General features: G+C 36.7%; 4 protein-coding genes and 1 non-coding gene across 13 annotated transcripts; 2 read left to right on the top strand and 3 right to left on the bottom strand.

Moving 5' to 3' along the window:
* Positions 1-67,275: 67,275 nt before the first annotated feature.
* Positions 67,276-101,784, top strand: LOC139696714 (salivary peroxidase/catechol oxidase-like). Its single transcript, XM_071595550.1, has 18 exons — positions 67,276-67,576; positions 79,680-80,051; positions 83,355-83,547; positions 84,045-84,205; positions 84,841-84,989; positions 85,830-85,964; positions 89,152-89,246; positions 89,369-89,581; positions 91,073-91,269; positions 93,472-93,691; positions 93,955-94,152; positions 94,234-94,390; positions 94,668-94,824; positions 96,284-96,454; positions 96,890-97,097; positions 99,421-99,526; positions 99,663-100,088; positions 101,248-101,784. Exons 1-17 carry the CDS (start codon positions 67,475-67,477, stop codon positions 99,745-99,747), a joined length of 2,919 nt encoding a protein of 972 aa, XP_071451651.1. The 5' UTR covers positions 67,276-67,474; the 3' UTR covers positions 99,748-100,088; positions 101,248-101,784.
* A 6,114-nt stretch (positions 101,785-107,898) lies between these two features.
* Positions 107,899-152,817, bottom strand: Saf-B (Scaffold attachment factor B). 9 transcript variants are annotated; one of them, XM_071595697.1, is made up of 19 exons: positions 152,667-152,817; positions 152,492-152,573; positions 147,602-147,876; positions 147,237-147,380; positions 146,929-146,962; positions 143,017-143,443; positions 141,929-141,975; positions 141,521-141,651; positions 140,821-140,970; positions 140,369-140,513; positions 138,972-139,339; positions 137,812-137,945; positions 135,207-135,347; positions 134,660-134,806; positions 133,184-133,453; positions 125,746-125,966; positions 118,205-118,439; positions 111,430-111,624; positions 107,899-109,152 (listed from the first exon to the last, which is right to left on the bottom strand). In XM_071595697.1, the coding sequence occupies exons 1-19, from the start codon at positions 152,790-152,792 to the stop codon at positions 108,933-108,935; spliced, it is 3,492 nt and encodes a 1,163-aa protein (XP_071451798.1). In that variant the 5' UTR covers positions 152,793-152,817; the 3' UTR covers positions 107,899-108,932. The 9 variants fall into 9 exon arrangements, 5 of the variants coding, with proteins under 5 accessions (XP_071451798.1, XP_071451797.1, XP_071451799.1 ...); XM_071595696.1 differs by having other exon boundaries at positions 107,900-109,152; positions 134,660-134,854; XR_011702666.1 differs by lacking the exon at positions 111,430-111,624 and adding an exon at positions 112,959-113,295 and having other exon boundaries at positions 109,084-109,152; positions 134,660-134,854.
* On the bottom strand, positions 121,507-121,638 carry LOC139696974 (small nucleolar RNA psi18S-841/snoR66). Its single transcript, XR_011702680.1, has one exon. It is a non-coding gene; the product is annotated as a small nucleolar RNA psi18S-841/snoR66 (small nucleolar RNA).
* Positions 152,818-156,658: 3,841 nt separating the features above from the next.
* On the bottom strand, positions 156,659-215,602 carry LOC139696200 (uncharacterized). The gene is made up of 17 exons (XM_071594846.1): positions 215,349-215,602; positions 215,054-215,217; positions 203,298-203,396; positions 198,602-198,942; positions 193,853-194,820; positions 191,549-191,906; positions 191,035-191,384; positions 189,592-189,807; positions 187,819-188,006; positions 186,235-186,547; positions 185,182-185,407; positions 183,535-183,690; positions 179,229-179,651; positions 177,640-177,927; positions 175,913-176,268; positions 165,585-166,046; positions 156,659-162,734 (listed from the first exon to the last, which is right to left on the bottom strand). Exons 2-17 carry the CDS (start codon positions 215,164-215,166, stop codon positions 162,501-162,503), a joined length of 5,091 nt encoding a protein of 1,696 aa, XP_071450947.1. The 5' UTR covers positions 215,167-215,217; positions 215,349-215,602; the 3' UTR covers positions 156,659-162,500.
* Positions 215,603-216,713: 1,111 nt separating this feature from the next.
* Wdr37 (WD repeat domain 37) lies at positions 216,714-250,437 on the top strand. Its single transcript, XM_071595846.1, has 12 exons — positions 216,714-216,906; positions 217,066-217,270; positions 217,355-217,425; positions 217,524-217,646; positions 222,030-222,230; positions 225,530-225,705; positions 230,491-230,584; positions 232,932-233,168; positions 234,973-235,111; positions 237,791-237,980; positions 239,319-239,378; positions 242,775-250,437. Exons 2-12 carry the CDS (start codon positions 217,107-217,109, stop codon positions 242,913-242,915), a joined length of 1,596 nt encoding a protein of 531 aa, XP_071451947.1. The 5' UTR covers positions 216,714-216,906; positions 217,066-217,106; the 3' UTR covers positions 242,916-250,437.
* The last annotated feature ends 3,087 nt before the right edge of the window (positions 250,438-253,524 follow it).

Raw genomic sequence — 253,524 nt, 5'->3', positions numbered from 1 at the left:
TAAAATATTTATCTTTTTGATATTTTTACACGGATTAAAGTGCATTAAATTGCAAATGTTACCTAGAGAGCAGCATATAATTTTTTTTCCTGATAGCATGTCTCTAAGCCTCTGTGATTGAGTGATGGTGAGAAAATACGTGGCCATGTCATGAATGATAGGAATCTGTTATTACAAAATGGATTCAAATGACAAGTGATGAGTTGACAGTATGCATTTCATAACTAAGAAGTGAAAATGAATGTAGTGAATATATTTTATTATGATTGTAATTATGTGTAAATAATTTATAAATATATTTTAATATTTGAATTTATTCACTCAATCTTTCATTTCGAAAGTGAAATCTACAGCTCGGATCGCAAGATATGTGTCGCGGTACTCCAGGGGTAGAGCGTTGGGACTACTGACCGGAGGGCCCGGGCTCGATTCCCAGGCCTGCTTCTCTGAGCACCCTCAGCTTCACCCAAGCTGTGTGATTTTTCGGGTACCAGGTCTTCCTCGGAAACCATAACCGGCACAGGGAAAGGAACTGGCCCCCCTACCCTGATGTGTGAATTTCAAATGCCTTCGGGCCTATAAATGAGCGAACTCTACCATCATCTAATGAACTGACCTTCCGGCTGATTACCGTGTTAATCACAAGATAAAACACTGCTGTGGAAATGCAAATTGAACACATCTAGGAAGTCTTCTTACCTTTCACATTTAAAGTAATTTAAAATTAATATGATGAACTTTGGAAAAAATAAAAATGTAGAAAATCATAGTAGTTTCAAAACAGCTGAACATAAAAAAAATTCTCTCGATAAAATGTCATTAACGTTATTGTATGTCGTGAACTGGAAAACCCTCTAGGAGAAGCAAATTTCAAGCTAGCAGCAGAAAATATGTAACTTCATACTAAGAAAATGATTTGCAGCTGGAGGAGAGACGACTCTTCCTATATGTTGGAACAACATTGATGATAAAAACTCTTCTTTACATCACCCGGGTTTTAACTTTATAATTCGTCTTCAAATAATCCAAGCTGGAATAAGTGGAAGAATTTTGCTGTTTATGCACTATAATCAGTAGTAGTAAGAAACGCAAGAGGGATATAGCAGCAGGATAGGAATGGCGATGGAGAATTTCTATCACAATAAAAAACTATTAACGGCAAACATTAGAATAAAAACAATTTTCATAATTTATAGGTAATCTACCGTTAAAATAGATTTGGTATGAGAACAGACTGCACAATCCCTTTACTTGTTCCTACGAAACACAACCTGACACCCGGCACTACCATAGACTTCAGCAGAGAAAAATATATTGAATACCATGGAAATGTGATGCTGCAGAAGAAAGCTGAAAATAAAATCGATATAGTAACAAATGAAGAAGTTCCTCTATGGGAGTAGATCACAGAGCAGCCTATGGAGGGCACTTATAAGAAGAAGAGGGAAACTTATTGAAAAAATCAACCGATAGCTTACTGAAGGAAACATAAAGGGAAAGAAGAATTAGAGGAAGGTAATCAATGACATAAGTAATATCATCGGCAATAGAAATTATCAACATAAGGCGCTACGGTCAAATTAAGAGATTAGCAGGGAACAGGATATTTTGGTCGCTATAAAACAATCCTTGGATTGGTAACCACAAAAATCATAACCAGGATAACCTTAATCCCTAGGTCGATGTCACTTCACCCTATTCGCCTCTTCAGAGGGAATTGCACCATCTTGCCAACGTTGCAGAACAATGGTGAATGTCTTTTGAAAATATAAATTCTAATTACTGTAAAAACCGTCTGTAAGACGTACTACAAACTCGTTCTTTCATACTAATGCGATTTAGGATGGAGCTGATCAATTCCGTTGGTCGCGAATTGTATGGTGTGGCAGAAATATTTCAGTCTGTCCAAATATACGCGTGCTGCAAATACATTCATGTCGCACCCGCACATTTCCCTTCCTCATATATTTACATGTATTTTACTTTAACATAGCCTGGTACACTTTTTAAGACCCCTTACCGCCCTTAAAAATTTCATGAGAGACCTTGTCAATCAGGGGAAGATAATTCAAGTTAAAAAAAGTGCTGTTGGTTTTTATGCGCTACTTATGGTTGCAAAAGTCGAAACCTATCGGTTCAATGAAGATGAATCTATATATGGACAGATAAGTTTCCATAAGTTGGTCTTCATTAGTGTTGTCGATGCTCATTACTGTGGATAATTTGCTCAATTACATACTGTTTTTGAGAAAGTTTTTCGCCAGTTGAACAAAAAAGTCGTTTTGTAATAGATTTCCCAATGCAACATTCATAACGATGCGATGCAAGTGCTGAAATGACTAAAGTAAAAATCTGGCCATCGTTGAAAAATCTCGGGTGCATATTTTTGCAAACGAGTTAGTGACAGACGGGAAGCGAGTATCTTAGTATCTTAATCGTTGTGCAAACCTTCTCATTATACACGTAATAAATAAAAGCTCTTAATTTCACTTATCTCAACGAAATGGATGTCCCAAGTAATGCAAAAACAGTTTTAATTACGTTTTTCAAAGTTAGCTTGTATAGCTCAATAACATCCTAAATTAATGTGCAAAGTAATTTACGTCAAATAAATCCGGAATTCTCACATCTTGGGGATAAGATTTTTCAGATATACTCGAATATTCTCAGCGATATGCTACTCTAAATGTACTTATTGGCAACAAATTATAAAGGCATGCTGGATATTAATGAACAGAGTTTGTTTGCCACAGGATGTATTAATGCGCCCTTACTAAACTGGAAATAACTATTTCAAGCAATTTTCCTTTTAGAAATATTGATGCAAGTGAACGGTTTTCAGTGAGCAAGGTTAAATTTAAAATGAACCCAAAGGTCATATCTCCTAAACTATTCCTCATTTGGTATCACAATGTTTAGTAATTACGGAAAGATTTGCATTTTTTAAGAAGTAATGCATAAATTTAAACTTTCATGTTAATCAAATACCAGATCTTTCAATTTTTCATGAGAAAATTTCAAAAAACATATCAAATAATCGATAGTAAATACTCTTTTACTGATTTTATTATCAGGAATCTTATTCTATTCTACACTGGTTTCTTTAAACTATGCCAATGTATTACCTTCCATTAGTGATGATCCTATTGCCCCTTGTCATCGAGTATTTGAAATATATCCACCTTTTCTACCATCCCGCTTTCCACTTGTTTTGCGCCACTGGCATTAGCGCCACCAAACAATTGGCTGTTGAACTCGCTGAAGTTTTGTCGCGCGAAGCATGAACGAGTGTGCAATCAAAACATTATTAGCGCCATCGCTAGCACGTCTTTGTCCCTGTTTTACGATTATCAGTTGTTTGAGAGTGATGTTGATTCACGAATTTTGCTGATATTTCAATTTTTTTTAATCCATAAGGTAGGAATGTTTCGTTTCATTTTACGCCGCTGACACACGCAAATCAGCACTTAGCCCAGCCCTGACAGACAAGGAGTGCCAAAGACCTTTGAGATCTCCCGGGAAACGGGTGCGTTTGCATTGGAGTTGGATCGTTAGTTTTATAATATCATATACTTTTCACTCACAGGCTCTCAAAACATAAGACGCTTCAGCTTGCTGCTAAATACAAATCTTAGATTGAGTGAATCGAGGGGAAATAGTTTGATTTATCGCTCATTGTGTATCGCCTTCAAACAATCGTCCTAGAAAAATGAAAATAATTTTCGACAAGAGGAATAAAATGTGGATCAGAAATATCTTAGCTATACTATATCACAACAGCATCCTTTCAATGAATGGATATCTTGTGCACATGACTGCATTCATTGTTTTCGCACAATTCGCAAATCCTGACCGCTCAGCGAACCAACTGGCATTAGGCACCAATTTGGACAATAATTGACATCATTTCTCTCTTTAATACTTCTTTAAAAGAAACCTGGGTAGTAAACTGCATGGTCTATAATGTGCGATCTGACATAAAACCTCTAGTCAAACTTTTCCAAAACATTCGTAAATAAGGGGTCTAGTGAAAAAAATCCACTTAATCTTCGACAGTATGCTATTATCCATTCATTGCGACATAATCAGCAATCATAAGTACCTAAGGATTGCGAAACATCGACGCATCCTGATAGACAAGGAATGACGGAAGAGATGGAGGGCTTTGGTGCGTGACCTGCGGAATAATAGACTATTGTAAATTCCATTGTGTGGGTAGGTAGAAGTCGCATCGGTCGCTAGGATTTATGGCCCAGGTAGTTGAATCAGACTGCGGTATTTTCTGATTGAGGTCATACTGTCCGATGCCATTTCCGATTAATGGCAGTCTACTCAGAAGAAGAGCCATGATGCGCTGAATTTTATTGTGGCTCGTTCATACGGGTACGCTACATCGTTTTGGGACTTTATTACAGGAATTAAATAGACATGCCAGTCACGAATGGAAAATATACCCCAAATCACCAATTATTTATTTGAAAATTATTAGAACGAATTTCACGAACTGGATTACTTTCAGAAACTTAATTACTGGAGGACTTTTATTGTACAATACGCGTCCTTATCGATAAAATATCACCATGAATGGCAGGATTAAATATTGCAATGCATATCGAATATTTAAAATTTTTAATGACTATCGTTCACAAAACATTGTTTTTATTCATTCAGGACAAACAAAACTCCATGATAGAAGTTCATAAAATGATTGTACTCCATATTTTTTATTTTTCGCGATTCCAGTATAGCAACTTGCTTGACTTAGATTAATATTATGCTTCTGCTTTACTTTTGACATTGAGCTTGCTGGTTGACAAATTACAAGGATCTCTTAGTAGTAATTCCATCGTCACGAGTATAATTCAATCTCACAAAACTTATCATGGTGGTAATTGGAACTCTTATCTGTGGAGTCTATAGTGCGGAATTTTGAAAAACCTACCTTCAAATTCCTTATCTTTAAATATTTCAATTTAAAATTATCAATTTTGTATGGGCTACTATGAAGGAATTACGAGGGTGGTCCCATAAGTATCCGGCCTGACCCAGAGATGGCGGTAGTTGTTTGCAAAATATCACTATATTAGAGCATATGCAATCTGTAAAGAATATGTTTCAATTTTGAAGGCGCCACGTTGTTTATTATTTGTTTGGCAGCCATCAATATTGAACGCGTTCACCAAATTTGTGAAAATGGAGAAAATTGGTCATCGTTATGTGATGCAATACTTTTATTTGAAAGCCCTCAACCCAACCAATAGAAAAGCTGAACTGGATTCTACTCTCGGTGAGTCTGCCCCTTCGTTCACAATGGTAAAATACTGGGTAGCAGGGTTTACACGAGGCCGTACGAGCTGCCAAGACGAGCATCCCATTGGTCGACCATATGAGGTGACGACTCCAGAAAGGGTGAAGAAAATCCACAAAGTGATATTGGATGATTGCCGACTGAAAGTGAGATAGCCATCCATCCATAACAGACAAAGTAGGCATTTCAAAAAGTGCGGTATATCGCATTTTACACTGAATATTTGGACATGAGAAAGCTGTGTGCAAGATGGGTGCCGCGTTTGCTTACACTCGAGCAAAACCAGTGTCGTGAACATTATTCAATTGAGTGTTTAGCTAAGTTTCACAGCAACAAAGCGGAATTTTTTAGCTGTTTCATAACCACGGATGAAAAATGGGACCATTGCTTCACACCCGAGACAAAAGAGCAATCAGTACAATGACTTCAAAAGGGAGAACCGTCTCCAAAGAAGGCGAAGATCGTTTCATCTGAAGGCAAGGTCATGGCGTCGGGTTTTTGGAATGCGCGTGGGATAATTTTCATTCACTATCTTGAAAAAGGAAAAAATATCAACGGCGAGTTTTATGTGAACTTATTGCAACGTTTGAGTGAATAAATCAGGCAAAAGCGGCCGCATTTGACCAAGAAGAGTGTTATTTCGTCAATAAAATGCGCCAGCTCACAAATCCTTTATTGCAATGGCCAAAACTCATGAATTAAAGTTTTAATTGCTACCTCATACACACTATTCACCAGATTTAGCCCCCTCGGATTATAAACTGTTCGCAAACTTGAAAAAATGGCTCGGTGGTCAAAGATTTTCCAACCGTGAAGAAGTTATGTCGTCAGTTAATGGCTATTTTGAGGAGCAAGACGGTTCTTATTATAAAAAGGGTATCTAACTCATTGAACATTGCTGGGAAAAGTGCATAGAGCTGAAATGAGATTACATTGAAAATTAAATACATTCTTTTCCAAAATTTTTGTTTTCTTTGCTGGGTCGAGTACTTTTTGGATTACCCTCGTAATTAAAATGTACATGATTCATCCAAATTCACACAAAAAAAGTGTGAATTCACTCATTCATACGGAGAACCTCATGATTTTGATTATGTTTTAAAATATGTAAAATCAAATATTGGTCACCTATGCACCAATTTTTACGGATAATATCGGGAATACGGTCAATTTGTTTTCTTAATGTTAGCTTATTTCAAGTCTGTTGGCTCTCTTATTGCTGTATGAACTGATAACATCGCATTTATGCCGTGTATTAAATATGATAAAGTCGTTCGGCGCAACGTAAATCAATGCTTACTTTACTGGGACCGGCTCTAACATTTATTGGATAAAAAACTTAGACCAGTAGAATATCAGAAAGCAACACTCATCCAGCAACAATTGAACACCATCACCACTTAAGAGTTATTCCATTTACAAACTGCGTCAGCACATTGTACTGGTCGCCGCCCAGCTACGATGACGGGACCCAGAGACATTCAGACAGAGGACAGATGACCAGCGATAAGGTGGGAGAGATGAACCATACTCCCCTATCACCAGACGCGAGGAGGGGTCAGCAGGCCAAAGGCCACCCTGGAGCGAGAGACCTTGCACTCCCCTCCCCTGTTTTCCTTTCACCCCCACCCCATCTCTCCTCACGGTGGATGAATGTATTTAAACGCCCCAAAAAGGGAAAGAAGGGGCATTCTCTGATTATTAGACTTGTAGCTCTTGGACGGGTCACGTCAGACCCAGAGGGCAGCCATTGTACTCTACTGTAACTCTAATAAACTCCTTGTTGATTCTAATTTACTTTGAGTAATAACTCTCAAGTGTCCAAAGACCCTACCGGAGATTCTTCGCAGCCACTCGAGATGAATCTCCTCTTCCATGTCTGATCAAGAGATCACTACATAGGGAAAAATTTGGTGTCAGGTGCGGGGTATTGGCACAGTAAATTAGGATTGAGTACCGGCGGACCGGAGCAAGGAAGAGAGAAAGAGAGAGACAAGGCGGAGTCCCGGAGAGTCGACGGCAGAAAGACGCAGAGCCCCGGAAGGTGACCGCTGCACAGCCGATCGACAGACCGAGAGCAAGTGGAGACCACGAGACGCAGAAGGGAACGGAGGAAGGAGCTTGGGAACGCAGAAGACTGCAAAGATAGAGAGGGTAAGTCACACCCTAACTTTCCTTTCCTTTTGCTCCATCTCAGATTTCATTACTGATAAGTGATGGCTCCTCCGGAAGCCCACGTTAGCGCAAGCCGTGAGTCGTATTGTGGCATAATGGACGCAATAAAACTAATTGCTTCTCCATTTGAGGGAGATAAGAAGAAATTGAAGGAATTTATAGAGAACGCGGACGTTGCCTTTGAATTAGTCAATCCTGAGGAACACGGAAAATTATTGAAGTTTGTTAAAGCTAAAATAACCGGTGAAGCTCGAGCCAAACTTATGGTGAGAGACGAGTCCAATTCTTGGGAGCAAGTTAGGGCCATTTTGGAAGAGAACTATGCGACCAGGCGGACACTTGATTACTATGCATGCACTATGTTCAATTCGCGCCAACATGCAAAGGAGAGCATTGCTAATTGGGCGAGTAGAATGGATACGATGCAAACAGATTTGCGAGATGCTGCGGCAAAAGTAGTCGGGAGTAGAAATGTTGCGGGAGCCATATCCCTTATAAATCATTTAGCTAAAGCATGTTTTGTGCAAGGGCTTGAAAATGAAAGAATTCAGACGATTGTAAGAAGTAGAGGGGATGGAATATTCCTTCCCGAGGCCACTGACGTAGCCTTAGAAGAGGAGAGTGCCATACTCTCAGCAAAAGAGCGGAATAAATTTAATCCGAGAAATAATTCCAAATGTGAGAATTGTGGGAAAATGGGACACGTAGTTTCGGACTGCTACTTTAGGAAGAGCAAGGTTGAAAATAAAGCAGTTAGGGCATTAAGTGGGATTAAATGTTTTAATTGTAATAAAATGGGACACTTAATGAAAGACTGTAGGTCGCCGAGGAAAAATGGCGATAGGAAAAGATGGGAGAATCAGGGTGAAAGAGCGCGCCAATCGTATGGCGAAGTGCGCCAAGTGAGGTCCGTTAATATTGAAAGAGGGTGCACTGTCACTTTCGAAGCTAAGGAAAGTAAAAATGGAAGGCTGAAATTATTAGTTGATACGGGCGCGGAGGTAAGCTTAGTAAAGGAAACCTCATTGAAGAAGGGCACAAATTACCTCTATGGGGGAAGGGTAACCTTAAAGGGGGTTACAGATAAAAAAATTGAGACGCTGGGAATTATTAAATTAGGGCTAATGACCGGAGCAAAAGTAAGAAGCCACAGTTTTCAATTAGTGGATGAACAAGTCGCCCTAGAAAACGATGGAATAATTGGTAGCGATTTCTTTAAGGAGACGAGAGCTCAAATAAACTTTGCGCAAAGAATGATCAAAATGGGGAATGTTGTGATACCGTTTGATACGGAAATAAACAAAGAGATACGGGTAAAAGCGGTCAGACGGTTAAAGCTGCCTGCGCGAAGTGAAGTAATAGTGAAGTGTCCGACTGAGAGTGTTGGGGAAGGACTTATCGAAAAACAATCAGTTGCTCCTGGGATATATTTGGCCGAGTCGCTCACCATAGGCAAGGACGGCGAGTGTCTCACTAGCATGGTCAATATTAACGAGAAAGACGAGGAGATAGTGCTCCCCGAAATAGAGCTGAAAGCGGTAGAAACGGAAAAGGAAATTTTGCGGTTAGAAAAGGGTGACCGAGTGTCTGAGCGGAGGGCTTTAATGATCTCCCTTCTTAGACTGACTCATTTGAACGCGGAAGAAAAGATAGAATTATTGAAAACCTTGGAAGGATTTAGTGATGTATTCCACCTACCGGGAGACACTCTCTCATGCACGAAAGCAGTGGAACATGCAATTCCAACTCCTTCCCTTGCAACTAATCAAGCGATAAAAAGTAAACCTTACCGTCTACCTGAGGCCCATAGAGAGGAGGTGAGCAACCAGATGGAAAAGATGTTGAAGGATGGGATAATTGAGAAGAGCAGTAGCGCCTGGAATTCCCCGATAATAGTGATCCCTAAGAAGATGGACGCCTCCGGAGAGAAGAAATGGAGAATAGTGATAGATTACCGAAGGCTGAATGATGTTACGGTGGGCGATGCTTTCCCCCTCCCTAACATAGCGGAAATATTGGATCAGCTGGGTAAAGCACGCTATTTCTCCACCCTTGATTTAGCGAGCGGGTACCACCAGATACCCCTAAGGCGAGACGACCGGGAAAAGACGGCGTTTAGCACACCCACTGATCACTATCAATTCTTGAGGCTACCATTTGGATTAAAAGGAGCCCCAGCCACATTTCAGAGGCTTATCAATACTGTTTTGAGTGGGCTACAAGGGATCAAATGTCAGGTGTACTTGGATGATATAATTGTCTATGCAGATTCCCTGGTGAATCACAATGAGAGACTGAAGGAGATATTGAAGAGATTACGGCAACATGGCCTAAAACTGCACCCAGACAAGTGCGAATTCCTGAGGAAAGAAGTAAACTATTTAGGTCACGTGATCACGGAGGAAGGTGTTAAACCAGATCCAGACAAGGTGAGAAAAATTCAAGAGTTTCCTGAACCCAAGACCACCAAGCAACTGAAAGGATTTCTTGGATTGGCGGGATACTACCGCAGGTTCATCCCTGAGTTTAGCCAGATCGCCAGGCCATTGCACACCCTGCTAAAGAAGGAAGTAAAGTATGAATGGAGTAAGGAGCAACAGGAGAGTTTTGAGAAATTAAAACATCTCTTGACGAATGAACCTGTTCTCCAATACCCCGATTTTTCACGAGAATTCATACTCTCCACCGATGCCAGCAACGAGGCATTGGGTTGTGTGTTATCGCAAGGAGTCATCGGTAAGGACAGACCGCTGGCTTACGCAAGCAGGACGCTCAACAAGGCCGAGAAGAATTATTCGACCGTGGAAAAGGAACTGCTAGCGATTGTTTGGGGGACAAAATATTTTCGTCCTTATCTATACGGAAGGAAATTCACCATTGTGACCGATCACAAACCCCTAGTGTGGATTTTCAGTGTGAAGGATCCGAGTACGAGACTTATGAGATGGAGATTGAAGTTGGAAGAGTACGATTACCATATAGTATACCGAAAGGGAACTCAAAATGTAATCGCGGACACACTCAGTAGAGTTCATCATGTTTCCACCCCGAATAAGCCTGGAAGAGAAGAGAAGGAAGATGATAAGAATGAAGAAGGAAGAGAAGAGACGAAGATCTCGGAAGAAAGAAGATTCTCCACGAGTTCCATGACTCACCAGTAGGAGGTCATCAAGGCGTAGCGAGAACGTACGAAAGAATAAAAATGTATTACGATTGGCCAGGTATGAAGACAGAGGTAAAGGAATACATTAGAAAATGCGAGAAATGCCAGAAAAACAAAGGTAGCGACAAGAAGACAAGAATGCCTTTAGAAATCACCAGCACGCCGGAGATGGTAATGGAAAAATGTGCAATGGACATATGCGGACCATATCCAGTGACAGAAGGGGGAAATAAGTATTTACTTACTTTTCAAGACGAATTGTCAAAATTCACCCTAGCCATTCCCATCGAGCAGCAAGATGCTCAGACAGTAGCAAAGGTCTTTGTGAAAGAAGTAATTTTGAAGTTTGGCATTCCTCAAGTGTTACTGACGGATCAAGGAACAAACTTTCTAAGTGCAATATTTAAGGAAGTTTGCCGGATGATGAAAATCAAGAAGATTCAGACCACGGCATTTCGACCGCAGAGCAACGGATCTTTGGAGCGCACGCATAAAACCTTGACAGAATACCTAAGACACTTCATAGCAGAAGACCAAAGGAACTGGGACGAATGGATTGCTTATGCAATCTTCGTTTACAACACAACTCCTCATACGGCTACGAGATTCACGCCGCATGAACTAATGTTTGGCAGAGCAGCCAACATACCTGGATATCTTCAAAAGGAGACTCCTGCTACGCAATATTGCCATGATGACTACTTGAAAGAATTGAAGTCCCGATTGCAAACGTGCTATCATAAGGCAAGAGAAAACCTGCTGGAAGCAAAGGAGAAGAATAAGCGATATTACGACAGATCAACGAAGGTTGAAATATTCAAACCCGGTGACAAAGTGTTACTGTTCGATGAGTCGGTCATGAGAGGTAGGTCCAAAAAGTTATCCGCACAATGGATAGGACCGTATCTAGTCACTAAAGTGGAAGGGGTGAATGTAGTAATATCTAGACAGGGCAAATGCGTGAAGGTACACGCGAACAGATTGAAACTGTTTTTCTAATGTTTTGCAGGAACAATGAAAGGGATCGCCGCCGTGCTGATAACGACAACGTGGATCTTTTACCTGGTGGCGGGATTCGATTATACGGTTACTAACATCCGAGTTTCCCCTGGGTTATATTATGAGCACGAGGGAGAAGCTCAGATATATCATTCTGAGTGGAAGTTAGTTTGTTACGTTGATTTAAAAAACCTAAATGAACAGTTTAATCAAGTAAAACAGTATGTCAGCGCGACGGAGGGATTTTGCAATAGATATCAAAATACCTCCTGGGCGAATCTAACAGACTGCGCGACCTTAATACAATATGCTGCGCACAAATTAGAGGAAATCAAACAAATTAAGGGACTAATTGCGCAGATAGCTAAACCGACTGAAGAACCGTTAAGGATCAAAAGGGGAATTCTCAATTTTGTAGGAGAATTGGGAAAGGTATTGTTTGGGACTATGGATGACGAAGACGCTAGCTATTACAGCGAAAAAATAGGGAAATTAGAGGAAGAACAGAAAGACGTATTGCAATTGGCAAAAGAACAAATGACGGTAGTTAAGTCCACCCTGAAAACAGTGAACACGACCATTCGAGGGTTGGAGCGGAATGAGGAATCCCTGATGGAAAATTTAAAATCAGTAGAGAAATTAATATCGGAACAAGAATGGAAACTACACCATTCTGACAGAGTGATGCATCTGTCCTATTTAACAATTTTAGGGTTAGTGGTGATTGGATTGATTATTTTATGTTACTGCTGCAAATGTTGTCACAGATGTTTTCCAAACCATTTCAAATCCTGTAAAGAATGTGAACCTTTTAAGGCCATAGTGTTTAAACCAAAGTTTGTGAATAAGGTTAACCTGTCTGATGAAAGATTGCCTCAAATAGAAGAGGAAATTGAACTAACTTCCAGTGTTGTGCTACCATCCCCTGGGAGAGAGAGACGATCGGTTTCCGAACCTGCCCGAGGGAAACGCTAATGACACAGAGGAAAACACCTGGAAATAGGTGTTTCCTCTTCTCTGAGGAGGGAGGTGTACTGGTCGCCGCCCAGCTACGATGACGGGACCCAGAGACATTCAGACAGAGGACAGATGACCAGCGATAAGGTGGGAGAGATGAACCATACTCCCCTATCACCAGACGCGAGGAGGGGTCAGCAGGCCAAAGGCCACCCTGGAGCGAGAGACCTTGCACTCCCCTCCCCTGTTTTCCTTTCACCCCCACCCCATCTCTCCTCACGGTGGATGAATGTATTTAAACGCCCCAAAAAGGGAAAGAAGGGGCATTCTCTGATTATTAGACTTGTAGCTCTTGGACGGGTCACGTCAGACCCAGAGGGCAGCCATTGTACTCTACTGTAACTCTAATAAACTCCTTGTTGATTCTAATTTACTTTGAGTAATAACTCTCAAGTGTCCAAAGACCCTACCGGAGATTCTTCGCAGCCACTCCAGATGAATCTCCTCTTCCATGTCTGATCAAGAGATCACTACAACATTTTCAAACACTTTGGAGACAATACATTTACAAACTGCTTCGGCAAGTTTATGTTCGCAGCATGTGGTGCCGTACAGGAGATTTTTTCGAAAAAATTATGTATCGCCATTAATCTTAGGCTTTTTTCTACATAGAATAATACAAGATGGAATAAAATATCGCATTTCAACATTTTCATAAAGAATTAATGTTTTTGAGTGAATGCATTGATCAAATATTATTCATTGTGTCAACATTTCTACAATTTGCATCGAATTAACTTACCTTTTTAATTTAATTATTTAATTTAATCAGATATAAAGAACAAAATCGATGAAAAATGTATAGTTACATATCTTTTCCTAGCATTGGAATATTTTCGAACGGCATCTATATTAATCGAATACGGCGAATACGGCAAACCGAATCACGCATTGATCGACGAATTAATTTAATCCAATGAATCTTAAGCCCTGTAACTCATATATTTTAATTGGTTAATTTCTAATTTGGTCATTTTCACGACAACCAAAGGATGACAAATTCTGTAAACAGATTTTTAGGTGTCTATTTAAAGACAAATTTGTTCTTATAATTCACACAGATAACTGGTCCAAAGATGGAAGAAATGCAAGTTGGGAGAAGAAAAAAATCGAGTGGAGGAAACTATTTTGTGCTGGAGAGATATTCGAGCCAAGGTCATCCGATGGAAAGAGTTGCCCCGAACGAACGTGCAGGACGTAAAAATCGACAACGGTCGTACGCTGAGGTAATTCAGTTCCACTGATCATCGTGGAATCCAGTACGAATTGCTCCACTCGAGATGGAGGGGCAGGGTGGTGATTTTATCAGAAAGCCATTCCCAGGGCCACTTTTTATACTTGGGGCACTGATACCACAGCAATCGATGACATACGGCTGACTCATTGGGGTGCTTTTTCGACGGATCCGGCTGCGATTGCACCGCATTCAAAAGTACTATCCAAAAGGCATTTTTCAACAAGGAGCAAAATCGTTGGTCGAACCAATGAACGACAGCAGTCGACAGCTGAAAATCCTATATCCTCATATGCACACGTATCAATGAATACACCAATACAGTATTTAAAGTTTAAGTGAAATCTATTTCAATATTTTAGATATTGACTATTTCATTTGTTTACACATAACTTCTCTGAGGTCCTTTCAGAGCAGCTGACATGCTGAGAATAGAAGGCCGAAAGCTTAAACTTTCTGAAATGTGTCCTTTTACTTGTTATCTTTTCTATTTTCGTGTTATATATATATATATATATATACACACACACATATATATATACATATATTATACACACATATATATATATACATACATATATATATATATATATATATATATATATATATATATATGGATGATTTCGTCGAGGTAACACGGAAGCGTTGAATAACAAGCTTTGATAGCAACAAACAATATAAGAACACATAAGAAGATCACGCGTACGTTATTTTTTGATCATTTCGACAGAATTCAACTCCGTCTTCATCGGAAGAAATAGAAGTAATGCTAGTATATATGAATAGTGTTAACGAAAGTATATATACATGCACACACAATTATATAAATATATATATATATATATATATATATATATATATATATATATATATATATACACCTCAAACACTGTTGAAAGTGAGTTAGTGTATCTTCGACCAAAAAAATTGAGAAACGAGTTGTAATTTTATGAGAATCACTTCAAACTCAGCAAATATTATATTCTTGCTGAATGCGCCTTCGATAAGAAACTAAAGGTGCAGTTTAGACCATTAGGTCTTGGTTCTGATCCAAAGGAAGACGCGATGAAGTGATGCGCACGGGATTCCCGAGCAAACGTTTTTTTGTGGTTGCAATGAAGCTTCCGTCGAGAATGGGTGCCAACAGAAGACCTCAGGGGAAAACCAATGGTATATACCGCATGTTGGCAGCGATTAGCTGATAGCCACGGAAGCTACTTGGAAGGTCATAAGTCGTAACTTCTTGTACAACATCCTTGGCAAAGAAAACATGAAATACAATTTTAAAGAGGGCGCCACACAAGATGAAATGTGTTCATGCAATGTGTGCACGAATATACCCAAGGAGCCTTTTCTGGTAGAGAAATTACTGATATTGATAAAAAAAAACCCCACAGTTATCAATATAAAAGTCGGTTTGGTAGGTGAGAGAAGATTTCACCTGGTACCAATCCCAACGGCGCATGAAATTCACACATTCAGGGTAATAAGGGGGGCCCTTTCCCTATTCCATTTAGTTTCCCAAGAATATCTGGTATCGGAGAAATCACACTGCTTGTGTGAAGCTGAGGTTGCACATGGGCGCTCCCGGGAATTGAACTCGGGCTCTCCGGTCTGATGTCTAAAGCTATGTGCACTGGACTATCACGTAACTGATAACATTAATATCATACCGATTTTAATTTAAAATCCAGGGAAATATCGGTATACTTTCTTTCCGATAACGTCTAGTATGCAGGTATATTTCTAAGGAGTAAAATTGTTGCTATTAATTGCCGGAAATTTCCGTTAAACAATTGATACCTTTAATTTAAATTTGACTTCACTAATTTCACGTTTTGTCCCCGAAAGTTCCTTTCAGTAATAGTTATTAGGTGAGAGGCCACCGACAGCTGAAATCATTCGCTCCATTGAGGATAGGTGGGTAATTTGGTTGGGGTAGGATTTTCAGGTACTCACAGAAGATCTATCGGAGAGAGAAATCTGGTATTAGAACTAGCCTACTCTCAATGAAAGGCGACAAGGGGTCAATGATGTTAAATACCTTTCGACAGACGACGTTCTACACTTGAAGTATCCTCCACATAGTGGTCGTGTAATAGAAAATTAGCTACCTCTGAAACATTCTGCCTGGGCCAGGATTCGAACCTGCGAACCCGAACCTCTTAAAAGTTCTTCGTTTACCTTTTATGTGTGCTCGACTCCGCATTCGTTAAAGAATTCTTAATTAATAAACGCTTTTCCTTGCGCTCGATTTGTCGGATAGGAGACAAAAAGGAAACGAGGAGAGAACTCTTTATCGAATTCTTAACAGCCAGCTTGGTACAGTCAAAGATTTTTGTGGACCTTAAAAATCTCTTGCACTAACGATTACCTGAACCGAACACGTTGCGCACGGTTCTAAGATATCTTACGATAAATTTTATCATATGCACCGATTTTAATATTTTTTCATCCCAGTGTAACAATTATTTCTTGGAATTTTAAAGAAAATCGGACGGTGATTCCAAAATGAGTAAAAGCTTCGTTTTCTCTTGTTCCATTTCATCAAAGTTACGTGGATACGCTAATACGAGGAGGAAATTACGCGCCTCTGGATAATTAATTTTAATACATGTCATAAAAGGCGCTCAAACAAACATAAATAACCACCGCACAGTGGACACCTTTTCACCTTGGCATATTATTAATACCGACTTCAATGCATTATTGTCTATTTACGCATACGGATTTTTCCCCATTCAATGCTTTGCTTCCTCAGAGATATTCCGCGTCCGATTCATTAGGATACATGTGTAAACACATTGAAAGCATAGGCACACTCTTTTGGGCTCGGATCTTACTCACTAAAAAGTGACCCATCCACGTATCGCTTAATTTTGCCTGTTTTTCATGCATTAAAACTAATTTGCGGTATGCTAGAATATTATCTTCACTGTGGCATACATAAAAAACTGGAACGTTCTAAGTTCTTGGAATAATACCCTAATGGCTACGACAACAAGAAAACATTAATCAATACGAACGCAGGTTCTATCGGCTCACCTGAGTTCAACATCGCGTGAAGTTTATAGATCCGGATTGGCGTTTCCAGGTCTTTTCCCAGCTCCGCAAGTAGATATGATGCCAAATAAGCCAAAAGGTAAACAGTTTGATCCGGAGTTGTTCCGAGTCATCACCCGGATTTTAACCCTTGTCACCCTTGGGTCAGTAACCTATAACTCTAACCACCAGGTTACCAAGAGCCTTAGGACTCACGAAGGGATTGTATAGTAATATTAAATCCTCCAAAAGTTAATGACACTATTTTTCTACAATCTGCACAAGAAATAAATTCCGGTCGAGTTGGTAGGGTGGCTACTGGCTTCCACCTCTAGGACCCAGGTTCGACTTCCGGTGGTGACTGACGTATTCAGAGGCACGAGTGTTATTTGCAGTGCGGAGAATATTTCAAATGAGAGTGTGGCTTCCGTCGGATGGGACGTTAAATTGTGCGACTCCTTGGCGCCTATCTTTAATAGTAAGCTAATGCCGACGCCGGGTTACTCTCGACCTCATCTTCTCCCCTTAATATCCTACCTCCGAAAAATGATACCCAATGGCGCCAATGACTTCAGCTGTCGGTCGTCTCCACTGGCATCAACACAAACTAACCTACACCCCGCAAATGACGCCATGGTATTTGAAGCAACCCTCGTAAATTAACCTAAAATCCATCAATTAGTGCAGATACAAAACTACTGAACTTCAAATAGCTTTCGTTTCGACCCGATGAAAGCATTCTAGCCCCCAAGCGTATACGTGTATGTAGGAGCACGTGGTCTGAATCCGCCTTTAGCTTGGGGTTTATGTCCTTACGAAACCAAATGGAAAACTTTGGATTTATGAAGAGGTCTCACTGGACTTTTTAATAGAAGGAAAAGACTATCTACTATACATCCTACAACATCAAGTTAAGCTTAAGGAAACAGCTCTTCGAGACCTTCGTGTAGGGTGCTACTTTACGGAAGTGAGACATGGACTCGGCAGGAAGAAAGAGGATAGAAACCTTCGAGATATTGTGCTACCGGAGAACCTTAAAGATACCGTGTGTACATTGGGTAACTAACGAAGAGGTACTACTGAGAGCTGAAGATAGACGTGTCTGCGGAGCACAATGAGAATAGGGCGAGACTCGTAAACTGATTACATCTTAAGGCACGAAGCACTGTTAAGAACAATGCTGGTGGGTTCAATCAAGGTTACCAACACGAGAGGCACGCAGAAGGTAATGCATCGAAAGGATTGTAGTGGATACGGGGTGCTGTTCCTTCTTGGAGTTAAAGAGATGCGTGAGATCGGAAGGAGAGTAAAGAAAAACAACTTCTGCAGCCCAACCTCTGAATAGTTGATTAAAGAAAATGGACACGGCGCGAGTGTTTGGGTGATGATGATAAAAATATTCTTCCGACAAGGGCTGAATCCTATCTCTCTCGACTCGATCTACGAAATATTTGACCTAACTCTTTTGTCATTGCTCTCCTCACTCATAACTCATCTCGCACTCACATCTGAGAGTATTATTTCCCACGTATCCCATGTAGCTGTTGCGAAAATTATTCTCATTATTTCATTTATTCGACATATTTCTTGATAAATAAATCCAAAGGAGGGAGACAAGAGGCGCCAAGGCGTTCTACCGCGAGGGTCGAGCACCATAGATTCCCCTTATGCACCCCTAATTTTCCCTCTTATCGCACCTTCATCTCTCTTCCATCACGATAGATGACCAGCAGACCCTTATTAAAAATTTCAACTTCCCATTTTAATTAAGGATAATAAAAGTCAAATTTCATGTTTAATCCAATACACTGACTATTGTTTCAACAGGGTATGAGATAATAAATCATGATCCATTTATTTCATAAAATATTATTAAATTTGAACTGTCCGGCTGTATGTTCGCCGAAGATGCCCGCGTGTTCACCCAATACACTCATGCCAAAACCTGAAATGGCTTGCATCATTCGATGAGGAACGGTGTTTATTATTATAATTCGGTGAACTGTTTTCCGCTAACGCTTGATGACAAAGAGTCAGAGCCAAAATACAGTCCTCCAATAGCGTTTTATGAATCATTTGCATAATTGTTACTTTAATGCCCTTAAGATCAACAAAGGAAAATACATAAAAATAGAGCGTCTATAAATTTTATTTGAGAAAAGTTTCCAAAATTAGAGAAGAATTTAAAGGCATACATATTTTTTCCTTATGTAATTGCAGCACATGAAAAAATACGATATTTTTTCAGTGAAACAGTCCTGAAAAGCAACGTGGCTACACCCTTAGGAAGTTGCTGCTGCGAGAAATGTCGTTTAGTGTAAAAATTGACTTGTGCCAGCCCTGTATTATTATAAAAATCAAATATTTGCAAGACTATCCCATATTGAATCCCAATTTTTGGGCTTGGCGTAGGAGTACCAAAGCAGCGGCGGGTTTACACACCCTCCCGCGATAAATCACCCGCGGTCAATCTGGGCACCTCGAGAGCATGGACGTGGGCCGCATTAAAAAGGGCCCGACGGGCGGGAGATACGATTTTCTCTGATCGATTTTCGGGACTCTCCGGGACCACCTGGCGAGGGGTACTTCCCCCAGGGAAGAAGCCGAGGGCAATCTTGGCCCATCCCGGCCCAAGGTCACGTTAATTGATGGAGAGCGGCGAAGAGTTTCGGACCGGAGTCGGTAAAAAAAAATTAGAAATAAGACGGACCTATCTTCTTTCTCGTGCGGAAACGTTCCCCGAATACGATATATCATCCGAGGATCACCACTTACTTAGTCCCTAAAGAATGGATGCGAAATAAAACCGATGCAATAGACCACAACTGAGAATAGCCTCTTCACAAGGACGAGTAGGTAATGGGAGATGCGGTCAGCGTGCCTAGCTCGTTTAAGTCCTGAAATTATGGGAACGTTTATAGTTCCCCAACGAGAGCGTTAACCCCAATTTTTCAATGCTGATTCAACAGAAATCTGATACCAAATTTAGACTCACATGTAGTGGCAGAGCTCATCTCCCAAAGTGCTGTTATAGGACTTGAAGCATGACATGATACATAGCCGTGATAAGTAACAATATAACAAGCGTAACTCGACGGAATTCCTTCATGAATAAAGATTTTCTTTAATAATTTCTCACAGCATCAAAATTCATCAAAATGATTTAGTCGTGGATTAAATTGTTGCGTATCAATGCTTGGGTCTGGATAGATTGAGACTTAACAGCTGGGAGGGGGAAAGAGTATGTTTAGACGTAAAGCATTTATAACTCTCGTAAATGACTGATCAAAGCACAGTGAATAAAAATTGTTCGAACGTCGCTTAGTTTCAAATGCGTATAATTGCATTTTGCAGGCAAAATATACACTACCGCGCATATCTAATTCGATTTTGGTGCTAGCCAACGTGGGACTGGTTGTTTGGCTATGCTCTGGGGACAAAAAAAGTCAAAATAAGAAAAATGGAAGCGGTGTGCAAGGTGTGATCAAAAAAAGACAGGACTGATTTTATAACTTGTTTATTTCGACTAATATAGCTTATTCGAACTTCTCGCCCTCAAATTACATGCCTTGGCTGACGACACATCTTTGCCAACGTTTCTTCCAGCTCTCGAACCCTGCCTGGTAAGCAGCGTTTGGGATCCTCTTCAGGTCCGCCGTAGTTTATTAGTTTTAATGCCCGCAATAGAGTCGAATCCGCGCCCTTTCAAGGTATATTTTTCCTTAAAAAGTCTGATGGAGCCACATCTAGAGAGAAGGGTGGCTGCTGGATCACGGAAGTTCCGGTCACCAATTTTGCATGATTGGGGTCTGTCGAAATGGAAGGCCGCCCCGTTCGCGAATCTTCATCGGTCGAGGTTTGTCCGATTTAAAACGACTTTACCAGTCAAAACACCGGCTTCGACGCATTGCTTCATTAACAAAGGCTTGCTGAATCATTACAAATGTCTCCGTAGCACCTTTTCCAAGTTTGAAACAAAATTTCACGCACACACGCTGTTTCTCTAGCTCCTTCATTGCTGCTGTTGCAGCGGCTACGAACAGGTTAAGACACGTACCGCCGCTGCTACGCACCGACTCGACGTAAACAAACGTAACACCTCTCGTTTTAGTCGTCAGATGAGTCGCCAGATGGCGCACTGTGTTCCGTTTCGATCCGTTGGACGGTTTGCGCAGAATAACATCAGTCTGGTCCTTCTTTGATCACACCTTGTATATCAGGTGTACATATATCAGGATCTCCCTTCGAACTTTGCCCTAAACTCTGGGAACGTATATTGCGGGCATCTTCTCTTGTTTTATTTGATGGCATTGTTCGACAGCAAATCTGTGATCACCGTAATTTTTTACTTCATGATCTGACTGCAATAATTGCTTTAAATATGATGTAAATAACTACATTCCACCAAGAAAAACCGATTTTGAGCAATGATTCAGTTTTGAGTTTGATCACTAATAACGAGTTTAAAAAAAATTAAGAATGGCTATAAGCGGTCGATTATGAAGTAAATAATAATTGCATATTTATTATATCTAATTAAAATCAAGAAATATCATTAGATCAAATAAATGTACACACATTAAGGAAGTTTAATTGAAATTAAATCTCATTGCGAAGGCTCTAATTAATGCATGATCACCTGCCAACTTTTCACAATACACATCTCATTGCGGTCACGATATTTCATCCCGGATAAGACCTGAAGTAGTTAAATTTTAACATTACGCATTTCAATAGAACTTCTTAACAGTTCATAACAGTTCTTAGAGCGTGTTCACATCATATTTCCTTGAAATTACGGGAGAAGAATTTTTTGCCGTTTTGTACTTATAGTATTTTATAAAAATAATAGCGATAAACAAGAAGATCGGTTTGATAGGTGACGATAGAGCTCACCTCATAACTACTAATATGTCTTATACGAAGTGTGCAATTCACACACATCAGGGTAGTTAGGGGACCACTCCCTTTCTCTAAGCCGTCTGAGGTTCTCAGGGAGATCTAGTACCCAAAAAACACAGTTTGGGTAAAGCTGAGGGTGTGCAGCAGAGGCCTGCCCGGGAATCTAACTCGGGCCTTATGGCGATAAGCCCAACGTTCTTCTTACTGGACTACCTCTCCCCATGTATTGTACTGTGGGGAATATCAAAAAATAATTAACTATTCTCATGTTTCGGTAAAAGAGGGGAAGAGAAGGAAGGTATTCAGAGGTGAGAGTTATCAGTCAATATGGTCATCTAAATGGGGGGATATGGAATCCTTACGCTGTTAAATAGAAGTTTATACGAATGACACATCATTTTAAAGTTGTCTTTTCTCATTAGGTCCCCAGTTGTTCAAACACATTCTGCCTGCAGAGAGGAACCATCGGGTGAAGACCTATGAGTTAACACTACGTCTACTGCCTCGACATTAATGATGACGGTTCAATTGTCCCTCACTTCTCTTACACGTCCTTTACCTCTGGTTTAAAGAAAAATAAAAAAAATATCACTCAGACATGAAAAATTCTGCATTTTTCTACTTAATTATGACGTATACCCACATTGGGACGCACGATACGCCCAAAAATAATATGGGAGAATATGAATTATTTTTCTCTGTAGGAGAAATGCGGCGAAACTAAATATAATTATGTCACGCGTCAGAAACTGCGCAATAAAGCTTTATCTCATTTGAACATGCTTTTACTTGATATTATAGCAAGCTCTTCCTTCATTTATATTTAGCTTTATTTGTATTTTTTGCAATATGCCGTTGTAAATGTACGAAAATGAAATGCTTCACAAAATTCCTCTCTGCCACTCGCCTGCCTCCTGTCACTTCACTAATATTTTTTGTGGCATGACTGCAGTGTTCCGAAGCAAAAATTAGAGCCTTTAAGTTTCAGCACATTATTAAATGCAATATTAACACATAAGTATATGTATTTATAGCATTAATTTTGAAAACTATTCATCATAAATATCGAATGACCTATTTTGCACGAATTTAATGATTTCGATAAAGATAACAACTTTAAAAAAATAACTCTATGCCATTAAAATGGTATAACATTTTGTGCAATCCTGCTATACACATTTCTAAACTATACTTCAATAGGAATAATTGTCAAAAGGTTCAACATATTATATACATCAATCCTTATCATATCCTCGTGCACTCATTTAAGCGCCATATATTTTTCAGACGATTAATTTCTCTACGCTTCGCCTGAACATGGATTCGAATCATACTATAAAGATTTATTACCGGGTATTTCCACGGGAAGAGATTGGTATCGCTCCAATCTGGGCCTACGAGCGACCGTTACACAGGCCACGAGGGTTCAGAACCCCATCAAGGTCAGTTGTTTATTCGTCATCCGAATTAACTTGCGTGCTTTATCTATAGTACCTATCTGCGTATATCCCCAAGCAGGTAAAAATCTCTCTGCTCTGCTAGAGCTGCAAAATCGATTAATATAGATGTGACGAGCACTCGTGTTATTAGTATTTTCGAATGCCACTAAGTGTATCGAAATATCCACCATCATCAGTATTTCTATCCTAAGGTTGGTTTACCGCAGTACCCCGATTCTTCTCTGTTCAGTGTTAAATCCCTAATCCCCTGAGAGCTTCTCTGCTGCACTTCCTTCTTAATTTTTCTAATGTACTTGTCTATTGGTCTACCTCGTTGAATCTTACCCTCAATTTAACCTTCTATTAAGTTTCTAACCTATCCATTGTATCTCAAGATGTGTCCAATTCACTTAGTTATTCTTTACCGTAGAACCATCTTCATATGTTCCTTTCCTTTTCTCTTCTTCGATATAGGTAGATCCTCGTTCCTCACTTTGTCTCTCCATTTAATCTTCAGAATTCTCCCCCAGCGCCATGCTTCAAAGACTTCTTTCTATTCTTCATTCGCCCACTTTTCCGATGTTTCACGTATCTGATTTGCCGAAAATTTAATGCTCGTGCCAGAAATAAATTCTCTCTAAGGCTTTCGCTGTACTACGTGAATGAATCCATAGATTTTTCAGATTATAATGACGCCATCCTTCCTCGAGGTTTTGGGGACGTGGAAACTGACATTTTCATTTCACTAGCATGCCACTGACCAAGACGGATTCATAAGAGTGTATTAAGAACACTTCCTTTCTATAGTATTCAATTTTAACATACAACAGCAGACTGTACTGATGGATTTGTCTCAGTTTTTGTCAGCATTCTACTGAATAAGATGGATGCGAGTGCATTAAGAATATTCTCTTTCCATAGAATTCAATTTTTTTAATTAGAAACATACTTCAGTACACTGTAGTGATGGATATGTCTCAGGTTTTGTCTTTTAAGTTTTTTCATATTTTTATGCCCAAAAAAAATCATAGATTTCTCCATACAATTAAAATGCGAATACAAATGTATTGTAGTGGTGGGTTTATAAAGTTGTTACAAACTTAACTGTGGGAGCTTTTATTTTTATGTTCTGTACATGGGGGTGGATATAAATTTTGCTATGGAGACTGTGTATACTGTTGAAGGCAACCCCTAAAATAATCAGGGGGCCTATTGTGTACAAACACAAAGAAAATTGTTTCAAGTTTGGAGGGGGCGTGGCCCCCACATTGCTGGTAAGTTGAAAACCAGATAATAACAAAGGATTCGTTTTTTTTAATTTTTAGTTGTGTTAGTACGTTGATTTGGTTGTTCCCGTTTTTGTAAAGAGACGAAAGGAGATACGGCCAAAGAATAAACGCAAATTATTTCAATGTCAAAATCGGATTTTTTTAAATTAACGCAGTATTCTGTCAATACTCGTACTTGGATACCAAAGTAAAGGAGATGCTAAAAGGTACTTCATGTATTTGTTAGCTTCGGGTCACGACGGTTTTGCTGCCATTAAGCACAGGTAGCGCTAACTAAAACAGAACCAGGTTCTGTTCCAGAAAATATCTACGGGCCAATTTTGTGGAATGTGGGTCTAAATACTTAAGGATTATTTGCTTCACTCACACGTCGGCAAAATTTTCAGCCTGTGAGTGCAGTATTTGTGAACTGATATTTGAATACTAATATTTGAGTTTGTTAATTGATGAAAATTTTAATTCCAATGCTGACTATGTAAATCCAATAATAAACACAAATGCATGACTTGTATTACATCAGGGACATTGTACCAATAGACAAATTGATAATGGCTAATCATGGACCATTAAGTCTTTAGAGATTCAGTCTCTCTGTTTGGGGTTCACGCGAAGCAACAAAACGAAAGAATTAAAGTAATTCAGAGATGTACATTAAAAGTATTAAATCTACGCAACATAATGTCGCTGGAGTGGCTACATATGATTTTTACATCAAAGAGTTAAATTTCCTACCATGGTATAGTTTTTCTAAAATTTTATAATTAATGACATCTATTTCAGCGATAAATGCAAAAATAAAAATTTTTATAACCAAGCTCTTCAACTAAGACACATGAATACGAGGGGATATCGTAAAATGGTCAATATTACTAAGAAATATCCGAGATATCTGCATAAAATTTGTCGGCATATTAATTGATCCTTACGTATATAATGCTGCAAATAAGAGCTATCAATGTTGATTAAATTCGCCTAAGAATCAAGGACCAGCTGATTGATATCGTTGATGAATGCGGCAAGACCTAGGCGGAAAACATCCAAGAAGGATGGGGATAAATAATTTAGTAATATCTGAGGGATAAGTGAAATCAACGGGGTGAAATTTGAATGGCATCACTGAATAGACGCTATCATCATAAGTCATTAATTCTTCTATTTATTTACCACAGATCTCTGCTCATTTCTCCAACTGACTAACCTATTCATACATTTATTTCTTTTAACCTCTGTCATTTGTTTCGTGTATTCTATCCGGGATCTTCTTCTGCAGTTACTCCAGTTTGCTTTACCGTTTACGACTGCATTCATCAGGATTATATCTGATAGTCCACACCTTTCTTTCCAGAGTTTCCATTTGAATATTTCCTTCTCCTCGCCCAAAACCTTTTTTTTTCAATATCTATTTAATTATTAATATTCTCCAGCAGTACTAAATTGTCTATCCTTCCAATTTATATTTTCTCCTGATGCTACTTTCTACCCCCACTGCCATAGAAAAGCAAACTTCAAATGTACATTTTATAATAAAGTAAGTTCTATGTTAGCTTGCATGATATTTTTTCCGTCGACTAGAATCAAATTTTTTTCTGTAAACCGCCTTCTTCGCCGGAATAGCCCAGAACAAAGAAGGCGCTCCAGTAGAAAACTCTAACAGCAGCCATTAATGGAAACCTATAAGTAAGATAATTCAATAAGGTGTTTAGAAAAATGAAGGACTAATTGTATGCATCTACTTTTATAAAGTACTAACCATAATCCACTCAGAGAAATTGCGGTAAGGAGCTGAGTTGAAATTTTAGAGTTTGCGATGCATTTATTCTGGTTTAAAGAACTCTTATAGATGGCATTTCTTCTGGGTTAATTTGAAGTCACTCTCTTAATAAAATAATCGGCCATCATGTTTCATTTTGCGAACGCCAGGAAGCTTATAACTTCCTTACTTGTCTTTTCTCCTCTGGATTATTGCTTGTTGGCTTATAATGGTCTTACAAATGAACAAATTGTTTAAGTCGGACACATTAAACTACTGCATTATAATTTTTTTCGCATAATAAAAGTCGAGCATATTATCGACCCTTCATCCGATTAATCTCGAATGGTTGAAAAGTGCCTCCAAGAGAACGTACCCAGGTACCATCCTTACGTACTTATTCAAAAAGATGTACCTTGTTATTTATTCGACATGTTTCTTTTTCCATTGACCATACCGCCATGTTTGATAGAAAAAAGTCCGATTGAATTTATTATCTTTCTCATAGAATCACCATATTTAGTGCGATAGCTACAGAATTGTGCAATCCTTTCCTTTGCTATAAAATTGAGAGAGAAATGCCTAATTTTCTGTGAGTACTACCATTTGTATTACTATGTACTACAAAGTGATGTACTACCTGATGTGCTACAAAGTTGATGTACTACCATTGGTATTGTTACAATGCATCGGGAAATTGTTATAATGCTGTGCTTATCTAAATCATATTGCAAATTACTCTAATTCTGTAAGACAATATATTAAGTTTCAATCAAATTGCTATCGTGTCCCTTTTGCAATTTATGGCCCTAGATGCCGACTGCATCATTAAATATTTTCAATCTGAGCATGCATAGCGAAAAATACTATTGCATAATGTGCATGTATGTTCTTCGGGACCTTTCATAGGACAATAAAATACGTGCTCTATTTTGAAATGATAAGAACTTCACTTAAAGTCGTGTTCGAAGAACATATGAAGAGAGAGAGAATTACAGGAAAAAACATTTTCAATACTGTCCTTTTGTTGATGAAAAATGAGAGACAGAATTACAGGAAAAAATCATACTGTCACTTCGTTGATGAAAAATGCAAATAGTTGAAATCGGTATTAAATTCATCTCTGGTGTATCTCACTATAGATTTGCTACGTGCAGACCCCCACGAGGAAGATGGTTTACCAACGACAGTTCCTTTTAACGAAGTGAGTCAGAAGGAATCCATCGCCGACGAAGGACAGACCAATCCATTGTCAACGCTTTTTCTTGATCATGATCTTTGAGTATGTCTAGCTGCTTGCATGACACCAGCATAAGGTCACCAATAGTTAAGCTTTATGTGGGATTCACTCAGAAACGCACCCTTAAAATTATAAGAATCTGCCGATACAAGTCATCGCTGAGCCATTAATGCCCTCACGTCGAAAAAATCCGAAAGACAGTGGACACGTGACTTAATAAGATCGCCAACACCCCCAAAAAGCTGCGATTGGAAGCGAACTACCTCGCTCATCACCTCAAAGACAAATTCCCTGAACATGGTGACCTAAGAGTTAATAAATCCGGTGGCAGTGGCTCTACGTGCACGAGTATTGTGAGGAGGCAGTAACCTTTATCGGACGCCAGATACTGGAATCACATTCGGGTGCAAAGTGGCATCATCCCCCTTTCCCAGAACCTCGACGCCTCAATCGCCGACGGGAAACACCGCCGCTCACCACTGAGCGCGAATAAAATAGCTATCCCGATTTCGCCATTACATTCCCGGAAGTTTTCGTTGCGTCATCCCTCTCCCCACGGAAAGGCGACCAACGGGATCGCCATGATCTTACTGCGTTTTATTCATTGATTTTTTTCCAGAGGCCTTTTAAGCAAGGGATGCCATGCGGGGTTTCTCGAAGAAAAGTTTCATTACGTCGCTTAATCGACCGTAAATTCGAATGAATTTTAGAACTTAATCCAGGATCGCAAGATGAGGAATTGCACCTCTTCCACTGCGAGGCTTATCTCTCAGATCAGAAGATCCCGAGCCCTTTTGAGCACAGAAAGCGTAGTAATGGTGCTCATGACTGCTGCAATAAACAACGAACTCAAGCCCCTCTCCTCAACAGCGAAGAATGGAAAGTTGAGTAAAATGGCAAATGGAACAATAAATATAAAGGCACTAAAAAATAGTATTAATTCAAAAACTCCCCTCACAGTAATGAATAAAGAACGGTATGACCTAATTAATATTTATAACCAGTCCACCGCTCAGACATTGAGACACTTTTTCATGCCCAAATGGTAAATATTGAATAATAGCAATTATGCGTTGAAAGAAAATACACCGGCAGTTATAATCTTTCCTTTATTTCACCTTAATTTGAGATTCACCGATTGCCCATATAATGTTAAGATTGCCATAATTTTTAATGCATAATGAGCAGGGATTGAATATTTATTTTGAACTGATCTTTGCAAAAAAGATACATTTTTTAATCATTATTTCGAAATTCATGTTGGGAAACATTTTGCAAGCCCGGTAAAATTTTCCAACGAATACAGACGTACACAATCTGCAAAAAGGACGGGATAAAAATTTCACTCGACAATCAGGTTAGAGTTGCGAGATGCAGCAAGCTGTAATGTTTCCTTCACGATTACAGTACACAAATCATGTAACATACGTGGGAGGCTTCATTACTAGAAACAAGGGAATCTCGACCAGAACGTAAAGAGCTTTGTCTCTTGGGGAAATAGACGAGTTCTCAGCACATAAATCTCAAGAATCCAGGGTCTTTCGGGGGAGTTGACGGAACCAAGTGAGTAACACCACATTCATGCCTCCACGAGATCTCCCTCCCTTCGGCTCGCGTCCCACTCTCTCTCCCCCCGACACACACACACACCTTTCTCATTGAACTCCGACACAATAGCATCGAACCGGAGACGGCTCTGAGGCTCGACCTACATCGTGCGAGCCATAAATTGAACCGAGAACCGTAAATTTTTCAGCGAATCTAAAACCGAACTTTCTTAACGCCTTTTCCGTGTGGCAAAATAGATCGCTCCCGCGAAACTTAGCCAATTTGCAGAACGTGCACTGGCACTTGGTCCGACACTTTTTACTCTCTCACCACGAATCTCCAAGGTTTCATGATTCAAATCAATCCAGGCGAATGACCGGGAACCTCGAATATAAGCGGTCATAAAGGGGCAGAAAAGCGTGAAGTCGGAAAAAAATCATGAACAGATGAACCCAAAAAAACCTTAAGAACAGAGGTGATACAAGATTCTAATTTTATGGGGATAATCTTTTGATAATAACTTGCAAAGAATAAAGGAACCTAGATTGGTAATTACGATTCGGATATTTTTTCAGCTTTATTCATTGTATCTTAAAAAAGCTACATAATTCTAGTACCCATATAAGGACTGTAAGGCAATACTCGTAAAATATTAATAATAATAGAGGCTTCGGCGATTTGAGAGAATTTAGGTACAATCAACTTGGTGCTTTGCCTAATGCTGAATCGCATATGCAATATGAATTTTCTCTAAAACATTATCCTTGAAAAGGGTGCAAACTAATCCCAAGATAATATTATTGTACGTATTCACCAAAAATCTCTTCTTCAATAATATTCGTATATTAGAACAAATGTTGATACTTAAGTGATAAAATAGTATTTTACGTTTACCGCATCTCACTAAGCATATCTAAGACTGAGTTGCGTTGCCAAGAGAACGAGTGTCATTTTAATAGCTAGACAAAACATTTTTAACAATCCGAAGGATAAAATATTTATTTTAATGCCTTCCCCAGGCACTTTATTCCTCTGATGCTCCGTACTTGTGCTTCTTTTACGACATCTGCCGTAAACGTACTGAAAAGAGACAGTGATGGGGTGCATTACTGTGAAACCTCTCTCTATGCGTTAACTTAAGCTTCCCCCCCCTTTCATTCGTGGAGGCTGGTGACATTCCGGCGACTTGGTTCATTTAGAGTTTATCGGCTATTCTTTCATTTTTGCAATCCATTTGAAGGTATATATGCGATTAGAACATCATTTTCCGCTCGATGTTGGCAAAAGGACGTTCTCAAATTCCACAAATGCGATAAACGTTTGCCTATGTGTAACATTTTTTTCCCAACATAGTATCCTCTCCCTTGCTTCTGTGCTCTAGATCATTACATTACAGGTATAATATTTATTATGCATTAAGCATTAATTAATTTAGAGTGGCCGACTTGGTCAGATACGTTAATGATAGTATGCTCGCCTGGTATCTCGTCGGTCTAGGATTCGTATTAGATTTCAGGCAAGTTTATTACTGCCATGCAAATTGTTCCCTTAAATAATTGACCATGTGTTGTTTATCCAGCCGTATGAGAGCCGTAAAAATCCAATTACTACAATTCCTACTGATATTTTAAGGATTTATTACAATACTTTGCCATTCGAAAAAAAGAAATCAGTAATTTTTAAAGAAAAACATCTGAAACTGCTGACGGAGTCAACATTAGCAGTGGACTTATTAATGGCTCTTGAAATAATAAAATAAATAGTTTAAAATATACTAATTTGACGCGAGTATTATCTTAGCGTAATCAGCTATATTACCTAATTAATCCCTGCTATTATCTAATAACGTGCCTGGTAAGCGGGTGGCAATTGAGCAAAGGGAAATTATGAATATAGCGGCGAAAGTAAATGACAAATGTGATAAACTGATTTATTTTCTCAAATAAGGAAATTATTGAAAGTTAGCCAAAATATTTTTTACGTCAATTTGTACTAAAGATTTAAAACAATGCCCTCGGCCTTTTTCTGATTTTTCAGACTGGTGGAAAGACGGGTTCCTTCTGTTCCGTTCCGAAATTTTGCACAAACGAAAAATGCGCAAACAACGGATAATCTACAGGATTTTCAAAATATCATTTGTGAAGAGAAAACCGCGCAGCCACATAATATGAAAACTCCCTACTTCTTATGGAACCTTTAACACCACTTGGTCGAACGTTATCCGGTTGATTGTGCTTTGATCAATGGTCATCTTCGACGTGATTGTAAATCATTACAATAGGATAAATGAAATCATTTTGAACACAAACCTCGTAATAATAGTGCAACATATGTCATAAAGAGAATCACAAGTATCCTATTTCCTTTTTCTAGGAAAACTGAATAATTGTTCATTTCGTAAGATAGGTTTTTCCATCACTTTATCCGTTGCTCGCGGATTTGACGGAATACCCAACAGTTTGATAATGATTATTGCACGTTCAGCGACCGTAGAATTTTCACGAATGCTGTCGTGAATCATCAGGTTATTCTATTGGTTTCACTTTTCAACGATTTTCATTTACTGTCTTGAAATGTTGCGAAATAATTATCACCGCACGTTCTTTCCGCTGCAGAATTATCCGCTTTTCAACCTATCAAATGCAGAGAATTACTTTCGGAGAATTTACCTTCTCCCACATTACCGGAGGCACCTACTCCGGCTTCAACCGGTTATTGAATCGCCACCTAGGAGTTAATGAAAGCACAATAAGGAAAAATAAGATCTCGATTTACGATAAAGCATACCTAATGCTTTAAACCAATGTTGTATTGACTATCTATGAGTCCTACTAAGTGAGAGATAGTAGAGGGGAAAATCTAGGAACAGAAAATATGTACTGCGTAATTTAGGACAGAAATTAATTGAAAGAACATAGAGATGCGACCTATAATCAACAGCCTCAAATTAGGTCAAAAGGTTGGACCACAATCGGCATTATTTAGATGCAATGCCCCCAATACATAATGCGAAGTAGGTCTATCCATTTGACGACACCCATTCTCATAGTTCACCCAAAAGAAAATTGGCTACCACGCCCCTAATGATTCCAACGGACTAACCAGAAAGCCTCAAATGATTTTCAGAAAATGGAAGATAGAAGCCACTCGATGCTATTGACGTCTTCACCTAGTATAAAATTCAAATGGCTTGATTTAAAGGCTGTTACTGAAAGAGTAAGTCTCATGCTTTCTGAATTGATTGGTCCTGCAACACAGTGGGTAAAAATTATTGTAATCAACCTGAAGGTTTTTTAAACGTAGAGTTAGAGCTAAACTCTCACTAATGTAAGTACTGCTGCACGTGGAACCCATACTACAGGGTATAAGGGGGTAGTTCCTATCCATGTGCCTTATGTGGTTCCCCAGAAAGATCTGGAATTCGAAAAATTACACGGCTTGAGTGAAACTGAATCAGAAGTCAGATTTCACAATTCCAGAAGTCATAGGGAATCAAACTCCAAACAGTATGCACAGCAACAGCAACAACTCATCACTGACGTTTGACGTTTAGCACCCGATACTATGCGGGCTTATTGGACAGTGTGCAGATGAGCTACTTATTAAATTTTTATACACCGATATTTTTAAGATTAAATGCATAAATAAAGGAAATATAATCTTTGGAGATACAAATGCTCCCATTCTACCACCCGCCGACGTCACAGTATTCTACATCTTCACCCACACAAATATCCTGCGATCCACCTAAAAGGTGTGTGGCAAGGGGTGTAAGCATCAAGTAGGATGAGTAAGGAATGAGGGAGAGAGAGGATGTTTAAGAGACGAGGAAAAGGGAAAAAATCACTAAAAATCCCTGAAAAGGACATGAATGGTGGTGCACAAAGATGTACATACATGCACGGTGCACAAATATGTATAGTATGTATATTGCCCCCCACCACACACTCTTGCGTTGGCTTGCATTGTGTTATGTAGATGTACATGTTAGTGAAAAATGTGTTCCTAAACAATTTTTAATCTTACCAACTGCAGAAGTTTTCAGTACCAAAAATTTAAACAAGGGTGGATAAAAATGAACATCAACTCTACCAAGATACGAGAGACCACCACCATACTAAGAGGGGTTATTTATTACTGGAAAGCAAGAAGGGGAAAATATTAACTAAGCGAAGAACATGCAACTTGAGGTCCCCCACCATTGACGTCACAGGAGGACAAAGTGTTACCATTCTGATGGCAGCTGACCGCGTAATACATACCTTCTTGGAGAAGGGTGAGGGACGAAAAGGGGTTTGAAAGTACTACGAGAGACGATTAGTGAGTGTTTTAGCATTCACCACGTTAGATGTTATTTCAGTTCTACTTCATCGCGCGGGAAGGGATTTGCCAATAAAACATACGAAATCAGTGTGCAGGTATATTAGTGCATAACCGGCTGCGAGAAAACAATGATTTGATATTGAGTTAAAACTGCGAAATATTTGCACATGAGGGTCATATTGGCAGAATTACATCCTTGGCAGAATGCTCGTGAAAGATCTCAGGACATATGACGAAATTGAAAGGAGTGCGAAAAGAGATTGTTGGTAATTTTTGGAGCATATAAAAAAATTGGTATTTGCCTTAGGCACTAAAAATGCCAGGGTATTAAAAAGTACTCCTCCCTTTATAATACCATGGGATTGGAACTAGTATACCAGGTACAACATCATAAATGTCAACTAAACGCGTTGGGAATGGGGTACTTCTGCTGTCTTTGCCATAAGAATAGGAGAGATAGGGTCTGGAATGAATGGGTAATGAAAAAAAGTGAAATGGGTGTGCCGATAATAGAAAGGTATGAAAGAAATGGGCTACGCTGTTTTGGTCGCGGTCTATATATTGGCGAGGGTTGATCATAAAATAGATATATCATAGAAGAGTGAGTGATAAATGATTGGAGAAGGAGTAGAAAGTGATCTGGTCGGATAGATTCTTATGAAGGTTTCATTTAGATGCAAAATGTATGTAATTTATATTTTTTCTGAATTTTCAGTCTAGCACTATACTGCGCATGCACCGCATAAAATGATTTTGATAAAACCGGATCTTAATCTGTTATTTTAAAACATATTGACATAAAAATCCAACATTTTCTCCTTGATATTATGAAAATGGATGAGATTATCACCACAGGTATTACGGATCAATGGTGTAGAAATACATATATTTCTATGGAAAAACTAATATAACGTGCAAAGTGGCATATGCATTTAATAACTGAACTAAGGTAACACACTGACTCGCCGTCACGAACCAACCTCCATAGGATGAGGCATACTTTACAATTGTAGCCTCAGATACAGGAGACCACGTGTCAAACCATTCATGAGTGTAATAGGGGCGTAATAAAAATAAATAATTGTGTGTAGTTTTACTGAAATAACCTCAAGTTACGCTTGTTTGACTCGACGGGTTTTGAAGAAGGGCTTTTTGAAGAAAAAGAAGGGCTTTTGAAGAAGATTCCTCGGGCCTGAAGGGTATTTTAAAGAACAAAAATAAAAATGGACTCATTATTATTATATTTCTCCGTTTTCTTATTCGTTCAAGTGTCCACAGTGATCTAACTCAGGGACATACTTTAAATCAGAAAGCCTCGAATTAAAGTCGTTTCTACAAGGACGTTATATGCAAGCAGCACCCGACTCCCTTACAAAGAAACAAATTGAAACGAGTCGGAAGATTGAATAAATATTCCTTGATTATAATCGTCCAAGTCCCGTGTCGGCTAAAGACGAGAAGAGGAGATCTTCATCTCGAAGGAACAGACGCACATGTATTTCGGAGGGAGGTATGCGGCATAAGCAGGTATGCGAAGGTGGAGGACTTTTCAAATCCGGGTAGGAGAGGAAGGTTTCGGAAGAAGAATGGGCACCCAGAAGGTCGTGACGGACGTCGCGGCGGACGACTCGGGGAAACACGAACGGCATCGTCTAAAGGTGTCCTCACAGGTAAACCCAGGCGCCATCCCGACCATAAATCAACACCCGCCCCTCCGCAAACACACGGTGGGAAGTCGAGCCGCCTATCCCTCCATTATAGTCGACCCCGCGGATCTGACGGGGTGACGGGACGTCTCACAATTAAGGCCTCTTTATACGCTAGCCATTATATACGTACTAAATCAGAGGTGGGCAACTTATCTTGGGCTGCAATCGACTCTTATACTTTCCTATTCGGCTGCGATCGGCTTGATACTCTGAATAAAATAGCGATATGAGACGAAAAACTTAATGCTCAATTGAAGTTTTCTGCTTTTATTCTGAGTTTAAGATGTAATTGAATTGAAAAATTCCTAGCGTGGATGCGATCAACCAGCATCCCTTCGACAAACAATACACCAGTTGACTGCTCCTGATAAACAAGCATACACCCCCTTCATGTCGTCCTTTGAGGAGAGGGCTGACACAAAAAATAATAATTTAATCGTAATGGTGGTGGGTCTATTTTACTCTCTTCCCACCCCTAGGGCTCAGGTTTAAATCCTAGCGATGACAAAGTTTTTCAGAGTTCTCCCGATTCTTTCAGGGGTATTATGTGGAGAGCACTTCAAGTGGAGTCCACCATCAGTTGGGTGGGACGTAAAATTGTGGACCACTTGTTTCTTTTGGTTAAGAATAGACAAATACCAACACCGGGTTTCTCTCTCCGCTCTTCCTTCACACACTCCGTGAAAACCCTACTACTACCAAACCACCCACTCGTACTTAATGGTGCAAATGATCTCGGCGGTTGGTTTTCTCCCGTAATGAATACACTGTACTTCTACTACAAATTTATTTTTACTAATTTATCCTAATTGGCTCTAACCTTGTACACCTCTATTTCCTCGTTCACATTCATGTCTTGATACGTGCATGTTCATGGACATAATCAGTGATATATGTTTCGAATATGCCCTGCTGCTGAGAATCCTTAATACTTCGCGTGTTGGGAGTCCTTCAACCACGCTTACCCATGACTTCCTCGGTCTATCCCTTCCTATTAAAACATTCACTCTTCTCTCATACTTCTGTTGGGCATTTCAGCTCTCATGCATCCTCCCGGCATGACCAAGGTATCGTAGCAGTGTTCTTTCATATTCATTACTGACGATGTTTTTAATCCATATTCTTTCGTGACCCACTCCATTACTCGCACCATTACTCCTTTTTTAAAGAAAACACTCCTAAAGTACCCATTTCCCCACGTACTTAATCGAAATTTACGTTTATTCTGTCATATTCGACTCTCACTCCTAAGCAATAGTGATGAGAGAAAGCAGATGAGAATAATTATTCTTGGCGTCTTAGAAAAACTTGTGTCCATTCTTTTAATATGTCCTATATGCTACCAACAATCTTCCCACCGGTATCCGCACGCCCCTTCATCTTTCCACCTGTCCTACCAACATGTTTCACTCACGTTCTACCCAAATGTACAAAATTATCCACTTTTGGTCAATTATTTTGTCGATTGCACTCACCGTGCAATCATTCTTCCCTATGACTTTACAAGAAAAATTATTTTTGTCCCAGATACATTTATTCTCTATCTCATTATCTCTGATGCCAAGCTGAGGTTATCCACGGCTCCTAATATATATATATATATATATATATATATATATATATATATATATATATATATATATATATATATATATATATATATATATATATATATATATATATATATTATATATATATATATATATATATATTTATTTATTTATATATAAACCATTTTAAAACCCATATATATATATATATTATATATATATATATTATATATATATATATATAAATTTATATATATTTATTTATTTATATATAAACCATTTTAAAACCCATATATATATATATATATATATATATTTTTTTTACATTATCTTCCTTATAATGTGAAAATAAATGAACACGCGCTTCAAGAAAATTTCTCGCGTTATTCAAAGCTCAGCGATTTAAAATCCACGTGTGTCGTCAAACAATCAAAATTCGATATTGAAAGGAAATGTGATCGAAGTCTATTTTTCACCGCGTGCTCCCGTGAGTGCTTCGCTTCAGAAGTACGCGACATCCATGTTTGAATTTCAAAAATGGAATCCTTTCATTTGGACGTGCAAAGTAGTTTCGATGATATTTGTGATAAAACGAGACTGCTATCGATCATGCATCAGTTTACAGAAGATATTATATTTCACCTCAATTGAGTTGCTTCGAGTGCTTCCTCATTCACAATAACAAAATTGCACCAGACAAATAATTGCTAATGATGATGATCCAGATATTCTAGTCAAGGATAAACTCCGTTTTAGAACTAAAGCATTCCAGTTCTATATTAATATCGTTGTTTAGTCACGCTAATGCCACCGGTATCCTTACATATCAGGTTTTCCAAAAATTAACAAATACTTATCATGTTTCCACATTTTTAATAGCATTAAATAATATTATTTCTTCATTTTAGAAATTTTTCGCAATTGATTATGCTGCACCGGTATCTCGCTTGTTAATAGTTCACTATGGGACCGTTGTCTCTCCTTTTCGTAACGTTGTTTTACATACTCGTATTTTACATGGCGGATTTAATATATGTTAACAAAATTTGTCATCATAGGGATTTCAATGTTTCCTAATTATCAAGTCATTTGCGGTGTACATGTCCGAACGTATTAATCATCGTATACAAATCGTCGGTTAATTCACCTTTTAATGCAGGAATCATTTAGAACCTCACTGGATTTATTACACAAGTTGAATCTTGCATGATCACGACCGGGATAAATGAATAGTTCTCAACTTTCTTCAGACGAGGAGCGGAGGATAATGATCGGGTAAACACCGTTTTAGAGTCATCAGGCAGACAATATGCGCATGTAATAAAAATCAATCTTACCGAAATTATCGTTGCCTGTATTCACCTTAATTTCAAACCAGGCTTAAAAACGAATAATCTGGACAATAAAAAAAATAATAAGTCTGGACAATACGCATTTAAATTCTCGTTAAAAATAGTCGAACATATATGTTTATGATATTGCGTGACCAGTTATCCGAATGGAGTTATAACGTTCTAACCCCTGTGAATTTTCCTGTGATTAATCGCATTTGAGTCCATCTGCCGAGCAAAGAATTAAATAATCCAGCGCATTTTATGCAAAAGATTTATCAGCATGTAAAGAGGTATTTATGCATTAGATACTGGTATGAGATACAGTGAAATGTATTCCATATTTAGGGTTTCATGTAGATCAACATGTAACCCTCACCCACTGGTAGGCTATAAATACGAGGCTCGTGCCTACAACTCAATCAAATTGGTATAAATGACTTACCTGTCAGCATACCTCTCATTACTCTTTCCACATCCTCTATCTTCCTCCTTATTTTCATTTCTTTCAATTTTTGCCGATTCGTTGAATTCATTCAACGAATCAGCAAAAATTCATGATAGCCTTCCAGCAGTTAAAAATGAGAAAAGATAAAATGTGAGTTTTCCTAGAGCTTTTTTTAAGTTATCTCAAATTTTACCTACCAAAGTGAAATAAATATTTTCGGTTCTGCCGTTATTTTACATGATCATGCACTCTTATCCTTTTCTCTTGAATAACAAATACAATGTAAACATTTGTGCTGAAGATATTTGGATAAATTGAAGTGGCTAATGAGTAGATATAAATGAATAGAAATAGAAATATATGAATAGAAATATGTATATATATATACAAATATATGTATATATATTATATATATATATATATTATATATTTATACATATATATATTTATATATTATATATATATTTATATATATATTTATATTTATCTATTTGTAATTGAAACGAAGGAGCGAGATATCGCTAGTCAGCAAAAACACAGAGAAACACATAAATACTGAGAACAGGAAGGACCAGTTCCTTCTTTCCCCAAAGGAAGGTGGTTTGCCCACCAAAAATTTGGAGTACATGTATACTCACACGTACTCCATTTTTATGCGTTTCTACGCGTTTTTGCTGATTGGCGATGCCTCGCTCCTTCCTTTAAATTAATATTCTCATCCGTGAGACTTTCTTACGAAGTACGAACACACACACACACACACACACACATAATTTACACAATACAATTACAATAATTTACCTGTATATATATATATATATATATATATATATATATATATATATATACACACACACACACGTGCGGATCGCGGTAGCCCAAGGGTAGAGCGTTGGACTGGACTTGACCGGAGGGTCCCGGGTTCGATTCCCGGGCAAGTCTCTGGGCACCTGCAGCTCCACCCAAGCTATGTGATTTTTCGGGTACCAGGTCTTCCTGGGAAACCATAACCGGCGCAGGGAAAGGAACTGGCCCCCCTACCCTGATGTATGCATTTCACACGCCGTCGGGCTTAGTACTGGCTGAAGTCTACCATCACCTACCAATCCGACCTTCGGGTTGATTACTTTGTTTATGGTTTAATATATATTTACATATATATATATACATATATATATATGTGCGTGTGTGTATGTATATATATATATATACACACACACACACACAGGCACGTATAATTTACCTATATGTATAAGTTAATATAGTTAATATAAATAGTTTTTAAATATCGCCTCTCAAATTAGTTTCACTTCCTTATAGGACCACAGAAACAAAATTAAGACATTATGTTTTCATAAAAATACAATAATTAAACATGTTGGATGGAACTCTACATATATGATCTGAAACATCTCTAGTTATTAAGTCCTACAGGTACTCAAACTTTTAAATTTTACATTTGCATGTTTGAAATGTAAATTCAAATTGATACATAAGTACATATGCATATGCTTAAATCTCTCTCTACGCGGTGAAAAATTAATAATAATTGAGTCAAGTAAGATGAACTTCTTAAGAGGAAAACAAATATAAGGTGAATATGGTAGACTAGACCTCAACTACCCCAGATGATTTTTATGCGATAAAGAAAATTAAAATCGTCAGCAATCAAATCATTATTTTTATTTTACCTGCCAAATTTCAAGCCATTAAAACCATTTTTTGGGGATTTCCTCGATCATTCCGGAATAAAATGCTTCGAAATACCACCTTTTACCACAATTGACTTCGCTTGCAATTTTTAACTCGCACGAACTCAAAACATACGGAAGGTCTGCAAAAATTCTCCACACTTTCCCTTCGCTTATTCCTCATGATTCACCCAACCGCGCGCATATTTCATTATGTTGCACAACATTACCCAATATGTTACAAGGTTGATTCATCGGCATACAATGGAGTCTCGATTGCCGGGAAACACCCTCACGACTCTTCCGTTAAGTGGGCCGATTCTTCATTTTCCATACTAGCGGGCATTTTCGCTAGCCGTTTGAAAACGGAATCAATTGGAAACCAAACGGAGACCCCGCCCTAGTTTAAAGAAGCGTTCAAATTTTAAGATCTCCTAATTTTTCCTTGATAAATCACTCGCACCAAAATTTTAAAACTTCTCTTTTTTACTTATCAATGCAGATTCTCTGTAGGTAAACATTTTCTACAACGTCGACATTATGGGTGCCGAGAAAGATTCTGGGAATACTTTAGACCACTGGAAAAACCTTCTGGGCTGTGGTCGAGGTTTCTAGGGTTCGTTGGCACAAGACATCCGGCGTTCTTTGAACTGCGGCATCCACGAACGTACATTTCTCAAATCCAAAGCACAATCACCACATTTCTAACCCTATTGATGGCAATGAATTACGATGGGTACTACAACACGCAAGTTGAGGAAAATGGATTTTTACACGCTGTTCCTGAACGCCAAACGACGCCATTTGGAAGCATGAAAAACGATTTCACGCCATTGGCCGTTATGTAGACCCTGTGCATCATACGATGCAGCCATTTATACTTTGTATTTATTTATGGAGCTCGCGTATTTTAAACCTAAATACATCTTTCCATCTGCTCCCAGTTCTAAGAAAAAATTGGGTGATCATAGGACTTTAACTCACCTCGTATTTAGTGAAATACTGGACAGCTTGAGGAATCCTGGGCATTTTATCGTGCTCTCGAGGAATAGAAATTGAAGGCTATGAGAAGACGAATGGGATGCTGTCATCTTTCCAGGGTTATTCCGTACCGGCATAAATCTAATAGGAACAAACTAAATTCGCGTCATTGACCCAAATATTCTAATTTCAAGGGATTAGTGACTCAGGCCCCGGAATGCCTGATGCAATATAAACTGGAGTGGTGATCTTCCCGATGAGGCCGAAAGAGGGGAGCCTCAGCCTTTCAACGCAAGAACTTGAAAATGATGGGAGGTTGGGCTCAAGGGAAGCAAATGAATAATCAAGCGAACGAATCTTGGAGCCCGTGATCACACAAAGGAGGGAATTTCGAAAGAGTACAAACGATCGCCACCGCTGCTCCGTAAATCACTGTATTGATTGGAGATGCACTCGCGCGGGAGAAAGTCATGACCAAGGAATTGAGAGTAGAATTTGTCAATCGCGAAGCTTGAGTGTAGCGCATGTCCGGCATGATTTATTTACCAACTTGTTTGGAGCAGAATATACCACGTGAGCGGGGTCTTCGCGGGTCTTCCAATAGGTCAGATATACTGACTGCTGTCGGCGTTTCGATGGCACAGTGAGCCATCGAAATACTGGTAGCTGATTTATGGGTGGTAAACATGCTGAAGACCTCATTCAGAGCTGGAGAAGCACAAAATCCTTCAGAATGCACACCTTTAGTCAAATCAAATATCTACAACGTTTCGTCGGATATGTAAAATTTTATTGCAAATTCGACTCTTTAAGCAAGATGATGATATAGACAATGCACTTCATCACTTGACTGATTCAAAGGGGAACTAGAGATTAGAAACCTTTCTCCATCGTAGTTTTTTTTACATTCTTAGGATGCTAAAAAGCATTTTTTTAGCATTCTTAGCATTCATAAGAAACTTTATATATTTGTGTTTTCCCTGGAGCTATGATATATAACTCGTTCATAAAAATTTAAATAAATTTGTAATTTTTAAAGTTTTATACAAACCATACAGCGCATTTTAAGATTTGCGTAGGGATCAAGATGGCTAGATGGCTAGGGGTAGTGGCTTCCCACGCAGGGAGTTCGAATGCTGGAGACGGCAATGTCAGTGGTATCCAGGTCCCTATTTTAGAAGTTTGGTGGAGAGCACTTTGAATGTGTCGCCGCTGTCCGTCAGATGGAAGATTAAATTGCGGACCCCTTGGCGCCTTTCGTTTAGAGTAGGTAAATTCCGACGCCGGGCTTCAATCTACTCTTCTTCCTTTCCCATCCATCCCTAATGGCGCAAAAGACTTCAGCTGTCGGTGACCTCTCCTAAATTTACTACTACTACTTCAGCATTTTTGTTGTTTAAACATTAAAGAACGCGTTTAAACGCGCAATGTGGTTAAATATATAAAAAAGTGTAGAGAGTACAACCGTTTCTTCAATTATATTTAATTCCAATTCTCCACGAAATTTAATCAGGATATTGCTGAACCTATATGGTCCTTAACGCCTCACGCTAAGGCTCTTATGATACTGAAAACCGAAAACATTACTCCCAAATAAATACTTATTCATTATGAATATTTCCCGTTAACTAACCCATTGAAGGGTGCAGATATTAATTAATTTGCACCGATATCCTAATGAGTATTTTGGGTGTGGCTGGGAATAGAGTAAGTTGTGACTCATCTGAACCGTTTAAGGGCTCCAGAAGACGGAGGAAGTGGCCTCAACGCGTGATAAACCTTGAGCCTTGATGCAGAGCCAGATTCGAAGCGGCCTTAACCATCAAATTGTTGTGAAAGTCTACAAAGAATATATTCTCACTTTGAGTTAAACGTCTTTCATGAAATTTAAAAAATAATTTATGCCACACTCGTAAAAACCAGAGAATTAACAGATACAAAAATATGAGCGTCGACAATTCAGGAATAGGAAAAAACAAGGAAAGTGATATAAGAATATCGAATATGTAATTGATCAAACAAATTTGGAAAAAACTAATTGTTCACGTTACACTTTATTTGTGCCCAAATTACAAAAAAAGTGCAGCAAAATATTTTAAAAATTACAAAATGTACTCGTAAATCCCAAAATCATTTACTTCTTTCTTATTATCCTTATCAAATCATATATATATTTCTATATATATATATATATATATATATATATATATATATATATATATATATATATATATATATATGTCGCATTCGAACGTTTTAATGCACGTAAGCATCATCATAATTACGAAAATTCTTCGGAAATTTTGCCAAAGACTTTTTCGGGCAATTTGTTTTTTGGAAATCTTAATGTTATGGGAAACATTGCTGTACTGCAAAAGATATCGTTTCGACGAGGGAATCATTTTTCTCGTAAAAAAAATATTAATTTACCTCACAGCATAACAGCAATAATGATGAGTTGGGCTTTGTCAAATTTACACTCTATTCACACTTAGTGCACAAAAATCCACGTACCTTGAAATAAATGAATTTTAACACGACAGCCATCTAATAATGCATCAGGCAAACTTACCGAGGCGGGTGATGTCACTCTCTACCAAGGTGACATACACTGTTCAAGGAGGGATAAACAACGCGACGAAGAAAAGTCTGGGAAGTTACACCGTGAAAGTCAATCGAATCTTTCTAGATTCTTGTCACGACCTCTTGATATAACTTTCTCAACATGGAAAATGAATATACGTGCAAATGCAATGCAATAACATCTAGACAATGTATCGACAAAAAGTAAATTAAATGGCAGACGGATATTTCCTTTCTCGGATGAATGCCTCCTTTCAAGCATATAAAGTTGGCATTGTAGAATATTCGCGAAAGTGCCAGCTCCTTTAGTTGACTCGAGACTTGAGTGAACTAAACACATTAAGTATGTGTTTCTTGGAATGTAATTAGCTCGAAACAGGTCTTTAAGATGGTGTGCAAACATCATACGTATAGGGATAAGCTGAAATTTAAACTGATATTTTCAAGTTCTTCGAGGACCCAGCAATGATTTTCCGTCTGGTTTGTTTAAACTTTCTTTAAAACAGTCATATTCATGGCACGAAATGTTTTGGACGCATAACATTATTTAATATCCATTAAAACTAATCAATTTTAAATTAATACCATTTTTTCACGGCACCTCTCTCGAATGGCCTATAAAAAATTATGAAATGGAAAAATAACATGAATCCGTAGAAGTACATAAAACCATAAATAGTTAAAATATTTTCTCGGTCACCTCTGTCCATCAAAGTTTAGATAATTAATTTTTCAAAGGCTGCTTCTAATTGCATTCTTTTCTTCTGAACAGTACAGCAATTTTAAGAGAAAATGAGATTTTAAACTCTGGTCACCCGCATCTTCCTACTCTAGGAATTCCTAATAAATCATCCACCTATCCCCAGTTTAGCAAATGACCTCAGATATCGGTCGCCTCCCGCCAAATAACTACTACTACAAGGAAATTTTAAGGAATAAACGTGTAATTTGTGAAATCCAATTTTAATTGTTATCCTATCAATTGTTTTATGGTAATTTATGAGAGTTGATAGAAACAATTTCCCTTCCTTATAAGTACAAGTGCGCACCAGACGTGATCGCAAAGATAGTATACTGAAATTGCCGAGGATACTAAAATTTAAATTGGTTTGATATTTAAGTAATTGGTGACTTTATACTCCAGTTCGTGAAGCAGTGTTAGTAGCTGTAGGGAAGGTGACCGACAGCTGAGGTCATCTGCGCCGTTAGGGATGGGTGGAAATGAAGGAAGGGTAAAGACAAACCCGGAGTCGGCGTTAGCCTATAATTAACGAAAGGCGCCAAGGGGTCCGCAGTTTAACGTCCCATCCGACGGACGTTGTACACACTCAGTGTACTTTCCACAAAGCACCTCAAGCAGGGATCGGGATGCCACTGAAAAAAATCCCCAGGATTTGAACCCGGTCCTTCTTGGTTGGAAGCCAGTACGTTAGACACCGCACCATCCCGATACCCTCCAGTGGGTAGAAAGTATTGGTATACTGACCCGAGGGATCAGGTTTAAATCCTGCGTACTTTTCTAGGCACCGTCAGCTTTACCCTAGCTGTGTGATTCCTCGGGCATCAGATCTTCCAGGGAAATTGGATGCTGGATTTTTCAGCGGTATTTTTCGTACTTCATCCGCCGTATAGGAAGTTCAACTGTGTGACCATTTGGCAACCAATTTTTACGACGGGTTCTCACTCCACCCTTCCTTTATTCCCGAACATCCGACTTTCTACATCAACATCGACATGCCCAAGAATCATTATACGCTAATGTGCTTAATTATGAAAATGACTTAGCTGCCTATTGCTTATCATAAATCCACCCACGATCACCACGATGGTCCACGCCGAAACATTATCCAGTTGACGCAATAACGCCGTGGAAACGTAGCCCGAAAATTCATGTTTCTCTCGAGCAGATATGCAAATGCATCGTCGGCTTTGCCACAACACCCCATAAAGAAAGCCGTTCCGTGCGCGAGGTGAGAAATAGCGAATAGTGCGAGAAGAAAACATCACCAGCCATGAATGATACCAAGGGCAATATGTCAAATGAGTAGAATATAAATAAAGTGTGATGACACGGCATTATAAATTTGACCTTTCACACGTAAGTGCAAGCGTACCAAACGTTCCTGAGATTTTTTAATCTACCAAGTCGCACGCAATCAAATAATTCTCAATTTTATCGCTATCATTTTAAAATAGTAAACTATAAAAGATACGAAAATGCCTGAGATAATTTAGGTACCCCGCAAATAAAGACTAATTCCATACGCTAATATTCTCAATTTTAATTATGAAATTTAAAAAATACACTTAATTATCATTTGTGAGGTAATTCATAAAAAAAGATGAAGCTTCGAGTCAAAAATTATTGATTTTTTTTAATGCTCTCTTTTGAATGTTGAACCAATATTTTTGATATGGTTATTCTTGTGTTACAAAAAATGGAAAAACAAAAAATATTTTTCCCGGGACTTTCGAAATGGCATATCCATAAAGTATATTTATCTCTTGCCCCGTGAACTTTTTATGGGAATTTTAGCAAATGATTCTGCAAAATTTACTAGGAAATCTTACGATATCGATATAGGGGAATTGAGTCCAGAAAAATATTCACTCTTGTGTTGAGTACTATTTTCTGTAGTTAAAACAAACAAAACGGACAAAAGTAAAAAAACTAATGGACCAGAAAATATATACGTGTACCCTAGATCAGCGCGTGAAAATGTACGCAGTGTAATTTAGAGTTTAAAAAGTTATATATTATTAATATAATATTAATTAATAAAACATATATGCAACAAAAATACTTGAAATGTAACAGAATATTAAATTTGAATGATTGTTGGAAATATATTGGTCAAATTTCAAATTAGAAAACGGAGAAGAACGGAAAATCAAACATTCGAACCAAGTCCCCGAAGTAAAATATCGGAAAAGTTTGTTCTCGGCCCATACAACGGTTCGAAAATCCAAATTTTGAATCAAATGCAACCAACCATAAATCCCATCGGGACTTTTTTTTACCCTTCAGCGAAAAATCCTGTCAAAGTAAATCCAGTAATATGCGATGTATTTTTCATGCGACTGAATAGGCATTAACGCTCTTCGATCAAGCAGTTGGGGCCAGTGACATTATTTCGCCAAACTGCGAGAGAATGACTTAATGAGATGAGTCATCGCCGCCCACGGCAGTCCTGGGCCATCCACGGTTGGCGCGACAAACGGGGACAATTTTATTCGAGTCGGATTCACTGGAGAAAGCTACCGTAGATTTTGCTACACGAAAGTAAGTTACCTCTCGAGAAAGCGTCACTTGGACGGACACGAATCCTGCACAGAGGACGAGCAACTAAGAGACTGTCCCTATTTCCCAACGCGGAGGTCGCACGAAATTATTGAATATGGTCATATAATACGGTTTTGATAGTTCAGTCGTTATAAAGTTCGATTGCTGACTGAGGGCCTTTGGGGTCCTCTCCCTCCAGATTCAAGAAAACTGTACAATATTTCAGGTAGCAGATCTTGTAGTAGTAGCAATAGTAGCAATTAAAATAAGCGATCAATAGCTGAGGTCATTTGCGACCAGAGGGATAGTTGGGCGATTTGGTATAAGTAGGTTGTTCAGGGAATTGACGAAAGGAAGAGAGAAATCTAGCGTCGGCATTAGCCTGCTCATAACCAAGGACGCCGAGGGGTTTAAAATTTAGCGTCTCATCCGACAAACGGCGTACTCGAAAATTTATCCGCATACTTGTTTAAAGAAAGGGACTACAATGGCCTAAAGTGCGTGCTACAAAATCCATTTGCTAGTAATCACCGAAATACTGAGGATACGTGGAATCACTTCATTGAGATCACGCAATCGGCAGTTTAAAAGTTCATTCCCAGTAAATTTACAAAAGATAGCACGGAACCTAGGTAGTACAACGCATATGTTAGAAAGGCATCACGACGTCAAAGGCTATTTCACGCCAAGATGAAAAATATTAGGGATGATATCTCTAGCGACAAAAAGAATGAGATCACTTATGATTATAAGATTATCTTTAGCAGTAATGTTGAAAAGGTATTATTACCCCCATCGTACTACGGTAGAAGAGGTCATTCAAGTAAAATTAGAGAAATTAAGTATAGAACAGATAGATTTAAGATGTCATTTTTTTCACGAACGATAGGAAATCATAATAGCATTGTTCAACCGCGGTTGGGTGATGTTCGGGTAAAATTAATCTAGTGTGTATTCACCCGCTGCCACACACCCTGGCGGTGGCTTGCAGGGAAAAATAAATAAATAAGTAAGCGGTGAAGTCTACCCTCATCGATCAAATCAATCTTTGGGTCGATTAGTGCGGTCTTCTTGGTGAAATTATTTCTCTCCGTACTCCAATGCACAGACAGAAACAATAATAACTGATCCACTACATGGAGAGTTAGAAAATTACTTAAAATTCAGATTGAAGAAAGAATAATGAATAAATAAGAATATTCCCGCAGAATATTAAAGAAACCCTTATCACAACAAGGGTTTCGACTCACTGAACCACAGTGCAATATCAATGTCAGCACAGTGTCCTTAAAGTGTCCATGCAATTGTACCTTATGACGGTTCAGTGAGTTGAAGCGCGCGTTTTTTTTACATGTAGAGAAAATGATCTAACTTTATTGACTCTCCAGTATGTACTACTGTCTATCAATCAGTGTATATTATTGTAAAACAGATACAAAGCCTAAAACTAAATCTCTACTTACAAAAATATATGTGCTTAACCATCATGCATGGTTAAAACCAACATTTTTGGTATGTACGGCTAAAACAAATCATGGTAAAACATTATTCATTCGGTGTTCGATGGTTTCAATTATTCGGTGTTCAACTTTATGGAATTTTATGTACATTAAATGAATAACATAAAGTATTTTTCCACTGTTATTTATTTTGGTATTACTATTTTCAACGCTTAGGCGTCATCATCAGGTGCATATTACTCATTCCATGTATACTACCTTGATCAAAATGTTCCCGGAATAACCACCGTGTGGCGCTCCCATCGTTCCGATTTGAGTTCTGTTTTTTTTGTTAAATTGGTACATCTGTTGTTGATATTCCCTTTAAATCTTAGTGTCATAACTTGACATTTGCAAAAGTTACGTAGCCAAGAGTACATCTATCTCTGTGTGTGTTGGCGATTTTTTACAATTTCAGAAATGGATTTAAATTTGCAACAACGAACTTGTATTAAATTTTGCGTAAAAAACGGATTTAGTGGCGCACGGACGTTGAAAATGTTGGAAAAGTGTTTCGGCAACGATTCTCTAAAAAAAACGGTCGTTTACCAGTGGCACGAGCGGTTCAGAAGTGGTCGTGAGTCAATCGAAGATGATGAACGCAGTGGCAGACCATCGACATCGAAAGTCGGTGAAAAAATTGATCAAGTAAAAGAAATGTTGGTCAATAACCGCAAATTAACCATCAGAGAAATAGCGGAGGACTTGAACATTGCCTATGGATCCGCCCAAGACATTGTGGTTAATGATTTGGGTTTCCGTCGTGTAGCAGCAAAGTTGGTTCCAAAAGACCTCAATTTCATGCAAAAAAGAGACCGTGTTGACGTCGCAAAAGACATGATTTGCGAGGCTGAATCCGATCCCACATTCATCAAAAGGATCATTACTGGAGACGAGACGTGGGTTTATGAGTACGACACGCAATCCAGACATCAGGCAAGTGAATGGCGTTCACCAAATGAGCCGAGACCAAAAAAACCACGTCGTTTTCAGTCAAAAAAGAAGGCAATGCTGACGGTTTTCATGGATTACAACGGTGTAGTGCATCATGAATTTTTGCCAGAAGGCCAGATAGTAAACAAAGAGTATTATTTGGGCGTTATGAGACGTTTGCGTGAAGCAATTCGCCGAAAGAGACCAGAAATGTGGGCAGAAAACTCGTGGATTTTGCACCATGATAACGCACCGTCGCACAGTGCTATCATTATTCGTAATTTTTTGACGAAAAATGCAACAAATACCATCCAACAGCCACCGAATTCACCTGATTTGGCTCCCTGTGACTTCTTTCTGTTCAATCGAGTTAAAAAACCATTACGGGGAACGCGTTTTAGCAGCCGAGAGGAAGTAATGGAAAAATCGCAGGAAGCACTGATGGACATACCGAAAACCGAATATAAAAAATGTTTCGAGGATTGGATCAAGCGCTGGCATAAGTGTGTTGCAGTCGATGGGGATTACTTTGAAGGGGACAATATAGATTTAGATGAATAAACTTGTATTTTTAATTTTCTGAATAAATTCCGGGAAATTTTTGATCAAGGTAGTATACCATTCTTGTGGAGAAGGGAAAGAGGGGGAAGGCCTTGTTCTCCTCTCTCACCAACCCCTGCCCCCCACAAGAATGGTATATAAATGGACCGCAACTTGAGTAATTTGTACCTGATGATGACGCCTAAGCGCTGAAACTAGTAGTACCAAAATAAAGAACAGTGAAAAAATGCATTGTGTTCCTCATTTAACGATATTCGGTGATATTTCTCAGAATTGGCCACTCAAGAAAGATGTTCACAATCATTGCACTTAACTTTCTCTTAGCACATAATATGCGGATGACATCAGCATTTTTAACGCGACAGAATTCCTCTTTTGTCTGCCTCATTAACTCAAACGACCCTGCGGGCAGTGTGTTTTGCATCCTCCTTTTGCTTCCGCATTAGAACATAGACTAGCCAACTGGCTTGCTTGCCAAGTATGTTGATTAAATGCAGCACAGGTTACGCGTAAAGGTAAAAGACGCCATGGCCAATAGGTGTTCCTCAATACAGACGGCGAACTAATCAGCAGATAGGTTAAGAGCGTTTCTTGGTTCCTAAATTCAAGTTAGCACTTTCACTGACGTGTTCGGATTGAAATAAACAGCGAACTCGATGGCGATTACGTCAAATCGCTCCGTCTTCAACAATGGGATGGCCAATACGTGGAAAGGATGTGTCAGAAAAGAAAACTCGAGCGTCCCCTCGAAATGCCTTCATTACATCAATAACGATGACCTTCAAAGCAACCGTCAATTCTTCGAAGAGTCCCCTCGCACCCGACTGTAAAAATTATAATGGCCGCGCGGCCTTCGCTTGCTTGCCCACTCGCGGCACATGTCTCGCACGCATCCGCCTGGGTGCACGGCTGTTTAAGTGGAACGATGCGCTATCTCTCTTGCCCCGCTCCTCCGGGGAGTTCGCCGTGGCGGAAGAGCATAGAAGGGCCGTGAGTCAGCTCCAGTTTTCCTTTCCATTCACCCGTTCGAATCTCCAACCGCTCGATCAAGATCCATCCACCAACACACATCGATCCTCTGACTTCCTCTCTCGCTCACTCTCTCTCTCGCTCGACTTTTCCTCGACCCTTGGGCGATAATGCCAATCTAGCCGGTGGGGAGGCAAGGAGCGCATGCATATGCCATCGGTCAAGAAGGGAAAAGGTTGAAGTCGAAAGCACCGACGTTCACCCACTTTTTTCACGTTTAACGAAATTATCGCCTTGCAATGAATGAAAAGCAAGCATTTCCGCTGGGCGCTACCAAAAGAACAAAGTAGCAGGATGTAAAAAATGTTTTTATGAACCATCAGTTTCGATTCCCGACTAGGGGGATGTTCCTCCATCCAGGGATTGAGTGTTTGTTCTTGTCCTCGATGTTATTTCTAGATAAAAGTGTACGTGTATTATAACAACCGTTATCAGGGTTTTTACCTGATTGCATTCATTAAAAGTACTATCATTAGCAACAAAACCTGGAGAAGTAACTGCACAATTAACTGATTGACATATGTTGAATTTGTGTTGAATATTTTTCAATGTATACGACAGGGTGATCGTGATGGTGCGTACTTAATTCCCAGGCCCGAATGCGGCAGATATTTTTCGGTGGCATCCCGATCCCTACTTGAAGTGCTTTGAGGAGAGCACTTTTAGTGGGACATTAAACTGTGGACTTTCGTTAAGAGTAGGCTAATGCCGATGCCGGGTTTCTCTCCACCCTACATCCTTTCCTGCCCCTGCCTAAAGGCGCATAAGACCTCAGCACTCGGTCGCCTCCACTAAAACTACTACTATACGAAGATGAGGCATTTTTTTCAATTCAATCGGGAGTTCCTAAGGTTACAGGATTCCACTGAGAAACGCTTGCGCCAAAGTTGTTTTATGCCATGGAAAGTATATTGGTCTCTCGAAGCCATAGAATTAGAGGAGAATATCGTTGATAAAATATCTAGTGCATTAAATGCTCTTGTGTTTTTAATGGCGAATAAAGAAATTCCCTCGAAAGGTTATGCACCTATTAAAGCTTTTGGGAGGCATTCCACAACTTCAAGTTTAAAAAGAAAGGAGCCAAAGAGGCATCTCTCCTAAGATGAAATATGAATCGAAAACAGGATTTAAGTTATGGTTACGTTATCAGCCCTCGCACGGTCAATGAAAGGAACTGTGGAAAATTGGGAAGGCAATGCAGTGAAACCGAGGCTTCCCGAATCCAGAACGTGAATGCAAGCGTGTGTCCTTGTTCGATACGGAGCAATAATCGCCAAGCAAACATATATTAGGACCTATTCAAGGCTGAATTTTCCAGGGCCACTTGAACTTCGGTTCTTACCAAATCACGATATGAATTCCGTCCTTGTATCAAAACAGTACCCCTTCCTGCACGAAGGAAAAGTTTAGCCCTCTCTTTAGCAAAAATGAGGAACGAACTGAACCAATAAAAGTTAATTTCGCCTGCGATATTGATGGGATGGAGTACCAGCATATTTCATTCATTGTGACCTCATTAGATTTAAAATGCACCAAGGCATAGTGAAATTATTGATACCATCTAAGTACAGTAATAAATTCTGTAAAAAAATTTATTAAAAATTCTAAAAAATATTAGCGAGCCATCGAGGTGAATTGTTCCGCTTATTTGCAGCAGATTTAAAAAACAATATTTTAAAAAATAATTGAAATTTAGAGAAAATATTTATTTCCCGAACAAAGATAAGGAAAAGGAGATTTTAAGCCTTTTATATTGGCAAGCTTTGACGACAGTACCCTCTGTACACCATGTGGAAACAATCTAGTAGTAGTCTTAGATATAATAATTTCGAATTATGGAATTTTCAACAACTGATCTGTTTTTCCGTTCTGGTGGAACGTTGTGTTGTGAAGTTAAACAACACTTCACCTTGTTCCCTTACTATTTTACACGAGCAAAAATAACTTTACAAGTCAATGTAGACGTGAGCACAATGGAAGAGAATTCATTGTTGAGATGGGTGGGTCAAAGGCTTTCCTTATTGGGGTTAAGAGCTGTTCATAGCTGAATAGGAATCATATCCCGCTGTTTCTTTCTCATTACGGACCATTGCGGTGTTGAGAAACGAAATATTCTATACTCCGATGATGGTAGCAATGAAGTTTTCACATAATCGGTTCTCATACGAAATTATATTCAGTTTCACGAGTTTCTTAGAAAAATTATTTTTTAACTAATATTTGTGCCAGCAGCCATCCACTGGGAAGTGCCCAGAAAAACGTGTGGCCGATTAGGAATAAAAATTCTTCTAATAACTTTCTCCAATCAAAAACTCCCAAGTGGTCATATTTCTTCAACGAAGGTTTTCTCAGAGCAAAAATAACTGCAAATTATGACGACAAAAAAAGTTGAGAAAAAAGTAGAATTTCGGGAGTCACAGTTCTTCCTCTGCCAACAACAGTATATTATGAGTAAGACTTTTCTTTTTAATCTTAAAAAATCCATATAGGAATTGAAGGAATAACCTTTAACATGATTCACCTTTATTCTGATAAGGTATCTTTAGCACTACACTACGAGAGAGAGCAAGAGACAAACAACCTGTCTTCTTCTCTCTCTGTCTTTGGAGCAAAAGAGAGAAGGAGACAGGTTGGTTAACCTTGACGAAAGAATTTTGGCCCACCCAAAACGTATTTCATTACGTCGAGTGTCTCCAGATCTCTGTGCACTATCGCTAATTGCATTCGTGTATATTATTTTTCTGGGCTAAGGGAATCTGCGATTGGCTTTGCATTTTGTAAAGATACACTCAAATATTACAAAAGCATTAAATTTAGATCTCGAAGATATCTCAATGGCAAAAATAGCTATTTGTACTTGAAAATGAGGGGAAATAGACAAGGTAAAAGCTGATATACTACATTTTTACAATTGCAGAAATGGATTTAAATTTGCAACAACGAACTTGTATTAAATTTTGCGTAAAAAACGGATTTAGTGGCGCACGGACGTTGGAAATGTTGGAAAAGTGTTTCGGCAACGATTCTCTAAAAAAAACGGTCGTTTACCAGTGGCACGAGCGGTTCAGAAGTGGTCGTGAGTCAATCGAAGATGATGAACGCAGTGGCAGACCATCGACATCGAAAGTCGGTGAAAAAATTGATCAAGTAAAAGAAATGTTGGTCAATAACCGCAAATTAACCATCAGAGAAATAGCGGAGGACTTGAACATTGCCTATGGATCCGCCCAAGACATTGTGGTTAATGATTTGGGTTTCCGTCGTGTAGCAGCAAAGTTGGTTCCAAAAGACCTCAATTTCATGCAAAAAAGAGACCGTGTTGACCTCGCAAAAGACATGATTTGCGAGGCTGAATCCGATCCCACATTCATTAAAAGGATCATTACTGGAGACGAGACGTGGGTTTATGAGTACGACACGCAATCCAGACATCAGGCAAGTGAATGGCGTTCACCAAATGAGCCGAGACCAAAAAAACCACGTCGTTTTCAGTCAAAAAAGAAGGCAATGCTGACGGTTTTCATGGATTACAACGGTGTAGTGCATCATGAATTTTTGCCAGAAGGCCAGACAGTAAACAAAGAGTATTATTTGGGCGTTATGAGACGTTTGCGTGAAGCAATTCGCCGAAAGAGACCAGAAATGTGGGCAGAAAACTCGTGGATTTTGCACCATGACAACGCACCGTCGCACAGTGCTATCATTATTCGTAATTTTTTGACGAAAAATGCAACAAATACCATCCAACAGCCACCGAATTCACCTGATTTGGCTCCCTGTGACTTCTTTCTGTTCAATCGAGTTAAAAAACCATTACGGGGAACGCGTTTTAGCAGCCGAGAGGAAGTAATGGAAAAATCGCAGGAAGCACTGATGGACATACCGAAAACCGACCGTAACTTTTGCAAATGTCAAGTTATGACACTAAGATTTAAAGGGAATATCAACAACAGATGTACCAATTTAACAAAAAAAACAGAACTCAAATCGGAACGATGGGAGCGCCACATGGTGGTTATTCCGGGAACTTTTTGATCAATGTAGTATAGCTCCAGCATAAGGGATTTTGTCACAAATTGTTCAATATTTAATCAAAACGGCACGAAAAAATAAAAGTGTCGCTGTGTTGGTGACAAATAGCATGGTGACATGAAGATCAAAAGACTTAACCTCCGGCGAATACCTTAGGGCTTATTACGCATATCCAGAGAGCCATACAGTCATGCTCTTACCCTATTTCTTCCAGTTTGCTCGATCTCTATCACATCTGAAATGGTAAATAGATGAACGGCCTAATGGTCAACTCTCGTAGCGTTGGTAACAATGAAAAATTGTAGTACCTACTTCGAGATCATATTTCATTTCAAATGTCGTAAAGACCATTCCTCATCTAGAATTCGACATATAATCGCAGTCAAAGGGGTCATGCCAATTTCAACACTAGAGTGATTTCCTAGTTTGACTACTTATCCAAATAGTACTAACTCTCAACCTGGATTGTTATGGATACAGCTTTGATTTTATCTTGCTGCACTCCGCACTTTTACCAATTTTTTTTAATTAAAAAAAGGTTGCGAATCAAGTTTTCTCCATTACACTGGGAATTTGAAGTAAATAACGCAGCAATATATTTGCTTTTATCTCAGAAAGCGGATGTAATTACCCATATGTGCACCCTGCAACCATTAAGAGTTGGCCAATGCTTTGTAGGTGTTGGGAGAGGCCAGTTGCGACAGAACGCCTCTAGTATAAATACGACGAATAGGAACTGCTGTTACCAGGAGTCATAAATTATAATATCTTATTAAAGAGAAAAATTGATGTGAATAGAGCAGGACGCCCAGAAAACAGAAAAATGAAAGCAACGTGTGATCTTTTTATTACGACCTCGAAGACATCAGACTGCCTTCTTTTGCTCTCTCCCCTTCTGATTCATGATGGCTTCCTAGAGCACATAAGAAAAGTTCAAGCATTAACCTAGACCTAGTTTCCCGGCACCCCCGCTCCCATTGTATTCGCTCTTTGTCTGCCCTTTCATTTTTATAATATCATTTTCATCTCAATTCATCAGGCAATCATGTTAACCCTAATGATGAAATTAAATATTGCTATTCTCACATAGCCTGAAAACTCAAGCCACAAAAGTATATCGTGTAAAAAAATTGTTTGCCTAAAAAAGTGAAATAAAGTCACAGATCTGGGTCCATTAAATTTCATAGCCGATTCCAAAGAACTGCAGAAGATGCCGCAGCAGTAACTTTTAACGGAGTCATCCGCTAATATGCATTTCAATTCAACAATTTCAGAGTCGAATGATTTTTACTCTCTAAAATTGTTACTTTCATAGCTGACCTTAAATGAACCAGTGGAAAAATTTCCGGGCTCTAAGTAATGAACATGTAACATGATGATAACTAATAATAATCTAGTCAACTTGACTTAATTACTCAGATATTCTGTTAGGTTTACTTTAAATCTCAAATGATTACACTTAAAAATTGAGAATTAATTGTTTTCCCTTGTCGTTCAGAGGGTAAAGGGAGTATATTTGCATTTCCCATGAATGTGTACCATTGTGTATGCAGGTAGCCCAACTGCATATATAGCTAAAACTTGTGCGTATTTGACGTGCCTTCACACCCTGTTCTTGATATTTTTGAACAAATAAATATATTATTATTAGTTTCTTCTTTAAATTAATTAATTTTATCAAATCTACTCAATATAGTTCACGTGGAAAAGCTACAGATGATGATTATTTCAAAGAGGTAAATAAATAGTACACATAGAAGAGATACTCCGGCATATTATAATTAATAACCATTAAGGGCCAATTTCAGTAATTATTTCCAAAAAAGAAAATTGTAAAATCGATATTCCAAAATAATATGTTTTAATGGAAATGAAATAACAACATATCGTACTCAAAAGAGATGTAGGCAATTAAGTTTTCTTGTCATAAAATTATTTAACCATTTGAGAGTGCTTTAAACCACCGGAAATATATGGAGAAGTTAAAAAATAGGAAGAAGGAATGGTTATTATTGTACGTTCTTGGAAACTTCATTATTGTTGAGTTTAAAAGGCGACTGCTGATGAGCCAAGAATGGCATAACAGGGCCTAAAAAACTGCGACATGCAGATACATAATGAAACTCTTTTTTGCGTCTTTTTTACATGATTTTTCATTCATCTATTATATTTAACTAGCAAATTTTTAAGTTTTAAATTGTAACTTTGCAATTTATTAAGATATATTCAACAAAGAAAAAATGACGTCACCACAGTAGGTACGCATTGAATGAAAGAATTTGTAAGGTTATGAATGGGAGAATAAAGAATATGGTGCCAATGATTATTCCATAAATTCTTGCCTTTACTTCAAGGAGCTATAAATTACGTTGTGTTGAATATAACATGAATAACAACTTAATGGTAATTAATTTTGAATTACTATCATTAAAAATATTTTTACAACGGATACAGGGCTTATTTGGCATTTATTTCCAAATGTTTGACATAAGATTAACGAAATGAGACATTTTTTGCTCAGAGTTTGAACATTTAGTTAAGATATGGACCATAACCAAAAACGTTATGTCATATGTTGATTGATTCATAACTCTCTCCAGTTAATGCCAGGGCCGTTTCCGATATTTGCTAAATTACACTCTCGAAGCCAGCAAATTTCTTTCAGAGCAACGGTCTATTTCTCAGCGATACACCAGTGAAATAAAACTGGGAACCGCTAATTATAATGAATGATGAGTCCTCAGCCTTCCACGACTCACAATTTCACCGTAGTTGAGACTTCAAAATGGATAACCATGAAAAAATAAAACGACCCCACATCGCCGGAACGATCATAAAGTCAAATTATAGGAAGAGACTTCATGAAAAATATTACCCGGTGGTTCAGAGGAAGAAACAAAGAGGAAAAAAGATATATTTCAGAATCTTTCAATTCTTTGAACCCCAACTTACTAAATTTTATCAAGATGTCTAACTTCCTACGAGTCAGGGAAATATTCTCATTTAACTATAATTTTGCATAAAGTAGACAAAACTGAATTCGATATTATGTAATTTAAAGGAAAAAATGCCATAGAAAAATCCGCTAAACCGACAGCTTACGATATTCGTGATTTCTCTGAGACTTGTACATACCAAGATTATTGACGACCTCCGTTGAAGTAAGAGAAACTCAACATCGACGCAACAAAGGCTACAAGCTTCACTCCTTCTTGTTATTATTACATAATCAGACTAAAATACAACTGAAATGAATTAATATTGTGTGTTCTGCCGCACTCGACGACGAATTACGAGGGTCATCCGGAAAGTAGTACCCGTTCGTGCCGCATGAAGTGCTGACGACGCGAGTAGCCGCTGGACGAGGTCAGATAGCTTCAGTGGCTTGTCTGCCTTCTCTGAGCCAAGTTGCGTGACGCTAGCATTGCCTGTGTTGTTTCTGTGATTGTTTACAATGTTTAAAAAAATTGAGAACGCCGCCAGTTGTGAAGTGAGGGCAGTGATTAAATTCCTCAATGCAAGAAACGTTCGCCCATGTGATATTCATCGCCAATTAAAGGAGGTGTATGGAGACAATGTAATGGACGAGTCGTCTGTTCGGCGGTGGTGTCGCAACTTCAACATGGGGAGGGGGAACACACACGACGATGAGCGTTCGGGGAGACCGTCTGTCATTACAGACCAACTGGTGAGCTCAGTTGACGAATTCGTGAGGAACGATCGGCGCGTCACAATTGATGACATCTGTGAGCATTTTCCCAATGTTTCTCGAACAATTGTTCATGAAATTGTTAAACACCATCTGCATTATGCAAAAATTTGTGCAAGATGGGTCCCTCGCGTATCTCAATGAGCTGGCGGCGAAGGACTATGCAGCAGGAATACAGAAACTTGTCACACGTTATGACAAATGCCTTAATTTGCTTGGAGATTATGTTGAGAAGTAGTTTAAAGTATCCTCTTTCAAATAAAATTTTTTATGTTTGTTAATATTTACTTTTGTGTCTTTATTTCACGAACGGGTACTACTTTCCGGATGACCCTCGTAGATACAAATGGAAGATTCCAGGGAAGTAGTCTATTCGGATAAAACGACAGAACTAATCACATTCCTCAAACGATCACGAGCGCATTGATTCGATTACCTGCTGGGTTGAAATATAAATGAATCGTATCTCGTTTTCAACCAGACTGGAATTTTTAGCGAAATTCTCCCCCTCAATGTTAAACCCAGAGAATTTTATAATGAAGGGAAATTTCTTGAAATGAATACGACGCAGAATTTGACTTGAATAAGATAATATCGGAATGTTTAAACATCTCCAAAAGAATCGAATCAAAACCAGAAGAAATATATCGATTAGGGATAATCTGAGTTGATCTTATAATACTTGGTTTTGTAAACGCAATTTTCATTATTTTGCCTACATACCGCTGCTTTTTATTCAGCTGTACATGGTAGTATGTATAGATGCATCTTACGCTGTTCCCTTATGGGATGGGTAATGACAAGGAAGCAAAGTATCCACGTTACCTATGGAAGGCAATTTACTCTGCTTTTTACTAATTTATACCATGCTGAACTGTTTTTGTATAGTTAATCTCCTCTGTCATATTGATAGATTGTCTCAAACATGCTTGCCTTTACCGGAGACATCTAATACTCGTCACCTTTAGTGTCACTTCGGTTTTCATCTGCTATGACTTCTATTTGGGCGAATAATAATTAGAAACTATAACACAAATGGCATTTTCATTGGATAATTTTATTCTCTGGCTACATGGATTACAAGTAGAATAAATTTCCCCTGCTACCCACGCTTCCAAATGCTGATGTTTACTTTTCCATTCTACGAATTCCAGGCTTTTATGTCTCCTTTCAGCCCCTTTTCCAGTGATAAGGCATTCAAACCAGCATCGAAACTGGAGTAAAAATTGAAGAGCAAAAAATTGAGAGCCGCATTGTACATCCTAGCAAGGACCACTGGCTGAAGATTTTCAAGGAAGGAAACTGGGGGGACAGAAAATTTCATGGTGCGAGACGCCGTTTATGTTTAGCGAAGGCGCCAGAAGGAGAGTCGAAGAAATCGAATTTTATCGACCAGTTCTTTTACCCATGTTTAAAAACGTCTCGTGGAGGATGTTCCGGCACATTGGAGAGTTAGCCTTGGTGGGCACGAAATTCGCCGAGAGCCATCAGCCATTTCTCAAGGCATGGCCATGGCATCGCCTGCGGGGCCGGATCCGCCCAGCGAACCAGTTTTCACCCGGCCCACCTGATGTGCAGTAATGCAGCGCCCTTGGTCAACAAAGCATTGGAAAAAATGTAATAACTGACTCCCCGCAGGCTTCCGTGGCGTGGCAATTAATGGCGCCCTTTCGGAACTGCTGCCCCGATGGTCCATTTGGCTGTGCAATAAGAACGAAGCAGTCGGAGACCACGGCGTTTTCAAGTCAAGGTATGCTAATTCAGTATGCTCAGTGAAGTCCCCAATGTATATTATCAGAGAAAAGAAATCTGCCTCTGGGACTAAACAGATAGTGGCATCTCCAACCACCGCCAATATTAAGTATGTGATTACATCTTCGAACATGTTACAACAGAATAACGCGGATTAATAGTGTTTTCGTTTGGTGCACAGAAAATCCTTCAACTTACACAATTTTTTACTGGTGCAATGCATCTACGTCTATACGTTTCTCTGCTAGCCTCCGTAAGAGCGTGTGGCAGGGGTTATGGCACCAACCATGAAAATGCCCATATAACAAGAAGTCAGAAAGAAAGGGACAAGACGTAATAATTTGCCCGTGCTCTGACCGCGACTTGAGCGAGAGGAAACCAATCCTTGTAACCACCAATTCAACACTTTATCTCACTTAATTCTATAATATTGTCCGACCTCCTTATGCACAGTAATATTTGGAGTATTTCATCGACATCGCATGTAAAACGCGGTGCTCTATTGGTGCATTTGTAATAATTTCAATCTAGTGTTAAGTCTTCAAGTCACAAAGTGCTCTTATCCCAGGTTATTCTGCATTGGGCGTACTGGCTTCCCACCCAGAGGGCCCAGGTTCGAATCCTAGTGACAACAGATATTTTTCAGTAGTATCCCAATCCCTACTTGAGGTGCTTTATGGAGAGCACTTTGAGTGAGTACGCCGTCCGTGGGATGGAATGTTAAACTGCAGATCCCTTGGCGTCTTTCGATAAAAGTGGGCTAATGCCGACACCGGGTTTCTCTCCACCCTTCCTCACTTTCAATCCATCCCAAAGGACGCAAAAGACGTCAGCTGTCGGTTGCCTGCCTTTAAACTACCACTACTTCAGCATTTGGTCCGGGAAAAGCAAGTCACGAGTGCAATCTTATTTCCACTTCAGTGACCGTTCAGCAGTGACTTGCGCAGGTTAATGACGCGGGAACATAGTTGATAATATAGAACCTAGTCAATAAAATGGGGAAGTATGATCCGAGTTCTCTGGATTTACAAAAGCTTAACGCAAATAGGTACGTGTAATACCTATTAAGGTAAGTAGGTAAGTCTGTATCTGAAACTCTTTAAAGACAATGCGGTAATCCTTTGAATGATGTCACATCTCCATCTCCGCGGATAACCGTTTATTTCAATAGATCCTGCGACAGTTTTTTTCGGATCCCGATGGAGAATCCTGATATTCTTTTGAAGAGGAAAAACTGTTCAAATTTAGCGCCCACGTTGTTTGTAGCGGTGAAATAAAATTAAGTGTGCAATGTAAATTTATGGCGAAAGGACAGGAAACATTCAGAGTTAGTACATTTTTATGCCGTTTCATAATGACACAAAAGCAGATTCGTAAAAATTGTTCCGAAAATCACATGGAATGTAAAATTAAAGCTTTTTAATGCCTCGGTTATAGTTCCAATATTTATTTTTCACTTCTTATGTCTATTGGAAAATTACCATTATAATTTCGCACGGGGCAGATCTCACCTAAGTACACTAATTAAACCACTTCATTAGTGAACTGAAACAGAAATTTTTTTAAGTATTTTCCATTATTTTAATTTTCAATTTATTGTAATTTCTCTTGATTTCATCTGGTTTTCTACACACTTCCGAGAAGGCTTAAATGGTAATATGTATTTGACTACCACTTAGCCAATCAAAAATTCAAATTCGCAATAAAAATCAATGATACATTGAACCTGTCCGCCCAATTATAGGCCCTCCCTACTATGTGTAATAGGAAGTAAAAAGTACGATTTCCAATGAATGCAGATTTAACGAATATAAAAAAATGTTTTTGAGACTTTTTCGACTCATTATGATAGTAAAAAAACAATAATAGTCACCTACTACGGCGAGTTTCACTTTTCCAGTGTCCACACGTTGCACAACCCTTCCTCCTGGAACTCGCCTGTGAGTTTGGATACCAAGACAAAGGTCACCAGGTGGACATCTCTGACGTATGCCACATTTCATGTGCGTTGAGCGCAGCCTGAAAGGTCAAATTCATGGTTATTTGAAACGAATTCGAAGAAATTAATTCAAGTCTCAATGGCATGACTCACGGATAATCCTTTCAAGAGAGTCAACACACACTCATGCTAAGCACTGGAAAAAAATTAGTATTACACGAGAGCCGACAAATATCACGCGCACGCATACGATCTAAGTTATTTTTCCCCGAAAGTTTCATTCAATATATTTTGTCGATTAATACAACATGCTATCTTAATGCTTGACTTAGGTGAATATTAAAACGCGAGGAAATGTAATCTTAATTCAACAAAATACTACTTTTTAAAGTTTCTGGGAGAGATTGAAAGCAAGCTTGCCGACAACAGATACACTCAGTCTAGGATGCTCGATCTTCTATGGTAGAAAGGCACCATTTCCTCCTCGAAGTCCCTGGTTTTTAAACATTTTCAGAGGAGAAAAACGAAATGGGGCGCCATCATTTTATCCCCGGGTGGATCCAAGGGGGGGGGGCTCAGTTCCTATCAGAAGTTACGACATTCTCCATTTTTTGCTAAAGCCTTTTATTTTTTAAGTGTTCGCAAGTGTTCTCCCATACCAAGAATATCAAGAACTACTAATTTTGGATTACCAAAAGAACAACGCTTACAAATCCTTTCATCAGACTTGCACTAAATAAATTATTAATATTATCTCCCAAGGCTACCATCAAAGAGGCAAAACTGTAAGTTAATTGTGCGCTTTAAAAAACATACAACGATAAAAATCTCATAAAAAGCTCATGAAGTGAACGTATCACCCGGTTATTTATCATAAAATTAAAAAATCTAAGCATTCGAACCTTCTGTTTGGAAAAATTTTATAACTAAACGAAAAAAATTACAATTACGCGGCAACATAGGATATGAACTCGGAGGATGTCGACATGACGGCTATTTGTCTTATTAGCTCCCAATTCCTGCAACTGATGCGCGAAGCTAACGCTCATCATCAGAATATTTTAAACGATATGGAAAGCAATATAGTATATACCTATTAGCGGCTACTAAGAGACAATCGTTCGGATCTAATTTTAAAATAGGACGAGAATTTCATCAAAAATCTGGTGATTTATATGTAAACTATTTCTTTTATGGCTAAAAACCATCATCTTAGCACAGAAAAGGGAACAATATGCTTATCTGTAAGCCTCACTGAAGGTATCAGCAAAGGAATCCAATCTAAAGTACATCTTTAGCAGAAGGAAAAAGTAGGAAAATCTATAACTAGAAATGGTCCACAGAGTTCAAATGCCTCGACATCAATGCTCGAATATAAGAACGAAAAGCAGAAGGTGAGTATCAATTTTTAAGCATTAAATATGTTCTGTCGTAAATGGAGGAGTCAGGGCAACATCAATGGATGCGCTGGAAAAGCGTAGATTAGATAAAATATAAACTAGGAAAAATAATTCCTCAACTTTATACGAATATGTGTTGTTCTTACCAAATAACATACCCGATTGAAAGAACGACCCTGGAAATGAATGGTATTTTAATGTTATTAGAACTCTAATTAAGTATTAACCTGCGCACGCAAATAGAAATTTCCCTGATGAGTTTTTATTCGGACATCCGTAGTTACGCGATCATTCTCGAGATAAATGCATGCTTTGTTTTTCTCGGATAATCTGAAAACTTTGCAGCTTTTAGCGAATAAAGCATCATTATTTTGTACATAGTATATTTAAAACTTGATAAACTTCTGAATCGCGCTGAAATATCACTTAGTTTGGCTACCTAATTGGCGCGAATCTAGGGCACTTACCACACGCGTTACAAAAAAAGAAGTAAATAATTGATTTTATAACCCTTAATTTCACTCAGTGAACTAAATCTATCGATTTATAGTAAACTGACTCTGAAAAGGAGGACTTGAGCGTGAAATGCTGCCATAACTAATAACATTATTGGCTCCCTAAAGAGCACGAAGCCTAGTGGTCGTCGTCGTGCTAGACGAATATTGAAATAATTAGTTGTGATGGGGGATCACTAAATTTTGATTTTATCATAGAAGGGAAACTTTAAGTACAAAAAGTATATTTATTTTCTAAGCGTTAGACACCCTTCATCTTAGTGCTATTCTGCCTGATATCGCATCATTTTTTAGCCCTCCAAAAAATGTTTTAACTGTCCATTTTGCATTCCTCTACCATAGGTAGAGGTTTGTCTATGACTCTCGCTAAGTTGTTTCCTCGGTATTGTTCCTATAAACGTCCAAATGGGTAGCGGCAGTCACAGAAGGGCAAAGCCCGGAGATTTCGGGGGTAGCCAGAAAGAGGACGACAGTAATGGGTAGTCAGGCCAATAGAGGCTAGTTAACATCTTTGGAGGAGCAGAACTTTTCAATACAACCTGCCAGGTCTTTTCCCCTTTAATTGCCTAGCGCAAATTACTATTCAAGTTTAGATGGAATGCAATGTTTTTGTTTCTCACGCTGCAGGAAGTCAATCATCAAAATGCCCTCTGCAACCAAAAACACGGATCGCATAACCTTGCACAACACTTGATAGGACGCGAAATTTTCGTGGGAGAGGATTCTCTTGGCGCTTCCAATACTTGGGTTGTGCTTTCGTCTCAGGGTCAAAGTGGTGTATGCATGATTCATCAAAAATGACAAATCGTACCCATAATTCATCGGAATTCTTTTACATTCTAGTTAATGATTCTTGTGTGAACTCCCCGTTCTTTCCCTCCGTTGGTTTTTGGTTAATTTTCGCCAAAACCTATCGCGCTAAAAATTTTCTCTTTTATTAATTATTCAACATAACTGATTGTGTTGCATCGCATGACATCCTTCTGCGCTCGAACCTTACCTCTCATCCATCTTCAGTCACCCATCACCATGCTATGAATTTCTCAAAATAAAGGTTTACTTCGGGGATAGCTTATGTACTCCGTCGAGAGCAAAAGGTATGTTCATAGAATATCTTCACTGTCTAAACTCCCGACGGTAACTTTTAAATTAAGTATTAGAATAAAGTCTCCATTTCTGGTATCGGCCACATCCATAAGGTAATTTCTCAAAGACTTGCAATTTTCTTACACTGGATATTTGATGATGTCGGGTAAGTAAAAGCCACTTTTTTTTTAAGGAATTCAAATTTTACATCCAAACAAAAAAGTAATAGGCAGAGAACTACTTTCACTGAAATAATTTAAATCAAAACCTTTTCTTTTAGGCTAAAAAAATGATCCCATTACCGCAAAAATATTTTTCGTTTTTTTCGCTTATATATTGTTTATGAACTCACTTGAAAAACTGATAATAAACAGTCCCCCATAACTTAAAGTAGAGAATCATAAATAATTTGCAAAGTTGAAAATTTTTCCTTCATTCGATAAAAAATATCCCTAATGGTTTTAAAGACCGTGCGATCATTCATATGCTGATAAATAATAGGAGGATATCCAGCCTCAAACGGGTGTCTTCCAGCCACGAGGTCCTGAGTTTAAGTACTGGAGATATCAAAATATTTCAGAGCTATCCTGATTCCTATTTGGGTACAATGAGGAGAGCACCTCAGGTAAAGTACGTCATCCGTCAGATGCGGCGTTGAAGTGTGGGCCCCTCGGAGTATTTCGCTAAGTGTAGAATGATTCCGTCGCCGAGTTTCTCTCCGCCCTTCCCCCATTCCCTGAAAATCCTACTTGTCAAGATTTATCAACCTTAGGATTGGTTGGCTATAGTTTCCGAGCTGTGCTACTTCCTGCCAATCTCTTCATCCCCTAATCTACTTGCATCAAAATTTTCCATCGCAGGTCATCATCCTTGGTCTTTCTATGTAACTGTTCCATTTGAAGTTTCTTTAAAATAAGGTCTTCAGTGAGACACCGTGTCTCGGGACGTGCTGAAATGATTTCTCTCTTCTTCCTGTAAAAGTATCCTCCATACATTTCTCTCTCCAACCCTTCGAATCACTTAATTTTTTTATTTTGTCCATTCTTTTTATTTTTACCATTATCCCATAGAACCGCATTTCCATTTCCTACAACCAGTTTTGACACTCCTATCGTCCAAGTTTCATATCCATTGAAAAAGAAACTACATATATAAGTTTTCAGGCAAAACCTCTAACAAATGTCCACCTATCCAACATTACGTAAATAACTTCAGCAATCGGCCTTTCCTTGATAACCACAACCACCCGCAAAAACCGACAACATATGTAATAGCATCAGTACCCGAAATGGGATTCAAACGCTCGGCCTTTGGCTCTTGCTGAGAATCCCCAAACCGCAAAGGTAACGCGATTTTTTTTTTAAATCTCCCTTCGGGAATTTACGATTCACCCTTAATCAACCACTCACGAATTTTTATACACACACCGCAAAAAATACAAGACGATCTACCTCGGGGATTTTCACGGGGTGCTTTTCATTTCCACTCCCTAAAGCGCTTTGAAAAAATATAAATATAAAAATACGTAATGGGCGAAGGCATTGAAGTGGAGGGGCAAGTCGGGCGGCGGCGAGAGATGGGAAGCCACCGCCCACCCACCGCTGGCAGAAGAAAGTGAACGCGGAGGCTGAGAACGGGCAAAGAGTGGGAAGGGTGGGGGAGGGGAATGGGGAAGAAGGGAGAGTAGGGAAGGAGGTGGGCACGAAGTCGCATTGTGACGTCACCGCATCTTCTTCCGTCGCCCACGCGACCAGCCCCGTGCTAGACGCAGAGCCGCCGCCTTAGCCCAAACAGTCTCCTCTCGATGTCCGACTGGGAGACATCAACGAAGGAATAGGAAGGAAGGCCGCCGGGGGATCGACGGCGCTCCACGCTCGAACGAACGGATCTCACCGTTCCAGCGCTCTCCCCGCCCAAGTGCGAGGAAGACCCGAAGAATCCCCTCGATCGCTCGTTCGTGGGAAGTGTCTAAACGCGTGCTTCGAATCCCCGGCGCCCGAGAAACCCGCGGAAAATGGCCCGCCGTGCCGCGTCCACGGGAATGATCGCGTCGGTGGTCCTGTGCGTGATGCTGACGGGGGTACTTGCGCAACAGGACGATTCGTTCCTCGCCGAGGTGGGTTGAAATTTCTATCAATTTTCTGCTTGTCAGGATGACGTTTTTATTCGCGCGGTGCTGGTGGCCGAGGTCGTCGAGGAATGCCTCGCGTTCCACCCAACATTGACGAGAAGCTCCGGCTTTGAATTGCGCTAGGGCTGTGTCATATTCATTTTCCACTGCCAACTTTCGATCTAAAATATATATTGAGCAGTCGAAGCAAAATTTCGGGAACTCGATAAGTATCGACAGTGTCGCCTATATTGACTATATCGTCAATCAATATCAATATTTTCATACACCACAAGGATAGAATCTCTAGTTTCGTCCTATAAAATGTTTTAGTACCGCTGTATTTCTTTGTATGCCCGACTCGTACTCGCATGTTCATCCGGTGCATCGACAAATCATCTCCACATTTCACATCTTCAGTATAGTCCATATGGTTTATCGCCTTTATCGTCCATAAAGCTGGAAATATCATCATATTGACAAAATCTTAATATAATTGATAATTACCGTCGCTCGGTACATTGGTAATATAAAATTATCCATATCGACCTGGTGAAATGAAAAAAATGTCAGTCCACTGTTTAAGTACTCTCACATCACACAATTTAAGTGGCGTTTCATGAACCATTCAGAAAACGATTGCGCGCTAGTCCACCCGTGATATTCTTATAACTCTTTCGGCCTTCCGGGTACCAGATCGAGGCCCGTATTAACTGACATTCATCTTCCAGTCATAGAGATTTCTTGGGAAATCCCCTCTCAGCAAAAATACTTGGAAACTTTTGAAATAGCCTGCTAAGATACTCGAAGAGGTGAGAAAAGACTTTTAACACTTATTATTCTGACGTGTTGCTCTTTAATTTTTTTCATGAAAAACTGCTTTCTCGTTAGATGTATTTAGTGAACTGGATTTGAGCATCTATTTGTTAAATATTTTTCTTTCAACTATGGAATATAGTAACGGGATATCCCCGATGGCGGAATGTATATCTTCCGAAATTCATTTCAACTCCATTACTCCACTTGTTGATACCCATCTCTAGCTACGATTAAACGGATACCAGAAAATGTATTATTATAAAGCACTCCGTTCCAATAATCTAAGGTATCGGTCGCCAACCTCTGTTCCGTGGATAAGTCAATAGTTAATGGCGTAACTTTGTGGAATTGTTCCATATTGAACTATGTTAAAAGTTACAAAGTTTTATTTTAACCTTATTCACCGTGGATCATTGGTGATTCGTCGTGAAATTTTGTAACAAATCAATGAATAAATATGTTACCATTTAACAACCTATGATAAAATATTTTAAAACAACTGTGGATTTCATCAAACTTTATTGCAGCTAATATTACGTACCTAAAGATGTTACATATGTGATGAAATCGGTTGCACCACAATTAGAAATGTTGTGAACTCTACTAAGTTTATTTCTAATTCCTCAAGATTCGATTTCACGAGGTTGTATCTGATACCATTGAACAGTTAATAATTTGGTCATAATTCAATAGGTGTGATTACCAATTCACGTCAACAAAATGCCACTTGAATGAAAATTATTTTAATAGAACGTTGTGCCTTTTGAAAAAGAAGTCATGGTCCGCAGTATTCAAAGCAGTGAGTTTAGTAGCCCGAGAGGTCCGAATGTTTTACATCCGATGCCGCAGGGAAATCCGTGAAGAATCTTTTTCGACTATTCATATGAATTTTCTACCATATGCGAGACGTTACTATCTTCCGAACTTAGTGAAGCCTTAGTTGCTTTTTTCTCCAATTTTTTGAGAAAACTAAATTTTTATTTTAATTCAAATATTTCACCAGTCTAAGATTTGTCATTTAGCAAATGTTTGGGGTATTGAATTTAATGATTTTCTTGCGGGGCATTAAATGGTTGGGAATTTCCGTGGATCGCGATCCTCTTCCTTCCCTCTTTGAGTTAATTATCTTAAGATCAATGCTTACAGAATAGTGCAACAGAAAAATCGCTCTACGCATTTTGCCATCGCGTTGTGGAGTTATGCAGTCCTATGGAGTACTTCGTTATTTTTACGCCGGGATGTGTTTCACCGTTAACGATACAATATTTTTTCACAACAAGAGGATTTCGATTCGGCCATGAATCAATGGTTTATCTTCTAAGATAGAATTGAATATTGACGGAAAGAGTTCACAGAAGTTCTTGGGTAGGACATTTAGTGGGGCCTCACTAGGTGACCAAACGATCTTACTAAATTTCATGACGTAAAGTCACGTTTACAGCATGCAAGTATTTACCCATAGATTGATTTCTTTTGCGGCAACGCTTAATAGACTATAAGGAAGTCACCCTCGTAACTTCCTCGCCCTAAATTCTGGTTCCACCAACCTCCAATTGATCGAAAAGCACCTGATATTTGTTCTTATTTTTTTTAAGTTGTTCTCTTGACGACTGTCACACCATGCATTATTTTTACCAGCATTTGGGAGTTTCATTCAGACAGCGCTAGAGATTATTAATCATCGACGGTGAATAAGTTTTGAAGTTACAGCCTCGGAAAGTACCATCAATATTTGCGCACAAAAATCGAGATTTTGGCGTCATAATCCGACGGTTAACGAGGCACCGAACATTATTCAACCGCAACAATGGTGATATATTGACATCTGGAAGTCGAATATTTACGAATTCCGATTTTTTTCATTAAAAATTGTAATATTTTTCCAATTATGAAATTCAAAAGTCAAGATGTGTCGCGGGTCTCTCGTCAAAATCTGGCTACCGTTTGGGGTCGATGGTTTCAAGTCCCTAATGAACCCTTTGATCTCCGACCGTCGCTTCTCTTCCTTGGTCAAAGGAAATCAGATAATTAGCAATCTGATCGATAAACGTGCTTCATACCTGCGGTTCTATGGGGACCCGTGCGGCGAACACGGGGTATTTTTCGTATACGCACATGCACACCAAGAACACCGATTAGGTACGGCACCACCCGCCATCGTAAAAACACAGCCCAAAAGTTTTAAGTGATCGTAATATACAGGTATGTCACACAGTCAATATTATATATAGCACTGCTGATCGGCAGAGGGTTAAGACGACAGTTGGTGAGAGAAAGGAAGGGGAGGAAATCGCAGGATAGCGAATGAACGCAAAGTGCTAAACAATGATTTTCCAAGCAGTCATGTACATAGATATGGATAACATCAAGTAACGACTCGATCGTCGGACCCTAATACCTTGGGTTCCGGGATATTGGCATGGCCGCTTTCGGGCAATGACAAGGACCGCCCCTCTTACTAACTACTCAATGAAAGTAAAATAAAGAAGCATCACTCTTCACCCATTACGAAAGAGGGGCTGAGGTTACTGGCTTCACCTAAAAAAAATCGTTCGCCTATTTAAAAGTAATGACATTGTGATCTCCTCCCTAAAAGCGTCATTATATTTCTTAAAGAAATTAGGTTTCAAATCTCGCCGAATAAATCAGAATTCTCCAACCTTTTGTGCTAATGGGACAAACAGATAACTAAAGGGTTAATTTTTCCACTTATTTTAACAAACAAACTTTTTCGAGAAAAATATTACCAAAAACTCACGACAGTAAAAAAACGAATAGCAACCATGTTGGAGATTGTTTGAGGCTTTAATGAATAAGTGTCATATGGTTCTAGCGCTTGCTCGTATAAGTACCTAAGTTAAAAAGTACAAGTACTTCGTTATTTCGCAAAAATAAAGTTTTGTATCAAATAACCTTGCTTTTTTAGTTTCCCTCGGGATTTAATGTGAATAGTTGGGTTTTAAATATAAGCTATATTTATAAGTGTGATATAGCTTGGAATACTTTATTTCCAGAACTTAAATGAATCTTCCTCAAGCTCAATAATATTATCAATATCTTGCCCCGTAACTAGATGGTGAGCTCATTTTAACATCTACGAATTGGGGTACTACCATTCTTATTGGAGAATACGATTAGTAATTGTGTGAATATGATTGAAAAGTTATAAGAATAAATTAAGAGCTTTACTAAAATGTACTTGAGCATATACGGAGAGTAACTGTACCAGTCGGTAGTCCTGCAGAGACAATAAGGGCTATGAGAACGTGGCCATTTCTATTTTGTTCTATTAGAATTCATTATTCGAAAATAAAATTAAAGGAAGTAAACTATATTCGTTCGTTACAATGAATTGTGCACTGGACCGAAGTTGATTCAACTTTTAGGCCTTCAGAACTCTTGACACTATACAACAAAATCTTAAGGATAATTTTACATATTTAAGTACTTATTATGTGACGCAATATATTATTCATGCACTTGTTATCGTGTGTTATTAATGATAAGTATTCACGTAATTCTGGTAATTATTGACGTGAAATTGGAAATGCCCCATTTCCCGTTCATGAACCAACTTGTAGTCGATTTTATAGTCATCTTCCAACCGCATAGCGCATTTTTATGAATTATTATGCGCATAACTTTGCATGGAATAATGCTCCGTGAAGAGCGGATCCAACAAGGCAGACAGGAACGACAAAGGCAAAGGACATACAGTGAAGTCGAACCGGTTAGTCCAGTGATCCACACAGGTTCGACCACGAAGGTTGTGCCTTCGAACCTCGGGCATGAATTCTGTGATGTCATGAACTTCCGTTGACTTAGTTTACGACGCGACATAACGCCGGTCGACGTAGCGTCATAAAAACCCACGTACTCCTGTGGAGCGCACTTTTGGATGCTTTACATGTTCGCCTATAAATGTACTATAAGTGGTGGTTTGAGCGAATGACGTCATGCCACGACTGGAGAAAATGAAGCGCTTGTACTATTTGCAGGCGTTTCGTTCATACAATACATGTTACAAGGGCTTTTATAAATGTTACAATATTTTTTCCCCTCATGAGATCGCGGAAGCAAGTCAAAGAAGCTCGAGGATTAAACCATGCCAGAATCACGATTCTAACTGTAATCTACATGCTAAATTTAGGTTTTGGACGCCCCGTAACGACGACTGTATACTGCGTATTGCGTGAACTCCGTTTGCCTAATATTACGAGTATTGTTTCCTTCTTCAGTTCTTCATATTTTTTACCAGTCTTCATCCCACCTAAAGAAACCTATTCTTTTCCTCCTGCTTCTCCGCTTATTCTCCCTTCCTTATCGCGGCCTTCTACGAACCACTGGCTCTCAACATCTCCTCCACCCTATTTCTCCGCCTTTTTTGGATTTCCCCCAGGCAAACTCCCTCTCCTCGCCCACCATATCTAAATCTTTGGTGGAAAGACTTAAGAGTTTGTCTTCCTCTCTTCCCAACTTACATCCTTAATTCTTCACTACTCCTACATCTCAAAAGCCTCTAATGTACGCTCATCTAGAATCAAGGAAGCAGGCTCAAAAGTTTATCAAAAAAATAAATGGAGTTATTCTATGATAGTGCAGAAAACAGGCTTTATTTCCACATCCAGTTTCCGGCAAAGTGTACAGTCTCTATTAGGGTGATCAAGGATCTAAAAATAGCAATAGTGGAATCCCAGATCGGAGAATAAAAGTTGCCATGTGGACCATGCACTGAGATATAGGTACCAAGTATCTTTCACTCTGTCCTGAATCAAACTCCTCAAAGTAAAGTTCGATAATACTAAACTGAATGCTAAAATTCTGGTAGGACTGACGTATTTAATTATGATACTTCAATCGCTCCAAACGCCTCATTCTTTGAATGCGAGGCAATCCTTTTACGGTCAGCTTAGCAGCTGCCAAGGTATACAAGAATAAGACCACTTTTGATTATGTTTAGGATTAGATAATCACTATAAAATATTTATATTGATAGAATCATAGTAAAACTCTTTAAACTGACTCACTTTCTTTAGGCGCGATCTCCAAGTTTATTTTTCCACGCTTTCCTCGTGGTTTAAAATTCTTTTTTCTTCCATAATCCGACCGGAGGGTGGTCAGGAGAGGGAGAAGACATCAGGTTCTACAGGTCAACTGGGTAATTGCTTGGGCTATGAAAAACTAAGAAGAAACGCATTTGCTATATTTATATATAAAGTATATTAATTAGTAAAACATCATGCAATGGTATCATTGTAACAGATTTTGAGAGCAAAAAAATAGTTCCTCGGGTTTAAATGATGTTACTCGCCTTAAATCTAATCGTGAACAAATAACTCGTTTGTATGACTTAACTCTTCAATTTTCAGATCTTGTACGTGTGTACTATTTCTTACAACAAATATCAAGAAAATGGGTAAAATGTTATTAAATCACAAATTATGTTTCCACCTTATTTTTTATGCTAAGGGTAACAGGAAAAACTAAATTTTTCAGAACAACCAGGATAACATTTCCATGCTGCTTTTAATGCTGAAAACTAAGGATAATATGCATTTTAATATTTTTTATTCAAACATTTAAATTAGAGCCACACAAATAGATTCTACTCCTCAGTGGCTCCTACCTTCTCTCCGTCCCAATCACACAGCGAGACGTAGCGCAAACAAGAACTTAGGCTTCCCCGAGTTGCGCCCATTATCACCGCCTTTCCAAAATCAAATCTCGCACATGCAGATATTAAATATTCTTACGAACAGACTCCACGGGAAAATTTTTAAATACACTGTACAAACCAAGATGCAACAAACCAAACTATTTTCGTCCGACCTACCAGAAAGTTTAATTTAATTAAAAAAGTTTATTAAACTTTTGGATAAACACTTTTTTACATGGATGATAATGTTTTAAATTCCCTTTTCTTGCACGCCACCATGTTAACTATGTACTTTGTAAATATAGTAGAGGTTGAATGAACGGTTATGAACTTACGGGACCCTAAATTAGCAGGGTCGGCCAGAAGTGAAAAACATGCACTTTTTCTATTCAGACAGCAATCAAGTGGGGGAGGGCTTAGCCCCCCTTCGTCCCATTGGAGAAATGTTTTTGGCTTTAGAAAAATTCAAAATGGATATTATTCTATACCCGGTACTACCTTTGAATACTTAGAAATACTTTTAACACCTGCTGTCCTTCGAGCATATAATTATCTAATTCAGGTTGAAAGTTACTGTCTCCAACGCAATCATTGAACGGTAATGGATAACAACGTAGACGCTTCATTGCTGATGTACATTAAATTAAAATCGGTCCAGGCGTTTTCTTTCTAGGGCAAACTCAGGGGCACATTAATATTAAATAGTATTAGTCGCGTCCCCGCCACACTCAACAGTCGATCGCACTGGTGGCTAAACCAATTTCTTCTAACTAAACCCAATTATCACGGAAATAACCTCGCGACCCCCAAAAATGCGCAACGGCTCGCATTGATTTGCGTCTGCCTTCCCACGGGAAGGCCATGCGAAAGATCCTTGATTTTGGGGAACGTGAAAAACCCACACTCACGAGCTCGCTCGAGTGGTTTTTGAATGGCGGGTGATTTCATTCACACTTCCCAAGAATCCGACGCGAGCCATATTTAGTCCGGGTTGGCCATGAACAGGGGAGGCGGAACTGCGGGAAGAACATAAGGTCATTAAGCGTCACACGACACGCTCGCCTCTAAGGCCTCGAATAATAATAATAGTAACAATAAATTTTATCGTTCAAAAAGAGCCATAAACAGCCATTGACCTCGTCAGTTCATGCATGTATACATGATGGATAAAACATTAATACGTAATGTAAACATAGAAATTATACCTAACATCTTTCTCCTCCAGAGGTTCCTTCACGGAATAGAGTGGGGTTTAAAGCAGCTATAAGTAGAGTGTTGATTTGAATTTTGGCAATTACTTATTGTAAACGTACTAAACTAACATTTTTAAAAAAATCCAATCCCTAAATGCCCAGGTACCCATTTCTTTCTGTAGTTTTTAGGATAGTATAACAACTATAATTTATTGCCAGTCCATTGATCGATTACAATTATGGATTATCGTTAGCAATTATTTTATTCAAAAACATAAAATAAATAATATTTTGTTAATCCACCTGCCATTAAAATCTACCTAGAATATGTGGCGAGGAAAATTACACCTTTGAAAAAGGACTGACAAGAGGATAGGTAATGATAAATGAGATTATTAATTCAAATTTCATCCTTTTCCTATCAGATTTCAACGTCTCGATGCTCATACGTTGATACAATACATGAGGCAGGGTGCTCTAAAACTGTGGTAAAACTAGATGGCCAGTGGGAATATATGCAAAATGAAAAGGGAGGCACTGTCAGGAGAAACCTTACCTGGCTAACCCCTATAAACTACCATAAAGAACTCCACTCACTCCTGAGACACGACTGCCACTAACCATAGAGGTCAAATTTAGGGAATTTGAGACTTTAAAAAATAAGGACCAATTAAGGACAATTTTAACCAAGCTCTAGGCTGACCCAAATTTTCAAACAATTATAACCAAAGAGCAATTCATCCAATAGTTTACCATTAACCCTAAATTTTTACACCATTAACTTAAAATATTTATAATTTCACATTTAAATATTTATTGCACAAACTAGGTCTTGATGTCATGTAATGTCTTCAGATGAGGTTGCAGAAATGACCCAGAGCTAAATATACTCAGTTTTTGTGGGAGAGGGATGAGAATGTAGGAACCACTTCTGCACCAACCAATTACATCACCCTCACCATCAAGCTATCAAATTAATGACCAAAAAAATCACTGTGGATAAATTAACGAGAATGACTATTTATTAGTAAGAACTAATCAAGAATGAGGATGCAACGAGTATTAAAGATTGAATATGAGAGAAGAGAAGGTGAGGATTAAGGTATGATATTAATGATGAACAAATCACCCTATGTGGGGAGAGCACAGAAGGTGGGGGCAGGGCTGCACTTAGTTTCTGAACATCTCTTGGAAAAAAATATTTGCCATGCCTATGCCCTTAATTTCTAGCCATAAGCGCAGACTTAGTAGGTGTACAGTCAACAAATCAGTTCACAAACTATTGCATTACATATAGCAGTAAGAGTAAAATTAATATTTACAATAGAAAGTGACAAAAAATGTATGATCAGCATAAAGGTAAAGCACGCATGTTAGCAAATGGTCCTTCAATAAATAAACCCTACCGGTATATTCCTAGATCAATCCCTGGATCTGAGATAAACTTACAAGCCTATGCCATCAAGTCCTAAGCATTGCATACAAAAATGGATAAATAAAAGCAATTGATTTTTAATAAATTACACTCTCTTAAATTTGGTGATGGGTTTAAGAAGCAAAGAGAATTTTGTGGTATTTATGAGGAAGGAGTTTACTCAAAAGACTTCATTTGATGTGCATATTAATCTCATTTCCCAAATAGGTAGTATTCCTAGGAAACATCAAAAAATTAGAAAAAAGGGCAAAAAACTAACTCCTTCTACATGACTACCATGAAACTCTTTCAGGTAGCAATTTGCATATAGTAAGACTAAAAAAGCCTCAGTCTGCCATACAGAATAAGCAACATGGCCTAATGTCATCTTGAGTTTTTTTGCTCCATGACCATGCACGACCTTAATTTTATACTCAAACTTAAAAGAGTTTATCTGATTTTTTTAATGAGATCAAATAGACCATACACCCTGAACCTTCCACCAAGTGATTACCTCTTGTTCTGCTACTTGAAGAAGTTTCTTAGTGACCAGTGCACAATAATGGCAAGTGAAAACTATGGTTAAAGATTGTTTATCTTTATAGGTGGCTGACTTGTATGAAGTGGCCAGCTAAAAATTATTTCAGCACAATGATTAGTGTTTAAACAAACAAGGAAACTATAGAGCATAAAGTGTGAGGATACTACTAAAACAAAGTTTTTGACAATATATTTTGTGCATGACACTTTTTTAGTCATTATTTGATGGAATATCTCCATTGTATAGATAACAGAAACGTGGCAATTCCACAATTAATATTTATCAACAACCATGTTTAAACCACTGTGTAACATCATCAGGTGACAGCTGATGCCACACACTGGTGAAACCATTAAATATTAATTGTGAAGTTGCTGTTTCTGTTATCTATGCAATATCTTTTGTACTTTGGTTTTCTTTGAAAACCAGACCTAACTGAAAAATTAACTCTCACGATCAACCAGATGAGAGTCCATGCTCTTTTCATAGGCTTAAACAATGACAATGTCACATATCACTACAGTAGTCATTGTTTCATTTTTTTTTTTGAATGAATTGAAACTCTTCTGAATTGAGTTTCATTGAGTAGTAGTGTTATGGATTTATTTTCCATTATTTGTAATATTAGTCAGTTGTGCATAGTCCAGCATATTTTGTAACCAACGGTAGTGTATTGTTGGCTGAATAATGACAAATCTTGCCATGTTTTTACTCTAGAAAATGAATTGTATAGACCATACTTAAATGCACCTGATTCCTTCAAATCCTTGGCCACCAGCTGCCAAAACGTCCCAAGAGTCATTTTCATGTGATATCTGGAGTAAATAAAGGTAAATTTCAGAGTGTAAGAGGACGCCATGGTAGCTTAACTGACTTAAGCACTCGGCTGGACATTGAGGGATCCAGTTTTGAATCCTGGTAAAGGGCAAATGATTTTTACACTGAAAATGTTGCATTGTACTGTGATATCCCTTCAACATCAACTTCAGAAAGGGCTACAAAGCATAAACCAACAAAATTAATCTCTTGCAGTGTATCTTGACATTACACAATTTATTCAAGAAATAAAACATTTCTTCTCTACTTTTTTAATGGTTTCATGTGCATGTCTCCCTGTATGACCAACCCACTGATAATGCATGTGACTGAGCAAATCTCCACAAGAGTTTCACTATGACAAGCATGTGCAACAACATACAACTATTTTTCATGTAACAACACATTCTGCTTCATAATTGCCTAAATTAACTGAGTAATCCCTGAACATCATCAAAAATGGCTTTTTAGTCTAGCCTTAATTTGATGCAGTCTTATCTGAAACTTTACCATCTACTTCCATCTAAATGCCTTCATATTTCTACATTTTCACATCTATTTCATTTGTTTATGCCTTCCATCTGGATTGTTCCTCCAAATTTCTCTTCTCCCAGCTTTCTTTCCATAAATGTTCTTTGTGAAACTAATGTAACGACCTCAAAATATTATCAATGAGTTTGCCCATCTGTCAAATCCAATGTTTTTTCCCAGATTTTGTTCATTTCCAACCATTCACGTATCTCATCATTTTTTGTTTAATCCATTCATTTCATAATTCTCTTGTTTAGCCACATTTCTACAGCATCCAAGCTTCTCTTCATTTGTCTGTTTTTGTCGTCCATATCTCACATTGTACTCACTTGGACTCACTCACATTGGACTCACGTCCATATCACAGAAAAGTGGAATATATGCCCTAAATATACTGAAAATCCAACTGTGATAGAACAACTACCATTTTCAAAGAGATGCTGCATTTTTTCACTCCTGAATACATGGCAAGCATACAACATTATCCATTATGAGGAAGCTAAGGATGTGCCAAAAATTCAAGAGTTTTAAACTGCATGAACCTCAATGTAATTAGTGAAAAAAGGGTGGGGAATACCTCAATACTCAAGAATGAGTACAATCAACTTGAATTGGGAAGGATTGACCAACAAAGTGCCATTCAAACTACAGCCAAAAATCCATAATTACTGTCTTTTAATCTATCAGAATACATGCATGTCAACCTTTCACACATGAAACACAGAATGAAAAATGACAGGAAATAGAAAGCTGCTAATCAAAAATGCTCTGAGATCAAATAGTGTCTTGTTTATATCAGATGAACTGTGCATTTTTAGGAGGTAAATATTTATTCTATAATGATGATTAATTAGGTGTCCATCCCATACGCACTCACACAAGGAATTAAGTAACCACTAGAAATATTTTCCTCTCTGAATAAGGAAGTACCTCTGGACAGTTACCTAGTGTTCCATCACTATCCAGTTTACATTTGCACTAGCAACTGATGAAATATGTTTGTTATAGAAAAAGGAGAGGAAAGATTTGATACAATTTTGAATGTAACAGATGAAATATACAGCTGATTAACTGAACCAACACCATTAAAATTATTATATGATGAGTTAAATAAAATCAATCAATTTAACCCCTGACAGCTTGTACGCCAGCAGAATATTCAGTTGCAACAGCAGGAGATCCAAGGCCAGCTACAAGACCTTGCACTCCGTCATCAGGCTGCCAAAGATTCAAGAAACAATGAAAAAGTGATCCTACTTGAAGGCACGAGGGAAAAGTTATTGGATAAGTTGCAAGAGCTGCAGGAAGAATTGGAGAGGTTGCTCCGTGGCTCGAGGCCACCACCTAGGCCACAAAATGTACAAAGACCACGAACCACAAAGAAACCAATTCAAGAGAGGATCACACCACCACCAACCAGAAAACCAACTCAGCTACCTCAAACTACCCCACAACAAATACCCTTCCAACCCCAAGAAGAAGTTTTCGAGATACCAGAGATCCAGCATCAGGTAAAAGAACCCATTAATTCAGAAAATGTTGAGCAAAAGAAGGAGCCAGTGGGCCAGGTAGAAACAAATGAACCGGAGGTGCCTAACATAAACTCTGAGGTGACCAATTCCACAGCTGACCTATTCCTAGCCAATGTGTCCTCAATTTCAACAACCACTGTATTCCCTACACTAAGAGTCAGGTTACTGAAGGATCGTCTCAGACAACGGCAGAGGAAGCAATTGCAGCAACCAGAGTTTTTTGATCCAGGATCCTTCCTGGGTGTCTCGCCACCACGAAACCAATTTCGCCAGCCACCTCATACATTCAGCTTTGCCCCATTTGATGGTACTTTTTTGCCCTTGGGTCAGACCTTTCAGTCCTTCAGCCCAGGTGAGGTTCCACAGCGATCATTTGAACAAGTAATCCGGACACTGAGCCAACCAGACCGATTCTTGGGACAGGGTCCACAGTCAACTGGTCAAGCATCAGTTACAGTAATAAGGGTGCCACAGACATTCAGTCATGCAACACAGTCCTTTGGTCTGGAACCACAGTCACCAAGCCAAGCGCCAGTGCCAGAAGACCAAGGGCAGCGGTCATTCTCCCAGTCTTCTGGATCTTTTGGTTTAGTTCCCCAGACATTAAATCGGGCAGCCCAGTCATTTGGACAGGGTTTTGGTCCTGCATCACAATCACCCGGCCAAAGGCCACAGTCATTTAGTCAGAGACCACAGACACCAGTGTTCAGTGGCCAGCAATTGTTTTCCCAAGTGTTCAGCTCACCAGGTACAACATTTGGCCAATCACCCCAGTCATTTGGGCAATCATCCCTGTCAATTGGGCAAGGGTCACAGCCATCAAGTCAGGCTCCAGGCCAAGGGGTCCAGGGGCAACAACAATCATTCTCTCAAGCATCTGGGTCATTCAGTCAATCGTTTCAATCATTTGGACAATCATCACAGTCATCCAGTCAACTACCATCATCATTTCTGGAGGAAACAGTTCAATTTTTTGAACCATTTTCATCCATTGAATCATTTGAGGTGGAGCAGCAGCCAGTTGAATTACAGGTGGGGCCTGCACAAGGTTGGTGTCTGTTGTGACTGAGTGCATGAGTTGATTGAATGTGAGAGTGTTTTGTCTGTATTGTGTTGAATCTTTAAACTGCCAAAAAATGTATATTATTAAAAAAGAGAAAAATCTTAATTGAACTAAGCAGATTTATCCCAAATAAGCCTAGAAAAATTTCTTGTATCTTAATATACCTTGCTTATCATAATGAAAAATTAACAGATTTTCTGCATATTTTTAATAGATAGGTATTCATTAAAAAACTTTGGCGCTACCAACTAATATTACAGTAGATAGTACAGATTTATACAAGTTGCAGTAAATCCTCATTAATAAGAATCTCAACATGCCTATAAAGGAGTTTGGGTTAAAAACAAATTTCACAGAAGTTAATAATGTTAATAAAGGAAACACAAAACTATGAGCAATATAAGTTTTAATGTTGGCTCCATGAACGACATAATACAATATGCAGTACTTGGACTGGAGATGAATGCGCCTTTACTTTCTTTTACCCATTCTAACAACTGAAACATACAAACTTCTCAGTGGCTACTCCTTCAAAAGTTTTATATATACCATACAAATGAGCTCAGTTATCAATGCACCTAAAAATTAATACCTAGTAAAATTAGATAAACCTGAATAAACACCTTCTTCATGCATATGTTTTTATCCAATGCAGCAATATGATGTTTGACTGAGGTTATGCATATTTTTATGAAGGTCCACCCAAACTCACTTCTCAGACTCGAATGAACTGTTCTCCCTATGAAAATACTGTTTACTTCCAAGAACAAACAAAGATCAACATGGAAGCAGGTGTGCATTCTTTGCATTAAGTGAGCAAATTAAACCAAGAGGCCACGAAATTTTCATGACTTATACTCAAACCAAAATTTGTACAAAATGAATAAAACTCCACAAGGCAGTTGGTATAGGTTCTTGAAGGGACAGTAACTTGAATAGGTTTATCATAATATTTTGCTTAAGTGAGTTCTAATTAATGAGGATTTACATTTTGATCCCTTGAGAAACTCATAAGTTTTCTGTTTTTGTCTCATGGTTTAAAAATTGTTTTTCTTCTGAAATTTATGTTAAGAAATGTTAAATATAAATGCACCACTCTATAATTTATTAAGTAATTTTTGCATGCTATTTATGATTTAACAACTAATTTTCTCAAATTATTCGCTATAATACATTATTTCTGTAACCAGATGAACTAGACTGCATGCTTCTGAAAGATTTGGCTGAATACGGGGAAATTTTTCCCCGATTATAAGGATGGTAATAAGTGTGTTTACACATAGATCTGGAAAGCTTATCTCTTTTTCTCAGATGATTAAATGGAAATAACGCAGACCCTCATTTTAGCGACCTTATTATGACTTTCTCCCCAATATACTAAAACTGCCCAGCCAACTATATCGGTACAGGTTGAAATATGATATAAAATAAATGCTCTCAGTATTTCAATTCCCCATACATATTCATTGGGAAAACCTTAACCATCTCCTTACACTGCTAAAGTTTCTCATGAGCAAGTTCTTCTAGATTTTTATATGGTTGTCACAAAATTTAAAATTTTCAAATGTCTTTGGCTATTATGCACTTAGGTAGAAGGCACATGTGAGAGTATCCAAAGAGAGACAACATTTTTTAATTGAGCACAACCAACTCATAGAGCATGCTGCAGCTATTGAGCTGACATGCTTGCAGTTTAGACAATGAAGTAACATTTTACCTGTTTCACCATGTATTAATCTACAAGATACATCCTCTGAAGTGAGCATGTACACAAATTGGCCATAAGAATAGTGTCAAAGTGGCAACAAAAGAGCAAAAAGAATGGCATTCCCCAATATTTCTGCAAAGTTGGTGAAAACTACACTGAGGCATTTCAATTTCTTCACCAAGATAATTCTTTCATCCTGAAAATCATGAAAACTCTATCCCAAAGACCAGCCAAGTTTTTCAGAAACCATGATGCATCTTGGTTCATACATGTCTCTACCATGATGAGTCTTGGTTACAGATACCAAATTTTTCACACTTTGATGATGTAAAATATATAATAAGGTGTGTACATGGAAAATAAATCATTGGAATTTTTATTTTGGTGTGAATGAACATATATGCAACTTACCATTGATATTACTTTTTTTAATTATAATGTAATCAATGATCAAACTTGGCTACTCTTGAAACTTTTACCTCAACATTTATTAGATTTACTGTTCCTATAGGTTACTAGAGCACCCCCACCGTGCACCACTGTTGATGGTGCACCTGGAGAGTGCAGACCTCTTGTGCAGTGCCTAACATTTTACCTTGAAATAACTACACTGAGTAGGAGCCGATGTCCCCTGGAGGTTGGCTCCGATGGCTCCCAAAGGTTGGGAGTTTGCTGCCAATTTAAGGGACAGACAGTTCAATTTGGTATGAATGACTTCTCCCAATATTTATAATAGAATGTCTATGACATCAATGTCTCCATAGCACCATTTGAATCTCAACAGTTTTATTTTAGTATAAGAAGCACAGAATATTTGTGACATGATCACACAGCACATCTGATGTTTTTTTTTGTTGTACTTTTAAATTTTTCAAGTAATATGGGTTCCATGAGTCATTTTTTCAACAATTCAATCTTTCTACTTTAAAGAATCATGAACTTATTGATCACAATCTATTAAATGGTGGTGCTATATTATTCCTTTGGTGCTAGAATTAAACTTGGACAGCTTATACTTCAAATTGAGTCATGCTAGCAATTCACTTGTGCAGAGCATTCTAATTTTCTTAAAAGGCACTTTAATGGCTTAAAAAAGCATTTTTAGACGTAATAGGGCTGATTTTTTAGTCGGCTCAGTTTGATTAGGGCAATTTCCACATTTTTCTAATGCCATAAAATATTTTTTTCCGTAAACAAACAGAGCAACCCTTAGACAGACGCAACCAAGGTGTTCTACTACCTCCTCCACCTCCAACTGTGGTAATCCCACAATTCACCCCACAACAACTATCCAGTGCTGCCAATGATGCTTTGAGAAAGCTTCAAGAGAGAGTTCAAGCAACAGCATTCATCTTCTCGCAGGTATGGAAGCACCTTATATAATGACTCCAGGGCTACTGAGAACATTTTCATTTAGGTTTCATGCTAGTAAATAACTTATGATAACAATGACTCCTTATTTATGTTACCAGCATTCCTCCAGTCCTATATATATAATTTATGTGGACCTTTCATTTCTTTCAAGAGCATAATCAATTGGCTGGACATTCCAAAAACTTTTCAGACCAGTAGCAACCATGATTACAACATATTTTCCAATTTAAATTATATTTTTCATGGCCATTAATAATCAAATATGTCACTGCCCACATATAGCAGTGATATTTTTTATTAAAATAATTGCAATTGTCATATTAAATTTTATCTCTCATGTTATTCATTTCCTTAAGAGGTCGCATATCTTATAAAATTAACCTCAGCAAAAGAGTCAATAAAAATATAGCACAGCTTACTTTCACTTACAGAGGAAAAATTAATTAATTAGAGTGACCATTACATTTTTAACTAACCAATGTAAAAAAATCCTTTTTACCTTTGATAGTTTAAGTATTTTTATCAATTTAGAGGCATTCTAAGGAATATTTATAATTATACACCTAGACTGATATCTCATAGATGGTGAAAGCAGAGTATGTTTACCATTGTGTCTTTCACAGGGTGTGTTTGTACCACCCATCCAAACAGCGCCCTCCCCTGTGGGAATACACCAAGAGCGTTTCTTTGCACTTACACCAGGCGGGAATACAGTCCAAAAGGCAGAGGAAGGCCAGAAAAATGTGGAAGCATCAGTAAGCCTAGTAGAAAAGTAAGTACTTACAATAAATTTGGTAGGTTAATGTTGTAACATGTCAGAAAGATGGTATTTTTTAAATCTACAACACCTAGGGGCCAAGCAAAATAAATTATTTCTTGCCCATTGTAATTATTTTCCACTTGTAATCATGAAAGTTTTCAATTGGATTTCGTTGATCCTGAATATCCAAGAACAAAGATAATAGCCTTTACATTAAAACTTTCAATTATTCCAATAGCTAGATCTTCCAAAAATCTGGATCCTGCAGTATTTTACTCAGGCAGGAATCAGATCCTGGTTTCAAGCATTATAAAAGTTTTCTTCCTTAAATAATCAAATCATTCACACATTTATTTTTTCCAAGTTTTCTTGCAGTAATAGTAATAGAGAACAGTAATGTATGCAGAATTTGCTGTTAAAACTATCACATATCCTGCATAAAAATATTAATAATTTAGTTTATAATAAATCACATGTCAGCATATGAAAGGGAAAGTAGAAAATTGGACATTTAACATTCAAATTTAAATTTAAAGCTTAATGAAACTAATTTATGTGTACATATGTTTTCGCGCGTGTGTGTGTGTATGTATATATATATATATATATATATATATATATATATATATATATATATATATATATATATATATATATATATATATATATATATATATATACATACATACACACATATGTGTGTATATATATATATATATATATATATGTATATATTTTTTTATATACACACACATATAATATTCTGGAATAGATTAATGCTGCATCAGGAATTGGCCTCTTTCCAGGGAACATTTACTTTGTCACTTTTTCGTTCTTCTTCGTTTATTCTAGGTTTAACCTGACTCCAGATCAGGGAACATTTGCCCTTCCAACATTCAGCTTATTGAACACCATTATTGGAGACACCTGCCCTAGAAGACCTCAATGTCCCTCTGTAAATTCTGGTCTTCAATTCACAAAATACAGGTTTGTGAAGTACAACTTAGTATGGATCCAAAAAGCGATTTTATGCGAATAAGCAAATTTAGATAGACATATTCTTATCAATTGTAGATATAATTATGAAGCCTATAGGCTTGCATATCTAAATCCCCTTTATGCATTACAAAATGTTTAAAATCATTAATATGAAATATATCTGCCATTTAATTATTCGACCAGAAACTTTAAAGTAATTTATTATTATTTATAAATATTAAAGATGTTCCATTAATCTTTTCATCCTTGTAACGCCATAAGTCTGAGACTATTTTAATCAAATCAATGTTTGGGACATTGCACATGCCATCAAATTAAAACAGCACAGAAATTTGAAATAAATAAGTAAAAATAAATTATCCTGAGGTAGCCAGAATATTTAATATGGAAGAGTAATGAATATTGTTTGAAAATTTATTTATTTAACACTGTGCCCCAAACTTCTGCTATGGAATACCAGCCTTTACCTTAGGGACATAAATGTGGAACTCTATTGAATTGTATGAACCTTGCTTCGTATGGTAGCACTGACCATTTTTATAACTATTCTATATATCCTCTACAATTATTCTTTGAAGTACTCTAAAAATCTTTCCAAAACACAGGCATTTAAATAGATTCATACATATAATAAACGGTTTATTCCTTACATTAAATAATGTAAAATACAGAAAAACTTAAGAATGATACCCACACTGAAATGCTTTCTAAATAAATGTTTCTATTTAGGCCAAATATTACTAGCATAGTGCTGTTTTGGTGAATGAACTGCCTTTGATAACTAATTTCCAAGAACCCTAACTCGCCCTATATATTGCAATCTACAAATTTTCAAAACTATGGTTAGTATGTGCTCAAATATATGTCCCAAAAAATTACATTTTTTTATTTATTGCAAATTGCATTAAGAAGGTTTCTCAGAATGCATGATCAACCTATATTACATTATACAACGCATTTTTACCATGTTTGAATGAGAAATACTAATCATAATATGTTGTAGGAGTACTAAGCACTTTTGAAAAAATTGCTTTAAATTTCCATAAATTTATAGTAATCACCCATACCTGTGAGAAACTGCATATCCGTCATGGTTAATATTACGATGGGCCTACTCGCTTCAGCCGGGGGTTCATTCTTTTTCGAGTGCATGTCAAGGGCGAGAGCGCAGGAAATGGGCCAAGTTCCCCATTATCACCTTGATTTTATTCCAGCAAATTTATTTAGCATACGAAAGCAATTCACATGGCGTTCTTTTTTCGAGCTAATTGGAGAAATGCATGCTTCTCGTTGCCCATTTCTTCCACATCAATGTGATTCCACATTTAAATGCTATACTACACTAGGAATGATTCTCTAAGTCACATGCCGTACAAATAACACATTCGTGAGCGCTCTGCTCTTTCAAAAGCAAGGATATCACCAATAAAACTATAAACATTTCATCTCGCAGTTACTTTTCATTATATTATATAGAGAGAGAAGAGGTAGAGTTCGCGCCTTTACTTATAATCGTTTAAGACGCCTCTCTATCGAATTCGTATTATGTAACAATTGAGCATCGAAATGTTTAATTATTCATAAAACATTTTACTTTAAAAAGTCAATTGTAACGCATTCGGTGGATTTGATTAATTTAAGGAATAGGTATCTAATTAAAAATAACATAATAGGAACTTATTGTGGTTCTTATGAAAAATAAAACCGTAATTCTTCGTAATACTTTGTGTAACCCTCAGGAGCAACGAAAAATTTACTAATGCTCAAATTGAAGTTGATTTATAATTTTTTCATCAAAAGTCATGACATATAACGTCAGTGGTATCCATACGTCGAGATTATTATCATTATACATAGAGCAATTTAAGAAAGGCTAGTTCCTCTCCATTTCCAAGCCTCTTTTCAAACGCATCACTTTTGTATTTAGTAAACGGAGCTTAATATTTCCAGAGTTATGTCCCAAATTAGCTAAAAGCACCATCCATATTTGAACCTAGAACGTGATTTATCAGTATGTTTCATACTGATAAATTTATCAGTATGTTACACTACTAATTTGCTCTCACTCCAATTTTATTCTTTATATTGTTTATCTTTGTTTCCTTTTTCACACATGAAGAGATTCACATTCAATTAAATTTGCAGTTCTCCTCCTAAGAGAAATTTAATTTCAATTCATTTAAACTCTTTTCCCATTTTTCACAAAGTCCACTCGCTGTCAACACCAGCTAAAATGACACCAGTTTCAGCTCATGAAGTTATAGTTGAAATGAGTCACTATCATCAGTTAGGTATGCCAATTAAAGTTGAATAGAGACATAATTGGACTCTATCATTCTCAGCTACCAACTAGGTTCTTGAAATCCTTATGTCGTCATTCTCTTAGGTTTTTTCGTTCATCCGGTAATGCACACTTTCCTGAGTTACTTAACTTTTATTTATTCCTAATTCCTATGTTTTGTTGCCACTTATGCTCATATTTAATGACTGTAAATATTTAGACCAATATGACTTTAGGAAATGTTGATGTCAGGATAGTTAGGTGGACTAGTTCCCGGTTCCCCTTGTGGTTTCCCAAGAAGATCTGGCACCTGAAAAGTCAAGCAGCTTAAGTGAATCTCAGGCTGTTCAGAGGCATCAAACCCATGCCCTGTAGTCAATAGTTCAACACCCTACCCACTGGATTATCACATCCATGAAAACCTAATAAACCACATCAAAATTCATTTTTCCTATGTAGTTAACTTGAGCAATTGTGATCAACACTTACTCTTCAACAATAACCCTAAGTGAATTAAAATATGTAGCTAAATTATATTCATGTCTTTTAAATATTTACCGGTTTTAGCTATGCTTCAATACAACCATAGGTAAGAGAAGCACTCTCATAATGTGCAAGGAATGGCGGCAGGAAGATGACAAATTTGACAGGGGAAACTATGTACATCATAAGAGAAAGAAAGAAGAAGAGAAGCAAAGTTAGGCTCATTGTTATGATAAAATCAGTGTAATACTGCCTGTTGAATTGCTTCCTTTGCCAAAGTAATCTTGCTGTAGGAACAAACACTGCTGATTGCCCCCCACTGCTTTAGTCGAGTCGAATTCCTATCAGGAATGTTATATATAGGGCATACCTAATCAATATTACAAATAAATAGCATGTGCATTTCTACAGGAGTTCAGATGGCAGCTGCAACAACCTCAGAAATGGAGAATGGGGAAGTTCCAATATTGCTTTACAGAGGATCCTTCCTCCTAAATATGGAGATGGTAAGTTCAACCTGAAAAATTCTTTCAAATTTATATTTTAAATAAACAGCTCATTTCACAGCAGAAACCTGATCCTTTGGTGTTACTACCACATGTATTAAAATTTTTGACTGTATCATCAGGTGTGAATTCTCCCAGGGTTGGTGATGGATTCTCATCAGCAGAGGCAAATCGTGATGGTGGATCAGATGGACTTCCTGGGGCACGAGTTGTCAGCTCCCAGTTTGCAGGAGCCTCCTCTCCCAATGCCGATTCTTCCCAAGAGCACACCTTGATCCTCATGCAATGGGGACAGTTCCTCGACCATGACCTCACTCACACACCTATCTCGAGAGGTAATGTACCTTGCTATATTTTATATACTGTAATTGACAGCATAATGTATGCATTGCCATATAGGATGTACCCAACTTCAGGACATATTCAGGAAAAAAATTTTTAGTAGTGAAATACTTACACTCTACCTTGTATATTGACCCAGATACTGGAAATAGATAATAATGTCATTTGCACAACTAATAATATTTTGGAGTGAGGTCAAGTAGTTCCTTCTGGATGTCTGTGATAAAATTAGCCTACATTTGTGATTCTAGAGGGCAAGATTAACCTTTGGAAGGCTTGACCTTCGTATATAATACACTGAGGTTATTTTTTGAGCCATTAATTAAAAAATTATGTCCATAGTATTTACTATCAAACATGCTAATATGTGATACTAGATACTTTTTACCAAGGCTATATCCCAATGAGAAATTTAGTCTTGGGATCAATCATAAACCATGGATTTCAATCCCAGGATTACTATTTCAATCCTGCAATCCAGTAACAAAATCCCAGGATTTGAAGATCAAAAACATTCTTTTTATAAGCATTTAAATTAATATTGAAGCAGGAATGCATTTTGTTAATAATTTTAACTCCTGTAAAATATTGCTAGCTGGACATCTCAGTCAGCTCAGCATCATTCAGCCACTAGTTAAATATTCAATCAGAAAGGCTATCATTATCATAATATTCTGATTTTTTTATTGTCAGATAGTGACTGATTTTTTCTAGTGAAAGAAAAAAGTTTGTTTTAGTTTTCAGTTTGATTGATCATCATCTCTTGAAAAATATACTTTAATACCACACAATGGTCAATCATAAAGTATGGAAATTTGTTACTTCCTCTTTATATTAAATAAAATTTAAGACATCAACCTCTTGCCACTTGAATATTTCATGCTTTGAGGGCATGCTAGAGGTTATATCCTTATAAGAAAAGAGTGTTATTTAAAATCACTCAAAAAAAGAGCAATAGCCAACTCCTTTATCAGTGAAAAGGATTATCTATACTTTAGAAATCCACCCCATTTCACTTTACCTACGGATGTAAAAAGTGTTCATAGAGATTATCAGTAATGTACCTATGTTCCCGGAGGAAAACTTCAGTTGATATGAGATACCTTGGACCAAATGTTTTCAACTCTTATCAGTAGGGAAATGGACAATTCAAAGTGTAACTATCTCGTACAGATTAACTACAGAATAAGTAGGTTGTGAGAGTTGTCTAACCACAAGGGAGGAAACCAGTTTTCACAATCTATTTCCAGATATTCACACATTGATACAAGATGCCTGTATCAGCTCGGAAATGCCCTTGTTCAGAAAAAACTGATTTACATACATACTTTTTTATCTCATTTCACCGTTTTTTCCTCAGGGTCATAAATCCTAACTCCATCTATTTGAAGTTGTGACATCTGCTCTGTTGGGGTTTGATGTATATCAAAGTAAATGATTTATGTTAGCGCACTTAAATTTTTTCCTTGTTGGCACTAAAATAGGTAACAATGGGGGCATTTCATGCTGTCAAAATGGGATGGCTATATCCCACTCATCAAATTTACGGCATCCAGACTGCTATCCAATTGCAATACCGGGAGATGACCTTTTCTTCAAGCAGTTTCGGGAAAAATGCATGGAGTTTGTGCGATCACTTCCAGCTCCTCGACCACAGTGTAACTTTGGTCCAAGAGAGCAGGTAAATTTACAATTACTTTACACTAACAATTGTTCAATAAGCAGAAAGTAGTTTTGCCAAAATCTTAAGGTTTTCAATCTTTCAATACTGCATTGCTATTACAGGCTGTCTATTGTCTCCTATGTAGCTGCATGCATACCAAAGGGGATAAGAACTAATAGGAAAATGGACATGCATTTCATGAAATGTTTTGTGCCTGAAAGGTTTAAATTAATTTTTTTAATTGCTTGTAACTGGTTGAGATATTTCAATAAAAAATAAATCAATAGCAATATGATTAATGATTAATACCACATCTAAACTACATATGCACATTACTCTATTAACTCCAAGCATTCTTGTGTCACCCCACAATGTAAAGTTTGTAAACTATCATGAATGAACTAATATAGCACTAAATAGGGCTTAACTTCCACCATGATGCCTTATGCAACATACATAATCAAAAAAATAGAATTCCATCTTCCAAGCAATTCCTCAAACTTAATCATCAAAGCGATTTCAAACCAAAAGGTATGTATACTTGATTCAAATGCCAGTAATTAGATGTTTTAGTGCCCACCTAATTACTAGACAGCTCCATTCCAGGTAGTAATAAAGAATTGTTTTCTTCCCACTTATCCTTATATCCCAATCTCCTTCGTTGCCCAGCTTTCTTTACACTCCTCTTCCCTTCATGTGACCCAAACAACCCTTCAAAGCCATCTTCCAAAAGATTTTTAATTCCCTTTGCTCATCAATCAAACCAATACCTGGCCTCCTGTTTTCTTATTCATTTCCCTGCAAATTGGAACCTCGCTTAATGAGCCCCTCACATGGCAAGTAATTCGCACATCGAGTACAAATATTGATCAGGAAAATGGCTTGCTTAACAAGTTACTTTTTGTATAACGAGTGACCAGGAGAGGGTAACTCTCACATTTGTTGCGTGCCTGCTACTGCAGTTTATATCTAGCACTCGTTTCCTTCCTTTGCGTTTCTAGTGATCACACATTTAGTCAAACTTGCGTTTTAACATATTAATGGTGCATTGAAATGTAATGAAATAATTGACTTTGTAATTCCACACACTTTATTTAAAAACACGACCCAGGTTTCGACGTTGAACGTCAATGATGACGTTCAACGTCGAAACCTGGGTCGTGTTTTTAAATAAAGTGTGTGAAATTACAAAGTCAATTATTTCATTACATTTCAATATGTTATGCAAATTCCGCAAAGTTACGCCTGAGACAACAAAAAAAAAATTATATTAATGGTGATTTTTTGTGCAAATTTAAATGATATTTTGAGTAGAATTTTAAATTTGACCCCAAAGCAAAATTTTTGAGAAGAAAGCCATTCAAGAATAAAAATAAAACATAGCAGAAGGCATTAAAAATAATATCATTGGAAATCGAAAACAAAGTGTGAGCATGGCTCATCTAGTATGCACATCAACAATTGGTCAATATCAAAGATTGGCCTTTTCTTCAAGAACACGTACAACTAAGGAGATAGATGGGATAGATAGAGAGGAGTGGAACAGATTACGCTCGTATAATGAGATTCCACTGCACCTCTGGGATGATGAACAATCACTGGCACCAGTTGGTAAACAATGAAATATTGCCTAGGTCGAAAGCTTTATTTGTTTTTGTATGAAATCTTAATGAAAGTGGTAACCTTATGTCAAACCTTCATCCATCAAATTCAATTCTTATAACCCTCTCTTCCATGGATGATATGTAGCAATATCTCCACCCCCTTTGTACATAACATGTTTGCAATGCACATTGAGACAGCCCCTTCTCAGTTACCCACAAAAAATGTCCTCATCATTATCAATCAAAGTACACACTTACTTGTTCATTGGTTTGAAAAAGCTATTCACTCAATTTTATCCCCACTACCACTTTATGTCTATTAGTTTCTTTGCTTTCATATCCAGCATTTCATCTTAATACTTCCTTTATATTTTAGGTTCCACAAATTAGCTGTATTTAGAAAAACCATCATGGTTTGAAGCACATATTATCTACTTTCATAACTATTCCTTCTTTTCTTAGTGTTTTCCAACATCAATCATTGCACACTCTTTGCACAACTTTTTTGCTGTTCACTCCATCTATTTGGTTTTGTCATTCCTGTGCATTATAACAAGTATTTCATTCAATATATACTAAATGCCATTAATATGTTTTCTTTTTTATGATGGACCAGATGAACCAAGTGACTGGATATATAGATGCATCCAATGTTTATGGCTCAAGTTTGTCTTCCCAGAGAAAGCTTAGAGAATTGTCAGGGGGACGCTTAAAAGTACAGCCATCAAATCCATCCAAGGAAGTGAAGCAGCAACGTAGGAGAGATAAGGGTCTTTTACCAGGCAATCGTGATTCATGCACCGATGAATTTGATGAAAAGGAATGCTTTGATGCAGGTTAGAAGAATGACTTAATTTACAGCACATCCCACTAAATGGCATACTGAAAATTTCTGAACCTAAGGAAATAATTACTCTGTCTGCAAAATGTAATGATGATATCATCTTTATTCAATGACTGCTACAAGGGTTGGCCTTATCGCAAAATATATTTCTCTCTATTATGCAATGCCTTACTTACTGTGAAGTCTGCATTATTTTTATTCAATTCATGAGTTTGGGTACTATACAACCTCCTCCTTTTGCCTTTCATCAAATAGGAGATGTTCGAGCCAATGAGCAACCTGAGTTGGCACTGATGCACACCTTATGGGTCAGAGAGCACAACAGAGTCGTCGGAATCTTGTCCGAATTACACCGAGGCTGGTCAGACGAACAACTTTTCCAAGAGGCTAGGAGAATAGTAGCAGCAGAAATGCAACATATTACCTATAACGAATTCCTCCCCATTATTTTAGGTATGCAGCGATCAATATTTCAATCAAATCATTGGCACCAGTGATGTGAGATTATTACTCTGTAGTTGATTATCTTTCCAGGGAAAGAATACATGGACAAATTCCAGCTGACTCCATTAGTAACCAGTGGGGGTAACCACACTCGCCTGTATGATGCAGACTTAAATGCTGGAATTACTAATGTATTTGCAACAGCAGCATTCCGTTTTGGTCACTCTTTGATTCAAGGAAATATACAGTATGTTTCGTTGCTAAAATTATTACTATGTTCATAAATGCTCTTGGCTACATACAAATAAAAGACTTCATTCTGTCATAATATAACTATATATATTCATATGTTACATTTTGCTCATACTCTTCAACAAATGCAGGATAAATATGAATGATTTCCATTTAGAGTTAAACTAGGAGGCAGGCATTAAATCTGTCTCTTTTCTCTCATCTGTGTGAATATTCCATATTAAAACCTATCATTCCACCTGTGGATTAATTATTATCTACATCATTTGCAGGAGTTTTACTAAATTTGGTACCGTGAAGCATTCCCTGCAGCTCTCTAAAAATCAGTTCTCACCATTCACCCTTTATGAGGAAGGAGCAGTGGATGACTTTGTGAGAGGACTCTCTACCCAAACCTGTCAACGTTTTGATCGATTCTTCACCACAGAGGTATTCATGTAATGGAAAAGCATTTAGTGTTGCACCCATAATAAGCAGTACTATGCAATCGATAATTAAATAGTATATTTAAGCTAAATAGGAGCTGAAAGAGAAAGAAAACCTGCTCTTACACAGGCCGCAAAATTTTAATCAATTACATGACTGCAAAATGCTTTGATAACTTTCAACAATTTTGAGACTTAGATGACTAGGTATACACTAATCTCAATACCATCATCACAGCATCAAATGGTTCTTTAGTTTTCCTATTATAGATTATCTCAACAGGTTTGAAACATCCACCCTCCCATGTGAAAGCCACAAATGATGTCCAGAATACTTATAGCTCAATAAATGTGGAATGAATGTTAAAAAAAGAGGCTCCACAACAGTGAATTTTCACAAGTTTTTTTATTACATATATGTTCAGATATAATGATGGTAAGATTTACCTAAATATAAGAATATGTAGATGGCTAAGTCAAATCACATTTTTATAAGGGAAATAAATAGGTTTAATTTTTAGAAAACCTATCTGTTTCGAAATTCGTTTTTCAAATCTCAAAAGCCCAACTCACTTTAAAATTCCTGTTAAAACTGTCATCATTATGACATGCTGTAAACCGCATATCCTATTAAAAGCAAGTTTAACATGTGTTAGAATACATTTATAGTACATGTATAACCATTAGAAGTCATGTATCACCTATAGGACTTGTAAATTGATTTGTAGCTGAATGGGTCCCTGATTATACAAAACCACATGTTTTGAAGAACACTTTTACATATCTCAAAACTTAGAAATAGATTTAGAAGTAGCACTTTGCATGATAATCATAGGCAAGTTTCAGGCAAAATCCCAAATCGCACCACAAAATTTTTTCATATGCATTTGTTTCAAATCCAAAACATTTTCATGGTTTTCTCTAGTTGAAACATGTTATGCACCATGGGCAAATTTGATTGATCTTGCATTGCTAAAGAGGGTAAATGTTTATGGAATGCTACAAACAGTGAAGCATAGCACTACAATCCAAAAGTTGCGATTTTAGCGACATACTGTTTAAAATATGTTCACCTCTTTAAGTACCATTTTCAATCACAAGTTCTTATTTTAAAGTTAACACTGAAAACTCAAATAATAATAAATCAGCTTTATTCGGGCAAGATTGAGACTGTGGCAGTCCCTTCTTCCATCTATCCCATAATGAGGGTTTCTAGGAATAAATACATACATGGAAATCGTCAACCTGAAGGTCTTAGAAGCTGTAGTTCACCATTAAACACAAGAATTCCCGATTGATATTATTTTGTTACCTAGTCCCTAGAACAAGTGCCAAGGTTGGCCGTTATTAACATGGCTCAGTATATTACAAAAGCGAAAGATTACACAATTCACATAAAATTACTATCTATTTTATAAGGCTGTCTACACTAAGTTCATTAAAATATTCACCTTTAATTACAGCTTACAAATCATCTGTTCCAAGGAGATCTTCAATTTGGCTTGGATTTGGTTGCCCTTAATGTGCAGAGAGGTAGGGACCATGGCCTAGCTCCTTATGCAGATTGGAGGGAAGTCTGTGGGTTCAAGAAACCAACAAGATGGGAAGATCTTCTTGAAATCATGGAAAGAGAGGTCTGAATTATGAGGATACCTTGCCTTACTGAGTTACCAAAGAAGTAGTTTAAGATATCTGAATTTTAATAAACAAAGATACCACAAGAATTCAAATGCATGGCCAACCCATTAATTCTGCCCAAAAGGAAATTCAAACAAATGTTATCTCATTATTGCTTAAGGATCAAATACAAAGTCGCCCATACGTTCCTGAAAGATGTAAAATAGTAAAATAACATTTCCTTTAATTCAGCCATTATTTTTTCTTATTTATGAATCAAAGTTTATGGTTCAGAAGTAAATTAAAACTTTATCATATCATTCCCAAATGCTTATTCCCATGTCCTTTGCATTTTGAGTACTCCTATATCTTAAGGTGTTGTGAAATAATCACTCCATTACTGAGTAATATATGCCCTATAATATCTTGTTTTTTCTCCAAAACATTTTTAGACTGTAGAAGTTTTAAGAGGGATCTACAATTCAGTGTCAGAGATAGACCTCTTCATAGGAGGGGTAGGAGAGCGTGGAGGTCTAGGTGGTTCATCATCACTCTTAGGACCTACATTTACATGCCTGATAGGTGACCAGTTTGCACGTTTAAGAAGAGGTGATCGATTTTACTATGAGGAGGGAGGCCAGCCATCTTCCTTCAATGAACGTATGTATCCTACCATTTGCCAGAGAAATTTTGCATGTCCATAACAGTCCTGCGAAATGAAACAACATGCAAGAAATATTAACCATTATGATTCATCATAGATTTTCATAACATACGTCAAACTTTGAAAGTAGATGCCTTGAACTTTTATATAGCTTTCTTAATGCAGGAGTTTATATTTATTGAGACATTTTTTCTTCAATTCTCTTCAAGCTTTTCTGGCAATAAAATTGTCTACTTTCTATCATTATAATAATAATATAATAATACATTTATTTGTCCGGAGATTTGTTGCATATTCATACATACACAAATATAGGACACGTCAAATATAATTTTCACAATTTCACAATAGAAGAGATACAATATATAAATATATATATATATACATACCAATACACTAGTATAATTACATATCAATTGTTTAAGCCGGAATTGATGCATTGCGACAATTCAAGGTATTCATTTACAGAATAGAACATATTATTTTTTAAAAGGTTAAACAGCTTTTTCTTGAAAACAGGTACTTTTGTTTCATATTTCATTTCATGGGGAAGTTTATTGAATAACCTTAAGCCCATTGCTTTGGGCCCATGGGCAGTATTGTATGTCCTGACAAATGATTGGTGCAGGTCATTGCAGGTCCTTGTGTAGTGACTATGGTAATTGTGGTTGGACTTGTAATGGGAAATATTACCCTTTGCATGTAAGATGACATTAAATATATATATGCAAGGTACTGGTAATAAACCAAGTCTTTTGAAGAGAGGTTTACATGGTGCATTGCAAGGAGCATTGCTCATAATGCGTATAATCCTCTTTTGGATTTTGAAGATTATGCCCGCATGGGGAGAGGAACCCCAGAAGAGGATACTGAAAGTAACACGAGAATAAAATTCACCATAGTAAATGGATAGAAGGACCTCTAAATTTACAGAATACCTAATATTTCTAATAAGGAAGCATAGGGAGCTTAACTTGCTGCGTAATTTGAAAATATGTTCCTCCCAAGACATGTTTTTCTGCAGGATTACTCCCAGGAATTGGGTACTGGAATTTTGGGGAATGCTCACACCTTCTACATCTACTGAGATTGCAGATGAAACTTTCTTTTTATTAGTAAAATAAATCAGGCTGGACTTATTTAAATGGGGATCGAGATGGTGCGGGGGCTAACGTACTGGCTTCCCACCCTGAGGGCGCGGGTTCAAATCCCGGCGGTGTTGAATATTTTTCAGAGGTATCTCGATCCCTACTTGAGGTGCTTTGTGGAGGGCTCTTTGAGTGAGTACGGCGTCCGTCGGATGGGACGTTAAGCTGCGGACCCCTTGGCGCCTTTCGTAAAGAGTAGGCTAATGCCGACGCCGGGTTTCTCTCCACCCTTCATCCTTTCCTGTCCATCCCCTATGGCGCAAATGACCTTAGCTGTCGGTCGCCTCCCCTAAAAACTACTACTACTTATTTAAATTGGGTTTTAGAAAGTTATGAAGACACCATGCATTGAAAATCTGAGCTACTTCGGCGGCTCTTTCTGTCAAGCTGTCTACTGAGGAGGCTGATACAATGATATTTGTATCATCAGCATACAGTATTGGGTCTATCCCCTTAATGAGCTTAAGATTGTCTGGGAGATCATTGATATAGATTAAAAATAAAATAGGACCAAGTACCGAACCCTGGGGAACACCCAGTGTTACTTCTCTACCAGGGGAAACAAATTTGGAGCCATTTCTTGAGAGATCAACATACTGATGCCGTTCACTTAGATAAGATTCAATCCATTTGTAGGGGGTGCCTCTTATACCATAGCATTTCAGTTTATATAGGAGTAACTGATGATTGACGAAGTCAAAAGCTTTACTGAAATCGAAAAATAATCCTAAAGTTTCAGTTCTATTATCCAATCCTGAAAGTATTTGATTCACCATGTGATATGTGGCTGTTGTAGTGGACCTTGTTTTCCTAAATCCATGTAAAGATGTGGATAATAGCTTATATATCTCAAGATATGATACAAGACGTTGATAAAAAACTATTTCAAATATTTTCCCCAGCTGGTTTAACAGGGATATTGGTCTATAAGAATTCATTGCCATTTTGCAACCTTTCCCTTTGTATATTGGCACAATTTTTGCTGATTTAAGAGGGCTCGGGAAAATTCCAGTTTTTAGGGATTCATTAATTAAGAACAGCAGCTGATCCTTAATAGCATTAAACGACCTTTTTATCTTCCTGAAGAAAAATTTTGGGGCTCCTCTGTTATTATTGATTAAATAAAAAAATGATCACGACATCATCCAGATAATTATTAAATTTTTTTCAGGACAACTGGAACAATTACGGAAAACTAGTTTGGCAAGGATCCTCTGTGATAACTCAGATGATGTAGCAGTCATGCAGCCTTTAGCATTTTACAAAGCCACATTTCTGTAAGTGCATACTTCCATTTCATAATTTTATTTTAATCACAAGTAGGGTACATATAGATTTTGCATTATTGCCTCCAAATATGATAGAAAATGAAAGTCAAGGCAATTACTGACACATTTATTATTTCCATTACAGGAACCAGAGGGTGCCTTGTGATAGCGGTGCCATTCCCAGAGTTGATCTCAGGGCATGGGGGGATGAAAATCCTGCAGTAGCATAGAATATCATCATCCTTTCTTGAATCAGTCACAAATCATCCCTAATGCAGGTTTCAGCAACTTATCCAGCCTGATTAAGATATGAATTTTTATAAATAAAAGCATTACCATTAATCAATTCATTATTTTACCTGTTCTCTTAGGATGTCAAAAATCACTCTTATTACATGATTTCTACTTCAAATTTTCAACCAAGCCAAAATGGGAAAGTTGAAAAGAAAAACTGCGGAAAACAAAGACTGGGCTATTGGGTTGAACTGGACCTATCAAGAAGCAGCCCTGTGCAATCACAATATTTCCTTACACAAAACGACAAAAAGCATTGAAGAATTAAAATCTCTTGGTAATTAAATATATATTGATCATGAATATTAAATTCAACGATATTAAACTTTTTCTTCAATTCCATATACGAGGGTCATCCGGAAAGTAGTACCCGTTCGTGAAATAAAGACACAAAAGTAAATATTAACAAACATAAAAAATTTTATTTGAAAGAGGATACTTTAAACTACTTCTCAACATAATCTCCAAGCAAATTAAGGCATTTGTCATAACGTGTGACAAGTTTCTGTATTCCTGCTGCATAGTCCTTCGCCGCCAGCTCATTGAGATACGCGAGGGACCCATCTTGCACAAATTTTTGCATAATGCAGATGGTGTTTAACAATTTCATGAACAATTGTTCGAGAAACATTGGGAAAATGCTCACAGATGTCATCAATTGTGACGCGCCGATCGTTCCTCACGAATTCGTCAACTGAGCTCACCAGTTGGTCTGTAATGACAGACGGTCTCCCCGAACGCTCATCGTCGTGTGTGTTCCCCCTCCCCATGTTGAAGTTGCGACACCACCGCCGAACAGACGACTCGTCCATTACATTGTCTCCATACACCTCCTTTAATTGGCGATGAATATCACATGGGCGAACGTTTCTTGCATTGAGGAATTTAATCACTGCCCTCACTTCACAACTGGCGGCGTTCTCAATTTTTTTAAACATTGTAAACAATCACAGAAACAACACAGGCAATGCTAGCGTCACGCAACTTGGCTCAGAGAAGGCAGACAAGCCACTGAAGCTATCTGACCTCGTCCAGCGGCTACTCGCGTCGTCAGCACTTCATGCGGCACGAACGGGTACTACTTTCCGGATGACCCTCGTACTTCCTTCCTCCATTCCATCCAATATCCCTATCCTATTCCATCCTCTTCCTCGTTGGACTAACATTCTCCCCTCTATCAAGTCTTCAAAATCCTGTTGCCAATCAAGATGCCTAGCACCTGTTTTTTTCTTTTTCCTTAGAATTTCTCCCAGCAATCTCCTCTCCTCGTCCACCACACTTCATTTGTTCACTTCATCTTCTACACAACCATATTTCACAAGCCAACAATCACCCTGCTTCAATGACCATGTTTTTACAGACTTTTTGTGTATTACAGAGCATTGGTTAAAATACGAAGAACTTAAGGTTATTTCACTTCTCAAATTACTCCCTAGTGTCGTCATTCTGCCGGGCCACGTATAAAAATGGAGGTGTGGCCATTTTCGTGCATAGCAGAATAAAGGGGACTATTAACTCAGTTCACGTGCCTGTGAAGGAAGAAAAAACTTTTGAATGTGCAGTGTGTTTCCATGAAACTCCAGTGGGATTGCTTGTGCTCATCTCCATCTATAGATCACCAACTGGTGATTTTCATTCATTCATTAAAAAACTGGACCAACTCATTTGCTCCTTATATGCAAGCAACAGGATACTCGTGCTGAACGGCGATCTCAACTGTAATCTCTTAGTTGACTCCCCTCACAGGTCAGAATTGTTGAATCTGTTCAAAACTTATGGCATGGAATGTTTTAACAATAATCCTACCAGAGTCACTCCCACATCTGCCACCCTAATTGATTATGCTGTGACCAACTTTAACCATGAAAAAGTAGTCACAACTGTTTGCGACCTAGGTATAACAGACCATTGCATGGTGAAAATAAGTATCGATACTAACCAACCAATGGATAGTCCCAATGATAAAACTTACCCAAGGCGGCCTCTCACTCATGGAAATATGCAGCATTTTCTGCTCCTTCTTCAGTCCCAAAACTGGGACAATGTCTATGACCTTAAGTCAGTAGACGAAGGTTTCAATTACTTTTATTCAATTTTCAAACACAATTTTGAAATGTGTTTCCCAGTAACACATCATAAAATATTTCATAGAACTAAATGTAAGCCATGGCTAACTGATGAGATCCGTTACTACTCAACTATCCTTAAAAAACTTGCTTTCTCCAGTAAAAGTTCAAACAATCATGAACAAAGGTTACTCTATAAGGAATTTCAAAAGTATTACCGTAAACTGATTTCTACCACGAAAAGAACCTATAATGATAATAAGTTACTTAATTCCAATAACAAGTCCAAAACTGCATGGGAAATAATTAATGACTGTAGAGGTAAGAAAAATCCACAACTCACTCTCCCAAAACTTTGTAACCCTGAAAATAACACTGCCATTAGCTATTCATCTCTAGCTAATAAATTTAACAAATACTACGTATCAGCTCCTTGCCTAACTACTTCTCCAGCCAATGTGCTTTTAGCAAATGCACCATCGTCAATGTTTGCCAAGCCCTGTTCTGAAACCAATCTAAAAACTATTGTCTCCTCACTCAGAAACAAATCCAGTACTGGCCCAGATGAAATTCCTGGTAAAATTGTACATCATTGTTTTGAAGCCATAAAAGCACCCCTTTTATTTTTAATTAATGAATCTTTGATACAAGGGATTTTCCCATCCCAATTAAAAGAATCAAAAGTAGTGCCCATTTATAAAAACCATGGCTGTGTAAATGATTTGAATAACTACAGACCAATAGCCATCCAAAATACATTTGCTAAAATATTCGAAAAAGCCATGTATATGCAAATAGCATCTTATCTCGAAAAAAAACTTCCTACTTTCAAATTCTCAGCATGGATTTAGATCGGAAAGGTCTACCACAACTGCCATATGTCAGGCAATCGACAGCATACTTAATTCATTAGATGCTAAACGCAAAACTCTTGGAATGTTTTTTGACTTGTCAAAGGCTTTTGATAATGTAAACCACAATAGACTACTAATTAAACTCAATAGAATAGGAATTAGAGGAAGTCCTTTAAACTGGTTGAAGTCCTTTATTCATAATTGCACTCAAAAAGTAGTGTTATCAGTTGATGGGTCAAAATATTCATCCGAAGCATACCAAGTTAACAAAGGTGTTCCACAAGGCTCAACCCTTGGGCCACTCCTCTTTCTGATTTACATCAATGACCTACCTAACTGCTTACCAAATAATGATGGAATAATACCAGTGTTGTACGCTGACGACACTAATATAATAATATCAACACAAACATATCCCAGCCTTGTGGAAAAAGCTAAGTCTGTCACACTTGCTATAAACAAGTGGTGTACAGACAACCTTCTAGACTTAAATGTAAATAAAAGTAAAATAGTAAACTTTACACACAATAAGAACATATCAGATGATCTGCTGGTAAAAATCAATGACCTATCAATTGAGCGTGTGACAGAATGCAAATTTCTAGGTATTTCTCTATGTGCAAATATTTCTTGGGATACTCATGTAAAAGCCCTCCAACACAAGCTCAGTTCAACTTGCTACTTATTAAGACACCTGTATGAAACTACAAGTAAAACTGTACTACTCAATTTGTACTATGGGGAAATTTACTCAAATATAACCTACAGTATAATATTATGGGGATCAGCTGCTATTTCTCAAACCATCTTTAAAATGCAAAAGAAAGCTATTAGAATCATCGCCAGGAAACCTTACAATGCTCCATCAAGGCCTATTTTCCATGAATTAAATTTGCTACCACTCCCATGCATCTACATTATGTTTTTAATTCTATATATAAAAAATAACATCGGCAACTATTATCTTAACACTGCCTATCATCATCATTACACCAGAGGCAGGAATGACTTCCATTATGGGAATATAAGAACTAAAGCATTGAAATTAGGACCCAATGAAATGGGCATCAGATTATTTAACAAACTACCCAAAAGTATCAAGGATACACAGGGAACTGCCGTATTCAGGCATAAACTAAAAAGATATCTACAACGCAATATGTTTTACTCGGTTGATGAATATCTCAACAATATTCCCGACCAGTAAGTTCATACTTTTAGTTTCTAGCAATGGTAATGGTCTGATTCATGTTTGTGATCAATGATTTTTCTGAATTTGATATTGTATGTGCATGTTACAGCCGATGTTCATGGGTTTGTACCAAACACTTATGTAACTATGAGCATCTATTCTTTTATGTATCTTAACTGAGCCTGTGTCTTTGCTCCTCATTGACGTGCCTTATATCATGTACATACTTCACCCACCTGGTACTTTTGTATTGTGATCTCTGGGCAAATAAAAAGTAATAATAATAATAATAATAATAACATAATTACACTCCATATCTAAGTTTTAACAGGCATTTTCTGAACATCCTTACTCAACCGCCATGTCATAAACCCCCTCCCTCCTCATTGTGAAAGTTCTTTGCCTAATGCAATTAATTCTTCTATTGCACCTCCTACGTTGACCATTATAGCCCTAAACACTTCAAAGTAAACTTCCACCGACTAAGTTTATGAACACCTATTTTAATTTTTAACTTAGCTTTCCTTCTTCTTGAAAACATTATAAGCTTTGTTCAGCTTACATTGATTCTCATTCAATATCTCTTGCAATGACTTCCCAAATGCACTCGGCAATGCTTGCACACCTTGCCTGGCTGAAAAAATAAAGCTTGACCATCAGCAAACCTAACTGATTTTATGAACTCCCTAAGTACTTTCATTCTAATCTCCAGTTCTTTCCATGCCTCTTTTATCATTTCCTCCACATAAATGTAAAAAAGGAATGGTGATAATGGACACTCCTAAGACTGTCCATCTTGACTCTCCATCTGTCACTCACAGCCAAGTAGTGTGAGGGAAGTAAAGGTAATGGATTAGTCTCCTATCCCTCCAATTTATTCCTACTTTCTGCAGTATATTAATTAATTCTACCAAATTTACTCCAAATACCTTTTTGGAATCAACAAATACATCCTGGTTGCATTCTATGTTCCTCTCTATTAGTGACGTCACTACTGCTATGGCATCACGTGTGCCTCTCTCCTTTCTGAACCATAGAACTGATCATCCCCTAAATAATCACTTGCCCTGCCCTCAATCCCCAAGTTAATGACCCTGAGAACCACTTTAGCTGCATAGGAAATCAAACTTATTGTTTGATAGTCATCAAATACTGCTGCCTTTCCCTTTTTTGGGATGGGGACTTACACTTGTTACTAAATCAGTGTTACAGCCAAATTACTCCCTCATAAATGCTATGAATTAGTCAATAGAAAATATTCCTAGTTTTCCTCAAACCTTCTGTAATTCCACGGGAATGTTATCGAACCACACCCCCATAATCAATTTCAAATCTTAAATATATTTTCAATCTCACCATCAAGTATACTTCCAACTATAAACCAAAGCTATTCTCATATAAATCATATTCTTTTTCACTGTCTAAGCTTGCTGGCCTTATGTCTTAACCATATAGTTCCGCTATATACAAGGATTCTCTTGTATTCTTCCCATCACTTAAATCTTTCCGGGTTCAACCAACAATTTTCCTGACTTAATTGATTGACTTTTGATTGCTAGCATGGATTTTCTCTTATTTCCTGAGAGTGCTTTCACTTTCCTGTTTAGTAGATCTATTTCACCCTTAGCAACTTTTCAAATTCTTGCAGTCTTCCATCATATTATTTGACTCTTAATAATACCATACTTGGTTCTATTTGACTCAAGAATTCACATTCTGCCATTATCTTCCCGAACCTTGTCCATAATCCAGGGTTTTTTTTATTTTTCAACCTAACAGGCAAGGGTAAGCCTACCAGGAGCAATTACCATTGCTCCCACCAACACATCATTAGGGTCATCAAAATGCACAAACCCTTCAACATACGGTTGCAGTCAATGGTTAGGGTAGTTCTATCACAGTAACTAGAATTGCATACTTAATTACTTGTGTAGAATTGAGTTGAAATATTTGCTTTTTTCATCCATTTAATGCTCGTAAGACCCATTAATTATGTGCAATGTACAGACTTCAATTTTTCATAGGCATTTAGATTAAGATGAATCTTTGCTTTACTTTTAGTGGAAAAGTCCACAACACGATTATATTTGTATACTTATGTATAGGTGTGTTGGTCAAGCACTTTTCTCCTTCCTGGCAAACAGTGATTTTGCATCCATCATTAATTTAAAAAAGCTTATGTGAGCAGTCCAAAATGTGCACTTACTATGCATAGGTGAAAATTTTATACTTTCCATTATTTTCAGGCCAGCCATCTTTAAATGACAAATTGTAGCAACCACACCTTAAAATAGTTTCTCTGCTGAGATGAAGACTTTCCTGTCAGTCCCTTTGGAATAATGGGAAGGTGATTCCAATTTTGATAACCAGGATTAGACATGCCTCATGAAAAACATAGACACCAAAAGATTTACAAATATATTTAACGGTATATCCAACTACCTGAATTTTATTCTTCAAAGGGAATTTCCAAGTTTACCCAGTGTAAGGCTTAAAAAAATTCAATTTATTTTTGAGTAATACCCATGGAAAAGACAATTTTTTTAAGCAATTGGTAATGGAGATTAGAATGTCAGTTTCCAGATGCTAGTGAGTCAGTTTTTCCTGTTTTCTTGAACAAAAACCTCAATTAAAAGAAATATTTTTATTGCAGTAAGTAGAGGAAAATGTTTTCAATAAGTTTTTTATCTTGGCAATAAAATTAATGAGTAAAAAACAACTAACAAATGTGAGAAAAAAACGTAGCAGACTAGCTCTGGTAAGGAACTGGAAATCAAAGCACAGTAAAGTTAAAGCACAACTTACATGGTGAAATGTCAACACTTGGCCTCAATTAAAAAAATTACTCTCTCCCATCACATAAAAAAGACAAAAAATAACAGCATCACTTTTTCCCTGGCAGGACTTGCTATGACTGAACCAATCCCATAGTTTCCTTGCTGGACCAACATTATCAACCACTTCTGTGCTCCCAAAAAGTTTTAATCTTATCAGCTGACACCTCTTTCAATTTCAAAGCAGTTTGTTATTTTTTCTCCTTTTGAGGCATTCACATCAGTCTTCTTTGCTTAAAGACCATCCCTTTATGTGACATTAACATTCCAGAAGCAATGAATTACTAAAAGAGACAACTCTGCCAGCTGCTATTACATCAGGCATTGTATACATACCAACTAGATTTCAAGCAAGACTTCAGTGACTCCAAACACACTGACCTCAATGTTTGCCCAAGTTGTAACCAAAATATGCTCCAGGTGAAGTCAGCTTTGGTAGTCACTGGAGAGACTGGTTTCACCAGTTTTAATTATCTTACTGGTGTGGTGCATTCATTATCAATTTACCAAAGCAAAACTTTAAAATCCTATCAAAATGACCTCAATACTATTTAAGTGTACCAGAACTTTAAGGGATACCTCAAGGAAAAAATATCTAGGACATTAGCTTTCCGACAATAGGATCTTGAAGCCAACAATTTTGACAAGAGAAAGAGAAAACTACACAAGAGGTGACTTTTAAAGACTTTTAAAAAAGCAGCAAGAAATGCAACTCACTCGGAGTACTGCAGGCATACATACTGATATGGCAAGTTTCAGTTTAGTATCTTTTTCATCACTATTCCAACCACTAGAAATGTGAAATATGCTTTTAAATCAATGAATTTCAGACAACCATAATTTTAAATGGTGCTAACATTCAGCATGCCGAAAGCAATACTGTACTACCCACAGGACACATTGTTTTAGGAATACATTATTTTGCAGGATTCCAATAACTTTTCACATCAATTAGAAATCCTACAAATTTACATTGAAACAATAAAGAAAGATTGGAGCACATCTAATTGGAAATGTTTATCTACCCAGTTTCCTAACTTGAAAATCAAGAACAATCATGAAAAAGAACATTAGAGAGCACAAATGTTAAAACTTTGATTCTTTCCTATATTTTAAGAAAGAAATGAAAATGATGAAGATAGAAGAAAATCAAAAACTCAAACCACATAACGAAGGATTATAGGAACACCTACACAATGAAAGCAGTGAACTTCCACCTCATTTCAACTATACTTAATTTAATCTCTAATTTACAGGGTAACTGCCATTGGTTGCAAAGATTAAGGCAAGATGAATATTTACACTTTTTAATAATCATCTCTTTGTCAAAAAGTAATACACAACAATTCTCATGACAATTAACTTTGGCTACCATAGCAACGTAATGTATGCATGTTAAAATTTCTCTTCACTTCAAATCGGTATACTCCATGTGCACATTAATCAAAATAGTTTGATTTTAATTAAAGCTTGGTGTTTAATGGGCAAGACAAAAAAACTCAAGTTTAAATGCATTACAATCTAGTTGTAAGCATGAGCTCAAAGAAGTACCCCTCTCACACAATAAGGCTCGTGTTGGACTTAAGTCTGGCTTTAAGATATGAAGTATTGTACTGCCAGACAAGGTTGATGTGAAAATATTATACATAATGAGTTACAATGACAATTGAGACATCTGACATGACAGTTTACGTTGAATTTGGGCAAGCATGTCTTGGAATGATCACGAGAAAAAGCCAAGTTGAAAAGCTCGGCTGCCACAGAAGTACACATTAATTACAAGAATTCACTCATATCACTTTGGGATGAATCACACAAAATATAACTAACACATTGCAGCACAATCTTTTAGCGTCATTCACAATGAAAAAAGTCACAAAAACTGCACCCTTCCAAAATATTGCAAACCCTTTCAACTGAATTAGTTTTAATGTTCATTCAAGCATCCTCTTTCTTACATTCCACAATGCTTAACATCCAAATTACTGCCTCCAACAAATTTGTCTTCAAGGAAACCAGTAGACGGAAAAACTCTTGACTACATCTAAGGCCTAATGACACATGGGCACACTGTAGACCAAGAGTTGCAGCTAGCTTTAATGGAAATGATCAGCACACCTCTTGAGGGCCAGATTCAAACCTGGCTAATGGGGACTTTCGCCCACACAATGGTTATCAGTACTTTCGGATCTGTCCCATATTTTTATAAGTTTCAAATCGATCACCTACTCCACTATAACCAGAACCACCACTATAGGAAGATGAGCCTCCCATCACACCCATACCCACAGCAGATGGTGGATACATAATAATGGGTGAAGATGATGAAACTCCGCCCCCACCTGATGACCCATGGCTCACAACACCAATTGGACCACTACTCCCACCTACCCACCTGGAACATGAAAATAAACAGATTGAATAAAGAAAGAGAACAGCATCATGATTGAAATGGGAAGGGCCACCATCTTTCATATAACCTGAATGTCATAACTAGCATTGGAAACCATTTCACAGCAAACAATTTAAATAAATTATAGAGTCCCAAAATAAATAGGAAAATTAAGTATTGCAATGTTTTACACAATGCCAAATGGCCCAGAACTCACCTTCTGTGGGAGTGAACATACAGGGCCCAGAATATATCCACAAAATTAAGTTCAGGCAGTCCTCTAACCAGTGTCAAAGAATTGAAACGATGCAGTTTACAGAGATTCCTTCTTGGGGACCTACAGCATTTCTCAAATGTTGACTTAATTTCCACAAAAATTATTCTTTTTCTAAATGAATTTTGAAAATGAATTGGCCTTGGGCTAGTTATAATTGCATCTGGAAGAGGAATAGTATTCACTTTCTTAGATGTTGTGAAGTTAGTTTACTTTAGTCAGTTACCATATTATATAATTTTTTTAAATAAAATATTCAAAATTTAGCCTACAGTACAACATAAGTGAGGTGAAAAAAAATTTTCCATTGAGGAGCCAGGAAAAAAATGAGTACTAGATAGATCGATCATTTTAGGCTTCCTCTATTTGCTAGGTTATTTATGCTCCACTTGAGTGAATGACTTTCTAAGTGGCATATTTTTCTTATCATACAATTAGTACTTTATTTCAAGAGCCCAATTAAAGTCTAAATGAGACGATACTGCGCACAAAACATAAGAAACTGGTTAAAAACAGAGACAAATTTGCAACTGTGATACATAAATTTTGAGAAAGCAGTTTATAATGCTTACTGAAATGTGAATATAAAAGCTGGACAACCAACCAACCAAAGCTAGAACCAAAATATTTATTACAATTTTTCAAAAATCTTTTAACTGTTATTAACCATCACAATTGTAACCTCTTAAGGTCAATTATAATTATAAGTTACCTTAATTTAGCAACTGTAAGTTATTTAAGTATGATGAAATGATATTAATTTCTTTGGCAAACCACATGAACATGAATATTAATTAGATAAAGATACAATTAATAGTGGCTATAAGTCAGCCTAATATATGTTAGGTATCAATCACCACTTTTCTGATGAAACTGCCACTGAATTTATAGATTTTCATGAAATTTTCAGGAAGGCTATTCAAAATAAATTAATAAACCACACTCTAAGATCTGGGTGACTCATGAGCTTAGCACTACCACAAAAGATGAGGCCAGTTTACACTTCAATTATTAATTTAAGATTAACACTTTTAATGCTGGTTAAAATACAAAATAAGAAAAAAATTGTTAAATGACAGAAATTCACTTAGTTTACTTTCACATAACTACAACCATATTAGTGATAGAAACAAATCAATGACATGCAAATAAAACCAGAAACCACTTCAGCACTCAATAAGGATTTGAAAAAAAAGATGGAAAATATTTAAGAAATATGGTCAGGAAAGCCAAGTTAATTGGGCATCACCGACCCTATGTCAGCTTACATATCATAGTTACAGCCTTCCATTAATGAACTTACAAATCAAGTCCCAATCCCAATTTTTCCAAAACTCCAGAATGAGCAGAAGAACCATTGCCACAAAAATATTTATAATAATTAAGAGAAATTACTAAAATGTCAAAAATGCCAACGTCAAGCCAAAGAAATTACCTGTATTTTAAAAATCAGTAGGTGACACACACAAGCTTCACCCTACCTCTGTGAGGGCCCTTAAAATTGAACCATTAGGCCACAGGACATAAGTAAAACAAACTATTTTTCAGTTTTTTGCCAAATGGAAGGAAATAACATTTTGTTTTACCATTGTTTAGACCCTGTGAAGGTCAATTTGTTTCAACTTAAAAGTGTATAATTATTCAACACATTACAGCTTGCATAGATATCATAGAACAGCATAAAAACTTCAGAATCTCGATTCAATTAATATTTATAGAAGCAAAAATTATATCAAAAAAAGACTGCTTGAGTAATGTGCAATCCATATTGAACTTGTAGTTACATACAAGTATCTATAAAGCTATGAAAAACAATGAGTCTTACACCACAGATAATTTCAGTAAACCAGAGGCATATATTTGTGGACAAAAAATGATTCCATGTTTGCATTCAGATTTTTACTAAGAGCCATGATATAAGCTAAAACCAAACATGGGCTCCCATTTATACAAACTAATGCCATTAAGAGTAAAATTGTGCCGGTACTATTGTAACTGAACCCCACCTGTCCTTCCCTCGGTTGTGTAGGGAAGGAAAGCCACAATTCTTGTCACTTCGCACATCGTGAGAAGAGGTGGAGGAGGAGGGATGAGGTGGTGAGGCAGCGGCTTGAGCCGCAGAGGAGAAGGTCAGGGATGAATTGTAGGAGACATTCACAAGGTGACGCTGTCTGGGCTTGCACTTGGCCCCACTGTCGTCTCTGTGGGGGTGACAAGGCATATAAGGCTCGGAAATTGGCACTGTACACATTCATAGCAGGATAAGAGAGAAAAGTTCTGAAAGCACATCCAATCCCCAAAAATAATACTTTTCTTAAGTTTGGCAATAATAAAAGTTTTTAATTCACCATTTTGGAAACAGTTCTTCAGGTTATATCATATCTCAAATGAGTCAAATTTTATCAAAATATTGAAAATACCAAGAATAGTTCTCCAAGTGGTTAAAGTACTTTGTACGAAAGAATCCATCTCATTTCATGGACTCTTTTGAAAAAAAAAAGAAAATACTGTAGACAGAATCCCAGAGACAATAAGCATTATTTGCAATAATAACTTTGAGTAAGTAATAATGTACTTTTTCATTACTGACTTTTTAATGGAAGTCTGACGATGTCTTACGCTAGAATCATGCTACAAAGACAGTGCAGGCGAGCATACTAAAAGCATCTGGCATAGCTAATTATACAATGCAGCCCCCTTATAACGAATTGATGAGAGAACAACATCCTACATATTATTCCAATACATTGTTTTAAAGGGAGCATTTAATGACAGGAATTTGTGTATGTAACTAAATTAAAAACAAGGTTCTGAAATTATGTAAGGGAATCATTATCAAAAAGTAACATTTTAAGATATTATCAATACGAAACTAAATTTCCCAATGCCAACTGAAGTGCTTTCAGAAAACATGCAATGCTTTTCTCACTGAATGACAGTATTTCCTAGAATTATAAGTAAGTTTGTATGGAATTAGTTTTCGCCCCCAAAGTTTCCTCTCCATTCACAATATTGCACAAATGAACACATTGGTATCCAAATATTTATCACTTATCTTTAATTCACAAGTTCAATTTGTTATGGAATTACTTGACAAGTCTGAGACTTTAAAATCCCACTTTGAAAAACTTCCAGAATACACCAATGGGAGGCAATTCCCTCCTAGACCCATATCTGCAACTATTATTGTGTAACCCAGCTAGTTCAAATCAGGAGAAAACTTAAAATCCTTTCTTCACCACCAATAAAAAATCCTTACATACAACTTCTGGCTACATTTTGGTTGCATAATCCAGCATTCCATCTCTTGATATAACATGGGGAAATCAATGACCAAGTAGAAGACCAGCAATTCTGTCTTGCCTTTCTGGGAGGTCTAATTTCCATGGGAATGTGACATCCCACACCAATCAATTGCGTTATGAGTGAGCTGCAGTGCTTCCTTCGTTCATCATCATTCACTAGCCATTAACTTCCCCCAATGGCCGCAGACACTTCCAAAGAAATGGCGGTGAGTGATACCTGAGGTTCTTACCCTTAGCAGCTCAGGGCGAGCGCTCCTGGGCAACCCATTCCACTGGTTGTTTGAGGGCTAGAGTGAGGTGGCATCTACTTAGTGTGAGGCACAACAGGATAACCGGGTGAAGGAGGTTGGAGGCTGGGGAGCTTGAGATAGGTAGTTCAAGGCAAGGCTTCTGCTGAAAGGTTTAGGGAAGGGCAGCAAGGCACACCTACATCAGGTGGACTTTTTGGTAGAACTATTTAAGGAACCACCATCAACTTCATAATGGCTTTTTGCCTCCTTTTTCTCTCGTTTCACCCTTCCACCACGGCATCCTCTTCGATTTTTTTTCTTCTCGTTAGCAGTCCTGCTTTGAATGGTGAAAGAAACAGGTCAAGGCAAGTTTTCTCATGCCTTTGCATCAGGGGAGAAGCCACTTTAAACAGAGCTTCAGATATACAACAATGCTGTACTTGCACAATCAAAAACATAATAAAAATTCTCCCGGGAACCTACTGAAAAAAAAAATGTTGGCCGAAACAAACATAATTTACTCCGCACAGACCCTGAAAATCAGCCAGCACCAAGAATTAAAGCTTCCTTAAAATCAAAACCATGAGAAAGAGGTGAATCAGTTAACCTTGCGGTAAGGTCTAATATGTTTTCCACCAGATGAGAAGTGGACAGTAAGACATGGCAGGCCAATTTATTATAAACATAAGAACTAGTCAACAGTTAACCAAATACGCAACATAATTGTTTGAAAATGAAACAAATATATAAATGTGCAAATACAGCAGAGTTGAGCTTCAAAAGGCGCTCTTCCTCAGTGCCAATAGGCCACATTGGAGGCAGCCACAAAAAAAACTATAAAATCAAAAACTAAAAACACTTACAAATAGAACTCAGATAACTCTGCAACATGGAGCCAAAACAACCAATTTTATAGATGAATGACACTTTAATGAGTGAACATTTCTCCTATCATGGGAGCCCAGTAGGTGTAATGAAGGGAGTTATCCCAATACACACTTCCTACATGCAAATTTTGAAAGTTTTAAGGTTTATAATCAATGACACCACATGTGCAGGACTAAACTGTCCATTGGCCATCAAGCTGATCCTATCTGCACTATATGTATGTAGTATGGGTAAGGGTGAAATGATAAAATGAATATCACAATATCGTGTGTCATTTGAAGAGCATGAATGAGGTTTGAATTCACACTCAGTCTCAGTATTTCACTTTATAAAGCACTGAGTAGATAAGGTGCAATCATTGCGTAAAATATGTACACACATTAAAGATTTAATAATTGTAGTGTGTAGTGTCAAAGAAAATGCCATAATCATAGAAGTCTCATTTTCTTTCAAAGTGAAATGGAACAAAGGTTGCACTAATGAATTTCTCTGGAACTCGAAGGTCATTGAAGATCAAATTGACCATTAAGAAAGTTTAAGATTTCCCCTCATTTTCCAGCCCTATTGGATTTAAGTACCCTGCAATTGGGAGTACAAAAACTACAGCATAAATAAAATTTATATCAGGAATGTACATGAATATTATCTGGTATAAAGGGCCATTTCTGATAAATCAAAGGAGAATACATTGATTCCTGCCAGCATTAACTTGGTCAAACTTATGTTCCTTTGATTTGGCCATTCAAAAATTAATACATTCCCATTTACCCTGAATACCAGTAGAAGTAAGTTACCCCTTTCCTCATTTTCCAGAATTTGAATACTTCCCGGGTACCAAAATTTTCACTATGTAAGTTTCACCTCCAAACCTATTGATTTATGAATTGAAGAACCAAGATCTTTAGAAACTGGATTAATTTGCGGTATTACAGGGGGAAAACTGGATTTCCAGACCACTCCCAATTGGTGTACCAAATGTCTTCCATTCCTGATATAATATTCAATAAAAGGCACTGGAACATAGTAAATCCCACTGACCCTGTGATGGACATACCACAAGCCTTCTATATAAATATTCAATGTAATCACGACATCAAACCTCCGTCAAAAGTGAAGCAACAACTTCAAACTTTCACAAAATAATACTGGTTCATCCCTAAGACTGTCAATCATTATACATGGCATGGTTGGCTAGGATAAAGACGAAGAATAAGAAACAGTACAACTGGGTCTAAGCCTTGCCTTCACGGTCGGAGAAATTGTTTACTTAAAAAGGTATGTAGTAAATTGCCTGGTTAAAGACATTAAATAAGGCATGGGAGGACCATAAAAATTCATGTTTACACATATGTGAAAAAATGCATAATGAAACCAAATTGGCAGTAGATCCAAAATATTGCATTTCATCTCGATTACAGTATATTACTAGAAAGAATCCAATTCACATAAAGCATAATTTACTGTACATTGAAAGCTTTTCATTAAGGCAAATGTCAAATTTGTAGTAACTAAATTGGTAATCTCAAAGACTTTTAGGAAAAAAGGCAGAGGAATTTGACATGTTAGATATAAAGATATCAACTTAAAAAAATCATGATTTAGCATAATTTTTATGATCATATAATTTTAACATCATAGTTTAATCCTATAAGATATAATCTGTAATCTCAGAAACTGCACCAGTTTGATGACAAAAACACAGTGAATCACTGGCGATAGAATATTCATCATATCTCTGAAAATGGTTTCTTTCAGGCATTTGTGATTCCATCCTCTATGACTGACTGCTTTAGAAGACTAAAAAATACTGCAATTTAAATTTTCAGGGCTGAGAAATTCTATTTATAATTTCAATAAATCATACTAGTCAGCTTTTTCACACAAAAATTCTGTGCTCCACTCTATTATTTTACTACTGGAACAATATCAAGAGCTATTTCTAAAACTTCATTGGTTCTCTAAGGTATTGATAAATAAGAGGTTGAAAATAGAAATTAAATGCCATTAAGGGAATACATCTAGAAAATATTATATAAAATTTTGTAATAGTTTTTCAATTAATTCTACCGAAAAAAAATTTAAATGAGTCAAAATGGGATCCATAAACTTATAAAAATGTTAAACATGTAAACTGTTTAAACTGTATCACAGTTATTTCCTGGAATAGAAATAAGGTATGTACACAACTAATAATATTTGGCCTAGGCGATGTATTAATTTTACATGATTCCTGAATGCTGTTAGTCAATTTCCCTCATAGTTCACCAGTACAAGTGCTGATGAATATAAATTCCATCACTCATTAATCTACTTTTTGAAGTATGTCCGGTTTAGGATTATTTGCATTATGAGCATTCGTAATTGTTCTCTGAGGACTTTTCATGGAGTTACAAGATCAAGAAATGGGACTCTCTTCAATAAATTTCATATTTTATAAAAATGGTCTTTTGATTAGCCAAAAAAATTATTGTGAAACACATCAAACAAAATTGTAATAATTGTTTAACATGTGATATTGCATTATTTTACCATGATTCAACTCACCATTATATCACAATAAGGGATGCCATTAAAGAAGTTCCGAGGATAATTTCGAACAGAATAAATTTCAGGGTGCCCACTACCTAACTATCAAGACAATCAGTGTTTTTCTGAAAATATTTTCTGTTTCCCAGTTTTTCACAACCTCAAACAAATGATAAAATGTGCATAAAAATATCCTGCAGGTTTCTGGAAGTATACACGAGTATGTGAAGAATACTGATGAAGTATGACATCCTTCATAGAAATTTATTGTAAACACAAGCCACCCACAGTAGATCCTTCATTACAGCAACATAGATTCCTACAAAATAAAACCAACATTCAAGAAAGAAAGAATTGCAGTCCATGGTTTGCCCCAAAAGTAAGTAGGATGATTTTTTCGAAGATGCAGATGGATAGAGTGGGGTATTTGTGGCAGAAGAGTTGATGGGAGGTCTTGGGAAAGCAACATGACCATCGGTGGTAACGGTTAAAATCTGCGAATTGCTACCCGATTGGACCCCTAGTGAAGGGTCAAGTCAAATTCAAAATGCAATGTTTCATGGAGCAAAAATATGCAATTAAATTTTGTGTTATGTTCAGAAAATCAGGTCCAGAAACCATAAACAAAGGATGCTTATGGATATGAAGTAACATCCCATGGAATGGTTTTCCACCAGCACATAATGTTCTAGGAGATTAGAGGAGATTAACAAAAAGGAATGCCCAGGACATCCATCAATGATACAGTGCAACAAATCTGTGATAAAAGTGAAAGACAGGCTCTATTCTGTTTGATGCCTCAGCATCAGGATATTAGCATACAAACGCAATATACCAAAAACCACAATGCATAGCATTCTTACAGAAGATTTAGCCATGAGAAAATTGTGTGCTAAGATTCTTTCCAAGGTGCCATCAGAAGAACACAAGGCTGATCGTGTGACAGACTCATGTTATCTCTTGGACCAATGTGAAAGTGACCCACAGCCTCAATGTGGCACCATCAGATTTTATCAGGTCCCAAGAATAAAAAATAGCTTGAAAGGCACCATTCTGAAAAGCTGGAAAACATCAAAGAGGCTGGGAGGAGGTATATGAATGAGATTCCTCTCGGCAAATTTTTTACCCAGATTTATTCTAGTTACTATTGAGACAAACCCTTATTTTATTAACAAAATGGTACACCCCAATAGGAATGTTAAAATTCACAAGGTCCTTACAATATCAGTCACTTTAAGGATGTCTCTCACTGATCAACAGAAAGCCTAAACATTACTCAAAAACACAAGAAAATTGCTTCTTAACACCTGGATGGCCCAAAAGCAACATTCAGAGAACAGTATTTAAGACCTTAATTTCATGTAAATCATGAATTCCTGCTTCCAATTGTGTAATATCAGTGTAGTGTCGCATTCCAATGACGGATTGTGAAGAAAGACATGTCTGGGTGTAAATTACTAGCATCTCTGAAACTGGCAAGAAAATTTGTGAACTGTACACGTGTCAAATGCCTAGTTTTTCAAAACATCCACAAAATCCACACATGTTTACAGAAAAGTGCAACTTCACTGACTCTCAGACAGGTTGGTGGACACCCTGGAGACATTTATAAAGCTAGATGAAAGGACATTCACACAGATTAACAGAAAAACTAGACTTTAAGGGCAGAAAACAATGTCACTTGTCTGTAAAATTTTGTTTGGAAAAGTGGGATTCATCACTTGTTTGCCACATAACAAGACAACAACAAAATTAAAGGACAAAAATCCAATTATGCACTTGTAAGAAAAACAAAAAGTTTCATTCCAAGTGTTATGGGGCAAGAGACATACCTATCTGAGGCCCATGCTCCATCTGATTTCCGATCACCAACAGGAATGCCACTTGAAGCAGGGCCAGTGTCAACATTCCAAGACCCTCCACTGCCAGCTCCACTTCCAACTCCGAGACCACCTGCACCACTTCCCCCAACAACACCACCACCACCAAAAGACTTCCCAGATCCAGACATTCCTCCTCCACCAGACCGCCATGTGTTGCCTGAATGATCGGCGTATCGCCCCTCACCTACAAACAAATGAACATTTAAATAGAAACAAAAATCACCATCAAAAACAACATATCCTGTCCATAATAACACAAATGTCCAAATACTGGGTTTTCTTATGCTCAGATTTCTTCAGCTACTAGTTAGAAAAAATTATAAAAACTTCCATGGTATTCACAAAAATTTAAGCCTCCATTTCTTCCACACTTCGAAATAAAGACACTATAAAAGAAGGCATATTTTGTGCACAGAAAGTATAATAAAAGATTAAAACATCCAAATGACTTGTGTAAGCACCTAACAAATTCATGAAAAAATATGCAAAATTGTTTCCAATGAACAATTTTGATCTCTACATTTATGTTATCATAGGTAGTTTAGCACAAAACAATAAACCAAGCCTTTAAGTGATCTTTTTCATCCATGGCATGATTTGAAACAAATGTCTAATTAAGTGTACGCCCTTAATCTTCACAAGATTGTGAATAGTGTGAGATATGTAGTTGTGTTTACATTTCATTTCAAATATACCATATTAATAACTAAATGAAAATCCACTAGAGAATACAAATGAACCTCTTAAGATTGGCAACAAGATGTAAATATTGCAGTTTCAGTCCTACCTAGACTTAATATTCATTCATTTCAAAATTCTCTTTTTTCTTTCTTAAAGAAAAAGAAATTTTGGAAAAAAATGGATTAACTCAAGGCTTTTAGTTGTGGACGAAACATGATTTTACTCATAATTCACGCAACATCTGTAACAGATGAATCACATGATTAACTCATGTTTTTTACTCGATGTCTTACATGACACCCGCTTTAATACATTACATCTACTCTGTCAATCTAAATGTTTACAATAGTAGTCACTGTATGAAACTCTATTGCCTTCATGTTTTCTTCCAGTTTTGATTACATTTTGGTAACTTTAATAGCTGCTATCTGTGTCTTCAAGTTATTCATATTTTTAGAAATTCCCTCTTTCAGAAAACAGAATGAAATGTACTAAACAAATATTTTCAAAGTTTTTAACAATAATAAAACAGAAGTTCCTGATAAGAATGTATCAGTGGATGACTGTATGAATGATTGTTTTTATGGCTATGAGGTCCATTCTAGAGATGGTGGCCTTAGGCCTGTAAAGAAACATTAGGTGATGGTGTTTCCAAGTGATTCTGAAACTTCCGCAACTAACGATACAGGTATTTCCATTCAAGGGGTTATTATGGGTTTGGCAGATATTCTCAATGAACTTAAAGGGTTACTTCCATCCAGATAAAGGTAAAGCAATTTCATGTGACACTATTCATGGAAATATCATTAGTAAAAAGGGTAAAGTGATTTTTGCGAACCTCGCTTGAAGTGGTCAGGATCATCAACAGCTAAATAAGTACTTAAGGGGAGCGTGGGTGGTTTGAGAAGTTTACTAAAACCAGCATCCACGTCGTTTTGATACATGGTGAAGCAGCAAGCTCCGAGTTTAAGGCAGCAGAGGACTTCATCCATGACTTCAAGAAAGTACTATAGTCTGAATGTTACACTCCCAGGTTTTTAATTGTGATAAGACATGTCTCTGCCAAATGAACTTGAAGATGCCGAAACAAACTTATACTTATTTCCATAGGTAACAGTAGAAGAGAATGAATAGTCTGGCCACAAGCCCATTAAAGGTCATCTTACACTGTGCAAATGAAAGTTGGAAATTGGAAATTAAAACCCTACTTGTTTACCATTCAGAAAGTCCATGTGCCTTCATGAAGTGTCAAGTTCAAAACAGCAGCAGACTTAAATGTGAAGTGGAGATCACAAAATACTATTGCATCTTACCATGCATATGACGTATCGCCCTAATAAGAAAGTGGCGATAATTAACAGAAATTTATTTAATAATAATTATGAGTTGAATTTTAACAAAATATTGTAGTGTGTACAAAAACACACATACCTAGAAAGCTTTCTAGTAAAAAGAAATGAGGTACCTTACATAAATAATGAACCATTTATTTTGATTCTTTTTCCTTTTACAAATTGAGTTTGTATGCCTGATGCTTCATTCTGTGATCAAAGAAGAAGTGGACATGATCCACAATCCTGAACAATGAATACATAGTGTTTTTAAATAAATCTTGTGGATAATTTTTTCCGGCAAGGAATGCACTATCGTATTAATTTATAAGCGAAAGGCTGTTTCACTAAACAAGTATATCATTTTAAGAGGAAGATCATGAAACAAATTATATGCTCGTATTACAAGTTTCCACAGTATATATGTAAATTTTGTCTGGCTCCTCTTCATCGAGGAAAATATTTTATGCAGTTACATGCTTCAAAGACATACTAGGAACTTTTATACACAGATTCTACGACAAATACAATATATGAGATAACTGGAATAATTAAAGATGAAGTCTCCTCAATCAAACCAAAAAGCTCAGAAATAATTTCTGTGCACTGTCTGTGTGTCTCAATTTAATTCTTAATGCATACAAACAATGGTAAAATGTAACAAAAGAATAGATTAAACAACTGGACTAAAGGATGAGTATTTTTGCTAGTGTTGTTTTAGCACTAAGCTACTTATTTGGCACATTATTATGAACTATTTGAATATTTTCGTAGATAGTTTATAATTTCATAAAAATTATAAAAATTCAAAGAACTGTGGGCAAAGTTGTGACAGTAACATGAACAGAGTCTTCCACTATGATCATTAAATGTAACAATTTCCAAGAGTAAAAATCATTCTCATTGACCTGGATCCCAGTCAAGGTGAATGTTTTATACCTTGAAATAGTGGTATATTAAGATAATAGTTAAGCAGTAATTTTAGGCATGCATTCCTTGTAATAATTCTTATTGTGCAACTATGTTTTATTGAGTTTAAAATCATTCTTATAAAAAGTTGATGACATGTTGACTAATTTACAATTAGTCGACTGTAAAAATACAGCCAGCTGGGAAAATGAGGCCAAGCAGGGAAGTCAGAAAAAAATTTCAATCTCCAATGCATTAAAACCCTTCCCTCCAGTGTGGCATGTGATTGTAAAACAATTCAATAGTTTCTGCGAAGTGTTATATTTTCAGTGAATGTAGCAGCTGTAATAATCCACTTCCTAATTTGCAAGGATATGGGAATAGGCAACTGCAAGTTTAATTTTGCAAGCTTTCAAATTGAACCTCAATATTTAATAAATTGAGGCACAGAGTGCACTTGCGACAACAATTTGTCTTCATTCACAATATTGTTGCTTATCTCTTTAGTTTTAGGTTTTCATATATTTTTTGTAATTTTATCTTATGTAAAATAATTTGAAATTATATGATAATGGCCATTTAATGGCCTGACGTAGATTAATTTTAAGCCAATGTTGTGAATGGATTGACTTCCTTATGGAACGAATTGGCAAAGTCAACCTGATGATTGGACAACAGTGAAACCTTAAAATTTCAGAATTCAAGATGTCAAAAGAAATTGACTTTGAAATACAATTTCAAATAGTAAGGAGTATTTGAATGGTAAGATCCATATTACATTGTAGAAACAACACATGACCCAAATAACCCAAATGAGTCTCTTTGTTAATACAATTATTCCTTTTACGTGTAATGGCGCTAACTTGAAACAGCATATTTCAAGACCAAAATCAAAAAGAAGGGAGAAAAACAAAAGTCTCTTTAAACCATTGGATACAACGAAGCAGGGACCGGAAGTGGAGAGCGAAGGTCACTCAATGAGCAGAAAGACAGGGAATGGCGAGGAACGGTGGGACGTGTAGCAAACAGAGTGTTGACCAGTGGCTCTACAAGCAGACCAGAGGTTGTGCACGGTATAGACAGTAAAATTGAAGCTAAGGGCTTAAATATCCTACAGGTGAACTGTACAAGTATCCTCAACAAATCTAGGGAATTTGAGAATGTAATAGATGCGTGTAATCCCAACAACATAGCTGGCACGGAATCTTGGCTTAATGATAGCGTTACATCAGCCGAAATTTTTCCGCCAAATTACAATGTCTATCAAAGGGATTAAAGTGGGAGGGGTGGAGGAGTATTCATTTGTGTTTGTAGCAACATAATAAGCTGTTTAGATTGGCAACAAAGTAACTATGAGATAGTGCGTGTAAGGATATGCAAAGCAGAAAATAGCAAATGGTTAAAAATAATTGCTTTGCATAGAAGTCCAAGCAAAGGTATGTATGCACTCATTGGAGATCCTTGCTGACTATTGTTCCAAAAACCCCCCAAGACAATATCATCATAGCCGGGGATTTTAACCTTCCAGAAATAGGGTGGGGGGGGGGAAACCAGCAGGGGGCGGGCAGGCACAAGACCTTGTAAATCACCTCCTTAACGAAGAAGGGTTTACCCAAGTAGTAAATAAGCCCACTATTGGAGAAAACACCCTCGATGTTTTTCTAGTTAGACCTCCAAACCCTATCATTAGTATAGATGTCTTTCCGGGAATAAGTGATCACTAAGCAGTGTTTGTTCAAATGGACTGGTATAGACCAACAGAAGGAGGTATGGGGAATGAAAAGAAAATTTGGCAATATACCCAGGCAGATAGGGAAGGGTTTCAGGAATTTTTAAGGGGCAAGATTCCTTGATGGGTAGGTAGTGGAGCGACCGTGGAGAAAATATGGGAATCATTCAAAGAAATAATTCTTGAAGGGCAAATGAAGTATGTTCCCATAAAAAATTTGAAACAGAACACAGATCCGGAGTACTACCACAAAACCATAAAAAAAACTCAAGAGAGAGGTAAGAAAGGCACACATTAAAGATGAAAATAAAGAAATGTCACACCATTACAGGACGTTGGACCAGAACCTAAATAGGGGAAAAAAAAGGCGAAGGAAAAATTTCTTATTGATGTAATTTTGAAAGACACACCAACGAAATTCTATAGATACATCAAAACGAGGAAAGACAACAGGGAACGCCTGAATAAATTAAAAACTAAGGAAAATGGTATCATAACTGACAGTCGAAATTGCAAATATGTTCAACTCCTGCTTTATGAAAGTTTTTCAGGGAATAGATAACAAAAGGGAAAATAAGGCTTGTCTAAAAAGCTCAGAAACGACAGAGAACTTTATCAGCGTAACAGCACCAAATAGCTCACTGCCCTCCACAAACAGTATTATCGTGGAGGACTCGTATTTTGTGGAAAAAATAAAGAAGCTGAGGAAAAATAAGTCAGACGGACTGGACAATATGTCAACTGACATTCTATAAGTGGGTGATAACGCAATGGCTTTGTACCAGAGTCATCTATTCAAAGTAACTTTAAATAATGATGCCTTGCCCAATGATTGGAAAAAAGCAAATATTACATCAATTTTCAAGAAAGGGGATAAAACAATAGCTAACAATTATAGACCGGTAAGCATAACCTCAGTTGTTTGCAAAATAACGGAAAAAAGAATCTATGACTAAATTCGGGAATGGTGGACAAGAGATAGATGGCTATTCAAACACCAACATGGATTTAGAATGGGATACTCGTGTCAAACGCAGCTATTGGGATTAAGCCAATATATCGGTGATGCAAAATATGAAGGAAAGGGTGTTGATGCAGTAATCGTTGATTTCTCGGCAGCTTTCGACACAGTCCCTCACAATAAATTATTTTTCAAGTTGAATTTGTTACCATTAGATGAGGGCAAAACAATGGATAAAAAATTTTCTTAGAGGCAGAATTCAAAAAGTAAAATTAGGGAATACATTTTCTAATAAGGCGAGCATTTTAGCAGGATGACTTCTTTATATACAGACAGGTAGAGCATGTAAATGAAATCGTAATACTACCAAATGACATCGATCGCCTTGTTGACTGGGTTACAAATAATAGTATGGGCATTAATGCAAGTAAGAGTAAGCATATAAATTTTTAAAATAAAAAGAATGCAGAAAAGGAAATTTACCCCCTCTTTGAAGAAAAAATCCCATGTAGCAGTCATTGCAAATATTAAGGCATTTACTGAAAAAGGGATCTTGGGTAGGGAGTCAGGGTAGATTATTTGTCACGGAAGGCATTTCATGTATTGGATTGGGTACTGAGAAATACAAAAGGAAGCAGCGTAGCCACAAAAGAAAAAGCATATAAGGTACTGATTATCCCTATCCTAGAATACTCATCCATAGTATGGGATCCATATGAGGTGGGACATTTTAAAAAAATAGAAAAAGTTCAAAGAAAGGCAGCAAGATATGTACTCGGAAGGTACAATAGAACAGATAGTCACAGAAATGTTAGATATCCTGAAATAGGAGATTTTGGAAAATAGAAGAAATAGGAGTAGGCTAGGCACGATGAATAGAATTGCTATAAATGAGGAAGTGTGGTAAGATTTATGGAAAGAGATAGAAAAGCCTAACTTTAAGGGAAAGAACGACCATAGTTTCAAAATAGAAATAAGAACGCAAAAAACAAATAAGAAAAAATAATCTTTTCAAAATAGAACTGTTGTTGATTGGAACCAGCTGCCAGTAGGTTTGTTTCAGCTCTTTCCATCCAATTTTAGGAGTTTTAAGAAAAAATGTAACGTGGCCACTGGGTGATAAACTTCATTGTAGTTATTAAAATATTGTTTGCATGTGATGTGGACAGCATTTTGTAGGTGATGTGGAAGTTAGTTTGCATCTGATGTGGAGGTGTCATCATGTAAGAATATTTTGTCTCCGGTTTTTCTAGTGCGTATATTCGTTGTAAGAGTGATCATTGATCAAACTTGACCGTTGCCACCAGGAAAATTGCAACATAATTCTTAAATAAATAAATAATTATAATTCAAATGAAGCTCTCCACGATGTCAAGCGACTTTAAAAATGATATTGAAGAAACGTCCTTCCTCTGGTGTACGCACAACATAACAATGCAAAATTCTGAGATGACAACTGCAAAATTGAAAAACAGAACACCCAAAATGTCATCATTTCTACTACTACTTGACCGTTATTTGTAGTTTCTTCGGGGAGGTGACCGACAGCTAAGGTCACTCGCGCCATTAGGGATGGGAAAGGAAGGGTAGAGAGAAACCTAACGTCGGCATTAGCTTAGTCTTGTCGAAAGATGCCAAATGTTTTGCAGTTTAACGTCCCATCCGACAGACGTCGTACTCACTCAAAGTGCTCTCCACAAATAACCTCAAGTAGGCATCCGGACACCACGGAAAAATATTTGTTTTCTCCAGGATTTGAAACCAGGCGCCCTCGGTGGGAAGCCTGTACATTAGCCACCATACCATCCTGAACACCTATTTGACTTTAAGACAATCATTTAATTCCTAGTGAGGCTTACTAGATGTCACTAAAAATTACCTTTTCCCGATTCTGAATGGTGATGTGTATGGTGACCACTACTACTCCCATGGTAGCGTTCTCGAGAATGGTGGTGCATTCTCTCACTCGGCACACTGGCTGAAGAACCTCCACGGCTAGGATTCCCATCCCTGTGGTGATGGTTGGTAGGCACAGAGTCTCTCAAATCTCGGCCACCACCAGTGGCACCCACACCAGCTGTGTTACCAGCACGATCATATCTGCAATATAAAGTATATCATTCATTAAAACATGCACTTAAAAATTTTAAGAAATAAATTCACGAATCCTACACCAGTATTGACTATTATACCACCAATTACAAGTATGCAAAAAATATAAAACACAAAAACTTCAGTAGTTTTGCTACTTTCAATATGCAGCCTCTCCAGCATGCATAGTAATCTGCAAGCCACCAGAAGGGCTTGTAGCAATTAATGTTAGGTCGCAAGCCATTAGAGAAATGTGTTTCTTAGCATTAGGTAGCAAGAAATAATGAGCTCTACGGCCTCTCAATAAAGAAGAAAGGGGAAGAAAACTCCAATGGCCGTAAGGATTAGTTGCCAATCTCTCGTCAGACCAATTGTTGTGTTGGTGTGACGGGAATCACGTCAGGGACCAACCACAACCTCTCGACCAGAATACCCTCTGTGGTGGTTTACGGGAGATTAATCCGCGTCAGGGACCAACACACAGCCACACGCACACTATCCTGCCTGAAATCCTTCACGAGGCTGTGAGACCCTGTTAAAGAATTTCAGATGGAGATGGAATCCTTCACGAGGCTGTAGAGTAGACCCCGTTAAGGATTCCAGGATATTCTCAAGCACACACTCTGTGGCGGTTTACGGGAGATTAATCCGCGTCAGGGACCAACACACAGCCACACGCACACTATCCTGTCTGAAATCCTTCACGAGGCTGTGAGACCCTGTTAAAGAATTTCAGATGGAGATGGAATCCTTCACGAGGCTGTAGAGTAGACCCCGTTAAAGATTCCAGGATATTCTCAAGCACACACTCTGTGGATGGCACAGACCAAACACACACACAAGCACTCGAGAAACGCACACACACTCAAAAGGGCCCAACTTCTGGGAGAATCTGGACACAGGTAAAAAACAACTAGGAAGTGCGTCGAACACGCGTGTTTCGGCCACAAAGTGGCCCTCTTCAGCGAACCGAAGGGAAAACACCTCCAACACAAGGTTGAAAGTGACTTTCAACCTTGTGTTGGAGGTGTTTTCCCTTCGGTTCGCTGAAGAGGGCCACTTTGTGGCCGAAACACGCGTGTTCGACGCACTTCCTAGTTGTTTTTTACCTGTGTCCAGATTCTCCCAGAAGTTGGGCCCTTTTGAGTGTGTGTGCGTTTCTCGAGTGCTTGTGTGTGTGTTTGGTCTGTGCCATCCACAGAGTGTGTGCTTGAGAATATCCTGGAATCTTTAACGGGGTCTACTCTACAGCCTCGTGAAGGATTCCATCTCCATCTGAAATTCTTTAACAGGGTCTCACAGCCTCGTGAAGGATTTCAGACAGGATAGTGTGCGTGTGGCTGTGTGTTGGTCCCTGACGCGGATTAATCTCCCGTAAACCGCCACAGAGTGTGTGCTTGAGAATATCCTGGAATCCTTAACGGGGTCTACTCTACAGCCTCGTGAAGGATTCCATCTCCATCTGAAATTCTTTAACAGGGTCTCACAGCCTCGTGAAGGATTTCAGGCAGGATAGTGTGCGTGTGGCTGTGTGTTGGTCCCTGACGCGGATTAATCTCCCGTAAACCACCACAGAGGGTATTCTGGTCGAGAGGTTGTGGTTGGTCCCTGACGTGATTCCCGTCACACCAACACAACAATTGGTCTGACGAGAGATTGGCAACTAATCCTTACGGCCATTGGAGTTTTCTTCCCCTTTCTTCTTTAGCATTAGGTAATTTGTCAGGGTAAGAATATTCACGTGTAATGTTCCCAATTTTACATTCCCGATTGAATGGGGGGAAAGGATTACTTTATGAATGACAGCAATGAAATTTCCAGCTAACACATGCCTCATAGTAGTTTTAGGGGAGGCTACTGACAGCTAAGGTCATTTGCACCATTAGGAATGGATGGGAAAGGAATGTTGGAAAGAAACCCGACATCGGCATTAGCCTACTCTTGTTGAGAAGGTGCCAAGGGGTCCACAGTTTAATGTCTTATCTGATGAACGTCGTACTCACTCAAAGTGCTCTCCACGAGAACTTCAAGTAGGGATGGGGATACCACAGAAAAAATATGTTGTCTGCAGGATTCGAACCTGGGCTCTCATGGTGGCTCCTGTGCATTAGCCACTACACCATCGCAATCCCCACACACACCTTGTATAGATTTTAAAACTTTAGTTGATACACTATCCTGTTGTTATCTACATTTGGAAAAAAAACAGTTCTTCCCCAAAAAAATATCATGAAATATTAAAGAGTATTGTAGCAGTTGTAATAATCCATTTCCTAAAATACAAGGACATAGGAATAGGGCAACTGCTAATTTCATTTTGCAAGCTTTGAAATTGGACCCCAATATGGTAACACTGAGGCACAGAGTGCAGCTTGCTTTAAAATATTTATAACTATAGATGTGATATAACTATGATGTGTACAGTGTGTCAGGAGTTGTCCACCCAGTTCAAAATGGGGCAGCAATCAGAAGATGCCAAGCATTCCGGAAGATCATCAAAACGTCAACTGAGGACCCTCACATTGAGAAATTGAAGGATCTCATTCAGGCAAACTGATGTTTGACTGTCAGGGAACTTGCGGAAGACTGTGGCATCTCAATTGGTTTAAGCTATGAAATCCTGACTGAAAAATTGAGGATCCATCACGTTGCTGCCAAATTCATGCCTCACCTGATGACAATGAAGCAGAAACAACAACAAATGGATGAAACAGTCTCATTCAGAATCATTACACGCCCATGAGCCATGGGCTCATTACATCGAAACAGTGCAATAACCAGAATTGATTGGTGAAACACCCCCCGCCTGCTCCAAAATAGCTCGACAAGTTCACTCGAATGTCAAGGTGATGATGGCTGGTTTTTTTGATGCAAAGGAGACTGTGTATCAAGAATACCTAACTGAAGGCCAGACAGTCAACAGAGTATTACCTGGGGGTGATGAAACACTTAAGAAAGAGTATCAGGCAAAATCGGCCCTGACTTAGGAGGAGCGAGGAATGGGTTTCACCACAAGAATGTGCTGGCTCATTAATCTCTCATAACTGTCCATTAGTTTTTAGCCAAAAACAAAACCTGTGCTTCCCCACTCACCCTACTCACCAGACCTGGCCCCATGCAACATTTCTTTGTTCCCCAAACTAAAAAACCCTATTTATGAGCATTCCAGGACTGTTTCAAACAGTTGAAACATCATTGCGATAAATGCATATATTAGGGAGGAGACAACTTTGATGGGGACCGTGGCCAATAATTTATTAGTGAAGTAAAAATAAAAACGTTCGGGAAGTTTTTAAACAGACCTCGTATGCATTAGCATCTTAAGTTTTTCCATATACAAGGGATCAAAAATATTTTTGTCTTTGACAAACAAGGCAACCCTTCTGATTCTTTTTATGACATATATTCAAATGCAAAACTGGATGTTTGCAATGAAGTCTTCCTCTTCATTTCAATACTTAAAAACAAGGGGTGTATCTTAGATGGTTGCACTTGATACAAGGGTGTTTCAGTATTAGATATTCAACTTAAATATGAAGTACATGTAGAATTTGTAAGTAACAGATTTTCCAGAGAGACATATTTACTACTACGGCTCAGAACCAGGCCAGTGTCACTGGTCTGCCCTTTTTCAACCTTATTTTGAACCATCTGCGACACTATTAAAGTCAACTAACCTCTCCCTATCTTAAAATTTAGCACATTCCAGGAGGGATTCATTTTCATTTCAAACAATCTTGGTAGCTATTGCAGCTTTGAAAGAAGTTGAGATTTCTGTCCTTTTCTTTGTGGAAATAACTATATTAACTTGTGGGACCTGGAAGATGTATTTCCCGCGATTAATCAAGAGGAGGGCATGTTTAAATTTTTTTATAACAGTTGGGTGGTAGGTAAGTTGCATAATAAGATAAATGCCTAACAAACTCATTGATAATCCAATTCTGGAATCACTTGTAGCTTTAGTAACTATCAAAAGTTATTTCATACATACATTAATCATATGATACAGATGAGGATTTTGATTAGCGAAAAATGGTTTAACTTGTGTTTGTTCTGAAATTGTAATACCAACAGTTCCACAATAATGGGCTTTGTGTCATATGTTATCTCATTAAGTGATATTTATTAATATTCATCAGAATTTGCATATTGTCTAATGTTTTAGTCATTTTACTTATTAGAATGATTGTGCAGGTGGATTGACGCCATGATATTAACTGTTTATTTTACAATTTGAATGTCTGACATTACAAAATTGACATCAGTGTTATTGTGAAGCCTTGATAGTGGTGCACAGCATAATTTTTTTATATTAGCTAGCATACGTTCATTAACATTTTCCCATACCCATTTTAGCTGTTCAATTTGATAAGTGCAAGTGTATAATATTCAACTTTAAGAAGTATGGATACCCCAACATTATATCATTAATAAGGAAACTAGTGGTTCATTTGTTAAATAATCTTTAATTTTATCCTTGACATAAAGCTAAAGAAAATATTTAAATCCTCAAAACAGTCACAATGTTGAGAATAAGTATGGAATACAACAATAAGCCACAGCTATTGAAAGTGTAACGGGCTGGTCACTTGGCAACATTAATTATTTGGTTCTCAATTTTTCAGAAATTATCCGGTTCGGTACCAGAGATGTAACAGTATATGTCATCGCAACGTATAATGAGTTGGAAAACCGCAACAATTGTTTTGCAACAATGACAAGGAAAATCACTTGAAGGAGCATATTGTCAGGATGCTCAATGCCATCCAATGGACTCAGGAGCTCATTTTTCAGCATTCATGTTAATCCGAAAATTGTAATTGGTTGTCCGTGGGAGTGTAATAAATATGCATTGAAATAATGAGGAGGGCCTCTGCTACAAGTCTTACACCATTAAAATAAGACAGATGCTTTCCAAAGCCACCATGGCAAAGTGATTTGAACTTTGCCACCTGCTTTTGGGTTTCTTAAAAGACAATGCTGCCGGATGAAACAAATTTTTTCTAATGAGAAAATTATTACTGGGGATGCTAAAACCAATTGCAGGAATGACTGCTGCCTTAAAGATGTAACCGTTGCATCAAATGAAGTTTCCAGCAAATGTTCACATGCTAGGAGTTGTGTCCAGTGAGGGTGATGAAATACAACCTCATTTCTTCAACTAAGGGGAATTTATCAACAAAGAAGTTTATTTGCGTGTTCTAAAATACGAATTTAAGATGTGGATGTGTGTCATCTGGAAGGTAGTATTTTTTCCAGCAGGATACCTTCCCAGCCCATATAAGGTATTTGGTGCAAAATTGGTTGTCAGATAACATCGGCATAATTTGGCCAAAATAATTCTGGCCTCCCAACAGATTTAAATCTGTTGGACTAATATGTGTGGAGTGTGGTTGCAAGTGTCACCAATAAGTCCAGACATCCAAACATTGTGTCACAGGGCCATTAATGAAACAGCATTCACCAATATTGACTGTGGCACGCTAAAGCCTGACTGCAAATGCTTCATAACAGTTTCAGGCTTAACTTAGTGGAATTCCTTCATGATGAGGGTAGAAAAAGAAGCTTTTTCTACCCTAAACCTCAAATGTTTCAGACCAAGAATGGAGGCAGCCATTCGAGTAAGTGAGAGATACATTGAATAAATTTGTAGTTTATGATCATACAAAATATTTTGTCAACATTTTCATTTTTGTAATAAAGCAATTTTTGGAAGAATGTATAAATTGTCTGGATTTTTGTGCCGCACCTTGTACTTTTTAAAATTATTTTTTATTCAGCATAAATATCTTTCTTTTGTTGTTTTGGACATGGATAGGCTGGCCGATGCACAATTCCTAATAAACATGGATTCTAGTTCCGATTGCTAGAGTGGGGTGATGGGCAACAAGCAAGAGGGAATTGAAATTGTCAGTCAGAAATGAGTCCTGTGGGTGAATGTACATTAGCTCTTACCAAAATTCAGTCATGGGAGTTCCTGGGAAACAAAAAGGTCACCATCTATCAACCAAGAACTAAAAGCAATTATGCTGGCGGGCCTTGCTCTGAACTATGAATCCCAAGGAATACCTAATCAATAATTACTATGCACTGTCACATCTAGTAAAGTCACAAACTTGAGGGCACCTCAAGCAAAATTAAAAATTTTTTTTCAGCAACAAAAAAAGGTAGTCCACACAATATTCAATGCCTAAAGAGCTCTACATATCTCTTTCTGTCATCAATGGCAATATGACTCTTATGAGCCAATATATTCAAGGCTTGTCCTGTTAGGGAAGCTTTTTGGCTAAACATGTATAGGTTAGGCATTCATGGCCACAATATGAGAAATCATTTGAAGCTAAGGTTTCTTATTTCCAACTGTCCAAGACTCGGGACTCTATTAGAATGGGTAGCAAATTAGTTAACAGATTACCAAAGTCTACTGAAGGGGTGTTAATTGCGACACATTGGCACTTCTCCCATCATGACACATTCTGGCTGTCAATAAATGCATTTTACTGAAAAGTTTATTGATGCAGGGATTTCAGTGATCTTAATGCTAGATGACCAACCAATGCATGTGATTATGTTCAGTGTTTTTAAATTCTGATGAAATTTATTGTGGTATTCAACCATTTTATGATACAATAATAACAAGTAAACATACACCCATATTTTAGATGCCTCATCCACAAAAGTAATCATAAATTTGTATTGTATTTTATGCATTTACTTAAGAGAATATTCACTTCAATTGCAACAAAATAATTGGAGAATCATGCACGACACAAAAATTTAGTTATTCTACAAGAATATACATTCCAGAACCTTCCTTTTAAATCATTGGTAGGAAACACACAGAAATGAGGATTGGAAGGGTGTTTTAACCCTTTCAACGCTGTGAACGTACCTTGTTACCTCTCTGTTGCCCTACTATACCTCAACATTTTATAAAAATTTTCCAACAAAATAAATTAATAAAATTTTTCCATTAGACAAATAGTGAATATAGATTATTTTTATTTTATTCCTTGTATTCATTATTTTATCTTATTATTTCAGAGTAATCAAGGTTACAGAGACACAATAATACCCTCCATTTTCGCCGTATGTGAGAAGTAGTAGGATTCCGGAGAGTGAACCGCAGCGGAAGGGTTAAAACCCAAACCTGAGGTGAAAGTAATGACACACCATTGAGTTGGAGCCATGAAAAAATGACTATAACTAGAATATTATGATCCCACCTTTCATCTTTTCCACGGCTGCCTGGAACATCAGCTTCTCTACGGTGCATGTCAGCTCGTCCTCCCGTTTCTCTGCGATCATAGTACCCTTCCGCATTGGCAGTCCTTCGAATATTCCTATTATAGTTGCTTGAGTTGCCAGTGGAATTACTGTTCCCAGCTGTCCTAGGCGTCAGTTTGGAATACGGCGGTACAGGTGCACTGCTGCCACCACTCCCTCTCCTGTATTCATCATCACGTTCATTATCCCTCTGCAATTCCTCAAATGCACTACAAAGAAATGCCAACATATTCATTGAAATATAACCTACATACTTCACATGGAACACATTAAAATTACCAAAATATACTCTTTAGCAAGTACCAGCAACAATAAGTACATATACAATAAATAACCCTTATTTCCCTACATGGATAGGTAGGAAAATGAAATAGCAACATTCTTTTATATTAAATAAAACCATAAACACAGGAATAAACCTGAAGGTCGCTTTGGTAGGTGATGGTAGAGTTCACCCAGTACTTAGCCCAATGGCGTGTGAAATTCACACATCAGGATAGGGGGCCAGTTCCTTTCCCTGTGGCAGTTATGGTTTCCCAGGAAGATCTGGCACCCGAAAAAATCAGATTGCTTGGGTGGAGCTGCAGGTACCCAGAGACTTTAATTAACTAGGAATTGAACCCAGAACCCTTTGGTCAGTAGTCCAATGCTCTACCCCCTGGACTACAGCAACCCACTCTTTTAGGACTATTAATGAAAATAAGAATATGGAGAAAACAATTAATTCAATGACTATGATTTCTTTCTTTAAGATGTCTTTCACATGCAAGAATTAAAGCATATGGTCCAGAGTTTTCCCAAACAACTTTGCGAGTAGTTTCTATTTCCATATTTAATTCACTTAGTTAATTGCATAGGTTTGTAAAATAGCAGAACAAAATAAAGAAGCGGAGAGAAACAATATCGATTTTGCATATACATCAGCATCTCCATCTGAAATTCTATCCAGATTCATCATGCGAAGACGAATAGTAATTCCATCATAATTTCTTTCTTGCTTACAGTGAAATTTTCATTGAAGATGTTATCTTATTTATATTTTGTTCCAAAGCAATGGTAACCCATGAAACATGCCCATAAATCACTTGTTAATATTGTGAATCTAGCACACCACTCTACTATAAAGAAATGCCTAAGCATCGTTGTATACATGAAAACTAAATAGATTTGGCCATTCTTTTGTAATAAACTGCAAAACATATTTACCATTTTATAATTAATTTAACAAAATGTTATGAATATTGCAATGTAATTGACTGTTTAGTAAACATTTAAAAAAAACCAAAATCTTCAAAATAATGGTGTAATCAGCCAATGTGTGAAATTGTTCAAAATGATGGCCAAAACCTTAGGTTGTGCTACATTTACATACATAGTATGAGTAGTTTCCATATTAAGAGGTAAGTTTTACTTACTAAACTGGTAAACCAAAACGTAGGGGAACATTAAATGGACCCTTGGTTGGTGATATAGATCTCTTTGCTTCTTTCATGACTCTCTCTGCATAGGATGGGATAGGATAGGACCTCCGTTCATCAACAGCTGGACGTTTCACAGCCTTCCTTGGTGGGGGAGGCAAAGGCTCTTCAAATTGAATGTTATCAGAGAACCTAAAACCAAGCAAACTACTGACAAACACAAAATCATTTGTCAAATGAACCAATAAAGTACTGATTCATAAATTTTGATGAGTCCTGTTACAACATTTAATGTTGTCAATTCTGTAACAGTAATACTGAGGATATATGTGGATTGATGGTTTCAGATTAAATAAAATAAAATTTTTAGGGCTCATTGTTATTCCATTAGAATAGATTACAAAAAATAAGTCAGTGAAAATTCTGGAAATTTATCACATGCCACTCAATTCTTCAGGATCATTCGTCATGAAATTTACATCTTACTAGGCAATCACCATTGTATAATTTAATTTAGTACACAAACCAGGAATTTCAGAAATACCTCATTTGTTGTCTACGCAGCTCCTCCCGTTCACGTTCCAGCTTCTCTCTTTCTAATCTTTGCCTTTCTCTTTCCAATCGTATTAATTCTGCACGCTCTCTTTCTATCCTTTCTCGATCAAGTCGAAGCTTTTCTCTCTCCCTGCAAAAAATGATTAAGTACAAACATTCATGAATAAGGGGAACAATGCAGTGACACCTGCGATATAAGAACTTAAGACTTTATGGATATGAAAGCACTTATTTACAACCAAAAATAAAAAAATTGTAACTGACAGAGAATTATAGTAATTATCCACTGATTCCAGCATATAGGTGACTTGATGGTTCAAACTTTGAATCAAAGGGAACTGAAATATAAACTATTTACTTAACCCCTTCCGCTGAAATGATAAGTCTAGCTCGTCATGAACTTCTGATGCCAAATCGCACAATGAAGGGTGTAGCTCGTCATCAGATTTTCATAATTTTAGCCCTATTTAGGGAAACAATATTATTATTTTAAAAGTTTAAATATGTAAAAACATCATTAATGAACATGAAGAACTCATATTTCATGATACATTGGAATTAATAAAATGATTTTCTACGAGTCGCAATAGCTGTGTTCTTGATGTTTTTATCGAAAGTGGGTTCGTTTGTCAACTTTTCAAAATCCTACTTTTGGGCAGCCTATTTTAAATCGCACTTGCTCAGGAACTATTACCTTGATTGCCATGAAATGTAGAAATGAATAAATTGAGGTCTCTTCCATACATATTATGAATTTGAAGGATAAATGCTATTGTAACAAAAAAAATTTGAAAATAGTTTTTCGTGAATATACTTTTCGCAGCATTATTGGTGAAACTACACCACAATATTGAATCTTTGACTAACTGTTAGTTTAGCCATCCTTCCAGTTAATATTTTCTTTCATTTTTGTATTGGGTGTCCACCTTAAAGTATCAAGTTTCTACTGCAGTTTGTACAGAGTTCGCCTTCTCAAAAAGGGTGTTCCTATTACACATTAGGCATCTTCTCAGCATTTCTTTTGGTGCCTATGCAGTTCCTTCATGATAACCTTAGTTTAAATGAGATCATTCATGTGGTTAGACGGAGTGTGCCACAGGGTGTCGTTTCGGTTTTTGTCCACATTTTTTGAATATATAGTGTGGTGAAAACTACCCTTCAATGTATAAAAGAATTATAAATTGTGTATGTGAAAGTGACGATGAGAGTATTGAAAAGAAGAGATGGTAGCAAATAAATTGTTTCAAAACCAGCTAGAGTGATAGATTATAATCGAGGAATGGTAGGTGTGGACAAACAAGACCAGCAGCTGGCATGCTTCCCATTGATGGGAATGAAAGGATATCAAAAAATGTTCTTTTATACGTTTGATATAGCACTGTTTAATTCTTACACTTTATACTCGAAAGTAATCAAAAAAAAAAAGAAGAAAATAATTACTAGTTTTCGTTTGGATGTTGCCGAGGTGATATTGGCAAAGGTCACTCTGCCAAATTACTACGTTCGTGGACGACCTTCACATGGTGACATACCAGACCGATTGCAAGCTAAAAATTGCGCTAATTTTCCTGAACATATCCCATCAACAACAAAGAAACAGCATCCCACAAAAAGATCACATGCCTGCTGCAAATATAAGGTCAGAAGTGACACAATTTGGCAGTGTAAGCACTACCAGGTGCCAGTATTTTGAGAAGTATCATACTTTCTCTGATATTAATTGATATGTTTTTTATATTATGTATTCCAATCTATTGTATAATAATGTTGTCTTCCTTTAAACATAAATATTTCCCAATTTTTAACTTTATACACAGATTTTTCAATCACACATGTAATTTTCTTTTCTGTTAATATTTAACATTATTATTACAGTTTTAGTTAGAAAGAAAAATGTCTTGATGAAAAAAATGATTTAACTAGATAATTTACTATATGAAGTAATAATAACTTTTTATTTCACCATTCTACGTTGATTACCAACTACAAAATATCATTTCATTACCTACCATACCATTTTAAAAGAACCAGAGAAAAAATAAATATAGGAAAGGGGCACGATATTCAGAAAATAAATTGAAGTAGATGGGGTTAATAGGAAAATGATTTTCACAGAAGGAGAAAAATGCCTACTCTTGAACGTTATAATATCACCAGGCATTAACAGTTTCTCATTTGACCAAAGTTTTTCAGAGAATTTTCTCCAGTTGAGACATTGGAGGAAAGAAATTCACCCCATTTTAAAAATATTTCTAATGTTGCATTAACAATAACCTTCTGATCCCTTGAAGTTCATTGGAATTATGAAGTGCCACTGCACATTGACCAATAAATCACAGTTATATAGCACATAGACCAAGACTTCACTGTTAGTTAACCACCTGCCGGTTTAGCAGATAAAACATATGGAACAAGCAGACAAAGAGGATACTATTTACATCCAAAGGATATTCATACAAAAAATAAGAAAAATTTATAAGGAAATAGATGAACCAGCCTACAACCAAATCATTGAGAATTGTGAAGGCAAATTCCATAAAACGACTATTGTTAACAGATCCAGGCAAATATGCAATGGACAGACCACAACAAACCTTTCAAGCCTCGCAGCTTCCTCCCGTTGCCTCTTTTCAATTTCTCGCTGCCGAGCCATGTCTTCACGCCTTCTCCTTTCCTCTTCACGGAGTTCCCTTGCTCTCTCCCTCAGCCGCTGCCTTTCCCTCTCATCCTGGAACATTTGATAGCATATACTTCAAATGGAGCAACAAATATTAATAAACTGGCATTTACCCACTAAGTTACCTCAGAAGTGAAAATAAAAATAAACAGCATATCTATGAGGAAGCCTAAAATGCAGGGAAGCTAAGTTTCCAGATTTTCTCATCCCTTGTAATTAGATAATTTCCTAAATGGATGCTACTGCATTTCATTGCAGAGCATGACTTCAAGTAATAAATTTCATGTCTTTTTCTAATCAAATAATTTTAGCTTATGTAATTTCATTTCAGCAATTTTACTACCTAACTTTCCACAAAAAGAACAAATTAGGCACTCAACGGAAAATTTTAAATGGATCAGGCCACGTAGTTCAGTAATCAGTTCAGTAGTTCAGTCATACCTCACTTCCCATACAAAATTTGCAATTCCACACGTTGAGATAAATTTCAGGCAGAAAGGATGGGATTTCAACAAAACTTCTATTATTTAGTAAATACATAAAATTAAAATTTGTAATGCATCATTCAAAACCTTTACTAATATATGCAAGCATTTAAAGCAGCAGCAAAACTTACAATGGTTTAGCATACAGGAATTATTCCCATATTGAGTTTAGTTCCCTTGACTTTAAAAAAAATGTGGATTTAAATCTGTACCTTCGCTGAATTTAACATTTTTATAATTGGGTAATGAGAATCAAAGCTCAAGGCAGCAGCATAGCAAGCCTGTTTTCAAAGGAAAATCCCAAGTTTAAGTGTGTGAAGGAGTGGCTGATAAGTACAAACGCCCTCCTATAAGCAGTACACTGTGTGGCCATCATAAAGTGTTGCTTCATCTTTTGTGAGAAAGGGAACTCATCACAAATATACAATAACAGTGAGAATCCCCACGTGAGGAGTGCAAGACCATGTGGCTCGGGAAGATAACTCCTTATTTTAATTCTTTATAGACCCCTTCCTCGCCCACTTTTCCGACCACCTCACGCATTGTAGTTTCAGATGATAACATAGCGATCATAAATGTGCTACAAACTTACCCGAATTTGTGCAAATGTGAGAACGCCTCCAGGACCAGCAGATGGCCCACCAGGCATACTACGGTGGTGTGCACGTGCCCCTGCATTCAAATAAACCACAGGGATGTGTGCACGGGACTCATGCGGGACTGGCTTTGTGCGATATGGACTGCGACTCCTTGTTCGTGATTGAGATGAGTGAGGGCGATAACGACTTCCTCCACCACTGCCCATGCTGCCTCCTCGCTTCATCCTTTCCCCGGCTTCCCGCCGTTCGCGTGAAACTTCTCGACTTTTACTCTTCTCATTCCCACGCCTTCCTTCACGTTTCACTTCTGAAGATTTAGCCTGCACTACAACTTTCTCTTTAGCAGCATCATCTTTCCCAGCTATAAGAAAAGATAACATTGAACTCTAAAGACAAGGTAAAACAGGGAAAGGTGCTTTTAGTGATCTCTATTGGTTATTAATTGTTTTCTTTGCTCATGTACTGAGAACTTTATTACACAAGGTTGTTTTGCTAGTGAGATCTGAGAAGGATAATACTCATGGATGGGTTGCTCAGATGGTTGTTTAGGCAAGCAGTCAACTCTTGGATAAGTTTTTTGACTGCCTTCTGTTATTGACCTTAAGGTAATTCTCACAGGCATGCTGAGGTTGACAGTGCCCATTATTAGAAGTTATCCCTGATACATTATTCATACTAATGCCCTGTGTGAAGTTCAGGGCAGGCTCTGTGAACAAGGTTTACATTTAGTCTTAGGAAAAGTAAAGGAACTTTTCATTAATAAGATCCTGGTTTTTTCATCTGAAAAACCTTCAGAGCTAAACCTGGGAGAATTTGTAAGGGAGCCCAAATTTCAGTGAAAAACCCCACCAAGATATCTATTCCATTCAAATAAATCCTCAATAAATTTTCCCTATCCCAGAATCTAGTTAAAAATCAATGGATGAATTCTTTTTTCTATATTTTAATTATTAAAGCAGCCATTTAACACACGCAATTATAACTGTAAGCAAGATTACTATCCAAAATAGTTGACTATGCTCAGAAAAAGCATTCTCCTTTCAGTTTTCCTGACATACTTATTGGTTGGTATGAAGTTAGCTTTTCGAGTTAAAATTTATGGATGTATGGTTAAATATATACGCAGTGAATCGATTATAAAAGGAACTTTGAATTTTGGAAAATTTTGAAAAAGTTGCATTTTACAAGAGAAAATATGTACATTATTCAAGGCATATTTCCAATTTAGTATGGAACATTTATTATAATAACATGATATAGCATTTTGGATAGCAAAAATGATAAAAAAGATGACCACTTAAAGAGTCATTACGTCAGTGTCCATTCTTTTCTGGATTGTACACTCAACACCCCAAAAATCAATTTAATTTAGTTTTCCTGATTGTCTTACCAACTTCCTTTTTCTTTTCATCCAAAGGTGAAGATGGTTTTTCAGACACACCATTGCCTTTTTTCTCATGCCTTTTCTTTTCCTCAGCTTTTTTCAAAGCCAATTTGCTGCTTTTCTTTGGAGGGCCAACTGTGTCTCCTTTGGTCTGCAAAATAGGGTACAACAACTTTCAATATTACTAAGAAGGAATTCCATTCCACATCGTGATAACAAAGAGTCAAGGCAATTTAACAAATTCTCTCCAAAACACATACTAATAGAGAAGCTTAGGCTGAGACAGTTTTATTGCCCAAGATGCTGAACTGTTTTTATCTGAAAGAGTTCTATAATCCAATCCCTTCATGAATTCTGAAAGGACTAATTAGCACAAAATCAGCTAATTTGTTCTATTTGTAACATAATTATTGCACAGCACTAGCTCTCAGAAGAAAATTATTTTCAAATAAACTTACCCTTTCCACAGATATCATCCTTCCATGCAGCTCTGTACGGTGAAGGTGCTGGATGCAACGGCTTGCATCATCACTTGTGGCCATTGTCAAATACCCGTAACATCGGGCTCCAGGGGTCCGAGCATTAGTAACCACCTTTGCACCAATTACCTTAAGACAAAATTGATATAATTGGAATATTATCTTTTATACCTCATATCTAAAAACATTAATAACTTATTTTATAAAATAGGCAGCTATGGGGTTAGCTTACGAGACCACAATGACTTATTCCAAATGATAAATTCTTTACAATAAGCTATAAGTATATCTAAATTAGATTAGGGAAATTATCTATTCAACACCTTTCGTTTTTGGAAGAGAAAGAAAATGTAAAAGGATGGTGTTTATAATGTTACTCCATTTTATAACAAACAATAGATGCTATCAGCACAAAATCCCTAGAATAATATTACTAGAATTGCTTCACAATACAGTTATACTTGAGAAAATTACAGCCACACAAATTTGGCTCGGAAGCAAAGATAGTGCGATTCAATTAATTAATTATGACCTGCAGAACTCTACATGCAAGGATAAGTAACACAATAATTAAAATTGTCATTGAATTCCCATCAATATTTCAATTATTTTGTGGTCCTAAGCTCTAATATGACGCACAAACTAAATTTACACTTAATCAAAAATATGAACTACTTACTTTTCCATACTTGGAAAATACTTGCTTCAAGTCAGTGGCACGGGTAGATGATGATAATCCACTAACCCACAAATTCCGGCTGCTGACAGCAGCACCTGTAGTAGCTGCATTTTTCGCACTCTTCTTATCACCTACAATGTATTACAAAATTGAATGTCACAAAACCATTAGAATGATGAGATTAGTACATTAAAAGCCATTTCCTGATTAAATTCACTCAACTTTTTGTCCACTTCATACATTCACTTTGTGCATAAATCATAAACATAACTGGAGCAGGGCATTGAAATATAAAGAGAATAACTTACCTCATATTGAAATTAGGCAATTCAAATGAACTAAGTCCAAAAGACAAAAACTGAAGCAAATTAGGATTAATGGCTACTGAACACATCAGTAATTACGCACCTTTTTCATCTTTGGTCGGTGATTTGGAATCCTTGGACTTTGCTCCACTGTCAAAAAAATGGAATATTTATATTATATACGGTAACCAGAGGATAAATTACTGTTATATACAAGCTCACAATTTTTATTACTAAATTATGACATAATAATCTATATATATTAATTCCAATCAAAAGCTTTAATCGATGAACGTAAGTTTTTTGTTGAACTATCCCTGCAAGTAGCAGCATGCACCTCATTGAATATTATGTACTCCCAGCTCTGCAACCACCCTCACCACCTCAGGAGAGGAATCCTTTCCATCTGATCACTCAAAGAGTGATTGCTTATTTTTCCCATACACAGTTCTTCCAGCAGAAATGGAATTGGATATCATGCCTCTCATAGCTTAATCCCTCTATCCATGTCCTCTGTTGGCTCAATTTTAATGTGTTAGCAGCCTTGGCACATGAGGCCAATAAATTTACATTTGCCATTCAACACTGTATTCCACGGATGAATTTTTAAGTGGCAGCCTTCCCTTCCTTGAGCAATGATATGTGCTTCCTCAGTATTAATATTTGTAGCAAGATGTTGCAGCTCAAGAAATAGAAGTCTGCAATCATTATTGTTTAAGCTGGTTAAGGTAACCAACAAACCTGCTTCACTAGGTCACAACATCAACTCACTCCATCTTAAACATTGGTTTAGATTTCCCTACCATCATCTTTCTCCCCAACCTAAGGTTGGTCCCACACTTTCCGATGGATTCTTTGTTGAAAATGATTTAAATGAGGTTGGCTTCTCTTTTCTCCTTTTCAACACAACTGGCAGGTAGAAGAAGATGCAGCGCTCATGGAATTAGCTACCCTTTCCACAACAAAAATAACTGACTTGCATGTATTAATTGCCAGGAGATATTTCGATAGTAATTAACACTAATCTCATTACAGACTGGTAAGTGCCACAGCTTGAGTACTGCACGCATTGACCCTCATCCTGAGACATATTGCCCCCGAAAATGACTGGTCAAAGACATGGTGCCATTGCAAGGACAGAAAATGGAGGGACAAGAATCATGAGCGATGACGAGTCAACATCCAACCAACCTCTTCCCTTTGTCTGTCCCTGCCCTCTCCTCCTTCCTGTTAATCCCTGACTTTCCCTCTTCGCCGCCCTCTCCACCCTCCCCTCCATCGCCACCTTCTGTCCCCTCTGAAGCGGCAGCTGCCGATGTGGAGACTGAGAGCCCGCCATCTGCCTGAGACCGTTTCTCTTCATCATCCTTTGCTCTGGCAACACCACCCTCCTCCTCACCGTCCCCTTTTCGGCCCCTCCTCTCCTTCACCCTCCCCTCTACATCTTCTTCATCCTCCTTGACATCAGAGGCCGCTGCCGTCGATCCTGCCCCAGCGGCAGAGGCCCCACCACTCGTGCTGCCATCTCCGGCTGCTCCCCATGACGACGCCACATCCGTCTTCGACTCCAGAGACTTCGGCCCTCCGGCCCTGCCACTATCCCGACTCTCGTTCCCATCTACCGCAACAGCAAGCAGAGTTGGACAGTGCACCGAGGTTGGGAAGAGAAAGGTGGGACGAGTCGTTAGCCTCACTCAACCCCAGTGCAAGCAAAGGGTGGCAGAGCCCAGGATGGGCCCTGATGGAGGGTGAACAGCTACAACAGCTCTCTTGCTGACAAGTCGCTAGCTCACTGAAAGAGTGGATGATGTGAATCCTCCTCTCACGTGCCGACGGGTGGGACAGCCCTGACTTACCTAAGCCCAGAAATAGGGCTTTGAGGGTGGTCCCTGAAGGATGAGATGGATCCGAGGAGGTGACATTGACGAGAAGAACGTGAGTATGCTTTGAAGGGAGATTTTTAATCACCCTCTTTACCAAGCTTCAAGCCTCTCCCTCAAAACAAGGGATGGCCCACGGGAACTCTTCAAGCTTCCTTGGTGGCCGAGGAGATCTGAGAGCCATCAAGGTTGATGACTGGTCAGGATGTCACCGTGGCTGTGATGCTTCAAATAGATTCCAGCTGGAAACCAACCGCATCTCAGAAGTAGACTCAGCTCCCCCGCTTGGAGAACAGCATCTTCTCATTTTCAAGTTGACTTGATGAGCCTGCACGCTAACCCCAGGCGAAAGAAATACATCCATCCACAAAACCACACACACACACACACAACCCTGACAGGTATTTCCAGAGGGAATAGAAAATAAAAGTACTAAGTACACCAGTAAAATGAACTGACTGTATTCAGGACAGAGCACAAGGTCTGGATAACAGATGTCTCCTATTTCAAAACAAGCAAACTTAATAAATATATATTCTCACAATGAAGAAATGAGTGATAATACAAATTTCTAAGAGGCTAACCATAAGGAAATGGTAAATTTTCAGGAGTAAAGCCCTCAACTAACATATTTTATTCTTGACAAACTAAGTTAAAGTAAGCTCTTCTGACCTAATCAATTATTGATGATTTAACCTTTCTACTGTGACTCTCCAAAGTGATTACTGCATATCAGGAAGTCCTAACACAATTTTCCTGTTCGTATTGTTGGCGTTATAAGATTTAAAAAAATTTATAAAAATAGAAAAGATTTGTAAGGTCTTTCTGACAAAACCTAATTAATTTTCATATTAAAGAAGATTCAAAACTGACTTCTACTTTTGGGAAGGTGACCACAGCAGAGTTAAGAATGAACAGAAACTATATAAACAGGTTTTACAAGGAACCCTAAAAGGTTAAAAAAGATGACAAGGTTTAATGTTACCATTTAACTCCAGCAACGATGTATTAAAATGCTAAGTTGCCAAGAACATTTTGAGAGAATTAATTTGAAAAAGTTCAAACACCTGATAAAATATTGCCAAACAATAGATATATAACAAAAATTTAGGAATACTGGATTCTGAGCAGAAGACAAGGAATGCACCTATTCAAACTAATTGAACGTAAGGCTCCAAAAATTAAGAGAAAGACTTTCATAGGAAGCATATTTCCCACTGGAAATACGTATTATAGATGAATTTTCATTTTTCTTGAATGATTAAAGGCATGCACTTACATGTATGTAGCTATCCACATGAATGTTTCATTGAATACTGGGAAGCAGACAAGATAATCTAAAAGACTGAAAAGCATGAAAAAGTTGTTTTTTCCTTAACCCACCTCAAACTTCACCAAGAAAGATTCAACTCAAACTTCAAGGAAATCAAGCAACCAAAATTTCTTAAGCACTCTTAAGCTGTTAAGTAAGCAAGCCCTCTTTTGCTGTTGGAGCCCAATTATTTCAACCCTATTCTTTATTTAATGTATATCAATGCAAGTAAATTATTGCTACTATAAGTTTTTTTTTGTCAACAGTGGATCTACCACAATATCATACAACATTGTCATTAACAAGAATTTTGGTTTTGAGTATACTATAGGCTGAAAGAAAGCAGTTTCCCTTAACAAGTAATAAAAATTGTGAAATCAATTCAGCATCTAAAAATCTACTACTTGTTAAGTGTTATATCCAGATAACCATAAAGATGTGTTAGTGTAATATCTAATGCTGGTACTATTTGCTATTCATTGTCTGAGTAGTTTACTGATTAACATAACAGACCAGTAATTGGGAGAAGATTTCAAATCCCAGTGAAGTCCAACAATAACTTCAGTTCAAATTCCATAAACATTTGTCACCAATGCATTACTTAAAATGGTATTTTAATTTATGCCTTGAAAGAAATCACCTCCATGACACTCCCCGATCTAAAATCCACAACCATTCCACAAATTTCAATAAATTGGTCTAACATATCAAAGCCTCAACAACAAGTTACTCCTATTGCCATAGGAATATGACATAAGGGTTTTGTAAAAATACTTAATCATGAATGGATGAATAGGTGCATGGATATGCATAGCCTGCATCTCATTCTAACTTGCACATTTTCTGTCAATCCAGACCCTGATTTTGGAACAAACTGAAATGCAAAATAAAATATCTATGGAAGAGATTACAACTCTCAGACTGAAATTAAGTATTCACAGCATTTACACAGTTTCACACCATTCCAGAAAATCATCTTCTTTCTGCAATATTGCAAGCAGGTTCCACTTAGGAAATTTGTGGTTAAAAAAGAAACTGATCAATGCAGAGAGAGCAATCATGTGCATATTTAGCCAAATATGTACCACTTATGTCACAAAACTTCCTTAAGGGTGATTTGAGGACACTTGGTTACAGAGAATTTGCACTACATCATACAAAATAAACAATTGTTTTCACAGTAAGTAAAATCAAGAGCCATTTACACAAATAAACAGTGGAGTAGTAAAACAAACGATCACGAAATAAACTACTTCATAAACAGGTTGACTTTTTCCCAACTGTGAGAATGGGATCAGAAGAAAAGTCGTGAATTACCATCTTCAGAGTCCTTTATTACTGCTTCTTCAGTTGCTGAACCATTAATCTGATGATGATGATGATGCTGGTGAACAGACCAAATGATGAACAGACCAAAGCTGCCAGAGATGCTTTCACTTCAAAAACAGCCTTGAGGTTTCCAAATGGGATAATCAACAGAAAAACTGAAGATGATAAGTCTTTGCTGCTTAAAGCGGCTTTAATCACAAAAACTTGCTGATTCGAGTGATGGCTTTTCTTCATTTCATACCAAAAACAGATCATATTTTTGGAATTTAATTTCATGAAAAATCAACCTGGTATTGAATATCTTTGTGTTCAAAGAAATATTTACCCGTCATTCCCTTCTAGTCCATAGTGACAACAATTCAAGAATTAAGCCTCCACAGCTTTTCGAAGATATTCCACATTTCAAAACATGGCATCAAAATTAAATCGAAATTTCCAAGCACTTTTTTCCCTAAGCACACTATTCATAGCCAAGCTGACGATCATTTGAATGCGCACACTTTTAAGGCTCTTGATTTTACAAAATTGTAGTTGATAACGACAAACCATTTACTTAAATGAAATATTGGATCCATACTTTACCTTTAATGTCCTTTCCATGGCAACTGCTCTCCTCCTAAAATAAACACATTGAAAAATAATTTACAATGCTACATGACTAACAATAAATCACCCTTCAAACAATTGGCCAGATTAACTAGCCAATTTGGCAATACTTTATATCAATTATGATATTTAATTTAATAACTCAAGGTCAAAATTTCATTATTTCTTACTCAAAAATAAATATGCTGAAATAAATAAAGTTCTAAGGTTTCTCCTATTAAATAATATTCTGATCAAATTCACACAAACATTTCTAATTTTGTGACAAATAGAATATTGCTTACCTCTTCAGCAAGAAGTTTTTCCTCTTCTTCGCCAATTGTTAAATTGATAGAGTCTTCATTATCCACAGCATTGCTTTCTGAGACTGCTTTTTCTACCCCAATGACTTCCGGTTCTTTTGCATTTAATCTTGAAGCCTCTCCACCCTTGAAATGCAAGTAATACATTGTTTACATGTCTTAAGCAAAGAACCAAGTTTACCTAGTGTAGTTAGTTATTTATAGTTTCCCTAGCACAGCAGTATTTTTAAATACTGCTCCCCAGTATTTTTTTAGTATAATTAAATAATTAAATCAATAACCAAAGAAAATGAAGGGCCATACATTTCTCTATCCTGAAAACATAACTTAATATCTCAAAAACTTACATTTTCATCAGCAGCATTTTGTTCGGATTTGACTTTTTCAGGTGACACAGTTTCCTTTGCATTTTTCTGAATTTCGCCTTTGAATCCCTCAACAGACTTCCCGTTCCCAGTTAACTTTTCATTCTCATTTTCTTCAACCATATTTTCCATAGTCTTCTTGTCATCTACAGTATTATTGTTACTCTCCATGTCATCCCCATCCCCAGCATCTAGGCTCATGTCATGATTATCATCAGCATTACTCTGAGTTTCGGACTCATTGTCATGATCTCTTTCTGAAAAAAAATAAAAATAATTATTGGTTATCCTTCATGCACATTAAACGATTTTATATGGCTATTACAACACTTGTTCTTCCACAAAATTCTCTAACACAAATTACAACATTTCTTCCATAAAATTGCCTCAGAACTCTCACAAAATTATTTCAAAGTCAAACAAATGTACTATCACCCTATAAAAGGATTACTATTTAGTTAAACAATAATGATTAGGAAAAGGAAATGACAGTACAAGATGTGGTGATGAGGTTAAAGTTTTGAATGATTAACAAGTGATGAAAAGTCAAAGAGCCATAAACTTGTACCTAAATAATCTATATGTTGATTTAGTGGATGGCTGGTGATTTCTCCAAGAAAATTTTAATGTGATGTAAATAAACAAAACCTCTAAAATAGTATAAATACGCAGTACCACATTTACTTTAAATGCATTTTTATGGGATGCAACCAGTTGTCTCTTAGGAAAGAAATAGATAAAATTTACAACAAAATGACCTAAGCTGAAAAACAAAATTGCTAACCAGAAATTATGAAAATTTGCACTATTTCAACACTAAATAAAGCTGCCTACATGGAAGAAGATACAAAGAAGCAGAGGAAGAGAAAAGTTGGTTTACGAAGAATCTGCTGCTCAATCAAGTCTTCTCAAGACTTGGCAACCCATTCCCTTATTAAACTTATCAACGCTTCTTATTGTGCCACAGCAACAAGCAGAGCATTGCTGGAGTCACTAATGGCTTTAGAAATGGAAAAAAAGAAAAGGGGTCCCGGATGACGATATAGATGGCAGAACAAAATCACTAATACTGCCAACATCGACTAAAATTTTCTGCGCGGGGAACTGCCGCGACTTAACAAGCGGCGATTGTATACAGATCGACAATTAACCTAAGTTCCATTGAAAATAATCAGAAACAATCCTGTGTGTAACACACCGCGGCAAATTCAAAATTATGAATTTGTACCACATATCAATTTTGTCGAACTAGGATTTTTTAATAAAATGTATGCCATAAAACCACCACAACTGAATATGTTGGTTTAAAACTTCAACACATTAATGATATTCGACTACCATATCACTTTCGTTTAGTCAAGGCCAAGGTTGCGCATCTATCATTTATCAGCGAACACAAATTCGTCATGACGATGAAGCACTTGGTTATAACAAAGAGAAGCTCGAGACTTAACTGTGCACTTTTTATCGCTGAATAAACAATCACATGGTGATTATGTCCACTCGCTTATTACGGACTACGTTCGCTGAACACGATTTTTCTCCGGTAACACAATCTAGTTCCTACGATGAAGCAGTTCTGACGGTTAACTAAGCTGGCTACACGGTACAATTGCAGAAAAGGGCGATTTAATGGGTAGCATAATATACAACAAAACTTTAACAGAAAAACACATTAATGCTCTCACTATAATTACTTTCTGGCAGGAGAGAGTGTTACGTACAAATTAGGTTTACAAATCTAACACAGATCGAGAGTCTTGAATTAATATGAAGACGAATCCAGAGTCGTCGCACTGGAGAAGGTTGGCCCACAGCGGTGCATGTATTTATATTTATTTGCATACATAGGAAGTAGGCACGTACTGGAAAAACATGTAGACATGCCCGACTCTAATCTGTCTACTGACAGCTTTAATTACTTCGTACGGCACGCATCAATTGAAAGCGTGCGTCCCCGCGCCACAAGCCTCATTCCAACTTACCGAGTCGCATGTTAATCTTCTCAGAAATTCTTGCCAATCGAGAACACATACCAATCCCAAGAAACTTATCGTAGAGACCAGCAAATTCGTAACAAAGAAAATTTCCAAAGACAACAAATAGATTGTCATGACAACCGTTTATAAGGCCTGATGGTCGAAATTTGCCATTTAATGTTCCACCTCCATCTTGGAAAATTATTTTTCGCTGGACAACCGTTATATGCAGAAATATTACCTTAAGCCTTCACGCGCGAAAAGTTGCGTACGGTATAAGCGGAACACTGACGCTTCCGCTTTAATAAAATATAATTCTAATCATCTCTCTCAGGCCCGAAGAGAATCACCATTTGATCGGGCATACCGTAATTCTTGGTAATTTTAAATTAAACGTATACAAAGCTAAGTTAGCCGCACATTAAATAACTTTCCATCAGTTCCAGTCAACATGTTCTGTGAGTATGGTTGACACATAAGGGTCCCATTTCTGATATTAATAGGATTGTAATTAGCCCGATGTAGCCCATGTATGTGACCGTAATGCCAAAGAAATTTTAAATATTAATTTTCATCGGTAGATATTACGCATGAATTGTTTATCAAGTCAATGCATTCTAAAAGCACCATGAAGCAGTTTATAATCCTTATCAACATTCTAATAAAACAAATAGATCGATAACAAAGCTATTGTGTTTATCGAAATTTTATGATTTGAAAACAATTTTCGGGTACGTGCATCACCACTTTCAAGTATATCAGAACTTCTGTATGTATGTACATCTTCCATGCTGTTATTATCGTGGAACAAAACAAGTCATGTTCAATTTGATAACCGATTCTGATGTACATTGGCACAGCAAAAGAGGTTACAATGACCTTAGGTTAACTGCCCACAACTCTCCTGTTCGCTAAGAACTCTCTCTATGCTGTGATTCCTGAAATCATTACCTGGAAAACGAAGGGAACTATATGTTTTTTGCCATTCAAGTCTACAGTTCATCAGCTACAGTGCGAACATAAATTCTACGCTGTGTATGAATTCATGTCTCTCTCAGGAGATAATTTTATTCTTATGCATGCTGTTACTGCTCCTTTTTACTGTTTTCTTTTTTATTTGTCACTATAACATTTGTATTCATACCAATTAACAACATCATCCCAAAGTTGCTTCCTAAGTAGGTACCAGTGATCATGGGAACTGTATAATTTTACACATAAAATAATTAAAATTTGGGTAATGGTCTTTCCTGTCCGTCCAGTGTAAGCTCGAGAACTTACACTTGCTGATGATTTCTTGGTGTTATAATGTGGTTATCATTAAAATACATTTAATATTTGTTTACTTATCACATGTTAACGCAAAAAATATGTGGAATAAAAAAGAAAATGGTACAATATAAAAATGTGAATTGAATGGATTAATTAGGGTACATCATGTGAAATTATCCTTATGATTTGATTCACAACAATTTTTGGTGAGGAACTCCCCAAATGATTCACAGATACTTTTGGTTGGATACGATACAAGTGGCTTTGATATAAAGAACATGAAACGCAAGGAAATAGAGGAAAACAAAAGGAAGAGTGTACCAAATAAAACAATACTTCGGTTCAAACTGTGGTTTTACAATATTGATAACAAAATAGTTATGACTGCTGTTGATAGGAAAAAGATATTCAATGAAAATTTGGTTAACCACATCCTGTAGAACTGATGCTTGGTGAATAATACAACCACGGGGAAAACTGAGGAGGGATGTTACAGGATAAGAGGATACAGTAAAATATTAAGCACGCATTAAACAAAGAGGGGAAGTGTCTTTGAATTACTGCCACAAAGGTGCAATTATCGAAGACAGTGGTAGGTAATACTAGACAACGGCCCCTCAACTTCAAATTAAATATTAACTTTTAAAGCAAAATTCTGCAACGTTTGCAATTTGCTCGAGATACTAACAATGCAAGGAATTTCCAAATATCATCCAACACCACATCATTTATCTAACATTTAGCCCATTTATTAATTTATGAGGTCCATTTTTTGCTATCTCAATCGATTTCTATCACTTGTCTTGCATCAACACTACGATTCATATTAAACCTATACCCATCAATGTTATGAAAATAATGAAATCGGGACCGCTCCTCTAGGCTCCAACGAATCAAGGTTTACCATAGAAAAATGTATTAAGTAAGGGAAAAATTATTTCATCGATTTATTTCACTCCTATATAATATCGGTTCCCAACTGAAAAGTTCATTAACTAATAACAATTAATGAAAAATATTTGCAATTCCTTCATACCATTGTATGAAAAAGTGGAGAACGGTAACCGTCAACTGTAGAAGAAGGATTATTTTTAATACGTTGGAGGCCAAATAAACAATTCTTAACAATCAAGCAAAACAAAATACTATTTTCTGGGGTCCTTACTCGTTTTCAGTAATTGGCCGCTATGAAGCCGCCTTCGTTTAGTTTAATAAACTCATATACATTTAACTGCACACATGAACTTCATCATGTGATCTTCATATGATCATGTGTGTATACTAGCATCATGATTTATAAAACAACGATTTACTTCGTAATCTTTAACCCAGATCTTCCGGCACACTTTTTGAAGTACTATATTCGAAACCAACTACGCCAGGTGTACTTCCACAACATATATCCAGCAAAATATATAAACAGGATAGCACAACCGGCACAGATTTTTATTGTTAAATTTTAAAATGTTTTCATTCATATGCATTTAAATGAAAATGCAGCTTTCTCAAATAAGATCATTACATCGCTGTGCTTCACCCACGCCAAATGCTTCAATACTCGTCACTTGGGTGTTGACTATACAAGCATCGACGTGCTTGGGTATATTATAAGAGTACTCACTTCCAAGAGACCTCTTTGCCGGTTTTCTCTCAGAAAAATCAAACAGGTATTCCTCAGGATCGTGGCCTTCGTCGACAAGAACCTTAAACATAGAATTGTTGAAAATTCGGATTAACATGGCGCCTGAAGGAAACCCGTAATAAGAAAACACGAGGAAAGTTAATTTACTCCATACCTTTTGTAATCTTTCAAGTAATACAGCCTTTACTCCATTTTTATCCAACCCACGATTTTCCAACTCAGCTCTCAAGTCAATTACGCGCAAATCTGCTAACTTCTTCTTCTCCAACTCTGACGCCATTCTTCCTGTTACAACCTTACGTCCAGGTTAGGTCTCCCGTTCGACGAGACAAACGAGACCCGTGCGAGATTCACTTGCTCCAACCCTATCCACCCAGCGTTTCGAGACATTCTAACCTATTACAATTTCATTAGAGCCGGTGGCGCCAAAATTAAACTCACCTTAATAATAAGTTCGTAATCGGAAAACACCGTGTAATCGTAAAAGGTGGAATGTTAATATGCACATGAGTATTATACTTCCAATTATGATGAAAATAATATTGACTCAAAGTCTGCTCACTGCAAAAAAAACCAATAAACTCTCTTCAAAATACAATTGTTTTTTTTAATTGCAGGGCATTTTCATCTGATTACCACAATGATCTCGCAAACGATGCGTCCGCTTTGCATTTTTTTTAGTTTATTCATTCTGAACCGTTTTTCCTTTTCTTCTCTGTAAATGAATCCTGAACTCCTTTGTTATGATGTGTCCAACAAGTATATTGCTGTTGTACACCAATCCTTAATGAAATAAAATTATAATTATTAACCTTAAACAGAGTGAAATCTTCGAGTAACACTCAGAGGAAATACGAATGCTGATTATGAAATTATGGGTAGGAATATTTCTATTATCTACTAATGAAAGCTTGAACAAATTCATTAAAAATCGCAGTATATATTTTAATCATGTAGAGAAACGTTTGAAAATAGTCGTTGACGTTGACAGACAGCAATAAAACTAAGTGCTGGGAGACAGATGACGTGAGGGCAGCCAGCAATGAATTGAGGGAGGTATGAGAATTGAGAAGGGCAGGATGATCCAGGCTTCATTAACTATTTCCAGACCTTAAAAAAAGGTACAAGTCTTTTCTGCTTCTGGCAAGGAAATCATATTATGTCAAAGTCATCAGTCAACCTTAGAGTATCACTAAAATATCATGGTGAATAGTTAATAATGTAACCAGGAGAAGGTTACACCAGAGAGGAATTTTAATACTAATAATGAGGAAGGGGTCAGTCTATCCGATCTGCATCAAGTAGCAGAGTTTGCAATTAATTACAATATTTGCAAAATGGAATAGTGAGGAATGATAGATTTGATGCATGGTTTTGCCAGCATCTTCCATGGCTCTCTTTCCTGCAACAGAGAATGAGGCCTTCAAGTGTACCACGGGCCTTAAAAGTACACCAACAGTTGGTGCATCCCTACTGTGATTATAAAAAAAATGCTCCAAGGCATTAAGCAAACTCTTAAAATTTATAATAAATTAATCCTTCACAAATGGTGAGTTTCCAGACTATCTAAAAATATCAAATATGAAACTTATTCATAAAAACAGGGATGATGATGATACTAACAATTGCCATCCAGTGTCCTCATTGACTAATTTTTCTAAAATATTGGTTCTCAATGAGATACAGGCTTATGAAATATATCATTAAAAATTAAATTTTAAGCATTGAAAAATATGGATTCCAAGATGGAAAAGGTACCAATGATACTCTTGCAAGTTTTCTACAAAAGATAATGGATTCTTGGGACTCGAAGAAATACTCTGTGAGCATATTCTGGGAAGAGTGGGAATGATCTTTCACATGCATTTCATGCTGTGGACCATGAAATTCTCCTAAGCTAATGTGAATGTTATGGGATCAGGGGAATTGCCCATAAATGGCTCCAATCATATTTAAAGGATGGGAAACAGATGATGGAGGTTTCTGGTATTGGGGTCATCAGCATTATGATAAATCACCCATAGAAAAAATAAGTGTCAGGGTACCACAAGATAGCATTCTTGGGACATTATATTTCCACTATATATCAATGATTTGCTTAGATGTATTGAGATTAACAACATATATAAAGCAGAGGATACTACTCTGGCAATAACGACCCTAACTTGTTACAAGCTAAGCTTGATGGCTGATTATTGCTCTTGGAAAAATGGTTTAACATTAACAAACTGTTGGTAAATGTCCTAAAAACAAATTATAATCAATTTAAAAAAGAAAGGAAGTACCTCAGTTGGACCTTTGATTAAAAGGCCAACCCAAAGAAAGGGTGCACAGCATCAAGTTTTTAGGTTTCTCTATCGATGAGTGGTTAAATTGGGGGATCCACACCAATGGTCCAATTTGGTAAAATGTGGATATATTCTACGATATCTTACAAACATTGTAGATTTAAATATGCTAAAAATGGTTCACTATGGCAACTTCCAGTCACATATGAGCCATGGAATCATATTTTGGGGAGCATCACCTGACTTCCACAGATATTTTATAATGCAAAAAAGATGTATTAGGCATACAGCAAAAATACCCCCAGAGCAAACTTTATTTAAAAAATTGAAAATTCTAACTTTACCTAGTTAATATATTCATTATTTATGTATGTTACAGATAATATGAAACAATAAATCTGTAATAAATTTGTTCTGTCACTTTCTGCTATGTATAATAGAGTCCCTTTCATATAGCCATCAAAATATTCAACTATCTGCCACCAGGCATATAATCTGCTCCTATGGACATTAAAGAATTATCTCAAGCATTTTCTGATAGATAAATTCTATTTTAGTGTGGAAGAGTTACTTGAGTCTTCAGAACACTGCAACAGCTGATTTTTTGTGCTCTGACTTGCCCCATATTTTACTTACTTACTACTACTGCTATTACTGCCCCATACTTTACTTACATATAGTTCTGGGACCAATAAATATAATTATTAGTCAGCTGAATTCAAGGACAACAGGGAATAGGTACACAAATATAGGCTCCATCTAATGAACCGCACTTTTGGTACGAAAGTAGGGATTAGGATAAAAGTGAAAAATTCCATCACCATTGGGATTCAAACATTGACCCTTGGAGTGAGATGCCATTGCACCAGCCCTATTCCCAATTTGATCCCAAGCAAAATATTACACATTTGCCAATATATTTATCATGTTGGGTGAATTCTTCTCGGGTCTTCCACCGGGTCAATGGCTCCATAGCTGCCGATCGAAACGTCGGCAGCTATGGAGCCATTGACCCGGTGGAAGACCCAAGAAGAATTCACCCAACTAATACGCCGGGAAAGCACCAGATCTTTCATTATTTATCATGTATTTGCAAAAACATATTTCTAATTTTTCTGAGGTACTGACTCTAGAAAATCCACTAAACTAAAGGCCCGTTGATAAAAATAATTGGCTTCAGCTTGGAATTTCAAAATGATATTTCATGCCTGAGCAAGGAAGTATTTGTTGAATTTGTGAATTCCAAATGTAACACATGACAGCAATTACACAATTACCCATTCTAGCCAAAGTTAAAGACATAAAATCAGCTTTCTACATTGTCAATTTTGATCTAATTTGATTTGTTTTTTTGCACAGATTTATCAAGGCAAAATATATTTAGAAGGATCAGACAATTCACACACAGAATTGCATTTCTCTACTCCACAATATTCCCAATTAGTCCATTCTTGTCTTCTCTCAGGGTCCTCACTCCACAGTTCTTGGTTCTATTCATTTACTTAAAACCAAGTCAAGCGAAATAAATGATATTTTTGTTTTCATTATGTAATTTTATGCATGAAACCACATATTTCCCTGGAAATTCACCAATTAAAAATCTGTACCCACAGTCCCAATCACTGAAAGTGAAACATGATAACAATTTTTATGCAAACAAAGAGAACAAAGTTTTTATGAAACGTTCATGCTCTCAAGTTGCTCTGACTGAACTCAAAAGAGGTTTAACAAACAAAGAAGCCTATTTTTAAAGCAAGCTTCTTTGTAATCTAAAATGAGAAATATATCAGAGTAAAAACATCAAAGAAACGTGAAATTTGGAAAAATGAAACTCAGACTTAGTTTTTTTAAACACTTTCCTAAAAAAATATATTCATAATTATCATTACAGATATACAATTCACACATCCAGTCTAAGCTGATTGATATTCCCAATGTGGGCTTTTTTCAATGCTTCCAGTGAACATTTACAAATGACAAGTATATTTAATGATAATATAGGAATAATGTATCTTGTTACAAAGACTATTTGACACATCACAACGACAAAATCAAGTTTACCGCCATTTTCACAGATTTAATTTTTATGGAAGGAAATATTGTACAAATTAAATGAGATAAAATTATGAGCCATCAAAAGTGAAGAGATTATTAGAAGTCACTTTCCACATGATTTTCCAGCCATTCACAACAGCCTCACTGCGTAAATTAAAATGACATCATCCTTCGTGAACCCAAGTCTCTTAGCATATTCACAGCAAAATTAAGAGAGGTTAAACACTTGCACACACAACAGCCTAGTGCTAAAAAAATCCTTCGGATACAATTCCTATCATTAACAACTGGGATATTATGGTGATGAAATACTGGAGACTGTTGCACCCTTTCCAGTCCAAGCAAGACATAACACCCATTCATTTCGAAACTGGCACTTCAAAATGATTAATTCCTTTCTTCATTACTAGGGATTCATTAGTACAAATGGTTGTCTGACTCACAAGGTTGAGATGCAATGCACACAGTACAAAATGCTATGCATTTTTCATTTTGTAAAATAGATTAAGTTAACACATTTATCACTCATCACTACAACTGACTTCTTTGAATTAATTAGCTTGATAAGTGTCTCCGTTTGGACTTAAGCCCATGAATTTAAACCCGTAATTACAACCTTCTACTCACTGTCAAACCCAGTAAGTTTGAAAGAGATTTAGGTCCTTCAAAAGCTTTAAATTATTGTTCTTACATTCTGACCCTTTAAGATATTGAGCACAGCAATACTGCACATGAATTCAGGATCAACTTCCGCCAACCTTTATAATTATAACATGTTATTGTATTAAAAAAATCTTCAAGGATGAACATGCTTTTATGATAAAAAAACATTAAAAGAGAGCATACTTGAAACACGTGGTTTCACATGAAATAAACTGTACATCTCTGCTACCTCATATTAAATGCTTTGACAACTCAAGTACCTATGGGATCAATAACCTTCTTCTAAGTAAAAAACTCAAGTCATACAACATATTTTCTTTTGAAGGTAACAGATGACATTACTCTTAAACCTAAGGATGCACACCAAAGTATTCATTCATAAATGTAATCTCCCTCATTGGGCTCCCTCCTTAATGAGGATATCACTTGCACTCCTATGCTGAGGTTAAAGTTTCTCTTTATTTGCCATGCAATTATTTCAGAATTCCCAATGGATAGGCAAGAGCAATAGACCACGAACTATTAAGGCAATGTTTGGCACTGAAATATTCCATTTGTAAATTTAATGCGAACAACGAAAGTCATTTAATGACATTGTTAATCAGTAATTGCAATAAACACATGACGAAAAGTGAATTTCTCCAGGCAAAAAGAACTAAGCAAATGCTGTAGAGAGCAATGCCACTGTTAAAAACACAACGAATAATGCCAAAATAATTACACAGCAATACATCTCTAGCTATGACCTTTTCTCATAATCAATCATCTATGACTCAAAAGGTACAACAATGCCAAAGCTTTCACTTCAAATTCCACTCCTGAATATTTAATAATTATTATCTTACATTTGGTCACTACATAAATACCTTGCAATACTGTTCAAAAAACATTACACTACATTCCTGCTTTCACAGTTACAGATGCAGAGCCAATAAGAATCAAGCAAATACACTGCAATGACAAAAATCATGTTTGGAGCTATTAACTAACTAGTTCCAGTATCACTTTCTATAATGCATAATAAAACTAAGGAAGACAAAAAAAAGTGTGGCTAAAATGGTAATAGAACATATTACCATTATCAAAACAGTATTATCTTAATAATACTACTTACAACCATAGTATTTACAAAAGAAAGAATGACATGCAAAAAAAATGTACTGGAGGTTATTTTTCAGTGCAACAAAATTTACATTTACGAATACCACACTACACTGGTAATGTTAGATAAAAATTCAGTGTCATTTCATGACACATCTTATAGTATATATGCATACTATTAAATATATACGTAGTCATAACCACTTCTTGCTTTGGTTAAAATGCATTGTTGAAGGTGAAATTGAAAATATAACAAGAAAATTTCTCGAATGTGGTTTCAAGGGAGTCTTGATGTTTCCATTGACTGGGGTGTGCAAGAAAACAATAAAATGTCAAAACATGACAACTAATGACAGTTGATATCAAATTTTAGAGTATTGTAAGCTGGCATACACTTGATGTTTGACTAAATGGCCTTACCACATTCACTGTAACATTTAAGCACAGTTAACATGAGGTATAACACGGTTTGGGCATTAAATTGATGCATGATAAATACTGATGGAAAAATACCTTCCACTAGCACATGCTAATCCACTATTGGTGTTAAATATTCAACCTCTTTTAATTTTGACTTATGTACCTCTTAAAATCTATTCTATGATTCAAAATGCAAGTCCAAAGAGAGACCTGAAATTGGCAAACACTGGATAATAAATTAAAGGCATCACGGCCATACAGGATTTGAGTTGTCAACCTAGTTTCCTAGGCACCAATAATAACTTATACCGTTTCATTGGCATTGATTATTTATGAGTGATTAATGATTAGAATTAGACCTTTACATCCTAAAGGATAAAAAAGAGCTTCAAGGCAAAACATTATTTGAAGAAAGACCAATTTCAAACTTTTTTCAAATCAGGCTAATAAATATGTCAAATTACAGCTTCTGCATGATACAGAATTCCAGAAAAAACACATGAGACAACCACTATTCAATGACAGATATATGCCTTCCATATAGCACTACACGAGTATGAGATGTTGACATATTTATCATAAACATGGCAAACATAACTTCTTTTTGACAACATGAACATGTACTTTTATATTTTTGACCTTCCATCACGCCAAATTCATGACTATTTGCTGTTTTTTCTGAGAAATGGCATTCAATGACGGTTTTCATTTATGTTCAATGAAACTGCCATTTTCTGTACTTTTCAAATAAAAACTATATACTTGATTAGTTCCATGTGCACTATCTTTGTTTCTAATTTACGTCACACATGCAATTTATAAACCTCATACCAAGCTCATGGAGCTCCAAGGAAGTTTCCCTTATGCCTGTTTATCAATGATACTTATTTAGGTGAACAGTATATCCGTGTGTGCAACATATTCAAGTTCTACAAATTTTAAAAACATAATGGCAGTAATTCTTTCTACTTGTATGAAAATCGAAAAGAATTGATGCAAACACATCCCTTAAATGATACGTATCCTGAAATGAATGGTGTCCTTACAATGTTTTGTTTAAGGGTGATTCATGTAGAAAATATTAAGAAACAACAGTTATTTGTAAATTATATCAGTATTGTAGGGTATGCTATTTTACAAAATCATAAAATGTTGTGGATAAGTGGGAAAAATAAGGGTGGTGATCTTGAGGTACTAAATCAAGAAAGAGAATGAGTATGCTGCTACTGTATTAATAAAAGAAAAAGAAAAACAAGCAGAAATGAATCTGAAATTATTTAAATTGTTACACTTTCACAAAAAATCTCATTACGAATAGAGGTAAAAAATGCATCCATTTTTGACAGTTTTTGTTCTTTTACAAAATAGCCACACATGCTTCCTAGTAGATTAACTCACGAGCTTTTTTTCCGTAAAATGCTGTATTCACTTGAGTAATAAGTGTGTATTGCAAAGGCTTGACCATTTAAGTAATGTTGCACTTTTACTTCACTAATATTGTGTATAAAAATAGGACTTCCTAATGTCACGAAACTCAACACAGCGATCATGAGGATGATGAAGAATTTGTACAAAGATACAGGAAGTTGCTAATCGATCCTAGAGTTACGTTCCGATCCTTTGTAATATAAAATTAATTGGCAAGTATATCAAAATTAGTCAAGTTTATCATCACGTGCATCTAATTGAAAGTTACTCCTACAATTTGTGCAATAAATAGCTAGCAATATGGTATTTAATAGGCAGAAAGTGACTCACATTCTCAAAAATTTACTTTAACATTTTTTTGATCCTTTAAAATATTTAAAAATGCAATGAAAAAGTTATTTGCCACCAAATTTACAGATCTATACAGAAGACAAATATTAGTTCAGTCTTAGCCAACACTGACTCTAACCTGGAATAATACTTTTTAATTAGAGCATGCAATTTATACATAAATTACCTATGACCAAAAAAGACTCATCCCTTACATAAATAAATATGTTTCTATATAATTCCACATTGTCGTAACTCCCAACCTTATGAAGAATCACCGCTTATTCTATAAAAGTTTTTATGACACCTGACACTTCCCTAAAATATCCACCAAGTTATGCTTTAAAGTGTTTTTAAGTGATTTCAGAACTAAATAAATACCAACAAAATCTCAAAAGCTCTCAGTCAAAAATAATAAGACAAGTAATCATTTGAAACTGAGAAAAACTCTAAGCAAGCAAAATAGTAAGACAAGTTTGCCTTGGGTAAACAAAATAGTATGATTGAACTCATGCTTGCAAAACTTTGATACAAGTCTGAAGCGATCTATAATTTCAGGTTCATACAGACAAAATTCCACCAAAGGACAATTTTTATGCGGCTAAAATTATGCTCATTTGACCAGGCATGTCCACACTGTTGTCAATAACAGCGGAAAATGGATCTCTATTTTTGTTGATACAGCCTGAACAGGGATAGTGGAAAAAAATAATTTTATGCATGTATAGAACTCAAGTTGTGTACTTTGTTATTGAGGTACGGCAAAAAAGCCAAATTCATGGCAGCAATACCTATACAAGAATCAGAAAAAAAAAAGAAATAAGAAAATCTTTGACTAAAAAGATGCGGGTCTTCAAAAATTATGCATGGGCTGACAATCTAGCAATGTACATACAGACAAACATGGAAACTCATGTGCAGTCCACATCTTGTCATTGGTTCATTATGTTCAAGACATGTTACGTATAACTTCTGGAGATGTCATTCATTATATTCACAGCATACAAACCTACAAAAAAAAAGTTAACTTAATACAGACAGCAATATTGATTGCACTTGAACTTAGAGACCAAGTTGCGCAGAATAAAGACCAAACATCAACAATATACAAATCACTTAGCACTTTCCTCCAATTTCATATTGCAACATCAGCAGACTGCACAGAAGCATTTGCTACTTAATGGCCTTAGTCTAGGTGACATGGTCATTTCATTTCAACTCTCCAGCCACTAGAGTGATTATCCAATGAGGTAGCTAAGCACAACTGCCAAATCCCAGATGGTCCACCAAGAAATCAATCCCACCACATAAAATGACCATCACAGGGCATGCTGAAAGAAGATTATACTTTCCCGGGTGCTAGGAGCAGGGATGCCATCCCAAATGTAACTAACCCATGAGCACAAGAAAAGACACGGAATGGAAAGTATCATTTGGTACTCATATATACCCTCACACATACACACACACACCCACATGTACACACACACACATTACAGGGGGCTTTTGACTGAAGCCAAAGAGAATGCCCAAATGGTCTCATCAGAAGTAGTCTTTGAGAGCCAAAGTTTTGTGAGGTTTCACGAGGCTGAAGTAGTTAACACACACATAAAATTGGGTAGTGAAGAACAAACTCTCACACAACAACCTGCAGATCAACTGCAGCCAGTGATAGTGAAAACAACGTTTTGCAAATGGCCCGGCTAGGATCCCATTTCGGACACTGCCTCCGACTCTGCTGCCGCCGCTGCCATCATGAGCATTTGGTGCTGCTGGGAGGTGAGGTGCGTCGAGGATGGCGCTTGGTGTGGTACGGACGTGGTGATCACTGTTGGGGGAGCGACCATCCCTGGGGTGGGGGAAGCAAAGAGACTTGCTGCATCCACTATGCCACCACTCCCAAAGATATCCAATGCATCTACTGGCCCAGTAACAACCTAAAGGATGATGATGTACAAAATTGAGCATGAGGAGCAAGTAACCATACTTGTATGCAAGCAAAAAAAAAATTAACATGCTTTCAAAATGAAACAGCTCTAGTTTGAAGGTATCCTAATGTATGAGACTCCATTTTCTCTTTGATATTCCTACTGCAAGATATGAAGAATTATGAAAATGTAAGTCTTCAAAATGCGCACTTTTCAAGCAATAAACTCAATAAGAAGTTAAGACTTGTAATAGTACCAGTTGTAAGACATGAAGAATTATGAAAATGGAAGTCTTTAAAATGCATACTTTTCAAGCAATACACTCAATAAGAAGTTAAGGCGTGTAATAGTACCAGTTAAAAAAAATTAATCAAGGAAAGCAAACACATGATACCAACCAAATTAATGGTGTAAAAGCAACTGAAATTTTTCATGATAATTCATTTTCATTTTGCTATTTAAGTTGCGATGAATTGTTTGAAAAAGTTGCAATCCTCCATGGTAGTTATAATACAAAGCTAGCGAATCACTGACTTAGTTTTTACAAAGATAAGTGAATCCCAATTTAAAGACACCTTACATTATGGATTTGTACGATAACCTTAAGTCTTGTATAGTACACCCCAAATTAGGATTTTCCCTGAACTTGAATTTAATCTACCAGGTAACAGGTATTTCACTGCTACAGGATTGATCAAATAAATTCTGACAGAATTGAGCAAAACAGAGGGTAAATCAAAAGTAGGTTTAAAATATTGATTGAGTGCATACATTTACAGAAAAGAATTGGCATTCCACTAAAATAATATGATTAGCAAAACATATCATGCTTGATGCACAACAAAATCTGAATCATAAATAAACTTCTGGAAATTCCCATTGGAAATAAAAACACATTGGACCGAAACTTTCGCACACATTAAAAGGTTAACATGACCCTAAGGCGATGTGGTGTATAACAATGTTTCTTCTTCTAATGTTTTACATATTTAGAGCAACAGCAAACCAAGAATATCACCAAAGAAATGAATTCTACCCCTTCAAGTCTCTCAATAGATTTGCAGGGAAGATAGGCACTGACCCACTGGATAGAAGGTCCAGGGTGAAGGTTGAGACACAACTTTGTCACCCTGATCATTCAACCTAGAAACCATGAGAGATCAAAGCCCAAGGAAGTTCTCCTTGGCTGGCTATGAGTCCCCATAAAAGTTGGATGTAAAAATTTGCTGCATTCCGTAGTTTGATAATGTCTACATTCTGTAGTTTGAAAGCGGAAAGTTTTTTCATAGGGTTCCATGGGTTTAGGAAATTTCCATGGGTTTTGGAAATTTGATTGTGTCAATCTTACGAAGATTTCACAGAGAGCTCTGCATCTGGGTGCTTCCGTGCCTCTTAAAAAAAAACCAATGCCCATGTAATATTTTTCCATAAATGTTCTTATAAAGTATAAAATAAATACCTCCTTGTAGAAATAAAAGTTATATTTAAATAAACAAACTTGGTTGAATCCATCCAACCACCATGATGGGCTGAATCCATGATTTGAATGAATCATAATCCTGAATCAGGATCATTTTTTTTCTGTCAAATCTGGAATCTAACTCCTTTTTATTATTATTGTATCCATAAACCATGGGAAAGTACTGTTATCATGGAAAAAAATCAAAGCTTGAGATGTCATTGGAAGTAAATTCATTCCAGTCAAACATTCAATGCCTACAGTTCCTCTTTTTACTTTCTACATATGTAATGTAGGTGAACTATATTTTTTACAAAAAATTTTGAATGCAGCAAACTTTGATTATTTGTGTTAATGAATACATTGGCAAGGATGGATTATCGAAAAACTCTGATAACCAAAATACATGGAAAATATGGTTGTCATATAAATGGATTTTATTAGCATGAATCAAATAAATTAAAAAAACAAGTGACTGCAATAAGGGTCTTTTTGATTAATAATTGATTTTGAATAAGAATTGATTTTTCTATATGATGTTGATGTTTTTAGATTGGGCCAAATTTTTTGAATATTTTTTCAAAATACTCTTGGGAAGAAGAATAGACATTTGATTTGCCTGACCACAGGACTTTCTTGATTGTAAATACAGGTCTTTATATATAAGTATAAGGGATCTGCAGGGAAAACAGGTGTATGTTGAGATACACATTTCATCCAATATACGGACCGGTATCATATAACCATCAATTAACGATGCATTACTAATTTTTTAACAACATAAAACAATCGCATGCATGAAAACTACAGACAAGCATGAAATGCTGTGGAAAAACAAAAAATTGCGAAGAAGAACTAAATAGCAACTGAATACATCAGCATTGCATATGACCTTGCAATATATTTCAGGTAGATAATTGAAAACATTAGACCATATTTCCCGGCCAATAAGATGCACTCTGATTTTATAGATCAGAAATTATGAAAAACACTTGGATCAGAGAGAAAGGATCAAATTACTTTTATGTTAACACTTCATATCCCTGGTTTCATGGCAGTACTACATGTAAGATGTAACTAAATGCGCTACAGTGTATACATTCACGATTTATTTGGGAAGTACTTTCAATGAAATATTTAAAAAACTCCGCTGCTAATTACTGCCTCAAAACAGTGATATTATCGATATTTGTGATGAAGGCAGACTGGGATACACCGTACTTAAAACTTGAGAACTGATAGGGTGTTGTCATTGTTACAGTTAACTTTGTCAAATGATTGACATAAAATGCAAAAAAATTTACCGAAGGCAATCCTAAAATTTGACATGCATTTTCCCATGCTGCATGCTCCCTAAAAAAGGAAAATAAAGGAGTTCCATTTACATTATGACCAATCACCTGATGTTCCTGCTGCCTCTTGATCCCAGTGGCCACCTCCACCTCCACTGCCATCTGATTGCCACCGATGAAGTGCTCAAAGGACTGCGGCACCTGGTTCATCGGGACAAAATGATTCTGCTGCTGAAGAAGATGCTGTTTCTGGACCGACACGAGTTGGGAGGGTGGAACAGGGTTATCGACAATGTACCCATTGGGATATCCCGGTGTCATTGTGTATGCTAACTGGGAGGGGACAAAGGAGGATGCCACAATGCCAGCCTGTGGCTGCAACACTCCACCACCGCCATTGTAAGCCAAGAGGGTTGAGGGCGTGGTGGAGGATGAGGAGGGGGAGGACGTTGCCACCACAGTAGAGTGGTTGGGGGCAGGATGGACAACGGGGGTGGTGACTGAGTGGTGATGGGTGTTGGTGCTTTGGATCGCGGTGATGAACGCTCCGGGGCCAGCAACCGGAGCCATCTGCCAGGGAGCAAAAGCAACCACATGCGGAGAGGTCAATAGGAAAAGGGATATGCTTTTTTTTTTAATTTTTACAGATTTCAAGATGTTAATACTGCATGCAAAATGATATTTCTTTACCATGAGTCCAAAGAAAATCAGTAATCAAAATAACATCCCAAAGGAAGACAAAAGTAATGAAGTAAACTTTCCAGTGACTTTTTAGGATTATAAAATAAAAATTACAGCTTCGTGCTCGAAAGTAAACACCATTCAAAATTAATTTAAGAAAGATATAAAAAGATTGATAACCATATTACATGACAATACCATCTCTGTATTAGACTTTTAAAAGATATAAAACTTGCCAGAGTTTTGAAACATTAACATCACATAGATCAGATAATGGACATCAAAAATTAAAACAAATCTGAAGTTGTAATTCAAGTCTAAATATTGATGCCATTTCACTAAGAATAGATATACATTATACATTTTAGAAGCGGAATTCTCAGGATGTGCAAAAAGGATATTTCTCCCACACAGAAGTTATAAACTTTCTTGCTGAACAATGAGAGATAATTTGATTCAAATTAAGATTTCAAGGCGAATTAATATTCAGCATATATATCTTTTATATCATTCTTAATGGATTTGAAAGCAATGCAAAAAGAGATAAACTATTCAAAAGCATATTTTTAATTCTGATATGGTTAATCCTTTGTACAATTCACTGAGAATCCACAACAGTGTCTTGAGATTTTAAATGTATTGTAACATTCACAAATGATATCTAAGACACCAAAAAATTCCAGTTTATAAACACCAAAGGGCAGTTCAAAAAATAGTCCTTTTTTCATGGAATTAAGTGTATTTCATTATTTCCCTGATAAATATGCCCATCTATTTTTTGTATTTCATAAAAATTATAATGTGAGTGCTAACAAAAATATTGATTTAAAAGCAACAATTTCAAAAAAATAACTGATTCCAGTTAACAACTTATATAAAAAATTAACCAAAGAAGAATTTTTATGATAATGTGTTAAGTTAAAGTCTCATACATGACGCTGTATAACATCATGGCTGTGGCTCTCGCAGATAAGGCTTACTAGGCAACATTTTGGATTTTAAAAAAGCTCTGATAGTTTAATTAAGATAAATTTATAAACTGAAGCTTGTGAGCACTAATGTTGATGTAAAATATTGACTCAAAAATTTCCTTACCAAATGAGAACAGAGAAAACTCACGATTATATTAATTATGAGATTGACAGTGTCAAATCAGGTATTGCTCCTATGGAGTATTTGAGCCCACACTTTTCCTCATACCTATACAAAACTTTAAATATATTTTGCACAGCAGGGTTTTGAGGGAATTAGTAATTGAAGAGTCTGGATTCTGCTTGTTCTGCTGAATTGGTCCAGTGGTCTGTCAATTAAGCTTTGTAACTATTACAAGATTCAAGTACTGAAGATGTAGCCCAAATCAAGTACAAAATTTCACTGCACAATCATAGACCATCACAGAAAAAAGCCCTGAATTCCAGAATTTTCAAGCATGAGCTGTACTAAGCATTTCATGATATAATTCCGATTTCTTCAGGCAACTTAATAAAAGACAGAAAATGCCCACTGAACTAGACCATGCAGCTTCACTGAAGACTTCATAACATTATACAGCAGTGAGTCAATGGCAATAAGCCTTGAATTATAATTAACAGATGGTGGTCACAAACGAAGTTCATACAGATATGTTGAGCATAAGTTAGGCAGAGTTCATTAATTAATGGTTGGCTTGGTTAAGCACCACAAGTAATTACTATCAAACTTTATCTCAGGCTCCTCTATATCCTGTATATAACATTTAAGGGAGGCTAATTGGGTTTCATGGTTCTTATTATGAGTAAAAAAGTGATTTAAGGGATAGGAAACATTCCTTGCCACCGTCATAGTTCTTTTAGAGTTTGAACCAAGTCCATAGGCATCCCCTCCCATGGACTAGAAACTTAACGTGGTGGAAGGGCTGGTACATTCTGATGACCCCTTGAGCTGTGCTGGCAGGAGTAATGATAATTGCTCCTGGTAAGGTCACCCATGCCAGATAGGTCAAAGGTTAGGAGCTAGACAAAAGGTAGTCCACGCAGCATCTGTTCCTCAGTGAGATGGCTGCAAAGGTATTTAACCTCAGTGGCCATTGAGTGATGGTGTCATGTTAAAAACACCACTGAGGAAGGCAATGGAAAATCATCTCATATATTAATCCCAAGAATATAATGATGGATAAAATAGAGAATGAGTCCTGGCAACTATGGGACTCGGCTCAATCGCCTGTGTGTCATGTCCAGCAGTAGGAGAGGCAAGGCTTCTGCAGTCGCCATCTCACGAAACCCTTGCAAAAGAAAATCGACAGCAGCAGGACAGAAGACGCAGAAGGAGAAGATCAATTTAGAAAGAAAAGGGACTTGGAATGTTAGGACAATGTTGAGGCCAGGAAAATTAGAGAATATTAAGCGAGAGATGGAAAGAGGAAATATACCTGTAGATATCTTAGGTTTATGTGAGGGGAGATGGAAGGATAGCGGGGATTACTATAGTGATAGTTATAGAATAATGTAGAGCAGTGGGGACGAGAGCTTGTCAACGAGGCATTGCCATATATTCAATATTATGGCAACGAGGGGTTGCCATAATATTGAATAAAGAGGTAGAAAGAAGCGTAGTAAACATAAAACAAGCAACAGAGATTATTAATAGAAGAGATAAAAGCAGAACCAACAAACTTGGTCAATGTTCACGTATACATGCCACTGAGCAATCATAAGGAGGAAGAAGTCAATAGAATATACCATCAGTTGGAGGACATAATCTCTTTTGTTCCAGCAGGGAAATTTGATAGTGATGAGGGATTGGAATGGGATGGCAAGTGAAGGAAGAGATGGTGATAAGGTGGGTGGCTACGGTTCAGGTACGAGGAATGACCGTGGGGAAAATCCAATTGAGTTCTGTAGAAAACATGGGTTAGTAATCTCCAACACTTGGTTTAGACACCACAAAAGGCGTAGGTATAAGGTCCTGGATTGCGTTTGGTTTGGAGTCATGAAATATTTATTTGGTAGTTGTGTCCATCCAAAACCTACCTTAACTGGTAGATTACTTAATTAAAATAATAATATAGGCATCATCAAATAAATCTTTCAAAATTGTCAAAGAGAAGCTTCAAAATTGGGTAGTTTGATTTGCTACAAATATTAGTGATATAATTAAAATGTCTCCATAATACTTGAAAAGCTGTATTGGATATCGTTAGAGAAAATAAGATTCAACATACGGTTGGAATTCTTACACATTTAGAGCTGGCATTTCAACTTGTGGGTTCAATTGGCTATCGCCATACTACCTTTTCCCAATGGTTAAATAAATATCTTCTCCCTCATATTTCAATCCCTTGAATCCCTTTCCATACCCTCAACCCTTTACAGGGGTGCATGCACTCATTGCATTGCTAGGCACAAGTATGATAGAATGGAATTTAACTCCCCAGTTACCAGTTCAACCAACTTCATTTTTGCTCATTTCTTTCAATAATAATCTATATTTGCTTTAGAGATTTTTACATTTAATTTTAAGCTGCAAAATTTCTATTTCGCATTTATAAGAATGATTTCAATGAAGAGTGATGGTGAGTAACTATAAACCACACAGAATTTCTGAACACATTCTAAGTTTGATTTAAAAATGACACTTAGGAATTACCACCTGAATGACCTTAACTGTTTACTTACAATCAATGAAATTTTAAATGCAGAGAACACATGCAATTCATTATATCTATCCCCCTGTTCAGCCATGGAACTGACCAACACTATCAATAAATTCCCTAATAAATTTAATCCTGGATTAGATGGTATCCCAGGGATGGACATAAAAAGGTCATTTAATAAAATAAAAGATCAGCTGTTATTCTTAATAAATGAATCCCTAAAAATTGGAATTTTCCAAGGCCCTCTTAAATCAGCCAAATTAGTACCAATATACAAAGGCAAAGATTGCAAAATGGCGATAATTCTTATATTCCTGTTGAACCAGGAGGGGAAAATATTTGAAATAGTTTTCTATCATCATCTGGTATCATATCTTCAAACATATAACCTTTTCTCCTCATCTCAACATGGATTTAGAAAAACACGGTCCACTACAAAAGTCACTTATTACATGGTGAATCAAATACTTTTAGGATTGGATAATAGGACTTTAGGATTATTTTTTGATTTCACTAAAGCTTTAATCCGCTACTCTTATATAAACTGAAACATTAATGGTATAAGAGGCACATCCTACAAATGGATTGAATCATATCTAAGTGAACAGCATCAGCAAGAAGAGCTCTCAAGGAATGGCTCCAAATTTGTTCCTCCTGGTGGTGAAGTAACACTGGGTGTTCCCCAGGGTTCTGTACTTGGCCCTATTTTATTTTTAATTTATAATAATGATTTATCAGATAAATTTCCCCTGCAATCTCAGTAGATGCAGCAGGAGTAAGCATTTACCAAAATTCCAGTATCTAATTCCTGGGAGTTATCCTGCATAGAAACTAGTCTTGGGAGGAACACATTTTAAAATTATGTAGAAAGTTCATTATTTTTCCTCCTAAGAAATATTAGATATTCTGTAAATTTAGAGGTCTTTCTATCTATTTACTATGGCGAATTTTATTCTCGTGTTACTTTAAGTATCCTCTTCTGGGGTTCCTCTCCCCATGTGGGCATAATCTTCAAAATCTAAAAAGAGGACTATACATATAATGAGCAATGCTTCTTGTAAAAAGCTATTTAACATATTAAAAATAATATGTTCTCTTCAGTAAATGAACCCTGGAATTGTCACTACACATCAATTTCGGCTTCACCTAATAATATGTAAATATAGTGGTGTATTGGTATGTATAAATAGATATAAATAGTATTTTTTCTAAAATTGCAAAGTTTATCTCAGACACGTCCTATATTTGAGTATGTATGAATATGTAGCAAATCTCCAGACAAATAAATGCATTAATATTATCATTATCAAGGATGGATTTCTCAGCATTAAAATGGAACAAATTGTACCATGGAAAAACCATAAAAATGTAATTGAAGATTGTTCCAAATGCAAATTAACCTGGAATCAATTTTTGTGAAAATTATCCCCCTGGAATGTTAAGACTGCCACTGCACATAATGGAGTAAGACCACTACTTTATCAAACAGCATAATGTATCATACATGGATTGTGTAGTGGATGGAATTTCAATAATTTACAAATCAACCTTTTTTTGGACCACCCTAGTCCACAAAATGAAAAATTATGGCATTAACTATGGTAAAGTTAAAAAAAAAAGACTTGCTTTCACAGCAGCTATCTATCATCAATCACTTACAGTGCTTTAAAGGAAGCGAGATGTACAAGTGCATTATCCTAAGCCAATAAAGCATAGAATGCAATTCAGATTTGTCTATGGAGGAATGACTGAAAAAAAAATGAATGCCAAAAAACTGACCAAAATGGTTCAAAAAGAACAGTATGCAGTCTCAGCAAGTCATTTGCGACTATACTACACTACTACTCAAACAGCTTCAACAGCTTGATACAAAATTGCTGAAATAACATACCAGATCATCCAGCCTCAGTTCCACATGCTGGACAAAAGTACTACTAAATTCACTTCAAAATCAACACATCCAAATTCAAATAAAATATTATATAATTCCTTCTTAGACAAAACTGGTCATCCCTCTAGTAAAGCTTAGAGAAAAACATCCTATTCCCAAAAGCCTAATGATTATTAGTGCAAAGTTATTAATAAAAAACCTACACTTTATCTGTAAAGAAATATATTACAAAATTACATCACAGTAAAAAAAAACCCATGCACCTATTATTTAGACACCAATGCAAAGCATCTTTGGTGAAATTATGGGATAGAGGGATAGGACATCTATCTAGGTGCCTTGGAAAAGGCATTGTACAGGATTCATTAAGGTAATAGTTTGGTGAAGATGTACTTGGGGAAATGGAACAAGAGTTTTACCTCACTTCGTGAGATTTATTACCTGTATGTTCCAAGAAACTGTGGGAGGTGCCGCAACACTAACTTTTAACGGAGTTATCCGCTAATATGCATTTCAATACAACAATTTCAGAGTCGAATGATTTTTACACTCAGACAGACATTGTTGCATTGAAATACCTGTATGTTGCTATTTAGACACAAATGGACTTAAAACAGCACCACAAACTGACATAATTATGTTAAAAATTAACACATGTAAACAAAGAGTATTCTGACAGCCAAATTTGGTGAAATAAAAGAATTTCATGCTGAAACTCAAATAGCAACACCAATGAAACCTCATATTCAGCTAATGTCTTATTCCATATTTTTCCCTAATTTGCACATAAATGTAAAACATAAACAAAATTAGGGTACTTCAAAATCCAGTGATTTCGTAGTCAGGCTGAACATGGAAACTTGTTTCAAGTATTGAACTACCAATAAAAAAGAAATATCAACTGCAAATACATTAATATATGATATTAATGAGGAGGAGCAAATTGATGCTACTAATCTTCAAATTGATAAAAGATTTAGGAACAAAAATGTAAGGAGTATTACGCCCATATTAAAGTACTCACAGTAATGATGCTTCCAAGATGATTGTGAACAATAGATGTAATGTGAATGATTGCATTTATGCATTATAACAGGACTATAACTAATTTGTAAACTAATATTTGGTAGAATACACTTAAGGGAAGATGACATCATTATTACAACTGAAAAATGTAAAGCTATAAAATTATATACATATTACATTTATGCATCAATAACTATTATGGAAATAAAGTTGAATAAGCTGATTGGTACAATTGCACACATTTGTCATAAAATAAGTCTGCTGCAAGTAGTATGGCTTATAAAGAGAATCTCAACAGACCAAAAAATGTTTTCATCACTCCCATTCTAATTCTAAAAAATAAACACAAAGTTTCATTAGTTAGAGTGATTCTTCTTAATGCATTATCCTATAGAATGGTTTTTCTGTGCTTGCCACCCAGATTACATTACTATGAATATACTATAATTGCATAATACTAAGAAAGAGCCATACCAACAAACATGAATCGGCAGAAATTATCGCTTTTACAAGCATATGATACTTGAATGCTATGATTGAATTTAGCTACAAATAACGATCACTTTTTCAACTAACACATTAATGAGGATCAACTAGCATCACATAAGATAGAGTTGGATTACTAGGAAACTGACTCCAGCCAATGCCAAGTAATCCATATCAACAAACCTGACATTATTTTAGCCAAAATTGATGCAACCTCTAGGTATCTTTGGCTCAAAGTTCAAAATTCCTGAAGTTCCTTTTTCTTTCAATTTAAGAATGATATTAATGACAATTAAAAATAATATACTGCGCAACAAACTATGATTTGAGACATTAGAGAATTCCTGAGGTCATTACGCAAATGTACGGAATTAAGAATGGATTAAAAAGTAAAAATAAATATACCAAGGAAATAATTACATAAACAATTGCATCAATGGTTGTCTTAGAGATTAAAATACATCCAATTGAATTGCGATAGATTTCTCAATGGTGACACATTTCGTTTCAATTGATGCTGATCATTTGTGCATTTCTCTAGACCTTAAGAACCAGTAGTTAAAGTTGTCATTCCACTCATACAGTTAATATTTAGCATACTATCGTTTAAAAATTTGACTAAAACAAGCATCTATACATAATACATTGCTATAGGAAATGATAGAGTCATCAGATTTTGGCAAATGATGTAATACTTATATTTATGAATTACAACTAGGGAGAATTATGATGCAAATTCATCACAGACACAATGAGTGTATTTTTCATTATACAGATAGTTTTGGTTTTGAAAAAAACAGGGCAGTGTTATTTCACCATTTCAAATGACCAGCTATTCAATCAGGTGATAGCAACTCTTCTCTGAATTCTAAGTCCTATCCTATTCCCAAATGCTTGGCATTAGGCACCTGGATCATAAAAAGAATCACTCCATGACCTTGACCTTCCCTCAAAACCCTCATTTGATCGATCCAATTTTGAAACAATACCTATTAATTAAAAACAAACATAAACAATAACCAAAGAAACCTTGAAACAAGGTCAATAAACTCTCTCTTCCCATTTGTTTACAACCCTCACTCTGCATTGTCTACTCTGCCCCCCTTGATAATACTTCCCCTCTCCCTCATACTTCTCTTAAATTAAATGATGATAAAGAAAAAACTTTCAGATGAATCCATCAATGACAAAGTTTCCTTCAAACTAAGCAGTGTAACAAAAAAAATATCATTTAGTGGAAATTGCTAGTCATTTTCACTAATAAACAAAAGCACATTGTTGCCATTATTATAAAAAAATTACATGACATTTTTTGTAATTTTAAATACTATTCGAAGTTTCCTAGGAGCATGATTACCCAGCTACCCCCCACTTGAACATTAACATACAAGGAATAAAAGCATGATCAAATCTAAGTGGCCCACATTTACCCAGAATGCCTGAAAAGTTACCTTTTATAGAATAATGAATTTCTGGCCTCTATTTTGGCATTTTCGACTTTTAAAAAATATTATTCTTACAGAATTATCATTTCAGACTCAAAATCCAAGTTCATTCGACTGCTTGACCACTAGTATGTTATAATCACTATCACTTGAGCATGAAGTGAATAAGAATTTTCTGGATACATGCTCCAAAAACTCCATTATAGTTTGATTACACGAGATGAAATCCAGTGGTAATCGGAAGGTCAAACTTCATAAGACATAATAAAACAACACTAAATGAGACTCTTATTGTCAGAAAAATATTAATTGGGCCTAGGCTTAAAAGATATCGATACCTTGATTTAACCCACAGATGCTGTAGCACATTCAGTGAGCCACAACTGCGGACATTGAAATTCTCTCATGATTTGCTTTTCTTGCAACAAATACACAAATGTCAAAATGAAAAGCAAGACTAACATGGATATACATTTTTATGTTCCCCCCTTCCAGACAAATTCCCATCTCTTAAAATGTTAGGCAGAAACACCTTTTGGAATGTTTTACCATCGATATGGAACAAAATGGGCAGCAAAATTAAAGAGTTGAAAATATGACCACTCATTACTCATTACTATGACTACGTATTACTCGTTACAATATAAAGCACACAAGTGCTCATTCCCTATGTTGATCTACAGAAAAAAGCAAATCATCTCGATCTAGTCAGTGCAAATGTGCTAGCAGCATTTTATGGGAATTCTTCAGTTTCAAACATCTTGACTACCTAGAGCTAAAGACATTATTTTGAAAACGTAGGTGGCTATATTAACTGCTCAGTTTTCTCCTACTGTTTGGTATAGTTAGACCAATTTCCATTTAATACCATCCCTCATTATTGTTCTTAACTACAATTTTTTGGACGTAGGCAATATCATAAAATTTAAAGTCCTCATGCCTTTCTAAAACAGTGAAAAAGTATAAAGGCTTAAACCTTAATGCCACTATATAAGGCTAGCTGCAGCACCACTAAAATAATGTACCAACATATATAAATGGACACTTATATGAAACGACTTGTCTCATACATTTCAAACATAATGATTTTATGTTCCAATGTCACTACTGAACTTTACCGCAGAAATAAAAGCTGAATGGTAAAAATTTTAATCCACAATTTTTCCAATTGATAACCAGCTTATCCTAAGAACTAAAATTGGCACTTCCTAAATCCATATTGTTATCCTTATACTTAGTTAAAAAATTTTTTAAATCAAATCTATAGCACACAAACCTGTCCAACAGAAGCATCCAGGTGTGAGGCGTGATGCAGCAGGTCATAGGTTGAGGCATGGACGGCAGATATGGCAGCATTTTGGGAAGTCTGCGAGCAGAACAAAGGGGCGATGCCACCTTCGGTTGTGGTCCCATTTACTATGTGCATGCCTGGAACCAGACCTGCAACCCCACTCGCTGTGTCACCCAACATGGTCACACCACCTATCACTCCATTCTCAGCAATGGTTGACCCCCCAGGGAGTCCTGCCATGCTCGGAATCGTACCGCACATAGTATTTGGTGGCATACGCCCTTGTGAGGTAACCACCATTTGCGACAGAGGAATTCCAACAACACCACTGCCAACACCACCTGAGAAAAAACCATAGAAAAATACATTGTCATATACTAAAAATAATAATGTGAAACTCTTCTTTTACCCTTTTGCGAGAAGCCAAAATGCAAGAGTGTAAACTTGGGAGAATTTAAACAGAGGGAGCTCCAATTTGAATAAGGTAGAAGCAAATAGTTTTACAAGATTATTTTTACAGTATTTTTCCCAATACCAAGTTCTCCTCTAAAAGTTTGGTCCTCATAAAAGTAGGAAAAATGTCTTTTGTTGAATGAAAGAAGAAAAATATGCATTTTCCACAAAACATTTTTATCTGGTACATCTAGATTCAATGCATTGTCGTCATTCTCAGGTAAAAAATTGTTGACATGGCCAAGGTTTTAATTTGCTTGAGGGGTTTGGAGTGGGGCTCAACCTGATATTCTACCAACCCCAAACCCCTCCCTAAACTCCCTCTAACCACGCCCACCCCACTCTCAGCCGCTATGGTACATAAATACCTTGGCCATGTAAACAAATATTTGCACCTGAGGATAATACCTATGCATCAAAACTAACTGCACCAAATAAAAAAGTTTTGCGGAAAATACATACAATTCTTCTTTCATTCGAAAATGAACTACCATGAAGTCAAGCCAGATATTATTAAGTGTACATATGTCTTTCGGTTTCAGCAAACAAAATTTTTACTCTATTGGATCCAAATTTTACCCTGTTCAAGGACAATTTTTTAATCATTGCAATACTGTACTTTGCTCAATTAAGCCAAGATATTGAGGCTTCGAAGATATAAATGGTTTTAGTTACTTTAGCATGTAATGCATTTCCATTTAATTAAATTCACTCTGCTGAGGCACATTTTCAGGCCCTGGTGGAATAAAAACAATTTCTCAATATTTCTCTAATTTTGCCATTGTTTGAATAGAGTCAGCATTATTTAAACACTTCTTTTCAATTTTCCAAGAGAAAAGTCAAAATTTTCAGAGTATTCAAATAAAAAAAAACTCCTCCAGCAATTGTTGATCACATGTATTATATTTATTATTTTAGGAGATATTATATGTATTATATCCCATATTTTTAGGAGATATAGACTGAAACACTTATTTTATGTTCTTAATTTTGTCACCTCTCCACTGGCCTATTGTTATTGTCAGAAAAAAAACAATTTTGCAGTCCAGATATTAGTTTTTTTGTGGGATAGTAGAAAATTAATTTTTAATTAAATAAAATACACTCAAGAACTGAGGATGAACTTATCATTTGACCTCTTCTATCATGAAAACCACAACTGATAAAGTTATTCATCCTTAAAAAAATTCAAGTAATGCTTACATTAGGAAATATTGGGATGAGATGTTTCAAATCGCTATTCTAAATGACATTCTTACTTGTTGCATGTCCCCCACTTGTGGCGATCTGGTGAAGAGCATGCTCATCTAGAATGGAATCAAGATCTAGTCCAGCTGTAGCAGACCCCCCACCACCACCGACGACTTCTGTGGCCCCGACAATGGGGCCACCGCCCACTACCACAACACCGGCTCCACTGTTGGCCCCAGCACCACCTTGTCTTGACAACTTTTCCAGTGACTTGACGTCTTTGTCCACAGCCTCCAGTGCACGCTCAAGTTCCTCAGTCTCTTCTCTGGTTGGTTCATACTCTCCATTCTTACCTTCTAATCAATAAGAGTTAATCAAATGACATATTTTTTTATAATGCAGCCTAACTATGAAAGAACTTTCAAGCATACAACAACAGGTAATACTGTCTTCAAGAGAAATTTTTGAACCATTGGAGTCAGCTCAATTTTTACTTTCAACACACAATGAGTGATGAGCTACTGTAATAGCTGCGTTACAAAAAAATGCAGATTTTGTTAGTACAAAATAAATTATTGAATTTTTATGACAATGTAGGTAGGTATACAAGAATTAAAAAGACTTGACTTTAAAGAAACATTTCAAATATTTCTACAATGGAATTTTACTATCATTATTTTAAGCATGGTGCAAAATGCAAGAAAATTAACAAGATATAGAACTAATTTTTTCATGTTTTTTGCAGAATTTTCTTTTACAGATTAGCACATTCCCAGTAAAAAAATATTAGGAACAAATAAATGGAAATTTTTAAAATGAAAAACACTGAATATAATAATGGAATTGCATTTTCAACAGTACAACTCTCTTGAGTCACAAATGATTTTTTATCACAATCAACAGAGGTAGTTTACCCGTTTAAAAGTAGGTTTTGGACAGTTCCTAATGACTATGTATGCACTTCTTAGTATTGTGAGAACTTCTTCTGTCATCAAATAATTACAAAAAAGTTTTAAAATTCAACATGGTATTGAGCATTAGGTGTTTTCCTGCCTTTATAATATTAACAACTGCAGGTATTTTTAGCCTCCTCTATTTTTATCAAATTGGAATGAATGAAGGAAGTATGCCGAAATGAAGAAGGGCTCATTATAATGTCTGCTGTCATTGTGTTATAATTAGGAGTGACAAATTAAAGTATTGTTGTAGCCTATTTCCATCCAAAATCTACCTTAAATGGTTGAATACCAATAATAATAATTTTTAACCAATCACTAAAAATCATACATCCCCTTTGCTGCAATCAGTAAGGGCAATCTTTAATATACTAGCCCAAAGTTTTCCTAAGTGATCCCACAAGCTCAGTATCACCCTCTGCTCCAAAGGTTAAAGTGAATAAAAATTAAAATTAATTTCCCTGCCTTACAACAAGGGAAAAATATAACTAGTACTGAGTGATTCATGAGAACCCAGGAATTAGAAAAAGTAATCAGACATGGACCACACCCAGGATCATCCTCCGGTGGCCCTGGTGTTGGCCTTTGTCTTGGTATTATTACTGAGCTTTTTCAGGGAAATTTCTGAGAACATTCAAACTATTACTGCTAGAATTGAAAACATGAGGAATGTATATACAAAGCAATGGAAGAGAACTAACCGATGAAAAGGTCATTGAATGCCTCTGGTGGTATCTGGTTGAGGACATTGGTGAGATCATGTTCTTCAAGCAGCCTTGATGCCTGGTTTCCAAGCTCCTCCGATGGATCGAGCAAGGGCAGGCCGTCCACTTCCTCCTCCACCACCTCCACCCTGTGGTTCCTGCTCCCTACGCCAAGGACAGATGCTATTGCCTCCTCTTCGACCACCTCATCCACCTCACCCACCTCTTCCGCCCCATCCACCTCCTCCACCTCTTCGTCCACGGCCACGAGGCTCTCCGCTGCGGCAGCCAGCGTTGCCTCCTCAATGTCTCCCCCGTCCTCATCCCCTTCATCCTCATCCTCATCTTCATCTTCGTCATCCTCGTCGGGGCAGGCTCCAGACAGTGCAGATGCAACCTCCTCATCCTCATCTAAATCACCTGAACAACACAGGAAAGGGAGGCTAGAGTACTCACAATAATTGACACCCATCAATACTATTAACGCTAACACCCAAAACATTCCCATCAATACATCACCAAATATCTGGAATGGAGAGATATTTCAACTGATATTCCCAAAATACTCATTATAACAAATGAACACTGGAGAGGGATGAAACTGTATGTTGGTGGTCTAAATCTGTAAGATCTTATCTGCCTCCTTACAAGTTTGACAGATCAATATGGGTACTTATATATACCAGGTTTGCAGGAAATACCTGCAGACATTTCATCTCGGTTTAGAGAGATTTGCCATGTCTCTGAACATGCTTTCACTGCTGTCTCGCTGTGGGTAGTGCTTGCATGTTATGCTCTGCATTAGAAAAACATAACACCAAGTCAGAACAACCACCTACAGTTCTCTATCTTTTGAAAAATTTCTTATACTGACCAAGTGATTCAATTTAACTCAAGACATTGTTTTTCCCAAAAGTTTTCCGCTGTTCACTCCATGATTCACAGGTTAGTGAACATTCCTAAGCCAAAAATCGATTAAAAAAATAGCTTAAAACAATGGCTAAAATGAGCAGCTCATTAATAAATTGTATTTCAGCAAACTTAAACAACTGGCAGTCAGACACATTTATAAATCCCAACCGAGACAAGACTACTGCCAAATGGTGTAGAATCCTAAATCTGGATGGCATTACAAGAGGAATTTGCATAAAACAGCCGAAAGATAAGTTTAAAATAGCTTATTATAATAAATTGAACCTCAGGAACTTACTTTCTCACACAAAAGACAAAATTCCAAAAAGTGAAAAAAGTGGAGTGTATAAGTTAAGATGTGAGTGTGATGCAGTGTATGTTGGACAAACAGGCCGAAAATTTCAAGAATGGGTGAAGGATCACCAAGCCTGCTTGAAGAACAAAAAGTGAACGTCACATTTTGCTAAGCATTTATTGGATCCTAAATCACGGATATATATATTTTCCAATAAATGTATTTATTGGAAAATAACCACAATAGTGACTTTTGAATTTGAAATTTTAAATGTTGAAAAGAAAAGACTTAGACTAGACGCTTTCGAGCAGCTAAAAATTTTAAAAAGTGTACGCTCCAAAGAGAATACTGTTAATGAACTTTTGTACACCTCCCTCTTGCCCATTCTACTTGACACCTGTACTAATGAGGGAAAAAACCCCTGTTCTTCCCCCCACTCTCCCTCAGCCTCATATATACATATAAAGGGCTAAATATTTGTGTCTATGAAGAACTTATAACCCACCCATTTTCCTCCGCCATTAGGCGGAGTGCTCTCCATAGGGGGCCTCCTACCGCTTTCTACCCTTCCCTCCAACGATCATTGCTCATTTCCCTCCCCCACCCTCCTGAACCTTCCCACCTCCCCGCCCCTACCTGAGCGTAGTATATATGGATGGATGTTAGAGTAGTTACCTGAAGATAACGTTGAACATCGAAACCCGGGTCATAACGAAATAAATTTTCTGTGGAATCACAAAGTTACTATTTTTTAATTTCCAACACATACATTTCTATAAACATTTGCCAACAAACATATCAAATGAAGCTGCACCTGATACTAGATAGAAAGAGCAAGATGATGTATCCGAATAAACTGAAACCTGTATCAAAGGTGTTCACTGAAAACTGTTTTCTATACATAACAAGTACAGGCTTAACTTTGTGGAATTCCTTCATGATGAGGGTAGAAAAAGAAACTTTGCATGTCCACATAAAGATTTAACACTTCATGTGGTACACCATGGTCGTGTGAAGTATTAAATCTTTCTGTGGGAGTGCAAAGTTTCTTTTTCTACCCTCATCGTTTCCAAGGCACTCGAGTTTCCAACAAATTCACATTTGTATCCTAGTCTTCATGGGAAACATACGCTTGTACAAACAAAGTATTCATCAACACTATTGGGACTAGATGAGATTGAGAACAGCTGTTTACTGGTCAGCCAGTAATTAGGTTTAGTATGGTAATAACAGCATAAATGGTATTCAATAGTTTCTGGCTCGACCTTGTGGAAATTCATTTTAATGAAAACCCAGGACTGTTACACAAGAGTTAAAAAGGAATGAGGATGGACAAGTGGGAAGAATTTGAAATCAGAAAGAACTTAAAAACGGGTCATGTGGTTAATGATTTATTGTTTGAATACCTCTCCCCAATCCTGGAAGTACCCCTTTCCCTCACAGATAGACCCGACAAACCCCCCCACCCCACCCCACTTTAAACCAACCAAACACCTGTCCTGACACTAAACACCCCTCTTCCCCCTCCCCATCAACGCCAATCGCAACTCCATTTTCTTTCGCCTCCTCCCCGTCCCACTCTCTCACCCACCCCTCCTCTCCCTCATGATTGGTATATAAGTGAACTGCGACTGATTTATTTTGTACCTGATGATGACGCTTGAGCGTTGAAACCGGTTGTACGCTAATGAAGGACAGTGGAAAGTTACTTTGTATTCTTAATTTCATAAGCATAAATGGTACTTTGAAAAGACTGAGCAAAGTCCGAAAGATGACTAGCGCAACACAAGTTTCAGACCGATCAGTCAATAACTTACTGTTTAGCATTTGTTTGACTCAAGCAAGTGGAGTAATTGCCCACATTGGATGGAAAAGAATTTTTATATTGAACAAACAATTCATGATGAGAAAATTGCCAAAGCAGACTAATGGAAACTTGATAAACATTATGGTGAAACTACATCTTCCATTAGATAGGTTTATTAGTGGTTTCAAAATTTTCGGACAGTTCATACGAGCACAAGTGATGCTGAACGTTCTGAAAGGCCTGTCAATTTCACTACTTCAGAAATCATTGAAAAAATCAATATGGTGATGGATGACAGAAGAGTGAAGGCACATTACATTGCTAATGCTGAAAGATCATGAGTGAATGCATAAAAAAATGTTTGAATCAACATTTAGACATGAAAAAAGCTATCTACAAGATAGGTGCCACAATATCTCTCCGTCGATAAAAACTGAAAATGTGTGACATGCTCTATGGTCGGTTTGCAGCTGTCTTAGCAGATTTTTTGGGACTTTTGGTTTCTTTTCATCCCAGTAGAAAAAATATGGATACGCTACATGCCTGAAACCAAGTAACAGACCAAGCAATGGGTTTACAGTGGAGACTCTGCATCAATGACTATGATAACCATTCTTTCAGCTGTAAAGGTTATGATGACTGTTTTTAAAGATTTGAAAAGAATGATCTTCATTGACTGACTGGAATAGGGGGTTTAATTATTTTACAACTGCACACTAGGCATCATTATTCGATCATCTGAAAAATTAGCTGTGGAAAAAATAACATGATTGGCCCATAAAAATGTTTGTTTTCCTCCTCGTGACCAAAAAAAGCCAGCTCATTCCTCTGCAGTTATGGCCACAAAATTGGCGACAAGATGATTTCAGATTGTTCCCCATCCCTCATATTCTTTAGATTTATCTCCCTCAGACCACTGCCTGTTCTTTAACATGAGGAAATGGCTGCCTGGAAAGGGTTGTAAATCAAACAAAGAGGCTATCGCAAAAAGAATCCCTTTTTCATAGCTGGAACAATCAAATTATTTGGTAAAGATCAACAAAGTGGTGCTATTTAGGACATATACATGCCCAAAATTAAACTCATGTTAAAAAATTAAGACGATTTCATTATTACATTAACTTTTCAAAGCACCCTCATTCAAATATTGTCCAGTTATTAATATGATGGTGTCCACAGAAATGAAAAAATGTTGAACGCTAGTGTGATGGATAAGTGTTCGTTGATAACTGTGAATGGTAATTTCAGATATTGAATGTAATAAAACGTGTGCTTCATAACAGCCTTACCCTGTTCTGCATCTTCTTCATCTTCTCCTTTATGCCTCGCTCGTGATGTACCCAAAACACTAGCTAAGAGCAGTAAAGCAGAATGCCTACTTTCATCTTTTGACCCATCTTCATCCAAAAGCTCTCTCCTGGATGGAGACAAACTGTTTGATTTCCCTGAAAGGAAAAATACCACACCAATGAACATTACAGCTGTTATAAAATATTGAAACAAAATTGTGGAATAAAAATAAAAAATGAATGTAGAAACATCTATACCTAGATGTTGAAAGCTTTCATACCATTGACTTCAAAGGAAATCAGTCAAAATTCGAGTGGATTGAGTCCCCATAGATGTATTCGTTGAAATTAAGGCTGGCATACATTTATACTTAATTGACTGCGAAGTCATGCGATAGAAACTATAATAAATATTTTTATGTTTGATAATTTGAAATAACATGACTAAAGATACATTCACTCAGAATTTATAATCATCTCTTTTGATCATTGAATCAAGATCAGTTGATGTTTTGCAGTTCATACAAATAGAAAGCTATAAAATATTTATTGTTTCCATTTGATTGTTATTGAATTTTACAATATGGCAACAATTTTAAGAAGCTGATGCTCAAGAAGATCTCAAACCCAATCATAATTATGACTTCCTAATCAACCCATATTGTAATTATTTTAAATGCTATATTTTCTAATTAGTATTCTGGCATACACATGCTACCCTGTAGTTCTCCTTGCGAGGGACAAACATTTTATCATTCTTCGTAGTCAGACATGAGAGAAGGTTAGGTTTAGAGGCTTGGACAAAGACTGTCAGACTTGCCCCTTTTCCATTTTGAAACTTCAGGATAGAGTAGGAGAGGAAATTTAATAAATAATGATTGACTCTCATACCCTCAGAACTATTCTTCATTTGGAAACATTTAGTTCGTGTCTGAAAAGGGCTTTGAGAGAAGGGTGGGCACTTGACAATGTAAACAGTTCTTGTTGATGTGAACCCTGCTTCTTGGAGTGAATACAACCTCTATTTTCCAATGCCCAAATTTAAGAGGCTAAATTCTGCTTCTATCATCATATTCCTAAATGCCATAGTAAATTTGACCTCCCTTTGGTCTACCTAATTTACGGACCATGCAAAAAAGATATGAGGAGAATAAAATCTACACAACTTCCACCCATATGTCAATTAAAGTAATCTGGCATGAGTCAGGCAATGAACTTTCCTTCAACCTCATTGGGGGAGAGGAGCCCTGAATTTAGTAGGATGAGTTGCATGCATGGGGTACATTTTGCACCAAAAGGATTAAAAATTCATAAAATAAAGTCCAGCAGTTCTCAAGTAGCAAGTCTGCTTAAATTAGTACAATATTCAATATTATTTCACAACAGAAGGCAAAGAAAAATGGATTGTGTTTTGACGAATGTCATTTTTGCAAGAAAATGATACCAGAAATGCATTGCACTCAAAATATATTTATGACGCTTAATATGAGAGCACTTAGTGGCATGCATTGTCTTAAGGAAAGACTTTGAAGTCAATGTTATTCCTGCAAGTTGAAGGGTCATAAAGATAAGAAGTTACTGAGATGAAAACTCAACATCTTATTTTTTTAACAGCAACACACGATGAAATTGACAATGAAACCTCACCCAATTCAGCTCTCCTTGCAGAGATTGACAAAGGTGATGAATATTGGGCAGGTCTTTCAAGCTCTTCCTTGACCAAAAGGTCTTCCTGTTCCACAGATGCTGCTGGAACAGATGCAGAGCGACGTTTCTTTTTCCCTCTCTTACTGGGACGAGTCATCGCAGATGGCTTGGCTTTCTTCCTTGCTCGCTTTGGCTTGATTTCAGCACACATTCTATCGTAGTTGTCCTGGAAGAATAAAATCAAACTTCATCAGAGACACCAGTCAAAAAATACACAATGGCAGGCCTCCCTTGATGAGACTTGGGCTAATACTAAAGGCATAGAGCACTGAAATTATATCATACAAGGTGGCAATTGGTAATACCAGGGGAAACAACAATTTCAGATCCTGAACCTGTCAAAACAATCACAGGCACTACATTGGGGGCATGAGGACAGGTTGACAGATTAAGCAGTCATCAGCATCAGTTCCTTTGAAGAGTGCAACAGGTGCATCTAGCATAATTTCAGTTCTTCCTAAGGCTAATAAAAAACAATAAATGCAGTAATCAACTCGAAGGTCAGTTTGGTAGGTAATGTTAAAATTCACCCAGTATTAAGCCCGACGGTGCCTGAAATTCACACATTAGGGTAGGGGGGTCAGTTCCTTTCCCTGTACTGGTTTTGGTTTCCCAGGAAGATCTGGTACCCGAGAAAATCACAAAGCTTGAGTGGAGCTGCAGGCACCCAGAGACTTTAATTACCGAGGAATTGAACCCAGGACCCTTTGGTAAGTAGTCCAATGCTGTACCCCCTGGACTACTGCAACCCACTTAAGGCTAATATAATGTAGTAATAATATATATATATATATATATATATATATATATATACACACGTGTGTGTGTGTGTATGTATGTATATATATAAATATATATACATATAAGTATGTATGTATGTATATATATAAATATATATACATATAAGTATGTGTGTGCATGCATATATATATGTACATATATTATATATATATTAAAACCTAGTAATAATAAATACGAAAATGACTGACTTACCCTCTTCCTTGCGTGCTCAGGGCAGAGTGGTGTGTCCCGGGAAACATCAAACACAGGGGCACAACACTGAGTGTTATCAACAAATTTGGCAGTGCAGTGTTCAAAAAGGAGCTGATCAACATTGTACATGACATGTCGAGGACAATGCCGAGTGCAGGGCAAGGCAGGTGAGCCACAATAGGAATTATTCTTAAAAGCTGAACCCCTAATCATGGGCTTTTTCTCTTCTTCACCGCTTTCTCCACCTTCAGAGTCACCAGTGTCAACACAGCGATAGGCACAGGCCCTCGTAACCAGCATTGTTAACTTTGACCTGAGAACATTGAAAACAAATCACTGAAAAAGCATCTATTACGTTTTGGTGGCAATTAAATCATACTAGATCTTCCATTTATACAGCTCAATGAAGAGCTAAAATAGTGAACTGGGCACTTGCAAAAAAAGGGAGAAACTATCAAATTCAATATTTACACTGCCTAGCATGGAAACTTCCTGAATGAAAAGGATATTATTGTGACAAAGATAGAAAACAATAAGTAGGGGCCACAACTTTGACAAATATACAAGCTTACATTAGATTATGAAAAATATTAAATTAAACATGGCTATAGAGGCATAGTTTAAGTGGAGTAAGAAAAGAGAATAAAATTTTATAATCTTTGTAGAACTCAGAGTTGCTTGGAAATGACTACAAGAATTGGATAATAAAGGCTTAAGATAGAGACTGGTTGATTACTGTACGCAATATGATTCCATACAGATTTTTTTTGGGAACTATCAACAAACAATACATAGACTGGAATTTACCCACTGATAAAGGGAACAGAATGAAGGGTATGTATGTTTGAAGAATACCAGGGAACAGAAGATAATTCCAAACTACATTCTGGTAAATCATGATAAATTAGATGAAAATCATAATCCGACTCGGATGCTATCTAAATATGATAATACAGTGAACTCTTGATTATCCTTGGACGGATATCCTCTTTTGCAGATTATCTCTGTTACTCTCTTCCCAGCAAGTTGACAATTTAATTAAATCACACTTGTAAGATGATTAAATGCTTTGAAACTTAGGCCTGTCACACCAAAAATAAACAGGCTTAATGGCTCAGTGAAAATTCTAGTTGTTAGTATATATTGCTGTATTTGTGCACTGCTATAAAATATGGAAAGAAATAACTACTTAATGCCACTGTAATGAACAGATAAACATTTTCTGAAAGGGGAATGCCTAAGGACGGAATATGGAGAAAAATGCCTTAGTAAATGGTCTGCTTATTTAGCATATGATTGGATAATACAATTTCTAATGCAAATGCATTTAGTTTAAAGCTAGTTAAGAGCACAAAACTTCATGACTTCCAGCAGGGACTGCTTTATTATTTAAAATTACAGCCATTAGAAGCATGCAGGATCCAAACGATGAGGTTTTTACTAGGTTCAATGCAAATATTAATTATTTTACTGACATTATGGGCACACTAGACACTCAATTACTGAAATTGAGCTTCCTTCACTAATTAGGAGTAATGGATAAGACATGAGGAATTGATAAGAAAGAAAACCATTTCGACATACCTGTTTCGATGCCTTGTGTGAGGTCGGTTAGAACCCTTCTTGCCTCCCACAATCCGCAAGCCATCTCGCAGGAGGGCCCCTGTCCGATTAGGGCCACTCTTCCGTACTGCAGTGATGACTGCTCGAACCATATGCTCCTGCCATGCTTCACCTTCTACTGGAGCGTTCTCATCAACACCAGACTCCACCTGAAACCATTCACCCATCATGATGAAATGTTAAGCATCCTCAACATATTCATTTTAAGATAAACTTTTACAAATACCAACACAATTTGTAGTGGCATTTTTCTTAAAAAATACATTGACTATGGATTATCAAAAATTTACTGAAGATACAACTATTTTTATTAAGCATCCTCATTTCACGCTATTTGATGCATAACATATGCATGTCTGCTATAAAAGTAGAATTATTTCATTAAGAAAATGCTGTATATAGTAAGACTTCCATTAAAAAAACAAATTTGCTAAAAAAATACTTGATGTATTTCAATATGACAGAAATCCAAACCAGAATTTTGGAACCAATATAAATCTTGATTCTATGAAGGCAGTAATCATTTTGTATGTTAATGCAAAAACATTGGAATGACTCACTACTAATAGTGCCTTTAGAATTTAATATTGTACTGTACAATCATATTTTAGATCAGTTATTTATAAGCCTGATTTCTAATTGAGCATTTACCTTGGAACAATACAGCCATCTGCACTCAAAAGAATACAATAACTATTCTAAAACCAAGACATGTTACCAACTCCTTTTAAAGTAAATTAAGTTTGACCACATCATCAAAATTACAGCACATTACAATGAAAGTGTCTGGTATACTTACTATTATCTTAGATGGCATATTTTATTATGATGCAAACATATTGAGGATATTTATATAAGGTCAAAACTAATTCAGATATACAGGTATACCTGTACACTTCACACTTTCAGGCTTCACTTAGTGGAATTGTCCATATTGAAAGAGTTTGCAATTTTCCACAGACTTTATTTCACAGTACAACACATTTCATCGATTTGCAGCATCATCAGGTACAAGTGACATACACAGCTGTTGAATATATACCTATCGAACAGAGAGGAGGGAGAAGTTAAATGTTTGAGGGGGGGGTGTGGATTTTTTGGGACTTTAAAGTCTGTGGTCGTGGCTTTTTTGGTTAAAGGAAGAAGAGGTATTGGCCCATTGGTTATGACTAAGCATTGGGTCTGGTCTGGGTTTATTGGGGGGGCTAGGAGCAGACGGCTACTTCGAACCTTTGGATTTGTTTACCCTCAGGGAGAGGGATGACTGAGATAGGTTGGGGGATATTTCAGAAGTGAGAGTCTGTGGTCGAGGAAATAGAAAATAAAATGGAAGAACGGTGTTGTTTGGATTATGACGTTTCATAGGGTCTGCTCATGGCATAGATGCAACTGAGTATGCTGAACCATTGGATTTGTTTACACTCAAAGTCAATATTTTGGAAAGGAGAGGGAAGGGGTATATAATTGCTCATTACAAAGTGTTGCTTATGCAAAGTGCAGATCTGCCAATTGCCTTTGAATCTCAATTAGCTCCAGAGTGTCCATTTCCATTCCTTTAGGGAGGAAATGTAGTACTTTTGGAACAAAATTGCTATCATGGTTACAATCTAAGAAGTGTCTTGAGAAGAGGGAACTGGGATTTTGCTTTCTGTGACAATTGGGGAATGTACGCAAACTTGTGAATACATTAACTTATCAAAGATTTATTATACCCTGATAGCAAATAAGTTTTACCTTCACTTTAACTCCTGGCTCCAACATGGGAGTGAAAACTTCTGCCTTGATTTCCATCCTTCTTCGACTTCGACCCAAAAGAGAGCACGCTCCACCTATCTGTCCACACCTCCTTCGAAGATCTTCACGCATTCGTAACAGTCTCTGGTCACGCAGACTCAGGGGGACTTTGGATGTGGTATCCTCTGCATTCTGTTTTTCATTCAAACGAGATCCCTGAATGTGAGCAAATTCTAAGTCAGTTACATCATGGGGATAGACAAAATCAATTTATATAGACAAATAATTTTTTAAAGGAAAAACTAATCCCTGATTGATATAAAAGCACTAAATGAAACCGTTTATCATAATTTATTAATATAATAATAGTTCTGAAATATCTCATAATTGACATGTTTTAACCTGACAGCCAGCAATAAAATGTTTACACTGTTTTCACATTCTACGAGGGTCATCCGGAAAGTAGTACCCGTTCGTGCCGCATGAAGTGCTGACGACACGAGTAGCCGCTGGACGAGGTCAGATAGCTTCAGTGGCTTGTCTGCCTTCTCTGAGCCAAGTTGCGTGACGCTAGCATTGCCTGTGTTGTTTCTGTGATTGTTTACAATGTTTAAAAAAATTGAGAACGCCGCCAGTTGTGAAGTGAGGGCAGTGATTAAATTCCTCAATGCAAGAAACGTTCGCCCATGTGATATTCATCGCCAATTAAAGGAGGTGTATGGAGACAATGTAATGGACGAGTCGTCTGTTCGGCGGTGGTGTCGCAACTTCAACATGGGGAGGGGGAACACACACGACGATGAGCGTTCGGGGAGACCGTCTGTCATTACAGACCAACTGGTGAGCTCAGTTGACGAATTCGTGAGGAACGATCGGCGCGTCACAATTGATGACATCTGTGAGCATTTTCCCAATGTTTCTCGAACAATTGTTCATGAAATTGTTAAACACCATCTGCATTATGCAAAAATTTGTGCAAGATGGGTCCCTCGCGTATCTCAATGAGCTGGCGGCGAAGGACTATGCAGCAGGAATACAGAAACTTGTCACACGTTATGACAAATGCCTTAATTTGCTTGGAGATTATGTTGAGAAGTAGTTTAAAGTATCCTCTTTCAAATAAAATTTTTTATGTTTGTTAATATTTACTTTTGTGTCTTTATTTCACGAACGGGTACTACTTTCCGGATGACCCTCGTATCACAACTTTGTGTGACCATTGTGAAGTTGTCTGAAAATCAGCTCTTCTATCATGTGTATACCACAGTGCAATTTAGGTAACACAAAATCATTTAAAATGTGGCAATAAATACTTAATTAAGGATGATGTTTACAGTTTTCCATTTATTATTAGATTCAAAGTTTAAATGAAATTTTTAAGAAATGTAACAGCACACAGATCTTTCAATGGACAAAAACCTCATCATAAATATAATGAGTTACCTTAATATCTGAGGGGCAAGGAATTTTTCCGAATCCCCTTGCCTTCCATTCATCGTAAGCGACACCTCTTGCTCCAACATCAGCGAGAGAAGCCGGATGATTTGTGTGACCATGGTGTCTTCGCTCTTCAAAGCATCGAGATTCTGATGAGGAACTGGTCCTTGCCAAAAGAGCTTTAACCTTTGCCCTTGGCTTGAGGTCATGGCGTGAGTGATACGAGGAGTTGAGGCTTGGGGATACACATGATGAAGTCGAAACACTGTAATCAAATGGTGGTGTGAACCAATGACGCTGATAGAAACCACATTCAGGCTCACTATCACTGCCCTCAGTCTCAGAAGATTCAAAACCTAAATTGGATGACAATGCAGAGTCTGAAATTAGTCAAATGGAAAATTCAAAGGCAAGCATAACATAAATTGCAGAAGGTTCAAATAATTAGAAGAAAAAGAAAGTTTATGAAATAACAAGCTTCCCTTGAAATTTTTATTTACACAAAATATTTTTTCCTCACCTAACGGGTACAAGTCCTGCTTGTACAGGTGCATTCCTTCCCATACATCCTGCACATTCCTAAGGGCATCTGTTGAAAGGGATTTGACCAACTCTACAACACTTCTACCCCCTTTACATCTTCTAGAAGGTATTGTGATAACATTTGCAGAATTACTGGATTGGGTACCCACTTCAGAAGGATTTGCTGCCCCTGACTGTTGGGATTGAATAGGGTGTGGTTTATTTGAGGGTGCTCGGTAAGTTATTGGCCGATGACTGGAACGCGAACGTCGTGGGGTTGATGAGGTGGTACTCGGAGATCCAGGGCTGGGAGGGGGGAGAAGCTCCATCTTCACTCGACTTCCCCTGGGAGATGGCTGTCGAATCAACACAAATAATATTAGATTTGTACTGACTATGCTGATTTCATCAAAGACAAAATCACTTCCACTGTTGTTAATTCCACTGAAAATGATATCACAAGCATTTAAGTCTTTCTCTTTCACATTTCTAGCTTTTGTTAAAAATGCCATTAAAAATATGTGAAAATGGTAAAAAAAACATGCAGGGGAGGAATGAAATTACTGACAGTCTCAGTTAAATAACCTTGTATTAGGAAAAATTCCAAAGAAACTGCGGGAGATGCCGCAACAGTAACTTTTAACAGAGTCATCCGCTAATGTGCATTTCAATGCAACAATTTCAGAGTGTAAAAATCATTCGCCTTGACTGGGACTCGAACCCAGATCCCTCAATATCCGGTCGAGTGCTTTAGCCACTTAAGCTACCGAGGCGTCCTCTTAAACTCTGAAATTTTGGGGCTTTTAAAGGAACTAGATGTTATGACGAAATACCATACATACTATGTCACATGCATTCGTAGTCGTCCGCGAGGCGCCACTGTCCACGAGGTTAAAGCCAACTTTAAACACTTATGGTGTTTTCTCTTTGACAAATTCCATTGCAACAATTTCAGAGCGTAAAAATCATTCGCCTTGACTGGGACTCGAACCCAGATCCCTCAATATCCGGTCGAGTGCTTTAGCCACTTAAGCTACCGAGGCGTCCTCTTAAACTCTGAAATTTTGGGGCTTTTAAAGGAAATAGATGTTATGACGAAATACCGTACATACTATGTCACATGCATTCGTAGTCGTGCGCGAGGCGCCACTGTCCACGAGGTTAAAGCCAACTTTAAACACTTATGGTGTTTTCTCTTTGACAAATTCCAAAGAAACTGCGGGAGATGCCGCAACAGTAACTTTTAACGGAGTCATCCGCTAATGTGCATTTCAATGCAACAATTTCAGAGCGTAAAAATCATTCGCCTTGACTGGGAGTGTTTAAAGTTGGCTTTAACCTCGTGGACAGTGGCGCCTCGCGCACGACTACGAATGCATGTGACATAGTATGTACGGTATTTCGTCATAACATCTAGTTCCTTTAAAAGCCCCAAAATTTCAGAGTTTAAGAGGACGCCTCGATAGCTTAAGTGGCTAAAGCACTCGACCGGATATTGAGGGATCTGGGTTCGAGTCCCAGTCAAGGCGAATGATTTTTACGCTCTGAAATTGTTGCTTGTATTAGGAATAAAATTTAAGATCTGTGCTGGTTTTTCATAAATACAAAAATTTGAGCGAATGTATAAAATTATTACAAAACAAGGATAGACAAAATTCTCTAGGCAAATCACGGTAAGCATGTGAATACCTTCCAAAATTATACGATGATACAATATTGTTCATTCACCTATATAAAAAATTAATAATTTAATATTATTTATTATACCCTCACTGCATCATAGCCAATTATTTCACTATATCTATAAAAAAAAATTATTTCACATAGTTTCCACAGGTACTTTCAGATACTGACAATCATACAATGACAATATTATTAAGTTAAAATACATTAAAAGATCTTTAAATTTTCCATTGATTAATTCAAGTTTTTGATACTAAGTTTTTCCTTTTTTAAAAGACTTCACAGAATTATAATTATTATATGTGAGGTTCAAAGTTTCAATTAACTTTCTTTCCTCTCCTGGAAAATTTTCATAATGGTAGACACTTTCCAGAGAATGTTATTTTGGCGATGTTTTACTGACGGCAATACATCATACAATATTCTTATTAGACCAGTGAAAGATCATTAACACACAATTTGTACACATTTAGGCCACACACAAATCATAACGAGGATAGATTTGATATCAGATATTAATAAAAGCAAGGAACAAAAGATATGGCATATTCTAGCTATGGATCAATATATTAAATTACTATATCATCAATAACAACTTTAAAACAAGCTTTTTTACTACCTGGGAAACCTCAGGTGCCCCCTTAATGGATCCATGTCTCCGGGGGCTGGAATGCTCACTCCCAGTCTGACCACACCTTACGATGGCGCTCAATAGCTGCTCCTCCAGTAAACTACGATCCTTCCTCAGGGATGCTGCTGTCGCCACAGCAGATGCTGACGTTGTGGCTGCTGAGAGTGCTACGAGTTGGGGGGCTGAATTGCTGAGGGACAAAACGCGAGTTGGTGACTTAACAGATGAAGGACGAGATGCTGGTGTCACAGATGGCACCACACTTGGGGGCGACGATAGGGAATTGGCTCTGTGGAAAGGAAGACGTCTAGCTGGACTGGAGGTGGCCACGGCACCCAGGGCTGTGTTACTTGGGCGTCTGTGGACTACGGGTTGTGTACTCTGCCGGGAGTGACTACCGGATGGTGAATTTGCCAGGCGTGCAGGGTGCAAGAGATGTGGCCTAGGGCGAGATGCAGGGTGGAGGGGAGGAGGGTCGGGGGCCAACGAAGTCTTGTGGTGCGGGGACGATGAAGACGAGGATGATGAGTGAGATGGCGATGATTCCGAGGTCTCCTCCGACCTTTTGGAGAGGGGAGGCCTGAACTTCCTGTGGTGTTTCCCTAAAACCTTGTCGGCAGCTATCTTAGCCGCGAGTCTGTTCATTGTCTCTGAGCTAGTTTCCGCCGACAGTGAGATGCCTTCATTGTGCCCCAATGGGAGGGACAAGGATGGTCGAATACTTGCCGGGACAACTGATCGGTGCCCGTTTGATCCACTGTCCACTGAACGATGCTTTATTGGTTTCAGCTTTCTTGAGGCTACACTAGCAGGGGTCACTCGACACGGTTGCATCAGAGTACTGCCATACTTTAAACTGTCACCACTGGATTTTAAGCGACTTGCATCACCAAAGTTCACCACCTTTCCAATGGGTTCAGGCTCACTGAATGCATAAGGATCATAATCCATTTGATCTGCGAATACAGAATAAAAAGAGATCAGTTAACCAGACATTGCGGCTATTTTATTTCCATGAATTTCAGTGGTATGAGAAAAATGCTAAGTATTCATTTCAATTACATTAGCTTATGGATCATTTTTCTTGAATGATGAATACAACTTAATGGCTCAATTCACACATATGGAGATGAAATTTCACCGCACCCCATTAATTTTTTCAAGCCCTAACCAAAAATCAAAATTGAAGGCTTAAAGAGCTCTAAGCTAATATCAATGAGCCAGTCCTGACATGAATAGCAACTTTTTAACTCCCTATAAAGCTTAAGTGCCCTAAAAATCACCTTGATATGAAGAAATAGGATATTTATGATTGCATATTCTTAGGTACAGAGGATTACACATGTCACTTGTCAACCATTACTTTCCCTAAAACCTCTGCTGTTGGAAAAACCATGCTTAGTAAACCACTACGAATATTGGATATCAGGCGTTTGGTACTGTGGAGCATATAGCTACAATACTAATTTGCTTAACTTCCCTCTTGCTCTTCTCTTCAGGAAACTTATTTTAAATGACATGGTCTACAGAAACGCCTTTGCCAAAATTTTTCAAATTAGGAAGATCTTAAACCTTTTGATACTTCTTTTACCAGCTCTATCTTGTATCAAATTCTCCATTCTCAAAACTGCATGCCAGATGACACGATATGCTTGTATAATTTTGTTTTTTTTCTCGGACTGCCAGAGTTCTCAATGTTGTTCTATTTCATGCTTCAAATATTTAATTATTTCTTGGCTTTAGGATATATGACACTTTCACCATTGAGCTAGTTTTAGCACTTGGGCTGATCAGAGTTTCACAATTAATAATTGCCTTTATGGTAACCTTATTGTCTTAATTAAGCTTTTGACAGCAGTGTATCAGTCCCTACTTTCAAGCCTCCTTAGCACTTCCACCTTTTTCACTAATGCCATAACATTTCACACATTTTGCCACTGATGCACTTTGTATTTGTACAACTAATGCCTTAACCCAAGCAACTAAATGTAGGAGCCTAAAATAAATGCACTCCTTTCATGTGAAGGTTTAACTAAAGAGTACTTCAGACTATACTGACTACCAGAAGAGAGAAAGCACATATTTTATGAAGCATTGATTAGTTGCCTGTTAATTCAGCGCTAATTGTTCTCCATTGAGGAACTTATAACATATTAGATTGCATATAAGATACATTGTGATTTCAGCGGAGCATATTCAATGAAAAATGTTTTTACATTACATGCATAGAAGACCCAGGAATGATTTTTGAGCCATTATTTTGGGAAAATTGCCTCATCTTCCATCAAATACAGCATTTATTCAACTAAATATACATTTTGCGTGGTTGCCTCATCTGCAGGCTAAGTAGAAATACCACAAACCGAGCACAATACAATCAGGCAAAATCTAGACTATTCAGGGATTGGACAAATGTAGCCCCTGCATTAATAGAATTTTTTCAACTACTATTCTTGAGCACTCATTACATGAATAGTTTTCTATTACCATTTTTTATCATCTTGCAGATAATTCTAATTTTTTCGCACCTAGAAATGAAAAGATAGACCCTTGGGCCTAATTTCAACCCACTATTAACTATGCTAATCACCTATTTCACCATCATTATACATCCTATGACCAATCTAGCATTGATGAACCATTACGCAGGTACCAAAAGCCATTCACGGTCACTTAAATATCTGAATATCTGTGGTAAATTATTGTCTATCTTCTACAGCTATTGGAGTGTGACGAATAAAAAAGATAAGAAAGACTTGCAGGAACAAGCGATAAGTTTTGTGGTTGCAAAAAAGCTTTTGACTAAAGGTAGTTATTTTATGAAAGAGTACCTTGCTGTTATGGAAATTTCTTTCTAGCATTGACCTGATACATGACTAAAATAACATCAAATGTATTTGACAGGTACATTGAGAAGGGTTAGAAGGAAAATTCCAACACAATTGAAAAAAGTTAAGTATAGGGGGAAAAGATACATAAAAGAAGTGGTGAAATTTTTTTTAGGGTAAAGGGAATTATATCCCAAGGAACTGCATTCATTTGCTTTACACAAAAGCACCAGCACAAGCATTCATCTGAGTAAAAAAAGGCATGGTAAAATCAGAAAAATAGTTAGGCTACCAATAATAAATTTATACTTTAGCCACATGGGAAGGATTGATACAACTGGCTTAACGGTGTATTCTTTCTGGCATTAAAACATACCATTACGTTTTTTTGGGTATATGCTCACATGGTGATCAATTCTCATATAATACATATAGAATATAATCCCATTAAAATAATGACCACACTTCAATGTGTATTAAGAATCATAGATTCTCCTGAGTTGGCATGGCTTGGAAAGACAAGAAAGTGATGTATCTCCTCGTACAAGCTGATTGAAAGCTGGACTGCAACAACTTCCGGGGAGAAAAGAAAAAAATGTGCTTTGCAGAAGAAAATATGGCCAGAAGAGATAAAGGTCCTGTACAAAGTGAGAAAAGTATACAGCTCATTTGCTTGGTTCCCCAAAGAAACTACGTGAAAATCCCCACAATAAGGGGAAAAGTCCGAATATTACCCCACAATAAACTGTAAGATCAGACTTTCCTACCAACTGGGACTATGCAAAGGCTCACAACAAGTAATTTAATTCATTAGTTTTACTTAATTCATTTATAATTTTTTCTGATGTCTTTTTGGTTATCTCTTTTACATGAAAATAATAATTTCATTAGAAATCGTTAAAAACAATTTATTACTATTGTATCTCAAAATCAAAATATTACTGCAAAAATGCTGTTTCACTTTCAACTAAAGAACACTAAAATTATTACATTTATTCTTTTAGGAAATTTAAAAGAATAATATCATTATTTACTAATTCAACTTACATAAAATTAAAAAAAACTGAACATCGATATCTAAAATAATAACTTCATAATATTTTTTCCTATGATTTTTACATTTTATTAAACTACCCTTTGCATTTCTAGCTAGTAACACCAGAAGGAAGAACTAAGAGGATTATGAAGCAAATCATTAGGTAAGTGATATATTTATTCCACTAGATATTCGAGAAGTTAGCTGACTTACATGGATGAATGTAGTTATCTCCTGTTGACAAATAAATAATACCAGGAGAACATTTCTTTCCAGTTTTCATAATGAATCACTTCAATAGAAATGAATGATTCGAGATTTTTCCTTCCCTTAAGCATTTCTAAATTAATTCTTTCATATTTCACCAATAGAATGTCTTACAAATGATAATTATCCCCTGATCCATTAGTTGAAATAATTAAGGCATTGGTAAAATCGGATGCACAAGAGTAACAGAGTGGAGAATACTAGGAAAGTTTGGAAAAAGGAGGAAAACGACAGGCATTTTGGATGGTATTAATGGAAGTAGAACATACACAGAGCTAAAGAACAAGTTATTGCAGTATCTATTATGTGGTTTAGGGATATTTCGCATCATGGTAATCAGGGGTTAAAAGTAAAGCTGTGTATATTGTCAGGGTCCATCAAAATACTCAGACAAACCAGAACAATACTCATAATAATATTTGCTAAGAGGCTTAGTCAGTTTTACACTACACGTTATTTTAAATATATTTGTGCTCACATGCTGACATGAATGACTCACAGCAATCATCAAAATTTACGTTTCCTCTGCTCCTGTATACACCATGAATGTAATTCAAGATCAGCAGAGGACAGAATGGATGTATAAAGTATTCAAAAGTAACCAACCAGTTGTGCTGTCCCCTTCATCCTCCTCAATTGCCTCCTCGCCCATCTCAATCATTGCCTCCATGGCCTCCGCCTCTTCATCTATGTTCACTCCATGTTGACTACTGCCTGTTTTCAGAAGGGCTTTCAGCCTATCTGAGAACTTCAGCTTCCCCACATCACTGGTCAGGGATGATGGGAGGATGATGGTGGTGTGGCCAGATGCAAGGTTTGAGCCCTTCCAAATCTGATGCGACTCCTCACTACCTTTCTCTTTCCCTCCGCCACCCTTCTCCTTCTTACTCGGCTGTCGGACCTTCTTTGGAAGCATGCCGGCCACCTGCATGTGGCTGTTGCAGTACCTTAAATTGAGATGGACAGCAAAGAGATTGTTAACCAAAAGATATAATTTTACAAAGCCTAAATAAATAATCTTTCCACAGAAGATCATAGAATATTTTGTGTGAAAAAACAATGATTAATTAACCATAAGACTTGTTTGAGAGATGAGGATAGGGCTCACTTAATACAAAGCACACATGCCACAAGAAATTTACAAACTAGGGCAGGGGGCCCACTTTCTTTCCCTGCACGGGAAAATCTGGTACCCAAAAGATCACACAGCTTGGGTGAAATTAAGGGTGGCCACTGGTATCACCCAGAAACTAACCTGGGCCCTCTGGTCTGTCATTCAGTACTCTTGCCACTGGACTACTAAACCCCAAAAATATTTTGTCTATATATACTGATATTATTTATGTGGTAGTCCTGGGGTAGAGCCTTGGACTGCTGATCACAGGGCCCAGGTTCAATTCCCAGGCATGTTTCTGGGCACCCTCAGCTTCACCTGAGCTGCCTGATTATTCGGGTACCAGAACTTTGTGGGAAACCATAGGTGACACAGGGAAAGGATCTGGCTCCCCTACCCTGACCTGTGAATTTCATATGCCATTGGGTTTAGTAACAGGTGGATTCTACCATCAGCTACCATTAGACTAACCTTCGCGTTGATAACTATGTTCATGTTTATATATTTCATTGAAACAGTGAAGATCCAAAATCATAAGATTTTAATATTTAAGCCATAGGCATTGCTAAATAATTGCAATGCACAAGGCAACATACAAGGCTTGAATGCCCAGGCATACATAAATTTCACAAATAAAAACAACCAAGAAGAAATAATTAAGGAAATATCCTTCACAAGAAAATGGTTTTCTCCGTGATGGTAACTGGAAGATATTGATGTTCAAGGGTTAATAACTTGGCGCTTTACCAATTTCATCTTTTGTAATTATTTTCATGAGAATACCTCTACTAAAGGAGATTCCTTAACATGTAAAGTTGATTATTTATTGCTTTCCACATCTTCATTTATAAAGCTTGATCTATGAAACAAAGCAAGAATCTGGATTTCTAAGGAAATTAGACAATTTGAACCTCACACCCAAGGTTTGTAAAACAATACTTTTCAGAAACATTTTCAATGAACAATGAGTGAATGCAGTAGGATAATTAGGGAAAATACAAGCAGACAGAAATAATGAGTGAACAGAAATGCTAAATAGTACATAATGCTGAAGGGTGTGACAGAAGGGAAGGAAGAGAGAGAAATGTGCATTTTAGGTAGCAGGAAAGGGGGAAAAATTTGGGCAGAAAATACATTAAGTAGAGTGAGGTATGCATGGTACTTTGTAATGTTTAAAAGTTTCCAGGGCTGGTGTTTTGTTTTAGGACCTATTGAAAGGTAAAAACTACCATATTTTATTCTATTGTTTCAGGCTTCACTTCGTGGAAGTAATTAATATCCATTATTAAAATAGAATGAAAGACTCGTACTTTTCCACAGATTTTATTATACGGTACAACGCGTTTCACCGACTTGCGGCATCATCAGGTACAAATTTGCAAAACAGACAGAGCAAGCATATATAGGCATAGTATATCGTCCACGTAACAAAACCAATAGCCCACGGGGGCTATTGGTTTACTTGCGTACCAATATCGGAAACTTTGCTTAGGGTGGAAGAACTACTCAAGGATTCCACCATTGCCCAAAATATCTCAGACGAATTGGTCCCCCTCATCAAAATGACAGTTAACCAGAATTATTTCAGTTTCAACCACACCCTTTACAGCCAAACGGATGGGTTAGCTATGGGTTCCCCACTGTCCCCCTTCCTAGCCGAAGTCTTCCTCAATTCTGTAGAAGAACATCTTTTTAATGCTGACAACCAGCATAAAAAAACGTGGGCTATTGGTTTCGTTACGTGGACGATATATTATGCCTATGGACCGGAACCAACCGACAGACTCCTTCCTTAATTTCCTAAACACTCTTCATCGGAATATCTCCTTCTCCATGGAAAAAGACGTCAACGGCACCATCAACTTCCTCGACTTGACAATCACAATTAGGGATAATAGACACGAATTTGCAATTTATAGGAAACCCACATATACAGACCATATAATTTCTAATGATTCCGCACACCACTTTTCTCACAAACACGCAACCCTCCACTCCATGATCCACCGCCTCCTACACATCCCCCTTTCCCCCAAAAACTTCAAAATTGAACTCGTGAATATCACTAATATAGCTACCAACAATGGTTTCAACCCCAAACTAGTTGACACATTACTATGGAAAAAACAAAAAGCAATGGCCATAAAAAGCATTTTCGTATCTCAGCCCGCAGTATCTAAAGATTTTAAGTGGTGCTCGATCCCGTTTCTGGGAGATCTTTCATATAGGATTTCCAACTGCCTACCCACCTCACTCAAAGCAGCCTTCTACCCACCCATAACCCTCTCCAAACTTCTAGCCAATGGAAGACACCCAGGATAGCCTTCTCAAATCAGGCATTTATAAACTGAAATGCGAGGATTGCAACAGCGTTTATGTCGGTCAGACCGGCAGGAATATCAAGTTACGAGTCAAGGAACACGCTAGGTGTCACAAAAATCAGAATAACAACTCTCTCTTCGCCAAGCATTTACTAGAATTCAACCACAGCAGTGACTTTGTCCCAGAGATATTACACACACTCCCAAAAGGATTAAAAATGGACGCTCTCGAGCAACTAGAGATTAGAAGGCACTTGGTGAACCCCAACACGACACTTTGTAATGAGCAATTATTCCCATACCCCTCCCCACTCCTCTCCGAGAAATTAGCCTGGAAATGGTCAAAACAATCCATCAACGCACCTGCGAGCCCCCACCCCCCTCAAATCCTTCCAACCCTCCCCGCCCCCACTCTGTCCTGAGGGTATATATGCTTGCTCTGTCTGTTTTGCAAATTTGTACCTGATGATGCCGCAAGTCGGTGAAACGCGTTGTACCGTATAATAAAATCTGTGGAAAAGTACGAGTCTTTCATTCTATTTTAATAATGGATACCATATTTTATACTATCAACAAAAATGCACATTCATTTTCTGAAATTATTTCTGATGTAAAACTTAAACTTACATATTTTTATTTAAAAATGTTTAGAAGTCACATTATACATAATGGTTTCACATAGTTGGACATTTTTCTGGTGCCAAGTATGTATTTTCTAAAATAATTCGCAAGTAATTGGCCAACTCTGAATAGTTCACTTAGTTATATTATAATTCATGTAGTTATTCCCTTTGTTCCAATATACATACTACTTCACACAAAAATTGGGCAGCATAATACGCTATTGGGCATAAAATATTATTTATTTAAGGATAGTCGTAGACTCAAAACTTGGTATATGCTGTCCATGGGTACCTCAGTTAAGGTGATTTATCTAGGCATTACATCCTGGAAAACTGCCGGTGGTGGTGGTAGGAAGTAGGAGGTAGGTAGGTGGCTCCCTCAACCTGATTGCATTATTTTTAATACTATGAAATTCCACTCATAGGTTAGTATGACATTAACTCAACTTTCACACCTTTATCTACATGTTTAAGATGTTAATTATACATATTTTTTGCAATTTATATTACCAACAAAAGGTATGTTAAGGTGGGCTCTTGTATTATGGACATAAATGTCATAGTGGTTATTTCAAGAGTATGAATAATAATTAAGATACAATTAGGTACATTAATACATTTTACTATAAAAGAGATAGTTACTAATTAATAACGTAATAATAATGGAATTATGGAAAATATCAAAAGTCCTTATTGAGAACTAAACAAAAAACAAATGACTTGGGTATACTTAGAGAAAGAAGGGAAATTTTTGTACAAAGCAGAACAGAAAATACAGGGTAATGATCAAATGAGGAAAAATGGGGTCAAATACAAATTTCAACGTTGAAACCTGGGTCGTGTTTTTAAAATAAAGTGCATGGAATTACAAAGTCAATAATTTCATTTCAATATGTTATGCATATTCCATGAATTTACGCTGAAGACAACAAAAAGGTTAGGAAGTTGAAAAAACCACCAGAGTATAAGTGGAGTTAATCATTCCACTACAATGCCTATATTTTTCAATTTTTAACAAATTCAAATATACAAATATTATGGTCTTAAAATTCCTTTAAAATATATGCACACATTATGCAAGCTCATACAGAAGCCCAGGGATTAATCATCAAATTTCAGCTGCATCTCATTTTAACACTGGCAGTATAAAATAATCAAGGTCATTCAATGACAAAATATATATCAATACACTCATATGCCTACCAAAATAACGAAAAATGAATGCTAGTGTTAATATTACATACCCACGTTCTTCATGAGAAGGGATTGGGTTCGTACATTTCTTGAATTTGGCAATAAAGGAGCACTGTTTGAAGGGTGCTGAGCCGTCTTCCAGAATGTGCCTAAAGGGAAAAATCAATGAAATGGAAACAAATAAATTATGTACATATTTACATTAAGAGCAGTAGGTTGAAATTTAATCAAAAACCTAAAATAACAATGAAAATTTCCATTCAAACAATTAGTCCACCACAATACCCATTTTATCTTAATTAGCATTATGAAAACTTAATTTTTTTATACCCTATATTAGATGTTGGTGACTTAATTAAGAACCATTTGATTTAAATGTTTATACATTTTGAAAAACTTATTTTTACAAAATAAATGAGGATAAATCATTTGAATATTTAATGGGAATAGCTTTGATTGAAGTCAATTGACTTAATAGAGTAAGGAAACCCTATTTTTATAGAGTTATAAGAAAATAAGTCAAATTTTAATAACTTCAATCTGCATGAAACTAACAATCTAGCCCAACGGCATCATATAAAAGATTAAATGAGGGGGTACTTCATCATCTAAAAATATTTCAAAGAGTACACAAACAATTGGCAACCAAAATGAACTGAAGCAGTTTACATTCAAGGTTGCTATCCAACCCATGCAAGAAATCCATAAGATAAGGATGGGAGAGATAAGAAAAAAGTAAAATGTTTTAAATAAATATCTTCAAAACAATCTATAACATAAATTAGGGTATTTAGAGTATCTCATTAGTAATCATCACCTGTTATTTCTATACTGTAAAAATTATAGTCAGTAACTAGGTAAATTACACACAAATGCTCCAAAACAAAGAAATTGGGAAACAAATGTAACCATAAAATACACAAGTCATATACATTTAACGATGGATGAGTTAAAGCCATTGATCATATTATGAAACTGCAGGTAGTATATGGCCAAAATATTATTTCCATGTTAAAATCAACTGTTTTGCGCAAGTTAAGATAATTTAAACACCACCGATCAAGCTTAGTCATTAAGCCAAAAATGAAAGGGGTACACAAACACACACCTGGTTTTTAACTGCAAGACAACAAGTATTCACCAATGACAAATTTAACACATAGCAAAACAACATAAAATCTAGTAACATAACGAATCTTATTTAATTTCATTACAAGACATCAATACTGACAAAAGTGATGTTAGGAGGATAGGTCTTATGAGAGAACATACTAGGAGGATACTAAACACTTCAAAGCACAGCATTTAAAAGTGCTTTCTAATCTACCTAAAGCAAAATTTCAGAGTTCGTTAAAGTAAGGGTGAATCCAGAACAAAAATATAATCTTGCCTCAAGTACATCATAAGTGATCCAAAGAATACCAAATACCAATCTTGCTAATAAGACCAGAAATTGAAAATTGGAAAAACCTCAGTAATCTAAAATATATGCAGAGCTGAAACAACGAAAGAGTTACCTTATGGGCTCAGTAGGAAACTGAAAGGTTGAGAAGACGCTCTGTATTAAAATTCCTGGCTTTACTATAAATAGCATTTTTTTTAAATCTCCCGCATTGATAAATAAGAATGTTTACGCCTCACAGAGAGAACCACGGAGTGGTAAAGATTCAACTATAACTGCACACGTAGCAACTACTACTGAGTTGATGGTTTCTGGTATAAATTTATGGAATTGATTCATATTGGAAATTGATTCCACTGAAAATTTATTACGATACCACCTGGGTTTCGATGTCCAATGTCATCTTCAGGTGACCTGAAGATGATGCTGAATGTCGAAACCCAGGTCGTATCATAATAAATTTTCAGAGGTGTCACAAAGTTACTATTTTTTCATTTCCAATACTACTAAGTTGATTCCTGAAAACTATTAATTTCCAATAGTTGAATACATTCATTACAACCTTTCTTTACAATCTGGCTAATTTGCATACAATGTGAAATATTAGGCATATGAAATAGAAAAACAGATAAAACAGAAAATTATACAAAATGTTAAGTTACAGTAAGATGTAAAATAAGCATTTCAGAGAACCATTTCCGCTGCCAGTGAAATCACAGTTACTGCTCTATAGTCCTCATTTATGCTTTCTTTCCTTACTAATGCTGATTTGAAGAAATCTTCTAGAAAAATTATTCCCTCATAAACGCTACAATTTAACTCATAAAAACTCTTCCTTCCATGTAGATAATTTTTATCTCAGAAACTATAAATCAAACATTTGTAACAATTTACATCATAATTACAATTAATTCCCACATAATTAATTCTGTGTCAGATTCACCTTTTTACTTGGATAGCTAATTCCATGGAATTACAAATGGAACTCATCGAATTCACACATGTAGCCAAAGATATAAAAATAGAACAGTATTTTAATTAGTAATCCCATAAGTTACATCCATGTTTGAGATTTATGGTATTTTGGCAGCAAAGGCAGTAGAGCAATGCTTCAAGTTAGCCATCCTGTTCCATCAAATATCAGGCAAATATACACTGCTCCTTGGTTAGATTGCACAGTTTTGGAGGAGGGCTGCACTATAACTGATGCTTACAATTTTTCTGTACATCAATAATACTATGAAGGACTGAAAAACCTTAAAACCTTTTGTTGGGGGCGAGAGCGTTTTGTGTTGCATGTTCATGTGGTAGTGGAGTTTTGCCTTCTTGCTTGTTATGTTCTGGCTTGCGCGTTGTGGGATGGCTTTCGTGCTGCATTCCGGGGATGCAGTTGTTTGTTGGTTACGGTACATGTGTTTGCATGAGTGTTGGATGAAGTGATTTTTGCATGAATGTGTGCGCCGCTGTGGGTGTAGTTTTCCATGTTGTTCATTTTGCATGTGGTATTTTTTCTTTTTACGGGTGGTGACCTAACACTCCCCGCCTCACACCCTTGCGGTGGCTTGCGGGGCATTATGTAGATGTAAATGCCTCTTGCCTGAATATGAAAACCATAACATACATTCGTAGATAAATTCATATTAATAAAAGGACAAAAGTTTACTCCTAATGTTTGACTTATTCTGAGGGTTACACACATACATATGTATAGAGGCAAATTAATTCACCATCCAAGTAGAATCCAAAAAAATTGATGAATGTAATGAGTATATTCACAATACCCTTCATGCTACATTCCATGATTCTGCATATTAGATTTTCAAGTGACAAATACATGAAGTAATTCAAGATTTAGAAATTCAAGCATTTTTTTTGGTCACTCATTTAAATATTTTGTAATGGTTGTGTTTTTAAATGAGAATGGTTTTTTTGCAAGATCAATGTTTTCAATGACACTAATCTAAAAAAAATCTTCATTTTCTGAACTTAATAACATCTCTGATCATCTAATCACAGTCTATAACCCTTTTAATGACTCCTGATCAGTAGGAACACTTGTAGCCACGTTTCGTTTTTCTCTATCAATATCAGTCTACCCTCTCCCTGTACCATTTGTGATGATTTCAATTGTTTTCATAAGATAATAAATGTGGCACACCATTTCTTCCAAGCCACTATTAACCCTATGAGCGATCACATTCTCCACAATTTCTTGTCCTTGAGGGAATCCCTGTTTGCTGGTAAATAACAATTTATAGTAATCCATTGTTTTGCTTTCGATCTTTGACAGTTTGATTATTCCCAACAGCAGTAGGATAAAACTATGTACTCTTTTTCCATCAATAATGCAGTTCAACTTACCAAACATGCTCATAGGCACCATTGATGTTATATGGTACTTGCTGATGGCATTAAAATTTCCAGAATCGACCTCTTGTCTTTAAATTTAGTTATAATTAAGTTAAAATTTGGATACAGACTTTATTCTACATTTAAAGGTCTTAAGATCTTTAAAATGATACACATTATTTAACAGCCATATGTTAGCTTTAAATTTAAACAAAAAACTTTCAACATCTTTATATTAACAATTAGTAAATTGTCTTGATGCTGAAATCAACACAAAGTGATGTATGTTGCTTAAGGGAAAATTCTTTCAACAATTCATGACCATTGAAAACCCATCCTGTTAAGAGAAAGTCATAATAATTCTTGCACATGAAAAAGCAGTACCACTGTTTACCTCTTCTTCTGAATGGATATGACTCAGGGAATAAGTCTGGGAGAGAACAAAATGCCTGAGCACCACCCATGCACACTTCTACAATTTTATGGGTAATTCTTCTTCATGTATATGATATGGTAAGATTTTTTTAGTAAAATTTATCTAGATACCCTAATTACTATATGGATGGTATAAAAACACTAGCAGTTTTAAAAGAAATAAATTGGAATACCAAATGCTTTGGTATTTCGAATAAAACGAATCAGAGTTCTATAGAGCTGATGCAAAACACCTATCGAAAGTGCACGGATAAAGAGTTAGGACCTTATTTCAACCATTGTTAATATGATCTCAAGGCCATTGTATTTTCTGACAATGTAAAGCAGGGATCAAAACAGCAATAATTAAATTAGACATCTAAAAATGTCAGGCAGGACTGAACAGAAATCAATCGTAATCGACTGGTCAATGGCTGCTTCATTTTCGGTCGATCACAATCATGGAATTTCAACTTTTAAATTGTTATTAAATTCAAATTTTTTTTGAGGGAGCAGCCTACAGAAACATAGAACCAGTTTCATATAAAAATTTAAAATTTATTTGGTCAATCCTAGTTAAGGCTGCGAGCAAAACAAAAATAACTCATACGAAAGCAAATGAAAGCCTTTCCCTAATCAAAATTATTACGACAATGCCAGAGGTATAATAAAGGTGAGGACAATGGAAGAACAAAATTCATATTTCCTTCCACACAGCTCTCACCTAGAATTTATATCCCACCAAAAGTGAATCGAAGCCACATTAAAATCAAGACTATAATGAAGGTGGGTATTTTAAGAGAAAAAAGTAGACTTTTACAGTTATAAATTAATGCTTTATCATGTTAGTGCTGTGTCCTCTGTGGGTGACACTTTTGAGAATCAAATCATTTATCAAAAAGCACAAACATTACATAACTCTAGAACCAAGCCTTTCCTTGGCGATTTACAGAAGCAATGTGAAATGTAAGGGATGAAGATTAACCGGGGGAAATTGAAACTAATGACGTTCTTGAGAAGCAGGAAAGCTAAGTTAAACATTGAAGTAGGGGGAACTATAGCAGGCAGAGCAGTTAATGTACTTGAGTATTACTTAAGGAGGAAAATAGGAATAGAGGTGGGGACATTAGGAAAGCAATTTGAATGGTGAAAGAACCATTTACAAGAGACTTGACTGCAGGTATGCTGAGTAAAGAAGAGATTAGTGAAGACTTTAATGTTGAATGTACCAATGCATGGATTTAGAACCAGGTTATTGATGCATAAGGCTGAGTATGACGTGAGGCTTTTGCAATGAAAGCATGGAGAAATAAGATGAAAAGAGAGGAAGATTAATAATAAAGTATATGGTAGAGTGGGCAGAGAGAGGAAGTTAATGGAGTAAATGCAAAAAAGCCGAGGGCTGAAATATTGAAAGACTTGGGGATGTTGAAGAATATGACAGAAGGGTATATGTTAGATAAGCGGGATAGGGGTAGGCATAGAACAGGTAGTGTGGATGCCATAAACGCACAACTCTTGGAAAGCAGAACTTTGGAAAACCTTTGAATACTTCAAGGACAACTTATTCAATGAATTCTAAAGTGAGAACTACCAGTTTCCTGGGAAATACACTTAAATTAAAGCAAGTTGTAACAGAAATCATATTTTAAATTGTTTGCAACATTTTTACCAGATTTCAAATAACAATTTTGAGTACAGTATTGTTTTATATATTAAAAATTTCCAGTCTACTAAGTCTTTTAGTTAGACGCATTGATTACTTTTCCAGTTCTTTGTTTGTTTTATCAACTTCTTTTATGGGTTTACCCTAATTCATGTGTAATAAAAAAAATATAAACTGCTCTACAAAGGGTAGTAGGCCATTGGCAACCTTAAATTCACTTTAACATGAGCATTGATATGCATGGTTTTTTTGTTTAAATCACCACCTGCCTTCTTATCCATTTATGATAAAACAAATCCAGTTCCTTATCTGAAATACTTTTCCTGCTCCTTCTGCCATAAATTTTAACCACATACTCTAATGTGAGCAAAGCTTGTCCTTTTTTAGGAAACTAACAAATTTACAACTTCTGAAGGGATGAGAGGCAATTAACTAAAATGGGCACCACCTAATGTCAGCAAATTTGTTATCAGTGGGACTAGCCCAGGTTTTTACATTATTATTGCTTAGATAAAAGCTATCAGTATTTTCAACTGATCACACGGTACAGTCAAGTTTGTTGAAAAGCTATTGGCATACCAAGACACTCCAGACCTTGGTTCATATATGTCCTTGTCAAATGTCACTTCTTTGTTTCCTTCCCTTAAAAGCTCTGTAACTGTCATGTTGGTGCAATTAAATACATTTTGTGGCATGATAGGCCAAGCGTAGAAAAAAATGGCTATGATTACCACCTTGACAACTTTTCAGTATTATTGAGTGAATCAGATAAAAATAAGTGCATCACTAATTAATGATGAATGTTTGTACATATATTTAAATGCTTTGAAAATGCAATTCCCCTCTTTTAGTAATTTATTTATATTTTATTTCAAATTAAATACAAATTACCATTACCAAGAAAAGTAATTCCCCATTAACCCAGAAAGTATACTAAATTAAGACTCTTACAGGTCACTGCTTTAAGATGGAGTAGTAGTTTAAATGGGAGGCGACCGACAGCTGAGGTCATTTTTGCCATTAGAGATGGATGGGAAGGGAGGGGTAAAGAGAAACCCGGCGTCGGCATTAGCCTACTCTTGTTGAAAGACGCCAAGGCATCTGCAGTTTAAAGTCCCATCCAATGGACATCGCACTCACTCAAAGTACTCTCCAAAAAGCACCTTAACTGGGGATTTGGATACCACTGTAAAATATTTGTTGTCTCCAGGATATGAACCTCTTGGTGGGAAGCCTGTATGTTAGCAACCACACCATCCTGATCCCCTTTTAGACATAGTCAGGGACAGAAGCTATTCTGGTTTTTTGCATTATTTCATTTTCATCACACTATATACTAATCAAAAGTGGCAAGTCACTGCAGAGAAGGGACGATTCCCATCAACCCCGTGTATATGCATGTGACTGAGCCTCATGGGAGTCACTCTTTTTACATTCTCACTGAGGCAGTCATTACATGTTTGTGCTAAAGTGACTGCACAAGAGATTGATGAAGGTACTCTTCTCTTCTTCTTCCGGGTTTCTCTCTCGGGTGACACTCTGGGCAATAGTGGTTGGGATGTTAAATAGTGAACCCCTTGGCATATTGTATTTAGAGTATTCTCTTCACCCTTCCTCCGTTCACTGAAAATCATAACTCCATCAAATTACCCACCTACCCCTATTTTCACAATTGACCTCAGCTGTTGGTCACCTGCCGTAATGACTACCATTACTGGCCCTGGAGGCATCTTCAGGGACATGATATTCATTGAAGTTTGGCACCCTGAAGTGGGAGGCGCAGAGTCCATTGGAGCTTTCTTAAGAGGCATTGCTTGAAAAAAAACCCTTATTTTAAGTTGAGAGATCATTTAATCCCCTTAAATCCAGTTAAATTACACAGGTCCTCAGCTAATCCTGCTGATTTCCAGACTATTCTTAGGAAGTTGCGATTTTCCTTTGTTAGAATCTTTGTCACCTCCAAATCGATGTGGGGCCCTTGTTCCAACCAGCCAGGCATTCCTGATATTAAAACAGTAGAGGGGAAAATGCCACAATAGTCTAATTATAGAAGTTAAAAATGAGAAGTTTCCTATTGTACAGAAGCATTCAGCACTTCATTTGGCATTCAACCATACTTGGGACAGTCATAAAATAAATTAAATTTGTTTTGGTTAAAAAATGTTAGAATTTAAACGCAGAAAGCACTATCCTTGCCTGGGAATGGAACCCATATTTCTCAATTTCTGGAAAACAAGGCATTCAAGGTTTGAATCCTGGTCTAGATGAATAATTTTTACACTGTGAAATTCTCAGATTAAGTGCAAGTCCACCAGTGACTGCAAACAGTGCTGTATCTGCATATTCCACACTTTCTTTAATGTTATCAAAGGTAAACACCGATGGGCTCAAAGTTACTTTAACCTCATAGACTGTGGTTTAACATGCATAACTATGACTACATTAAATAATACTTCATTAAGCCATACAAGGTTTATCCTAAACAGATTAATGTATTCGCAGACCTATTTGGCCTTTTCATAGTAAACACTCAAATAAAGAGCTGGTCCCAGGCAAGAGAAAACCTAACCATAAATCACTTAGGGCTAACCATTCTGTGTTTTTTTAAGTTCTAGAATATGGTCCCTGGCAGTAGGGACAATTTCCTTGTAAACCTATCGGAGAAACAACCCCCCGTGTAAATGATTGAAAGGGTTTAATTAACTTTCCCCGTAAATCACCGCACCAATCGTAATATTCCCATGGTTTTTTTTTCTTCTTCCCTTTACAGTGATGTAATAAACCTTTACAACATAAGGAAATATTAGTTATATAAATTACAGATTCAGGTGTAATGTGGTGGAACTGTTCCATAATACCAGAGACGAAGACTATTACAATTTTCTGCTTAATAAAGATTTATTTCTCACTGTTTTCGATGTACTACACCATTTTTATCTGCAAAGTAATCATATGGAATGGATAAAGTGAGCTTTTTACAGCCTTTTTAAGACACTATATTAACTAATATTTCATAATAACACAGAGGAAGACTATTAAAAATTTCCACTCAAAGATTTATTTCTGACTAGTTTCGATGTACTACATCATTTTCAAGTGAAGCTCTCACTGTAAGAAGCTCACTTTATCCCTCACATATGATTACTTTGCGGCATAATTTCTTTGCTAATTTTACAGAACATCTTTGTCCTTTAAAACGCCCAAGAAATTTATTTGTGCGAGGAAACCTCCGTACCTAGGCCAAATGCCTAAAGCACTCGACCAGGGATCTGGGTTCAAATCCCAACAAAGAAAAATTAGTTTTAACTGTGACTCTTGAATTAGTGGGCACACCATTGGTTGACTCCCTTATAGTTACTGCTGTGGCATTTCCAGCAGTTTCTTGGAATTTCTTTAATTTGACTGAGAATGATTAACAATATTCACCAATAATCATTCAGCCACATTTTTAAAAACTAAGAAAGAACAGCGTACATATCCACTATATATGATAATACACATGGCCTCATTTTACTGTTAAGAGCCATATCAAGAATCTCAATTTACCAGTACACTCACTTTCAAGTTTTTAATTTGGGATAAAACATAAAAAAAGGTACAGCTCCATATAGCTTTAAAACTGGAAAACATATATCATCGTTGCTGAAAAAATTTGCACATGGACGATAAAAATGGCTAACTATAGTACGTGAATTCCTTACAATCACCACCATCACAATCAGTGTTTTCTATCATCATAGCCATTTACTATTTTTTTCTCTGCTCCTCCGTTTGAAAATAATTATCAAAGTCAAAAAATTTTACAACCACTGAAGGTCTTCCTGGGATGTATGTTTCCTAACATGTAACACCAGTCATACCTACCTTCTCATTAGAAAAGTAATCAAGGGTCATTGATATTTCATTGGAGCAATTGTTGGAATTTTGTAACTTTTCCGCATATGCCATTGATCTGAAAAACCTACCTAATCATCTACTATTCTCCTAAATGTTCAATAATTTTACCCTGATCAGACCTTTTTGCATCAATTTTTTCCATCATCCTATTTACCGACAACTTTATTGTGCCCAGGAAAAGCGTTTCCCAGGGCACCTATTACATGAACTTTGCTTTAGTGTCTATAAAATATAACAAAGCTTTATCTGAATATCTAGGACTAATCCTCTTAAAGTTTTCCACCTATTTTCACGTACCTCACAAGAACTATCACTAGAATGAATATCACATAAATATAATTATACTTTAAAGTGCACTCGAAGGCAAATATATCAAACACAGTTATGGGTAAAATGCCAAGTTTGTTATTTAAAAATTGACATTTAAAGTTTTACTGCAAAAATCCAATATTTTTATTAGTTTAATGTTTATATTATCAACAAATGTGTAAGAATAAATCCAAAACAAATGAATAATACCAAAACAGTTCCAGGAAGCAAAGAAAACCATCCAATCACTTTCAAGGACCCAACCCACAGTTTTTAAAGCCAGGAGAACACCAAAAGATATATTTACCTTTCATTTCAAAGAGAAACGGTTCACAATTTCTGAATTTCCTTCGGTTGACCAACATATATTGTAGTGATTGGCATACTTCATTGGAGTCATTGATTTTATTATTTCTGTTCACTAATATTTCTAAGCTTCACTGAAAAAGTTCCACTGAGTTCTTCAAGTGATTCCAAATCATGTGGCATGGGTTAAATCAAAACCAATCTCTCATATTTGAATATATGCATTTCTTGTCAGCATTCTGACAACTGCTAGCAGCACAATGGACTAAATCCAATTTTTCTATGTCATAATTTAACTTTACTCTCAAAGAAAGCACATTACTTCATTAGACAAGGCTGAAAAAACATTAGAGAACACCAAAAGTTCATGGATGTTAAATTTTGCAAAATAGGAATTAGGCTTAATTGCAAAGTAGCATTTAAATACCATGGAAGACATAATAATTAACAGCCTTGCCAAGCACAAAAATTTCATGAAAACATCATTCAGTTTCAACCATAACTCTCATAGTTCCATCAATAGCTTATTTTACAATAATCAACATACTAATACATCCCATTTCTATGTGTCCAAATGCAAATGATAAGCATTCAAGACGAATGTCAGCATGCATTATAACGCATAGTTAAAGAAAATTATCAATGGGAACGTCACTTGTTGCAACAATATATAGGCAGTAGCACATAACAGAGTATAATACATTGGTTTCACTACCTACAGCGTAGTTCAACTCAACAACAAATTCCTGGTTAAACAAGTGTCGATTAAAACGAAGGCATTAAATATCTCCCTGATTGACACTAATTTGAGGGCATCATAAATAAGGGAAGCACACAGGCTATTTCACTGGTTCAAAATCCAATTGAAAGAATTACTGCCGAATACTTCTTTTCACCCAATAACTGCTATTTATACAACCATGTATAATCAAATCATAGAGTTAATATAAGATTACAGGTCTACGCTTTGTACAGCAATTTCTGACATAACATAGTTTTGTCTGTTTGGGGCAAAAATTATAATAATCTACAGAAGGCAGATAATGTATGAAGCACAACTAAGCCCAAGTCAAGAATAATTTATAATAAGATGCAATGGTGAGCTGAACAAAGTAATTAACATCCTGAATGAAGTAGCTTCAATTATATTGGCGATAAGCGAGCATATTAATATGTAGCCAATTTTCACAGACAAGAGTGCTAACAAAAATATATATTACATTTATATAAACTAACAACGGTAACCACCCCCATAAGCAGTCATCACGTAAACGAAGTACACTTTATACTGTCATTGGTTTGGTAAGCATAATCGTCGAAGACATTCATACTGTCAGCCAATCGGCATTGAACATTTATCACAATAATTTTCAAACCTAAGAATTAACTAAATAATGGCCATCCATGAATGTTAATGATACACTAAGTGATTATAAGCAACAAATAATAAAAGGCAAACTTACCTTATACAAAATGCGTATCCATTCAATCGCCGTTGTTTACAAATCTTTTTAGAATATGAACACAACGGTTTATTATCTACAGGACTAAAATGTATATGCTTGCCCTCAAACATGGTGAAGTCGATGTAGTTTGTTGACAAACATGAGTTCTTAGATGAATTACTCTTGAAAAAAGATAAATATATAAATGCAACATAAGTAGAACCACCAATACATACAAGAAATAAAATAGATGTATATCAGGATTTTGACAGCATCTACATTAGTAAACAGAAATCACAACATCCTTTCTTACCTAAAAGGAAGTAGACGCTTCATCACTGCAATGGCGAAGTATAATGTTTTACAGTCTTAAATGCACAAAAATATAACTTATTTAGCCAAGTACTAAGGCTTATAACGAGAATGTTGACAGTTCGAAGGAAAATAAAACAACATTATCAAAGAGAAGTATATGGGCATGGCCACAAGTAATTACCGCCGTCTTCGGTGTCCACTCACTAATTAAACACACACATACGCCGAAAATTAATTTTTGGTCATGTTTCACATTCGTTTCATCTCACACATTAACGAGGAAGACGAAATTACATGTTTTTACACACAAAAGCTTTAACACCGTCTTGATACATTTTGACTGTCAACTGTTAAGTGACAACATTGAATATATTTATTAATATCTTTACTGCAAATCACTTTTGAACTATATAAATTGGCAAAAATATAAAATAAAATATCTAATAACACTGAATATGTTCATTAGTGTACGAAAATTTTAAATTAAGCTTCATTTCTCATTAAATCACAACAAATATTCTTAAGAGATAACAGTGCACTCTGCCGAAAATTTGCCGATTCAATTCTATCAGTATTGTTCCTGAAATACGACAATAACATCTTTAGTTTCTGCGTTTTACCGACTATACAATATTCAAATATTAATTTTGTTAATTTTAATTCCACTGCAGCAGATTTAAATGGCTTAATTTTGTTTTCCACTAATATATTAAACATCCTATCGAGCTAAGCAGGTTTGCTTACTTTACAGGGTACATGTAAAGTACTCACTGAAAGTCAGTTAGTTGGAGAATACGTCAAGCATTTGGAAAATATAATCCTACGTCTTCCTTGCAAATACTGTGCGTTATATTTTAACACAATAAATAAATGGGAATTAACATGCACAAATATACAACATATATCGTATATTCATGGTAACTTGCAATAGAAATTTGCAGCAAAATGGCCGACGCGCATGGATTCCAATTGTGCGATGACCTTGCTAAGAAAAAGCATAGGACATTATACCTGAAAATAATGTTATTTACATGAAACGTCAATTATTGATAACAAATATTAATAAATAGTTCTGGAAGACTGAGTACTCCTAGTTTTAAACCGATGTCATGGGATCATTAGAAAGCCAAATATCCGTGTACTGATAATGCTATTTCTTATAGTTTACTCCCAACCGTAAACCCAAATGTGAAATCTTTGAAAATGAAATCAAACGGTTTATAGTTAAGATTACTATGCCCATATCGTCATTAAGTACCGCTGTCAATGATCCTAATATTTATTACTGGGAACTACATTTTCACAGTCAGATTTGTGAAATTTGAAGGCTATTTTGCGCACCTATATTTCGCCGCAAGTAGACGTCACATACCTAAGCGGTCGATGGAAAGCAAATAGCCAATATATTCAAATTAGATTTTATCAAATAATTGGGTGAAATACGCTTGTACTATGTTGGTTGTGACATTTTATGAATAGTATCCTATTTTTATGAGCGACAGATTCAGCATTCATCAACTCCAAGGTTTCATCTGAACACAAAAGGCTTCCGTCAGGTACGAATGAAATTGTTTCTTGCAATCTTATGCTCAAGAAATTAATTGTATCCATTTATACGGAGTTGATGTCTAATTCTTAAAAGGTTCATCATATATCATTTCGATTTTTCTTGTTTATGTTAGTTAATATTCTAATCATTTCATCTGTTGTTATAGTTTCAATGTTCATAGCTTGTCGATGGTGAACATACTTCATTATGCCTCAAGATGTTTTGCCTAATTTGGCGGTCAAACCGCCAAAAAGTAAGCGAATCAACATACCACGTTCACACAACAATAATCCTGAAGATGTACAACCTCTAAATTACCTCAACCAGAGACCAGAGACTGAGGGCGAATCAATGTTACCGCCGTTAATCAGGTATTTTTATCTTCCTGCCAATTTGCTCTAAATAAAATTTGACAATTAACCCTTTCAATTTGTTATTATTTTTCTGTTTGTTAGGAGTCGACTGCAGGAACTTTTTCTGCAAATAGAAAAAGAGTTTGAAGGACTTTACTTCGAAAACATAGCGCGTAAGTGTTATGATTTGCACCTATTTTTACTGATGTTGAGTTAGCATCTCCGTGTTTGCCTATTATGTAGATATTTTTAATATTTTCCGTCTATTTAGTGCAAGAGAAGATAGACAACCTAAATGAGCGCCTTGAGAGGGAGTCATTTGTGAGTGATAAACAAAGCTGTGATTACGCCGATTTTGATGCCAATTCCTCCAAGGGTATTTCCAAGCAGAAATGTGAGTTGAAACCTTGATATATAACATGGCCTGTGAAAGAACACGTTACAAATATACAACAATGTAATCATGCCTAGAATGAATTTCGGTGATAATACTAATGTGTTATCCGATTTGTAGGACTGCCCTTTAAATAACTTACCATGTATCCTACTCGTCGCGATTCTTTGCGTTTAAACTAGGAAAGATGAGATCCTATGAAAATGGGGTGATGACAAAGGAAGGCTGATCTCTATGATAAACGGGTTCGCTCTATATTTTTTGGGGGTTCCTGGAAACTTCGGATTCTGTGACAGATTACTGAAGAGGAGATGTGGAATTCAGGAGAGAATATTAGCCTCTCATTTTAGTCTTGCGCTGAATATTTAAAGAGAAAAATGGTTCAAACGACAACTTGTTACCAAAAAAATGGTCCAAACAAAGCCAATTGATCCTGGCCATGCTCATGAGCAATGTTAGCATGCCCCATGAAACCCCTCAAACTTATTCGTTAGATTCAATCCAATACAATTTTATGATAAAAAATAATTAGCTCAAAATTTTCTAACTATATTTTCTATATTTTACTATCTGAAAAGTCCAATGATACATTTAATCATTATCAGGTTATTACATTCAAAATTGTATTCAGCAATATCAATTTAATGTCTGTGATAGAGGTCATTCTTCTTGGTCTTCCCCTTCATAAGAATTTGGCTCATGCAATGAAATACAATAGAAATTATCAAGTCTTGCTTTCACAGGGGTTCTGTATGTAGAAGAAGTATTATGCAGTTCAGAGGTGACCAAATACATTAATGTTTACTGATACTTGGCACTGTTACATTCTAAGTGGATCCACGAGTGATTTTAATGGTTGTTATAGGCTAAAAATAGAAAGTTGCATTTACAGACGACAGACATTGCTTCAATACTTACTCTAGTATTGAACTATCATATGTTCAAATCCTATTGCTGATTTTTCCAAAAACATATTTGTAAGCCAAATTTATAAGCCAAAAAGTGATTTTGCGAGAGTGGCATCAATATTTTTTAAACCTCTTATTGGAATAAATCAGTGTCTTCACAAAACATTGAGGGCAGAATATTCACACTTTTACATTATGGGTGCATGCTGTCTAAGAGTGGTGGTGCACTAATGTGTGTTTTGTACCCTGCATCAATTAATTATTCTGAGGCCAACTCGCGCTCCCAGGAACAGTATCACTGTCCTCTTCTTCATCACGGATATCAAATGAGTATTCACGCTGCGCATGTCATTTTTCATGTTCACATTTTATAATATATGGTTACATAAAATGGTAACCAAATACTTGCAACAAAAAACATATTTTGGACTGGGAGAGTTTTCAAAAAGTATGTCCACACTGAAAATGTTAAAAAAGCTTAACTCAAATGATCTACATGGGAACTTGAAATACTCCTGTGTGGTAACAGTCTGGTGAATGTCCAAAATGAAAGTAGTCATGTTTCGTAAGGGGAATGAGAAGAATGGTAGCATTGTTGGGGAAACATAAAAAAAATGGAACAAATGAATGACTCTTTACATTGTAGAGAAGTGTTTGCAAAATGCCAGGGTTTAAAAAATAGATGCAAAGATATGGGAAAACCAGCCGGAAAGGTTTTGCCAGTCTATCAAAATAATGTAGTAGTAGTAGTTTTGAGGGGAGGCGACCGACAGCTAAGGTCATTTGCGCCATAGGGGATGGATAGGAAAGGATGAAGGGTGGAGAGAAACCCGGCGTCGGCATTAGCCTACTCTTTACGAAAGGCGCCAAGGGGTCCGCAGTTTAACGTCCCATCCGACGGACGGCGTACTCACTCATAGTGCCCTCCACAAAGCACCTCAAGTAGGGATCGAGATACCTCTGAAAAATATTCAACACCGCCGGGATTTGAACCCGCGCCCTCATGGTGGGAAGCCAGTACGTTAGCCCCCGCACCATCTCGATCCCCTCAAAATAATGTGTCTATGGTAGTGTGCAAAAGTGTTTTCCTCCTTAGAGTGTTTCATAGAATTGAAACTTAGCTGTTCCAGGGTAAGCATGCATGGCAATTAAAAGCAGTGGGCATGGGGCACTGTAGAAGTGTTGGTGGTAAAAATATGGAAAGCATGATTGTGTCACAGAAGGATGTGGAATTGGATTCACCAATAATGGACCAGTACGAAAGAAGTGAACTATAATGAACAGTGCCATGTTAAGAGAAAGGATAAGATTCAAATCACGAAACAGATATATTAGTGGAGGAATGGTTTTAGAGGAAGCAGTAGACAAGAGTAAGTCATGGGTTGATGTATTGAATAAATTGCCAAGGCTAGGGATATAAGAAATTGAGGAATAGAAGGGCATATGAGGTATGAATAAGGCAGTGGTAAATGAAATATTTAGGGATAGGTCAGTTGAGAAGAAATATTTAAGAGGGAGTAGCTTTTCTTTTGTAACTTAAATCGAGAAATTCCTTGAGAAAGTTCCCATTCTAAAGGGTTATTGCATGAAAGGAATGCATGTAAGTGGAAGTGTTGTAAAAAATTTTCACTACTTTCTCTCTTTGAAGTTGAGAAAAAGGGAACAAAATGTTCAGCATGAAAAAACATCTGAACTGTTAAATCCCCATAAACCACCCTACTGATTGGGCAATTATTGTACTTAGGAATTTGTGTTAAAGGCTTTGGAAATCATCAGAAATATTTGGAATCATTAGTGAAAGGTTTACATAAGGAGCGGTACGTAAAGTTGAAAGTAAAACAAAAGACCTATTAGATGAGGCAAGAATCATTACAATACAAAATATATACATAATGTGGTTGAAAGATGACTAGGATGGTCATCACTTGTCAAACATTGTAATCCAGATTAAGACTTTCGTATGTTGCGCTTGAATTTACTTCAAACTAAGGTGATCATTAAGATCCTAACACTTCTAGGGAGGCATATAATTTAAATATGGATAAAGGGATATTTTTTTAATTTTCCATGAAAATTTATTGATTGTTATTTTACACTTCCTCTAGGACTAAGAATTTTAAATAATTATTCTCAAATAATTTTAATTAATTTCTCAGAGACAACCTAATGAATGCAAACAAGGCTAATCAGTATCTGCAGGTTGAGCAGCAACCATACATAAGTGTGTTAGGTCTCTGGTAAACAAGTGCCAAGAGTTGATGCTATTTTGGTTTGGCTTCCCTTTATCACCTCCACCCTTAATACATTTTTAGCCCAGCCTTACCCAGGAAGGGTCAGAGCTAATCAAACCAATCTGGAAGGTTGCATGAATGCTTCACCTGAAGGAAATTCAGGTATTTCCTGCTCATGAGACAGCAATGAAGTCCTGATACCTATTGTTAGCAACCAAACAGGTGGGGTTGGTAGTCCAGGAGATAGAGTGCCGAACTAGGACTAGAGTGTCTGCATTTGATTTTAGATGATACCTCTCGGAACCTTCAGCTCCTCCAAAACTGTGTGATTATTTGGGTGCCACAGAAAGAAACTGGCACCTCTTACTAAATGTGTGAAAATCATGTGGTCATATTTAAGTCATTATCATATAGGCCATACTTAGCATGAAATGAGCTCTATTCCTGCCTATCAAACCAACCTTAAGGTTGATTATTATATGGGGGATGAGTTGATGCCATGGGCTAATGTACTGACTTCCCATCCTGAGGGCCCAGGGTTGAATTTAAGTGGTTGAAGAATTTTTTAGAGGTATTCCAATTCCTACTGGGATGCAACTTGGAGAGTACTTAATGTAAAATAATAAGGCAAGGATGTAGCACTTTTCCACAAAATAAAAATTTATTGTACAATGTGCACTTAAACTCACAGAGCCATCCTCTGGTACAAGACATAGATACAAGAAAGTTACTGAGTATATAGCCAAAAAGGGGGAAGAAAAAACAGGTTGGGGGTGGAGTTGGAGGAGCTTCTACCCTTTTGACTATATATTCAGTAATTTTCTTGTATCTATGGCTTTAACCTGAAGATGGCTGCATGAGTCGAAAAGTTCCACATACAATATAGTTTAATATTGTGGAAAAGTGATATATCCTTATCTTATTATGGATTCCTTCTGCTACATCAACCCTTGAACTATTTATCTGTATAGCCTGTCAAGTGAGACATTGTGTTACCCCTTGCAGTCTTTCGTTAAAAGTAGACTAATGTCGCTGCTGGATTTCTAGCTACTCTTCCCCATCCCTTGAACATTCTACATATATCAGGTTGATTTCTGTGGTTTATTAGCCCCTTAGCATTTTACTCAATGCCCAAAAATTTTAGTGAAACTGGATCACTTATTTCTGTAGAATATTGTGTAATTAGGATCATGCTGTAACATGATGGCCGAATTTACTGTTTTATGCATGTATTTTTCATGCAGCCGTGTCACATTCCACATCATCACAGAAGGTGAAAACAAGTGCACACCGACTGCGGGCTCATACAAGCAAGATTGTGTCCAGCTTTAAAGGGCCCTCTGTGAGTGCATCTTTGGTGCGGCCATTTGCTGGTCATCGAGATGGAGTGTGGGAAGTGTCAGTCTCACGGCTGGGACACCCTTTGATTGCAACAGCCTCTGCAGGTGAGATGCGAGTGTTAATTTTCTGCATTGCTGTTTCCACCACTTCACTGAACCATTGCAAATGTGGAACTGCTCCATTTTCAGGTTTCCTTCCATATTTATTGGTCTTTTAGTGATGAAATTTTCTCCACCCAGTGATATATCGTTTCTCAGATAGAGCATTAAAGTGTGAACCAGCTTCCTTTGTTGCTCTATGTCAATTCTTTTGTTCTCCAGTCTTACCCTCCATCTAATTGTATCAGTCTTATGGCACAAATTACCATATTTAATAGCTGATGGCCTTTTATAATAGACACCAAGTGGTGTTCAGTGTCCTTGAATAAAAGGATTATTTGAGAGTTTCTAAATCTTTTGAATGAGGTAAATGTATAGGAATACAAATTTTGTCAGCAAAAATATCTCTCCCAGTAAATTTGACACCTGTGATTGAATGTCTACTGGTCAGTGTGTGTAATATATTGAGGCTTGAGGAGAACCAGGTTTTTTTGGTTTATTTTCATATATGTAAATTAGGTGGATTTAGTTTATATACATCGAAGTTTAAGGTACATAGACTTTCACCTTCAACTCTATGTGACTTATAGAGATGGGATTTTCAAAAGTGGTGAACATTGGCATATTTTTCATTTGAATGTATAACCCATTATTCATTGCTGCCTTACTACATATTTGATCACAAAAATGAATTTTGTTTTTAAATAGATGCTGAAAAAATAGTGTATTTGGAATTACATAAATAACAGTACCCAAGTGATGTAGCAACTTGTGAAAAATGGTATTATGCATAAATAATGTAATGCAATGTAATTACCCCTAAAATTATGATTTCTATCAAGCGAGAATGGGAATATATGTAATTCTTAGCATTACTAGCCACCCTCTATTTTTAAAACATTAGTACTAGTCAAATACTGAAATTATCCCTCCTGGTCAAAAAAGGAAATTCATTTGCCTGAAAAAGCATAGAAACCTAGATTTTGTTATGTCCCAACGCATAGGAATGAAAATATAACTTGGATATTAAGGGTGGGCATGTTAGAGAATGAGGTGCCAAAGAAGATAAGGGGTGGGAAGAGCATTACTGAACACACTCCAGAAGAGGAAAGAAAAGTGGACATGTGCTAAGAGTGAGAGGTATTTTGGATGTGTTCTATTGGGGAATAGCAGAGGGGAAATGAGGAAGAGGAGGAAGTGAACTGATAATCTCACTTGATGTGAAGAGATAAGGGAACAAGCTCTCTTGTCCAAACAATTGTTGCTAATTCCTACCCCATATTTTTAGGAGTAAGCAATGTGTTTGATTTTTAATAGCATTTACTCTTCAAATTTGAGAACAAAATGTGCCTATAAGTTGATTATTTTTGTTCAGTTTAACAGTAAAATTCACCAATGAGTTCTTTGATTTCAATTATTACTTTTACTATCAAAAGCCTTGCTAAAATTAAAATTTGGAGTAACCTAATAATTTAAATAGTCCATTTGTGTGGAAAATTCAGATAAAATCTGGGAATGATTTTCACTGGGTCAGGGTGTCAGCTGCTGATGTTTTGATGACTAACTCCGTCATTGTCCTAAGGGTATTGATACTAGGTCATAATTTTAGTCATCCAATAAGTCCTTAGGAAAAATAAAAAAAAACATTATTTTGGGTGTTTTTCATCATAATTAATTTAAGCTTAAAACACTTTCCGCAGAATGTCTCCAACTTTTGTAAGCAATCCTAAAAGTAGGATTTCAGAAGGTCCTCAAACTATCTGTTGGCGATTATCTCCTCATTTAATATGAAACATATTCTGAAGAGCCATTTATTTAGGTTAGGAAATAAAAAAAAAGTCATTGGGAACAATTCTGGTAAATATAGTGGATGCTGTAATGATTCGAACTTTAATTCTATAATTTTCTACATTGAAACAGTGCTGGTGTGTGCCCATGCATTGTCTTAATAGAAGAGAATTTTTTTTCTTTGAGGAATAGGAAAGTTTTTCTCAATTTCTTTGCTCAGCCAGTGCAGTGAATATGTATATAATACTTTCCATTTATTATTTTTCCTTTTGGCAATTAATCGATGTAGATTGTTCTCTATGTATCCCAAAAGACTCTTGCCTCAATGAAGTCATTAAATAAATGAAATAAAAGACTGGCCATCGCCTTGTTGGCCAGCTTCACCTTCTTTGGAGTGGGATTGCCTTTGGAAACCTACTGTTTTGACTTTTTCTTTATCTCTGGAGTGTAGTAGTGTATCCAAGTTTTGTTTACAGTTATGTATCAATGCAGAAAATAATCAGAATTGTGATGGAAAAGTGACAGAAAAGCCTCCGAATCAACCACAGGATGGTCTCTCCACTGGAAGCAAAGGCAGCACCCACTTGCTGAGATATTTTGCACACCCAATTTTTCATGCAAAATTAAAAACACTGTACCTAGTTATATGCTGGTGGCCACAACTATTTTACAAACTTGCTGATCATGCATAAGCATGTCATGGTCAATGGTTTGGAGGCAGTCACTTCCACAGGATGGCTCAAATAATTTTCATCATTTTGGATGTACGACCATGTATAAACTCAAGTTACCCAATTGTAAACAGTCGCAAACAAATTAGCTGATGTGCAACGAACTTCATCAAACTTGGCTTTGATCTCTCTTGATCTGAATAGAAGTTAATCACTACCTGAAATTCATTTTATTACATTCTTTCAAATAACCAAACATTTATTGCTTCAATTAACCATGAAAATGAAACCGCGTGATGGATAGAGTTGAAACTTTAACTGCTGTCTAATGGAGGGATTACTTACTTTCTTTCCTAACGCAAACCATTTGGATATTATGAGCAAAATCTCTTAGATTTTCTAAGAAATTATTAAATTACAAAGGTATATCCTCTAATTTGGCTCAAGTCACTCCTGATTGGCCGTTACAGATGTTCTCCCTCTTTCTTCTTGTTGTCTTTATTTTCTTGAGCACAGGTTTCTATACTTGGGTGCAGTCATTCCTGTATCTCGGTTGAATTTTTTTCCCTCATCACAGATTTCTATTACCTCCTTTGTCCGATGGTGTTAGCTCTGGTAGTAAGGTTGGGATCTTCGAAGAGAATCTGATGGTCCTGAGTTAGGCTTCGATCTGCAAGGGGTAATTTTTTTGAGGCAGCTCATTCTAATGCCCTGATGACGATGTATCAAGGTTTTAATTAAGAAATGAAGAAGGAAATGTAGGGAAAGTGAAAGGGAACTATAATGTTATGTAATATAATGTGTCTTTGGATGTACTTAAATAAATTGAACCATCCCTTTTTTTAGATCACACGGCTTGCATATGGAGTGTTGACTCTGGTCGCTGCCTACTTCAATATGTTGGACACTCTGGATCTGTGAATTCTGTCCGCTTCCATCCTTCAAGAGATTTGGTGCTAACAGCTGGAGGAGATGGTACAGCTCAAATATGGCAGGCTGCTGTTACATGGGATTTGCCCTCGGTAGGTATAACCTAGTAACATTGTTATATTGGGGGAGTCATCGTCAAATATCACCTCATGCAATTGAAAAGTAATCCTTCATTTAAAAAAATATATTTGCTCATAGTCTACTTCTTGTTCAATTGTTATTATGTTAGCTACCTTTCCAATTTTTCTACCTTTTAATGTTATTTTGGGTTGACCCAGACTAACCACATTACATTACTACATTTTGCAGTCTTGCCCATTAAGGCACAATGTGACACCCTAAACTACCCATTAAATAAACCTGTCTACAATTCCGCATACGTTCTACCGCTCATCATTCTGCTCAGGATGTCTACATATTCTTTCCCCCTCAATACCTCTCCTGCATAATTGCCCTTTATCATTCTTCAAAATTCCATCACCAATCAATATTCATTACATTCACTTTTCTTTCCTCTTACAGATTTCCCCTCTAACCCTCTTATCTTCCCTCACCCTACATTGCATTTCCACAGTTTTTTGTCTTTCCATACATTTTATCTTTTTTGTCCTTCTTCACAACCACTTCTCACCTACATTGACAAGTTTCTGCTCCAAAATGCATTCCAAGACAAAGTTTTCATTAATATTTTTCCAGCATCCTTACTAATTGTCCTTGTTATCAATTTCCTCTTTTTATAAGCTTCTTTGACTGATTCAGTTCTATAGTACTTTTAATGTTCCCACTACTTTGAGCGTCTTGGCCCAAAATATTTCCAGGATCAGTGAGCTGTTCACCTACTCTAGTGTATAATGTTTGATCTCTTGTCTCTAAATCACATCAACTGATCCGTATTATTGTTTAGTGAAAGTAATTGTAAATATTAATGAGTATGTATGGAACAAATATCTTCGAAAACAAATTTTTTCCTTTCGATAAGCTTTTTCAAATGTTTTGCATCTTAATCCCGAGGTCATTTCGTTTGTGTAGTTTTGTATCACTCTCTGCTGGTGTGTCATATCTTATCATAAGTAACGGAGGTTGTTGATATATTTTAAAATTAGTATTTATGAATGCTGGCAGAAAATAGATTTCTAAAGTCAAGAGGTTAAATAATCATGCCTAATTTCATAAGGTGAATGTAGGTCTCAGAACTTTCCCTCTCTTACATTGTCCTCATAGTGAATTATTACCACAGGAATAGATAAATTTGTGCAAAAAAGTCATGAATGAATTGGTTTGCAGATTTTATAAAAATAGACAGTGAGAGTCTATATTGGTAATGCAACAATTTCAGAGCGTAAAAATCATTCGCCTTGACTGGGACTCGAACCCAGATCCCTCAATATCCGGTCGAGTGCTTTAGCCACTTAAGCTACCGAGGCGTCCTCTTAAACTCTGAAATTTTGGGGCTTTTAAAGGAACTAGATGTTATGACGAAATACCGTACATACAATGTCACATGCATTCGTAGTCGTGCGCGAGGCGCCACTGTCCACGAGGTTAAAAGCCAACTTTAAACACGTATGGTGTTTTCCCTTTGACAAATTCCAAGGAAACTGCGGGAGATGCCGCAACAGTAACTTTTAACGGAGTCATCCGCTAATGTGCATTTTAATGCAACAATTTCAGAGCGTAAAAATCATTCGCCTTGACTGGGACTCGAACCCAGATCCCTCAATATCCGGTCGAGTGCTTTAGCCACTTAAGCTACCGAGGCGTCCTCTTAAACTCTGAAATTTTGGGGCTTTTAAAGGAACTAGATGTTATGACGAAATACCGTACATACAATGTCACATGCATTCGTAGTCGTGCGCGAGGCGCCACTGTCCACGAGGTTAAAAGCCAACTTTAAACACGTATGGTGTTTTCCCTTTGACAAATTCCAAGGAAACTGCGGGAGATGCCGCAACAGTAACTTTTAACGGAGTCATCCGCTAATGTGCATTTTAATGCAACAATTTCAGAGCGTAAAAATCATTCGCCTTGACTGGGACTCGAACCCAGATCCCTCAATATCCGGTCGAGTGCTTTAGCCACTTAAGCTACCGAGGCGTCCTCTTAAACTCTGAAATTTTGGGGCTTTTAAAGGAACTAGATGTTATGACGAAATACCGTACATACAATGTCACATGCATTCGTAGTCGTGCGCGAGGCGCCGCTGTCCACGAGGTTAAAAGCCAACTTTAAACACGTATGGTGTTTTCCCTTTGACAAATTCCAAGGAAACTGCGGGAGATGCCGCAACAGTAACTTTTAACGGAGTCATCCGCTAATGTGCATTTTAATGCAACAATTTCAGAGCGTAAAAATCATTCGCCTTGACTGGGACTCGAACCCAGATCCCTCAATATCCGGTCGAGTGCTTTAGCCACTTAAGCTACCGAGGCGTCCTCTTAAACTCTGAAATTTTGGGGCTTTTAAAGGAACTAGATGTTATGACGAAATACCGTACATACAATGTCACATGCATTCGTAGTCGTGCGCGAGGCGCCACTGTCCACGAGGTTAAAAGCCAACTTTAAACACGTATGGTGTTTTCCCTTTGACAAATTCCAAGGAAACTGCGGGAGATGCCGCAACAGTAACTTTTAACGGAGTCATCCGCTAATGTGCATTTTAATGCAACAATTTCAGAGCGTAAAAATCATTCGCCTTGACTGGGACTCGAACCCAGATCCCTCAATATCCGGTCGAGTGCTTTAGCCACTTAAGCTACCGAGGCGTCCTCTTAAACTCTGAAATTTTGGGGCTTTTAAAGGAACTAGATGTTATGACGAAATACCGTACATACAATGTCACATGCATTCGTAGTCGTGCGCGAGGCGCCACTGTCCACGAGGTTAAAAGCCAACTTTAAACACGTATGGTGTTTTCCCTTTGACAAATTCCAAGGAAACTGCGGGAGATGCCGCAACAGTAACTTTTAACGGAGTCATCCGCTAATGTGCATTTTAATGCAACAATTCATAACATATAGTTATAACATCTAGTTCCTTTAAAAGCCCCAAAATTTCAGAGTTTAAGAGGACGCCTCGGTAGCTTAAGTGGCTAAAGCACTCGACCGGATATTGAGGGATCTGGGTTCGAGTCCCAGTCAAGGCGAATGATTTTTACGCTCTGAAATTGTTGCATTAAAATGCACATTAGCGGATGACTCCGTTAAAAGTTACTGTTGCGGCATCTCCCGCAGTTTCCTTGGAATTTGTCAAAGGGAAAACACCATACGTGTTTAAAGTTGGCTTTTAACCTCGTGGACAGTGGCGCCTCGCGCACGACTACGAATGCATGTGACATTGTATGTACGGTATTTCGTCATAACATCTAGTTCCTTTAAAAGCCCCAAAATTTCAGAGTTTAAGAGGACGCCTCGGTAGCTTAAGTGGCTAAAGCACTCGACCGGATATTGAGGGATCTGGGTTCGAGTCCCAGTCAAGGCGAATGATTTTTACGCTCTGAAATTGTTGCATTAAAATGCACATTAGCGGATGACTCCGTTAAAAGTTACTGTTGCGGCATCTCCCGCAGTTTCCTTGGAATTTGTCTATATTGGTATTAATTATCAACTATGTATGAATAAAAATTCCGGGGAAGAAACTGATTTCTATTGTATTTTCTGAGGGAGTAAAATAAAATAATTATAATGCCCTTTTAAAGATGGAACATTTTGAAAGATCTGGTGCTTTCCCGGCGTATTAGTTGGGTGAATTCTTCTCGGGTCTTCCACCGGGTCAATGGCTCCATAGCAGCTATGGAGCCATTGACCCGGTGGAAGACCCAAGAAGAATTCATGGAACATTTTGTTTGCGGTTTTACCTTAAAATAGAAATTCTATGCGTGAATTATGGATAAATCATTTATCAAAAGAAATAAAAAAATTCCCAAGCTCCAATGTATAATTCAGGATTAATGCATCCTCAAATAGAATCCCAGAATGTGTGAGAGCATACACCTCATCATTTCAGTGCAAATTTTCCAGTCCATATTCCTATGCTACTCAAGTTAAAGAATTTCTGGATGAAATATTAATGTACTGCTCCTACACTGAATGGTTGGTATGGTGTTTTACTGAAAATTCAAACACTTATTATTTCAGAAATTGTCCCATTTTGAAGACTACAATAGAGCTTCTGTCCTCAATTAGGAGCATATAAACAGTGAACTAAATGAAAATCAGATTTCAGTGGCTTCATTTTTGAATGACTTTGTTGATTCGACATGGACTTGCTTTTTAGATTGGGCTCTACACTTTTATATTCACACTATACATTATATACACAACTGTATATTCTTGCATAGCTCAGGAGATGTTTGGAGAACATTTATCAGAGTCAAATAGGTCATACAGGTTTACCTGTATAATGGAAGGGGGGTAGCTTTAAAAACAGAAAGGCCATATCTTGGAGATTCTGAGATATGTTTAAAGGAGCTTTTTTTTAACTTTTGTTATGGGAGGAAATATTCCCTGAAGTTTGTTGCTTCCTTTATTCTTGAATTATTAATAGATATATGAATTTATTGTTAGTTACAATTAAATTTTAATACACATGATGAATGTGCATTTTTTAATGACAAGTATTCATTAAAAGAGTAAATGAGATGTTTTTCAAGAGTTTTATGCCTGCTAGGTCTGGCATTTTTCAGCCATATTTGGCTCTAAGAAGTACCTCAATCTGTACATTTTGAATGAATGCCGCCAGCAGCAATGTTCAATGTGTTTTAAAATATTTAAATATGATTTATTACTCTTTTTGTACAATCTTCAAGCAATTTATTTTATAGTATTGTTGAAAAAAGATTCATGTATTAACTGAGTCATGATTCTCATCCATGACTAGAAACCTGCCACGCAGTCATCAGAAGATGAGGTTGATTCCTCTGAAAAAGAAGACTATGGAGAGGATTGTGAAGGACTTTGTGGCAGTGGTGGAGGTAAGGATTGCATTTCATCATCTTTTATTTTTGAATTATAATAGTCTACTAAGGTTTTCTTACCTTAATGTCCTTGATTTGTGTAATTTGAATTCCATAGCAAAATTCCTTGTTGTTTCAAATGACTGGTAATTTTTGAAGTAAGGTAACTTTTAAAATATATTTTCATAGCTCATGCACTAAGCTACTTGCATGAAGTACATACTTTTTGTTTTTGTAATTGAAACGTTAAATATGTATTATAATATTTCCATTGTGGTTGGTTAATTTGATTGAGTCTATAAAAAATGGTCCGAATATTATTTAACAAGAATGTTACACTGGATATTGTACATGTGTAAGTTAATATCAAATTTTAAGGACCTCGGAAAAAATACAAGGATCTAGAACAGAACACTAGTGAAAGAGCTTAGGTACAAGGGACATGTCTTTCAACATTGTTGAAAAAATTAGCACTTTCAAAAATTATTTTCTTTGAGAAACATTAATTCAGTCGAAATAATTTATGCCGTGCCCTGTTTAATATGAGAGGCCATAAAATAGTAACAGAGTGTTAGGAATCAAGTATTATTGATTTAAAAGAACACACTTTGTATTTCCACATAAATTATATATGTTAGATGACCTAGGTTTCAACCGTTGCAGCATACCATCATCCACCAGGTTTATCAAAATTATATAACTTATGTGGGAATACAAATTATATTCTTTTGACTTGGTTGCTTCGACCAAAAAAAATCTGGAAACTACATCATAAGAATTATCATGGTGTTTATTTAAATTATATATTTAACAAAGCAGCCAAAAAGAGGGCTATGGCTTTTGCATTGCCTGGCAGGCAGGCAGGTGCACAAGGTCGGAATTTAATTAGTGGGCTGGTGAATAGATCACATGTAATGTACTTTTCTTTGAGTTTGCATTGAATAATTGTGATGAGGCAGTATTTATGTTTGGGTTAATGAAAAGTGCTCTCATGGGAGTTTCTATTTATGGCAAAAAATAATTTCAATCCCGCTTCATTTGAAATATGTTTATTTTAATTTGAACTGAGAGCAATGGACAACCAACGGCTTAGGACTGTGTTCTAATTCTTCCCTAAAACCATTTACATTACAACTCTTTCTTTCTTTTTTATGTGGAGAATGTTGTCAAAAAAGTATTTTTATGAAATTTTTTTGCTCTTGCACATTGTGATGCAAATAGCAGGAAAACTGAAAGATGAAATTGTATAAATACAGGGTTCAACAAGCATTGGAAAAACAGGAAAATTTATGGTTCTTGATGAAAATTTTGTTAATTGCAGGAAAACATAAATTTCACTCATGCAAAAATGAGGTTTGGCTGTATTTTTAGCCTGGACGTTTTGAATTGTAATGTTTTTTTGGGCCCGTGAATTTTAAAATTATGAGGTCCTACTGAATGTAAAAAAAACAAAAAAAAATTCTTACCTTTATTTGAGCTAGCTCAAATTATCAAGACATACCTGTAGGCATCATAAGCTGATTCCTTTAAATCAAACCCAGTTACGAAAGCTTTGAGGATCTTCTCTTATCTTTTAGATAATTTTTGGTGATGAAAGGGCATGACATCTTCCTCACAATGATCCATGAGTGTGAATGCTTGTGAAATAAATCTGGCTGATCTTTGAGTGACATTCTCCCCTTCTGATAGAGGAAAAATTATGATAAAACTTAGCGGAAATAGAATCCAGAACAAACAAGCAAATATAATGTGCTTGTGCATCCGGTGAATCAGCAATGTAGGGGAAAATAAAGGCATAATAAAGTTGAAAATAATAAAGTGAGCTTTCTCTGCTATTATATATAAAAATGAGTATCCAAAAAATATCGAAAAACAAGAAATACCTAAAGCATGTAAGAATTACAGTAATAGTAATGGTTTATGGTTAAAAAACAGTTTTATTCAAGATAAAGTACATTATAAAGGTATATATAGTGGAAGCATTAAGAGGATATGGCTACCAAAAGTAAAGTTAACAGTTTCCGGCTTAACTTAGTGGAATTCCTTAATGATGAGGGTAAAAAATAACAGCAACTTTACACTTCCACACACTTTTAATGTTTTGCGATCATGATTTCGATGCTGTGCCGCATCGAAACCATGGTTGTAAGACATTAAAAGTGTGTGAAGTAAAGTTTCTGTTATTATTTACCCTTACCAAAAGTAAACCAGTGAAACTTAAGTACAAACTAATGTTCTCTGTTGGGAATGATGTTGATTACTTGAGTACATATTGTGGCATACACTGATCATGTCTATGTTGTTATTATGTACTAAGTATTTTCAGTTCTTAATACGTACTGTTGAAACCTGATTTTTTGCGCAGGAGGAACTGGAGGCATATCAGATGCACCCACACTTAGGACACCACTGGTTGAGCTGAGGGGACATTGGCAGCATGGCATCAGTGGAGTGATGCATGGTAGTGGAGCTCAAGGTCCAGGTGTCGTAGTGTCTGCAGCCGACTGGCTTCCTGGTGGAGATCAAGTAGTTACAGCATCATGGGATCGTACGGCATGCCTCTATGATGCTTGCTCTGGAGAAGTCATCCAGACCCTCACAGGTTGGAGCAAAGGCATATTTAAATGTGTATTAACGTGCATGAAAAAAATTCAATTCAATTTCATTCAATTTTCAAGAATATTCTTAACCTGGGGAAATGGTAGTCCAGGGCTAGACTGTTGGACTACTGTCTGGCGGGGCCCCAGTTTGATTCCTGGGTATGCCTCTGGGCACCCTCAGCTCTACCCATGCTGTAAGTTTTTTTGGGTGCCAGAACTTTCTGGGAAACCATAGGTGGGACAGGGAAAACATTACCCCCCCCCTTTATCCTGATGTTTGAATTACACATGTTGTTGGACATAGTATTAGGCAAATTCTACCATCACCTATCAAACAAACCTTCAGGTTGATAACTTTATGACAATTTTATTATTCTCAGCTCATTCCAAGATTGATACCTTTTGCTAATAACACATGTTTATACTATTAAACTATTGCAGTCACTAAGATTGGCCAGTGAAAATCTTTAGTGCATATTATTACAATGTGAAATTGCTGTGCTATGAAAATTATACAAAATCATTAATGTTTATGATTAATCTTTCTCAGTAGTGTCTTGGTTGATATTTTCATGTAAGTAAAAAGTTCCCATGGTGATTGCTTCTCTATCTTGATAATTTTCAGGATTAGGTAGCTAATAAGTGATTAGAAAGTCACTATCCATAAAAATGACAACTCACTATGAGGTGTGATTTTTTTCTTAAATTTTGTGAGCTCTTGTTTTATCAAGACAATGTCACCGTCCACTACAGTCACAATTTCTATTTAAGAAATATTCGCTGTGAGGAAAAGACTCCATGCATCTCAATGAAACAGCGTGCAATAATTCTCAGATGATATTCAATTGAGTGTAAATTGAAGTACTTCTTTTAGACTATTCATGAGGTGAAACCGTTCACATGAATATAAGTGGAGGACAAGAAAGTGGCAAAGGTTCAGTGAATGATAATGGAAGTGATTCAATAGTGGTTCCTGGAAAAATAATATAGTGGATACTTGAATAAAATTCTTAGGAAGCAATTCCATTAATCAAAAAGGTTTGCAGTTCGTGATTTTGGTAGCATATTCGATGTTGCTACCATTTGTATTATTGACTTAAAAAAAGGTTGTCTCATTTTATGACTAGTCTAGACATTGAGATTTGGTTACCATCAATCTGCATGGTCAATCAGTATTAAATGTTTCAGTTCATAGTCTGGGATGTATGTTAACATATTTATGGGTATGTTTGTGTATGGGCTGCTTTCTCATTTACCATCTTCACCATTGCTCCTGAACTTAAAATCCATCATCAATACATATTTTACATTAATGTCTTGCCAAAAGTCCTTAAAAGGATGCATAGGGATGCAAAGAAAGAAATATGATTTAAGTGTCTTTGTTTACTGTAATTATGAATGAATTCAGAAGATAATTCAAGGCATTTGTTAGATATTTTCTCATGGTCACAGAAGTTTTGATGGGTTTCATGTTAAGTGGAGAAGACTTGGATCACTTTTAGTCTCTTTTCCGTAAGGGAGTCAAAAAGTGTTGGTCAAGATATAATTATCCCCCAGATACACATTTTCCATTCCAAAATTTTGAAATAGAGTGAGCAGGTTTTGATAAATGTTAAATTTGCTTCTGCCAGAAGTATTGTGGACTTTGTGCTGCTTGGTTTATGCTATACATACCCAGGTGAAGAGTTTAAAATAAGGAAAGGCAGGTTTCATGACTATTTTCTCTTTCCTTAATATGGGTGCTTCCCCTTTCTGGCATATCTGAGTCAGTTTGTGAATGGCATCGTATGTATTTTGATATTTCAGGTCACGATCAGGAGCTAAGTAATGTCACATGCCACCCTACGCAGCGCTTGTGTGTCACTTCATCTCGAGATACTACCTTCAGGCTTTGGGACTTCAGAGAGCCTGTGCACTCAGTATCTGTGTTTCAAGGGCATACTGAGTAAGTGTGCTCAATATTAAAAATTTATTAGGATTAATCATTCACTTCAACTTTTTCCTTGACCCTAATAAAATACGAGAGGGTATCCAAAAATAATTGGAATAATTTTTTTTAAAGCTATGTATTTAATTTTTTTACTAAACGACTTTATCACCTTCAAAGTACTCTCCATTACACTTAATTAATTTGTCTAATCTGCAATTCCATTCCTGGAGTCATATCTCAAACTCTTCTGTTATGATGCCCAACAGCTCCTGTCTCGTTTTTTTCTTTACCGCATCCACATCATCAAAATGTTGTCCTTTCATGTCCGTCTTAATTCGTGGAAACAAGAAGAAATCAAATGGAGTGAGGTCAGTTGAGTAAGGGGTGTAGGGGAAGGGAGTCATGTTGTTTTTGGCTAAAAACTGGCGCACTGAAATGGCTGCATGAGCAGGTGCATAATTATGGTGGAAAAACCACTCCTTTGTCTCCCACAAATTGGACCTTTTTTGTCTCCCACTGTCATGATGCAATCTTTTAAAAACCTCGTAACGTAAAGTCTGACTGGGTGGAATGAATTCAGAATGCACTATCCCTCCTCTCACATTGAATAATAAAATGGGCATCATCTTGATGTTTGATTTCACTTGACCAGCTTTTCTTGAGCGAGGCGATGATGACGTTTTCCACTGACTTGACTGTTGTTAGATTTTGAGGTCATAACCATAATGCTATGACTCGTCTGACCTTGGAAAAAAATCTGTTTGGAGATGGTCTTTCAATGCACGCGAAGTGTCAATGCGATTCCCTCTTTGCTGTTCAGTCAAGACCCAAGGCTTGAATTTTGCAGTGATCCATCTTCAAATCTTCCGACAAAATTCGCTGAACCAACCTCCAAGTTATCCCGAATAGCTTACTTATCTCTTCAATAGTCCATCATTGGTCTTCAAGCATGATTGCACGAACTTTTTCAACATTTTCTTCAATTCTAGAAGTTGACAAATGTCCTGAACAAGGTTTGTAATCAAGTGACATTTCACCTTCTTTGAAATGAGGAAACCTTTGGTACCCTTGAGTTTTTCCCATAGCACAATTCATGTAAGCTGTTTTTAACATCACAACAGTTTCTGACGTGTTTTTCCCAAGGAGGAAGCAAAATTTTGCAGCAGTGCACTGTTCACTGAAACCCACTGTAACGAAAAACAAAGAGCAAGCAAAACTGCCTTTACAAAATGAATTGTTGTGACTGAACAACCTTCCTAGATGACAACAATGCCTTCCTAGAACTTGGAACGAGTTGTGCAATCCTCACCTAGCAAAAGAAATGTGTACTACACAAGCTCTGCCAACCACGGCACTATTTCGTTTCTTTTTGGGTACCCCCTAATATGTACTTAGCTGGTTCAATGTAAAATGCATTTTAAAGTTTTTAGTGATGCCTTGGTTCTGGTTTGATTTTTACTTTTAATGGTCTATGCAACGGATTGATCAATTAAAAATGGATCATCATTGGGCCTTCAAAATTCCAGTACCACTAAAAATGCCTTCTATCCATTTTTCCTGTTTTCAAAGTATTTCCAATAATATTTGCTCCTCACTTATCATGCCTAGAATTTCTTCATTGCCTTTTTTTTCTGCCCATTTCACTTTTTACATCCTCTTTTACATCCACGTTACCAAATCCTCCGATTTCTATTTATCTGCTTCTTCATTTATCAAGTTTACAAGCCTCTCAAAAATACTCAAGTTATTAGGTATCTTGTTACTTCTGATCCAGTCATCAATTCCCTCCCATATCCAAAATCTTCTTCATTGATTGTAGTTGACCTTTTAATGTCCTTACCAATTTGCCCACCTTCCTCTAAACTTCTTAAGTAAGTGAACTGTATAACTGTGTGAACTGCGCTGGTGCTTCCAGAAGCAGCATGGAACCACTGCCAGATGGAGGTCATGGAAACTTTAAGATTAATTTCAACCATCTCTATGGGGAGGATGTATACAGGGAGACAAGGAGATTCGAGAACCTAAGGAAGAAGAAAGGCAAAGTTCTATCTTCCTTTGAATTTCTTCAACATTGCAGAGACTCAGACACAATACCACCCTGTGTCAAACTTAAACACCACCTTTGGAGCAAAGCTGCCCAGATAATTTTATGATGAGCAAGCATCTCACTTCTTCGGGAGCAAGTGCATTACATCTGATACAAAATAATGACAAATCCCAAGAATTTGAACCATGAGGACGGCTGTACCCTGACTTCGACATGTAAAGATGTAAATTCCACCTTACCATCAAGGAACAGTCAATCAGAGTGCTCCAGGCTAGCCAGTGTTTCCTACGTATAGCGGCCAAATTGCAATGAAGATCACTTTGATGTGAAGACGCCTCCTCCAGGACTGGGGGCTAAACTCTTGCCTTACCAGCCAACATACGTGATGGTGATTTCCAGAGTAGCATAGAACATCTGTTAACACATGGAGTTCAAAACTTGACATTTTAGAAGAGAGTAATTTTTTTAACCGTAATTTTGGGAAAAAAGTGAATCATATCATCTGTCAAATACAAAATGAGTTTTTTCCTTTTCATCTCTTACGTAATACTTTCTAACTTTCCTGCACTTGACTGGTATTTCGGAGTATACTTTGTGAATATTTGTTTGCTTATTGAGATGGTCAATGGTTTCTAACCTCTTAACAGGATGGTGACATGTGCTGTATTTGCTCGGGAAGACAAGCTGGTGTCAGGATCTGATGATCGGAGTGCCAAAGTGTGGGATATGCGCAACATGCGCTCACCCTTGGCAGCTGTTCGCTCTGATTCTGCCGTAAATCGACTTTCTGTATCTCCATCGTCTGGTCTTATTGCCATTCCACATGACAATCGACAAGTAAGCTAAGGTTTTTTTATCTACTGTTAGTTGAGTCTTAAGTTTTATTGACAGTAGTTTCTTTTTATCGAAATTGAATGGATCCAAATAATTTCCATTTCACTAATTGAATTTCACTTCAGGATTTGACGTGTAAATCCTATTTTTTTCCAGAGATTTTGCTTCAAGGAATGCTTTGGATGAAATATACTCCATATTTATTAAATTAAAGTTCAAATGAAATATTGTTCTCTTTTTACAAAATGAACCAGTTTTCTCAAAATTTAAGCTGCACTTCAAATAATAGTTGTGGAGAATGGTGTTAATTCAGTTTTTTTGCGACCACCTGCTCTACTATTTAAAATATTCTGAATTTCTCATGTGTTGTATATTTTGTGTAATTTTGAGTTAAAGGGTATGCATTTGAGGTTTAGATTGCATTGATTTTGCCGAGGGCTGTTCAGATTTTTTTCAAAAAAAGGAAAATGCAATTACAAGGTTTCACTGATATTTTATTTCCCTGGACCAGTTTCGATATAAGGCATCATAATCAGGTACAATAGCCGGAATTTTCAGACATGTAGGTGTGGAGACTCAGAGCGGGGCCTATGTTTTAGGGTGGGGGAAGTTTGGAGGTTAAGTGGTGGATGGCAGGATCACAAGGCATGGTGGTGGTAGGCTAAGGGTGGGGATTGTTATTCCAGGATGGCGGTGTGGGAGGCCAGGTGTAGCGGAGGGTGATGGGGGAGGCTCACTTGAGGATGTGCAATGATTAGGGAGGTATTGGAGGGTACATGGTTGGTGGGTGAATTGGTGTGAGGAAGGTCTTTCTGGAAGGGAATAAGACATTAAGGATTGGGGAACTCCAAGAATACAATTGCTTGTTGACCACTGACAAAGACTGGGAAGTTTGCCATTAAAGTTTTCCTATCTGTTCAAATGCAATGCATAAAGTATTGGGCCATTGCTTTCGCTGTGTAGGATTTTTGGTTCAAAGTCATTTTAATGGTTGCTATCCGGGAGGTTTGGTAAAATTTGAAGATTTTTACAATTTATAGAACATGGGCAATGCTCTTTGATTTGAGTGTAGGAATTCGTCTTCTGTTTTACCAATATAAATTACTTTGTAATCACTATGCACTCAAGTGTACACTCTGGTGTGATACATTTAGAATATTTTTTGTTTTGTGTAGAATGTTATAATTTTTCTCAAGTCCTACATGTGCAGAATTCTGTCTTCTTCTCACCATTTGGAAAAGAAAAGCTATTCAGTATTATTCTAATCAATGTCTGTATTTCAGAAAAAAAAACTTTAATCTGTTGTATTTTTTGAAACTTTCTTTTTTCTCTATTACTTAGGTCAGGCTGTTTGACTTAAATGGGCAACGAATAGCACGTCTTCCTAGAAACAGCCGACAAGTAAGTGCTAATTTAAACCTAGTAATTGGAAAAATCCCTTTTTCCATTGCCTTTGTTTTGATGAGCGTGGTGATGAATCCTTATTAATTGTTAATTTTGTGTGACTTCTTAATTGGACTATTTGGGGAAAAGTTGGGAACTATTCTTTGGTGCAAAACTATTTTAATTTTTCAGAAATTCTAGAAAATATCACCATAATTTATTTAACAGGTATGCCTACTATGAAGTTCATTTTAAACTACTATCAAGAAATATTCATGCATTATTTATGCAATGAGGAAATTTCTGGAATGAGGAAATACAGTGAAACTTTACTTAACTAGCACCTTGGATAGAAAAATTTGCATAACAAGCAAAAATGTATTTTGCCCAAGAATAACTCACTTAGCCAGCGACATTTTGCATAATGAGTGAAAAAGAGAGGAAGATTCTCGGAGGGATTACGCAGGCTCTTTACGTTTGTGTTTGGCACAAGTTCCACTAGGATCTTATGGTCACTAGTGATCACACATTTGTCCAAACTTTTGTTCAGGCATGTTATTTGTGACTTTTTGTGCACAGTTAAATAAATTTCATGAATAGTTTTAAAAAGTCCCAAAGAAAAAGCAGCAAGAATACATGAGAAAATAAAAAGAACCATAGAAATGAAAAGTGAAATCGTTCAAAAGCAAGAAAGAGGGGTTAGCATAGCTGATCTTTCAAACACATACAATCAGTCAACGTCAACGATTTATTCTATCCTCAAGAATAAGGAAAAAATCCAGGGAATAGATGTGTTAAAGGGAGTGACAAGAATATCTAAGAATTGGTTATGTATTCTGAATGATGTGAAAAGGTTGCTTCTCATATGGATAAACAAAAAACAATTGCGAAGCGATGCTATTAATGGGAACATGATTTGTGAGAAGGTGAAAGTGGCTTTTACTGACCTTGTTAAGGTCTTGCCAGGATCATCAATGGACAAATTAGAAGTACTTAAGGGAAGTCATGGGTGGTTCGAGAAGTTAAAGAGAAATTTAAGAGAAAGGCATTCACAGTATTGTGAGTCTTGGTGAAGCAGCAATCTCTAACTCAAAGGCAATAAAGAACTTCATTGATGGCTTCAAAAAGCTTGTAGATACTGAGGGTTACCTGCCGCAACAGGTTTTTCATTGTGACGGGACTGGTCTCTTCTGAAAAATGATGCCGAAGCAAATTCATATAACAGCAGAGGAGAATGCATTGTCCGACCAAAAGCCAATGAAAGACCGTCTCATGCTGTTATTTCGTGCTAATGCAAGTGGAGATTTGAAAATAATACATTTTCTTATTTACCATTCAGAAACTCCTCAAGTCTTCAAGAAGTGCAAAGTCCAGAAGAGCTGGTTGAATGTGACGTGGAATGTGAAGTTTTAACAGTCTCATTCCAAGGTCTTTTTGAATAGGATATGTGTAGTTGGGGAATATACACAATTATTCAACATGTTGCATTCCTGCCTCTCATTTGCAATTTTTCCACCTATATTTCTTTCAAATCCACAAAAACCATAGCATTTGAACTAATCATTTCAATTCAAAGAAGTCTGGGCTAAAAATCAAGTTAGCATTTTTTCTTTTACAAAACCTTTGACCAATTTATTCTCTCCTACTTCAGAAACTAAAGCACCTTAGAATCGTTGGCGTCCCTCTTCAGTGGCTAAAATCATCCATTTTTGGCTGATTTCAAAATTGTACACGTAGCTCTAATAATAATCAAATGATGGCGGTGCATTCAAATCCTTCTAAGGTGTAAAATGAAGTACCTCATGGATTGACTTAGGGACAACTGTTATTTTTCATTTTTATGAAGGGCCTAGCCCCTTTTCTCAGCTCTCATTCATTAATTGTACTTTACCCACTCACACTCAATATGCAGATGACACCTTGTCAAAAAACCACTCTTAAAAAATTACCTGGAATATTGTCAACTGCTCAGGCTTTTATGAACCAAATGTCAATATGATGTGTAAGCAATCATTTAAATATTAATCACTCCAAGGCTATTTTCTTGAAACTGTTTCGGATTACCATCTGCTATTATGATTATGCAATTTCATCTTGCAATGAACACCAGTGACCATTTTCCTAGGGTTTATGGTGAATGACTATCAAAACTGGAATGATCAGTCTTTTCCCTTTCTAAGAGATTGTCCTGTCAGCGTCACATGTCTGTATGTTTAGGTAATTGTCCCTGATTTTTTCCAGTAGAAATTTTAAGCATTTATATTTTGGGTTCCATTCTTTTACATACTATTATTTTATAGGATGATCAAGATTTGCTATCAAAATAATGCCATTCAGAAACAGGCAATCAAAGCTAGGCAATGTTTTTCTCTTTGGGCTCCTGTGAGGGCTATCTTTCTTTATATGAGAATGCATGAAATCTCTCGTTTATATTTTAAGCTGCTCCTTCTTTTCAAAATCAAGCTTAAACCTTTTCTTACTGAAAAGTAGTTATCATGACCATGCAAGGCAGGCAATATTCATAATACATAGACAAGGAAGAAAAGAAGGCTTGCATGTATTTTATTCTTTATATAGTGTCATCGATTTATGTACTTCATTGTTTGTAATTTGTATTTGCACTTTGCATATATACTTGCATATCAATAGTGTATACAGCTGAAAATTCATTTGTTTTGCTTTGTGACCCATTATACGAAGGCGGTATGGTGTAAGGGCCTCTAATTTGTTACATGAATAGGGTAAAAATATATGAAGTAACATAGGCTAGATACAATTGGGATACACTTATCTGGAAATTTTTGGGATCAAAATAATCAATTTTAAACAAGAAATTTTTTTTCGTATACAGATAGGTGTATACATGTTTGACTCAATGATAAAATTTCAATTCATTCACTTCAGTGAGGAGTGTAAATTAAACTGTTGCATTCTGTCTCTATCTATAATATTATTTACGAATGTATATTCTGATTTATGCAACAGCGGAGCAGACTTCATACGCAATGAACAGCTACTGATAAATTCAATAATCTCATTATTTCTTCAAAAGTTAACTTTCAAATTTCATCAGTTTGTTCGGTGTTCATTTGGCTTGGTGAAATAAAATCATATATGTCTGAAAACATCTACAAAGTTGCGTGCCCACAGACCAAACCATGATGAAGAAACTGCCCCCATACATAAAAAGACCCCTACATAATATAGTATGAATTAAAGCCAGTTACAGCTGTGCAGATAAATTGGTCAAGCAAATCTGGGCATAGTTGCCATGTGTATTTTACACTTCTTTCAATATCATTTACTATGGCCAAATGAAAGCAATAAATGTCTTATTATTATTCATCGCATAACATTTCCAGTGTGTGTGAATGCAAAATGATAGTCACAGTGTCTCTTTATTTTTGGTTTCAGGGCCACAGGAGGATGGTGTGCTCTGTTGCTTGGGCAGATGAATCTCTTCCTTCATTTTCGCCGGCATGGTCTTGCAATTTCTTTTCCTGTGGATTTGACCGTATGGTACTTGGCTGGTCAATCCAGCCATGCAAGGACTGATATCCCCCTTGAAAATTTTTCATTTATTGAATCACATTTCTCATTTCATTTCTGGAATGTGCTTGGCCAGTATGGATGCATATAGACAGTACCTGAGTAAAAATGCAACTTTGCTGAAATTTTCATCTCTTTGCATTCAAGGAGTGTTTTTGAAACTAACCTAGTAATGGCCATTTTTGTGGACTAGAGATGGTTCATTCTAGACTTATGTATTAATTTAATCTTTAACATTTTCCTCAGGTTAATGCAAATTGTTTCCTATGAAGCACATGCATCTGTAATTATGCACAGTATACTTCATTGAACTTGAATGGCCATGTCTTCAAGGTATGAATCCACATTTTAAACAATTGTCTTTCATCCTAAAAGAGTCTTGAAATCTAGCACAAGTACTTCGGAAGTAATTTTTAACATTTTCATAACTGTCACCTAAACTTATTAGCTGCATATGAATATTTTTCAAAGTGTTTGTCTCTAAGATATGCCATGCTCACTTACATATGTAGATTTAAATCAAAAGAAAGCTTGTAAAATGATAGATGTAATTATTCATTGTGACAAGTGAGCCTGAAATCGAAGGCGACTCCTAACCTTGTAGAGAAAGGGTTATGAGGATGAATTAGTTATTTTTAATGTGTCCTTAATGTCGGCATTATAATCATGATGATGATGATGCCATAGGTTATTTTGAAAGAAATATTTTCCCCACGAGTGTAATGAGAGTTAACAACATATGAAGTTTATATGCAGTGAGTACCCAAGATGTCCAAGTCATAAATTTAGGTTGCAATAGACTTCAGTTGGTCCTACCTCATGGTTGGAAGCTACGTTTCTAAAAGTACTATGGATACTAATGCATTGTAAATGGGTTACAACCCAGGAGTTCATAGACATTAATGGCCATGTACTTTTTTTATCGATTCCTGTGTATTATGATTGATAAATGACAATTAGGTGCTGTGAGTCAGCCTATTAAAACCCATTTTATTGTTTTCCAAAAAAAAATCAAGTATATAGCTTTACTAGATAAAATTTGTGCATTCACTATCTTCTTCCTCAATATTTTAAGAAAATGATACCTTACAAGAAACTACTGCTGATGGTTGTTTGGTGCTAATGTGAAGTTATTACATTTTGCAATGTCCAAATAGAGTGTGATACACCCAGCATAAAAAAATAGCCCAATGTCAGAGGTTTAAATACGTAGAAAGATGTGTCACTAGCATCAGACTTAATGTGGCGTAGTATTTCACATATTCCGTAAACATAAGCTAAACCAAAGCCACTTAAATGACAAATTTAAAAATAGGTGTAACCATGAGGGTAACATTTATTGTGGCATGTCATATTGCAATGTAAGTCTGCATTCTTCTAGTAGTTGCCAACAGAATCAGTGTTTTTGGTGGTGATCAATTATAGTTGAAGCCTGTAGAATAAATAAATGTCTCTTATACTCACGTTAAATATTTTTTTCTTTTTTTTCTCAATGAAGAAATAGCTCTGACATGTTTTGATATTGCTACTAATTGTGAAGGTAACAGAAAGAAGACATAGTTCTCCACCATTTTGAATATGAAAAGAAAGAAATCATTGGCATAAAATTTTTTAAAAGTATTCTCAAGGCGTAAATATGAAAAAATATGCACCCACTTCAAGACTTTCACTCACAAATTTGCATCCGATATAAAAAAAATCAAAAGAGCAATACTTGTTTCTGGTAGGACCTCAATGGTGGGTTTGTGGCTTTTAAGAGGCTTGTTACAAATGGACTGCACAAAAAAAAGAAAAATAATAAAACTTGGAATTAGAAGTGTTCAGATATGTCTAAATAGTGTGTTACCACTGTGTGTCTATTGGTACAGTGCTTGAAAAACAACGGCGGAGAAAGGTTTAGAAATCCACGACTTGTTTATAAAAACCAGCATAAAAATTATATTCTACCATCATGTATGAACATATAAATTGCTTCTAATGTCTCTCATCTTTTCAGCTTTAGCCAGTTGGCTCCTAATTTTATTACATTACCTGTTGAGATGAGACTTCAGGATTGTTAGTTTCATTTATTTTTTATGTAAGCTTGAAAATATGTCTGAAGAGCAAACTTGATCGTTATCATTGTTAGAATGTTGATTTTCTGACACAGCAGTCAAGTAGTAGTAGTAGCTTTAGAGGAGACACCCAGCAGCTGAGGTCATTGGTGCCATTAGGGAATAATGGGAAAGAAAGAAGGGTAGAGAGAAACCCAGTATTGGCTTAAACCTACTCTTAATGAAAGGCAACAAGGGGTCCACAGCTTAATGTCCCATCTGATGGGTGGCATACTCACTTAAAGTGCTCTATACAATGTGCACCAATTAGGGATCAGGATGCCACCGAGAAAAATCTGCCACCTCCTGGATTTGAACCTGGACCCTCAGGATGGGAAGCCAGAACATTAGCCACTGCATCATCCCAATCCCCAACAGCAGTCAAATCTAGGTACATTTTGTGCACAGGCTTCTAAAATAAATTGGGTCATAAATGTGGATTTAGCCATTTGGATTTACTGTGCTGATAATATTCAACCATTATGAAAGTGCGTGTCTGATCTTCTGCAGAGAGAGATAAAATTTGCAAAGCAATTTAATTTCATAACCTTCATTTTTTTCTTTCACCCAAAATTCTGGTGTATCCTATATAATTACATATGTAATTGTAAAGCTTTAAATATTGAATATTTATTTTATACACTTTTAAAGTGCCCTGCTAAATGTGAATCATCTGTGTTAAGACGGCATTAGTTTTTAATCATTGGAATCGGGCAGCCTTTAAAATAGATTAATTCTATATAGTCAATGCAATGCAGAAAGGACTTTGGCTGGCATTTTCATGAAAAAATAATTTGTCTATATCATCAGATAAGGGGTACGAGTATATTCTATTGTGTTATCTTTCTGAAGCTCCCGAAGAAGTAACATGATCAATTTTGATTATGAGGGAATTTTTTTTTATATAGTGCAACATTTTATGGCTAAATTCATTTTCATTTAACAATAGAACTAAATAACATAATGATACATCCTCTTTATCAAAATTAATGCATATCTGAAGTTTATGGCTTATGAAATCTTTCTTAATATTGTATCTGAGGTTTTTGAAGTAATATGGGTGCTCAGCTGCATTAAACTTCATGTTACAACTTTATTCAAGCCAGTTTTTTATTTTGGTAATGGTATTTAGAAATGTAATCATTACTATCCCACTCTCACGTAAATATATAACCTTAGTATTCCTCCGTCGTATCTTCAAATCAGATATTTTCATTATTTAAGAAACGGGTACCAACTCATGCAATCATTTATGCATGCATATGTTGGCTAATTGGTAACGTAATTCAATTAAATAGTACTTGGCATAGCCTTATGGGATTTTACCACCAATAAAAAATACTTGATAAAATTCTACCCTAACATTATTGTATTATATTATTATTATTTCATTTGCAATGTTGATATAGTGAGCGAAAACTGTTTGTAACATGTGAGTTCATAGTGAATTCCACTAAGTATTTTTATATAAATTTGGTAGTTGATTTCACATCAAAGTAACTCCTCTAACAAGGTATTCATGTTTTTGAAGCTTTTGTTTACCATTTTTGCATTGTTTTTGCCTAAAGAAACTAATCATCATAGTAAATTAGTCTTTGACAATGTCTGAGAAAAGATTCTGTCCAAGTGATCAATGCTTGATTTAAATGGACAAAAATGTTAATTCGTCCCATCACCAGGGAGCTGTCAAATTGTATTAATTGTGGTATCAGTGATATTTTTTATTATTGCATTTTTTGTGTTTCTCTCTCAGAGAAAAGCAGTGATTTTTCTGTTAACACATGCTTATTTTTTTTGGGAGGATCAGCCAGCACCCCAAATTGGTTATATACATACCCTTCCACCCTTTTCACTGGTCATTTTCATGTAATTCAACTACCTAATCCTGTGAAAGGCACCATTTATTCTAATCCTCACTGAAATCAATTCTCGAGTCACATTTCTTAATATTTTGCTTTATGGGAAAGTCACCCTATTTAGATAGCTGAATTTCAAGCTTCATCATATCTTCTTGTAAGTTATACTGTGAAAGTAACTCAAATATGCATTTTTAGTTGTTTGTAATTTATTTGTTGAAACATTTTTTATAGCTAGCTGTACCTGTAACTGCGTTATATCTGTTGTAAAGTGATTATGTATAGCTGTGAACCTTTTTTAAAGTTAATTTTACAGGACGTTTATTTTCATGGTGTTACATGCCTAAGGTGTCCTAATTGTTTGGGCTATGAATTGTTTATCTGCATGGCATAGTGAATGGAGGGTTAATCTTTAATGTTCAGGGTTGTTGTTTCTGAATACTTTTCCTTTTGATAATGGGCAAATCATTTGAATCCAATTGTGTGAATGTTTAGTGGAAAACCATTTAACTCTTGATGCCAAATCTTCAGCAAAAATGATTCAATTCAAAACACAGTATCACCTTTGGCTCTATTCTGATGATAACACAGCACTTATGCACGGAAAAATGTTTTGTTAAATGTCACATTGAGTGGTAATGGAAAGCATGCTCCTTTCCAGTTGAATTCCATGCGTTATATTTTCAGTCTTTCAAAAGTGATGGGATTTGTTATTATTTTGTTAATTATATGTGATGTAAATTTACGTTTGCCTTTTTCTTGTAATGTTAGCCATGTTATTTGCTCAGTTGTAGGTCAAATCGGTGTACCTTATCACTAACCTTGATTCCCTTATTTTTTGACCAAGCGTGCCAGTGAGTTGCATTATCCAAGAGCATTAAGAATTGCACAGTTGTACAATGTTAAATAACTGAGATGGCCACTGAACATGGGAGAGAGGCATACAGAAATTATGAAAAATATTTCTCTCTGTGAAAAATCCGCTCCAAATTATGACAAAATAAGGTTATATGTATTTATGAGATGGAGAGGATGAGGTAGAAATATAAGTGGATGCAGGCAGTGAAATACTTTGGGATATTATGCCTCAACTTGGACAACAAAGAACTCTGAAACAAATATTAATCTAAATCTGGAATATGTTACATATTGACAGGAATATTTGTTTAAATTTCTAAAAATATCACAGAATTAAAGTCTAAATAAATACCCTTGCCAATATGGTGAATCAAAACAGTGCTCTAGTCGAGTGGGGTGTTCAGTAATCATAAATGTCTCAAATTCTGTTAAACCTTCTTTTGTATGTCTAAAATAAGTGGCCATGTATCTGGATGGTAGTATTTCTGTATTTAGGGTATTGGGAGTGCCATAATGCAGTGTGCCCAGTTATATTAGCTGAAATTTTAATTGAAAAAATTAGCCTAGCCCTAATTAAGTTAGGGGGGAAAATGCATTAATCGAGTGTAGTAGTAACCCTAGTTAATCCATAAGTTTTTTATTGTGTACATTTCGATGTATGTACATTCCATTTTTTTATCACCTGATAAGACCTTGAATCTATTTTTCTGGGTAGCCACTCCGTCAGAACAATCAGGTAAAAGTCTAGAATCACTCATTCAAAATTTAGCAAAAACTGGGAAAAGACTGAATTTTTTTTTTAGAAACTTGATATGCAAATGCGGAATATGATTGTAATTATATTTATTTGCCGGTGTCTCTACTGGGTTGCATAGCATTTTCATATGAAGTGGGAATCGTGAATCCCTAATGAGGATGAAATTTGTTTTAATTGTGAAATCAGGTGGTGTTTGCCGAATGACTGTGTAGGAACTGGCAAAAACCAAAAAATATAGTCTACTAAACTTCATTTATTGCAGAAGGTCATATAGTGATGAGGGATGATCCACAAATAAATACTTGATCAGATTCCAAACGATGGGAAAACCCAGGACAAATGAAAGCATATTCACTGGGAAAAGATGTCCATGGGACTCCATATAATGAGTGACTATTCCATTTTCTGTAGCCCTCTCTTATTTGCAGTGCAATTTCAGTTAACTGGGAGGTTTTGACCGACACTAAACTTACCTTTTGCTAGTGTTTGGATTACCAATGCAAATATGCTCAGCATAAGGACACCTTGGTCATGTAACACCAAGTACAATAACTTTAACCTACCGAAAGATGCAGTATTTAAGTTTTGATGTTCTATGTTCTTTTAGTGATGTATAAAGTTAACCCAAAGTCGTTATCCATTTATGTAGATAGTTTGAGAAATGATGCTGTGTTTAGTTATTTGAAAACGTTTTTGTACTTATTTAAATTTTGCCAATTGTTAGCAAGTCACCTATTTTATGAGCAATGAATAATTTTGCATTGAATTTTGTGTGTGGTGATGGAAGTAAAGATAATAACAATTGTTATGCCAGGGTTTGTCGTCCTTTATATTTATGATTTTTTAAAAAGTTCTTGTGGGTATCACAAAGGTTGAATTAATCTGGAATAATTACTGGCATTTTTCACATTATTCCTTATTGAGTAATAACAGGAAATATTCTACAGTGAATTGTCACAAGCATGTAAAACTGGTAAAAATTTCAGGGGTTATTTATGTATTGATTCGTAATGTATCTTTCATACCCAGCTACCACCAATTTCAAATATAATAAGAAATGAGTGCTAACTTAAATATGTACTTACTTAGAAAAATTCATCAAGCATAAATGCTATAATATATTTAAAGTCAAAGAGTGTAGAAAAAGTATGTGGTTCATTCTCATTCAACAGTACATTCAAAATTGTCTTTTCCTCAAGAATTTGGAATAAAATCAAAAGCCTACATATTTACTATTGACTTTATTTTTAAGCCATTGGTTAACATATTAAATCGTTTATTCTATGTTTTGATTCATGACATTTTCGAATCAGTAAATTTTATAATGATGGTGGTTAAAGAGAGGTTCTGGTGCAATGTATGGCATGGAAGATTTTAAGTCCCTCTTTAAAAGTTGAGTTATTTTATTTTTCTTAATTATAATATTATCTATTCAAAAACTGGAAAGCATTTTCCCCTTTTGGTAACTCATTGTGTAATGCATGAAGTATACCACTTAGCATGACAAAGTGACTGTGTTCATTGACAGTTTATACTTGCCTGTTTTTCTTTATAAAAAAATGCGAGACTGATGTATTTATGTTACATTTCATAACTAATAGCAATACTGAAAGAGTGATGTGCGGTTGCTATATAACTTAACAGATGTATTTTTGTGTTGAGGAGGAAGGAATTTTCCTCTTGTGTGATTGCCATGTCTTGAAACGTACACTATATAGTGTTTGTTGTGTATGAGGTCCTCTTGTTGTGAGGTGGCCTCTAGAGTGAACTTCACTTCTTACGTTTTACTCATGATGGGCACCCATATTTTAGATACATATGGGTTCTTTAAAGAACCAATCCTGTCAAGCACAGATTCCTATCCTAAGAGAATAAATAAGCCAGTAATTTTTGTAAATAATGTTTGTTGAATTTGGTTTGGAAGTCATTTTATTAGATGATTTTAATAAATGCCAAGAGCAGTCGCTGCGTGTAATTTATTTAATATCCCTATATTCATTATTTAATGAGTCTTTAGGAAAAGATAGAAAAACAAATTATTTTGGGAAAATTTTGTTAATTTTTCAACGCATCTTTTAATACAGTATACTTTTTCCAACATTTCTACAACTTTTTAAGCTGCTTGAAAGTCCTCAAGAGAGTCATCAGTATTGGCAATGACTTCATTTTATGTGAATCATTTTGCTGAAATTTTTTTTAAGTTTGGAGATAAAAAAGGAGAGCTGGGAGTGAAACCTGGTGAATACTCCACTGTGAACTCCATGGACCTTGCAATATTTCGAACTTGAATTCCATAATTTTTGCCATAGAAACTCCATATTTGTGCATCTGTTTAAATGGAGGAGATTTTTTTCTTTGCCAAATGAAGATGTTTTTCCTTGATTTGTTCACTCAGCTGGTGCAATAATGATGCATAATACGCACTCTATTTATTGGTTATCATTTTTTCTAGTAGTTGATGTACCAGATCATTTCTCGTGCTATCTCGTAAATCATTTGGGGTGCATCCCAAAAAACTACTGCCATTATTTTTTTCGACCGTTTACACTGTCTTTGCCTTTTTCAGAGCTGGATCGCCTGTAGAAACCCACAGTTTTGACTATTCTCTAGAGTTTATTAACATAACCGTGTTTTATCCACCATTATGTTTTGGTACAGAAACTCATCTGGATTGCGACAGAACAGCCTCGGAATCGACCACACCCTCCTCTGGGAGCAAAATTAGCACCCACTTGTCGAGATATTTTTCATGCAAAATTGAAAACACTGGAGTAGAACAGATGAAAGGGCATGTCATACAGTGGGTGTGGTTGCATGGCAATGGTCAATAGAGGCAGATGCCAATAGGATCTTACAACAGAAGCTAGATAACCCATAGTCACACTTTCTTGTCGCCTCCCTGCAACTGCTTCCGCTGTCAAAGAATCTTTAACTCGATGCATTCTTATTATCAATGAATACATTGATTTTTGAGCCTCTTAGTTACTGGAGAAATGACTGCGCTCTTCACAAGAGGGATGACTAGAAATCGTCAATGCTTTTCCACTAGCAACAAACATTACCATATTAAACTTCTTGAATTCCAACAGCTGAGTTTGGAGGCAGTGAGCATTACTGCTTGCTCCTGCTGCAGAAAATTCCTTGAGTGTATAAGCGAGCTACTTTTACGACTTGTGGCTACATCCTTTAAATGCTGATGTTGTCTAGTTTAACTGGAATTGAGCTATTTTCAGTTGTTTGGTTCCTTAACTTAAATTTTTAAGTGGCCTCTAAACCTGCAAGGAACTGTACCATTTATTGAGAATGCCATCATTGATCACAAGTTTGAGTGTGAGCTATGCAGGAATCATGTGTAAATTGACTCCCTTCAAGCACAGGAACAATTTTTACCCATTATATTTGACAATGAATGAAAATTTGTATGATATGCTTATTCTTCAATGATTTGCATGATTAAACCATAAATGTTCACCTACAAAATTATGGAAATCCATTGTGCAAGCTCCAGAAATGGTTCATTTTTTTACATTACTGAGCTTAGTTTATCATCTTAAAATCTTCTGAGTTTTTACTAGAAACTACCAAAGAGTACCAGCTGAAATGGCTTGTTGATTAGCAGTTCTAGGGGATAAAACTGAAACAGGCAAGCGAGGAAACAAATTTGATGTTAATATGAAGGTGCACCGAAATGTACCAAGCTATAAAAAGCTAGCTCAAGTTAAGTTACTTTCATTATGTATTTAAATCTGACATCTGGCTTATATGCAACAGTAAAATCTGACAGTATCTTCAACCATTAATCAAAATCTTTGTCAATCATTAGATGGTAGCATATCACAATAGATGAGAAATTTTAATCCTGAGTTTTATGCGTTTTTTGTTGTAGTCACTTCAAAATTATTAAAGTCCATTCTGAAACAAAATTTACTGAACATGATAGATGCTGTTATTTTACCAAATAATAATCATATATTTTCCTGTAATTTGTCATTTAATACCTGTATGTAGCAAGAATGTTGCACATTATTTTCTACTTTGGGAACGTCTTTATGAACGTAGTTGTATTCTTGAATTTAAAGCTGTAAATCGGCGAAATCTAAGATTTGTCTTCCATTACTGGCATACTAATCACAATGTTCGCGGTTTCAAATAGCGGTCCTCGATTCCGTACCTTCACCTTTGATTATCTATATCACGACTTGATGTAATCAAATAAAAAACCGTCTAAACTCCCTGAATTTTCCGCGCTTTTATCAAGGAGCCTGAAGACAAAAGACGACCTCGTAGCACCGCGCATTTTGATGTGATTTAAGCAATGCAATCTCGTACTTTTGGAAGCTTGATGATCAGATGGTTTCCAGAAATGGCATCGGCGACTTTTATAGACTATCTACTAATGCCATTTCAAACCAAAAAGGCATCCATATCCGAAAATCAGCGGCTGCTACCCCTGCAGAACAGCTAGAGGCGCCTGAGGGCGGCGCTTGCAGATCTGCAGAAATAGCCCCTCCACAGGAAGAAAGGCTCGTGTGTTACTTAAGCTACCATCGGAACGTCATACCGTGGGCATCTCCGCCAGGGAGAAAAGCAGCCTCTTCCCCAATGACCGGAAACCATCTTCTTTCATGGTAAGATTTTGTTTAAAATAAGTCACCATTATGTCAGAACCTGCCTTACAATTTTCTTCGAAAATCACGAAGAAACAAATCATTATGCGAAGCCTTTATTTTATTATAAAATTAGCCCGTAGAGAGGAAACCGCCGGCGATATTTCCGTCCTTTACATTATGGCGAAAATAACAACAATTGGAAGGTGATCTTGTAACAGAGGGACCATTGAATTAAGTACACAGCGATCAGTAACGACAAAAATCAAGGTTAAATTAAAGTAAAAATGTTCTGGTTCTGTTAAGGCAGTAGTTATGGAATACTTGGGACGGACGTATATAAGTAAATATTTCTACTATCATTATTCTTCGAGATCTTCAATATTGTGTAGCATTTAGGATATTCTCCCTGTAGAATAAATAAATATGCAATGAAAGTAAGAA

Source organism: Hetaerina americana, unplaced genomic scaffold (genome assembly GCF_022747635.1).
Source record: "Hetaerina americana unplaced genomic scaffold, ioHetAmer1.1.p SCAF_7, whole genome shotgun sequence".
In the NCBI taxonomy this organism is placed as follows: Eukaryota; Metazoa; Arthropoda; class Insecta; order Odonata; family Calopterygidae; genus Hetaerina; species Hetaerina americana.
The sequence above is the reverse complement of the archived record's forward strand: the minus strand, read 5'-3'. Positions and strand labels throughout refer to the sequence as shown.

What these genes read in the sequence shown, in the direction of transcription:
- LOC139696714 (XM_071595550.1), top strand. Translation starts at nt 67,475, where the DNA reads ATGGCCCGCCGTGCCGCGTCCACGGGAATGATCGCGTCGGTGGTCCTG. An exon ending in CTTCAATTCACAAAATACAG is followed by an intron (nt 85,965 to 89,151) that starts GTTTGTGAAGTA and finishes GCATTTCTACAG; the next exon opens with GAGTTCAGATGGCAGCTGCA. An exon ending in ACTTTGGTCCAAGAGAGCAG is followed by an intron (nt 91,270 to 93,471) that starts GTAAATTTACAA and finishes ATGATGGACCAG; the next exon opens with ATGAACCAAGTGACTGGATA.
- Saf-B (XM_071595696.1), bottom strand. Translation starts at nt 152,792, where the DNA reads ATGGCGTCAGAGTTGGAGAAGAAGAAGTTAGCAGATTTGCGCGTAATT. An exon ending in GGCAAAGAGGTCTCTTGGAA is followed by an intron (nt 147,877 to 152,491) that starts GTGAGTACTCTT and finishes ATTTTTTTTCAG; the next exon opens with AAAGAGATCATGACAATGAG. An exon ending in GGGACAGACAAAGGGAAGAG is followed by an intron (nt 141,976 to 143,016) that starts GTTGGTTGGATG and finishes TTTTTTTGACAG; the next exon opens with TGGAGCAAAGTCCAAGGATT.
- LOC139696200 (XM_071594846.1), bottom strand. Translation starts at nt 215,166, where the DNA reads ATGTTTGAGGGCAAGCATATACATTTTAGTCCTGTAGATAATAAACCG. An exon ending in CCTTCTCATGAAGAACGTGG is followed by an intron (nt 198,943 to 203,297) that starts GTATGTAATATT and finishes TCTCAATTTAAG; the next exon opens with GTACTGCAACAGCCACATGC. An exon ending in AAGTGGGGGACATGCAACAA is followed by an intron (nt 176,269 to 177,639) that starts GTAAGAATGTCA and finishes GTTTTTTCTCAG; the next exon opens with GTGGTGTTGGCAGTGGTGTT.
- Wdr37 (XM_071595846.1), top strand. Translation starts at nt 217,107, where the DNA reads ATGCCTCAAGATGTTTTGCCTAATTTGGCGGTCAAACCGCCAAAAAGT. An exon ending in GATTGCAACAGCCTCTGCAG is followed by an intron (nt 222,231 to 225,529) that starts GTGAGATGCGAG and finishes CCCTTTTTTTAG; the next exon opens with ATCACACGGCTTGCATATGG. An exon ending in TTCCACATGACAATCGACAA is followed by an intron (nt 237,981 to 239,318) that starts GTAAGCTAAGGT and finishes TCTATTACTTAG; the next exon opens with GTCAGGCTGTTTGACTTAAA.